This window comes from Oryzias latipes, chromosome 8, assembly GCF_053564925.1.
Source record: "Oryzias latipes strain Hd-rR chromosome 8, Olatipes_Hd-rR_3.1".
In the NCBI taxonomy this organism is placed as follows: domain Eukaryota; kingdom Metazoa; phylum Chordata; class Actinopteri; order Beloniformes; family Adrianichthyidae; genus Oryzias; species Oryzias latipes.
Window position 1 is genome coordinate 17,802,906 of NC_136244.1, and position 216,701 is coordinate 18,019,606.

The 216,701-nt window shown below is 38.8% G+C and overlaps 17 protein-coding genes, 3 long non-coding RNA genes and 1 other non-coding gene across 44 annotated transcripts; 11 read left to right on the top strand and 10 right to left on the bottom strand.

Moving 5' to 3' along the window:
- Positions 1-999: 999 nt before the first annotated feature.
- ush1ga (Usher syndrome 1Ga (autosomal recessive)) lies at positions 1,000-7,462 on the bottom strand. Of its 2 annotated transcripts, XM_011478142.4 has the most exons (4): positions 7,105-7,462; positions 4,435-4,888; positions 3,510-4,306; positions 1,000-2,230 (listed from the first exon to the last, which is right to left on the bottom strand). In XM_011478142.4, the coding sequence occupies exons 1-4, from the start codon at positions 7,266-7,268 to the stop codon at positions 2,227-2,229; spliced, it is 1,419 nt and encodes a 472-aa protein (XP_011476444.1). In that variant the 5' UTR covers positions 7,269-7,462; the 3' UTR covers positions 1,000-2,226. The 2 variants fall into 2 exon arrangements, with proteins under 2 accessions (XP_011476444.1, XP_004071452.1); XM_004071404.5 differs by lacking the exon at positions 1,000-2,230 and having other exon boundaries at positions 3,240-4,306.
- Positions 7,463-9,453: 1,991 nt separating this feature from the next.
- On the top strand, positions 9,454-12,408 carry otop2 (otopetrin 2). Of its 2 annotated transcripts, XM_023957527.2 has the most exons (6): positions 9,454-10,015; positions 10,103-10,239; positions 10,359-10,417; positions 10,731-10,873; positions 10,957-11,882; positions 11,965-12,408. In XM_023957527.2, exons 1-6 carry the CDS (start codon positions 9,589-9,591, stop codon positions 12,133-12,135), a joined length of 1,863 nt encoding a protein of 620 aa, XP_023813295.1. In that variant the 5' UTR covers positions 9,454-9,588; the 3' UTR covers positions 12,136-12,408. The 2 variants fall into 2 exon arrangements, with proteins under 2 accessions (XP_023813295.1, XP_078807040.1); XM_078950914.1 differs by having other exon boundaries at positions 9,454-10,239.
- A 542-nt stretch (positions 12,409-12,950) lies between these two features.
- LOC101169291 (Golgi apparatus membrane protein TVP23 homolog B) lies at positions 12,951-15,491 on the top strand. Its single transcript, XM_004071403.5, has 7 exons — positions 12,951-13,056; positions 13,236-13,303; positions 13,387-13,531; positions 14,060-14,149; positions 14,550-14,675; positions 14,776-14,904; positions 14,982-15,491. Exons 1-7 carry the CDS (start codon positions 13,045-13,047, stop codon positions 15,006-15,008), a joined length of 597 nt encoding a protein of 198 aa, XP_004071451.1. The 5' UTR covers positions 12,951-13,044; the 3' UTR covers positions 15,009-15,491.
- A 707-nt stretch (positions 15,492-16,198) lies between these two features.
- LOC101171581 (ligand-gated cation channel ZACN-like) lies at positions 16,199-19,923 on the bottom strand. The gene is made up of 9 exons (XM_078950915.1): positions 19,792-19,923; positions 19,562-19,713; positions 19,227-19,271; positions 19,030-19,136; positions 18,780-18,949; positions 18,331-18,446; positions 17,804-18,014; positions 17,568-17,726; positions 16,199-17,485 (listed from the first exon to the last, which is right to left on the bottom strand). Exons 1-9 carry the CDS (start codon positions 19,829-19,831, stop codon positions 17,232-17,234), a joined length of 1,254 nt encoding a protein of 417 aa, XP_078807041.1. The 5' UTR covers positions 19,832-19,923; the 3' UTR covers positions 16,199-17,231.
- Positions 19,924-23,251: 3,328 nt separating this feature from the next.
- On the top strand, positions 23,252-27,374 carry LOC101171333 (inward rectifier potassium channel 16). The gene is made up of 2 exons (XM_004071647.5): positions 23,252-23,384; positions 25,733-27,374. Exon 2 carries the CDS (start codon positions 25,759-25,761, stop codon positions 26,890-26,892), a length of 1,134 nt encoding a protein of 377 aa, XP_004071695.1. The 5' UTR covers positions 23,252-23,384; positions 25,733-25,758; the 3' UTR covers positions 26,893-27,374.
- A 408-nt stretch (positions 27,375-27,782) lies between these two features.
- LOC101171082 (inward rectifier potassium channel 2) lies at positions 27,783-32,834 on the top strand. The gene is made up of 2 exons (XM_004071646.5): positions 27,783-28,014; positions 29,563-32,834. The coding sequence occupies exon 2, from the start codon at positions 29,805-29,807 to the stop codon at positions 31,119-31,121; it is 1,317 nt and encodes a 438-aa protein (XP_004071694.1). The 5' UTR covers positions 27,783-28,014; positions 29,563-29,804; the 3' UTR covers positions 31,122-32,834.
- Positions 32,835-48,665: 15,831 nt separating this feature from the next.
- On the bottom strand, positions 48,666-61,463 carry LOC101170843 (dual specificity mitogen-activated protein kinase kinase 6). Its single transcript, XM_023957526.2, has 12 exons — positions 61,097-61,463; positions 54,980-55,049; positions 53,981-54,029; positions 53,785-53,898; positions 53,548-53,667; positions 53,347-53,463; positions 52,918-52,969; positions 52,702-52,829; positions 52,384-52,461; positions 50,732-50,871; positions 50,488-50,533; positions 48,666-50,417 (listed from the first exon to the last, which is right to left on the bottom strand). Exons 1-12 carry the CDS (start codon positions 61,113-61,115, stop codon positions 50,340-50,342), a joined length of 1,011 nt encoding a protein of 336 aa, XP_023813294.1. The 5' UTR covers positions 61,116-61,463; the 3' UTR covers positions 48,666-50,339.
- Positions 61,464-61,764: 301 nt separating this feature from the next.
- Positions 61,765-65,615, bottom strand: btbd17b (BTB (POZ) domain containing 17b). Its single transcript, XM_004071644.5, has 3 exons — positions 65,293-65,615; positions 63,855-64,137; positions 61,765-63,603 (listed from the first exon to the last, which is right to left on the bottom strand). The coding sequence occupies exons 1-3, from the start codon at positions 65,384-65,386 to the stop codon at positions 62,529-62,531; spliced, it is 1,452 nt and encodes a 483-aa protein (XP_004071692.1). The 5' UTR covers positions 65,387-65,615; the 3' UTR covers positions 61,765-62,528.
- A 2,019-nt stretch (positions 65,616-67,634) lies between these two features.
- Positions 67,635-70,630, top strand: LOC101170345 (G-protein coupled receptor family C group 5 member C). 4 transcript variants are annotated; one of them, XM_004071643.5, is made up of 5 exons: positions 67,635-67,775; positions 67,871-67,942; positions 68,826-69,833; positions 69,978-70,081; positions 70,166-70,630. In XM_004071643.5, exons 3-5 carry the CDS (start codon positions 68,855-68,857, stop codon positions 70,277-70,279), a joined length of 1,197 nt encoding a protein of 398 aa, XP_004071691.1. In that variant the 5' UTR covers positions 67,635-67,775; positions 67,871-67,942; positions 68,826-68,854; the 3' UTR covers positions 70,280-70,630. The 4 variants fall into 4 exon arrangements, with proteins under 4 accessions (XP_004071691.1, XP_078807055.1, XP_011476441.1 ...); XM_078950929.1 differs by lacking the exon at positions 67,635-67,775 and having other exon boundaries at positions 67,815-67,942; XM_011478139.3 differs by lacking the exons at positions 67,635-67,775; positions 67,871-67,942 and adding an exon at positions 67,945-68,296.
- A 1,013-nt stretch (positions 70,631-71,643) lies between these two features.
- ccdc137 (coiled-coil domain containing 137) lies at positions 71,644-74,387 on the bottom strand. The gene is made up of 6 exons (XM_004071402.5): positions 74,211-74,387; positions 73,893-74,038; positions 73,201-73,426; positions 72,634-72,716; positions 72,378-72,457; positions 71,644-72,297 (listed from the first exon to the last, which is right to left on the bottom strand). Exons 1-6 carry the CDS (start codon positions 74,279-74,281, stop codon positions 72,106-72,108), a joined length of 798 nt encoding a protein of 265 aa, XP_004071450.1. The 5' UTR covers positions 74,282-74,387; the 3' UTR covers positions 71,644-72,105.
- Positions 74,388-75,655: 1,268 nt separating this feature from the next.
- Positions 75,656-77,445, top strand: pde6ga (phosphodiesterase 6G, cGMP-specific, rod, gamma, paralog a). Of its 2 annotated transcripts, none has more exons than XM_004071401.5 (4): positions 75,656-75,744; positions 76,687-76,854; positions 76,971-77,011; positions 77,103-77,445. In XM_004071401.5, exons 2-4 carry the CDS (start codon positions 76,700-76,702, stop codon positions 77,177-77,179), a joined length of 273 nt encoding a protein of 90 aa, XP_004071449.1. In that variant the 5' UTR covers positions 75,656-75,744; positions 76,687-76,699; the 3' UTR covers positions 77,180-77,445. The 2 variants fall into 2 exon arrangements, with proteins under 2 accessions (XP_004071449.1, XP_020560940.1); XM_020705281.3 differs by having other exon boundaries at positions 75,658-75,744; positions 76,695-76,854.
- A 414-nt stretch (positions 77,446-77,859) lies between these two features.
- On the bottom strand, positions 77,860-99,389 carry tspan10 (tetraspanin 10). The gene is made up of 5 exons (XM_023957524.2): positions 99,249-99,389; positions 96,077-96,182; positions 78,937-79,065; positions 78,279-78,865; positions 77,860-78,205 (listed from the first exon to the last, which is right to left on the bottom strand). Exons 3-5 carry the CDS (start codon positions 79,018-79,020, stop codon positions 77,899-77,901), a joined length of 978 nt encoding a protein of 325 aa, XP_023813292.1. The 5' UTR covers positions 79,021-79,065; positions 96,077-96,182; positions 99,249-99,389; the 3' UTR covers positions 77,860-77,898.
- Positions 83,285-85,167, top strand: LOC144994155 (uncharacterized). Its single transcript, XM_078950931.1, has 4 exons — positions 83,285-83,416; positions 83,684-83,780; positions 83,866-83,992; positions 84,519-85,167. The coding sequence occupies exons 2-4, from the start codon at positions 83,687-83,689 to the stop codon at positions 84,745-84,747; spliced, it is 450 nt and encodes a 149-aa protein (XP_078807057.1). The 5' UTR covers positions 83,285-83,416; positions 83,684-83,686; the 3' UTR covers positions 84,748-85,167.
- On the top strand, positions 90,304-115,185 carry LOC101169857 (serine/threonine-protein kinase LMTK1). Of its 9 annotated transcripts, none has more exons than XM_020705271.3 (15): positions 90,304-90,853; positions 99,304-99,437; positions 104,306-104,447; positions 107,142-107,221; positions 107,606-107,724; positions 107,832-107,919; positions 108,044-108,177; positions 108,934-109,018; positions 109,099-109,220; positions 109,298-109,447; positions 109,774-111,982; positions 112,340-113,074; positions 113,149-113,296; positions 113,383-113,586; positions 113,736-115,185. In XM_020705271.3, exons 1-15 carry the CDS (start codon positions 90,772-90,774, stop codon positions 113,762-113,764), a joined length of 4,461 nt encoding a protein of 1,486 aa, XP_020560930.1. In that variant the 5' UTR covers positions 90,304-90,771; the 3' UTR covers positions 113,765-115,185. The 9 variants fall into 9 exon arrangements, with proteins under 9 accessions (XP_020560930.1, XP_004071689.1, XP_078807045.1 ...); XM_078950919.1 differs by having other exon boundaries at positions 90,318-90,853; positions 108,913-109,018; XM_004071641.5 differs by having other exon boundaries at positions 109,774-113,074.
- On the top strand, positions 108,262-108,353 carry mir338-1 (microRNA mir-338-1). The gene has a single exon (NR_107123.1). It is a non-coding gene; the product is annotated as a microRNA mir-338-1 (primary transcript).
- A 99-nt stretch (positions 115,186-115,284) lies between the features above and the next one.
- Positions 115,285-163,556, bottom strand: baiap2a (BAR/IMD domain containing adaptor protein 2a). 9 transcript variants are annotated; one of them, XM_023957523.2, is made up of 15 exons: positions 163,285-163,556; positions 150,742-150,817; positions 147,615-147,701; positions 135,720-135,781; positions 134,389-134,460; positions 131,856-131,993; positions 123,795-123,947; positions 121,704-121,946; positions 121,395-121,626; positions 121,116-121,317; positions 120,940-121,008; positions 120,699-120,852; positions 120,430-120,467; positions 116,947-116,989; positions 115,285-116,579 (listed from the first exon to the last, which is right to left on the bottom strand). In XM_023957523.2, exons 1-14 carry the CDS (start codon positions 163,354-163,356, stop codon positions 116,962-116,964), a joined length of 1,626 nt encoding a protein of 541 aa, XP_023813291.1. In that variant the 5' UTR covers positions 163,357-163,556; the 3' UTR covers positions 115,285-116,579; positions 116,947-116,961. The 9 variants fall into 9 exon arrangements, with proteins under 9 accessions (XP_023813291.1, XP_023813289.1, XP_078807051.1 ...); XM_023957521.2 differs by lacking the exon at positions 116,947-116,989; XM_078950925.1 differs by lacking the exons at positions 116,947-116,989; positions 163,285-163,556 and adding an exon at positions 162,838-163,206.
- Positions 139,964-160,572, top strand: LOC144994158 (uncharacterized). The gene is made up of 3 exons (XR_013657584.1): positions 139,964-140,101; positions 145,263-145,344; positions 160,473-160,572. It is a non-coding gene; the product is annotated as an uncharacterized LOC144994158 (long non-coding RNA).
- A 920-nt stretch (positions 163,557-164,476) lies between the features above and the next one.
- On the bottom strand, positions 164,477-167,180 carry LOC101168369 (charged multivesicular body protein 6). Of its 2 annotated transcripts, none has more exons than XM_004071400.5 (8): positions 166,852-167,180; positions 166,436-166,545; positions 166,131-166,218; positions 165,778-165,864; positions 165,233-165,298; positions 165,046-165,126; positions 164,891-164,969; positions 164,477-164,790 (listed from the first exon to the last, which is right to left on the bottom strand). In XM_004071400.5, exons 1-8 carry the CDS (start codon positions 166,915-166,917, stop codon positions 164,741-164,743), a joined length of 627 nt encoding a protein of 208 aa, XP_004071448.1. In that variant the 5' UTR covers positions 166,918-167,180; the 3' UTR covers positions 164,477-164,740. The 2 variants fall into 2 exon arrangements, with proteins under 2 accessions (XP_004071448.1, XP_020560939.1); XM_020705280.2 differs by lacking the exon at positions 166,852-167,180 and adding an exon at positions 166,726-166,848.
- Positions 167,181-168,980: 1,800 nt separating this feature from the next.
- LOC101168119 (protein tweety homolog 2-like) lies at positions 168,981-198,704 on the bottom strand. The gene is made up of 14 exons (XM_004071399.5): positions 198,214-198,704; positions 195,570-195,742; positions 189,054-189,165; positions 182,772-182,992; positions 180,937-181,032; positions 179,730-179,802; positions 175,363-175,432; positions 175,213-175,268; positions 173,633-173,725; positions 173,456-173,548; positions 171,869-172,011; positions 171,562-171,750; positions 171,402-171,480; positions 168,981-170,268 (listed from the first exon to the last, which is right to left on the bottom strand). The coding sequence occupies exons 1-14, from the start codon at positions 198,340-198,342 to the stop codon at positions 170,188-170,190; spliced, it is 1,608 nt and encodes a 535-aa protein (XP_004071447.1). The 5' UTR covers positions 198,343-198,704; the 3' UTR covers positions 168,981-170,187.
- Positions 198,705-200,656: 1,952 nt separating this feature from the next.
- On the top strand, positions 200,657-201,849 carry LOC144994157 (uncharacterized). The gene is made up of 2 exons (XR_013657583.1): positions 200,657-200,849; positions 201,479-201,849. It is a non-coding gene; the product is annotated as an uncharacterized LOC144994157 (long non-coding RNA).
- LOC144994156 (uncharacterized) lies at positions 201,839-202,982 on the bottom strand. The gene is made up of 3 exons (XR_013657582.1): positions 202,850-202,982; positions 202,310-202,424; positions 201,839-202,228 (listed from the first exon to the last, which is right to left on the bottom strand). It is a non-coding gene; the product is annotated as an uncharacterized LOC144994156 (long non-coding RNA).
- Positions 202,983-216,701: the final 13,719 nt, after the last annotated feature.

The following is a 216,701-nucleotide window of genomic DNA, read 5'->3' on the forward strand; positions in this document are numbered from 1 at the left end:
TATGTTGGGGTAAAATGACACGATAACTGTGATGCCATTATGTTTTCTCTGTATATAAAACCTTAGGACTGATCTCTGGTTCATCTGCAGCTCATCCTGCAAATCATTATGATGACACATTCTGAAAGAGTTCATCAAAAATATATGCAGTGACAATTTAGAAAGACATTTACGAACCAACTGTTGTGCAATTTAGATTTAATGGAGTTAAAGTTTAAACTAAATAGGTTAGTACAGAATGAATTGTCCCAAATAAGTCAAAGGTGTCATATATTTGATAAATAGTAACAATATTTATTCCCATGTAAAAGATTAAAAAAAACTTTTTTTGCCCCCTAACAATAAAAGCTGAGGAAAACATTTGGTATTGTGTTTCACTCTCTCCAAAAAGGTTTTTTTTGAGTCCTTTGTGAGTTTAGGTACACACAGCAGCGAAAGCCAGTAGTCTTTTAGAGGACACTGATGAATTTTACAGCTTTAGCATTCAACATCATGCATGGATCCACCATGCGATGACTCTGGAATTCAGCTTTTGAGAATCTGATGTGGCATTTATGACGCCTGACAGGTCAGGAAGATTTCAGTGCTTTGCTGCTGCTCCATGCAAAACATGATGCTTCATGATCCCCCAGCTCTGTGGCTGTATTGTCAGACTGTTGTGTTTAAATTCTGCTCATTTAACTTACCTCCTACACCCTAATTCATCTAAAAGGATAAATAACTATCACAATAAGGATTCTTCTACATTTTTCCTTTTTTAAAGCCACAATGACCCAAAAAACAAACACATGTTTGACCCTCTATGGTTGCTCTACACCATCCATCCACCCTCACTGACTTTAGAACAGCAGGCAAAACTATGCAGTGAGAAATTGAACAGAAAGGAAACTGTATTTTATCAGTTTAGCTCAATTAACATCTGGTAACATCTGTTGCCACATGCTAACATGTCTGCAGGCTATGCATGTAGGAAATTATTGAAAAACACATGGGTAGGTATTTTCATTTGCAGTTCCATGTCTTTTATTAGAGGTCTGGACATTCAAACAAGACTCTAAACAGCAAATTAGATTTCAGCTCAATCAGCACACTGGCAACCATCTTAATTTTGTCACTGTGTATATAAATCATAAAATCATCTATTTAAGACAGACTGTGCAAAAAAAGTTGAATCTCGGGGTTTCTCCAATAGTACATTTGACTGAAAAAAAGAAAGAAACTTACTGAAAACAAGAAGAATGTAGCCTATATAAATAAAGAAAATCATAAATATTGAAATATCCGTTTGTGTGGGGAGACCCTTTAGCTGTAACTGCTGTTGTGTTAAAACATTACAACACAAGCAATAAACACCTTTGGATCCATTTGTTGTTTATTTACAGAAAACAAAATATACTGGGAACTGTAGGAAAACTTTAGAAAAAGAAAAGTTGTGAAAACAAATAATAATAATGGTTAACAAGAAGTTGTACGTCATAAAAAGACCACTTTAGGTAAATATTGTTGGTTATTGTGCTAATAGGAGGCCTAAACTAACATTCGTGCAACCTTGATGCTATAGAAAGTGGCTTAAATATATTTTACACATCATAAATTTTCAAGATATTATTGGCCTTTTAAGATTAGTGAGCCATATTAACACAGCCCCCTAAATGTAAACATACTTTAAAGATTAATCATTCATTTTAATAAAAGACATTAAAACTAGTTTTAAAAGTTATATTTAAGTTTTATTCTTTTTGAGTTTAATACGTTTTTAATAGTGTTGTTTTAAGCAATGCACAGGCGATGCAGGCACGTGAAAGTTCTAGATTTACCCCTTAGGGGAAAACATATTCCAGGAGACGAAGCCCACAATAAGCTCTCTGTTGGTTACACTGTGAGGCATTCAAGAACACAGCACAGCGCTGCCATCCGATAATTATCTTTCAGTTTGTGAAATTGCTCAATGCAGCGGATCCAACCGTTCAACCAGTTGGGAGAGTTAATTTCCGGTGAGTTTCCTGAACCAAAAAAGCACTGAAAAAGAATCATGTTAACCATTTATGCCACCATTATTTTTTTCTTATTTGACATATTGGTTGTGACAGGGGCTTTTTAGTTGTTCTTTTTTTTTTGTCATAGAAGTACAAAATGTAAAAGTCCTTCCTGCTTGCATGTCCAAACGCTCCACTGACCATTGAGATGTGGATGAGATCGCAGCAGGCTACCCAACTGCAACTTTTGTCATCTGCAGAGCAAACACAAAAACATGCACGCTTGTCATCCAGCCTGTCGTGTCACAAACAAAATGTGTAGACCAGTACGAACATGTTTAACACATGCATTTGGGAAAACCTACAAAAATCGCTTTTATAGATGTGAAAGGAATTCACATTTTAAGAGGAAAATTAAAGGCTAAAACGGATCTTTTAAAATCACTTAAGGACAAGACAAACATTTTTCCAATTTTGGCTAGTATTGATCATAGATGGTACTTTAGTTAGCACCTAAAAACATATTTACTAAAAAACCAAAACACCCTGTAAATAAATACATTATATTTTAATTAAGAAGCATCTGAATCAATGCAGTGAGTTTGCAGTTAAATGATAAAGTCAGCTTTAAGATTTAGGCTATGTCCAAATTTCCTCCCTACTCCCCAAATATTAAGTGTAAACAGTACGGGACTATCTGGGAGCCGGTTTAGCTCGTGCTGGTTTGCGGCGCCTTCCGTCCGTGTAACCAGAGTTCGACTCCGGGCTGCTCCCTGTTCCCTTCTCTACCTCTGTGCCAGTCCCAAGCCCGGTTTGAGAAGGTTGCATCAGGAAGGGCATCCGGCGTAAAACATTGCCAAGTTTACCATGCGACTTGTTCGCTGTGGCAACCCCTGATGGGAGAAGCTGAAAGAGGAAGGAAGGAGTACAGGACTATCTAGTGCCCTAGATTTTAAAAGCTATTCGGACGCTCACTACTTTTTTTTTAACGCCAAATATGATGTCACTGATTTTAAGAAGTAAAAAAACCTAATAAATACGAACATTTTACGAAGACAACTTCTGAACCCACTGTGTTCTGCAATGCATTGTGGTCTACAGTCGCAAAGCACACTGATGAGTTGCAGAGACTTCAGGGAAATTTCTTGATTTATTTGGACAGCACTACAAAATGGCGAATGTGCTATATAGTGCACTATGTAGTGAGTAGTGAAGGGATTTGGACACAAGACCATGTTTAAGTCATTGTTGATGGAATATAAATGAAATGAAATAACAGTTTAATTTATCTTATTATATTCTGACCATAACAGCAATTCCACTTTTTTTTTAAATTTGAGACATCTAACTATTTCAAAATCACAAAGAAAGCCTTGCCAACAAATAGTTCTTGCTAAAGTATTGTAAATCAAGGTTCCTATTTATTAGCACTTTCTTCTTTATAACATTGTTAAAATCCTGGTATAACCGGAACATACACACGTTTATTTCACAATCCACTTTGAAGAATTCCTACAAATCCCCATCACTTACAATTCTGTATCCTCAATGCAGTCAGGGTCTTCTATGGTCTCCATTCGTATTCTACAGGCATCTAGGATCTTTTTCCTTGGTCCTAAAGGTATATGGATACTCTTGAGGTCATGGTCAGAGCACAGCAGCAGAGCTGGTAGGTCAATCTTTTCCCTCTTGAATATGGAATAAAACTCGCTCATGCTTTGTGTGGCAAGAAAAACCTCCAAAGGATTTGTCTTGAGTTCATCATCATCATCCAGTCCTAAATCGACATCCTCCCAGGGTAGTTCCTCCATGTTCCTCTCCTGCAGGCTGTGCGCGCTGCCAATGCTGTCTTCATCCAAACTAGGGTATGGCTGCAGTCGACTGCGTAAACGAACATTATTGCCTGTCCGGGCCACACTGGCTCCATCTCCACCACCGAGGTCAAACATTCCCCCGCTCACATAGTTCCTCCTGAAAACCATAGTGCCCAGACCAGGTCTGTTGAAGAGGGAATCATGTCCAGAGTCAGTGCTGATCTCGGAATAGTCCACATCTGGCCCGTGGAGATCCGGCTCACTAATGGCACGAGAAATGGCATCATCGTTGTCTCTTGGGAACATGTCGAAAACATTGCGACGACCACGATCCTTTGGGTTGACATAAGTCCCTTGTTTGACAAACATGACATCGTTACCCAGCTGAAGTCCTGAAAGGGAGCGCACACTCTTTCTCCCATCTTCGTAGATTTTGAAAGTGCTGTCGCCCTGTTTCCTCCTCTCTAGCTTCTTCTGGATCTTTGTTTTCCCTCGGTTTGTGGCATGAAGAGTCGCCTAAGATGACAAAAAGAAAGACTTGCATTGGTGAAGTGCTCTCTAACATAGGTTTATCTATGACACAATCTGACTAACCAATAATTATTTCAACATTTAGCTTGTTAGTCAAACCATAAAGTCCTAACCTGAGAATATGGCACACTGACAGTGGTTGTGTGGAAGTTGCGTAGCTTCTGGCTAAAAGTGCTGCTAGTGTAACTGGAGAAACTCATGGCGTCTGATGCAGAGGCTTCAGACGACTCTTTTTGGAACTTCCTTTCCATGTGCTTTCGGTGCTTCTTTTGCATCTTCACGCACTCTTTGATTCGCCTTTCAGCTTCACGGAAAGCGCGGTCCTTAAGCTTGCCAACCAATTTGGGATTAAGACCTGTCTGCTTAGCAGCAATGGAATCCAGGTAGCGTACGCAATCCATGTGATTCTTCATGGCTGCCATGTCCAGAGGTGTGTGATAGTCATTGTCCAGGCACCATATGTTGGCCCCAAAAGACACCAGGAAGAAAAGGCAGTTGAGGTGACCATTGGCTGCAGCGAGGTGAAGTGGTGTGTTGCCCCATATGTCACACTTGTCTGGGTTTCCTCTGTAAGAATAAAATGTATTAGAAAAGATTTCAGCGCAGAAATATTTGCATCTTTAACCTCTCCAAAGAGATGAGTCACTCATGACTAAGCATATACAAGGTAATATTTAGATATTATGTAATAGTTCAAAGTCTATATCTATATCAGAGACTTTGGACAATAACATTTTGGACATTTTGACAATAGGGTTAAACAGACACCTAGCTCAAAATCATGCGTTGCCATTATTAGTGTTACACCAAACACTCTCCCCTACAGACCAGCCTACGACCTGTGGGTTACCCCTATGAGTGTCGCACTGTTTCGGGTCTGTAATATGACCACAGGATTGGCTGCACCAGTGCTTTGCTGCATGTATCCTGTTTCAAGGGAGGCCACGAACGACATGGCTGGCTCAGAAAGCACAATTGTTACACAGAATTCCTCGAGTCAGAACAAAGAGTTGCACACCTTGTTGAAAGATGTGTCAGTGAAATCCTTTTTGGGGTTCTATCTATTTCCTTTTTCCAAAATAATTATAAAATTAAAATTAATTGACATGTTTTTTTTTATTAATAAAATACAAACATTTTTATATTTAAAAAATATATTTTTTTAAAATGATTTACTTATGAACTGCACTTTACTTTGTGGCAACCAAACTAAACTTTAGTGACATAAATTTAATAAGAAGTTTCAAAAATCAATTTGCTTTTTTTTCCAATTTAAAGTTTTTTATTGGAATTTATTATTTGTCTCAAAAGCTGACCAAAAGCTCCCATCCTCCCTTGCAGCCACATCTAGGCCTAAAATATTTAGAGCAAAGGACGCGAAACTATGTCCACGCAGCCACATGTATTATTGATGGCGGCACAACAAGGTTTTCTTAAGGAACATGCGCTAGATCCGCGATTACCTAAGCTCCACTCTGATTTCAGCAAAGTGAATTTAGAGACCAAACAGCAACAGTACAACAAAAATCAAACGAGAAAATTCCATCATAAGCACAGAGCAGACATGTGAAGGAGCAGAGGACAGAGTTTTGAAGATTTAAAGAGTCACATTTACTACCCTCTGAGCTAAGATTACACAGGGTGGTAAAAGGTCATCGTATGTTGATGGCATTGTCTGTCATTGTTCATTTATATTTATGTCTGCAATAAAAAGCTGAGCGCAGCAATTCCCTATTACTTCTCTGCTCGTTTTCACATTATGAGCTCGTTATTTTCCCATCCCCTTGACAGTTTTAGGTTACTGTAGGTAGCCTGATGGGATTAACATGCCAAATATAGAAAAGCAAGGTAACTTTCCCATGAACTTGTAATGCTAAGTCTTTATCATATCAAATCTCATGACATGTTAGCTCTTCATGTTTAATTTTAGGAGTACATGCAATCTTTGTGTCTGATGATACAGGAATACTATGGCTCCTTTATGACACTGCAGCTGTGTGTACCTTAATTTCCTGGGAAACATCTTCATTTTTTGAGATCCAGCTTTTTAGAAAGCTATTTTTATTTTTCCGAACTGAGCCAAACGGATATGAGAATGTCTCCACATAACTGTCTAATATCTTTGGTTAATATTTCATTTACAAAGATAATAAATTAGTGCCCAAAACTGATTAACTGAGCTGACAAAAGCCCTCTGATCGCTCATGTTTGACGTGTGAGAGACGCCTGTCTGTGGAGTCTCTTTTCTGAGAAGGGAGACACATGTGCTTTTCATGCCAGACAAAACGTGACATTTGACCTTCAACAGTGCCGTTGTGCTCAATGGTGCAGCAGGGGGAAAGAAAAAAAATTCCGTTTCAGCAATCAAAGCATGCACGCTCCAAATTGTGATAGGGTTAGGGTTAGGGTTACTCGGACTGTCTTTTAAAAAAGTTGTTTTTTATGAGTTGGGTTTAGAATCAGAGCTCCTCCTTCAAGTGCTTTGGAAAATAAAAGCTGCAACTTTAAAAGTCTCTCCGGCTAAAAAGGGCCTTTGGGTGGATTAAGCAATTCAAATTTGATCTATTGTTGGATCCATTATAATGCATATCACTAAAATTGGAGTAAAGAACACATTTATATTGAGGCATTTGAGATTTTATAATTGCAACTTGGCTGCCAAAGATATATTTAAAAAATGCAACTTCATAAAAATTAACCCTTTGTAGTTTGTGAAGAACAAAATCGTGGGAGTATTTTGGAGGAATCTCTGACTCTGCGTCTTCTTCTCCATCCATACCCACCCCCTGGCCACAATGAGCCGCAAAGCCTCCAGATTGCCGTGGTAAGCGGCCCATAACGTCGGCGTCATTCCATCCTCGTCCGGTGCGTTGAGATCCTTCCTGGTCGCCTCCTTCAACAGGTCCAGGTAGCCATCCCGGGCCGCCCTGTGGTATTTGTCATTCATGGTGCAGAATCAATCCCCTCTGCGCGACTCCATGTCGTCTCCTCAGCACCACCACCATGGTAGCCGTCATACAGGCATGACAGCACGCCGGCAGCTGAGGATTCGTCCCCGCTGCTTCACAAAGAGGGAGCCATGTCTGCCTGGTGGAGCTCCGCCAAGTGGAGCGCGTCGGTGGTTTCCAGGGACGCAGCGGCGCCCCAAGGCGCAGGGAAAACAGTGCTCCCCATGGCCGAGGCAGGGTATACGCAGTAGAGAGGCCACAACAATCCAGAAAAAAAAAACATTACAGAAGGTCATGGAGGACCTCCATAAACTGAGTTATGGCTTTCATTCACTCAAAGCTTTGTTGTCTGATTCCATGCATGAATGAATGCACTAACACTGCAATAAGAGGAAGCCTGAATGTAAGAAAAAAGAATTTTAAGAAAAGAAAATCACTAGTAAGTAGTAAAATTATCTGTCCATGCAGCAAAGAAAAGTTACTTAACAAGATTTTATACTGTAGAAACAAGGAGTTTCACAAAAGCACTCAAAAAGTAAAAAAAATGAGCTCAGAAAGCTAATTGTCAGATAGAATTACCTAAAATTAAATGTTACAGCGCAAGAATAAGTAATTTTTTGCTAGTTCTAAGCAAATGGTTTATATCGTTTGAGTTTTTATTAACTTAATTGTAGTTTATTTTGATTAAAGTCACAAAAAACGAGTGTAATAAGTAGAAATGACTCATTTTAGATCAAAATGCGAACAAAGTTAAAATATGACTTTAGTACAAGTTGGGCTATTAAAATAAATCCTCATAAAATCTAAAACTAGCACTTATTCCTGGAACACAAATCTAAATTTTTTGTTTCCAAAATATTGTTAACGAATACCAGTTTAACTTTATTGAAGTTAGAACCTCCCTAAAACTTCAACAAACACTACAGTGAAATTTTAGTTTTTTTGAGTTTTAAATCAAGTTTTTCTGTTGTCGAGAGTTTGGAGCAAAAGGATAATTCCTTATTTCTAGATCCTAACTCCTAATGAGGAAAAATCTTCTACACTGTGATGATTTTGAGAAAAGCTTGGAAAGGTGTTTAGTGCAAAGAAAGTCAAAACAGCTTCAAAACTATAAAATCTTGAACATCTAAAAAAAAGAAGGTTTGAAATCTCTTTGAGTATCCAATTGTTTGCAGTGAAGTCTCCATATGTAAGATTATCTACACTTAAATGCTGTTAATATAACTTTATTGAGAATTATATTGTTTATAAGACTGACAGATCAGATCTAACATTTCAGTCTATAAAATTCACATAATTTAGATACATCTGCTGTTGTGGAATTAAAAAAAACTCACAGTAAAGTAAAATATACATTCAAGACGAGTCATCATTATTACAAAAGCACAATACTGAATCATGACTTGCATAACATTTGCCCTACCTATGGGGCATAGCATTAAATCTAGTTCTTAGAAAACGTGCCAAAGACAAACCTTTATGACAATAGGTACAGGGAATAATCAGGTTTTTCATGCACCAATCCTCAAATTGATTTAAAAGATGGAGTTTCAGGTGGATTACATTAACATGGAGGATTTAGATCACACATTGTTTAGGACAAGGGCGGCGATTTAAAAAAAAGTGGTTATAGGGTTGTTAAGTAAAGAAAATCCATCATTGTGTGTTTTTTTTTGAAGTAGGCAGCCACAATTAAAATGTACTATATAGTAAAAAAAATAGTTTTTGAACAAAAGAAAAAAGTCTTGTTTTTTTGGGGAACTCATGACCAAAATATTCCTGAAACTGCATTTTGAATTTTACGCAATATTATGAGTTCAACACTGTGTTTGGTGATAATATGTTGTTTTGCAAAACAGATGGACATTTATGACTCTTTGCACGTAAACACTTGTGTTTTGGGAGTATATAAAAGCCTTGGCAGCTTCCTCTGCTGTCAGGATCTCTCTACATCAGGTAGGCTTACAGAAGTCCCAAAACTTTTGGTTCATTTTCATTTAAAAAAAAGGGTTGCTTCTCTAATTTTCACTTAGCAAGCTTTTTGGATTTTTTATTGAAAAGCGTTTCTGTTTTGAATGCTTTACACATCTTTATGTCACTAATTGTTTTTGTGAGAGAGGGAGGAGATTTGTGATGCAAAAAAATCACTCAAGTCTTGTGGAATTCTTTTTTTTTTTTTTTTTTTTGGTGATGAAGCAGAGGGATTTGCCTTTACAAGGACCCAGTGAGCGGGTGTAGCTGATAAACCTGAAATATCTCATATCTGGTTCCAGGTGCAGGGCACTGACTCATTTGTGAAGGATCCCAGAGAGAGGAGGCATGTGTTTCAACCCCGGATACGCATGTGAATGTTTGGCTAGCGGCAATCTGTGCGAGCCCTGCAAGATGACAGCCAAAGACAGAGATATGGAGGAGGCGCACCTCTCCAACAACATAAATGCTGCAGGTCGAGCTGCGAGCGAACCCGAGCTGAACGTCTCCTCTGAAGTTGGTCGGGACCGGGGTCGGAGCTGGGGATGGATGCTGTCTGCATTCATCTGTCTGAACATTCTCATTCTGGGATGTGCTTTAGTCAGTGGCAGTGCTTCCAATAATGTTAAAATCAGCACCTCAGATCTGCAAGTTTTTCTCATCATCCTCCTCCTCCTCACCTCCATCTGGATGATCTACTACACCATCTACATGCGCAGGACAGAAAATGCTGTCATCTACAAGGATGAGCACGCTGGACCCATATGGCTCAGAGGTAAACAAATTTTTAATCTAAAAAAAAAAAAAAAAAATTATAGTTTCATTTTTTTTCCTATCAAAATTAAACTTTTTTTTTTTTTAGGAGGACTTGTGCTGTTTGGGATCCTCAGTATCATCATGGACATTTTCAAGATTGCTAGTTATGTGGGATACCTTCACTGTGATTCAGCTGTTAAAGTAGCCTTCCCGGTGGTACAACTTGTCTTTGTTATCGTGCAGGTAATAATGAGACCCCCCTAAGAAAGAAAAAAAAAAAAAAAAAGAAAAAAAAGAAATTCCAGAGTGATTCATTTAATCCGGCTGCAGAACAATAACATCATTGTCGATTCAACTTGCAGACATACTTCTTGTGGATCCACTCGAAAGACTGCGTTCAGCTCCAAAAGAACATTTCATGGTAGGTGTTCCTCCTTTTTTTTTCATTTATCTCTTGAGTAATTGAGCGCTACCCAGATAATTGATGGTAAACTTATAATGGTGCAGCAACATCCTTCCGCCAATCGAGCCACTGCTGATTAGAATTAACATTTTCTTAGAATCCACATGCAATTTACAAGAAGAAAAAAAAAAACAAATGGCTTTTTGCATATGCCACTTGAATGACAGGCAATTTCCAAGCATTGGGAAAAAATGGCTTGAAGATGCTTTTAAATGTCGTTTTTCAAAACAGAGAAGTTTTAACATGATTATTTTTTCTTTTTGGTATTTAGCTGTGGGCTGATGCTCACCCTTTCCACAAATTTAGCTTTATGGATGGCTGCAGTGACAGAGGAGTCCCTTCACCAAACAGTTCTTCCTGACTATGAGGTCAATGTCACAAAATTATCCGCCAGAAGCTTGTACATCAGCAAAGGTGATTGAAGCAGAAGAAGCCCCTAACGTTGCAGTCTGTGAGGAATCAACAACTGACAAAGCTGTTTTCTTGTCATCCTGCAGCTGGTTATGGAGACGACTCCTGTAAATGCAGCCACACCTCATGTGGAGTCTTCAAGGAGGCCTATTACTATCTCTACCCCTTCAATATCGAGTATAGCCTCTTTGCCTCTGCCATGTCCTTCGTCATGTGGAAGAACGTGGGGCGGGTAGCGTCTGAACACAGCAAGCACAACTTCAAATTCACCCTTAAAGACATCGTCATCGGCCCTGTCGTGGGGATCCTTCTAGTGATAGCAGGCTTGGCCACATTCATTGTGTATGAGATTGAAATGAAAACGTACAGGTCTGATGATGATGATATTAATGACCACGCTGTGATGATGCACTTCATCATGAATATCGTCATCGTGACCATGATGTCTGTTTCCACTGTGATCGGCTGTGCCATCTTTAAGGTGGATCACAGGGAGCACGTGTCAGAGAAAAACCCCACCCGCAGCCTGGATGTGGGACTGCTAGTGGGGGCCTCCATGGGGCAGTTCATCATCAGCTACTTCTCCATCATTGCGACGATTGCCACCGGAGCCAAAGGACACCTGAACAGGCTCAACCTGGCCTGGGGTGTACTGATGGTGTTCCAGCTGGGCTTGCAAAACTTCTTTATCATTGAAGGTCTGCATCGAGAGCCCTTCCATGAAGTGGAGGAGCCTATCACTGTAGTTGAGAATCCATATGTACTGGAACTGCGAAAAGAGGACAATAACAGTAATGAAAAATCGGAGGAGAGTTGCTTTGAAGGAGCAGAAGATAGCAGGTTGGAAAAAACAAATGCGAGCACCTTTGAAAGGGGGGAAGGCGCTGCAAAACCAAATCTTGTCCCAGCAACTCTAAACTACAGCAGTGCAACTGAGCACAAACACAAACTACTCTGGAAACGGCGAGTGTTGAGAGAGGTCTGCGTGTTTTTGCTGCTGGGAAACATCATTGTGAGTCAAATTTCTCCTGCTGTGACCAACTTAGTTTTAAAACAAACAGAAATACTAACATTTTTTTTACTGTCTTTCCCAGCTGTGGATCATGCCTGCTTTTGGTGCTCGCCCTCAGTTCGATCATGACACAGAAGTGGAATTCTACAAATTTAACATGTGGGCTGCTATTGTGAACGTGGGACTTCCTTTTGGGATATTTTACAGAATGCACTCAGTTGCCAGTCTATTTGAAGTGTTTCTGAATTCATAAAACAGTAGCTTTGAATGTGTTCAGGGCAGCTATTAGGGACATTCAATTGTTTTGTATAAAGTGATTTATAAGCATATCTTTTATGTGAAATAGCCGGTAATGTTACTATGTTTTTGATAGTCTTGTTATTTTTTTAGTGTGAGTATGTTATTGCATGAAAGCATTCAAAATTTTATTTTTTAGAATTAATCACAATAACTCTGTATAACCTATAGCTCATATTGTGCAATTTAATTATGTCTATTCAAAATAAAATGCAAATAAAAGTTTGAATTATTTTCTTGCAATATCTATGATTTAGAAAGCGTATGTTCTATATTATTGTTTGTAAATCCAATGGTTCCACACATACTGATTCAAACTCAACTTTAACTTACTAACTGGTAAAAATAAATAAGTGTGGTAAGTAGTGCCACCTTGTGGTAACTTTGTAGAATGGCAGACAAAGGACGCAAACGGTATCGTGAAAGAATGCTTTCGAAAGAGAACCACGGATACATTGTAATAACAAAAATTATGTTTACAGAACGAATTGTAGAATATCAAATATATAAACGGACATATTAATCATTTGATCAAACTCGAATTACAAATTTATTAAACCATATACGCATATAAATTTGGGGTTCATTATTTACTGCGTCTGCGTCGGGCATGTCGACAAACGTCAAACATTTGCAAGATAAAGGTACTTTTGCAAATCAACTATATAAAAAATAAGAAAATACATGTTTACAATTTGAATTTTCAAAAGCATATTTTTAAAATAATTTTGAAATCAGTATTTAAATTGTAAATGGTAAACTTGTTTTTAGTACAGGCATGTTTAAGAACAGACCAGTGATGGGTCCTTAGCACATTCTTTTGTTTACAACCACGTCACCAGGAAACGCATCCGTCCTCATCAAAATGCAGAAACAGGTGAACAACCATTTATTGCGTTTTTGTAAAAATGAAGAGGTTATTACTTGATTGAATTTAAGTCAGCAAGTCCTAATTTGAATTTATATCTCGTAGAATTCCAATACATGACTGAATTTACGAGATTAGTCGGTTGTTTTTGGTCATTGTTGTGACTTTTTTTCTGCTTCTGGTTTCAGGACTCGCAGTACTCTCCTCTTTTCGGGGAAGAGGAGGACAATTTTAAACAGAGTCAGCCTACTGTTAGGTAACGGCTGCCTGATTTATGTACAGCCCTAACTACTGTCATTCTAAATGTAATTATTAATGAGCCACTTAATTGTATTTCAGGCGTCCTGTAGCGTCGTTCTTTCACCTTTTCTTCCGAACGAGTGCCATAGTGGCGTATCTACTGTGCGACATCTTCAGCGGCCGTTTCATTGCCTGTATGGTCACCATCATCCTTCTGCTGTCATGTGACTTCTGGACTGTCAAGGTTTACTGATCAAATCATAATGTTTGAATCAAAATTGCATGTAGAACATTTACAAATTTTATTCACATGTTGCTTAGATATATAGCTGACAAATTTGTATATGCATCCTAAGTAAAAAGTAGTCTATTGAAGTGTACTACATGTTTATTAGGCCCATTAAAAGGGAGGCAGTATACTTGGAAGTACTTTTTATATACTATTTTTGTAAACTTAAAATGTAATGCAAGAAGTATTCAGTTGGTATACCTCCTACACTACTAGTACATGATCTATAACAGACTTGCTGTACTTATAATTAATTATACTTAACAAAATAAACTTCAAAAGTAGCAGACTTGATGGAATATATAACCTTGACATAAAATACACAAAGAAGTAATAGTGGGAAATTCAATGAAAATCTTTTACCTGCATGTGTATTTGTCAGCTAAAGGTTTACAACAATTGCAACAATAAAGCATAACAAAGCAACAAAATTACTTTTCTGTAATGCATAGTATACAAACTGCTGTTCTTTTTGGATTTTAGAATGTCTCTGGCAGATTGCTTGTGGGCCTTCGATGGTGGAATCAAGTGGATGAAGATGGAAAGAGCCGCTGGATGTTTGAGTCACGCAAGGTGAGCCTCAGTTCTTGGGCATCAAAAGTTATGAATTGTGAAAGAACTGGAGAAATTATATTTGAATAGCTTATTTATAGATGAAAAAAAATCCTCAAATGTTCTCCACTTGTGGAAAAACAGGATCTTCAGATTTCCTTCTAACAATCCAACGTGTCTTTGGCAGGAAATAGCTTCAGCTCTTTGTAAAATGATATGCACCCCAGAAAGTATCTGAATAGTGAATGCAGCTTTATCCTGGTGGGTAGATTCAGGAAAATGAAACACCTGCAACCATAGCTGCAGAGTCCCTTCTGGCCAGCTGACAGCAATGTAACAGAAAACTGTGGCTTTGACATCCCTGTCATAGAATGTGACACATGAATACATGAAAGGTTTTCTTGTGTACTTCTCTGAACAGGCAGATGGTGGGAACAGTGGGTTTGGTGCTGAATCGCAGCTCTTCTGGCTGGGACTCATTGTGTGTCCCCTTTTCTGGGTCGTTTTTCTCTTCAGCACCCTCTTTTCCCTGAACCTCAAGTGGCTGGTCAGTTCTGAGCTTTTGCACACAAGTATCAGCTAGAAGGAACTTATTCTGAATTACAACAAGCTAGTGATTGACATTTGAACTTCTTCTCGCACTCTAGGCCGTGGTGATCATGGGTTTAGTTTTACAATGGGCCAACCTGTACGGTTATGTCAAATGCAAACTCGGTGGAAAGTCTAATCTAAGAAGCATTGCAACAAGCTACATCGGCACCCAAATCTTTAATCGGGTATGTCAAATTTCAGTCTAACATTTGTGAAAAATGTAGAGAAATGTTTTGTTTAATTCATGTTTGTTCAATTCAAGGCTATGAAAGAAAGCAGCGGGTCCTGAAAGCTAAACAAGTGTGGGGACACCAAATGAAAGTGAGGAGCTCGTCGCTGGATGTGCCAAATATATTGACTTCATTAATATCCAGAGGGTGTCGGTTCATTTCCAGAGAATTCTAGGGGATTTTATAATATGTAATAAAAAAGCTTTACCTTCTTCACAGGTGGACTTTTGTGTCAGTGGGGATTTATTTATCTGTTTATGGCTAAGTCTTAAAAGGCTTTTGGGTAGAAAAGTTTAGTATTTTTTTGTGAATTATGGAGAAAAACACTGTTTTCTTTAAGTGTATGGATGCCATTACTGAATATTTTGTTTTTTTAACTAAAAAAAATGGGTCACTTGGGTGCATTAATCAGATCAACAGACTATTTCTTGATTTGACACGATTTTACAAAAGAAGAGATAAAAGAACTGTATTTACGATTCTTCTCTGAAGTTACCTTGTTGCTAAAGAAAAAATGAATTAATAAAAGTTGTAAATAAGCAGATGTTTCAACATTATTTCCCCTTCTCTCTCTGTGGCTACACTCACTGGACTCTTAAAAAATGCATTAAGTTTGCTAATAATTTCAATGAATACTGAGGTGCTTTGCTGTTTTTTCTGCACACGTTAATTGTCACACTACTATAACAGTCAAATCAGTTCTGATCAATACTCCAAGCAAAGATATGATATAATTCCTAAAAACCTGCCTGAGAGTCCTGTTTGCTTGTCTATTTTCAGTTTTTATGTGTAGTGAAACACAGTATCTTAATTAAAAATGAATAGAAATATCAATTCAGAAAGCTAAATGACGGTTATAATAATTCCAAGCCAAGTGTAGAACTTAATTTGTTATATTGACAGGAAAAGAAATCTGTGATTGGCCGAAAATTCTTCTATCAATCAGCTGTTACATCCAAACAATTGAAAAACTAGCCAACTTTATTCACAGAGCTGACACAAATGAACTAATAATGTTGAGCAGATATTTACTTATCAGCTGTGTTCACCTCTGTGTTCTTGTCTTTGTGCACGGAGAGATTTAGCCACTAGATGGCATCAAGCAAACATCAAGGTTTGGGGTCCTTCCTTCTCTCACACAGATCACTGAAGGCGCCTATATTTTATTCATAAGTAAATAAAGAATCTATAAGTTCTTTGTTTTCAGTCATTACTCTTCTCATATTGCTGTGGCAACAAAACAGGATCATTAATTTATTTTTGTTTTTTTTATTTTTTGCCTATGCTACTTTGGAATAAAAAAAAACTAATTTAAAAAACAGATCGGTGACCTGCACCCTTCCCAAGTTGCAGGTGCATGACATTACAATAAGTACGATGAGTCAGCAAACAAAAGATCAAGACCATAAAACCATAATGCATAAAATCAATGAGAATTTTAAAAATCTCACACACGTGCAATTAAATATCACATTGAAATTAATAGAATACGAAAGAAACACGACAGCTCTTTACACATCCATGCACAAACACCTGTAAAGTCATTGTGGCAAAACAAAAAAAAGGATTAAAGCCAAATTGTAAGAGAACGACAAAAAAATGTCACAACTGTTGTTTTTGTCAGTGGTTTTTAAGTTTCAAAGTATATAAAATATGTTATAATAAAACAGATGCATGATAAAACAAAAGGGTTTTAATAAGTGTAAATGCTGTATAAAGTAATAAATGTCAATGTTTAAAAATATGCATTGACATAATTAACAAAGAAATGTGTTTATCTCTTATTCTGGCCTTTGGGTATTCTATATTTTATAACATTTCAGGTTGAAACAAAAAGGGTTTAATTTATTGTGTCGCTTAAATGGGATCTAACTGTACATAAAACCTCAAGTACAAATTTGATTTTTACATTTTTCCTTTTTATAAGCTGATATACCATGCATCTGCTATTTTGCTATTAATTAACGAGATTGAAAACTCCTGGTGCAAAATTAGGCTCTGGCAGCAAATGGAACCATATAAAAGGATGCAACTACATCAAAAGGACACATAAAATATTGTGTGTGTTAAAGAGAAAGATTGACTTAGTGATTTCATTAATATGAACTGCTTCTAGCCGAAAATCCCATCTTTATTTTCTATTTTTCTTTTTTAATGACAACGAAAATGTAACTAGTGAAATTCTAGAGGTACAATCTTTGAGTCTAAGTTTCTTATCTGTTCCATCTTCTTTGTCAGCGTCAGTGTATACTAAATTAGAGGTTAGCAAGAACTTGGCTGTATCAGTACCAGAAATTAAAATGATCAATCTCGCATTTATAAGCTACCATTATACCAAGCATAACACACATATAGATTAGCCCCAAAATGACATAAAACAAAAAGAAGATTTTGTCCAGTTTGTCAGCAAATGCGTGTTTACGTTCATTCTGGTTCTTCTGGTCATCAAGACGTTGAAGGAACGTCACCACTTTTCTGAGCATCTGAACGTCTTCTGGGCCATCGGGCAGAACGACATGGATGTCTGCTTTCAGCTCTGCAGAGAACGAAGCGACAGAGAGCTCAGAACTCCCAAGATTATCTTCTCATTACATTTTAGACTCTTTTGGTGCGCTCACCTTCCTCATCCTTCTTCTCATTGTCTTTTGTGTTTTGTGGTGCCTGGCGTTTTGACGGGGAGAAGAACGCGAGGCTCCCATCATGGGCCAAACGAGTCAGCACCATGGACACCAGCATGCTCAGCACCAACAAGACCAAGCAAATGCAAAAGTGGATTCCTGTGGCACGCACAAGGATGATTGGATGGGGAGGGATGAGGAAAAGAAAAGGGTCTGATTCTTCACAGGGGACTCACGTATTATGGGGCTACAGTCCCCATTTCCAGGGAGCTGACTGTTGAGCAGGTTGAGGAACATGACGAAGCTGAGCACCAGAGTGACCTTAAACCCGTTGCGTCCACCTCCATGCAGCGGCAGGGCAAAGCTGACAAAATCAGCCAGGACGATGAGAACAGTGGGCAACAATAATGTCATTAATGGGCTTGAATAGTTGATTTTCAAACCCACCTGGTGAAGAAAAGACAAAGATAGTGGAAAGACATTGATCATTCTTCTACTTTCCATTCAGTTTATGGCTTTCTTTTAAGGTGAGCTACAACCTCATTCATACATTTTTATGTCCACTTTTGATTAAACTTTCAAGATATTCAGCAAATGTGATTATAAATAGAAAATTACAAAGTCAACATGAAAATAAAGTAGTTATTCGTAAACTCTACATCTATTTGCACTGTAAGTTGTTGGAGCTGGATGAAATGTTTTTTTATTTCATTTTATTTTTAGCAAACAAACATGTGGCTTTCATGCATGTTGATAAACTTACAGCAATAAAATTGCGGTCTTCACGTTGTTTCTTCAGACGTGCATAAGTTGTCTGCCAGTCTCCTGTTGATCCATCAAGTGATCTGACTTGATCCAGAATCAAGGTTGTGACACACTCTGAATAAAATAAAATTTTCATGAAAACAAAAAGTTTTTGCTGTATACATTAATGAGTACATTATACATTTAAAAAGTTAGGATTGGCTCTTAATGCTAAATTTGAAGACATTTTTGTAGAAACGCTGGGTGGTGAGGTAATAAAATTAAGATAACAAAATAGTTTTTAGGATCAAATAAAACAAACACAAAAACAGCTAAACCATCAAATTCAAATGTATGATTATCTGAATCAGTGATATATTTTGCAAATAATCCAATATGGCAGATTTTTTAGATTAGGCTATTTTTTTTAAATGTGGTTTATTTGTATCAACCAAGACCAAAGATTACCTCCACTTGAAAATGTTTCAATCGCAACAGGACATTCATCACCAGCAAAGGGGTAGTTGAACAGATTGACTTCACAGTTGATCTCTGCATTAATTTGCACTTCATGATTCACTGTGCCATTGCTGTACACCAGCAGATCATTGGCGTCGTGCTTCATGTTGGTCGATATTCTACATATTAAGAAATAGCATAAATTCAAGAGGTCCACAAAATGTAAAAATACCACTAAGAGTACATGCTGGTAACTCACCCGTTCTTGACTTGAAGCACTGGTGTCCAGATTTTATCAACTGGCAGCATCACTGCATCATACGGGTAAACAGAAGTGTCCCACGCCAGCTGAGGATCAGTCCATTTCTATGAGACAAAAAGTGAAAATGTGTGTCAGTCACTAAAATGGGTTTTTAGCTTCTTTCAGGTTTGTTTTTAGTTCTTTTTCCGACTTACAACTATGGCTCTCAGACGGCTGTTTAGGCGCAGACTCTTTGTGTTCTGCAAACATGGAACCAGATTAGAACCAGATTCACAAAAAAGAGCAAATGAAAGAAAGTAATGAGCCAGTTAGGTTCTAAATGTGGAACTATACAATAGTCTGTGTGGTTCCAAAGTCCAAAAAATGCTTTACTTTATACAAATCAGATGCATTTCTTCTTAAAAATAAAATTTTGTGTATTTTACCACAAACCAAGAGGACCACAGAACCTATTTCTGATATTTTTCTGTTACACTGATGTCATCATGGGTTCTTAGAGTTCAAACAAAAAAGACACCAAGGTACTTACAACAGACAGAGTTTGGTACTCGATAAATGGTACGTAGATCGGTAGGGTACAGTTTTCATCCTGAGGCATGGATAGCATCTCCATGTCGATCAGCATTTGTGCCAAACATCTGCGAGTTGTGCACGTCGAATCAACGGTCCCGCTTCCTAAAACTGAGGATAAGTATTCTTACCAAGACAGAGATTGTAGTTTTAAGACTTATATATTTTTAACAAAACGTGCGTACTCACCTAGGATCAGAAAAGCCACTAACAAGGGTGTCCTCTTCATTTTATTTTTGCAGCTTTTTATTTTTCAATTTCTCTCTGCTATTACTAACTGTGGGACTTCAAATGCAAATGACGGAAGATTTAAGAGGCAGTCATGAACCATCTGACATGACTCTTAAATAGGCTTGTAATGTTTGTCTACACATTACAGGCCCCCCTCATAATTAAATAATGACTTACAATAGCTTTGGAGTTCCTTTTCAAAATTAATTACAGCAGACTCTGAAGCCTTTTCCTCATTAAGTCTCCATAAACAAGCAAACCTTGTGTAATTATGCCTATTGCATGCAGACACAGGTTGTTCCATCTGTCATTTGTTATCATAGCAGGCTTTCCCATTATACTACTGTTCTCATTAGTACAATGGAGACTGAGCTGTCATATGTGAAAGTAAGCTGTACCTGGTGGTTATTAAGGCAGGAAGAACTGCTGCTTTACACGTCACATCAGAACAAAGGCTTGACAAAGCCACACATTTCCTGCAACTAAGAGCTGTTTTGACAGCTGGATGATAAAGCTAGTTTTTGTATGCATGTGTGTGTCTGCCTTTGCATAATGGCTGAGTCTAATATACATATAAAACACAAAAATATTGCTCGTATTAGATCATCCAAACTGCTTCACAACCAATAAGAATGTATCTGACCGCCATTGTTCCATTTTGTCCTTGTAAAAGTGCAACATTGTCACTGAGTAGAAAATTTTTTACCTCCATCTACGTTACCTCAGGACCCGGCAGCAGAAACCACAAAGGATCCAAGTAAAACGTTCAAAATTGTATTAATATTGGCAACTATACTGTAGTGCTGCTGGAGATAAAACTGGTAAGGCAGTTCAGCAGAATATTATTCTGTGGTCTGTTGAAATAATAACTCTGATGCAGAAATGATCAAACAAGACACCATGGGGACTCCTATAAATATATCAACTGCCTCAAAGGAAAATGTGGTGATTTACCACCTTTTCATTCATTCATTCATTCATCTTCTTGACCGTTTTTCCCTTTCGGGGTCATGGGGTTGCCGGAGCCTATCCCGGCCACTTGGGCGTAGGCAAGGGATACCCTGGACTGGTCGCCAGTCTGTCGCAGGGTAGAATATCCTCAATCACATGGCCATTCACTCTCACACTCACGGACAATTTAGAGTTGCCAATGAAGCATGTTTTTGGACGGTGGGAGGAAGCCGGAGATCCTGGAGAAAACCCACGCATGCACGGGGAGAACATGCAAACTCCACACAGAAAGGTCCCCCATTGATGTTGTTTTTTTTCATGTCCCCTAGCCGGGACTTGAACCAGGGGCCTTCTTGCTGTGAGGCAAGAGCGCTAACCACTGCACCACCGTGCAGCCCTTGATTTACCACCTTTGTTTACGAAATGAATGAAGTACTGGGCAGAATACTCTGACAGCCTTCTTAACCTGACACTATGACTTGGATGGACCTTTATGATCCCGATGATCAGAGGGCAGGGTAGATCATCTTTGTTCATCACTTCTTGGGATAAATGTTCTTGAATGTTTTAGAGCAGGGGTGTCAAACTCCAGGCCTGGAGGGCGGACCTCCTGCTAGTTTTTCAGAAATCCTGCCTCATCTGCTGCTGATCACCTGGATCAGGTGTGTTTAGCCAATAAAGAGCTTTAATGGCAGGTTGGTCAGAAAATATGTAGGAGACCGGCCCTTGAGGCCTGGAGCTGGACACCTGTGTTTAAGAGGGATCAGGATAACATTTCATTTTTATTTTTTTGGTTGCAGATTAATGTTCAATTATGTTTTTTAGGGAATACAAGTAGGCCAGAATTCACTGGATTTATTTCAGTTTTTCCGGCCACAGAATAAAGAATTGAGGCTGCTGGAGTCATCCTTAACAAGAAGGATGGAATGAGGAAGAAATTTACAGTGGATCTTGTGCTTTGTTCCTCCTATTAAGTGTCTGCTTAGATCACATATTTAAGACTCACTCCGATCATCTCTTGATCTATTGTAAAAGCTTTCTCAATGATCTTTTCATTATTAGATTAGATTAGATTAGATAAACTTTATTCATCCCACAATGGGGAAATTCTCTTATCTTCAGCAGCAAAAAAAGACATTCAGAAATACAAACAGCAAAAGAAGTGGCATACACAGAGGATAAAGTGACCTTCAGAACAACATTATAGATAAATTACATTATAAAAAAACATTATAGATACTCTATGACAAAAGTAAATGTAATTTTAACAAAAATAAATAAGTGAAAATACACAGCAAAAGCAACCGTTAAAGACTAAAAAACAACTGAAAAAACGACTACAACAGTTTGTAAAAATAAATAAATGAGTGACTGAAAAACACCCGTGGGTCCGTGGAGTGTCACTGTAACACGGTGTTGTACAGTCTGATGGCTGTGGGGAGGAATGACCTGCGGTAGCTCCTTCTTGCACTGATTTGTGGTTTTCTGTAGCAGCTTCTACTTCATACCTACAAGCTTTTTTCAACAGTATTGCTTCTGATTCTCTATTAATTTGAATAAAGATCTACTCGGAAAGGCAACGTTAAGCTTAATTTTCTTTATATATGTCCTCCATCATGACAAAAAAGCCACAAGAACATGTTAAAAATACCAAAAACAGTTTCTGAAGAGTGGGTCTTTGGACTTTTGTTTGTAAAAATCTGGGATTTTTTTAAATAACGTTGGTTTACTGTTTTGTACCACTTACTAACTTACTTTATTGCAATTCAGTTATGATACCTTGAAATAACTATTTATCTAAATCTGTTTTGTTTTCACCTTAGCATTCGGATCATTTGGAAGTTCAGAAAGTGTCCCTTTAGGAATTTTGGACTGTGGGTGACACTCTCCTCAGAAGGAATTTCTCTTATCTGTGTCTTCACATGTTATCTGACACAAACGACAGTAAACTTGGCGACTTCCACAGTGCGGAAAACCTTACATGTGCTATATTTAAACTCCAACAGGGTTGTTTAGTGTTGGTAAACTTTATAGCCACACTAAATGTGGTTTAAAAAATTTAGTTTGTGTTACCATGTTGAACAGCAATCTTGCCTTATCAGAATTAAATTGTGGACAATTAAGAAACCCTTTCAATTGAAAATCCTCCACGGATCAAAGTTTAACTTCATGTCTAATAAATAATGGAGGTTAGAAGAGACTTGATCAAATGAAAATACCCCCCCCCCCCCCCTCCCCTCCATAACCTTGAATCATAAATGCTTCTCAGCCTTTGTTATCATTTGCAAAGAGTTTTGATTTCATAACTTCTGTTCCATCATTGTGGGACAAACTGTTAGAGGACGTCTGCTTGTTTGTTTCCTGAAGAAGTTCTAAAATATTCCATTAGTTGTAAATCCTTTTGGACTCTCCAATGAGGGGAGGTGAGCGCTGCCATATCAGAACTGAACGGGATTTGCCTCAGGACCAGGCCAGCCCCCAACAACGTCGTGGTCTTCAACCAACCTAAGGTCACTCCAGCTTGTTCAGCACATTGTCTGATGCTCGCCAAAGTGGAGGAACATTTGAGACACCTGAGCCAGTGTGATTTCCATTCAAAGGTAACTGGTTTTTCCACATAATTTTTTTGTTTAAGGGCTTTCAATATTCCTTAATTGAGAATATTTATGACGATTTAGCTTAAACTTTTAGGATTAAGAAAATAAAACCCCTTGTGCCTTTTTGAAAAAGGCTTTTATTTCATCTTATGTTGTTCAATGCATGGTAAATAAATTGAAGAATAAGACTAATTGTTACATCAAATTAAAACGGACAGCATACGAAGTTGAACATGTTTGCATAATGACCTTTTTAAGTACAATCTCGTTCGTTTAGATATTAATTATAGTGGATGGTTGAAATTGTATGGGGATCCATGGAAGATTTAGCAAAAAACCAGATCAAAGCTTCAAAGTAAAACAAGCTAAATAATAAAAAATTAACAAGAAAGTGCAGTGTGTCATCTTAAAAGATCAAAGTCATGATCGGTATTTGTCTTGAATTGATTCACACTTTTATCGCTCATGAGGTGTTTGTAGTTTATGTCTGTTTCCCGCCTGGATGTACCTGTTTACTGAGTCACAGATAACATGTTATTGCAGCAGCCCTTTAACATATGTGAACAGCACATTTTGCACCTTCCCTGTCATTTTATTGCAAAGTTCACCTGACACAGGTGGAAACAAACAGGTAAAGCATGAAGACAATATAACAAAAGCTTAGAATCTCTGTGAGAAATATTAAAATCGAAATCTTGACATTGTAATTTTCCTTTAAGTTCCAGTGACAATAGTTGTTAAACTTTAACGGTGCACTAAATACAAAATTTGAATGCATTAGTGCTGCACAGCCGTGTTCATAAAGTTTTTGATGTGGGTTAAAATGATGTCCAATTTTGTTATTTGTGGTACAAATCTTTATACCATCTCTTTTTAATCAATGTGCTTGATCAGTGTGTTGTGAAAAGCTGTAAGTTGCAAATGACACATTTACTTTATCAACAACTCTACAGTAAATAGCTATTTAAAAAATTACAGATATATTAAGTACTTAAAACATGGCATGCAGGATGGTGCACTTTTTCCACATTTCTTGTATTTTTGTAAAATTTAACTCTTGGAGGGGGTCTAACTCAGTGACCAACTCAGAGATTTTTTTTTTATAAAGTACGGCTGACAGGAAATCTGCTGTAAAGTTGCACTTGGCACATGCTGTTGTAAGACAAAAGAAGAAGCTGGTCATATAATTAAACCACAGAAGCTATAAAATTAACTCTCTGGATAAGATAAACATTTTACATGTTCTCATTTGTCTCAATTAAGCAGTAAAACAGTTTGTGGCTGACAGGAAAGACATGTCTTGTTATTGAATAGTGAAAGAAAGAAAAATTGACCCCCGACTCAATGAAGTAAGGCAGAGGAAAGTGCTTTAAATGTTCTTAATCCAGTGGTATGTGTTCAGAAAAGAGAAAGGTGTGGTTAAAGTTTAACATGTGTGCTGACATTTGAGGTGAATGCTTTCAGAGGTGATTGATGGATAATAATTTACTCTCATGAGGGCAGAAAAGATAAAAAAAAACACAACCTGCTTAATAATTAATATTAAGGTCAAGACGTGGCTTAATGAACCCTTTTGTAATTTTCACAGTTTCTCTGAACAATTCAATTTAATGACAAAAAAAGATTAAAATTGTTGTCTGATCTGTTTTTTGGTTACGAGATTCCGATGGATGGAAATTTAATCTAAAAACTAAAGATTTAAGCCAAAATGATTTAAAAAGAGATTTTCCATTATGGAGTTTTTTAAACAACGAATAAAGTCAAATTTAATCTTGTCAGGAGGTCAGAGTAAAATCTCTGATATTTGATAGATTTATAATGGATGCCTTTTCAAAAAACTAGATTTAAAAAAACAAAACAAAGAAAAGGACATGATATTATTAAATCAGACAAAAGCAATTTGATATTTAGCTTCCAACAAATAATATTTAACATAAAAAATCAGATGCAGGATGTGCAAACAGTTTTTCTTAAGTGAAAAAAAAAATTAAATGTATTAAAAATTGTTTATTTGAATGATTATTTTTGTCTTGCATTAAGATCTAGCTTTTGTGTAAACTGTGTGGCACTTAGATGGTGAATAGATTTCTAGTAAATAATCATTCATGTTATTTTAACACCTAGAGGTGGCTGATACTTGAGATATTTTCCACCCAGAGCCAGAGGCTTACTGTGACCTTGGCTGTCTGCTCAAACATGAAGGCTCCTGTTGAGCAAACAGGTCCAAGAGACTCACGGATTGATGTCACATGCTATTCTACTTCATTTGCATGGTCACAAAAAAATAATACTATGATAACAGAGAAATTCTTCATATGCGCTGTTTTTCTATCTTTTTTGTCTCTTCACAGCAGTGAGAAAGGCCCCCTCCATCAAAATGAGCACTGAAAGGGAGGAACAGGTCATCAACACCTGCTACACCACCATCCACACGTTAGACAACCAAAAGGACAAAAAGCAAAAGAGGGTCCAGTACATGAAGAAGGATGGCAAGTTCCCTGTGATGTTCCTGAAGGCTCCGGGAGACTGGAGCACATACTTTGTGGATATCTTCACCACTCTTATAGAAATCCGCTGGAGGGTCATGTTCCTCATCTTTTTCCTGTCCAACATTATCTCTTGGCTCCTCTTTGGCCTTGGTTACTGGCTCATTGCATATGTCAATGGAGACACGGAAAGTCTGGAGAACAAACCCTGTGTGGAAAACGTCAGAGGATTTACCGGGGCTTTTCTGTTCTCAGTGGAAACCCAAGCAACCATAGGTTATGGCTTCAGGTATATGAACGAGTACTGTATTGTTGCCATTGTAGTTGTGACAGTTCAAGATTTATTCAGTTGCTTCCTTGATACCATAATTATCGGCATCGTTCTGGCCAAGATGGCCTCCGCTCGAAAAAGGGCTCAATCGGTGGGTTTCAGCAAGTTTGCCGTGGTCAATCTTCGAGATGGAGTTCTTTGTCTGTCATGGCGCCTCGGGGACTTCCGAGGCAATCACATTCTGGAGGGGGTCGTCACAGCTCAGCTAGTCCGATGCATGAAGCGGCCGCAGGGTTTCATCGCGTGGTCATACCAAGATCTCCAGATTGAGGAGCCAGAAATCGCCCTCACGACCCCGGTTACTATCATCCACAAGCTGGAACCAGGAAGTCCGCTTTACAGCCTGGATCCAGACGAGCTGCTGGAGGAGAACTTTGACCTGGTCGTCTCTTTCACTTATACAGGAGACTCTACTGGAATGCTGCACCAGACACGCACAACCTACACACCAGCAGACATCCGCTGGGGTCAGCGCTTCAAGGACATTTTAAAGGTGGGCAAAAAGCACTACAAGGTAGACTACGCCTTCTTCAACAAAACCACATGGGTGCCAGTGCCCATGCTGAGCGCAGAGGCACTTAACAGGAAGAGACATCCTGACGATGGGCATTTGCCATCAGTCAAAAGAAAAGGCGGCACTGGGCATGTGACTCTAGAAATCAATGAAGAACCAGTGCTGCAGACTTTTTTGTAACCCACAAGGTGCACAACACGTTGAAATGACCTAAAACAGCATTTTAAATAAGTTTAAGAAGTCCTGTTTTTGTATATATTGCCCGATGGAAGGAGCACCTATTTTCCCATAACTTTCACTTTGCAAGTCAATATTATTTTCATAAGATTTCACATCAAGGTGTCGTTGCTTAGATGCAGCTCGCACGAAAATGAAATCCTGTGTGAACTAGCAGGTGGTGAGAATAGATGAAAAGACTGACTTCATTCGCCAAAACTTGTATCTCCTGAAAAAGATAAAAACTGAACAAAAAAAGTGGCTTTTATATGAAATGTGTGTTCTCTGTGACCATCAAACTTTTTATTAAAGCAGAAATAAATCAGCCCAGTGATGTTAAAGAGTTGTAAATATTTGTATTTGTGAAAGCTTATCTATATTTAATGTTTGCACAATGTATTCTGTGTTGTCTGTGTGACAAAAGTTCAATAAATCAGTTTCAATAAGTCAGTTTTCTTTTTTTTCTTCTTCGTCACAGTGATGGAACTATCAGGTAAACTAGATCAGATTGAAAGTATTTGACACAAACAGCTTGGAATTGAACTCTTTGTAGGTAATAGCGCCACCTGGTGTTTGCTTAGGGCAATACCAGTGATTATAGCTTTCATTTGGAGAAAGTCTCCACCTGATTATGAAAATCTACCACAAAAATGCTCAGAATTACTTGTAATGTATAAGTTTCGTAATTTTATATTGTTATTCTCGCAGTTTCACAGTTTTCATGTCAATATCATCACATTCCAAACGAGAAAAAAAACATTTGAAATGTATTTAAAGTTTGTAGAAAAAGGGTCCAAAATGAAATCATCAATGACAGAAGCTCAAACAGCAGCAGTTTCCTATTGGCTATCCGCCCGTGAGGGGCGGGGCCGGGCCCACGTGTTTTTTAAAGTCTGTCTCTTCAACCACAACTATCTTCTTTAGTGCGGACGGAGAGGGTTATGGCACAATCTACTGCTCCAGAGCTGACAGCAGGAAAAGCCAACAAGAGGAGCAAAAGAGTGAAGAGAAGGAGCTGCAGATTTGGCGCAAACTGGATTTATCATAACAAGGGAAAAGCAGATTTTGCGCAGTAAGCGCCAACAGGTAGGTGTGACGTTGTCTCTTTTTGAAGCTTTATCAAGGCTGTAACATTGCATCTTAAAAAAGAAAAAAAAAAAAGAAATCTGTTTAAGTAAATTGAGTTTGCTTTTACAACGTACAATTTTATAAATTCAAGTCTCTCTAAATATTAAACATTTTTCAGTTTTTTTGTGGATTTAGCAGTATTAATTATTTTTTTTGTAATTTAAGCATGAGTTTGTTAATAATGGTGAAAAATGGAACAAAAACAAACACAGACATAAGTTATAATTAAAAATATCTATTATAATGGTGATTGAGTCGGACTGAAAATGTATATTACATCATATAAAATGTTTTTCACAATTAGATATTTTTTTAAATTTCATTTTCACAAGCTTATAATCAAAGATGCAGCTGAATGATTGTTCATAGTTATTGATTTGGGAAATAAAAAACAGAGCAGCTTTATGTAACCACTTTCCATCTGCCACAGCTGTTCGCTCTAACTGAGAACAAAACAAACATGTGCAGAGATTGCAATGCTTCATGTGCCCTGATATAACAACCTGACAGTCAAAGATCTGTCATGCTGCTGTAAAGTAGCAAACAGTGAGGCCAGAAACCGTGGATACAGGAGATGTTGCAAGTTGGAGATGTGATTTTTAAAGAAACTTGGCCCCATTGAACTTGTTTTGTTTTGAGTAGCCGCAACCTGTTCAAAGGGATCCGGCTATTTGGATTTTTCCATAATCGCCAACATGGAGGAGTTTGCATCTGATCCATCATTTATTGAGAAATCCAAATTTGATAAAGGGAAATCCCTGCATCCCACTTAAATCTCTAAATTTAAGGAAAGCATTAATACAAATCAGAAAATTACAAAAACAAAAGTTAAATGAAAAACTTAAAAATTTCCTTTTTTATCAGTTTTTTATCAACATGCTAGAATTGATATTTATCCTAATCCTCAGTAATAGAGTTTTAAAATGTATTATACAAATGTTTCCACTTGGGAGAATTACCTTAACTCAGACGAAGCGAGGTTAAAAGTGAAAGTGGGGTCATTTTGGGATGAACAGAGAAAACCCGTCTATAACCTCTTTTAGCCTGTGGTGTTGAATTTTAATGGACCTTTTGCTACGAACACCCAGTCAATACATTTTCTAACTCAGCCATCCTTGTTGTTCTGTAACCTATGATGCAAGGATACTGAATGACTTATTCTGCTGAACGTGAATTGCAAAAAGAATAACAAAAAGCATAGAACTGAGTAAATACTATTACGGTAAATGTGTTGTTAGATATTAGAAGAAGTGCAGGATTTAGAGGCAAAGCTGCTGCTTGATGTAGAGAAAGTTTGCTGAATTTAATGAAAGTTGTTGTTGGATTCATAAATACATTTATACACTAATAAAAAAAATACCTAAAACTTGTGTTTTTTGCACTCACTAAAAAAGCAAAAATGTCAACTTGTGTACAAATCATACAAAATCCACAAGTGCACACATGCAGCAACTCTTTTTCAGAAGAAATGTTTTAATTTCTTCTTTCCTGCTTGTATCCCGGCAGTTTTTGTCACGGATGAGGTCCAAATCGAACATCGACGAGGCCTGAGCTGCCCTCACCAACGCAGCACACCCAGAGAAGCACAGGCCCCGCGTCCCTGTTCCCAGCAGGACCGAGTCCTGTTCGCCACATTTTCTGCTTCAGCTTGTCCCCAGTAGCATTCAAAACTGTTTCTCCAACGCTTCTATCAAAAACTTAGACTGTTTTCCAAAGCAGAAGCGGCCCAGCCCTCCCCGCTGGAAGTGATGGGGAGTGTGCGAAGCCACCGATACAGCATTGTGTCCTCTGAGGAAGACGGCATGAAGCTGGCGGCCATTGCTGTTCCAAATGGCTACGGCAATGGCGACGTCAACAAAGGGCACACAGGGCACCAACAGCAAAGCCGCTTTGTCAGTAAGGATGGCCACTGCAACGTGCAGTTTATCAATATGAGTGAGAAGAGCCAGCGTTACCTGGCAGATATCTTCACCACCTGCGTGGACATCCGCTGGCGCTGGATGGTGCTCGTATTCTGCCTGTCCTTCCTGCTGTCCTGGTTGTTTTTTGGATTAGTCTTCTGGCTGGTGGCGCTTTTTTATGGGGACTTAGAGAATGAAACCCAAATGTGCGTTTCCAATGTGGACAGTTTCACCGCTGCATTCCTGTTTTCGGTTGAGACCCAAACCACGATCGGTTACGGCTATCGCTACGTGACGGAAAAATGCCCCATCGCTGTTTTCATGGTGGTATTCCAAAGCATCGTTGGCTGCATCATTGATGCTTTTATCATTGGTGCTGTTATGGCCAAGATGGCAAAGCCCAAAAAGAGGAACGAGACGCTGGTGTTTAGCCACTTTGCCACAGTGGCCATGAGAGATGGGAAACTTTGCCTGATGTGGCGAGTTGGGAACCTGAGGAAGAGTCACCTGGTGGAAGCCCATGTTAGGGCGCAGCTCCTTAAATCCCGCACAACGGCAGAGGGAGAGTTCATCCCTTTGGATCAGATGGACATTGATGTAGGCTTTGACAGTGGCATCGACAGAATCTTCCTGGTGTCTCCAATTACCATCGTGCACGAAATAGATGAGGACAGCCCTTTCTACGAGATGAACAAACAGGATTTGGAAACATCAGACTTTGAGATTGTGGTGATTCTTGAGGGAATGGTGGAGGCCACCGCGATGACAACTCAGTGCCGGAGTTCCTATGTGGCCGGGGAGATTCTCTGGGGCCACCGCTTTGAGCCAGTGCTTTTTGAAGAAAAGAACTACTACAAAGTGGACTACTCTCGCTTTGACAACACCTACGAGGTGCCCAGCACACCCAGCTGCAGCGCCAGGGAGCTGGCAGAGAAGAAGTCTGCTGCTTCGAGCATGAGGAACTCCTTTTGTTACGAGAACGAGGTGGCTCTGGAAAAAGTTGAAATGGAGGAGGAGTTTGAGGAAGAGGAGAACAGATTGATGAGGGACACTGAGGGTTGTGCACTTGGGGACACAGGCACAGATCTGGCATCAGATGCTGAGTGCAACCTGGATTCTTTGCCTTTAGAATCAAGGCCTTTGACAGCAGAATCACAAATATAATTTCAGGTGTGAAGGTTACAATGAAGTTTGCTTTAACTTTGGTCCTGCTTAATGTTTCTAAATCATGCATGACAATCTGTAGACTGTGATTTGAGTGTGAAATTCAGCTTAACGAAGCTCACAAGACACCAGTGAAATATAAACTTTAGTCTTTTTAAGGGGAAGTTTAACCAAAAACCTGTCTTGAGCCTGATGGGTTGAATAAATTACATGTCATCATGCACATAAAGCTCAGTCTGATCCTGAGAATATGGCCTAAAAGGATTATATTTTAATATTTAAGTCTGTTGGATTCAGGATTGAAAAAAGAAGTTATGTGTTTTAAGCTCCTTGTTTGCACTTAATGGATTATGCATCCTAGATTTTTTTAAGATGAATAAATGTCACATGAAGTTGTGATAGCTAAAAGAACGAAAGTCGTTGTAAATGGCAATCTAAATTCATGACTTTTTAATCATATTTTGCATGAAATGATTTTAAGTCAGATCACAGGCACAAAAACAAGGTATCATTTGTTAACGAGCTGGCCTCTTAGCAAAGTCTCTTCAGTCTTTTTACCTGTGTTGGCGTGACAAAGAACAATTTTGAGTTGCACAAATACACTAAGCTCCTCAACCTATCATCCATGTGTGCAGAATCTTTTGCAATGTGTGCCTTTATCAAAAGTCTCAGCTCCTGTGCTGGCGCTCTGGTGGTCGGGCTTTTGAGCACACCCTGCACTAGATCTCACAGAAAGCAGAAGCAATACGTTGTGACTCACTGTGCAGGTTGCTGCCGCCTCTTGCGGGTTTTTGTGTTTTTATGTGCAATACTGTTCGGCGGAGAAAGGACAGAGAAGGCTCAACTGTGAGCTATGGCTATGAATGTTGATGAAAAGTGCTGCTAAGTTACATATTGTGCGGTTAGACCGAGCCAAAATGTATTATTTGTCTCTTCTTTTCCTCATTTTTGAGAGTGCACATGCATTCTGTAGTATTATTTCTAGCTATGTAGGAGCATGATTCTGTAAAGTGTGTTTTCCGACGCTTCAGAGCACTTTCTTCCTTCTCCACATGATGACCAGAAGCTGTTTCATTAATCAAGCCAGATATATAAGTCTATATTATTATAATCTTTTAGCTTAAAGAAAACCTGATTTTGTTTTTCCTAAACTAACACAGGTTGGATGTTGAAACAGAATTATCTAAACTGAGTTTATGGGCAATTTGCCCTATTTGCAGATAAAACCAGGTACAATAAATCACACAACTCTTTGCAAATTCATAGTCAGACTCAGTGCAGGTAAGGGGAGCCGACTGGCCTATTATTAGGCAGATTTCAAATGGCTTTTTCTGTAGGTATCAGTGTTCCTAGAGTGCAAATGGATGCATTTTAGTAAACTAACTCATCTCACTAATCCTCATCTGGAGGGATTATTACAGAACAGCTTTCTAAATAAAAAGATCATAAATGCTCTTTACCATTTCATCTACAATCTGAGTCCACAAAAGGATGGAACACACTTCGCTTCAGTCTTATTCAGCTTTACCTTAAAGCAGTGGATACCAGATCTCTGTTCTGTTGTAGGTTTTCATTTTTCTACTGCTGTCCTCCCAACCTCCTGAACAGACCCGGAGTGTACAGATGTTTTTTTTATTTTGCAAGAACTGTATAGAAATGCTGCAGTTATTGAAAACTGTTTGTCCTCTTTTTAATAAAACACAGACAAAATCATTAGGATATTGATGCATTATTGACTGTGTGTTCTTCGTTATGGAAATAAATCATTTTACCTGGTAAGAAACAGATCATTTGGAAGCAAAACATTCATTCCTCAGCATGAAGCCTCTACTATAACTCACTGGATTGAACTGGTCAATGAAAGAAAGAAATTAAGAAAAAGAAAAGACTTTTATAGCATTTAAAAAAGGTTTCTCATTTCTACAAATAAAAGGATTTATATTTTTGAAACAAAGTTTAGTGGAAGCTAAACAAGATCATTTTAAATCCTCATCAGCTAAAGGTTTTTCTTTAAAAAAATTAAGCGGTTCTGCTAAATGCTAAATGAAAGTGAGTCTGCACGATGCATTGCATAACAAATCAACTTTCCAGTTAGGACAAGTTGCCAGATTTGTGCACGCATCTGCCCCTCTCCTGTAATTTAGCATTACTATGCATAAAATGCTTTTAGTAAATGCATTGGATCAATAAAGTTGTATCACAGACTAGTTTATGTTGGAAGTGTGACACATCTGTCTCCAAATTTAGCTACTTTCCATCCCGCTGTCTGCATTGTGCCTACACAGACCTCATGTCAGAATGCAAGGGATTGATCAGACACATTGGCAGTGAGGCAGATTTGATTTGTTTCTACATAGGAAGTGGTTGCTGCCTCTGGGCATTTTCCACATTAGCCAATACATTTTTTGGGGAAAAATATGAATTGAGGTTGTCTTTTTTTTCTCATTTCACCAAAAAAAATGTTCAGTTGCTTTTGAGTAAGCATCGCTTTTCTTTTTAGGAGAAAGAAAATCTAAATAAAATTGGGGTTTAAATTTACCGGCCGTTACATTAAAGGTGTTTTTTTTCCAGCCTCTTTTAGGATACATTTTTATTTTATGAAGGATTTGTCAAAAATTCTGCCAAATTTTTAAAGAAATGCAGCCAAACAACACAGTGGCTGCTCGGTCTGAGATTGGTGCTCTGTCTGAAAATCATTGACTGCCAGCGCTGGCCAGCAAGCTCCTGTCGATGGTGCTGATGACGTCTTTCCAGCTCATTCCTCTGAACTGGCTTATTAACTGCAGGCTCATCAGCTTGACCTTCACATTAATTAGGTGAACATAAACACGAGCAGCTCATCAGCACAGTCTGACACCTCTCTGCTGATTTTTTTTTTTCTTGTGTCAGCAAACCACACTGAAAAGAAAAAAGTAAAATAAACCGCAGACACATTCCATCTCTCATTCTTCAACATAAACCTATAAAACATGAACACACGCCAAGTGGAAGTGTATAATTTCCCCTCCTGCCTGACAAAGCTTTTAGAAGAAGAAACCACACTGTTTAATCTCAGTGACTGTCATTCAGAGATCGTTTATACGCATAATTTTCAGACTGTGTTAAAATCACAGGCATATTTATCACCGTGGAGGAAGCAAAAGTCATCTGGATAAAGTCGATCCTGGGTTTATTTACAGAGATTTTTGTTTGAGAATAGCCCTTTTTAAGGTGTTCTTCAGGCTTGTTGCATAATAAACTGGGAATTGCTCATTTTATTGTTGAGTTTGTTTGTCCTGCAGATAATTTCTCAGACAAATTTTGAGAACAAATACAGAAAAAGTGAGGGATAATAAAGCTCAAATATGGACATCTGAGGAAAAGGAAAATAGAGACAGTCTTGGAAAGTCTAATCTGTTAATTATCTCAGCAAATATTAGGAAAAAAGGAGACTCAGAAAATAGGACTGGTGACAGAGGATTCTAGCTCAAATCTCTTGATAGTGTTCTTGCATAGCAGAGCTGAATGTTGAGTAACTGGTGAAATTAATGAGTATCACAAATTCATAGTAAATGGTATGTGCTTATTTAGCGCTTTCTTACTTTCTAAGAAGGCCCAGTGCCCTTTACAGTCACAGTCCCATTCACCCATGCACACACACACTGCTGCCCAACACTGGTGCCAACCTAAAACCACCAGGAGCAACGGGTGGTTCCGTGTTTTGATCAGATACACACCAACACATAGGCAGGGAGGGCAGGAATCGAACCTGTAATCTTCTTATCAGAGGCCGACCACCTCTGTACCACTGCTGCTCATAGTGAATTGCTAACTCGTCACGGATGTGCTCTCCAGGAATAACCAGGATGAATAAATCCAGTCTCCTCTGGATCTCAGCAGTGATGGCAAACAGATCAATGTTTTCAAAAAGTGTTCCCAACTCTGTGAGAAATGTTACAGCAACTTCACTACGCAGTGAAGACTAACATGAACTTTTCCAACAATGGTCAGAGGTGCGTGTTTCAAATGTGTAAAAACTAAAAGTCGTAACTGGGACTTTGTCTGAGTCTATTTTAGTGGACTCAGAATCATAGAAGTCATGCAAATTCGTCTGTGACATGAAAATGTTTAAGCAAATAAAAAAAGAAAAATTCCTATATTTTTTCATTCCATTTTTTTGTCTAAGGAAAACCAACTGAAGTATGTTCCCATAATTAGTAAAAGAAAAAAAAGTAACTTCAAAGAAATCCTATTCTACATGAGACTGAGTTATAAACTTATATAATTCTAATGGCAGGCCTATTGCATAAGTCCTTTGTATGGAGTGCAGACATGCTGTCCCACAAGTTGACTAATGGTGGCAGTGGGATAAGGACTGGAGTCACTACGCCATCCTTCTTAATTCATGCCAAACACCACAAATATCGCTGTTATTTCAGGATTTTTTTCAACTTACTTCAGCTTCCCCAATGCTTTTTGCAAATTTGATCTACCTTGCACAATTAATGATAGATATATTTTATTGTTGTAAGGTCAAATAAAAGTTACATATATTCTTAGTTTTGCCTTATTATCAAAAGCATCCCTTAGGTTTCTTCTTTTTTTTCCCGGAATCCTTTTTTTTAAGGAGTTTTCCTTTCAGTGAAAGAAGGTCTGACGGCAGCGATGCCCAGTTTAGCCTAGTCTTCTTTAGTTTAGTTAGCAATCACCCATTCTGTTTCAGGTTGCCTGTATGAAGCCCGTTGAGACAACTAAGCTGTAATATTTGGCTATATAAACAAAATTGAATTGAAAAGAAAACAAGAGATAATAACTATTATTTTACTTTATTAAATAGAAGGAAAAGATCAGCATTATTTTCTTTGATTTGCTTCTGTTCGAGTTGTATTTAGGGAATAAAGGAACCTAAAGCCACACAAAGCCAGGTTTTTATGCAAATTGAAATCAGATATTTATTTACGCATGACCGATTGTGCCCAGCTTCACACTGAATTCTAATTTGGTTTACGTGTGTATGCATTTAAAACATGTAGGATTATCTATTTTATCTTATTTTTTTAATGCACAGAATCTTAAAAATACATATTTTAAAATTATGTATTTTTTGAAGAATAAAAAATGGTAAAAATCTGAAAATGTATATGTGCAATACATTTTTGCTCGTAAATTACTCAATAAACAGTTTATTTTTACAAAGATCAAGGAAACCAATGCAACTGTTTCATGAAAATGCCAGATGAGGAAACTCCAACTGCCTCACCATCGCCGATAGCAGTTTATTGCAGGTCATCACGTTTGGGGGGCGGCAGACTTCTAAAGATATGAAGAAAAAAAATCTAAACATGAAAAGGCACTTTGTTATCTAAACATAAAAAAACTCAACTTCCACATTATTTAATGGTTTTTCCATCTTGCGTTTCAACTACTGTTTTTGAGTTTTTGATCCGTGATAACCCCAAACGCACAAAACAAACACACTAACTGACTTGTTTTGAGAACATCTTTAACAGCTGAGACACGTACAATATGTTGGACGGCATTCAGGCTTTTTCCGTTCCCCTCTCTGCCACTCCAGCGCTGTATGAATATTCATCCACACTTTGGGTGTGTGGCCACCCAACAGAAAAGGGTCAACACAGCGGCACACATGCAGTCATGCGTGTCCATCCAAGGCACTTTATTGTTTTTGCTTTATTGTTCACATTTTGTTCACCCTTTTTCGTCCAGATACATCTCCATTAGCCTGGGACTGTTTGCACACAAAGTCATTTGAGCAAAGTACACTAACAGACCTGCAATCATGATGCTATTTCTATGTCAGTGACTGCCCATCTATTCATGCCACTGACCTTTATGCTATTGGCTCTGTTTCCTCTGATGTGGACAAATACACCCTGAGCCAGAAAGTGATACCTACTTATGCTCATTGTTGGCCCTTTACCACCTTGTACTCGAAGGACGTGACTCTCTGTGATGTTGGATTTTGTTGACAATAATGGACACGGAGCCTCTCTGACCTCCATTTGTTCAGCCTGTTTTATTTCAAAGATGCTCTAGCAGACAAGTTGCTAAGGCTGAAGGGGAATATGATCATTTCTTGACCATAATCATGAAAGCAAACAGGAAACACTGAGAGCATCCAAAGGTTGAGGAATATGAAGGATGTGGGGCTTGTTCACAGAAAAAGCTGGGGAGAGGTGGATGCCTCTGAACATTGTCTGGCCCCGAAAGGTTTCAACTGAATTTCTGCAGCAAGGCCAGATATTACTTAGCTTTTTTAAAGTTCTACTCTAATAATGTTTTGATCTGTTTTAAAAGCGTTCCCAGTAGACTTTTATATATGATTATGCCATTTTTAGCCCAAATCAAAAAACCTGTATCGTTTTCTAGGACATGGTTTCTGCAGAGCGTTTAAAAAAAATTTGCCTCTGAGTTGTGGGTGTAGAGTAAGCCTACCCCTACTTCCCGATATCCATCTGTTGACATGGTCTCTCCTCACACCCCTAACCTAACATTACAACTGCTTTAAAAAATGTGAGCAATTTTGGAGCTACCCAGCCTTACAGTTTTGAGCCAGATGCCAGCTCGGACGAGGAAAACAAAGACGTACATGAAACTATTTGTCTACAAGTAAATGCATCAGAATGGAGTGGAGAAGGGAGCGTGTGGCTTGCCGTAGTAGATTTTACGTCACTGTCAATTTTAAGATTCATTTTCTTCATTTACGCCATAAGAACATATTTAAAACACAATTTTCATTGGAGAGGGTTTTTAAGGCTGTCAGTGTCAGAGAAATATTACTATATTATTATAAAAGCAACAGATGAAGTCATATTATCATCAGCAGCAAGCTTTTTCCTGTTAGCCACAGCATATTCAGTTTACCTCCAAAGGAATTTCTCTCTGCACGCAATAAAGCGCTTGTCTCTTTCTAGTTGGGTGCCAAGTGACGACCTATAGTTTTATTTTTCTGACATTATCAGTCAACACCATCCAAGGATCCCTCAAATAATATATCTATTAGGCTATCGTGTTGCAAGGAAAAATAATAACTGGGGTTTAGGGTAAGCCTGCTAAATTTTTCTGAGAAAAATTTGATTTGTTTGAAAATGAATGCTAATATTTAGCACTCAAGAACCACTTGAATCAGTTAAATTCTTTAACTGCATATTGTTACTGGCTGATTTTCATCTAAACATACACTGTGTGCTCATAATAGAAAGAATTGTATATATATATATTACAATCCTTCCTGTGATTAATGTTACTGCACACTGAAAAGGTTGAATTAATCAACTCACTTGAATGGAGATGACCAAAAAAATGACGACCTTTTGCTGACTCAGATCTTGAAAAAAAAAAATTCCTTGCATGAGTGCAGAGAAACGGGGCACGAGGCAAACTGAACGCAATCCTACTCCTCCTCCTCCTCCTCCTCCTCCTCCTCCTCACTTTGGATTTAATTCACGCAGAACAAGATTACAGGATCCAATCAGTGGTGACATTGAGCCTGGCACCCCGTGGAATGGGACACCGGGAAGGCCTAATCATCCCCATGGCTCCGCTCTGCTGCTGTGAGCCAATCAAATCCTCTCTAGACGAAGCAGATGGTCGATATCATCTTCTTTCTTTTCCAGGTGAGATTATCTCCTTATCTTCAGACCTCGGGAGTCAATATCCACTGGGGTGGAGGGGGCCTTTACCGCCATCCGGGTGTAGATTCCAGAGTTTTTCACGGGCTCAACTTGAAACCCAAAATTTGGGGAGGTCACACCTTTTTTTTTTTTTTTTTGGAAAAGCTCAAACTCTGGAAGATGATGTCATCATGGGTGATTTTAATGTTAAATTTAGAAATAAAAACTTTTAGCTGCTAATGAGCAAACAGCCTCTGACTTGTGTAAATAACAAAGATTTCTTTATTCTCCTCTAGACACAATTTCACCCGACAAGAAGATTAGTCCTTACGTCACAACACAATTTTCTCTCTAGTTCTGCCCGTCCTGAGATTACAGAGGTGGTTTATGATAGGTTTAACCAAGTCTGCCATAAGAAAACCCAATAAGACACAAGCTTCGTCAGGGAGAACGTTACTTCTGAAGAGCAAATTACATGGCTGGGGTAGAGGTGATGAGACATTTTCCAGCTCATAGATTTCTTGTTGTCAAAGCTTTTGATTCCTCTTAAATACAACAACGTGAAAAATTGAAACCTTTGTGCACTCAATGTGGCATCCTGAAAGTGTAACAAAAGCCATCTCTGCTCTAGTGGGGCATTGAAAATAGGGCAGGTGTTCTGTGTCAACAGGTAACAGGAGAGAGGAGCATCACACCACTTAAGGACATCCTTATGCTAAACAGAGGTTCACTGTTACACCTGAGGGCTCAGGTAATTAGTGTTGTTCTGCGATCTCTTAACTTTTCTTGTCAGCTGCAACACGTTTGAGTAGCACGATCTTCCTGTTGTAAACAAATGAATAGAAAAAATATATATAAAAAAATGGCTAAAATAAAATGTTCTGGTCATGCTGTGGAGCAGCATTGCACTGTTTCGCCAGCTTGAGAGATTACTTTAAAAAGGAGACACATCGTCCTTTTTTCCCGGAAACCCGGATTATTTGTGTCATTTAAAGATTGGCAGACTTAGAAATAATCTGGACAAAAGTCAGCTGCAATGCCAGGCCTATTTCAGACACAATGCATGATCCCATTCAAGGGATGATTGCTTTCCATCGCTAATTTAAGTAGGAAAAAGAATGTATGCATGTCATGTGAAAGAACAGGCCTTTATGGAGCAGGAAATGCAGGGTGGCTTTGCTCCAGCAAGAGAATCAAATGACTGCATATATTTTCTGTGATTTTTCCTACTTTTAAAACTTGTGATTCCCCCATTACATTTCATTTCATCCTAGCATGACCTGACAGCAGGACCTTTCTACAGTAGCTCAAAGCTCCTGTAACCGAGGCATAAGGACAAAGTCCTCAGAGGAGCACGTCATCATGATCATGATGCTCTGGATTACACTTGGCCTCATTATTTTCAAAGGATGTGGACTGCTTTAAATATAAAGAGATGTCTGGGCAATGCACTTCTCTCATCATGAGTGCTTCACATTAACAGATGCAACGAGGCCCCCCCTGATGAGCAGCATCTCTCTGCACCTACCCTCACAAGGGACGTGCATGTTTCCACTGGGCCAGCTGGGCTTCTCTTTAAGGAAAACACCCTGGGCTGAGATGACAAAGCTCTTTTACTGCACGCCTCTGATGCCTGCTTTGCATCCTAACATAAGAAACATCACATGGTGGCAACAAGGAAAACAAGTATGGGATTTTGATTTATGGTCTATTTCAACTTGCATCCAGGAGATGCAATCCCATGTGGATATGGACTCATAAAAATACACAGGGAAGGACACACCCCTGAGACTCATTTTGAGCAGCAGAAAGTCAGACACATACAATGTGGCCAAACACTTTGTAACATCCTTTTTTTTTTGTTGTTGGTAGGAAACAGTGCAGCACATTCACAACACCCAGAGTTTTATCAGTAAAGAGCAACACATACTGGCAGATGACACAGTTTGGTTTCCTTTCAACTGCATTCTCACCATGGAAACTACACAAATGATGAGGACTAAACAGGAACTAGATCCAATCCTGTCTGAAAAAACCAAGCTGACACCAGAACACATTTGTGAGCTGTTAGGGTAGACACCATTTATTACCAGTTTCATGCTACATTCTAGAATCTACAGGCTGGGCCATGGGATCACCTGTGTCTCCTGGTCAGTCTAGATATGGACATTGAATCTATGTGAGATCTGGACTGAGTGACTCTTCCCCCTTCGTATTTTAAACAGGAAGTACCTTCTAGTTTCAAAAAGCCAAAATCCCATAGACTTATGTTGGGAAATGAAAAGCTACTACTCAGTCATTCTATTTGTTTGAAGAACCATTCTTGCGCTGCTACCTGTTTTTTTCATGTTCTTGGTTCATTTTTTTTTTAGTGCAAGTTATTTAAGTTATAAACTGACCAACCAGATGCTTCAATAAAAATATGTGGGGCTTGCTGGCACCCACATCCAAAATTTGATTGACAGATTCTCCCAAGCCCACTTTCAAGTGGTAGGGGTTCAAGTGGTAAGCTCACTCCTGATTGGCGGGAAGTGGTAGCCATATAAATAATGACTCAGACCAATTCAGACTAATCGCTGCTAATTGACGTCGTCTAGCTCCATCATGGAGACGTCCATATTGCAAAAACAAAAAGGCAACTGAACTGATTTCATATTGTTGGAGCCATAAGTGAGCCATTTTCTGTTGGTGACGTAAATGTAAAAATGCAGTTTTATTTCAGCATTCATAAATACATTTGTAATAAATACATTTTAGTCTTTGTTGTTCAGGTATTGCTACGCCTCAAATGCTAAACCTCAACTGCATCCACATGAGAAAGCTTTAACTGAATTGGGACTTTTCAGAAGACAACAATAACAAAAACAAAATGAAGAAACCTCTGGTAAACAAGGAACCGTCTGTCAACTTAACTGGCATGTCCTGCCGTTAGTGGTTCATTCGTCAAAACATTCTTGGATTGGCTCCAAGCCTAAAAACATTCATGCATCCGTGTTGCTGGAGAATATTCCAGCAGTTTGAGCAGTTCAGGGGTGTGTGAGCAGCCTCCCAGCGGCCTGCATCACATTTGTTGGATCAATAGCTGCTTGGCATGATGGAGGTCATCAATTGAAACATGGAAACACATTTATGTAATCAGGCAAACGGGAAATGAGAGGTCAGAAGCGAAAGCCAAGTCCTGCTCTGAGGGCCTGGTTGTGATATTTGGCGTGCGATATTTAGCTCAAACTAACGGCATCGGGAGAAATGTGAATGGCCAGAGGTCGGCCTTGGTGTGGCTCATGTCACTGCAGCTGTTCTACTTGTTGACACTAAAGCAGCTCCCATGTCTGATTGTGAATGTGAGGATATTAACTTTCACCTTCTTGGGCTGTCCCAGGTTTTAAAATAGTCCAAATGATTTGAATCATGCAGTAAACAACACACGTCCTACTTGTTTGATTGGCAGTTCAATCCTTCATAGTAGTAAGTTTAATGACAGCCAAATGTTTGTGGGACAAAATGACCTTGAATATGATTCAAATTTGACCCTTTTATTATGTGTCGTGTCTCCCCCTGGTCCTTCCAAGCAGAAAAAGACCTCAGGATACATTTAATATTAAAAATGTTGCAGTTGTCAACTACATCTGTGGCGGTAATAGAAAAATTGGAATGTTCTCTTAATAAAAAGAAAACTTTTTCCAAACCTTCGAGTGAGGTCAGATTGATTTGTTGGCTTTATTGCATTTTTCTTGTTTTTACTCTGAGTGTTGCAGCAACCACAACACCTACATTGAGGTCAATTGAAAAAACTAAATAAAAATAAAGATCTCAGGAATTATCATATACAGTCAGGACCATAAATATTTGGACAGAGACACATTTTTTCTAATTTAGTTTCTGTACATTACCACAGTGGATTTTGAATAAAACAACTCAGATGCCATTGAAGTGCAGACTTTCAGCTTTTATTCCATGGCTTGAATATTGTATAAAAATGTGAAAAACTAGAACATTTTTTTTAAACACAATCCCTTCATGTCATGGGCTCGTAAGTAAATGGACAAATGTAATAACTGAAAACAAAATGGTCAGTACTATTATTTGGTTGAAAACTCTTTGTTGTCAATGACAGCCTGAAGTCTTGAACTCATGGACATCACCAGATGCTGGGTTTTCTCCTTCTGAATGCTCTGCCAGGCCTTTACCGCAGCGGATTTCAGTTGCTGTTTGTTTGTGGGCCTTTCTGTCTGAAGTTTAGTCTTCAACAAGTGAAATGCATGCTCAATTGGGTTAAGATCAGGTGACTGATTATGCCATTCAAGAATATTCCACTTCTTTGCTTTCATAAACTCCTGAGTTGCTTTGGCTGTATGTTTTGGGTCGTTGTCCATCTGTATTATGAAACACCGCCCAATCAGTTTGGCTGCATTCACCTGGATCAGCGCAGACAGTATGTCTCTGAACACCTCAGAATTCATTGGGCTGCTTCTGTCCTGTGTCACGTCATCAATAAACACTAGTGTCCCAGTGCCACTAGCAGCCATGCATGCCCAGGCCATCACACTGCCTCCACAGTGTTTTACTGATGATGTAGTGTGCTTTGGATCATGAGTTTCTCCACGTCTTCTCCATACTTTTCGCTTGCCATCATTCGAGTAGAGGTTGAATTTTGTTTCATCTGTCCAAAGAATGTTTTTCCAGAACTGTGCTGGCTTTTTAGATGTTTTTTAGCAAAGTCCAATCTAGCCTTGCTATTCTTGTGGCTTATGAGTGGATTGCATCTTGCAGTGTACCATCTGTATATACTTTCATGCAGTCTTCTTTTTATGGTAGACTTGGATATTGACAACCTCCTGGAGAGTGTTGTTCACTTGGTTGGCTGTTGTGAACGGGTTCCTCTTCACCATGGAAATGATTCTGCGATCATCCACCACTTTTGTCTTCCGTCCAGGTCTTTTTGCGTTTCTGAGTTCACCAGTGCTTTCTTTCTCTCAGGATGTACCACACTGTTGATTTTGCCACTCCTAATACTGTAGCAATTTTTCACATGGTTTTTGCTGTTTTCTCATCTTAATGATGGCTACTTTCACCTGCATGGAGAGCTCCTTTGACCACATGTTGACTGGTCACAGCAAAGTCTTCAAAATGCAAGCACGAGTCCTCAAATGAACTCCAGGCCTGTTATCTGCTTCACTCATAATGACATAACAAGGGAATTGCCCACACCTGCCCATGCAATAGCATGGAAGTCAATTGTCCAATTACTTCAGAGTCCATGAAATGAAGGGATTGTGTTTAAAAAATGCTTTAGTTTTTCATATTTTTATGCAATGTTTTTGTTCAACCCATGGAATAAAAGCTGAAAGTCTGCACTTCAATGGCATCTGAGTTGTTTTATATATAGTTCACTGTGGTAATGTACAGAAAAATAAAATTAGAAAGAATGTGCCTCTGTCCAAATATTAATGGTCCTGACTGGATTTGGGGTATAAAAAAAAGGAATATGATTAAAAGCATAACCCACCAAAACCCCAGAATCTCAGCAACATCGGTGAAATCTATTTCCTAGCTTTTGGTAGCTGAGCATTTCAACACTTTCTGGAACAGGTAAAAGTCGTATTTTCAGCTAGCTTTTCCCCTTGAGGATCCTTATATGGTGTTTTACAGATCCTGAACAAAAATCTGCAGGTTGGGAAGGTTCTTTTCCAGCCTGCACGGAAGCTCACCAATCTCTTTATTGGCTTTGATTTGACGTGCAATTTGTAATGGATACCTTCCTGGGGTTTCATTTGAACACTACTTTATCCAGACTCCACTAGCAAATAACAATGTGTCACCTTCAAAATAAGACAAAAGGAACAAGGCGCACAAAAGGAGTTGTTTCTGTGCATCTAGCAAAAGTGTGTGTCATTTGAGTTGATTTTAATTTTATGCAAAAATTTCTCCAACTTTAAAAAATCTATCAACATCACCTCTTTTTCTCTTTATTTTGCCTTTCTGTAATCGTTTTGCTTGAAATAAAGGTGCAATATTAAAAGTAAATGGATACCTCTAAAGTTAAAGTCAGAAATGAATGTTTTTTTCTGCTTCTGTTTCAATAGTTTTTTTTTTCTTCTTTTTTTCAAAAAAGTAATTATGTAAGTCTGATGTTGTGGTCCTTTTTTGGCCGTTTCCTTTCTTGTAAGAGACATATTCACAAATGGCTTTGTCACCCAAACCTTTGAATTCTCTACAGAGAAGGACTCCCTGAGGCTTTACATCACGCATTATATAAGGTAAAAAAAAAAAGAAAAGAAAAGAAAACGTGTTTCAGACATGCTCATTACATGGAAACCAGGTAATCGAGTAGGCAAATCAGCTGTGGTGACCGCACCACTTGTATATATGTAACAAATTTTAGCTTTGACCTACATTTCACATTGTTGCTACAACATTTAGTTTCTTTTTTTATCAGTTACATTCCTTTAAATGAGTCCAGTGATAAAAATATATTTAAAAAATGTCTTCATATTAGCATTTTATTCCATCTTTGTGAATTCTGACTAGGTGTATAATGATGTAATTTCCCAGCTCTTAAAACTGCCTCACATCTTGAGTTTATTCTAACAGATGTACATTGGGAGGGTTTTCACTGGAATTGTACCGAACTTTCTTTGAGTTTGACTAAAACACTGAATCATTGCTTGTTAATCGCTTTTTAACTGTTTTTTTTTTACTAAATCTGTTTCTTTCTTGATCATGAAACTCAAACAGGAGACATCAAGACAGTCAACCTGCAAACACCGTTCCTGAGACGTTTGGTCACCAGCCGACTCTCCATGTACAGAGTGTTGCATAACAGTGCGTTGTGTCAGCCCAGAGCAAAGACATATTTTATCCATAAAACTTCTTCTACTCCCTTCTCAGAATAATGAGCTCTTTATAACTTTCCACCACAGGCGGGCCCCGTGTCATGTATGTGAAAGGCAGCACTGAACAATGTCCTCTCCCACTTTCACGTCCACCACCTGAGGGGCCAGAAATGCACATACTTCCTCAAAGGAGAACGCAGACGGGCTCATATGCATTTAGACGGGCGGATGGTGGCCTGAATTGGCCCATAACTCAAATTCTATAAACTTTTGGTTCTAGGATGAAAAACAAACTTTGTTTTTATATAAGAAAGCAGAGAGATCTAGTAGAAGAGCAAGAAAATATTGTAAAAAAAAACAAATCAATTCTAAAATATTGACGCTTGCAAGTACTTTTAAATGAAAAGTAATAGAAAACAACAGAATATTCCATGTTTTGTGGATTTTGCAACTCTCACACACACAAAAAATGAGTTACAAGTGTTGGTTTATAATTAATATTAGGTTGAGGATTGAACCTAGCATTACAAAAACAGATTGTCTAATTCTCTGCTTGCTATAAATGCATCATTTAAACTTGAAATGAAAGACAAAAAAGGGGACTCAAACAAACAAAAAAGGATGGATCTATTTCGATTCGATTTTTAGAAAATGTGGTGCCATTTATCTATTTATTTTATAGATTTATTGAATGAGTGTGTTGAAAATACGTCGGTGTAACTATTAAAAAAAAACTCAAATCATAATCAGAGGTGGAAATTTTTGTTTGTAATCACAAAAATAGGTCATATCTAAAAATGCCCACTTATGGCTGTTGAACAAATGTGACTCAATAAAGCATCACAGGGAACACTCAGCTGGTACAGCAGCACATCTGTATGCTGACTCACCCTTCACATGGCGCTCTTTTAAAGCATTATATAAGCCAACGCCAATCAAAGGCCTTACTTCCAAGAAAAAAAAGCCCTTTGGTGTAGCAGAGTCTCCTGCCATTCAGTTTTCTCATTCTGGCATGCTCTCATTGCTCTTTTGACTAACAGACACCCAGGAGCGGCAGGGCAGGGTGCTCAAAGTGGGTTTTTGTTAACTTTTCATGTCAACATTCACAGACAAAACCAGAATGATTCCACCAGAGTGAGACCCTTTTTTTCTCTGCAGCCCTCCGCCATTCTTACCTATTTTTTGGGTGTGTGTGTGTGTTCTTGCATAAGCTGTTTACAGGAAGAAACTGCAATAATAGCCATGAGCATCAAATGATCAGAGTCCAGGCAGATTGTGAGCATCTCTAGACGAACAGCCATTGACCTCAATGAGTTCTTAAAACAGCACAGGGATGGGTGAGAACAGCTCAAGCAGTGCGGGATGTGAAACCCAAGAGAGGACGACGTGTTAAGTGCACCACTGGGGAAAACGTGCTTTTCCACATCTCCTCCAACATGCTGCGTCAGTGAGGTTGCAGGTGCAAAACTGAAGTCTGTTTAAGTCCAAGATCTTCATTTCATTCGTAGTTTGGTTTGTTAAAAGATTTGTATTCAGTTCTAATCGTATAAAAATCTTGAATTCTATCATCATTTGACGTGTTTTCAAATGACATGGAATAAATATGCTGCACATTAATTTTATTTATTGCAGATCAATTCAAACAAAATTGATTCCACACACTTTATTATCTCTTAATGACCCACACTGATGAAAATTGTGTTTTGGATGTTTTGAACACATTTTTCTGATGATGGATGGATGACACATTAACAAAAACAAGCTCAAAGTAGCTTTTCTGAGTATTTCTTCATTTAAATTATTGTGAACCAGGAGGAGATGAAAAAATGTTATTTAAAAATGAGCATATTTGTGATGTAGCAAAGAAGCTTTTGCGACCCACAAGCTTCCTGCTTCGCTCCGTTCTCATGCATCCACTTATAGGCAACTAGATGTGTTAATGTTTTCATTTTTGTCATCTGAGCTGGAATCTGGCTCAAGACTGTCTTAATAGCTGCACTGTTGCTCATTATTTTGGTTGCACCGCTAATGTTAGTTTGGGGCTGATCAGGGCTGTAAGCTAGCGGGAGAACACGTAAGCAGAGAGCTCTCAAGTACGAAGAGGGGAAGGGGCAAGAGGCAAATTTCTTATGAACTACTGCCGCTCTGCAGAAACTATGTCAGAGAAAACCACATTTTGTTTTGGCTAAAAGTGGCATAATTCATAATTAAATCATAATTAAAACTAGGAGTGCTTTAAAAAAAAATTGGAGTGTGTATTTAAAAGAAAAAAAGAGTTTCACTTGTTTAGAGTGCCAGCTTTTAACTGATAGAACATATAATTAAGACATTATATAAGCTAAGAAAACTCTTATCTGAGCAGGAATTATACATCTTTTTTGATGGGTTTGTATTAAGAAATTGGAAAAATCTAATTTGACGTGAAAAAATATAGTCACTTTCAAATGTCGTGTCAAGCTTGCACATATACAATCATATTTTTTTTTAAATTAGGACAAACGCGCATTTTTACATATCTTTTAGTCAGCTGATTTTTATACATTCAAGAATAATATACTATTGTAAATTTTCAGGCTAACAAAATAAAGTATAAGTTTCTGGAGTATTTAAAATTTGGCTTTAAATCTTGACAAAAAAAATAATAAAAATTCAAAGAAATGTTAAAAGAAAATTCTCGTCATAGCCCACAAATAAAATTCAACAAACTGTAGTGTCTTGCAACTTGATGGGCTGCAAAAGGTCAGGTCTAAAAAGGCACTTCGAGGCTTTCAGTTACAGCGGAAAAGCACATGTATGTGGAGTGGTGTCCAGTTTCCCGTCTTCACATCAATCAGACTTTCATTACATTGCACCTTCTTTACAGTATCACTTTTAAGAGGATGGAAAACAAACCCTTGGCAACCAGTTCGAGACACAGAGCTGGAACCTGTGCTGGGATGGCATCTGGACCAGTCTGATTCAATATCTCCTCTAAATTCCAGTGCTACAGATAAAAAAAAAAAAGGAAAAAAAGTATGGCCAGAAAGAAACCAGCTATGGATTTTTCTAATAAACGTTAAACTCCATAATCCCCCAACATGAAGTCTATAATAGACACATTTTAAATATACTGAATAAAGCTTTTATTTTTTGTCTTTTATGTAGTTCAAGTTTGTCAGTTCCACCCAGTGAGGAGGTGGTGCACAGAGTGAAGGATGAAGAGGTAGAGCAAGTGTTCCATTCTTATTGGTGTTTCAAACACATTTACATCAAAAGATGGCCAACAGAAAGAAGAAGAAATAACAGCAGCTTCCTTGTGGTGGCACTAAGTTTCCCTTATTATTCACAATCATAAATACTCCCGACTCACTGAAAATGCTGAGAAAACCAGTGGGAACCCGAGGACCCACCGGTGCCATCTTTATCCTTAGTCTCCAAGCACAACAGCCGAGGGCTTTTGCCGTGTCCATGTTGGGTATTTCTGCATAGTACGGTCTGACCAAACAGAGAACTGTTGCCCTGCACGGGCTAAAATGAGGATCTTGGTCCAGTGCTGGAGGTGTGCACAACCTGCGGTGGTGGGGGGGCGATAAACAAGGAACTGGGCCGCCTCCGCAAACTACTGGAAACCTGAGAGGTGGAGCCTGACAGCACATCGATCCGAAACAGGTGCAGGTGAATGCCTGCAAGTCACACGATCTTAAAAACTAACACCAACCATTCAGATCATCTGGGACAGTGCCATTTTCCATAAAAAGACAATATTTACATCTTTAACTCATAAATTATTTCCCTAACATGTTGTCTTTGTAAGCCATGAGAAACGCAGGAACAAACACACAAAGAAGTGCCTCGTTAAAAAAAAAAAAAAGGTTACACCGACACCAGAACTGAGGCATTGGGGTAAAGATTGAAGAGTTTAAATTCTTCTGTACTCAAAAAAAAAACAGGATAAGCCCAAAAGAGAACAAAATAAACAATTAATGCATCAATTAATGTTTACATTTGCAAAATAAATGGCACATAGGAACAGATAAAGCTGAAAGCTTGACTGGGCAACCCCTGAATACTTCCAGGTAGTTCCAATCACAACACTGGAGCTCGCGCTGATGAAAGAAGAATACAAAATAAGTCGATGCGACGTCAATGCCTCGGCTTGCTGATGTTATAGCAGGCTTTGCATTCCCGCCTTGCCACCGGCACGCTGCCCAGAAAGTGACCTTTGACATTTCTAACGTGTTTGTTTCCGATCCCTTCAAAGGCAGCCCCCAAGGCTCTGACCCATCCCATCTGGGGCGCTCCAACAAGGCCACAGTTTGGTAAAATTCACACTTGACAAAATACAGTATCAAACCTTTGAGTAATGAGGAAAAACAGATTGGCATATATAGCTTTCAGTACACAAAATGTATGGTTTGTGTCGGAAGGTAAAACTCAAAAGTATGCAAACATTTTACGCTGCAAACAAATGGCTGTTGGCTCTGTCCACCTTCAAAAGACGCATGAAGGGGTCGAAGTCAAAAGTAAAAATGTTCGACGTATGGGGGCGGGGGGAGGGTTACACCTGTTTGCACAGAGAGCCTAGAGGAGTGACAGAAATCTCCATCGTATCAGTTTGTTTGCAACGCTCTCCCACTCCAGATACTGCTGGCAGTCTTTGTGTCCTCCCCCTGCCGTAAAAGTCTGTCATTCCAGTGAGTTTAAAAAAACAAAAACAAAGAAGCAGGGCCATTGGTTCGTGTGCTAAATGGTCCCGCCCACACTAGCGTAAGGTGGAGCCTGGAGGGAGCCCATCAGGCATCCAGGATGACCTTGACGAAACTGGCCACATCTGTCTCTTTGGAGTCATGAAGGGTGAAAAATGAATGATTCTGAGGGAGGAGAAGAGGGATCAGTTCAGGCCTCTTCAGAAAATACATCACAACATTTCAAAGAACTCACCATCAACTCTGTGTAAGCTGGCCTTTCCCTTGGCGCCTTTCTTAAACTGTAAAATTAATATATATATAGTAAGTCATAACAAAATCCATATCTTTATAAGCTAAAAACCACAAGACATTGATGAAACAAATGAGCCACAGTTCGACCACCTCTTTGAAGAAACAAATGCTGCCCCCCAGTGGACTTAAGCGACATGAAACGCAAGCCTCAAATGATGAGTAAGGATGAAAGGACTGCGACTCACCACTGTGAGATAAAGTCTACAAACTCTGGAGAGAAGCGGTCTGCAGGCAGCTGGGGAGATGGCTCATCCACCACCTGCTTGAGCTGCTGGAACGGGGTGCCCCATGAGTCATAGGGGAATTTTAAAATGGCCAGCTCGATCTACAAAACAGGAAGAAAGATTGATAATAGAAAAACACTCCATGTGTACAGTGGGAATAAAAATGTTGGTTATCTGGTGAGATTAAAAAAAATGTTATCAACTGTGTTTTAATGTTTTAAATATACAAAAAAAATGTTATTCCTTTTCTCAAAAATAGATGCTTTCTTGCAAAAATATTCTATAACAGAAAATAAATTAGCTTCATATCAAAGTTTAAAACTGAATTAATTTGGGTTTCATAGCGAATATCAAAGTCAGCTTTTGTGAAACAAGTGAAGAACCAAAAAAAAAAAGAAAAAAAAGGAGGAAAAAACAGAATTCCATCTGCAGGCTGGGTTAGATATTTTTATTAACTAACCGGCATTCATGGGCCGCAGCCAGGAAAACTGCGGATGGTCATCATGACTCAGCATTAGTCAGGGGCTTGTAGGACTTCATATAATCTCAGAATATTCATAACATGACTGTCAGAGTTCAAATGTTCATCTTTTTAAGTGAGATTTTAAATAAAAAAATCGAAATGTCAGATTGATAAATATTACTCATGAGCTTTTATGAAAACAAATGGGGTCAAATGATCTACAGGAGGGCTCTACAACCTTCAACATTTATGATACATATTAATAAACTATTGCTTTTTTTGTATAAACAAAACATAAAACATTCTTAAAACATGTTTGTGAACAAAAGGTTCACATGATTTCTTTTCAAAATAAAAGACACCCTTTACCACGTAGGATCATCTCAAAGCAGCAAACGTAGTGGTAGTTAGTGAGATTTCTATCGTTATCGTTGGTGCATCTCAGTCAGAAATTCAGAAAAATTAGGTGACCCTTCCCGTATATTTGGGTCATATGACGCACTTAAAATCCTCAATTGTTGTTCAATAATAGACATTCCGCCTTAAAATCCACTGCGCCTTACGTATGAATTCTCTCCACTGACCTCAAATGGATTTTTGGAGTACATGTCGCTCAAAGACCTGTCAAAATGTTTGACTTCGGTAAACTACAAAGCCACACCGTGATGTTGGAGCATTATGGGTATTGTAGTCATGTAGTCTGGTGGAGTGATGAGTACTGTTCCTTCAACTCAAAATTACACCTATCTGACTGTTAGGTTTTGCTTAATATGGCATATTGTCCAAAAATAGATATGACTTTCAAAATTATAGACAGCAAAAAAAAAACACAAACTTCAGAGTTTGTGTTTATTTGGGTTACTTCAGAGTTTGTTTGATTTTTCAGAATATTTTCTGCAACCTTCAAAAAATGTTAAAGGATTAGTTTAAGTTTGTATTTCTGCTACAACCTTTTAAAACATGTTCATTACTTTGAAATCTCCCGCGTGTTGCTAACAGTCAATCTTTAGCCTTTTTTCAAAAGTCAAAAATTGTAATATTCATATGTACTATTATTTTTTACAGAATTTAAATGAAAATTTAAAGTCGAAATAAAAAACTTATTTTGTAAGAAAATCATTTTGTACGTTTTTTGTTTTTTTAAACTCACCATAGTGATGCCCAGACTCCAAATGTCTGACTTGACACTGTAGCCTTTCTGGTTAAGATCCGGGTTGATCCGTTCAGGCTGGAAAGACATTTTTTTTTTCAAAAAGAAAATTAGATATTTTGTTTTTTAAGTGAGAAAAACAATTTGAAGCAACAACTAAATAAATAAAAGTCCTTTGGATTTGTCTGCTAAAGTATTTGTTTTCCCGCCAACATAAATTTAATTTCGTTTTGCACGTTTCCAGCAGATCAATAGTTCATCAGTGGTGCTGGCACACAACGCCTATGGGTAGTTCAAGGCCACCAAGTCTCCACTCACCGCCATGTAAGGCTTGCAGCCAGCATCCATGGTTTTGGCCACAGAGTCCACCAAGTGGCCGCTGATGCCAAAGTCGCACATTTTCACTTGGCCCAGAGTATTGATTAGAACATTGGAAGGCTTCACATCTGGAGGAGAAAGAGGGGAAGAATTGAGAAGAACAATACAGCAACAAAATGTTGCACACTGCATTTGCCTGACTGATCTTCAGAATACCTCGATGTATCACCGACAGGTTTCTGTGCAGATGCTCCAATGCTTTAACAATCTGTACAAAACAAAGAAGGAAGAAGAGGAAATGTTTCAAATCTGGAAGTAGAGTAGCCTCTGTAACAGTTTGTATTCAGTTTGGCGCAACATAAATAGAACTTTGTATTCATCAGCTGAGCCGAATCCCCTCAAATTCTAGTGCACACATTTTTTTGGTTGCACAAAGCAAACATGTGTGGGATGCAAGATTTCTCCTCTGATCCTTCACACAAGCAGCAATTTAACAATCACAGTGTCTGGCTATCTGACAGCCACTTCCCACAAGTTCAGCTGCCTTGCTTTGTCACCATGGTGGTATAAAGTAGTATTTACCAGTGAATAATTACACACCACAATAACAGAAAAGCAAAAAAAAAAAAAAAAGGCAGGACGTACTGCTACTGCAATCTTGCCCAAGATGTCCTCAGGAATGGTTTTGCCTTTTTCAATAACATTCTTATAAAATTTATCCAAGGAGGTGTCCATCAGCTCCATACAGATCCAGACATCACCCTAAAAAAACAGACACATTTAAAAATATGGGGCGGGGGGGAACCATAGCTGCAATGACATCCTGAGTATATAAAGTGGCCATGCCTCTCTAAATAGGGCGCCATAAAAGGTCACAGTGTAGTGGCAGTCCACCGTCCTCATGGAAATGTCCAGGTCCATGAGCAGCCTCTTCTGCTCCAAAGTATTCACGGTGGCACGAATCCTCTAAACACATAAACATCACTGTCATTCATCGCTTGATCGAAACGCTTCAAACTGGACAGATCTGTGGCCGAAAGGGGGAGAAATAGAGAGTTGGTAGCAACAACGTTGTAAATTGACCTTGACGGCCATGATAACGTTGGTGGGTACGTGTTTCATCTTGTCCACAACTCCGTATGCTCCTCTCCCCAGCTCTTCAATCTGCTCCAAGTCATCCGCCTTCACCACAAAGTTCTGCACAAAAGCAGAAGTAGCAATGATGGACACTTCCAGCTCAACAGAAAACAGAACAAGCGTCAGAGACATGGAAATTTACCTGATCGCCGATTGTGACACAAGCCTTTGAATCGAGGTCTCGAGGGGGCCTGCAGGTACACAACATTTAGATAGAGGGAAAAAAAGAAAAGATCTCATGATCTGCCCACACTGCTCATTTTTCCAGCCACCTCTGTCCTACTTGCAGCTGATTAGCTGGATCAGGTGATTCCAGGATTGCACTGACTGAACACACCTGATCCAGGGTAACCAACCAGCAGCGGCAAGTAGGGCAGGGCCAGCAGGATAACAAGCAAGATGGCGGCAGATCTTTTCAGGTTCTCCTTCCAACCAACCTCTTCATTTTGCTCCACTGTCATCCCATGAATATTTACTTTTTACATCTCTATTTTCCTTCCTCTTTCTAGCTCAGCTTCCTGTTGACTCTTGACTTACTCAAGGGCACATCCCTTCTAAAAGTGGAGGGGATGATGACACCACCACCTCCCACAATCATCCCACAGAGCAGATTGAGCACTACAGCTGTCCCCATGATCAGGTTTTCAAAAATGACCATTAATAATTTCATGATATAGCTGCAGCCCAGAGGGTAGATGATGGTTCAATTCCCGTCCTTTATGGCTAATTTAGTACATCCATAACCATTTTAGCTTGAAAAAGCAAATGTTTAGCAAGTTACTTCAGCTAAAAGTGGCAACTAAATAATGTTACCTTGATATCTAGATAAAAAAATGTTTACTGTATGGATAATTTTTGTTTTAGATGCAGAGCAGAACTTTAGCTCTGATTTCCCTGCATTTTTTTTTATTTGTTACTTGCCTTTGGTGAAAATGTGCAACAAACCCCTTAAAAAAAAACACCACAAAGTACATCTAATGAAACAGAATATAAAACATGTTTCTTTAAAGTGCTGCCACATATTCTGCTTTTTAGCAAAGATATAAGAGTTTAATAAAACAGAAAAACAATAATATCCAGATTTTAATCATTTTATAACCAGTCTTGATGAATTCAAGGGAATAACTAAAGGAAGACTCACGCTGCAGCTGTTGGTTGAGGAGACATGAAAACTTCTTTGGGCAGCTTCGGCCCAGGCACCTTTTTCCTGCCTTAAGAGACAAAAAAGTCCAGATAAAATTCAATTCAATTAACAAATGTAAAACCACCAATAAAGTTTTATTTGTGACTCAAATTTTAAGAGGTTTTTAAACTGTAAAGCTCCATTATTGCTCGCGGTTTCTGTTGCACTGCTAATGTTAGCTTGGGGTTGTGAGGAGCTGTAAGCTAGCGGGAGAAAGCGTAAACAAATGAAAGATGGAATAACAATGGAGGGTTACTTTTGCGTCAGCAGACCCGCCCACAACTCAGAGGCAAATTTCAAATGAACTTCTGCTGCGTTGCAAAAAAGGTTGTTTTTTTTAAAAACAGTGTTTTTTGATTTTGGCTAAAAACTACTGAGCCCGTGTCCTGACATGGATAAAATAAAAAAGATCTCGTTCCCACAAATTAATATCTTGTTCTCACAAATCAATATCGTGTTCTCCAAAAATAATATTTCGTTCCCACAAAATAATATTTTGTTCCCTCGAAATAATTAATTTGCGCGAACGGAATAATTATTCACGTGATTAGTCATTCATAAACACGGATGTCAGCGATACTTGGATTTAGAGCAGATACCTTCACATTTCTGTCTGTGTCTCATTACATTGCATGGAAGACACTGAGGACATTCATTCAGGAGGGGAAAAATAAAAACAAGAATGATCGATTTATTATTGTCTCGATGACAATAAGAAAAATATAATATTTAGGATGTCCAAGCTTGCTGCTTCCCCATACCGCAACGATTCTCCGGCAGGGCTCGACATAGCCATTTGTCCGCTGGCCCGGTCCTGTTTTTCGAGCAGTACGGACCACAAGACTTTATTTTTTACTTGTCCGCTCGGGCCACTAAAATATCTAACAATTAATACATTTTTCACCTTTTACAATAAAGTATATTTTGCGAAAACGTGTAGATTTACCTCGTCTTTATAATTCACTTTTTCTGCTAGTCCTGTGTTCAGACTTCAAGGGTTTCTATGGGAAACCTTTTATCACTCTTCTCCTCCTCTCCCGCCTGCGCGCGCGGCTGTCACTGCCGAGCACCACGCGGCACGCGCTCACTCAATTTTTTTTTTCAAACTTTATTGAATGTAACAATTCAATACTAAACAATGTTAAACAGCAACAACGAAGGAACAAGCCAGTGGGTCATTATTACATTTAAGGCAGATATATTTAAACTGACACACACATCAGCGCACGCCCTGGTGGTTTTTCACCGCGATGATCATAAATCCAACACCGTCACTGAAGAGAGACTGAAGCATGTCAGAGATGTGGAAGACGTGGCAGGAATAGATAGGAATATGTTAGATGGAGTGACGGGTGGAATTAGTGCTATGGACAGCAAGATATTTAATGAAGGCATTGAAGATGAAACTGTATGCACTAAGCTTTAAGCTGAATGTCAAAGAATCAAAGGCAACTCAAAATACCTGAATCTCAGACTCAAATGGAGTATAAGGTCAAACTACTTAATTTTGTTTTTCTTTACAACACTGTAAGCAGTAAGTATTTCTAGTTAGCTGAATGATCTCAGTAATTTAATTGTATTTAATTTTTCAATTATTTAATTTAATTAGGTAACTAAAGTAACTAAAAAGTAAATGTAACTTTGCAAAAGTAACAAAAAGCAGAACCTTAAGGCAGTCAGGGCAAAAAAGTCAATAAAACTTCTTAACTATTGATTAGGAACAAATGTGAAATAGCAGTGATTAGAAGCAGCATGAAAACTTCTTAACTAGTGTTTCCTACTACACTGCAGCGCTCTCTTCAAAACATCTGAAACAGACTAGAGCAGATTTAAGTTTGATATGCTCTATTTTCAGTCATTGAAAAGTGTATAAATTAGTGTTAGATGTCACCAGAATGCACCAAATTGCACCATATTAAAATTTTCCGGGGGGGCATGCCCCCGGACCCCCCTAAAGTTGCAAGCACTTGCGGAGCGGCGGGTCTCGCTGTGCGCGGTGTCGGGCCAGTAACTTTCAAAAACTACTGGCCCTGTGGGCCAGTGCAAATTTCTGGGCTATGTCAACCCCTGTCCGGACATAGTTCGCTTGAGCTTTGTGCTGCTACGAGACAGCCAGCCAGCGGACATTGTAGTTAAGGGTCGAATAGGAATAATAATATTCAGGACTTGTCTTTTATTAACATTCTCGTTAGCAGTCGCTTAACATCCAAAGGCTACATGCTACACAACCCATCATGCATCACACATATCCCATAATGCATCTCGACCAATCACCGTGACCCTGTAACTGTGAAGCATTCAAATACAACAGGACAAATTATAGCCTACGTAGCATGTAACCTGCTAGCCTTCAGATGTTAAGTGACTGCTAAAGATGTGTTAATAAAAGACAAGTCCTGAATATTATTATTCCTATTCATCCCTAAACTACAATATGCCATACCGCAGCTGGGTGGCCGGTAGACGGCCAGCCAGCTGCCCGAATGCCGGCGTGACAAGCAAAAGAGTTCTGTGGCAGAGCTAGGAGCTATGTCCGGAGAATCGCTGCGGTATGGCGAAGCAGCAAGCTTTAGCATCCTAAATTTTATGATATTTTTCGTATTTTCATTGAGACAATAATAAATTGATCATTCTTGTTTTTATTTTCCCTTTCTTGAACAAATCTGGGTCACAGAGAAGCGGCTTTTGCGGCAGGACGGAGAGCATATCCGTGTTTATGAATGACTTATGACATGAATAATTATTTCATTCGCACAAATTAATTATTGCGTGGGAACGAGATTTTAATTTGTGGGAACAACATATTAATTTGTGGGAACAAGTTATTTTTTATCTTATTCATGTCAGGACACGGGCTCCGTAAAAAACAGAGATAGAAATAGTTTTAAAATATATAGTTGAATCTGCTTTACCCGACAGTTGCAAACTAGTTTTGACATTTTTTAAAATAAGTCATTTAAAATTCAAAAATCATTGACAAACTTAGTGTCAAGATACTGAATTCTACATATTTGTGAATTTTGAAAACAATTTCACTTCATTTAGATTTTTCAGAAAATATGAAAAAGACATAACTTATTTTTCCATGACTGACTGTCGGACACACCTAAATATGTCATGAATGAGTGCAGCATTTTTTTTAAATAAACATACTTAAATGCAGCATCAGTGTGCGTCAGAACATGTAACTCTCATTACAAATTCTATTGTTTACCTATATATTGTTTTTACTCATGGCTTTATGAGAGAGAGACAAGACGCTTAAAAAAAACAGGGAAAATGCTGAAACAACGTGGGCAGCTTATGCATTCAGCCACCAGCTCCATGCCATCCTACACTGACGCATCACCAGCATGTTGGAATCCACCTTTTAGTGAGTCACCTGACAGTTTTCACCCGCTCAGGACTGGCCAGGTCTGAACTACTGGGGCTTCTGAGGCATTATGGCAGGAAGGGCATGAGTGAAAGAGGATAAACTGTCAATAGATGGTTTTTGGCTGACACAAAGTAGATCTGTTACCCAGGTACAGATAAAGTGTGTCTAAACCGAAAAATAAAATAAAAAAGGTGGACTAAATGACTCATTACCTTTGGCATGATGACATTAGAAGTGATGAAGGTTTTTGACCTTTTTTAAAGCAGGCTTTGTTTTAATCTTGTTTGTAATATTTTGTGGCCTTTTCTGTGCTAAATCATTGACATCAGCCCTTTTTCTAAACACTGTTTACCAACAGACTCCGGGATTTCCCAGAAGCTGCTATGAGGGCCTGTCTGCCTGATAACGCCGCAGCGCCTTTGAGCAGGAACTCCAAAAAAGCAAAAGCAAAAAAAAAAAAAAAAAAGCTCATCCTTTCCTTGACACTGGTGCTTTTGCATGTTTGTTCTTGCTGGAAGGCCAAGCGGAAAAACAGAGCACTTCACCAGAAATGTGCTGTATGTGCTTCTGCAGGGCTTCATCGTTTATGAAGAACCATGTAGGACGTTGCTGAATAAATATGTTTGAGAGCAACAAGAAGAAGGCAAGAAAAATCCCAGCACTGAAATGACTGTTTGCAAAACGGAGGTAAATATTGTGATTTTACAATCATTCTTACAGTGACACAGCATGAGTCACTTAAGTTGGTCAGGCAAGTACTCTAGTGAAGGAGGAAGACGTGGGCAAACCACTGTTCATCGATTTCAGCTGGAAAGGGAAGTAAACGTGGTCAAAGATTTCAGATATTGCATCCATCAGTGACAGAGACACGTCCGCTGTGTGCTGCAAGCCTAAAATAAGAGTCCAGACAGTGAGCTTGTTTCATGCTGCAGGGTGAGATTGAATGCGATTTACCCACACATGCCGAGTCAAAAATAGACTTAGCATTTCCTGTGCATGAGGTAAACCAAGAGCGCTTAAAGAATTTGTATCACCTGACGAAGAATTCAGGCGTTTGGTCACACGAGAAAAGAGGGTTTTACATGCAAACATGGTGGAGCTGCAGTCAAACAACCTGCTTGTCAAAGCTATTTTAAGCTGTTAGAGATAATGCTCTGCTGATCGACTCCAACAATTATGTCATGCAGGTGCAAAAACACACAAAAAAAGCAGTTTCTATGCAGTTTCACTAAGAGTGGAGTTTCTTTTTGAATAATGTGGAGTAATAATAGTCGGAAAATACTGTCTCTTCTCAGGTAACTGTCTTGGTTTATGGAAAGCTGCATGCAAGAAACCCTTGTTACAGTGATCGTGGGCTGGGAAATAACACAACCAGTCAGATTGGAAATATCCGCTTGAACTGTTAGGACCCTTGGGAAATATGTTGTCACTATATTTGGTCCAATTGCTGTCACTGTTCAGGATAGTCAGGGCCAGCCTGACGACGGCAGCCTTCTCCTGCAAGATCCTCAAACTGAGCCTACAGGACGCAATAGTTCCATGACATCAGCCACAACTGCAGTCAAAGTTCATCCAGGCAGCAGCAGCAGCAGGGAAAATAAAAATCTTCAAGAGATCAGAGCAATAAAAGGAAACAGGAAGGCAGACGGGCAGGAGTGGCTTCAATGTCATGTCATGAAAAATTTGAAAGAGGAAAAAAAAAATCTCTCAGTGGAAAATACCTAGTAGTCCAGAAAAACTAAGTAATGTGAACAAGAATTTCTGGATTGTGCATGGGATCAAGGACCATTTAGCTGCTTGGCGAGTCATCATCAGGAAGCACCAGCCCTTACTAGAAAAGATCCATCCAGAGAACGATGAGTCATGCACGGATAAACTTCCACACCACTTTTATCTGTGCTGTTCGGCAGAATCTCTGAAAGTGGATCATAGAGACAGAGGCTCTGGAGGAGCGCGGGTACCTGCTTGGTTGCGTTGCAACAAATGAACTGTCAACAATAGGGAAATTGCATATTCGGCGTAGGTGCTGCAAGTCAAAACATGTCATGTAGGCCAAAGGCTCTGATTGCCTGAGCGGCTCGCGGCTAAGTAGCGTGCACTCAGACCATGGTAACGCTAGTATGATTGTGTAACAGCGCACGCGGCTAACTCAAAATGTAAATTGACGTCATTATCGTGCTCTTCTTGTGACGCTTTTGGAAACAAAAGCATCTAGAACACACTGACAGTATTTAGGTTTGGGTGAAGCTAACACATTGTAAAGTAAAAACACCTGTGGCCCCGAAGGTTTTGGACTCAAATGAAATAAATTTAACTCGGTTTACGGACTTCCATTAGCGGAACATTAGTTAACAACAGCTCGTCAGGCTATTCTTGCTGACGTGAAAATGAGGTAAGCTAGCCACACGAGAACTGAAATAAATGAGTGCGATGGTTCGCTACTGCTAAGTTCAGTAAATATAAGGCAGTACTTTTGATGATGCGTTCTATATAAATATTTAAGTTTACAGACTTTGGGAAGTGGGACAGACATGCATGTAGCTTCGTTTTCCTCTTCTCATACAGGCAGGTTCCCACCTGACAAGGTTATGTTTTTTACACAAAGTTAGCTGAACTACTTCCGCGCTCATATCACCTCGGTAGTTTAGTTACTTTTGTAAAAGGTGCAGGAGTAAAAAGGGTGGGAAAATAAGTCTTACCTCCTTTGGAGAGAGACATTTCCCCTTTGCTTTGATGGGGGGGAAGGGAAGTACAAAAGACTTGGCTTTTTTTTTTCCTCCTTCTTCTTCCCTACTCCCTCCCTCCCTTAGATTTACCCTTACACCCGCTCAGGATCGCTGCACATCCAGCGGCAGTTAAAATGAGGCGGTTAGAGCTCCTGCAAGCTTGATGCGGAAACGAAAAGTTTCCGCGATAAAATGACGATAAGCAGATGGATGCACAACTTTTTATAAATCTCAACAGTACGCGAGAGTTTGCTAACGCAACCTGCACCGGGGTGGCCAAAGTCTGACAGCTGAAGGTTTCAACGACGAAGTGACGTATTTCCGGTTTCAAGCTAAGTGTGATGGGACGTGTAGTCAACTGGAGTATTTGACTTTGACTAAAGAGACGTGGAATTTCTGTTTTTTTTGTTTCTCATTAATTCTTGCTCTTTATTTTCTTCTTTATTATTTCTAAATGTGTTACCATAAAATAGATTTCTTGAAGTTGTAGAATTTTTGCAAGTCACAATATGGATAATTCTAGAAATACTTTTTTTAACTAACAAAAAAAAGAAAAATTCAAATTTATTTAACCCTTAGTCAATAGCGAGCAATGGCTAGTGGCAACAGAATGTTTTTTTTTGTTAAAAAAATATCACTTCTTGCAAACCAGTAATTCTTGACCTTTATTTTCTCCTTTATTATTATTTTTTTTAAATTTATTACAATGACATGGATTTTTAGAAGTCATAGAATTCTAGCTAAGTACAATACAGAGCTCCTGGGAAAATAAATAAATACATTTTCTTTTCTTTTTTTTTGGGGGGGGGGGGGGCACAGAGGGTGCAAAGGAAGCAAAGGTAAAAATAATATAAATAATATACAGCTTTTTTCCATAGCCTGACAAGACAGTTCGCCTGTAAATTAAGTGATAATGGGGTTCTTTTTTTCCATTTTTATTTTATGAGTTTCAAACTGTATACAATATTCCATTAGAGCACATAAATGATAAAAATCTATATAAGTAAAAGTAATTGTAGTTTATCTTGGGAAAAAAGCCTCTATAGAACCATGTGTAACTGGGTGAAAAATGAACATTGCTTTGAATAATAAATTTAAGGAAAATATGCAACCACATTTTGAGATACATTAAGAAATACAGTACAATGATGATTTTTCTCACATTAAAAATTAAGATCCAAAGAATGCAATTATTATAAATATGGGTTGTACAGTTTAAAATACTTGATTTTCTTTCTAAACTTGCCCAATCTGAACAGCTGGAAGACAATAAAATGCACCAAATCATTACAATAACACAGATATGAAAGACACACATCTGCTGTGATATGAGTGTACTTTGGAACATGTGCATGTGATTGTGTGGGTGGTAGAGGGATAGTGAGGTTCCTGGGAATTTGTGGTTTTACTTCCTAGCAACAAGCAGTGTATGGTAGAGAGGTTTGATCACAATGTGCAGATAAAGAGAACTGTCAATTAGATAGTCTGATGAACGGCGCTGCAAATCTGCATCCATCAAAAAATCCCCAGCCTCCTCTGTACTTTGGTGGAAGTTGTAGACGTGGCGGACCACCACTTTTCCTTGCTGCTTTGCCATAACAATGACGGTTTTCTGGAAGCTGACACCAGCAAAGTCTGGGCTGGAGGTGGCCGGAGTTACAATGATGCGAGGATGGCCTGCCTCTGTGCGGGTGGGCTGCATGGCACCAAGTTCGGAATATGACGATCTGGCGCTGAGTGGCAGCCATCGAGGAGAGAAAAGAGCATTCCATGTCACTCTCTTACTAGAATCGTGGCCACTTGGCCCAAGCTGTGTCTGAAAGCTAAAGCTGCGATCGTCACGAGTAGGACTGTTGATGACCCATGGAGAACCCCAGGAGGATGACAGGTAGTTGCGGGGGGTGAAAATACTGCAGTTGACATCAAAGTACTTTGCCAGTTGAATTGGCGAAGCCGAGTGAAATTGGAAAGCTAGATATAGGAGATCACGGATGGACTCGTAATACTTTATCAGAAGGAGGGACTGCTTCTGGAGGCGAAAAAGATGATAAGGGGGGATCATGCCATAACGAACAGCCCTTAGGGCAGTTTCCACTGTTGCACTGACAGGTTGGTTCAGATTGACCCAAACCTCCAGAGCCTCAAAGAGCTCCAGTTCACTTTGCAGAATAAGGTCAGAGCGTTGCAGCAAGGACAAGAGCAGGTCTTCACTAATGGAGCCCCATTCTTTGCTCTGCAGCACAGAAGACAGGTTCCAGGACAAGTATAGGAGACAGCTGTCCCGTAGGGTCGTGTCCCCAATTTTTAGTGCATAGTTATACCAACTAACCACGTGACCTGTTGGCGAATCACTGGAAAGATGTTGAGTCATGTAGTGGGTCAGACCTTGCTGTAAGCCCCACACGTGATATTTGGTGGCCAGCGTGTGCAGGAATATAGCTTGATCTAGCCGTACGGAAATGTCACCGCAGTACAGATACCTGCAAAAGAAAGTATTTTTAAAACAAACATTATTTCTCTGAGCCTAGCTATACAAAAATATTGCAAAAGTAGCCCACATGAGTCACTCAAAAAGCCCACACTTTTATGTTAACTGAAGCTAAAACAGTGAGTCTAGTTTTAGAATACTTAAAGGTGGAACAATCCAAATGTCCAAATGTGAAAAGAATGAAAAACATTCATATATCTGCAACCAGTTCTGCATTATTTAGTCAATAAAGTGCTTAGTCACCTGATAAACTTGTCAAAAACAGCTGCGCAGAGGGCGGTCTCTGTCAAAATCACAGCGCTGTTGTTGCGATTGACCAGCAGCTCCTCAAACACATCACTCTGCAGTGTCAGGACCAAACTGTGGGCTTGGATCACCTTCACCTCATCTGTGTCAATGGTCTGCACCCGCAGAGTGACGTCACTCCCGTTCCCCATGGCCAGTAGTGTCTCCATCCGATGCACAAGGCTCATGGAGTGATTCAGCACTGTGGCTCCATTGTCAAGAAGCTCCTGCTTCAAAGGTGCTTCAAAAAACAAGGGGGAGAAAAACACAGAGGACGCCTTTACGTTTGCACAAAAGCTAATTGATTTGAAATAGCACTCATTTAATTTCAATTATCTGTCACAAATGTTAGGGCACAATCTGCCTGCATTATCTGTTTATCTAAAATGATGTCTAGCACAAAGTAACTCAAGATCAGTCAAAGCACAACTGATGAAACTGCAACTTAGGAGAAACTTGCAAAAATCACTTTTCCTTTCTGCTTTCAATTAGAGGAAACTAGTGAAAGACAGGAGCCAGGTGGCTGACTCAGGAACCTCACATTCCAGATGCACAAAGAAGATTCCTAAGTTTGCAGTCCCACTGCAGAAGGCTGCCTTAAAGTGCGGTCTCTTGAGCGCAAGCAGCAACATACTGAAGGACCCAACACGAAAGACTCAGCATGAAAAATTGCTGTTTCTATTCTGCTCTGCCACAGCCAGCAGCAGGCTTGTTGGCCTCCTGTTGGGGTTTAATGAGACACAGGGGGAAGCACACTTGTCTCCCTGGGACATCTCACAGTTGTCATTTCTTCACCACAATCTAGTGCCCCCACTTCAAAGTAATCTCTCCCCAATTAGCTGGCTAGCAACCTAAACTATTTGTGCATAGTGGAGTACAGCGGGGTGTACTTCAAAATGTTTCTAACACAATGTGCCTGATAGGAAACAATAATAAACGTATTATTAAAAAAAAGTTTTTTGTTTTTTTTGTATGGTAATTTTGGACGCTTGTTTAATTTATCTTTTTCAATTTACAACTTAATTTTTCCACAAACAATAAAGAACATTTTGTTGCTTCCTTTACTCACACAACAGACAATATGCGCATTCTCAAATTACTAGCATTGAATGAAACTGTCCCAGTCAGTCTGATTACTTAGAAAAATATAATATTATAAAAGATTTTTCCAGGACTTATTTAGTGTGGATTTTGCGTAAAGAAAAAATGCATTGAATAACCAACTAACTAATCATTTTTTGCCCTGAAGCAAAGCACACACACTCACGCGTAGCTTGCTGCCCACTTACAGTATGGGGGAAGCTGGACTAAAATAGAGTAATGCAGCTTCTCGTACAGTGCAGGATATTGAAACTAATTAAATCTTCAACAAAAATTTCAACAACCAATGTCTTACCTCCGCTGACTGTAAAAGAGTTTAAGGAGATGAAGAAGAGTAGGCTGCCCACATAGACCCAGGCAGGAATCTCCTGTCCGCATGAATGTACCATGTCTTCCTTTTTTTTTGTCCTGTGGCTTCTGTCACACTTCTCTGGTTGCAGAAAGGTGTGCTGCCCTGTGTGCTGCAAGCTTCCCTGTCCTGGACTCTTTATGTAGGACGCTGGCCTTTCCCTGGCGCATCTCACAACCCCACGGACTCCATTGATTGGTGGAACGTGGCAGGGGCGTTGCCATAGCGACGGCTTTGATTTTAAATTTCTCTTTTTTCAGATGTTACATGGCATTGATCAGTGGCACCAGGCCAGCCAAAGACTCAGCTTAATGTTTTTTGGGGGGATTTTTTTTTTTGTTTAAATGTCTGTAGGGGTTTGCTTGCTTTTAGGAATCAATAACAGCACAGTTTGCCACATTTGTACAGCAGTCAGAATGCAGCAGATCTCTGAGCTGAGGAGCGCATGATTCATACGTTAAATACAATCAGTGCCATAATTAGAGAGCTAATTGCAACTGTTGCCATTGAGACTTTCTGCCAAATGTAATTGGGGTTCTAATATGTGTGACTAACTCCAGTCAATCAAATCTTATAAACCTTTTACAGGGCAGTCTTTTAGATGGGTGCAATTTTTCCTCAGATGGCATGTTAATCCCACTAATGTGAAGATAATTTCATTGGTGCTAGCTAAGATCATCAATTTGAAACAACTTCAGACAGCCAAACTTTTTTGCCAATCAAAATTTAATGGACTGACACTAAAATGCCTTTGTTTTTATTTGAACATCCATATAAAAAGCAAGTGTTCATGAGACATCCTGTGGTGCATCTTAGTGGAAACATAAATCTATTTTTAGTGTTACCTTTTTACCTCACAAACCTTTCAGAGTTTGCAGGGACTGAATTAATGACTGTAATCCAAATTACGGGATACAGAGTTAACGGTCCACTGCTTATAGGGAACACACTACCCTCCAAGCTATGATAATCAATAAAACTCCATGATGGCTAAAAGTGAGCTCTATAACTTAACATTGCACGAGAAGCAAATATCCTAAAGCACCATGCAATAACTGGGCTACAACAGATTTCTACTTTGGTGAATCAACTTAAATGCATAATAGGTTGTACTCACATGGACAAAAAGAGTTATATGAGAGTATTTATAAACTAATACCGTCAGTCAGTAAGAATTTTGATTTTTAATAAGGAAACGTTTTTTAAAAGATCAAATTTCTTCTAGAAAAATAGAAATTCCATGCTCTATGATGAATATATTTATAACAGGTGATCATTTTAGATAGATTTGGGTTGTTGTGAGGCCCTGAGGCGTGCTGGGCTGCAGTAAAAATGCAGAAAAAATTGTCCTCCAAGTCCCAAACCTAAGCCACTGCTATGAATAACCTGACATGTTCTCAAAGGAGAGAGTGCTGCTGAAGTGCCCTAATGAATCCAGCTTCAGCAGGCTGGACTAGACAACACAGACAAGTAGCCTATATGGAAAAGTATTCTGCTTTCAGACCATGGATGCAGATGTTTATAAATAGCACTCTATGGAGATGCAAAAATGGAGGCTCACCCAAAGGCCTCTTTAGGAATCGGAACAGGACGTGTCCTCCATTAAGGTCACTTTGTGTTCTGTTTTAACTTAAATTCCAATTTTGAGTGTTAAGGGCCACAAAGGAACTGATTGACAAGTTGCGTGATTTTTGAGAGCATCCCTCAGGACGAGATCCATCGAGATATCGATTCGTCACAGGGGGCCCCCATCACACAGTATAAACAACAAGTTAAGTACAGGCTGAATGCCAGAGCTGCAGCTCTAGCAGAGGAAGAATTCAGTCCTGCCCTGAACCCCGAGGGAATGCACCCATTGACCAACCCTGCAAAAAAAAGAAAAAAAAGCCTTTTACTTAGCACTTTGACTGACTGTGAATTACTATGAGTCCCCACCTCTTTGTGTCATTTATTTGGCAAAAGTGAGATAGCATTAATCTATTTTATCACATCAAAATGATTTAAAATTGATCAAAGCATTTTCTCTATATAGGCTTTTCAAGTTTATAAAACAAATTTGAGCATATAATTTAAAAACTTTAATTAGAAAAGGCTGAGTTTTGATCAAATAAAGTCTGATTATCTTTTCCCTGCAGATATTAATTGCCATAAAAAAAGGAAAAACATCATTTCACATTGTCGTGCAAGCTGGTTTTAACAGTCGCAGGAAAAAAAAAAAAAAGATAAATCACATGCAATTCTGATCGTTTCCCCTAGGGGGCACTGCTCTAACAGCCTTCATGAATCGTTTCCACTAGTTTTGCTTTTGTTGAAAAAACATCAAATCAAATAAAAACTAGAGATTGTAATGCATAGAAAATAAAACTATTCATTAAAAATGTATTAGTGACGAGTATTTCCCCTTTTACTCAAATGTACGAAACGAAGAGGTAAAATTGAGAAACGACATTTAAAACTAATGGGGAAAGGGAGTTTCCTAATTATAACATTATTAATTATGGCTGTGTTTGCATTTATTCAAAAGTCACAGCCCAAACACGCAGGCACTGCAGGCTGCAAGCATCTACTAAAAAAACAAACCCTGACTTCAGAAGAGGTGAGTGGAGCCATTGTTTGAGTGTAAGCTGCCTCAAACAAACACGCAGGTCTGTCCCTAATCTCGTGAATATGCAAAGCTGCAAACACCAAAGCTGAGCAAAATACCCGGACTGTGAAAAGTCCACGGAGGAAGGCGCATCGCGCAGTCCTGAGTTCTTTTCAAATATGGATGGATTAGCACGGATTGGTACAGGCTAACTTGAAGACCCTTAATTAATGACAAAGACTTCCTTTGGTGTTTTTGTTAAAAGGAAAAAAAAACTTTCACTATCATTTTGCGAGAGGAAAGTTATCTTTACTAGTTTGAAAACACCGGAGTTAAGGAGAAAAAAAAAGCAACAGCTGCTCTCTGGTAAGCTTAAAGGTTTAACCCTAATTTTGGTTCTTTTTTAACTCTAAAAAGCTGTTTGGTTCTTGACATGTCTCTGCTTTTATTTTGAAAGATTATTTTAATTAATTAATCCCCTTACAGGCCTCTTGTTCGTCCATGTCAGTTTGTCCAAACGTTGCAATTTAGTGCAGCCTATAGTCGCAAATGTCTTTGTTTAAATTGCATAAGTAAATCGCATGATTAATTTACAGTTTGTCTTTTTCAAATTTTAAAAGAGGAAAAACATAATTTTGTCCGGGCCCCTCCATAAGCCAGTGATCTGTCAAGGGTTGCCCCACCTTCACCTTGTAATAGTTGGGATAGGCAGCAGCAATTCCCGTAACCCCAGTATGGATGAAATGGGTGGAGGTGATGAATGGATGAACAGATGCTTTATTTTGCTTTTTGAGATTCATGCAAAAATCAGAAATGTGTATTTGAAAGTCTAATTAACAAAATTTGCATGGAACTGAAACAAACATTTTGAAGTGACAGGAAATTTGTGTTACAGCTTTTACGACCAGAACCAGCGGCAAGGCCATGAACCCTACGGGTGTTCCGAGAGGATGCGACCCCAGCATCAGCGCCATCTTTTACCAGCTGTGCGACCTGACAGCAGTGTGGGGTATTGTGCTGGAGGCCTGTGCGGCTGCAGGCATGGTGACTTCCTTTATGCTCTTTGTGATTGTCTTGGCCTCCTTACCTTTTGTGACAGACAAGAAAAGAAAAGGTATGGTGGCTCTGCAGGCCAGTATTCTAGTCTTTACCCTGGGACTGTTTGGACTCACTTTTGCCTTCATCGTGGACCGGTACTCTACAAGCTGTGTCGCGCGGAGGTTCCTGTTCGGAGTGCTGTTTTCAGGCTGCTTGTCCTGTCTGGTGATGCATGGGTTGTGGCTTGTGCTGCTGGAGAGGAGAGGCAGTGGACCCAGGAGTTGGACCTTGTGGCTTGGAGCTCTGGCTCTCTGGCTAGTGGAGGTTATCATCAATACTGAATGGCTCATCATCACTGAAGTCAGGAATCCACTCTCAGATCCTATTGCCCTACACCACCCCTGTATCATTGCTAACCAGGACTTTGTAATGGCTCTTATTTATGTCATGTTGCTTCTCTTGGCTGTTGTTCTGATCGCTTTGCCCTCGCTGAAACATAAGCACAAGCAGTGGAGGAGGGACGGCGCCTTTATCCTTGTCACGGGGTTCTTCACCAGTGCTATCTGGGTAACTTGGATTGTGATGTACACCTACGGAAATGGAGCGGCTGGACACGCCAGCTGGGATGATCCCACCTTAGGAATAGCTGTGGTGTCAAACGCTTGGGTATTCCTGGGTTTCTATGCAATTCCGGAGATTTGTTTACTGACACAAGAGGACTCGGAGCAGGAGCAGCCCCTCGATGGGGAGCATGTCTATCCTGCACGGACTCTGGTGTATGGCCCCGACCTGAAAGAGCCAGAGCCAACTCAGCAAAATGTTTATGTGGAGAATAAGGCGTTCTCTATGGATGAGGCTGCTATAGGTAAAGCAGGCATTTACATCACAGGTTTTTTTTTAAACACAACTTGGAAATATTTAAAGCATAATTCAAATCATAGTAGCTAAAAGAAAACCGTTAAAATGTTATTTCCTATTCAATCACTTCCTCTTATCTTTGGTTTTCCAGAACCTACAACGCCGGTGTCTCCATATGCAGTCTATAACGGTCAGCGACAGAGCAGTGTGTACCAGCCCACAGAAATAGCCTTAATTGCCAAACATCTCAAAGAGGTGAGTATGTATGATGCCTCTAGCATGGCGCAAAATCTCTTTTCTCCATCTGCGGCGATCACTTCTCTGCGTCTTTTTTAACAGATGGACCAAGGTGCCAGGATCCCCCGCGCCACAGCCCCACCTTTAAACCCAGGAAGTGGGAGAAGCTCTCTGTCCCGATCTGTTGAATCTTTAGCATCTCAAGAATGGTCGTAGATTAGCAAACTCCAATTTATTTTGCATGTCTGTGATTTTTGAAGCTACTGTAATCATTTTCATCATAGATATGCATCAGAGTGCCCTTAATATGCATTAAACTTAGTTTCAATTCAAACAGTTCAGCTCTTTGTGGCATCTAGTCTTTCTATTCATCTTGAAGTTCAATCAAAAATCCAAACACTGAAGATCAATACAAAAAAATAGCTACAGCAATGGTTGCCTTTATAGTAATTTTTATTTTTCATCTGCTAGAACCTCAAATTACAAGCTGAGTGTTGAGACTGTGCGTTTTCTGTGTAAAGCAGACGTAATAAAAGAAAGCATGGCTGGATCTTTTCATGTTGTACATCTGCAATCTTGTCATTTTTTATCACATATAAAAAAAGTAAATCCTGGGTAACAGCTTTGTCAAAAGAACAAATCAGCAAGTCACGAAGCGGCTGAGGTGTGTCACCGAAAGAGGAAGAAAAGGAATTTACATGTTTCCTTGGTTAGCCTCATTTAGGCTTATCATTTAGCATGCTATGCTATGTAAATGACGGATTATTTCCTCTGTGATTGTTTTAATAGGAAAACAAATTGTCCATTGTAGCAGAGTTGAAAGGGGCATCACTGAAGGGGGTCAGTGTGTGGACATCAATAGCTTTTGAAGGAGCTGTAGCTGCTTTGTACCTATAGGTGGTTTACTGTTGGCTCCTACAAACCTATTAAACAAGGATATTTTATAATCCCAGACGAGGCGGGAGAGCAATAACCTCAAGTAGACAGTTACAGAAAGCTGTATGCGTGTTTCCTTATCGCCGTGACAACGGCCTTACTGTTATCGAAACTCATTAAGAGAAAAGCATAATGTTGTTCAATGCCACCTAGTAATAAATATTGTAGTTTGCTGCCAAAAATCCTCAAAAATACTCTGGCTAACATTCTGAATGAGTTGAATAGAAGTCAAAAAACAAAAACGCGTTTTCTACCCGGTTCCTGCTAAAACAAAGAGCCTTTGACGGCAATGAAATGGATTAAAAATATAAATAGCTCAGCAAGGCTCTTCTGAAGGGCTAAAGTGATTAATTTGAGACTTAACTTCTCAGGAAACAAAGTCTGAGCACACTGTTAAAATGAAATAAACTTGTTCACAAAGTTTCATGGATTATTGGAAATCAAGTTGGTTTCCTAAAAAATTCTTAAAGTCAAGAATTGAAATTAAGCCTTAAATGAGAAATGTTTCACAAATAAATTATCTTTAGGGACAACATTTAAAGATTTAATCCAGTGAACCAAACTGCCAAAAAGATTTGACATAATCCAGAATAACTCGTAACCTAACAGCACATTTTTATGTGGAAAAAAAAAAGAGCAAAAAGTTTACAAACAAAATTATTTATTTGAATTATTTTCTTGTTTCATGGAAAAAGCATAGGGCGGGTATCTAGTGACCATTCATTCATCAATTTAAATGAGCGGTAAATGTATTTCGTCAAGGGAAATGCCAATATGTTGGGAGAAACATGCAAATATGAATCTGCTATAAATGCAAATGATGGCTTTAGAGTAAACCTTGAAAAGGCCAAGGTGTTTCTGAAGGTCAGCATGGCTGTTTTCCAGTCGAGACTTTAGTCTAATTTAAACTCAGATCAATCTGGAATCAATCCATTGTCAATCCTAAATTTAAATATTTGGATTGCTTCATGGAACTCCTGCAGTCGACATACCGGCTCCTCAAATCCGCTTGCTGGGGAGCCGGGTTTCTGCACATCTGCCTGTTGCAGTAACGGATCCTGATTCCAGAGGAGCAAACAGATGTCCTTCTGACGTGACACGACAGATCATGACACCAGCTTTCCCGCACTGCCAGCTCTGGCCTCCAGCTGCTGCTGTTTCTGCTTCTTCAGCTGCCGGTAGGCCTCCACCGCTCGCAGCCTCTCCTCCTCCATGAGTCTCTGTCTCGCCATCGAGGGCTTTGCTGTGGAGGCGACTGTGTGGCCAAGCAAAGAGTTGAGAAGCAGCTCCTTTGGTGCCTTTCAAATGAAAAAGAAAAAAAAGTTTTAACCAACTTTTTCGAGTCAGACACAAGGATTGCTGTGTTAAAGAGGGTTACCTGAGACTTGTTCTGAGCTTTCCTGGGTTTGATGTTTAGCATCGGAGGGGCTACTGCAACTTCACCAAAAGGAACATTTTCTGCAAAACAGCAAAACATCAGCTGGTAGAGCCAAACATAGATTGAAGTTCATTATATAAATAATTGAACAATCTACATCAATGACTAGTTTATCCTTAAGTATAACAAACACATCCTACCTTCAGTTCCAAACAAGAAAAAGTAAAAAAAATAAAAATAAGCATGCACTCCTTACCTACAAACATTTCTTTTTCCACTTTGCTTTCTAGTTTTTCAAACTTTTTTTGCTGCAGTTTGTTGCGTCTCATTCTAGCATACCTGACGACAGCAAAAACAGAAAACAGGTAAAATTCATCAGCTTTCAAGATGCTACATAAAATACAATGTATATGTTTTATTTTTTAAATAACACCTACAGTAAGAACATTTATTCTCTGTTAACAGCTTGCCCTAAATTGTATAGAAACACAAATCTTAAAAATGTGAAAACAGAACTTGATGCTAAACACACATTTTGAACACATCTGGATGCTGCCACACTTATTTGACACTGAGTATATTTAAGTAGCATTCAAATTATGAAAAGAAATATCAGTTAGATTTATTTATGTCTTAACATTGCATCACCTTGAGTGAGATGATTGTACATGTGCATTTGGAATCTCCTGCAATAAATCGACTCATATCGAGTTCTTCTTTTTTTAAGTGTAAAGAGCTCATAACAATAGTAAACACCTCTGACCCCATGACAGAGTAAGGTAATAAAGGTTACTTTTTCCGTAATATGTCTATGCATACTCACTCCTTCTTTTTGTCAGACTTGCCCTTGTCTGCTGGCTTCTCTTGCTGGTCGATGTCCAGCTCAGGTCTTCTGTCCACCTGGTTATTGGTGAGGAACAGAACGTGTTTGGTCTCGTTCTCCATGCGCCCAAGATACGCCTTCACACTTTCTCGTTTTCTTCTCTTGAAATGCGGGACGGGTATATCTCCATCCTGGAATTTCTTCGGCTCACTGTTGGAGGCAGTTGCTATGGAAACAGCAACATCAAAATAGCAGAATACTACAATGGATTATCAGGGCCACCATAGAAAAAGTCCTAAAATTATGAAGAAAAAGACAAGTTCAACATTTTACGAACATAAAGTCGTTCAATTTTTAGAAAAAAAATCAATATTATTAGACTAAAATCGTTAATACAGCTTGGGCACCCTTGATAATTCTCCAGATTTTTCTTCATAAATCATTGGTTGTTTGGATCATCAATTCCAGTGAAATATATAGCAGATGAACACTGTGATATTTGAAAAGTGAAATGAAGTTTATTTGGATTTTAAGAAACTGTGCAATAATTACTTAAACAAAAATAGGCATTCATATTTGTTTATTTATTATTTGTCCCTTTAATGATGGCCCCGATTCTCCGTCATACAACAACATCTTATTTTGACGGCGAGAAAAATACATTGTGCCAAATAACACAAGTCTTTACTGACCCTTTTTTATTTTTTTAGACGTCCGACTTCCAGCTTTCATTCTCTCTTTGCTCTTCATTATCTCCCGAAGCCTGAAGGGAATGTGTTTCAGATGATCCTCTTCTCCGGGTTTCTTTATCTTATCATCTCTTTTAAGTTTCGTTTTGCTGTGACATTACAGTACAGGGGGAAGAAAAGTCAAAAAGTTAAATATCCATTTTAAGTCGTTAATCTTAAGAAGAAAAAACTGTTTTCAGTTTACTCCAGTGCTAACACAACACGACGCTGCTAGCTAGTTTAGCTAGCTAATTTGGTTCTTCATTTGAGTCTTGACGTTACCTGGCAGATTTTCTTCCTTTCTCCCCTTGTTCCTTCGACATCTGAATTTTATTATTTTTACTTTTACCCATAACAGCTTTACATTAACGCATTCCTTAAAAAAAACACAACCACACCACACGTGGGTCAGCTTGTGGCATAGAAACTACAGACGTCAACTAAAAGCTACGAAGACGTAAACGGACATCTCACTCTGTATCTTTATCTGAATCGTGGAAAAAAATCTTGCTTTCTTTTTCTTCACATGTCCATTGGGGGAAACTTGTGCATTAAATAAATACTATTTGAATTTATGTAATACTAACTGACTTCATAAACACTTGGAAGAATCATTCTTATTATTTATTTGTTTTAATAAATTGGTCTCGAAGTGGCACTTCTGAACACAAACGAGCTCTGCTGACATGGACGTCTTGATTGGGCAAAAAGGAAAACAATGCTGAGCTCACCTCCTAGCGCTAGAGGGCGACAGCAAATCAGTGGCGATCCCAGTGCTTTTCATGTTGGCAGACTGTGTGCACATTTTTATTTCTCTTAATACACGTTTCTTTATTATTGCATACGTATACATGTGAAGGTATAAATTTAAGGAGAAAAAAAATAACCCCAATAAGACGCCCTAAAAGGAAATTGTGCTTATTTTAAAAACATATTTCAACAATATTGCAATATTGATATTTATATTGAAATATTTTTTAATTATTTGACATTATTGCAGTTCACTAAAATTTACTAGTGGAACAGAGTGTTATTAATGAATTAATACTTTTTTAATCAGAAAAATTAGACGTTTAATCACAAGACTTAGTCTTTATTTTTAGAGATGTCTGAACCTCCGTGATTAAAGATTAAAAAAAAAAAATCATTGAGGAATCCTCCTTAGTTCATTGAATTTGTTTTATGACAAACTGACCAATTGGAAAAAGAGTTTTGCAAAAATATAACTTCATACAGATGTGTCAAAGAGTTCTGCATGTGTATGAACAGCACAGCAGAGACTAAAATGAGTTGCTAAAGGTGGCAGTCACATGAATGGACCAAGTGTGTGTAAACGTGAATGTGAGAGAGGATGGAATGGATTATAAGATATAAACCAACTCAAGCCGAGAGACTGCTGACCAAAGGAGAATGCCTGCAGATCACATTCACGTTTTATGCCTGAGTATTGCATGATATACGGACAACCTCGCTGTGTTTTAGTAGAAAAGAAATCATAAAATTGATGACATGAATCTAATTGACCTCTTACCTTCAAAAATGTAATTGCTCTATAAAAAGTATATATTTTTGCTGTCATGTGTTCTGCTCGAGACAGGGCTGCTGTCACTTCAGATCCATATCAGCCACTTCCATGTCCTGTTCTTGAACAGGTAATGACGTGTTTCTGCTATTGGTGACAGCAGATTATAGCGTTGTTGAGTCATAATCTTCTCAGTCTACATCGTATAAATACGCTTCACTGGACTCCATAAGTAATTACTTGATATCACTCGAGATCTCTGGAGTACAAAAGGGAATATACAAAGCTCCATAGGTAAGTTCTAACAAGAGGATTTCCTTTGTTGAGAGTTTGCTTCTGTTCTTTTTGGACATCAGTCTTAAAAGGTATATTTCCTATAAAAACATTACAACAAATATGAATTTTTTAAATGAGTGTTTTTAAATATTTAGATGTTTACTTGTATGATTTTAACATATAATTATTGTTATAACTTCATGGTAATGAAACGCACCTAGTTTTTTTCTTCCACCAATTGACTTGTTTCCCTAAAATTGCTTTTGAGGTTAACAAGAAAAAAATAGATTGTAAAAGATTTAGAATAAACTTTAAAATGTTTTCAACAATTATTTTTTAACAGCATTAAACATTCCCCCCCAAAAAGTTTTTTTTTTTGCTTTTATGATGCTCACAGGATTATTTTTTTCTTATAATAATGAGGTTTCAAAAATGTTCAACCCATCTTGGCCAAAAATGTTTGCCGAGATGAGTTTGTGGGAAAGTATATGTGAGTGACAATAGTGCTCTTACATTGCAAGTAAATAACATGGAATTAACTCATGTATTATTTAAAGAGCTCATGCAACACACATGTTCATTATTCTTGAACTGTTCATTCAAATCTGATCATTTTGTTTGAGTTTTCTTGAACTTATAACAAATGTAAGTCTTGATTGACTCTGATCAAAGTTAGATTTATAATTCAGCATGGGCTTAAATCGATCTTATTATTAGAATGTTTTGAGATTAGACTGACTGGAGTGTTGATCAGCAACGTGACTGAGAATAAAGATACATTTATAGCATTATTGCAGTGCCTTCTTGGAGTCATTGGGTCATTGTAATAGTAACTTTAAATTGCAGCTATCCAAAATTGACATGGATTTTGACAAACTCTTGCTTGGAACGATTACAGTTTTAAAAGAATATAATATACAGATATGTAACATGATCTGTTATTTTCCACAAACTTTTCAGACCAACAGACAAAATGAATCTGGAAGTGGCCAAACCTGAAGCAAAAAGTGGCAGCAAAGCTCCACTCAGAGCCACCGGTCCTGGGTCTCCTCACAAGGGCCCTCCCAAATTCAAGCAGAGGAACACCCGGACGTTTAAGAGCAAGCCTCCAAAGAGGGGGGTCATCGGGTAAGCTTCACCTGAGACACTTCACTAGAACCAGGGAGGAGTCCCACGTCTTAAGCAGGAGTGATCAAACCACACTTTTCACTCATTGAAGCTTGTCATTTTTTCTTCTTCAACAGTTTTGGAGAAGAGATCCCAGGAATGGAAGGACTCGGCACAGGTGAGCATGGTCCAAAAAAATCTCTAAAATCTGTAAAACATGCATTTGTTTCAGTTTTCATAACAACTTCTGTGTGTTTTTTCTTTTTCAGATATTACTGTGATCTGTCCATGGGAGGCATACAGCCATCTAGAGCTGCACGAACTAGCTCAGTACGGCATCATATGATAGTAATCCCTGTGAAACTGTTTTTTTGTATGTACAAAGGGAATTGGTGGGATTAGATAAATTGTTTTCTACAGTTTATTCTGTTTTCATAAGAGTGTCAAGATGCCATTTTCATGCCCAACAACACTGACGCTGCACGTGTATCTTTGCCTGAGACCAAGTGGGAGCTTGGTCTTCAAGCCTGTTAGCTGGCCTGCAGGAGATTCTGCACAACTGTCAGCGCTGTGTTTTTATATGTAGTCAATGCCAGAATAAAACTTTTTAAAGGAATTTCAAGCTATTATTTTTGTTTCATTCTTTATAAACCACTTTTATAAACTTTTTTGTCTCCAATTGATGTTTAGAACCCAAATGAAGACTTGAAAAAGCCTTATAGGAATTAATATTAATATTATTTCACTTTCCCGTATATCTCCTGTTCTTTTGGGGGAGAATTGTTCACTTCAGTTTGCTTAACCCTGGAGAACCCAGGAACAATTTATTTCTGGGCTTTCATAGTTAATTAGACCTTTTATTTATTTTTTAAATTTTGGCTAGCAGCAATTAACAACAGCAAAAAAAGGAAAATAATAATACATATATAAAAAAAAATAATTTAATTGAAACCTGTGGGTTCTCCAGGGTTAAACTGAAGGGCCTCAAAGTGAGATAATTCCAGAACTGAGAGCCAAAAGTACAAACAGTAAAGCAACCAACCCTCTTTTAATTTCACATCCACGTCATGCGTGCATTTTGTGCCAGTTGATGCTTTCCAGCAGTCGTGTGGTAATAAACACGGCCAGAATCTGGACCCCCAGCACCACAACTGCAACAGCTCCAACCAGGCCCTGGTTCAGCTCGATCCAGCGGGAGATCCCCCCGATGCAGCCTCCCAGAAAAATTGTGCTCTGAGCGGTGAACTCGTCTAACCGCTGGGCTCCAAGCCCACACTGGGAGTTCCACACGGTGCCGTTGTCCAGCGGGTCCACGCAGCAGGTTGCAGGGACGCCACACGCCAGAACTCCTGGAGATGAGCAGTTGTAATATCTGAGAAAAAATATATATCTTGAGTGATTCAGGACTCTCCTGTTTATTAAGATGACAGTGGAGAGTCACTCACATGTTGGTCTCCCAGTCACGGTAGGTATCGGCCCCACAGCACTGCAGGTTTGTTTGAATCTCATCTGTGATGAACCTCAGATCCAGATCATCTTGATACCCTGCCATAGCAGCTAACATGCCGGACCTCATGTAGACTTCAATCTGATCTTGCATACTGTAGGCCATGATGGCGATCAACACCTGAACTGTGATGAGGATCAACAAGATGCCTGAAAAGAGCCTCAGTAAGCAGGAGTTCTCTCGGATGGCGCCTACGCACCCTGTCAGGCAGAGCACAGCAAGCAGAAAGCCCAAGCTCACAAGCACCAGCATCGGGTCGGTGCCGATGCTGCCAATCCTTTCCTGAGCAAACGATTCTTTGCTGATGAGGCCCCACATTCCCAAACCAAGAACCATTAAGCCAAAAACGGTAAACGCCAGGTTGCAGAGGAAGAGAAAGTACTTAAGGAAATAATCCATCCAAGAATAACTGTAGTGGGTTTGGATCCATGTGGGGCTCTTGAGGTCCTGTCCATTATTGGTCTCAGTTTGATGCGTTCCAGTTTCAAGGTCAACCTCCTTATCGTCTCCTCCTGCAGCTCCTGACTGAACACAAATATATTCCTTTTAAAGCAAAGCTACCCTAAGTTGAACACATTTTTAAAGAAACTGCTTACCTTTGGTAGGAGTGGACTAAACTCATTCTTCGACGGGTCTCTTCTGAACCAAGGAAAACCTTTGGACCAAAAATAACGCCTCATCTTGTAAACTAGCAGGAGCTGAAACTCTTGGTGCTTTTAGCTGTTCTGGAGGACAAGAACTGATGTTAAACATGAGAGAACAATCTGCTGCAAGTCAGGCAAGTGTAGAATAACCATGCTTTGTTTTGCACCGAGTACTGTGAGGCCTGAGATTTCTTCATCATGTGAGAGTCACAGGGGGATTAAACGGTCATCACAGGCTCAGCAAGAGACTCTAGATGTGTTTTCTCACATAAAATTGGACTTTTGGGGGAAAAGGGAGGAGCAGCAAAGAGACTACAACCCTTCAACTCATAAAAGCAAAATAAAAAGAAACAAATACTGATCATGAAGAAATCTGTCTTTTCTTGAGCTCCAGCGTTCAGGTGTTTTTGTGCCATAAAAAAATACTAAAGAAGAAAAAAGGATAGTCTGTTTGTACCCAACTTTGTCTTCCTGTTTGCAGTCCAAAGGTCGATCGGCAGACCCTGTTAAAAACCCATCATGTTTACATTTTAAGTTACATGTAACCACTAAAGTACCACGACTATGTAGTTTTATTGAAAATAAAATAGCAAAACAGTCAGTATTGTTGTGAGTTCCTGTAGCCTACATGTTAGCAACAGATAAAAAGTAGTATTGTGTGCCATGTTATTCACTTATACAGCTAACACACACACACAAAAATTAAACAGTGACACATATTAAAATAGGTTAAAAAAAGAGAAAGAAAAATAATTTATTGACGATCAAATTGCTTTCACAAACACAATAACTGAAGTGAAGCATCCAGGTTTTGAGTTCATTGCTATATATGTAATTCAATATTATGAATTCTGCTGCTTCGGTTGGCTAAACCATATTTTGGGGTGCTTTATTTTAGTATTTTTTTTTGTTACATGTACTGCTGTTTTTGTCATTTTATGGTCACTGGAGGTCAGTAAAGAGTCGCGATGATCCTTAACACTCAAATCAAAATTTATGAGAATGAAATAAAACGTCCTGCAAAGGAAAAAAAATGGAAATAAAAATCTCAGTTAACCAAACAGATAGTTTACTTCTGTTTTGTATAAAAATAATTGAAAATCCACTGATGTTTTACAAAATTCTCTGAACTTATGTTTTGAAAATCATTTGAATTCGTGCTTAAATGAGAGTGTGCGCCTTAAAGAATTATTTAAATAATTGATACTAACTAAATACATTTTATTAGCCTTGTGTATTACAAAGTTTTGTTAGGCTTGATCTCAAATATGGATGTCCTGAAAGGAGGTGGTATATTCCCAAATACCTCTGGTTAATCATTTATGTTCAAAATAACCAAAAGTATTTACCCTGTCATACACATTATTTTAAGTTAAAGTTTTATGGTAGTAAATAAACTTTGTAACTTGAGAACTTTATGTGTGTCCTGATATATTCCAGTTTTATTTTAGTGATAAAGTCACCACAAAGTTATGTGCTACTGGGAGTCAGTAACAAATGGGATGTGGGAAAGCAGAGCTCCTATAAAGACAGAGAGGCCTGCGTGTCTCACTCTCTCCATGCCCACTGCAGTCATTCTTTCCTCTGCTCCATCTGGACTGAGCTTCAGGGAGCTGGAAACAGTTCTGAGAGCGATAGATGTGCATGCCACTGTCCCCCATACATTTGTTTGGAATTGTTTTCACATCATAAAGTATTTCAACAGGCTGTTCTGGATGTTTGGGAAAGACAAGGCTCTCAGAATGTTGCAGCATAAATCTGGAGAGGATGAAAAAGTCAATATGTCTTTCTTACTCTAAATAATTAATCACAGAATAAAACAGTAACAGACAGTTACAAATAAAATGAATCAAAGATGAAAGAGGAGATTCAATCTTGTTGTTGTTAAAGTATTGGAAAACAAAATGAAAAAACAAATTATTATTTTTTTAAGATTACAGAAGACTTCCTGCAATTCCCTGTTGACAGAGTTGGATGTTGGGCAAATCCTGTTTAATAAATCTTCTGGGTGGACAGGGTTTAAAAAGCATTCCTTTGGAGTAAAAACTCTTTTTTGTTGTTTTGGCTGCACAAACCGTTGAAAATGTAAGCAACGAGTGATTGAAATCTAAAATTCAGAGCAGATTTTTTTTCTTCTTTTTTTCACCATATATTCTTTTTTTTTTTTTTTTTTTTTTTTTTAACTTGTTCTGTCCAACAGCTGAGCAAACAGATTAGAGCTGAAGGCTTTTTGTGTTGGACAGGTTTTACTATCACAAAAAGAGGTTATATAGCTTCAAGAAACTAGAGTGTAGATTTGTATAAACCCCTTTTTGTCGTATTATTTTTTATTTATCTGTTACATTTAGTGTGTGTGGGGAGGGAGAGGGGAAGAATGTGAGGGGAGGGTGGAAGAGAGTAAAAGGAAGAAAGGTGAAAAGGTGGGGGATACAAGCACTGATTTGACTAAGTTATTAATTTAAGCTGTAACAATTATACCAGATCTGCTGGAAAGACGAATGTTACATCAAAGGTGAAAATCTGACACTAAGATGAGCGGAAAAAAAAACTGTCCATCAATACACTGTAGGTAAGGAGGAGGGATGAAGCAGACAGGGAGCAGTGTGGCAGTGTGCACGTGCACGTGGGGGTGGAGATACATGCATGCTGCCGACGTGAACCGTGTGTTCATAAAGGGAGCCAGATCCTACCCAGGAGGAGGGGACCGCCCACCCCACCAGCCAGGCACAGAGAGGGCCCCCCTACAGGGGCCCCCCCAATGCCCAGAGGCACAAGCGAACCCAGTGTCCGGCCCCTAGGCCACAAGACAGGAGCGCTTAGCCGTACCAGGCGGCAGCCATGGGGGCCACCGGGCGCCGGACACCGAGACAAAGGCCAGGGACGAAGCCAGGGCCCCCGGAACCCATGAGACGGCCACCACCCGACCGGCGCCCCGTCCCCGCAAGCCAGCCCAGGCACGCGACCCTAGCAACCCAGGGATCGCCACGCACCCACAGCCACAGCCACCCCCCTAAAACCCTACGCACTACAACCCCCCCCCGCCATAATATCTGACCCCCCCTCCCCAATTCACCATATATTCTTTAACAGATTAGTCACACAGAAAAGGAAGCACTTCCTGGTAGAGATCACACCTAATGAAATCCAAGAGTTGACATCCAGATGTTCTGGCTTTTCAATTCAGGGTCAACGAAGACGCTAATATTTTCTTTTCTCCTGGGGAATCCGATCACAGAAATGGTTCAATAAATCGCTTCACGCCTGGGATCAAACTTTAAACCCACATGTTGCATGCTTAAAAATGAATTGTGAGCATTAACAAACAGACAGGTATCTTGGTTAGCACTATTTTTTTTGCAACAACGTGTGGTGCAGATGGTAGAAAGTGCTGCCCAGTTGGTCTTTTTTAATCTGGAGATTGTTTTACCTTTAGTCAATAAATCCCCTCAGCTGTCTGCTTGGATCAGCAGATAGCTGCACAGTGTCGGATGAAATGAAAAAGATAGATTTCATTTTCTAGCATTTCATGTCAGCGACGGTAGAAAATCGAATTTTTTGTCTGCAAATGAAAGATTGCGATACAAATTTTCCTGCTTCTTCATTCATATGTTTCAGAATTACTCAGTAAAGGAAATCTGTCTTGGTAAGGGGAACACACACAGAGTTTCTTCAGCTTTCACCAATGCTAAAATAATATCCTCACTGCTAAAATATATGCATTTCTGAGGATTGTGAACGGAATGGAATAAATTACAGGCAGCTTGTTTGAATTAGAACTGGAGTTGGATTTGGAGAGGGAATCTCCCAGGGGTGGTACATTTTCCGCTTTATTGGCTGATGAAGAGATAAATACAATTTCAGATTGCTTTGTTTACTAAAAGGTAACAGTACTTGTAGGTGCCCATTACTTTCCAATTTGCCTCTTTTAGTGTCTTCCAGTATGCTTCTCTCATATGGATTATTCACAAGAGCCAGAGAGACTGGTGCATCTGCAAAGCCCAGATGTTTTGCAGATTGTATTACAGTAAGCAGTAAGAATGCTATTCTGGATCCACGCCACTGTATCAAACACCTCCTTTGAATTGGAGCCCTGGTGGCCCAGACTTAAAACCCACATGGATGAGAAAGAGTGTGAGCTTTGGGAACACTGATCTCTGCAGCAGACACATGAGGTGTGAAGCACAGCCGCTAAAACTTGATAGAAGCTTTTTTTTCGTTTAGTTATGTGCATTCTAACGCTAAAGCATGCACAAAATGTCAGACTGTGTCAACGCCCTGCATCACTGACGTGAATGGAAGCAGGTGGGGGAATGGCTCTTGTAGATATAAGGGTGCTGCCCCTTCCACGATTTCTCATTGTGTCACTTTTGAAGGATTGCACTGTACGTTCTGGAGAAACGACCAGAAGGAGGTCCATTGCTGCAGCCCAAAGGTAAAATCTAAAGATTTTTCAGGTTAAGATGTCTTAAGATGTAGCTACAATGAGAAAAATGTAACTTAGAACACATGAAATATGCATATTTTGGGCACAACATTTTGTAAGCCTGACAAATTTTGATGAAAAATATTGATTTAATGATTTTCTAACAGCTAAAACAAGCAGTTAGCTATTTTTATTTTTCCTTTTTATTTCATTTATCTTTGTTTTTTCTTCAGAAATACTTTGTATGTTGCTTTTTTTGTTGTGTTTGTACATTAGAAAATGAAAATGATGGAGCTTCTGGCGCTTCTCTGCATGATCTCAGTCTGTGGAACTCAGAAATGGAAACTTGAAACATCCCCCTGGGGTCCAAAAGGTCTGGAATGATGCATTTGCAGTCAAACATAAATAAAAAAAACACATTTTGGTACGCTCAATTCTGCTGTTACTGTGCCCAGCAGAGCCCGCCAGCGGTAAAAGTTGCTCCAACCTGACTCAGGTTCTGGATAACTGGAAATTTGCCATCCTAACTCAGGTGAAAGATATGCTGATCAATGACCACGCCTCCGTTCTACCTGAGTATACCAGGTGAGTCACGCTGGCTTCTGGGTGGACTGTATTCAGCAGGGATTTTAGGTGGAGGAATAAACTTGCAAGAAAACCAGTAATCAGTGATGTCAGTGAATCTATTTCTGAGCCCTTATGAAATCCAGTATTATGTAAAATTCTTTTGTTTTGCAAATGAGCTCACTGTTCAGACTAAGCCAACGGAAAATGAGAACCGTTTCAGCCCCTTGCTCTGTCCAAAACTTTGTTTTTCTGCTCGCAATACTGAAAGTTAGTTAACTTTTTTGTGGATCAGTACTGTAGGATAAGTCTTTATCTGAAAATACAAAATTTTATAAACAAATTAAGATTTTGACAATAATAAACATAAAAACCTGCTTCTTTTGGTGTTCAGAATTGGATTAAGTGTGTCGCAACCTTCATGTTTTCCAATGTTTCTTCCTTCCTGTCGTTTTGGGAACACAGCACAAAGCTCCTTGAATATTTATCCTTAAACTGAAATCCTTCACTCAGTTCCACTTTTCCACATGTTTCTGCTGGCGTCCAGGATCCAGCCTCTGTCAGACGCTCTGGGGGACCTCTACCGGCAGTTTAACTCTCTGAAAGATGAACTGGGGAGGCTCACCACCAAGTTTGACAAGGTGGAGGCTTTTGTGGACGATTTTAAAGAAGGAAGACTCACCACTCCAGTTCAACCTCAGAGGATTCCTCACAGCTTCGGTCAGAGGCCTCCAGTGAGACCTCCCCTAAAGAGTCCAAACAGGAGGATCAGCTAGCAGCCAGTCCTGGCACGGGCCAAGAGGAAGGGGATACCGAAACCCTAGACCTGTTGGTCATTCACTTTGTGCATGTATTAAACAAGCTGTCATAAAATTATATTTTCAGAAGATGACAATTATTTGATATTTTTCTCTCTTAACATACATGATGCAAAAAAGATAGCAAAGCTTTGTTCTTTTTGACTTTTTTTGCTTTCACCAGACGGCAGCATTACCCACAATATAAAAAAGTGAACATTTAAAAAGAAAAAGAAAAAAATCGGTAATAAAAAAATGTAAAATGTGAAAATAATGTGAAAGTTGATGTGTTTGAAAGGAAATAAGCTGCAAAAACGTCATTTTTTTCAGCCTAAGATGAAGTTGATATCAAAGTGTCATGACATATTTCATAAATAAATGTTTTTTATTATCATCTTATTCAGTACAAATAATTTTTCTTAAATAGCCTGAAATGGAGGAATTCCTGCATAAAGAGTCACAGCATGAAAAATATTTATCTCAAATTTGACTTGTGAGGTAACAAGAACTGTACAACACTGGGATGTTGGTGCACTTAAATTATATACCATAATCTGTGTATTTCAATTTTCAATATATGTTTTCCTTTTTTTTTTGCAGAAAAAACTACGTGATCCTCTGCAAATAATAGAGTTGAAAATTTACATTCCTAAAGATTTTCTTTGTTTTAGTTTAATGATGATGATGATCAAAGAGTAAAAAAAAAAAGAAAACAATTCCCCTCCTGTCTTTCCTTTATAAGTACAGTACAGACCAAAGGTTTGGACACACCTTCCCATTCATTTGAATGAGAAGGTCAGCCTCTCATTCAAATGAAAAGGTGTGTCCAAATTTTTGGACACACCAAACATAAAAAATAAAACTGCTGAGAAAAAAATGAAATTCCTGAAGAAAAGGGTAAAAAATTAAATGTTTTAATGCAGAAAAGGTGTAAAGAAAAAAATATTTTAAAGACATATTTGATTAATTAAAGGTAAACAAAAGATTGGCTCTTTTTAGTTGTTGTGATGACATTGTTCACAATGATTGAGACACAAAAGAGCAAACACTGCAAGAGTAAAGTCTGCAGTCCTACCTGAATACGAATATTTTGGCGATTCAGATAAAAAAAACCTTCTTCTTTTGATCAACTTTGGTGCTGAAAAATCAATATTTGTACTCCAGTACTTCCGCTTCTCATTCTCTAAATTCTAAAATCTTAAATCTGTCAGCAGAAAGGTCGCTTTCCAATATTCAGGATTATACTGACAAGATTCTGGGGAGCCTGGTCACCACTGCTCTAACCTGCAAAGAGGCTGATTTACAGCACATTTGAGCTCACGAACGTGATCCTTGAGGACCTCGTTCATGTAGACGTTTTACCACTGCAATACTTCCCCGACATATGGCTCTGGGTTCTCCTCCTCAAAGCTCACATCAGTTCATCAGTCAGCCCCAAATCAGCCTCCTCAACTGGACGAACGTACCACTTGAGAGGCCAAGTACTACTTTGAACCATTAAAAAACACGAAGTTGTGAACGGATGTGCAGACAGGCGTACATGTTTAACTGACAGGAGTTAACTCTTCAATAAAACCTTCAAGTGATTTTATGCTGTTCCATAGTATTTATAGTTTGTAGTGCACACTAGTAAAAAAGCGCTTCAGGCCTCCTGATTGAGTCACAATACCCTTCATGAAATCCCACTTTTTGCCTGGGCAATTTTTTTTTTACATAATACAATAGAAGAAAAGCAGAAATTATCAGCTTATCCTTCATGCTATTAAATTAGATGTCAATATTTCATTAAAGTAGTGACTAACTTGCATGCGTTTTCAAAGTAACAGCAGGCTGTGGTTTAATGTGAACCACAAATATAAAGCCAGCTTTGGCATGTGTCCAGACTCAGGCCTTCAAAGCAATATAACCCAGGGGATATTTGTTGAGAAAATATTTGAGCTACTAAACATTTATTTTTTATTATCTTAACCTTCATTTTAACTGATTACTTAATAATGTGACATGTTGTCATTTTTAAATTCATGCTTTAAAAAGTGGTATTTAATATTTTAAATATAAATTGATAGAACAAGTGAAAGAAAATCTGTAAGTGTAATATGAGGCCCTTAACTAGAGTGCTCACAGGCCCCTGGGGAGTCTTAATCTTGTCTTCTTATTAATGGAGCCTCAGACTAACACTCCACCACATCATGCATTTTATAGAGATAACCCAGCAAAAGAGGCATGGGGATGCAGAAATCAGGGTTAAAATCTGAAACCGACTTGATCTTGTCCTGTTTAACTTGCACATTAATGCGTGTCAGGTTTCTACTTCAACTCCCCTAGAGTGATCCAGTGCTGCCCTCTAGTGGACTTTGAAGAGAAAAACAAAATTCTACCTTTGCATATATTTGCTGTATAATTTTTACCAAAACAATAAACTTCTTTTTTTTAAGAGTCAAATTCTATTAATCTAATATGAACACTGAATAAATTCCAGTGGAGTAATAAACATTTCTAATCATAAGCATTGCAGCTATTCCATGCATCTAGTCATGCTTAGTAAATTAAAAATTCAAATCAAGCATCAAAATAAAGCACAACATTTGATGGTATTTGTTTACATATACAGTGATTTTCTATTTTTGCATTGAAATCGTAGACTAAACGTGTTTTATTTATAGAGCAAAATCATTTTCAGTCTCTAAACCAGTGTTTTTCAACCAGTGTGCCGCGGCACACTAGTGTGCCGTGGGAGGTGGTCAAGTGTGCCGTGGGAAATTGCCCTCATTACCTGATTTAACAACATTTTCCATCTCCAGGATTTCAGCTCTTTGTTCATCCAAACAGGCCCTGATAAAACACTTAGAAATTAGCTATATGAAAGATCATAAAATAATTTTTTTTTATTTGTGTTTATTTGATTCTATTAAAAACATTTTGATAAGAATGACTGGTACCGCGATTTGGCTGCAGCTAAAGCCGTTTGCGGCAAAGTCCCGCCCCTTTAACTGTCTCCGCCAATCATTCTTGGATTCTTAATCACATGTCATCAGTCTGACCAATCAGAAGTGGTTAACGTCTTCACTTCCTTGCTCTGAATTCTGCTGATAAAGTCGCTCAGTTCTAACAAAAATACCAGCTAAAGCTCGTATTTAGCGGTGTAACTTTCCACAGAATCCGGTGTCAGACCGTGGAACAAGTGAACAAAACCATGAAGCTCGGAGACGCTGGTCTTTCTGCGTTCGGCGGATAATTAACTACATCTCCCATGATGCATTGGGTTAAAAATGACAGCGTGAGCGTCTTGGCGCACAACGAGTCTCTCTTCTTAACGTCTTGAAACAGCGAACACAAATCAAAAAGTTTTTAAATCTTCTAACTTAGCTTTTATTACATTTATTAGAAAAAACAGCTGCAACTTACAGCTTTTAGTGCCACAATTATCACAAAAATGCATGTGAGATCATGGAGGGACTGTGGATCAATACAGACTGTTTTTATCCTTTTTTTTCCTCTTTTTTTTTGAATACTGGTGTGCCGCGGGATTTTTGTCAAGGTTAAAGTGTGCCGTGGCTCAAAAAAGGTTGAAAAACATTGCTCTAAACCACTAGGTTACCAGTCAAATCAACAATGAAAATTTAAGACATCCAAGGGTTAATCGAATCAAATTAAAACTTTATAGCACTCAACTAACTCCTGCTACTTAAAGTGCTAAAAATTTAAATTATTCATTAAAATGATGCAATGTAGAAATTTGGCTTTGCACTAAAGTAGTGAAAGAATGTTTGGGAACATGTGTACATCAGTGACCCCCCACTCAAGTTCACAGAATACGCTACCAAAGGACACCCCTCAGACCTGGTCATGTGAACAAAGCCAACATTTTGTATAAAATCCAGTTTAATCTTGCAGCAAATGCTATTTTTCTTGCTTTTTCTTTTTGCATTCGTGAATATATTTTTTTTTATCATTGTGAGTCTAATCTGTAGACTTTTACTTTCAGCAATCTGTGAATTTTGATGCACAACAGAACAGGACAGACAATGAGAGACAGCATCATTTATGCAATATGAACTGTAAGATGAACTTGTAATTATTTTTATGAGGTGTCTGATTGTGTAATAAATCTGGATATGATTCCTCCAAACCTCTTCCTCTTTGACTTTTTCCAGCTGCTCCCTTTAGGCCACAGTGAAAGATCTGCCTCTATCTCGTCACGTCCTCTGCATCCTTCTCACTCACATCAATCAACTTTTCTCATGTCCTCCTTCACTACATCCAACAGCAATGTGATTACTCCAAAAACACCAATAAATCCATTATAGTGGCAGTGGCTTCAGACCCACAGTATTGGTGTGCTGAGACAGTTTATTCCTGGGATGTCTAAAGTCCGGCCCGTGGGCCAAATGCGAGCCGCGTTAAATTTCCACCAGCCCGCAAGCTCCTGTCATGCAATCAATAATATGGAGCCCCAAGCAATTTCTAAAAATTGTTACTTCTTGATTTCAATTGGTAAATTACCGTATAAGCCATCTTAAATCTTTGGCAATGTTACCCACAGCCCTTTCAAGTTCATCTCTTAAATACCAACTGTAAATAAAGGAGGAGGAGAAGGCTGCTGCTTTCAGGACAAGTGGAAATTTTCCAGTGAAGGACCAAACATCTGTGTCTGCATAACAGGCAAAGGGACTGGCTGTTTTCAAGAGGCACTACAAGATGAGACATGCTAAATGCGACAAGCTAACTGGGAAAGAATGGTGCATGGTTTTTAAATATGAAATTCACTGTAATTTTGGTGAAAAAAATTAGCTTAAAAAAATTAAACTCATGCCATTACAATAAAATTTCCATTAAATAGTTATTTTTATTTAATAATTTTATAAAAACAAAAACAATGCAGGCTGATTGATTTGACCCTTACACATTTTCACCCCACCAAATCTGGCCACCTTAGAGTTTGGACAACCCTGATTTAACCCTTCAATGCTCCAGTGTTGATGTTCTCTATGCCGCTTTTCTCCATTTCAGAATCTACTGGAATGACGCTGACCGTTGAAAATGTTTGGTATGTCAAAGAGTGTGTGTTATGTAGGTGTCGCCGTGACATCTCTGGTGTTAAAAGGTTGGAGACAAAAGGCATCCGCCAGGGATCTTCTAATGTGGGCTGAGGGGAGGAATCCAGACCATCCCAATTTGTGCACATCCGCCAGTGCATGCAGAGCATCTGGTGGATGACAGTGCTGGAAAAATATACCATCAGGTCCCACCTTCCATTACATTGCCAAGGGAAGTAAAAGGAATGCACCACTTAAGGCCTGCAGCCTCTGAAAAATCTGGGGTCACCAGAGTCCCTCAACATCTGATGCACTGATGTTCTGGCAGGATCAAAACACTTCACCAATAACGTTTAAGTTATGTCTGACCATGTCAAGTGACACAAACATAACAAAAGCAACGGAATAGGATTTGATTGAGCTTGGAATAAAACATAAACTACACCATGGTGTTTTATTTTGAAAGAGGCACGCGGAAGTCCCTGCGCGCAGTGGAAATGTCGCTCAGGCTCCGTACTGAGGAGGTAACCCGAATACGCAGCGTCTGCTTCAATCCAGCAGCTGATCTGCTGATGCTTCACATGTGAGATGTGGATCAGGGCGGAGAGGAAAAGAAAGAAGGCGTGTTCGGATAACGTTTGGAGCAGATTAATGACATCCAAATTACGCACAAAATAAATTACAGACAGCTCGACCGTGCGCTGAATCAGCGGGGAGGATTCAGTAAAAATTCGGGATTCCAAACTCAGATGAGTTTAAATGGCAGCGGCCGTCCCCGTCTTCATTCAAATCTGAGGGCGAAGGTGAAGGTGAAGAAGGAGGGGATTTTTGATGGCGATATGAAAATGCTGCGCACCAACGCTTCCATCTGAACAGCGAGCGCACCTGAGTCAGGAATCCATTCTTGACCCTGTCGTCCACCCTTTTCCCGCTTGGAGTTGACACCTTCTGCAGCGCAACGAGGAGGATGGTCTTTGCCCTTCATGTGGCTGTCATGTCTTCAGCGTTTTTCAATCCCAGCTTTGCCTTCAGTTCCCACTTTGACACAGGTAAGAGCTTTAGGGACCTCGAAATAGCTGTAAACATGTGTTTTCTGTCAATAACCCTAATATTAACACAGCAGTGTTTCTCTGTAATCCAGAGGGCATGATGTCAGATGGTTTTGGTCATCAGGGGTTGGGGACAGGATGGTTGAAGTCGTATCTGCACCACATCTGCATGCAGCTGTAGATACATGCATGCATGTGGGATCAGTGCACTGCTCTGCTGTTGGAGGCTGCAGATCTGTTGGTTGCAGCATTCAGTTAACCCCATGGGTGTCAGTCAGGGTGATTGACTTCATGGTAAAGGCCAGCCCAGGTGTTGCTGCAGTGCTTCAGGAACATAGAACCACAAACACACACACATTATTGGGTAAAAACTGGAGCAAAAGAAGTATCTGCATGCAAAAGGTGAGAGTTTGAGCACTGAGTGCAACGTGCTGAGCATACAGATGACAGTGAGCTCAGTGCCTCTCAAGTTTCAGGCTCTGACCGTCCTTCCCATGCACTCAGTTTGATCTCTAGTCCCTTATTGTGCAGCTTTTCCCTTCCCTCGTCCCTATTGACATTTGCTGCATTCCATTCATCCCTGTGTGTGATCTGAAAATATGAAATTTTGTAAAGCAACAAAACAAATCAACACATACTGTTCAATTCTCAAGAAAAGTTAAAAACATGATAGATATGCAGGGGACATATAAGCTGTAAAATATTTTCTGTACTCATTGAACCATTAAAATAATCCTAAATCTGATCTTATTTGCCAAATGGCAACATATTCTCATATGAAACCAATTTTCTGTGAATCAATCTAAAAAAAATCTATTTTCTGACATTTTTTATGCAGCAAAACATGGTCTGTGCCTCGCTGACAGACCAGGATTAGTTGAAGTGGGTGCTGCAAGCAGGACTGTGCTTGTTTAAGTAAATGATGGGATCTGGCTCATCACTCCTGTCATAATGATCTATATTTCTAATAAGAGCATCACCTCAATAGATCCTATTGCTTCCATGTAATTGGACTGAGAATCAGTGTTGCCAAGGCGATGGAGGGGGGTGTGTGAGAGGGAGCCAATCATTCTAGTGGCCAGCAGAGGACAGAGAAATGCCGAAACCCGAAAACGGATAGGATACTTCCAGGCTATTCAGTTGTTATATCTTCTATATAAAAAAATGCTCACATAATCCTTGACAACAGGGGAAAGTGAATAGAAAAAATAATAAAAGCCACTCAATTGCAACACATCTTTACATTTTCCCAACTGTTTCGCCATCTTCACAGAGCTTTCCAGTTGAGTTTATTGTGCACACAAATATCAAACATCAAAGCTCATAGTCAGGCTGTTTTTAAACCTCTGCATCCCTCAAGCTGCTCTCCCTCCTCATGCCTCGGGCTATGTGAGAACACAATGTGCTCTGAGTCTACACACAATCATGCAAACAGTCACACATATGCACTCAAAGCCGGAGGAGAATGGTCATCCTGTTATGTTTGATGTTTTTATGTTTTGTTAAATAATCTGCGGATGAACATAAATTCAGATCATCATCAGTGTGGTTCCTCCGACTCCTTCACCTGCTTCAGCACCGCGGAGAGCTCTTCCATCAATACCAGAACATGAGTGCGAAGGGTTCATGAAAATCTAGAATGTGGTGCCTTACTGTCAGGATGAACAGATGAGAGGCTGAAGTGTGAGGAAGCGGCACTACAAGATTGCAGTGGAAATGAAGAATGCAAGTTCTGCACGGCGTCTTGACGCTTACATGAGACGACATGATTTTTTTTTTTTTGGACTCATGCATAACATGTAACATGTCCATTTAGCACGCAGCAGAACAAACGTACACGTGTTCATGTACACAGGGACACACCCCTACAGGCTGTGACCAAGGTGATGGAGAGGCAGGGAGGAGATGATATTAAAAATGGGATCTTGACATGCGGTCAGAGCTCCTCCCACTGACTCAGTCAGAATAAGCCAGTCACCACAGACTGTTTGATTATTAATCTCTCCACGCGTAACTGTGAGCACTTTAGTTGCAGAAATGTGTCTCGGGGGAGAAACTAGAATACGTCGGAAGTGGATTTAGGCAGCGAAGAAGAACAGTTTACGTCTCAGTGAAATTGTTGGCTGTGGAGTTGTTTTTATTTCGTGTTACACTTCCCTTTTACAGGGTTTTGCTTGTGCTGTTTAGGGTGGGAAACATGGAGTACTTCATTTTTATTTAAATTTATTTTAAAAGATCCAACCCCTGGAAAGATTTTCTGCCGCATCCAACAAGCAGGAAGAGTTTAATTTCTAAAGAAGGGATGCTTTGTGATGAAGATATGTTTATGTCTGTAAATAAAGTTTTTTTTAATTTTAGTTTCTTTCCAAACAAACATACAAACAATATCTGAGCATTAAATTTCGCTTCAAGCGCATAATCTTAAATCTTAGGCCTTGACAGAAGCTTTCCTGCACTTCGTCTGCAACCAACTGCACTTGCAGCTTCTGATGGACTGGACACACCTGATCCAGGTAATGAGCAAAGAAGGATATGTAGAATAAATAAAAAGAGGCCCCCGAGGGCCTGGAGTGGTCAAATCCTGGCTTTGACATGCATTTCAAAATGATGTGCAGCTGGCAGAAAACTTGGAACTTCCGAGCTTTACTATGTCACTTCTGCAAGGACAAAACCATTTAGCACTTGGCACAATTTCATTGTTTTCCCAAAGTTGTAATAATCAAAGATCAATAAAAGAAAAATATGAATTACTTCACATCCTGGTGAACTTAAAAAAAAGGTACCCTCTATTGATAATTCTGGTGATATACAAGTTTAGGTTCATTCTGATGCCTTCATACCTGTGACACACAACTGAGTGTTGATTACCGTTGAGTTATTATTAACAGTCAGGGCTGTTAAGGTTGATCAAACTGCTTCAAAATTAGAAGATTTTAATGAGTTAATTGTGAATTGGGGTTACTACTTAAACACATTTTATTGTTGCTTGTGTGGAAATGATAAGGTGATTTTCTAATGAGCCCTTTTGTGCAGCTAATAGATCAGACCACTTTCTAGGAACTGTAGGTCTTGGCTGGATCAATTATGTATTGAATGTTCTTCTTCTGCTCTGGACTTGTAAAGAAAGCAAAGGCAGAGGAAGATGGATGTCATAAAACCTTCATGGCTCTTGCAGGATTTCTGGCATTGATCTTTTTTTTTTATATCTTTGACCTTGACTGTAAACTGTGTTGGATTTTATTGCAAACAGAAGCCTCGAGCCGGGGACGAAGTTCCCTCGCTGAGATTAACTCTAACATTGTCTCACTTCATAAATTCGAGGACTGTTTGGCAGCTGCATGAACTGATAACAGTTTTTCTGTCATTTGAGAGATATTTATTTAATTATATTTCCTTCACGCTGCAAGTGATCTATCCACATTGCAAAATGCAAATGAATAGGACTCCATAGTTCATAAATTTCCTCTTCATTTAATTTGAATCTTTCCAGCGTGGAAAGAGTTGATGCTAAGTCTTTCACTCTGATAATGAGAATTGCTGGAGCTGTCAGAAGACACACATGACATGGAATGCAGATCCTTGGGTCTCCAGTCCCAGTTAATGACATGTTATCATTGCTCTCTGCAGACCAGCACATCTTTCTGCCATCTGCAGAGCATGACTGGAGAGCAGCCGATAGGAAGTTAGCTGGTGGAAGATACCATATCCTGCCATTAATCATGTCACACTGTTTCCCCCTGCTGTCCCGATGCTTCCTGAGTCTGACATCTGTGCATACGTCTGCTGACTCTTTCCCCTCTTTCTGTTCATCCCTCTTAGTTTTGTTCTTTTACCCATTTCACTTTACCAACTAATTTCAAACAACTTCTTAGATGGTGCTTGATTTAGTCATAGATTCACCCCTTGAATTGATCCTACGCATTTTATTCACATAGGCAGCAGAGGATCAATATACTTAGCTTGCAAGAAGGCAACTTTTTCTGCAAACGTTGCTGGTATTCTTTAGTTAATTTAATGTGTTTTTTTTTTTTAAGATTGTGGTGATTAATGTTTTTTTATGTGACTGATGGTAACATTTTAGCGGCACCCGAAGAGAGCACATTTAACCATAAGAAATGTGTGTGTGTGTGTACAGTCAGGGCAGATGGGGGAGTGTGTTTGCCCCTGCAGCTCTGTCCTAACTGTAAATGCATGCTCACAGAGATTATGAGAGCTTTCTGCTCTGCCGGACTCTTTTCTTTAGCTCTCCACATGTTCTCAGATATTTCTATGTTTTCGTGACATAAGACAAGGTGAAAGAAAAGACTCCTTCACTTCTATTTATGCTGCTATGCTGTGAATTATTATTTTTTGCTTGTTTCTGTGATGTAGCTTCATGATTTTTCATGTAGGTAACAAACACGGTACAAAATTCAAAGTTACATAATGCATAATGCATTTCTGTATTTGATGTGTTACAAATTGGCTTCAAATCTTTACATCTGCCCATTTCTTTGAACGACAGTTTGATTGCAGTGTGAGGCTTGGCAGAATGCCCACTCTGCAGGTCTTTCAGTCAAAAGCAAGAGCTGGTGTGTGTGTGTGTGTGTGTGTGTGTGCGTGTGTGTGTGTGTGTGTGTGTGTGTATGAGCATAGAAAGCTTGTCAACAAAAAGAAGAACGGTTAAGGAGTAGAGGATGGTGTACAGAAAGAATACAGAAAGGTTTTCTAAGTTTAAGTGTGCACGTTCTAATCTTTTTCGACATTTGCAGAGGTTCCATATGTATTTTTCTTGCAGCATAGCACAACTTTTATACTTTATAGGTGCAACTTTAATTTTTTTGTATGTGCATGTGCACATTCTGACCTTTTTCTTGGTTGTACATCACAAATTGTCTGACTCTGCTCCTTGTTTTCTCTTCATGCTTTTGCTCATTTGGAACAGATATGTTAAAGCTAATCGCCTGTACCAGACCGCAGAAAACATTTTAAACTTTAGCTGCCTTCAACAACACCAACCCCCACTAACAAATGCTTTATTTATAATGTTGCATAAAAAATTATGAGGGTGTGCTTAACGCAACGCTTCTCTTATGTCTCTGCCTGAATGCACTCCTATTAAGCTGAACATTCCCTTTGTTTTTGAGGCAGCAACACTACAAAAATATATCATGGCTATTTATTTTTCTAGTAGCTTTATGTGAGATGATACACTTTTGTGTCTCAATCCCAGACACAACTTACACTGAGGAAGTGCAGCAGTGGACACTTCATTTATCCTTATTTCTTCATCGTCCCTCAGAATTGTGAAAGTGGTTCGATGACTTTACCGCCATTTCTCCCTCCAGTCCTGCAGAGAACATTTTAATAAAGCTGGTATGAGCGGGGCTTAAAGTGCTTTATTTTCATTTTGCTGCACAGCTGGTGGAGTAATGTGCGCTTTTCAAATATTTATGTAGAAACTGGGGTCGTCGCTTAGTGTACGGATCCTCCCACAGTAGAGGAGGAAGAGGAGGAGGAGGAGGAGAGGGGTGGAGGTCTTCAGATATCTCACTTATGAATATAGACCCTTTGGTTATGATGTGTATGATCTTATCAGTATGTCTGATGAACAAAGAGCCAGCTGGCATTTTTTTTCATTATTAAACATTTCTTTAAATCCCAGTAGTCAAAAGAATAATGAATCAATTGTATAAATAGTTCATATATTCACATTTTATGCTGAAACAAGCCATAAAATGCTTTCAGCTTCAGATAAAACATGCTGACAAAAGGTCAATCTGCAGCTTTTCTTTGCAGACTAGGTTTGGCTTATTTTCTGATGTAACATATTTACTTTTTTCTTCTTTTAATTTTACTAAACATATTAGAAAAACAATCCTAAAGACCAGGTTTCCTGAAGCCGCTTTCACTTCTTACAGGAAATATGTCACTTCCCCCACATACTTCCCCTCTGAGTCTTCTATTTTTTAAGGTTCAGACTAGCAGCAACTCTGTTAGGAAAGGAGAAACATATCTGAATCATGTTCATTTGAAAAGAAACATGTTTGCTATAGTGTGAAATTTAGAAAGAATTTTAGAAACCTTAACATTTTCACTATAAATGTATTGTATGACTGTCAAGTGTTGCAGCTCATCTTGTTGTTCATGAGGACATTTTTTTAGATCTTTGCCTCAGCAGACTTTGTGTTAAAAGTTATAACCTTACAGAAAAAGATAAGGTTTTTCTCTATTTTTCCTAAAACATCTTTGTTTAGAAAGATTAAAATTTATTGTAATTAATGGGGCATTTCAACATTAAAAAAATTGTGCAATCAGTTTTTGTGCACAAGTTATTTTCAATTGGAATTGTACAGAAGGTTTAAATCACCATTTGAGTGTCCAATCATTTGTCTGGTTCCTTCAAAATAAAATTGCTAAACAGTTACCATACAAATATGACCTGGAGCCTAACTTTGTTTGTCCTGTCACAAATTACAATATTCAAAATAGACACATTTATTAATTTTACATATATTCAGGTCTTTTACAGTCCTTGTTTCTGTAAGTGTTTCTAGTGTTCAACACTTCTGAAGTAACTGAGAGCATATTCCAAGTACTGCAGAGATTTGACATTTTCTAATAGCATTTCCTTGTTTATTAATAGCACTGGGGAGTTTTTGTTCCTTCTTTTGCTTGCTGAAGCATTAACGTGATTGTTCCTTGAGTTAGAAAAGCTCTCAAAGTTCCTACTCGAAAAGAAAAATGCTGCAAACTTAGCCTCCTTCTCATTTGCAGCTCATTATAAACAAATAAATCACATTAAAAAAAAAAGAAATAAACCTATTTTAATTCAGTTTTTGTAAAAGAAAAAGAAGAAAATGAGATTGTCAAAAGGGGACTTTTTAAAGCCCTGTGTGTCCCTGTGCTCACACTCTGCAAAGAAGGGGGCGTCTTACTTTAGACTTTTCATTGTCTTCATTTTCCAGGTAACTTGCACACATCAAAATGTAAAAGAATATAGCTTCTGCCAGATATCTGTTACCATGGTGATGTCTTGGCGGATCACTTCCCACACATACAAACCGTAATCACAAGACAATAATCCATAACAAGGTTTCAATATGGAACCAGCTTCACTCTGTTAGCATTTCAAGGCTTGGCGGCCTCACGGCCCTGACCTTAGGGCCGAGCTTTGGTTGGAGCTGTTTTGTTTGGACCGGGAGAGCTGTCAGGTCTGGAACAGCGTGTTCTCTGCAGCTAACTGGGTCAGCACCACTGGGGTCTCAGCCACTGAGCTGGAAACAACCATCCCAGTCTATGGTAGCTTCAAACTGCACTAGACCCCTGTTTCTTTGTGTGTGAGCGCCTGCGAGTGTGAGTGTTTGCCTTGCATTGAGATGAGCTGAAGCTCTCTGTGGAGTGAAAACACACATTTTTTTCTTTATTGTGGCCTGAAGGAAGAAAAGAAACAAAGTTCAATCGGCGTTACAACCCAAAGTTGCAGCCCTGCAAAGTGTTTTTTTTTACCAAAAAGGGTTTTGTTAAGGTGGAATGTATTTGCAACAAGTAATTTGTTAAAGCTGAGTTGAATGTGCAGCATCATCCCCTTTATTTGTGTCACATTTCCATCCTCCTATGTCATTTTTTTTGTTTTAGTGTCCCAGGGCAGCCACATATATACAGATATTTAATTCTGTTTGGCAATAAGTAAAACTATGAATTATTCTGAGCTCACATTGATAAATAATACTCCTATAAAAGCCACTAACTAGGTCTATATGTTCGGTTTGGGCCTCTGAACCTTCAGCTAGCATAGAGCCTTTCTCATTGCTCTTCAAAAACTCTTGAGACAGTAGTTTGATAGAAATTAAATTATCTCTGTCAAGCTATGGATAAATAACTGAAGACTAATGCTTCATGTGTTGTAAAAGCAAAGCATAAGTGGCTTCCTGTTAGTGTGGATGTAAAGAGAGAGTAAAAGCCACACACTGAGAACAACCTATTCAGGTGTGTGCTTACGTGTTTACTCATGCATTCTCTGAGATTTTCTCTCTGAAACCCATCAGCACACTTTTCTTTGATCTTGGCAGAACGTTGGAGGCTGTAAATCCTTTGACTTCTTCATAAACAGTTTTTTGACCTTCTTAAGTAGCAGCAAACTGAATCAGTCATACTTTATACAATTTGTGAAACTTTTCTTTTTTAAAAACATTGTTTTCTTTAGTGTTTGGTCAACATAACTTTTGTGGCTTCAAATCTTTGCAGGACACTTGCTTTAGTGCTCGTTTTCCCAAGAACGCCTTAGAAATGACTGAAAATCTAGAGAAGATGCCAATGACAAGACATATTTCTTCCATCAAGCTGACAGTGAAAAAGCCAAAAAACAATCTGTGTCTGTATAAACTGTTTTTTTTGTTTCGATCTCCTGCATGACCTTGCTGTTAGCTGTCGGAGCTCATCCTCTCTGCCTTTGTCCTCCTTTGTTGCAGACGGGGCTCCCCTGAGCGAGCTGTCTTGGCCTTCCTCTATAGCAGTCGTTGCCGTCTCCTTCTCTGGCCTCTTCACCTTCGTCTTCCTCATGTTGGCTTGCCTCTGCTGTAAGAAGGGAGACATCGGCTTCAAGGTGAGCTTCATGCTGCCCCCAGCTGGAGGTGGAAGGTAGTCCTGCTTCGGTTTTCTGCCACTGTTCTCTAGTTCAAACAACTGAGCTTAATTTCAAACAGTGTTGAAAGATTTGAGACACTTAAAAAAAACAGTTCAAATGTCAAAGCGCTTTTAAAGACAAAAGCAAACTTTACATTTTGTCTGAAAATGGGAAAAATGGGAAATTTGTTTCATTTCAAAAGCCTTTAAAGCCTCGACATGGTAGAATAATTTTATATTATAAATAATATTTAGGATTTTACATCAGCTTATATTTCAAAATTCTTCAAACTTCCTTATTAACTCAAAACAGTTTAGATTGTTTCAGTTTTATCCAAGCGTTCAAACTAATCCTACCCGTCTCAGGCTGGCACAGTCTCTCTCCACGCTACCGCCGCCTGCCAGCAGGAGTCTGTCATGCAGAGTCGGACATCAGAGCTGAACTGAGAAGCTGCTGGGGGTGACAGCGACTGACACGGGGGGCGAGTGTGAGGAGGGGGAGGCATAGCAGAAACCCTGCAGCCACGGCATGCCTGCTGCAGGTCATTTTGAGGACTTACACCAAAACGCTGCCAGTTTGACAGAATAAACTTCAGATGTTTGATCAAAAAGGGAACAAGCAAAAGCTGAGCTTATTTCTTGTGTGAGTTAATGCAGGAGCAGAATGACAGAAACTAGGTGTCACCAGCTTTCTGCCACTCAGCCTACATGATCTGCTCTGTAGTAGCTTTCTACAGGCTCGTCTGAAGCTGTATAATGAGTCATGAAACATGGAAGTATGCATCAAAACACAACCCACCTCGTTTAGTCTCATTTAACTACCCACATAGATCCCTACACAGAACTTGTCCTCCAAAATCGATTCATTAGTACATTTAAAGACCCACTTCAATGAAAAAGATGTTTTGTCGTTTTTGTGTGTGTTCAATTTATGATGTTGGAGGACATTTATAAAGAAAATTAAACTTAAAATGCCATTTCTGAGTATTTCACCAATCTCTCAGGAATGGGGAGGGGAAGGGGGGGTACCAGGCTTGCTCTGTGCAAACAGTCCCACCCACAATTTAGAGGAAAATTTTTGATGAACTAATGCCACTCAGCAGAAACTATGTTCTAGAAAACAGTTTATTTTTTTATTTTTATTTTTAAGTTTTCTAAAAAAACTGCATAATCATATTTAAACGACCACTGGGGGCGCTTTTACAATAGATCAAAAGTTTGCAGTGGGTCTTTCAGGTCTTAAACGTAGCAAGAAAACATCCTTCATATTTTAAACAAGGACACTAATGCAGGGTTTCAGGAGGGAGAGTGATGACTAACTTTAACAGTATCTTTGAATTTTGATACGACTGATTCGTTTTGGGTATGCTCTTGGTAAATTAGACTAAATGACTGCAGCAGAAAAGGGTAAAGTCGTTTAAAAGGGTTAAGGTTGTGTTTTCTTGTGTCTTTCTTTGCCAAAACTTCATCACTCAGCAGCACACTTGTAAGATGTGCATTCATGAGGGACCGCAAAGACGCACTGCTCTAAAAGCTTCATTATTCCTCCTCATCTCTGTTTTGGTACCGGAGCGCGTAGTGTGAGGCCGGGTATTAAGTGCTTTCTAAACTGAAGGCTCTCCTGGGAGCCATGCAGCGCTGACTCACAGCCAGGTGCTCACTTTCATACTCCTCTCAGAACGGAGTGGCAGATGGTTCCCCTGAATGAGAAACACACCTACACACATTCCTATGCGCACACACAAAATGCTTCACCACATGCGTTTACCTACACACAGTGAGGCATTCAGATGTTGGTGACGTACAGCCTACTCTTTGAACCAGATTTCTTTTGGTTTGCTTTTGCTTATAGTGGAAAGCTGCTATGTTGTGTAGCAAAGCACCACTTGGTATTGCAGATAAAAATGAAGCATTATATTAGGATTTCTGTCCTCTTTTAAATGGATTTCAAAAGTAAAACATTTTTACAACAAGAAGATGCAAAAAAAAAAGAGCAGTTTCACTGTTTCAACATGTTCTCTTTTAGCAAAACTAGTTTACTTTAACTTTAAAAAAAATGGTCAAAAAATAGAAATCATAAAATCAAAAGGTGTCGCCTGTAGTTTATTAATGAATGAATGATCAAACTGTACTGGGGAGATTAGGGTTTGTTATTTGTTCCTTTAAGCAAATATGAAGCAGTTTAAAGCGTGTACACCAACTTCCTCCTGTTAGGATTGCATGGCAAAGTTAAACTTCATAATGCACACATATAGATAGCTGGGGAGGCCTTGAATGCAGTAGGAAATTGACCGATCAATGACTGATCTCCGGCTGAGGATCCAGCGGTGAGTTCACATGCTGCACAACTTCATGCTGTGAGCTTGTAGATTGTTGTTAAAGCCTTTTAAAAGGCAGCAGCACGTTGGTTTGGGGGGTGGGGGTGGGGGGCATGGGCAGGTCTCACCAAGTCTGACTCCTGAGGTGCTCTCATTATGTGAAGGGTAAGCTTTAAAGATGTGCAGACAGCTTGATGATGAGGCCGTCAGCTGATTTGCTCGTCAGTGTGACCAAGTGATCTCTTCGCTCCTGTGAACTACAGCTGACCCCGTAGAGGACTGCCTCAAAGACAACACTAACCTCCGGCATGTTCAGATCCTCTTTTTTTATTTAATAGTCCAGTTGCTCTGCAGAGATATCACAAAACATCCTCAAAGTGGCACAAGCTGAGGAGTTGGGCTTTGTCCTTTCAGGATAAATGCAGTGATATGCCAGTGTTAGGATGCTGGTGCAGTTGCTGGGACAACGCTGCAGCTGCAGGAGGTTACAGCTGAATATCTCTGCAACCTTTAACAACAATTGGACAATTTATTCTTTTATACTAAACACTGGGTGTGGGCATTTTCCATTCCACACTCTGATGCATCTGGAAAATGGAGAATTTTTGTTTTTGGATTGCTGCAGAAAGAATCACTGTTGAATCAGAGAATTGTGATAAAGTTAGAAAAAGAAAAAAAAAACCTTGAGGGGCATAACCTGATAAGAGAATAGAAGAAAATGAAAAGCTTCAAGCTTTTGGAAGTTCAAACTTAAAGAACATTTGCAAAATTGCTTAGCATTGTATTGTACTTTACACTGAACAAAAACTCCCCTCCATATTCTAGAAAATATTTCCTCTTTGGTTTAGAAGTTGCAGAGGTGGAATCTGTGAGTTTGTAAATCGTTGTTCCAGGTTTTAATTACAAAGTGGTTCAGCTTCCTCAACAGAAGAGCCTCTTCTTAAACCATCTAACACACAGAAGTCATATTTCAAACTTTCTGAAAAAGTTTGTCAAAACAGTTTACCAGTGACACAATCCAGCTTCTGTTACTGAACACAGAATACAAATTAATGTTTTTATATATGTAGAATAACACTGATTTTCCCCCCCAATACTTTTATATAGCATTTTTCGTAGCAACAGTGTAACAAAATTGTTAATACACATACCATTTAAATAACAGTATTTAAAGCATGAATTATAGTCAATTGCAGAACTATTAAGCTTTTATTCTAATGTTTTCATGACTTAATTGAAATTTTAAACAGTTGTTCTTAAATATTTTGAGAAAGAAGCTGGAACCCGTTTTGGAGTGTCCTCCCAAGACACAGAAAACCAGAAGATCTGTGAGGACAAATACTTGCTGTGATTAGCTTAAAGGTTTGCTGTAAGGTGACAGAAGGGGACAGACTTTCTACTTTTCAAATCTTAGCATCAACTATTGAACACAATAATTTATGTGGTTTCATAAGAGTTACAGATGCTTGAACAAATTAAAAGTAATAAATCAAAAACTGTTTCACAGAAAGATGAGGGGATATGGTAAACATATTTAACACAAAATTTGGCAATAAGAAATAACACATGACCTGCTTTTGTGAAAGATCATGTAAAGAACTAATAAACCAAACAAAGTATTTTATGAAAAAAAAGAATGTTTCTTTTAAAAAAAAAAACCCTACAATGTCTGAAATGTCTGGACTGTGGAAACCACTGAGCTGTTTGAAGACAGAAGAAGCAGTTTTTCTGGTTTACTGTTCTGTGTCTTTTAGCTGTCTGTGTGGCGTCTTAGTTTTTCATCACCCTGAAGGCTAATCCATGTGCCGACAACAGTGCATAAAAACAAGCAGGCTGATAATGACAGAGGAGATTTGAATGTTTTAGCTGAAAGGGTTAAAACAAAACATCACTATAACACTTAAATTGCCTACATACCATATCCCTGTGCCTTATAGTAAGAGTTTTATTTTTAAACTGGATCAATCAGAGTTTGTGGCATATGTGGGGAAATACAGTCACACCTTTTTGTTCACAGCTGTCTTTCATTTAAAAGAAATATTGACCAGATAGCTATTGTTTTTTCATAAATGTACAGGAAATGTTGATGTTTTTTTTATTACTTTTCAATTTCAGAACAATAAATGGAAACACCATGTGTTCTACTAAAATAGGGGCATTTCAACTTCAAGTCAACTGTTACTTAAACTGCCTTTTTAAAGTTGCACATATTAAACCCCGCCCTGAATAGTGCATTGTTAACATTTATTATTCAAGACTGCTGTAAGTGCATATATTTATGAGCAGCAGAGACCAGACAGAGAAGCTTTGTGTAGACAATAGCTGTGTACATCTGCCTGCCTGCGCTTCTCACAGCATCTGCTGTTAGCCCCTCAATGCCCCCTGTAATCTATACGACTTATGTATATGGGTACGTGGGTGTCCCTCTGTGCGTCTGAATGGTCCCACAGTTGAAGACCCGTCTCCCTGCCTGTCTGTGTATAAAGAGCTGTGAGTGAGTGACTAATCACAGTGTATGTCCGTGCACTAGGAATTCGACAACACCGAGGGAGATGGGTACCATGCAGACCTGTCTGCACTGGCCTCGCCGTCCTCCCAGAATGGCCCTGAGGTTTACATCCTTCCCCTCACCGAGGTTTCTCTGCCCGTCTCCAAACAGCCTGGCAGATCCAGTAAGAACACCATCAACACAATAAAACAAATTCTTAAAAATTGTTTTTTTTTCTGTTTATCAGCTGCAAATAGTAATACATCATTTAAGCATATTTTAGGCAAAGGCCTAGTTTACACATAACCCCCATATAACTTTTTTTTATGAAAGACAGAGATACACCTTATTTTTTACCTAAAAATGTATGAAATTATGCGAGTTAAAGGTAAAAAAAAAACTAACGATGATATTTGTGTTCATGTGTAAAATCTCCCCACAACTAATTTAAACTAGTAAATAATTACTTGCTTGGATAATAAAAAATTAAAAACTTCTAGCAAAATACCATTTTAATCCCCAGTAAGCAACCTGAAATGAAATGCATTTAAAGTCCCCACTCCAATCAACTATTGATCCATTTTCAAAGCGTTCCCAGTGGTCATTTAATTATGATTATGCGGTTTTTAGCCTAAATAAAAGAACCTGTCGTACATTTCTCCACCATCTTAATCTCTTTGTAAAGAAGGGAATATCACAGGTTGCTAACAGAAGCCGATTTATTGCAGTGCTGCACAGTTTAAGTCTGTAAGCTAGTCCAACACAATCAGCCCGTAGTGACCACATTTAAACACATCCATATATAAGCATGTCAGCTGTGTAATGTACATCCGCACCATAACAATGTGCCCATACATTTATTTATGGGACATGATTATATTGTGAGCCATATCTGGGGGCTCTGTGTGCCTCACCCCTGCATGACTCATTGGCTGGCCGTGTAGTCAGGCTGCTGCTCAGCATCCCAGGATGAGGGGGCCAGCAGTGATTGGACGAGGTTGCCAAAGGCTAGGAGCCAATCACTGCCCTCCTCACCGCCCCCCACTGCTACGGAGTTGCGATTGGTCCAGGTGTTGCAGGGTGAGAAACGAACAAACAGGAAATACCGGGAGAGTGAAAGAAAAAAAAGGCTGTCTAACTGTTGTTCTTAAGTTCCTCCAAATCTTCTAGATTTGAAGCAGATATATATAAATACTATATTAACTGATTAGACATAGGTAATAGATTACTAGTTTAAGGCAACAATTCAGCAATGCCTTGTTCCACAGCTTTTCTTTAACCATATTTTATAGAAAGTCCTTCAATCATTTGAATACTGTGCACGTGCCATCAATTATCCATGTCCTCACCACCATGTTTACAGTAAACAAACAGGCCTTGGAGTTGCATCGACGTGCACACTTTAACTTAAACTAAAACACAAATTATGACAGTTTTCTCTGTGAATCAAGCATGAATTTTACATCATTGTGGACAAAGCACAGGCTGCCATTGATCTGATAGTTTTGTTTGCATGTTTTGTTAAGAGACTCATGTAAAGCGTCACTCACTACAAAGGCCTGATGCACTAGAGAAGATGGACTGTACCGTCTTCTTTGCCATTAGTAAGAATACACACATTCCACATTCAAAGAAACATCAGAATGAGTGGTTGGAGAAGTGTGGGCCATGTTATCGCCGTGACAACCTCTGCCCCATCATTCCAGGGGCCCACGTCTTTGTGCGGCTGTAGGTTTCTGTGTCTGTGCATTTGGTGAGCTGTGTACCAGGAACCACAACGTGAGCGCGCGAGTAAGTGACCCGAACAATGGCTCTGTTTTAGGCCTTCTGGCTGGTGGGGGAGCATAAGGCCAGACCGAAGCGTCCGAGGAACGCACAAGCGGAGGACTGGCATTAGGAGTGGAATACAGTGAGGGGTCTGTGACAGAATGAGAAGAGATGGGGTAAGGGTGGTGGCATGCACCCGGACCTAAATGCAGGGGGGGCAGTCAGAGATAAGGGTGGCGAGTGTGTCTGACAGAGATCTCTTTTGCATCGGACAGAGCAGCGTTTGTGTCATGTTTGGCTGAGGAATGCTGCTGTCCTGGGTGACAGGGGAGTATTATGTGGTCCTTATGTCATTACTGGATGTCTATAAGCTGCAGATAGAGCTGGTGTGTCAAACAGCATGCTTCCATCATGCTTGTTGGTCGCACCAGGCAGGATGCATGTCTAGAACGTTTTTGTTTGGCAGAATGATTCTTCAAAACTTTGATTGGAAACATTTTAAAGTTTTCTTTAGATTTAAAGCAGTGAAGATGCAGGGCAGCAACAGCTGGAAAGACTTTCAGATGGCCCATATGCATGTTTGTGTATGTTCCAACTGGAGCATGAGCTCGGTTCAGATGGAGAGAGGCAGCATGGTGAGCTTGTTCAGCTGTTCAAGGGCTTGGAGGGTTAAATCCTGTAGAGGCTCTCACATACGCTCTGTGACTGAGGATTCTTTCTCACGCCTGGGACTGGAGCGAGGGCCACGGCTTCTCCGTTCTCACACTCCGAACCAGAGCGTCACCTCTGCCGGGGTCTGGGGCCCCGTCATGGTGCTGAGAGTGGCCGGGTGCTCCCCTGGGCCATCATCACCCGCTCTCCGCTCACCATCAAAACCCCGATTTTTGAACTATGAGGATCTGTGGAGGTATTTCATTTAGTGTGCAGCTTGATTTCATCTAACAAGAAGGAAAAATCGTGTGGCTTCTCTTCAGTTAAAGCTAATTTATTCGAAGATGATGTAGGGTTATTTAGGTTGGAGTTTTGCTTCCTCTTTAATCTCAATTTTTTTCTTCAGTTAGACCTCGTCTATTTTGATCTATCATTATGTCTTTTTCTTGCTTCCTTTCAGTCCAGCTGCTGAAATCATCAGACCTCAGTCGTCACAGTCTGCTGTATCTAAAGGAGATTGGACATGGGTGGTTCGGAAGGGTAAAAAGTCAATTTATTTTTGTTGCTTTTCTAGAAAAAAAATCTAACTTTTCTTTAGTGCAAATATTTTTAATGTAAAACGACATTCAGTTATTTTTAAAAACAGAGTTGAATGCATTTCCTGTTGTCAGATGTTTCCCACTCTTGGTGGAATGTGGGGTTAAACAGCCTCTCTTTGCCTCTGCTGTCCATTCTGCCAGAGGGGGATAACAAGTTACAGTAGACTCCTTTACATGTGTCCTAAACACTGTCCTCTCTAGCATTCTAACTTTTTTTGGGTCCATGTTTGATATTTTATGTTGGTTTTACGTTTGCCCATATGCCGTTTGTGATTAATTCTAACCTAATTGGAGGAAAGCTTATCTCTACTGTGCAATCCTGCAGGTTCTGCTGGGTGAAGTCAGTGCGGGCCTTAACTCCGTCCAGGTAGTGGTGAAAGAGCTGAAGGCCAGCTCCAGTGTCCAGGACCAAATGCAATTTCTTGAGGAGAACCAGCCATACCAGTGAGTCTGCTGAAACGTCAATAATAGATAGATCAAAAGATAGAACTTGAATTCATCCAATGATATGGAAATTGCCTAAATGATTAAAAAAATGACTGCTCTTCCAGAACTCTCCAGCATCCTGCCCTCCTCCAATGCCTTTCCCAGTGTTTAGAAGTCACTCCTTATCTGCTGGTCATGGAGTTTTGCCCTCTGGTGGGAAACAATCCTCAGTATTCTCCTCCTCATATCAGATTTACTTCTGCTGTGTGTGTGTGTGTGTGTGTTTGTGTGTGTGTGTGTAGATCACAGCGACTCACACATCATTTCTTCCTGTCAGGGTGATCTGAAAACATACCTCCGCAGCTGCCAGGCTGCCGATTCTGAAACTCCCGACACTTTGATCCTTCAGAAGATGGCGTGTGACATTGCTTCAGGGCTTCTGCATCTCCACAAGTACAACTTTATCCACAGGTAAATTGCATCAGCCTGCTCAGCTCACTTTCATGGTTAATGTGGTTAATAGGAGCATCTGCTCAAATGTTCTCTGCGCCCCCTACTGGCTGGTCCCAGAAACAACATCCTGGTGCTGCCTGAGTGTGTAATGCAAACTCCAGCATCAGTGATTTTGTTGCTGGGGGCGTGCCCCTTTCACTCAATCATACACTGACGTCAGGCCCAGCAATCAGAAAATGACAACTTTTACATGTAAATTTTCATATTTTTTTAATTTATTTTGGACATTTTTATTATTGTGGTAAAAAAAACTGCTTAATTGCATTTGCTGTGATCAGTTTCTTGACTTTTTGTGTAATTGCTGACTTTAAAAAATAAGCATCATCTGTCGTTAAACAGTATTTATTGCAAGATATGGTATAAAAAAAGTATTATGGTCTCAAATCTTTACGTTACAGAAGAAGTTTTTCAGATAAAACTTTGATTTCGGTTTAAACATGAGCATTAGATTAAGAGATATTTAAAAACAGTATTTCTAACAATATTAATTATCTTAAATTTGTTCAAAGTATTGTGAGAAATCCTTCTCATTTCTGAAGGCCAAAAAGACGGGTCAATGGGGTGTAACTCGTGAATTACACCCAATTGACAATACGTTTCTTTATAAAAAATAGAATGTGGCAATTTCCATAAATTCTGTTAAAATATTTGACATGCCTTTTCCAACAGTTTTCAAATTCCTTTTAATCTCAGATTTTTTTCTCATTACCAAAGTGACCTGGCCCTGCGAAACTGCCTGCTCACCTCAGAAATGTCAGTGAAGATTGGAGACTACGGGCTTTCTCACAGCCAATTCAAGGTCTGCCTTTGAGAAATATTGGATCACTTTCTATGATTCCCTCAAGCAGTAACATAAAGTTATATGATGGCTTCTAATAGGATGACTATTATATAACACAAGACCAGATATGGGTGCCACTGCGCTGGATCGCACCAGAGCTCATAGATGAGGTTCATGGAAACCTGCTGGTTGTGGATCAAACCAAAAGTAGTAATATATGGTAAAATGTCTTTTTTTAAATTATTTTTTTGACCCTATTTGGTTTAGGAGCATACCGACAGTTTTTTCTTGTTGCAGGTCATTAGGGGTGACTTTGTGGGAGCTGTTTGAGCTTGGAAGCCAGCCGTACAGACAGTATTCTGACAGACAGGTGTTGACTTACGCCGTGAAGGAGCAGCAGCTTAAACTACCTAAACCTCAGCTTGAGCTCCCGCTATCTGACCGCTGGTGAGGCGTGCTTTTTCACTCATCCTCTTCAAAAAAAAATGATGACCCTTTAGCTTGTCTGGTTTATAAAATCAGCTTATGGTGTATTTTTCTTTCAAAGTGTAAAATAATTTTGTCCCTGTCGTTTATGAGGCCATGGAATCGATCAGAGTTGAATCAGCTCATCCACCTTTTATTTTAAAGGCTAAAATTAGTGTTTCATTCTTTACCTGAAGTCAATATTTAACCTATTTATGTCATCTATTGAGTGGTGAAACATGCTGACCAGCTTTTTTGTGACAAAAAGCCTGCTATGGGAGTCATTAATTTTTTTTCTTTTTTTTTAGGTATGAGGTTATGCAGTTCTGCTGGCTGCAGCCAGAGCTCAGACCCAGCAGCAAAGAGGTGCATCTTCTGGTGACGTACTTGTGCGCCAAAGGCTCCAGCGAAGCCGAGGAAGACTTTGAGCTACGCTGGAACGCTTTGAAACCCAACTTGCTGTGCAGCCCCGCCCACACAGCTGCATCCACAACTCCAGTCCTCACCCCCAAACCTGCATCTGCTGGGGTTTCCATTGCAGAGCAAACTCAAGCAGTGGAGCTGGCCTCCTCTGCCTCGTCGTCCTTTCCCCTCCTGGAGGGCTTCTCCGACAGCTTTCCGTCCGACACAGGTGATGATCTGCTGACTGTCACAGAAACAAGCCATGGTCTAAACTTTGAGTACAAGTGGGAGCAGGCCCACAGCGAACAGCCTTACTGCTCCTCATACACCAGTGGACCACTGGGCCAGGGGAACCCACACTACCAGGACATTTACTACTCAAGCAGGAGGCACCCCTTAGAAGGCTGCGGGACTGAAACCCTGACCTCAAGCATTTCCCCTTCATATTATAAACCGGAGCACATGGCTGTTGTTCCAGTGTTGAGTGCTCATAGCCCCTCAGTAAGCAGCGAGTACTACATTCGCATAGAGGAGCCTGTGCAGTGCAATATAAAACTAGATGACAGTAAAGCAGAAAATAGCCCCGGACCCAAAGCCATCAACTGCAGGTTATCGTCCGAGAATCCATCAATGCCAAAATCTTACTGGTCCACTGCTGAAAACAGAGAATCCAATGCTTATGATTTGGATCTAAGCCCCACTATGCAGCCAACTCTGCAGCCACAGCTTAAACACCCATCTAGCACCAGTCCTATAAGCTTAAGCCTGTCTGATACTTGTCTCTCACCCAGATGCAGTGAAACCACCTACTCTGGGTATACAGTGAACAAAACACACTGCCAGTCCTCTCTTGAAGTACTGCACGACTCACGTTCAAACTTCGACCAATCAGAAGGTCGATTGGAAAACCCTCGAAGTCTATCTCAAGCGGTTAGCAGCCCCAGCTTAGGCTTCTGCGATCCGTACCTTGAAAGGAGCTCAGTTTTTGGCTCAGCTAATGAAACAAGTGTTGATATGACTCTCAGAAAGACCCTGCCTGTTGTTCCCCACCTTGACGTAGATGTAGAAATGGGCGACGGGCTGCTGTTGGGTCGTCGGCGAAGTGGAGAGACAGAGGATGACTTATACTCCGAAGCGGAGGCCACTAACTGGATCTCAAACCACTCCGCAAACAATAACAGCCTGAGCTTTGACAGCCAGCAGGCCGGCAGTGGGTATGACAGCTACTTGAACTTTCAACCAAACTCAACAGAACTATGGTCTCTGACCAAGGCCACCACAAAAACCTTCCACAGCTCTAAGCCCCTTTCTCCAATGGAGAACACAGGAGGAGAGTCTTGTAAACCAGCTGGAATAGGCCCATATATTCACTTATGTCACAAAGAGGAGGAAGGAACTCAATTGGAAAGGTGTTTAAATGTAGATCGCTTGCAAAGTGATAATTCTCTCAGCAGCTCCAGCATAAATTCCAGGGCTGCAGAGCAACTGGAGGGGGAATATAAAAAGCAATCACTGCTTGATAAAGACATGATGTATCGTGAGATGAGACCTGCGGAAACCTTTCTAAAGACTCCGTGCTCGATGATGGAACATCCCAGCGGTAAAGCAGAGGTCTTGTCAAACAGGAGGGGTTACTTTTGGAAGGGGGTTCCAGCAAGGCTGTCTGTGGATCTGGATGACATGAGACTCGATTATCCGGAATTATCAGACGGCAGCAGAGTTTTAGGGGTCAGAAACTCCAGCAGTTGCATGGTTGAGCTTGGGGATTGCAGTGGAGATGAGAACGACCTCGCTGACATTACATCAGGGATCTTTGCAGACTTTAACCTCGACTATGCCGAAATAGAAGAGGAGGAGGAGCTGACCCCAAAGAAGAATCCAGAGAGAAGTCCTGATTCAATGGACACCATTAATCCTCTGTCATCCATGGGAAGCTCTTACGACCAGACGTTCAGCCCTGATCCGTTTGGTAACCCCATCTTTCCCAAATCTCTGGACAGCGGCTATGACACAGAAAACAACGAGTCGCCAGAGTTTTTCTTTAAAGAGCTCGGGGACCCCATAGGAGGTGAGATGAGCCCCATTCTGGGCGGAGATCCTGCAGTCATGCAGCAGGTGGGTTTAGGACAATTTGTCTGCACATCTATAAATTTCTCACAGATGCATGTGAAAGGCATGGCTGGCAAAAACCCATGCAGGGACTCAGCTTATTTTTCTGATTATGATACGGAGTGTGAGAAGAGTCCTCACGAGGAAGGCAGCAAGCCGTTTGCAGGCTCAAGAAAGCACTCCTGCCCTGCTGAAAGCTTTTCAGGAGACCATTCTGCTGAAAAGCATGTCAGTGAGAAAAATGTAATAAATCTGAGGGCCATCAAAAGTTGTGTTATAGTGAATCTCTCAGAGACTGACTGTCCTTCACCCCACTCTTTTCCCGACCCTGGGTTGTCCATGCTGTCACCATTTCCTCCACAGATGGGTGGGTGTCTGACCAAAGAGTCTGCACCTGCAGATGATGATCTTGGCTTGGAGACCGAGCATTCAGGGGACGAGCCAGCCTCAGAGCTCAGTTCCTGCGTTGGCTCAGAAAATTCTTCAACTGTCCAGAACTCCTCAGCAAACCACGATGATTGGAGCAGGAGAGGAGAGAACTGCTCAGCTGTGCAGTCATCTGGATGCACGATAAATGATTGCAGAAAGGAGCCCCATGAAGATGGTAAAACTGGTGACAGATCCACAGAGGAGGAGGAGTTGTCTGATTACAATCATGCCAGTGAAGAGGCTGAGGACACAAGGGAGTGTGTGAGAATAAACGAGGAAGACTTTGAGGACATAGATGCAGAGGAATGTGACAGCCTGTATGAAGAAAACAACAGTCCCCATGACCTCTCCACTTCTTCGTCCCTGTTGGAGCTCTGCGGAGAAGATGTAAGAGCTCCTCTGGAAGTGGGGGAAGACGAAGAAGACAGTGATGACAGCGAGTCTGATGAAGAGCTGAGGACATACAATATCCAAAATGAAGACAGCGAGGAGAGTGAAGAGGATATTAGCACAGTACCAGTGGTGGTAAGTGACTGCAGCCGGGCGAGACACCTGCGCAGCCTCCTGAAGATGCCCACTCTACTCACACAGTCCTTCTGTGATGAGTTGGAGAGGAAGAAGAAAGCCGTGTCCTTTTTTGATGATGTGACCGTATACCTTTTTGACCAGGTAGGATATATTTTGCTTGAAAAAGTTGTACCCCTTAACGACGTGATGGTTTGACCATTCTCCATGACTTCCAGGAGAGTCCCACTGGAGAGCTGGCTGACTTTCCCCTTTCCTCAGACGCAGAGGAAGGTCAACAGGAATCTTCAGAGTCTGAGCTTGATACACAACTCTGCGATTCTTTCTGTGCTTATAAAGAAATAAGTTTAAAAATCTCAGATGAAGGTGAGAAAACTGAAAACCAGTTACTGTAATCCGGGTTCTGTTAATCCCACACTTATGACGGTGTGTTTTAACATTTGCACACACAGGTGGGAGCTGCAAATGGGAAAATGAGGAGTTCTTTGGGAGCAGTCCATCTTCACCCCATAGTGACCCTGAACCCGCCCCTCCAGCCTCATCGATCACCAGCAGCCCAGAGGCTCCTAAACCTGCTGCTGCGACACTTAACCGCTTCATGGTGTCTCGATTCTCCATCACTCACGTGTTCGACCAGCACACGGGCTCAGCAGCAGGTCTGTGAAAATAACTGTGACACTCCGGCACCTCAGATTAAGGATAATCCAATTGATAATGCAGATTTAAAAAAGTGTTACTTGTGCTAAGCGTTTAGAATTTGACATTATTTTGGAGTATTAATTTTTCAATCCTTTTTGTCCAACAGGAAACAGTCGAGATGAGAAGAAAAACTAAGTGTCCTGTAATGCTGGTCAGATGCCTGGTCTGCTTCACCTGACAAAAGCAGCGTTAATACCTTTAGATGTTTTCCACATATTTTGTACAGGGTCATGTGCACGGAACAAACCCCACCATCAATGGTTAAAATGAGCCAGAAAACCACAGGACAAGTCAACCACGTAAATCTACTCTTACTTTAGAACTACTGACACATTACAGTGTTTGAGCTTTGCTGGAATGATCAGAGGACTCTCCAGCCGAGTTTGGAAGTATCACACCACTGTGGAACCCCGGGTAGATGTTTTATTTTTCTGTAATATTTAGAGCATCTATTTCAGAGTCCTTTTTTTATGAGACAGTGCCTCATATTGTAGTGAAATAATTTGCACACACTTGTTTTTGTTTTACAAAGGCAAGCATTAGCTGCTGGTAACCCAGAAATAAAAACCCCATTAAGTCGAATCGTAAACATCCGTGATGATGTATGCATACTGTAAGACATTATTTGCTCAGTACAATATATTTCTTTGGGCGGCCTTATTTTTCTTTTCTAATATGCAATCTCTATATAAAAAAATCTAACATGAAAAGTTGAAGAATGTGAAACGACAGGCTTCGTTTTCTTGCTTTTTCTGACTTGCCAGAAGAAGAAAGCAGTGGTTGATAATTACCGGTAGTAAGGTAAGAGGTTGTGGCTGATGCCGACACAAAAAAGGGACCACCCGGCAGTCTGGGCTGATGCTGGTCACAGCTGGAACTCATAATCCAAGTCATTTACAGTACAGGTTTTTGTTGGGGGACTCAATGTGCCATATATGGGGAAAATCCAAAAGTTGCCACCACTCAAAGACTTCCCCCCCTAAAGCCCTTTTTCCAGCCTCATCTTTATCTTTATAAAGTGGCTATGTAAGTTTGCCCACATTTGTCCCGTTAAGTAAATATTACTTTTGTTCAGACATATTTGCTGAAGAAATAACTTTTGTCAATCGACAGATGTTGGAAGATGTCTTTCTACAAAATATTATACTTCACCACAGTTTTGAACACATAGATCCGACATATACAGAACAAAAACATCACTGCTGTGAAGCTTGATTTTCATCACTAGTGCAATGGCTACACCCCCACTCCCCCTTTTATCCCCTGTATTGCTAAGTGCCAACGCCTTTCCCATTCACCTTTGCCTCTTAAGTTGTGCAAGCTGAGGAAACACAGTCAGTATTTTTGTATGCATGTCAAAATGATATGGCCAACTCTCATATGAGCCATTGGATTAAAAAAGTTCGAGTTCAAGACGCTTTTGGACAGATCAGGTGGGCGGATCTTTGCACAAGATGCATAGTTGCTGTTTTTATTTGTGTCACTCATGGCTCCTGTTGCATCAATCTCCTAAAATAAAAATAAATGATATACATAAATGCATCTTTATATATAAATGTCAATTTTGGTCTTTTTTTCCATCCTTTTTTGTGTCCATATGTGATTCAATAACATAAACACCTGCAATTATTGTCTGACAAAGTAAAAGCTGAACATTGTGACATTTGTGAATTTTTTTTATTTTTTATTCTGAACAAGATAATTTATATATAATTTCTGTACAGTACAGATATTATACAAACAGGGAAAAAGGCAAGGAGAATATGAGAGCTATATAAAAGTAAAAAAAAAATATTGCCATGATGCAACTCTAAAACAACAAAAATAACTTTTTGTGATGCCACTTTTCCTAGTCACTAACATTTGGCCTTTCCATGAGATTATTCTCACATATCACACCAAACAGAAGTGAGTCTCATCCCAGCTTGTGTTCCAGATGAATGTGCTGCATAATACTGAGAATAAATTATACAAAGCTGCAGTAACACTGAACCTTATTTGATACACTACCATGCCCTGATAGCTAATTATTAAACAAAAATGGAAAAGCCCGCAGTTTTAGCCTTTCAATTGACCTGCGGCACTTCTTGCAGCTTCAATTATTGCAGAAATTCAAATCTAAGAGACTCAAAATGCAAAATCATTCCGCTCCATCTCCTGTAGGTGGCGCTGTACTGAAGCTCACTCAAGCTAAAGCAAATAATTGAATATTCAGTGAAATAATCCCATAATTCTATTACAAAAACACAAGAATATCTAAGTGGCATTATCCCATAAACTAAAGAATAGAGAAATATTAAAAATAGAAAGAAAAGAAAGTAGAAGGCACAGTTCCCACATTTCAAATTTGGGTTTACTGTATCACAACTAGTAAATATAAAACAACACTCTAAAGAAATATTATTTAAATTGCCCTTTTGGAGCCCCGTTCACTTCCTTTGCCATCACAGTGTTGCACTTACAGCTGATACCAATGTCTTGCCTCTGATCCTAACCCAGGAAAATATAGAAGAATGTGCCTTTGCACTTCTTTATAAATAATCATATAGTGTAAAACAAGTGGAAAAACAGGAATTTAAAAAACCTAATCCTAAAAACGGAAAACAGAAACTATGTGACGGCATCAGTGTATAAACTTCCAAGCCATTACTTATCCCTAGGTGGTCTGTTCCACTAAAATCTACAGTCGTGCTTGTGCTTAAATGAGTCCGCTGAAACATTTAAAGGTTGTGAAACGCAGCTGCATTATAGTGATTTTTGGATACTTTCTGGAGCAATGAAACCTAATCCTTTCACACCTCTGGATTCTTATGCGATTGATCAAAACCGGTTGCCTTGATCTTATAAGCATGAGGAGAAAAAAGGGGGACAAGCAGGCTGCTAGTAGTAGAATGGCGCAGATCCGCCGTCAGAAAAGGTTGGCCGGAGGAAGATCTCCAGGGAGCGGTCACTGCGGGGAGAGGAGGGGTGAGACGGGGAACACTTATAATTAGAGAGAACATGGTACGAGACGGACACACACAACCACACCCAATTCATGTGCCCTCTTAGGTCTTCACAGTGAGTCGAGCTGCGAGTTGGAAGTTTGTGCAACTTAGCAAGCAAAAATGCTAGCAAATTTGGAATCTGCATGCGGCGTTAGACTACTCTGCTTAATTTGGTTGCAAAAAGGGGGAACAAAACAAAGCTTTAAGGCCTGCAGGATTGGCAAGGAAAGGCCAGTGAATTCCAGCAGCCAAACAGCCAGTGAGAAGAAATCGAAGAAGCAGAGAGGAAGCAAGTGATTGACTGACAGGCAATGGAAACGGGTGACTTACGGAGGTCCTGTTCTCTCAGAACCTGGACAACTCTGGACCCAAACTGGAAGGTAAAGAGAACCTCTGGGTTTCAATGGCTCATTCCTCAAATCATGCACGCAGTCACAGTTTTTGTGACATTTGTTAGTCTAAAGCGACTGAATGCACTTTCTGTTAAATGAATGATGCAAAAAATGGAGTGCACACTTCATGCTCATCATGCCACATTAAATGACAAACCATAATGTTAATTCGCCTCATTTAATGAAACGGTTTCAAAAGAGACACAGTTTTTGTAAACGTTCTGAAATGCACCAAAATGTGTGATTCATCCCTTCAAAAATAAAAGTTGGGGTAAAAAAAGTATGCAAAAACATAGGGAGCAGGCAGAATAAAATACATACATACAACATCATCACACACTTGTCTCAAGAGCAGCACACACACACACACACCACGAGCAGAGATGGCATGCATCACAGTGGCTTGAAATGATTCACGTAAGGTGGCGACATCTGATGACGACAGCATAAAAAAAATTAGAAAAACTTAAGATGCCACTTAACTGGCAGAACAGATTTCTCGTCAGACCAGACTGTTTATTAATATATAGATATAAGTTTTATTTAGAGTACCTTTGTAAAAATTCACCATACATTCAAAGTCATTATTTAGCATCACATTTTCTGGTTTTCCTCCACGGCATGCATAAGATAAACATTTCAACTACTCAGCAGGTTTTCATCATTTCTGGAAATATTTTACAAAGACAGTGTTTTATATTATTATTTTATTTTCCTTTTTTACTGAGGAAAAAAGACCCCAAAAAGAATAAATAAATTAAAAACTACAGAATCACTCAGGGAATACAATTATAAATAACACAGTTAGCTGCAAAAGCTGAGGTTAAAATTTCAACTAATTCACAGCTGAACAGACGGTTTTCCAGGTAAAGCATCAGGGGAAAAAAAAAAACAAAAAAAACCTAAAAGAACGAAAATGCAGAATATTTAAACAAGGCTTTGTAATTAGAAAAAAACTAAAATCCAGCAGCAAGTTCAGCCAGAAATGGCAAAAAAAACATATGGACAGATTAACTGAGGATTCTTTAAGGAATGAGCAAATTTGTGGACTAACTGAAGAAATTTATTTTGATATTCATAATTAAATATTGTATAATTCAAAAGCTTTTAAAGTCTGCTTCATTGCACATCATTTGAGTTGAATAGGAACAATAAATAAAATAAATTAAAGTAAGGCAAATACTGCATGACACCCTCTCTGGACAGAAGTGTAGCACTGACACGAGGAAGCACAGTAGGACTTTATGGGATCCGTCGGAACAAAAACATAAGCTGCAGCTCAGCTCAAGCTGGAACAAAGCTTTTTTGAACAGGTCTGGTTGGTGTGACCTCAATAGCATTGGGCCCCCGTGTGCTTAAGAAAGGCCATTCAGTCAGTGGATCAATTACAATGACACTGAAGTCTTTTGGCACTTGTACAGTACATGAACATGTCTTTTTAGTTTGGACAAAATGACACAACCATGTACATGCATGAAAGACGAGCAGTAGCAAAGGCAGTCTCTTCATTGATCAGTCCGTGATGGTGGACTATGATCAGAAAGAGTATTCAAAGTCCATATCGGTGCATGCTGAGCAGGTAGGCCCCGCTCTGGCTCTCCCGCTCAATGCAATCCTCCAACCACCAACCGCTACTGTCCACACCGACGCCACCAGCAGCAGCCCCCAGGAAGGAGAAGAGGAGAAAGTAGGGACCCGGGGAGGAAGAGAGGACAGAAAGGAGGGATGAAACTGGCCTCTTCCATTCGGAGAAGGGGTTTGTGTGGAGGCACAAGGAGAAGAGTTGGGACAGAGGGGGAGGCTAAGGAAAGACGGGTGGGTGGGGAGAGGCCCCTGTGCTATCCGGAGCTGTCTGACTGTCTGTAAGTCTGTTCTCACACAGTCGAAATCAATTTGCCATCAGGACTGTCACTGTGGAACAAAGAGAGAAGGAAGCTTGCCAGGTCGGACACACTCAGAGAGAAATGAAGGAAGACAAGACAGGCACAGGGAGGCAGAGGGAAGTTTAGGAGAACTGCAGGCGGGGTCAGGAAATCTACTTTGCCCCGCCTACAGACTCCAAACGCACCCGCCAAAAATCAGAAAGGTAGGATTTTACTTTTCCTTCATCAACACATCTATTTAGATACAAACTGGTTGGAAATAAGTGCATGGACCTTTAGGTTTTATTTAAGTTTCCCAAAAGGCACTGCAAGGCGGACAAACACCAAGGAGCTGCAGTTGATGAGGAATTCATTTAGTCATCTCAAAAGCCATTAGGGGTGAATACACCCTGCAGAACAGTGTTGCTTTAAAATGCTTGTACAAATAAAACAAAAAAAACCACACATTTAGAGCAGACAAGAGCATATGCAACAGCTTCTCAGTGTTGGCCCAAGCCCCAGACTGACAGTGATGACTAGGACGACGTCACCATGATGTCTACCGTCACAACACGCCAAACGACAACACAAAAACACACACACACACTCCAGTATTCCATCTCTCACACAAATATATGTATGTGTAATTGAACAGCATCAGCGCTAACCTGAGCCTCAAACACACCTGAGTCAGCGAGAAAATGTTATTAATTTATCATGACGTACTGACCCTGCTAAACTGCAAAAAGAAAAGTAATTTTTGAGAAGTGACAGAGGGAAGAGCAAAGGAAAAAGAAAAAAAAAATTCAAAGCAAGCGCTGCGTAATGCAAATGATGATATTCTAGTACTATGGCAGTGATGATATATTGTGACGATACAAGGCACCAAAAATTAATCAGTTAACAAAAGGTTAAAAACAAAAAGCATAAACAGAATATACTTAATTTGTATAAATAAATGTATAATTATTTTTTTTTATTATGTTAAATAAACTAAAAAGCTAAGAATTATGGTTTTGAGAAACAATCATGAAAACAAAAACAATTATTTCTTAATAAATGAGTTACAGGCCAAACATCTGCTATATATTGATTGTTTTGCTTTAGTAATAATATCAGTCTGTAGACATAAATACTGCATCATCTTACATGCAGCCAAAAATTAATAAAAACAAAAGAAAAATAATAAATATTCACTCTTTCTTGTTTTGTTCCTGTTTTATTAGGTTGAAAATAATCCTAAATTATGCCAAATGAATGTATTCCTGCAGCTGCAGTGCTGGAACATTATTACACTGCAATTTAAGGCAATTAGGTTTTCAAAAGCAGGCTGAAAAGATGAAGTAATTTGTAAGATCCACTCTAAATTTTGGAATATGCAAATTAGATCGAATTAAAAGTAATTGAAATAGCATTAAACTTGCCAAAGTAGTCTCCCACTAAGCAATTTTCTTGCTTTAGATGTTTCATCGCCGTTAGTTATTAGACAGTTTTAGGTTTTTCATTCTTTTTGACATAATTCATCAATAGTTTTTAGAAAGGTAAGAGAAGTCATATACCTTGTGGCAAAGCGGCTGTCGTAATCCTCCACAGCAGGCTAAAAAAAAATGAAAAAATGAAAACATTAAAAAGTAGTCAGTTTATTATTGCCTGCTTATGCAGAACACTAGGTGGCAGCAAAAATTGACTAAAAACTCAGAGTTCCTGCCTGATTACTCATATGCAATTATGCAACACAGTACTAAATCAAATGGGGGCTGCAAATTAACTTAACAAGAGTTACAAGTGCAGAGCAAGAACAGTTTGTGAATGTTACACAGAGTACTACCTGAGGGGCAAAGCCTGCCATGCTGTATGGGCGTGGGCGGGTCTGTGCGAGGCTCTGGGCCAGCAGTCGGGCAGTCAGGCCATAGTCAGGTGTGGGCACTGATGGATCGCTCTCTAACAGGTTCCCCGTGCTGCTGCTTTTCCCATGGTGTAGGCTGGAAATGGAACAAGGAATCACAGTTGCAGACTAGCACCCGTTTTGGGTCGTTTATTGATTGGCCAGCTGCTAAAGCGCCACATACTTCACTCTGAGCTTGTCGCCGTCACTTTCAGGCAGCACACGCGTGTAGGAGAATGGGAACCATCCGCGCCTGGGAAAAGAGCAGACCTTCCTGAGGGTTTGCAGCACTGAAACTTGCAACTGTTGTTGCAACTGTGCAGGGCAAAAAACGCAAAAACCTAATGAATATGAACATACATCTTGTTTTTCTCATTCTCTCCATAGTGCCAGCCATCGCGGGCCTCAGGCACTAGCAGGGTGATGACATCTCCCTCTGAGAAACTGAGCAGGGTGCTGTTATCTCCTGCAGCATGGGAGAAGATGGCCTGAACACGGGAGCGGCCGTTTTTCTCCAGTCCCGCTGCCATGGAACTGGACCTTGGCAGGGTCCTTGTCTCGCCTGTGGGAATTAAATGCTTAACTCCAGGAATTTTTAATGCAGTAACAACTATAAACCAATTCATGAGATGTCCTTACCCACTGGGTTTTTATTCTTGGCAGGGGCGGGCCTGCGGACAGGCAGAGTGTTGGAGTAGACGTCGCTGACCTGTCTCTGAGGCTGAGCCTGGGACTGGCCCGGTGGTTGGGTTTGAGGGGATGAAGGCCTAACAGCAGACACCGACATCGTCCCCCCATCTGTCCAGTACTCCTCCCCGTGGACTCCTGTTGTCCCATTCACCATGGACATCCCATCTGGACCCATCAGCCTCTGGAGGAAACAAGCCAACCCGCATTTATGATGTCAACATTTTGAGTCAGTTTTATCAATCTGGGTCAATTCTTTACCCCTGCATGTCCTAGGCCACCACCCATGAAGACAGCCAGTTCTGGTGGAACAGGAAGAGGCTGGGCCCCAGGGATGGGGTCTGAGATGACCAGGTTAGATTTGGAAGAGTGGAGGGGACTTGTGCCTGCAAGCGCGGCAGAACCCATCTGCTGGGCCAACAGAACGGCCCTGTCTGGCAGCTTGTTGGGGTCTGAGCAGGCCTGTTGCCACACTGGAATCTTCTGGGTTAAAAGATCCTTACCCTGAAAACAGGAGAAGAGGGGAAAGAAAATGCATTACAATTGGAATAAAGTTTGTTTTTTTAATTATTATTTAGTTTAAAAAAAGGTATGTTTTTGCCCGATTCCTGTCATTTGTGTGTTTCTGATTATGTGCTCAAAGCTAAAAGCAGATAATTAGACAATCAAGGTGCTCATTAAAGCATGTAGCAGTATAGCATTATGTTTTCATGTTTACTAGACTTTATTTATTTTACAGAAGCAAACAGTTCCTTCAGTTAGCTTTAAGCTCTCCTTTCTTTCTATAATTCTCATGCACACAGGCAAACACTCACTCTGAACCCTCTGGGAGAGGGTTCTTCAGTTTGCTGAAGATGAAAACTTCCCACACACACCCCCAGCCTGATTAATGACCAGACTTCTATGTTTGAAGATGGAAAAAAAAAATAAAAAAATAACACAGCGACAGCACAGTCGATACAAACGCACAGCACTCTCCTCCTGCAACATCTTCAGGCTGGCAGTTCTCACCCACCAGTAATCCCAGGTGACTGATGTCCTCCATTAAGCATAAATGTTAGATTCTTGAGAAGTAGATGGCCATATATTTGGAGCATCCACACCCACATACATAACCAACACCAGCACTGTCAATACTCTGAATTCTGCTTTATTGAAGCCGCCTTCGCTTTGATCATTTGGTACGAGGATAAATTTGTTTGAACTCAGACTTTATCTCCTCAAATGTCATCAGCAACCGGAAAATGTGACCTTTTTTTTGTCCTGGATATTGGAAAGTATTTAATTTCACTGTGTTGTTTTGTGGTTTTCTTGACAAAAATGTCAGATTGATTCTTACACCCAGGGGCTCACTGGTTGACAGCTGGAAAACATCTGCTACGTTGGTTATGAGTGGTTGGTAAATGACAAAAGTGAATATTATATGATGAGACTGACTGCAGAAGGAAAGTTTGATATGTCTGACATATTTTTATTTTTTTTACAAGAGTTTGTTTTGTTATGAGCAGAACACTACAGTCATATGGTTCCTTACAAGAAAATGTGGGCTAATTTAATGTACAACAGAGTATTAGGGCCACCGTAAAAATAATAAAAACTGAATAAATATATGAGAAAAAAGTTTAAAAAAATCATCAGAATAAACTTTATATTTTTCATAGAAATTTAAAAACAAAATTTAAATATATCACGAAAATAAAGTTGCAATTTCATATGCTATAAATTAGGAATTTATTTGATTGAAGTTATAAATTTAAGGGGCAAAAGGCTGTTGACTATGAAAAACAGCAACATCAAAACAGAACCAATATTGAGTATTAATGGTTTCTCAATAAAGAAAATACTAAATATTTTAGCAGGTCAACATTGTGTTATTGCAATTATGAGGGCATGAAAAAGATTTTTCTCATAATTTTACAACTTTATTCCTAATAATTTTGTACATTTCCTTCAGACTTTAATAACTTTATTCTCATATTTTAATTGTTTTCCTTTTATGGTGGGACTAATACTCCGTCATTTTAACCTCTTAATACTTGGGTTATTATTTGAGCAAACGCTCTACAAACAGTCACAGGGTCACAGTTAAGCAGAGAAAACGGACATCCTAATATAACCCAAAAATCCATGCATGTGGACGCCAGGTCCTAAGAGGTTCAAGTGCTGTTGATTACAAACCAAACAAATTGTGATATTGTTGAGTTTTTACATTTTAATTTGTAAGAAAATATTAATAAAATAGGAATGTATGGCGCTTTGGAAATGCTTTTGGGATCAGTGAAGTTTAACAAAATGAAAGATTCTAACTGAAGTGATTGGAACGGTGTTGGTTTTTTGTTTTGTTTTACTTGCCTTGCCGTGGTAGGCACTGCTGTTCTTGGCCACAGCACACTGTCGGTCAACAAGGAAGCAGTATCGGCGACGCTCCTCTGACAAGGCTGTCTTGTAGCCCTCGGCGATGAAGGTGTCCAGCTCCGTCTGCTTACTGCTGATGGTCTCCACAAACTGAGAGAACACACAGACACACAAACTGGGATGTCAAATCAAATCACATCACTGAAATCAAGTATTTTTTTAAAAACATGTATTTTTTAAATTTTACCATGTGACATTATAGTTGTTGATTACAGGATTCAAGAGTACGTCTGTCAAAACAATAACTTGGCACACCAGGTTTTACAAATGCAGATCATCTTGGCATCAAGTTACAATATTTCTCGTTTTTTTTTTTTTTACTTGTGAAGACAAGTTTATCAAAAAGTGAAAGAAGACTTTATATTAACCTCATTTAATAGTGATTACTTTGATGTTATTGACATTTGATTTCACAATAATGAAGACTTATAAAAATAAATTATTACACAGCCAAACAACTGTACAGAAAATAATCTAATGTATCAATTTCATTAACATTTAATTTAAAAAAGCTTTTATACATAATAAGAAAACCTTTTTCAACTTTAAACTAAAAGACTGTGAAGTCCTTGGATGACCACAAAGAACTTTAATAGAGGACTGACTATAACTGGAAGTGTGCCCATGAACTTCAAAAGTAAAAGACACAGAAGGAAAATTCTACCAAGACAAATGGACAAAATGCACATATCTTAGGCAATTTCAGCTGTTTCAGAGTGAGCTTTGACCACAGGTATCTACTAAAGGTTATGCAGCAGCAGTATTTTTCAGAACTAGAACTCACAACAATTTTGTATTTGTTTGATTTGTTTTTAAATGAGCAGTCAAATCTTCAGCAAACGTTTGAATATTTCTCATGAAGGATGAAAAAGAGCAAAAGAAAAAGACGGAACATTTATCCATGCCTGTGTTGCTGTTTACCAGCTTCACTTACTAATTAGGCGTCAAGAGCGAGAACAGAACACGACAACACTACTGAACAGACTAAATCAACGTAAGTGGAGAGAAGGGAGAAGTGGAGCGCTCACTGCTTTGACATGACCATCTGAATACATCTGTGAGGGGACGTGTGGAAGGTTTTGGAAAAAGTAGGAGCTTTAAATTTTGTGACAGTAGTAGGGGGATCGATTCTGGTCCTGTGGTTTTCCTGCTCTCCGCTAACTAATGCCGACCTCAAAGAAAATCTTCTGTTTCCTTGATTTGATCCAATCAATGAACTGTTCTGTGGAGAAACTGGACGGTTTGAAGTTATAATTTCGAATAATGTCTCAATCGTTTCATAATTCACTCCAGCTTTATGTCAATATAAAAGGACGGGAGCTATTGCGCTCCTCTTAAATGGACCAGACTTGGGAACAAAACCCAGTAAAAACTGTGAGATCGTTTCCTGTAGTGTCTGCTGCTGGTTCAGGGTGAAGATGAACATCATATTTTTTTTATATCTGACACATTAAGGGGTTGATGGAACGGAAAACGACAACTCCATTTATGATGGTCCCATGCTGAGATCAGCAACTTCTGGGTTCTCTAAGCATTAAGGTTTTCCCGGTTTTATGTCAAAGTGAATTCCATTAAAATCTAATCAACTGCAAAAACCTATGGTCTTCACTGAAAACAAAACAAAAAATTCAGATCCATTAAAGATTAGACAATTCAGCTTATTATTTCCACATAAGTCCAACTCACTGGCTGTTCTTCATCCCTTACCAAATTAAAGTTTGGACATTGTTTGTGGTGTCCCTCAGGGGTCGGTTCTGGGACAAATATTATTTATTTTATATATAAATTATTTATTTAAGGTTTCTAACAAATTACGCCTAGTTTTATTTGCTGACGATACAAATGTTTTTGTGATGGGGATGATCTGCAGCAAGTCATAGAAATTGTCAAGAAGGAGATGGAAAAACTGAAGCTGTGGTTTGATGTAAATAAACTTTAACTAAATTTAAGTAAAACAAAAATGATGTTATTTGGTCACCATAATGGTAAAAATATTAACATTGACATGCACATAAATGGGGTGAAAGTTGAAAGAATTTATGAAAATAAATTTCTTGGGGTCATAATTGATGACAAACTAACCTGGAAAGCATATATTGGGTACTTACAAACTAAACTATCCAGAAGTATCTCTGTTTTGAATAAAGCTAAACTGGTTCTGGACCACAAATCACTCCACGTTATACTGTACATTGGTCTTACCATATTTTTCTTATTGTTTAGAGGTTTGGGGGAACAACTATAAAACAACGTTACATTCACTTTCAATACTTCAGAAGAGAGCAATACGAATCATACACAAAGTCAATTACCTTGAGCACACAAATAAATTCTTCATACAATCAAAATTACTCAAATTTTATGATCTAGTAGAGTATTGTACCGCTCAAATAATATTCAAGGCCGAAAAAAATTTATTACCGAAGAACATCCAAAGGTTATTTATTAAAAGAGACGAAAAATACAATTTTAGGGGGAAATAAAATTCTCATACATAAAGCACGTACAAATAATAAGAGATTTTGTGTTTCAATTTGTGGAGTGAAGTTGTGGAACAGAACCAGTAAATTCTTGAAACAATGTCCAAACATAAAAGAATTTAAGTATAAATACGGAAATATGATCATTGATAAATATGTACAAATACAAAATAATACAGAACATCAGCATTTGTAAATCTGCATACTTTAAGAATACGTTTTGTTATTTATTTGCATGTTCTTTTGGAAATGAGAATTACATGTGCAGCTGTAACCAAATATACACTTGGGTAAGGCACTGGACTTTGCTGGTGGGAGTACTGGGTTTAGTTGGGAAAGTAAGGACTTAAGGTAAAGGGGGTGAGAGTTTATAAGATTTTTCTTCTTCTCACTCCCTTTTTGGACTTGTGTTTATATAATTTTGTCTTGTTTTTGTCTTATTTTGTTATTCCACACTTGTTTTCACTTGTCCAAAATAAAAAGGTTACTACTACTAAAGTTGGGCCAAAAAGATACTTATTCATTTTTAAATGAATCGTGTAATATACAGCAGAGATAACAAAAGAATGGAGAAAAGAGGACAAGAGCATGCAGTGCTGATTCAATATCAAGCCAAACCACAGCTGGACAAGACACCTGCTGAAATTTGTGGTCCTTGGCCACATCTCTGAATTTGCGACAGCGTAATGGTCCGTTAAAAAGACCATAACCAATGTGGCTGCTGCCCCCCTTTCCTCTAGAGTGGAATGAGACACTTGGTTTTTTGCCGTCTGACTCACAGTCTGCAAGCCTCTGCAACACCTCTACCCAGAGCTAATGGGAGCAGTTCAACCAGTGTGCACTCGCCTTTTGTCAGATCAACACGGCCCCATTCTCTGACTGCTCCAAAGGTCACCAAAGTAACCCAAGACAATGACTGCAGTGCGAAAGTCTCCTCTCAAACACAACCTGCTTTCGTCCCCAAGTGACCTCAGGTTACATTATCACCGGAAGGCCTTTTTTTGTTGCAAAGCTCAGCAAAAATTAACCTTGCGGTACATTAACTGAGCAACCTTTAAAGACCATTTTAATATCAGTTAACACACCAGCCGGCTCGTTTCCTGAGATGAAAGACAAATGTAAAATGAGCCGTAATCAAAATATAACATCCTTTTCTTGTTCTGCACCTTTTTCTTGTTTAACACCGGGGGGACATCACTCCACCCTTCTCTTCTGTAGGGTTATGATGTCTTTTATGGAGCATTACGTTTCCAAACTCTTATGGACAACAAATGCAGCAAACCTTGGGGGTTTTAAAAAAAAAAAAAGGGGAAAATATTATGATGCATTACCACAGAGATGACAGATTCTCCCTGCAGTTTCAAGCAGCTTAAATCTACCAGTTCATTTCCTGTTAGTTCATTTAGAGCCCTTTGAACTCAAACGCGTAGTAATGTGTCGCTCCAAGAAATGACAAAAACACCCACAATGCCTCTTATTTTACTTTTTTTTTTTTTGTATTGTACCTACATAACTAAACGCCTTGCTCTGCATGGTTGAATGAATACAACTCTGATAAAAAACTTTTCAATTTTATGACGAGGAGCTAAAAAAAAGTCCGGAGCTAATAAAGGACCTTGTGACATGAATTCTCAGAACAGAGCTCCGTCTCTCTTTGTCTAAACTTTCATTACCAGCATATGCAGTAGATAATAGTTTTTCTAGATAAATCCTTTTTCAATAGTGCTTTTGTGCCCTGCGAGTGATTAGCATTTGAGCAGACCCTTCCAATAATTGAGTTAGCTTTGTGGAAGTACGTCGGGCAGGAAGAAAGAAAAAATGGAAAGAGGAACATAGGCAGCTCACAATGAAATGTCCTATATATCCCACATTTAAAGGAATGTTTCTAGCTTGTAGATTGCATTGCTCAGCACTGGGCTTTGACGATTGCACTTGGTGCATTTTTATCCCTGCAGGGCTCCGACATAAACCATCAGAGAAAGCAAACAGTCTGAAATCGGAAAGAGGAGAACAGTAACAATAACAGAGTACATTATGAGCCTACAGCCTGATGAGCTCCTCCCTCTGCACAGATGGGTCCAAATGATCAGTGCTACAGACCCAAAGTGTGAGGAAATGCTGCAACTCCAATGTAAGCTGTGTGCATGCACTTATGATGCACCAAGAAAGAAAAAGATGCATCTGTGCCACGTTAACGCTTCGACGAAAGCACAGTTTGATGGTGATCTCATGTTGGTCTGAATGTGCCAGGCCAGAGAACTTGAAATGTTAGAATTCCTTAAGGGTTATAAAACTTTGTTTGGGTGCAGATCAAGCAAGCAAACACTAGTCCACATGTAAACTTAAATTTGATTCATGGGAAGAAAGTCTTACAGACTTGGTTTGCTTTAACACAGAATACTTAAAAGCAAAACAAGCACCTTCACCTCCTCAATACGTGATGTTTATTCAAGAAATATTCTGGTTTTCATTTATTTTGAGAGCTTATTTTTGATTGTTAGATTGTACACAGTTCTCATTTTAACACTGTTTTAACACTGTTCCCAAATAAATCAAGTTTGCTTCTGGGTTTATATCCAAAAAGTCACTTAAGATCTTGTCCCAATTAATCAACATGTTCCTTTAAGGCCACCGTGTGGATTGTGTATATCTATTTTCATTAAAAAAGCCAAAGAACAGGGATCTTTTTGATCAATTTTAAGTATTGGAAATGAGATACTTGATCATATTTTCTCTGATTATTTTGTTTTTTCCTTTTTAACAGTTCTTTATTTATCCTCCGTCTTCTTTAGAATCTGAATTCCAAAAACAGAAATAGTGTCCAATCTCATCAAACTCAAGTGTAGTCTTGACCCGACAACATAGCTTTGGATCCTTGTATAAAAACTTGGAACATGCAGTTGGTTTGAATGTTTGGTTATTGAGATGAAGTACTTTCTGGGGTTTAAAGTGTTATAGGTCAGAAGAGATTAGAAAACGTGTAGATCTTGTGGCCACAACATTATTTATTCTATGTTGTAGATGGTATGGATTTTTGTACTTTTTAGCTGGATGGAAAATCTTTACAATATGAAATTGTTGACACCACTTTCTTATTACAATCATACACAATTCAGTTTTTACCACAGAATATGCCTTTGTGTCAGAGTATTTCTCATATGGACTACATATTTGTGTTAGATGCTGACTTTCTTTTTGTTTTTATACGATTTTAATCGTTTCTTTTACAAAAAACATTGGGAATACATTTAAAAAAAAATTCCCAGTTAACAAAAAAAAAATACAAGAAAAATTAAAAACTTAGACGGATCTGCAGTAACTTGTCACTTTTGTTAGATTTACTGCCAAGAAGTTTTGCATTCTCTCACTGACTTTAAACTGTAATTCAAGTTAAGCTGAACTTTTCAAACTTGATGATACAGCATCTCTTCAAGCCATTTCTGATACAACGGAACAGACCTGATGTGACAAAGTAGTCAGATCAATCCAGCGGTGCTATGTCACCCTTTGTCAGGGCGTGCTTTTGCTTACATGTCCATGTTAAACTGAGCTGACAGAGGAAGCATTCTTTTTTTTCAAAAGTCGAGAAGTAAAAACAGCCATTTCTTACTTTGTGATCTCCAAAGTTTCTTTCCTGAGATTGTTGGTGGTGAACACACTTTACAGCGTTTCGGTAATAGCCCTGCAAGCCCCGACCTGCTAGTTTGACATTTTTTGCCTCCGTCTTTCCTGGCAGTCTAAATTCCAGCTCCTAGAAAAGCCTTAGTGGTCAGACTTTTGACATTTTCAGCCATGTCATTATTTTCAGTTTGACAGAAACACTGGCAAGCAGGCTAAACGAGTACACAGCTTCGCTTTAAAAATCCAATGCTGTGTGATGGAAATGTTTAAGTTTCTCCCTCGTGCTGTATACCCTTCATAAAAATGCCAAGGTGAAAAGTTTCTATTCTTGTTTGAGTAAAAGCTAGTGATCTGTTAGAAATTCAAAGCCACTGGTGCATGTAGCGAAAAAAAAAAGATCTAAAACTGTGTGCAACAAGCTCAGAAAAGAATCACAAAGACTTCTCAGAATTCTCAGTTTCTCACAGTAGAGACTCAAGCTTTCCTTATTTGATATACTGCTGCTGTATTTTCGTTCATTTTCCCAGGAATAAAAGAAATTCAGAGGCCTTAAGAGTCAGAGCCTCCTTTAATGTTCGTATATCCTTGTACGAACAGTTTTTAGTTCAAAGATAACTGTTTTTATTCATCTCACCCAAAGAGATACAGAATCATTTGCTTCTTTTCTTGTTAGCGGCCAAACACTGAAAACTAAATGTGACAGAAGTAATCAAAATATGTCTTACAGTGAAATCTCATTATGGATCCTCACTATGTATTTCACTTAAAGACCTGTAAGAGATTCTGCTGTTCACACAAATCAAAATACGGCACGAAAATCACAATATTTACTAAAAGACCCACTCAGATGAAAATCCTGTTATGGTGTTTTTAACATGTTCTTGGGGCATTTTTCCAATGATAAAGGACACAAAGAAAATTAAGCTTAAAATTGCATTTCTGAGTATTTCTTTCTTCAAATAGCTGTGAATCAAGGGCTGACGAAGCTATTGTGATTAATCCACTTGTAGACGACTAGATCCGTGTACGTCTTTGTTTTCCTCGTCTTAGCCGGCATCAGGACATAACTGTACGGCTGAATAGCTCCAATATTGTTATTGTTGCACCAGTAATGTTAGGTTGGGGTTATTGGGGTGTTAGCTAGAGGGAGAGCGTGTAAACAGATGGGTGACGGGAAGTGGGGGCGGGTTTACTCCGCGCCAACAGTCGTGCTTACAACTCAGAGCTGAATTTCTAATGCAGAAACTATTTACTAGAAAATGACAGTTTTTATTTTAACTTTTGCATAATCATAATTAAAAGGCCATTGGGAACACTTTAAAAATAGATCAAAAGATGATTGGAGAAGATCTTTAAATTAAGCGTTTCAGTAATTTCCAGAGACTTTGAAAAATAATTGCTATTTTATCCTTTGAAATGTTACAATACTTTCCGAACACGAAAATAATGAAGAAGTCATTTACTAATTAAACCATTTGTCAGCGACAAATGTTCCCAAAATTCCACAATGAAGTAACCATTGTGACACATCAGTGTATGAGGCTCATTTGTGTCCTCTCTGGGTAACAATTATTTTCTTTGTCAAGCATGTGTGCTTTTATGTACTTGTTGAATGTGTGTAAATGCTTAAAAAAAAAAAAAAACTGCAGAGAGCACGCAATTCATAATGCAACCTTCACTGTTTGCCTTCCCACTCAGGACACTTCTTTGCCTCTGCCTCCACCCCCATCTCTGCTGTGCTCTCTTCACTTCATAAGGAACAAAGAAAGTCCTTATTTTTTCCAAGACTCAACCACTATTGCATTTAATTTAGGATTTTGACAAACACGCATAGCGGTTAAATTACAGATTTTCAGAGTACCACTAATGGGATTTTATATTCCAAGAAGCAGCTCACCTGCATCTCTTTCTCGCCGTACTTCGAGGGGTTCTTGCTGGCTTGGCTCTTCCTGCGCAGCTTCTTCAGTTCGCCCTGGCACTTCTCCAGACTCTCTCCTTTGCTCTTATGTTCCATCTGGTATTTCTTCAAGGCGGCCTACATCAGGCAACAACAAGTGCACAAACACAGAATTAGACCTCTAGAATCTAGATGAAAGAACTGAAAAAATTAAAGAGGCTAAGAGATGAAAGATAACTTTTTTCTCTCTGAAATAGGAAACTTTATTCTTTTGGTGTTGAGATTTGATTAGATGGTAGAAATAACTTTGACAAATACCTTCACAGTTATGGTGCAATACTGCAGTCCCCCCTTTCTCCATCCAAATTCAGCGAGGCCAAACAATTTGTTTGCATCCTAGCAGCTATGTCACAGAAACACCCACAGGAGTCTGAGTGTATGGTGCTGTAATGCTGATTTGTGTGAGCGGGGTTTGTTTTGACTTTTTCAAAAACTCTAAAATCTCCCTCCTAATTGAACAAGCACTTCCTATTGTCTTATAAAAGCCTCATATGTGTCCTCAAGCTGTCTTCTAGGATTGAAATGACATCAACAGTCTGTGATGAACAAGCACTCGTTCATCACATTCAAACATGGGGGGGGGGATAAATAAAAAAATTGATTGCACAAAATTTAAAGTAATTAGTCCAACTATTAAATGCATTTAGTTAACATTTGCTGTTTTTTTTAAATTTTTTGACAAGGACTTCTTTATTTTCGGGCTTCATCAGCTCTGTTGCCATAGTAACTGTATGTGAGAGAAAGCTCATGTTGTCTCTGTGAAGCAAAATTGGAAGAGGACAGCTCATAAAAGGAGTTCAAAACCAATATTGGCATTATACTAGACGACGAGAGTATAGGCCAGTGTTCTCACAGTACTCGGAGAAGGATCATAAAGGACGCCATTTACTTCACTGCGAGATCATGACCCTTAAAGCATTTGGACTTATAAAGAAATGTCAAGATGGAATTACTGTAGTGCACTGGTTTGGGGCTGGACTATATTAAACAATTTTTTTAAAGACTGAACACTTTTGGGAATAAGAAACAAAAAAAAAGACTAAATCCTGTGATAAATGGCAGTTTTGTCTGTAAATCCCTTCAAGATCTCCACAACAGTGATCTTGCATTGAAACCACAAAAAAAAAAACCCTATTATTGTCCATCTGTTTTAATTATTATGGCCTCTTGTGGTGATTGACATGCTCTGAAGCACTGGGCTTCAGTTACCAGGTTTGCACGCCTTTGTGGCCCAAAAACAAAGGCGTTTGCACAAAAAAGTGAAGATCTGAATTGGTTAAAAACTTAGAGTAGGCCGATTATAAATTGGATTTCACTGTAATTAAGTGATTGCTAACAGTGGGGAACTATATTTTGAAAATGAACAAAAAAAAAAAAAAAAAAGAAAAGTTCAAGCTAACCCCAGCTGAACAATGCTGCACATGGAGAAGATGAATTCTCAAAACATCAATGGCTAGCTTTCAAGTCAGCTGAAGCTGCTACTTACAGGAAATTAATGAGCTGCTTGCTGAAGATGCAACTGTAGAGGTGGCATCTTTCTGCAAAATCTTTAGTAAAACCACTAAACTTGTGGAAACAGCCTGAACTTTACAGACATAATTTCAATACATTAGAAAAACATAAAGACTGTTTTGCCCTTTGAGAGATGTAACCTTGAATCGTTCATTGCGAAGCGCTGAAATATCGAATAAAGTAGGAATAATAGGTGAAAACAAAACTGCAAAGATCTGAACTAGACATTGGTTTTTAAATGTACATAGACATTTTAGTACAAATCCAATGTCACAATATTCAAAGTATATTTTTTAGAAACGTTTAAACCAGTATTTTATATTTTAAAAAAGCTGCTTTAACCTCTGTAATCATCAAACAAAGTTGTCACAAATTAATGCAAGATATCACATTAAATCAGCTTTTACTTGTATAAAACCAAAGCTGCTGACTTATTGTCATAAATGTCATGTTTACCTGCTCTCCTGCATGTTTTACATTCCTTTATGCCTTTTCTATTTCTCAAGAAGGTCTAGATGCGCAACAGGGTTGCTGAGAAATGTTGTGCCTTTTTGTAAAGGACAAAATTCACACAACAGAGCAACAAGAGGGCTACATCCATGCAAACCAAAAGGGCTGGGAGCACGGCGCAGCTCATAAATATCACGGCTGCTTCAACAATGTAATAAAGGCCACGTTACCCCATCCCCCAAAAACAACGCACAACACAACTGCTCTACACTCAGGCTGCAACCCACTCATTCTAAAGATATCCCATTAAGACCCACACTGCAGCACTTACTCCTATACCAACACTCCACGAGGGGCTTATTATAATCAGTCTAACCCTGACAGATGAGCATACACCAAATGCTGCAGAGACAGAGATTCCCTTAATCTCCTGTTATCACTTGATTCAAAATAAACTGGAAAGAAGCGTTGGTTTGTGTTGCTCTTTGTGTTTGCAGATCCAGATACTTACAGTTAGATATCGGGCATCCAGCTCAACTTTCCTCTCCAGCTCGGACAGCAACTCATTGTGGAAGGATTTCAACTGGGGGGAAAAATTATAATTAGGAAAATTTTATTTGTGGATTCTCGAAATAAACACTATTTCCAATTCTTTTACATTAATCATTGTCAATACAAAGCAGTTTTCTGACATCTACAGCAAAGTGAATCTATGAGTATAAAATAGACTATCAAAATATCAGACAGTTGCTCTCAGTTCACGTCAGGTCTGTAACACTACAATGTTTAAATTATGAAACTATTTTTGAGCCGAATCTTTAAAAAACATTTTTTTTTTTCAAAGAAAGGAAAATCATTTGACTGAAATTATAAAGGAAGTAAGGGTGATCAAGGGTAATCAATGAATCAATTTACACCATCAAACCAGATGGAGGCAGGTTGTTAATCAAATTGACCTATATTGAAAAATTGTTACAAAATGAGATAAATCGGTATTGGAAAATATCATTTGGATTGAGATAGAGTACGATTATTTTACTATAACGTAAAAATGACAGTGTGTCATCACAGCGAACAACTCGCGTGATGGCAGTAAAAAAATGATCAAGCCATCCAATGTGTGGAAAAACTTAGCAAAGACTTTGTATTATTTTGATGTGGAAAAACAAGAGGGGGCTGAACTTTAGGAAACTAAAAAGTGAATGGATTTGCCATTAATTCTTGTTTACTTGTTTGTTTGGACACATATTTATTTTACACTTAATTATCTTGTAAGAATCACAAGGAATCTGGAAAATTTCCCCTGCAATGTTCAATACCTAGGTATTCATCTCTGAGTCACACTGGTTGAATTTTTGGCTAAAGATGTACTGGATTGATTTTAGGTCAGAGAATCGGATCGAATCGAATCGTTCAAAGTGAACCAACATCAACTATGAATCGGATCAGCAACAAAAAATTATGATGCGAATCGAATCTTTTAGACAACATCTACCTGTTTTTAATAAATAGAAAATGCCAATATTATGAAAAGAAAATCCAGAATAATCTTATCTTTCTTGTTTACATGATGACACTTTTCATCTGTGTTTGATCAATTTGAGGTTAGAAACATTCAATTCATTAATTTGAGTGATGAGGAATCAAGGACGTGTAAGAAAATAGTAAAATACTGAGAAAATTGATCTTCGAACATCATGTACTAAAATCTCACAATTAAACTAAAACAAGCTGTTGTCATAATACTCTGTTGTTCCATCTAAGTCTATTGTTAAACCATTTCAATAGATGACAAAGATGAATAGAGAAAAGGCGAGGCATATTTGGGATCAGAATACCAACCATCTCCTCTAGCTGCACTTGGATCTGTCTGTGGACTTCAGCCATCTGGAACAGCACATCCCCTACATACAGAGAGAAAACACATGAATACTCCACCACACCAGCAGATAAAGCAGAGAGGAGCGGGGGACTGATGGAGTTAAGAGAGTGTAGGAGAAAGCTTGAGGGGATAAAAACAACTTAACGTGCAGAGCCCATGCAACAAGCACATGATGAGAACTTGAAAAAAAAGAATAATTATCACACGGAAAACAAAAATACATTGAATAAAGGAACAAGAGAAAATGACGGGTTTGGTGACACTGATGTCTTTTAAAAATGCTGCAAATTGCCTTTTAGAATTAAAACTTCAATGAAGACGTTAATAAAAAAAAAAAAAAAAAAAAAAAAAAAAGAGTAGAACAAATATTTTCTATGTCTGAGATGTGTTAAAATAATACTACAAAAAAATCCAATATAGTACAAGCTCTAATTTAAGAAGGTTTATGTTTTTATTTTTATAGTGGAAAAAATATTTGATTTGAAGAAATGGTGGTTTTTCATTAAATAACTTTTTATTTTAAAATGACTGCAGAGCGCAGACATAAACCTAGAGCCTAATCATTGGCTGTACATAAGTGTGACATCACCAAAAGATAATAGCTTACTTCCAGCTACAACAAAACGTCAACTCAGTCGCCATTTTTCTGCAATGTTGGAGTAAGTTAGCAGTGATTGGTCCGAGTTGGTCTGAGTCAATGTTTCTATGGCAACCACTCTCGCCAATCAGGAGTGAGCTTGTTTGAAGTCCACACCTTTAACACTTGAAAGCGGGCTTGAGACAATCTGTTAATCAAACGTTCGAGGTGGCGGTCAGCAAGCATCATATATTTATTATAATGTATGACAGTAGTAATGGCTGCCTCTGCACTCTTGTTTGAGTGTGGAAAAACCTAATTATATGCTAAATTAAGGGATTAATAAATACCACGAAAGCAGGAAACTTTTTTGCTGAATCTTATTAAATGCACTGACATCTGCTATCATTTTATTTTTTTTTAGTAACTATCTATTAACATTTTCAAGTTTTGGTCCTTCAGAAGAAATTAACAGTCTGCTGCTGAACTGTGGATGAGACTTTAGTGTTTGCCTCAATACTCCAGTTACTCTTATTTTAGTTTAGTTTGGCCTTGTGTGCAGGTCTCAAAAAAGGCACTGTATGCTCTCAAATCTGTCCCGTAAAAAAGTTCAAAGATAGATTTTCATTTAAACAAAGCTAACGATGGAAGAAAAAAAGGCTTATTTTGCAAAGGTGTAAAGGAACGGCTAAAGGATCTGTTTTGTGGCAATTTGACTAAAGCATGTCAGAAATGTTACTAAGACATCATAAAATTAGATTAACTCATGGAGGAAGTTTTTAATTTATTCCCAATTTAAAAAGGTCATCAAAAGAAATGTTTAAAAAGAAGGCTCATGCAGGGAGTGAACTTTATTTTGTCTTATACCTACAAGCTGCTTCTTCTGAATATGCAGTGCATGGTCAAAGAGGAACACAAAGAGCCACACTGAGCAAACAACACAAACACATAGAGACCTGGTGGAAAGACATTGTGAGAAAAAACATGGACAGAAAAATGAAAGACTTTTTTTTTTTCCAGTACAGAACAAAGCCCTTCAGCTCAAACATATTGCATTTTGTATTACTTGGCTTAAGGGAGTAGGGAATGAAGAGTTCAGAAAGAAGCTGCATTGCAAAACTAAAATTAAGATGACACATCACAATTTCACAGAATCTAAAAAGATGGAGCAAAGCTGCAACACATATGACACTGATATCTAAAAAGATGCGGGCAAAGAAGGTTAAAGGTTATGTTTTTTAGGCACTTTTTTCCTCCTGGGTTATTTCAAACTACCCTCTTGTGTTCTCTTTTGAATGCTGATCTTGCCTTAAGAAGCTCCGTAAGTGAAATCGGAGCTTTAACTAAAGGAGTGCGCACTATTTTTCCCTCGCCAAAGGGTTTTGGAGGGGTCCTCCTCTGAGCTGACAAACTCAGTATAAACACTGAAGTGATTGTGACAGAGCTGTCCTTAAGTGCATGTGGGGGACAAAGGTTGGAAGCAGATGGCTGTAACTCCTGACCATTTAGGGAAGTGAAAAATGCAAGACAGAATGAACATCCTCTCTAAGAAAACTTCTTAGTTTCTTAAAGCAAATAAACTCACATAAAGAGCCACTCTGATGAAAACTGTGTTTTTAACATAATCTTGTGGCATTTTTCTGATGATCGAGGGCATATGTTAAGAAAATGAAGCTCAAAATTGCATTGTAGAGTATTTCTTTTTTCAAGTTGTTGTGAAGCAGGAGCAGACACTTGAAAAAGAGCTTGTTTGTGACGTAGAAAATTCAATAAGCGGGTTGCAAGCTCCCTGCTCCGATCCATGTACGCCTTTTTTTTTTCCTCGTCTGAGGTGGCATCTGGCTCAAAACAATACGGCTGGATAGCTCCAGTATCCTTCGTCATTTCTGTTTCACCAGTAAAGTTAGGTTAGGAGTGTGAGGGGCTGTAAACTAGCAGGAGAGTGGGTAAACGGAGAGCTCTCAGCACCCAAGAGGGGAAAGAAGGGGAGGGGTTGAACCGTGCCAATGTCCTGCCTACAACTCAGAGGCGATGAATTACTGATGCTCTAAAGAAAACTGTCCTAGGAAACGACATGTTTTTTGATTTTGGCTAAAAATTGTATAATCGTAATTAAAGGACCCCTGGGAACGCTTTGAAAATAGATAATAGGACTATCTTGGTGAGTCTATAAACTACTAAACCAGAAATGACGGTAAGTAACACATGCAAACAAAGTCTAAAAGGACCTTACCTCACCAAAAAAGAAAAAACACATTTGAGATGCAAAAGCAAAAACTTTAAGGCAGGATTGTTGGCCCTATTTGCCATATCTCACCCTAGATACCCTCATCTATACCCAAGATGTCAGACCTTGTACCCATGTGGCAACTAGTGCACTGACATTATGCCACACGGGAGGAGAAAAGCAGGACAAAGCATGCTGTCTGCTCCCTACAGAGTTGCTAAGCAGCTTACACATCGCTGATCACATCCCTTTGAGCTTAAAAAACCTCGTCACTGTGTTGGCTATTTCAGCTAGCATGATCTATTAACTAATAACTGTCCATACTGGGCAGCAGACGTCACAAACGTCAGAAAAAGAATGGAATTTTTTTTTGGAGAAGCAATAAGGGGAAAAAAGCCATTCACTTCGCAGGTTCACAATGCCAAAGCTCATCAACAATGGGGGGGGGGGGGGGGGGGGTGTACGGACAAAGAAAAGAAAAGATTTCACACCTAAGAGATGCAAATGGTTACCATGGCAATTCATATCCAATAGCTCAAAATCATGGAAAATATCACACGCAACCTTTTAAGCAATTTTAGGCGTCACACAAGAGAATCTGATAAGAATGGGAGAAAACTTGAATATGTTTGAAGACGCAACCTGTGAGACTTCATAAAAAACCTGTCAAAGGAGGGACGTGACAGATATTTGAGCACATTTTGATGCAAGTACCCATCAAAACAATCAAAACATGTTCACAAAAAGGGGCACAGACACAAAGAAAACAACATTACTATCAATATTCCCCAGCTCACTTGAACCTCGCCTGTTTTTTCAAGGTTGAGAGAAAACAATAGCTCTTTTGTTGAAAGGTGAGCTCAGGCTGATCTGCACCTGCAGCTCTGCAGCAAGCAGCTACAGGCCTGCCAGCTTCCAGAGTCAAACGAGGAAGCATGCTCTCTGGAACTTGAGTGCACACGAACAGACTGTCCCTTGAAGTATGACATCGGGTAGTGTAGAGGCATCGAGTGCTTGTGTAACAGCAGCAAAGCAACACCCACACAGGTGGAGAGAAGGAGAGAGAGAAACAAAATAACAAAATGTGGGCTATCGAGTAAAAATAAATAAAAATAAAAAGTGGAAGTATGCAAAGCTGAGAGAATAAGAGTTGTTGCTGTAGTGAAAGAATGGAGGTGGATGGAGAGACACTGAATCACTGCGATGAAGGTCAAAACCAGATTCACTAAGGGGTTGTTATGGAAGCAGGATTGTAGTAGGGTCGTTGCCATGGGAGAAACTGAGAGATGAGGAGCGGTTGTTGTAAAATGCTTTCCAACGCTCTCCTCACTTACTATCAGCTATCATTGCATCAGCGTGCACACTTCCCTGAGGAGAAGACTGGTCCACCTGGGGATTTTGATGCTCAGTGGTGTGCACGAGCTCAGCCTCAACAGGATGTTAATGCCTCCCTGCCTCCCTGCCTCACTGCCAAGTCACAGGAGAAACAAACAAGTGGGCTAGCATAATGGAGCAGCGGGATAATATGCAAGACACAGGTAACAGCTGTGACTCAGCCCCAAGTCTGTTTAGATACTGTGTGGAACATAATAATCTTCATTTTTTATTATTTAATCCAACCTAAAGTTGACGATTCCTGCTCAAATTCCCTCACACACCATTTTACAAGTTTAGCAAACTATCAAATTCTGTTTAAACTCTTTCCTCCATCATCACAGAAGAAATCTACTATTTATGAAACGCTGCTAAAATTGGAAGCTCGGGCCATCGCATCTTTTCGCACAAGTTTTTCCAGCAATGGTGCCATACATGTAGGCCATCATGAAAGGTTTAAAAGGAGAACTGTGCAGTTGCCACACAGAAGTAGGTCAGAATGCAGTTTACCAGTAATCTTGACATTAATTCTAAGGCAGCAGAAGAAAATATCCAGCGTGTTCTAACCAAATTGGAGCAAAGCAAATTAAATCCTAAGTAATTTGTTTTAAGCAAAATAAAATATATAGTGTGAGTTTCAATTTTAGACTGAACAACATAAAAGAACGACCAAACAGCAAATATGATATGCAAAGAAATTATGTGAACGGTAATGAAAAGATGCAATACCTGTTCTGAATACACAGTACTTTGCATTGGAAAAATTATTGTAATATTAGAAAACTGGACACAAAGACCTATCAGTAAATAAAAACTTGGAGATTTAAGCACAGACATAAATGTTGTAAACTGACGCAGGTGTGGTTCAAATTTGGTTTTTGATGCCAATTATTAACCCCAGTCGTCTGGTGGATACCTTTTTTGTTTAAACTTTTACATTTTACTCTGCACACACAGGTAAAACTCCATATAAAGCAACTCTCACACAGCCCTCGGCCGTGCGTGTTCAAGCGACTACTATTAATGAAAACCATGTATATGCGCGTTTCGGGCTTCTGCGTTCAAAACCGACCGTTGTCGGGTTCTACGTAAAAACTCACGGCCATTGAACGTGTATTGAAAGTTAAACCAGGTCAAACTTTGACCAGTCAGGGACTGGGATTTGTTAGAAACAATGGTTGATGTCTCTTTAAATTAGTGCAAAGTGCAAATAGTTTAAAGGTTGATCATTGAGGAGAAATGAATAATTGCAGTTTGCGCCATGCTGAAATTTTATGACACCAAATCTTTCATATATCGGAACAGAGTTATAAAGGGAAAACATCTGGAGCAAGATTCACGAGATTTGCCCCACTTTGACATTTTATGGCAAGCCTCTTAACTGTGGGTGGCAAACATGCGCTAATAAAGAAAAAAAAGAAGATGTCCCTGCATGCCTGCTTGTCCAGTGTGAACACTACAAGGCTAAACATACCTTTAAGAAGGCGCTTCACACCCCAACTGTAAACACTGCTTAAGAAGTTACCAACCAGAAAAGAGTAAAACGGATAAATTCATTGAAAAAAAAATACGAAAAAAGGTTTCATCAAATAAATGAAGGGTGTTGAAGCCTAGAGCCAAACATGGTCGTCAGTAAGTGATAGATTTGCTGCCTAGCAACAGCATTACAGCACATTGTTGTGGTCTATGGGCTAAGGCATCTCATGTTTATTCACCTCTGTAATTCCCTGATATTCTATCACTTTGAATTCACCTCATTTTATTTCTCATGTCAAACTTGTGCTACACCCCATCCCCAACATACGTGGAACGTTTTGTGTAGTTGACGTAAAATAGAAATTTTATATTTCTTTTCTTTGCAAATTAATTAAATGAAGGGCATTGGCTTCCCATCATGCCTTGCATGTTTCAGAAATAGAGCAGTAGAAGGCAGGGACCCCAGGGATGGTGGCACCGAGCTAAGAAAAGAGTTCCTCTGCTCTCATTTAAACAGGGACAGGTGCTGGAGGAGAAGGGAGGTGGGCCACATTGGAGAAAGACTGACAGAGACGAAAAACTGAACTCCTGCCCGAGTGTGTGTGCGTGTCTGTGCTCATTCAAACACATCATTCCAGGGTTAACACCATCTGCAGGTGCCAACCTTTTGCTACAAACAGATGACTTGTCATTTAACATTATAAGCAGCATCCATTTTTGACAGGAAGTGTAAAGCTCAGGGCCAAAATCCATTAAGCCCCAAAAGAATGGAAATAATGCAACACAAGTTCTGGAGGCGATTCTTGCCTCACTGTGTTTTAATATTGCTAATGCATTTTATTTCCCAAAAGGCGTGTTTTTTTGCTGAATCAAACATGTGTTATTAAAACATGTTGATTAGCAAAGTTCCACCAGTTGTTAAAAAAGAGGAAGGAAAATTTGATTTCCTCTGGCGGAGAAGACAAAACTGCAAGCACATCTTGTCCAACATGCTCAGAGCAGACTAATTGGCCAAGTGGTCCAGGAGGAGCCAATGTTATTGCTTAGAAGGGAGGGAATACTGCCAATATAAGATAAAATACAAATGGACCATTCAAATAGATTAACATTTGATTGAGTGATGAAGCATCCAAAAGTGAAAAATGTCTTAAAGGAAGCAACTTTACTAGATCTTAGAGCAGTGGTGGGCTGTCTAATAATCAACTACTGCTAAAGCCAGACAGAATTTTAAATATTTTCTATAAAAAGCATCCCTATATTCTTTTTGAAATGAACAAAACTTTCCATACAGTTGATTGTTTGGCTTTGCTATGTGCAGAAGTTGACCTGACTCAGCTTTAATTTGCATTCCAGCAGGCATTTCAGAAGCTGTTTGACTCCAATTAGCGCTCTGCATAGGAAAGGTCTGGAGTACCATGACCCCTGGGAGACTTTGTTTAGATTCTACCTGTCGATGACTGAGCCGCAAGCAGGAAAGCTTACAGAGTTCTAAAGAAACTCCTAATTACTTTGATAAGGCAGTGGAGAATCAGTGCTACTGTTCACTATGACCAGGTGGATTTAAGCCAAGACAAAAAAAGATATAGGCCAAACATTTCTAATCTTTTTTTTTTATTTTATTACATGAAACAGACCTTACAATTGCTTTCACTTTAGCTGGCAGAATTTTAGAGAGTGTGGGGCATTATATATAAATGTATCAATCATTTTTTGACAATTTAAAGGTTACAACAGAGTGTGTACCTGAGTTTGATTTATTAGTATGAGCTACACTGTGCACATTGTACCAACTACAAAAGCTAAACAACAATAACAGCTAAAGCCATTGCAAATGTATTCATAAATCCACTTAATGTTAAAAAAAATTGCATTTATGAAAAAAAGAATTTCCCAACTGTTACCCTTTTTAACTGTTTAAACCAGGGGTCTGCAACCTGCAACATTTACAGAGCCATTTGGATTGATGTCCAACTGACCACAACCCAGTAGGAGCCACAAGCGTTACATCACCCTTTCGAAAAACAAAACACTGCTTTGCGCTACAATTATTAAATTAAACAAGTTTTTTTGGCATACATTAAAACATACATAGAAAATAGCCTTCATTATAAAAGTTCATAACTTTTGTGCTTTTGTACGAAGCCCATTGAGACGACTGTTGTGAATTTGGGCTATACGAATAACATTGAATTAAATAGAATTTTGACAGAGGTTTAGATGATTTCTTTTCAAAATAAAAAAATGTCGGAAGTTGTTTAAAAACAAAAACTACAGTTTATTATACCATTGTTGGTGTAAGTCGCAAATTTGTAAATCTAAAATGAAATCAAAGCTACTTAAGTGACCCTTACCATATTTTTCAGATCATAGAGCACACTAAAAATCCTTGATCTTTTTTTTTTTTCAAAACTAGAAAATCTGCTTTATAAACTAGCGTGAATTATGGTCATCTTTATTGACCTTAAATGGTTTTATATGGTATATACCACTCAAATATCTGTCAAAGTGTTTTAGTATGACTTTGATAAATTACAGTCGCACCTCTAGATGGGTTGTTGGAGCATCATGGCATAGTCAGGTGCCTCAGGAGTGATGTGCTTCAACTGTTTGTGAATGAGGTAAATAAAGTTTGACCTATCTGACTGTTGTGTTTGGCTTGATTTGTCTTGTAGTCTTTTCCTTTTCTTTAACCAGAGATCCAAAATGGAGAGGTAAAATAGCCACATATAGCTCTGGAACCTCAGGTTGAAGACCCCTGATTTCTATAGTTTAGCATTTAAACCAGCTTTGCCGCTGCTGGGGTTGTTAATTGTTTGAATCTACCCTTTGAATCAGAATAGATGGTAGCTGGTTAGGATGAGAATTCCAATTTCTCTTAGGAAAGCTTGGAAAGACACAACTGTCACCAAAGGAGTAAGTGCTGACTCCTTCTACATGAAGGAGATGAAAAAAAAAAGGAGGTTGGCAGATTCAGTAAAAGGGAAGGCAAAGAGTGAAAAACCAGGGAGAGAGCAGGTGTGTATAAGCGTTAGCATCTATGTGCATTTATGTGTGTGGGTGGCAAAGTGACAAGCGATGATTAGCCCAACCAGAGGAGGATACGTGGGAGGAAGTGTGTGGGAGTAGCGGGGCTGGCGGGAGAAAGACTGTCTCCATCTCTTAAGGCAAAGATACACATACAAGTGGATTAAAAGAAGACTCAAACACAGAGATGCCACAAGGCTAAAGCACAGTCCATGCATGCAACCATCTAAAATGCATCCAGTGCATGCATGGTTACAACATAAAATAAGGGAGCACAGTTTGTTGCGAAAGAATGAGTTAGGATGCAAGATTTGGCATGATGCAAGTTGATGTGTGACAGAAACACTTTATTACAAGGCCCTTTCAGCCATTGCTTTAACCAATGTGTGTCAAAGACTAGTAAAAAGAAAAATAAATAAATAAAGGGAAATCGAGAGGGGGGGGGGGAATGAGATGGAGAGCAGCTGGAGACTCAGATGTGTAGGCGGGGCCGTTTGCAACCCATCTCTTTCAGAGCCTCTGAAGAATTAACAGGCTTTAAAGAAGTGCAACAACAACTCCAACTACTACATGCACCTTTAAGTGAAACTGTGAACAATTACTGAGAGGCTGAGTCTCAGTATCTGACAGGGAATTAATGATCGAACCTCTTAAAAGGGGATTTCTTCATTTGCTCACACATTTAGAGCTTATTTGATCTTTTTCCTTGTTAAACTGAATAAATAAAGCAGCGTTGTCGACATTTATTTTGAAAAAGTCATTATTCTTTTATTTCCTGTTGTTCCTTAGTCATGTTTGCTCTGTGCTTTGTTGTCACCCAAACAGGAAATTCTGGGCAGTGATTTGACTGGAGGCCAGGATATTCCAACTGACCTCTGGGTGAGAACTTAAAAAAACATGCAAACAGGTGAGTGGAATTTTTTTTAAACTAATGCTCCTCTTGGGAAAAGCACTGAAACGCTGGCCATACAGGCTGAAACGAAACATTCGGACTGAAACTGCAGTTCCAAAGCTGGTAATATTTAGGTTCATGTTTTTATCCTTCTCACCTGTTGACACATTCACTAAACACAATTGAATATTCCTTGAAGAGAAGTAAAATTTCTGTTTGGAGCACAAAACACAATAAATAGAAGTACCTAAACAGCTATATTTGACTAGTATTCCTTTTTTGTGAATAAGAGAATTAAAAAAAAATATTTTGTTCAAAATAATACATTGCACGAGCAAAACATTTGCTTTTGAGCAGCAATGCATGTAAAATCCATTCAAGAAAAAAAAACGTCTTTGTTGAAAGAAGCTGATAAGGATTTTTTTGGGGGGGAAAAATAGTTGATGAACCCAAAGAGTGGGTCATTGAAATGTCTACTCCATTCATCTTCCTTCAGGCAAAGTAGGACTGTTTTAGCCTTGTGGCCTCTCTGTGTTTGAGTCTTCTTTTAATCCACTTGTATGTTTATCTTTTTTTTTTTTTGAAATCATGGGAAAGAAAAACTTTCCACACTGATATAAACCATCATCAACTGAGATATGAGCACATTTTTTAGCCTGTTTACTAAACCCTAGGCACTTATGTTCCATAATATCTGCAACTAAGGTTCAATAATACAATAGTACAACAGCAAATGTTGAAATCAATGAAGATTCTCACAGATAAAAGAACAATGAATAAAGCATCCAGCACATGTCAGCCCTATTTTCTGGGCTACAGAAAATTAATAGCAGGTCTTATTTCCTCTAAATCCACACAGGACCTTTCAAATCAACAGCTATTTATATGGAGATTGTGTTGTTAAAAGAGATACTGGTGCAAGGGGAAATTTTTTACGACAGCTCCTAAATAATTCACTTTTTAAAACGGGGTTGTAGCAAACAAACGGAGACACCATGACTCTAGTTACCAAACCACTCAATCATCGCATCTTCAGATGCAGTGTTTGTGATTAGACGTCTAAATTCACCTAATTGACATGACTGTCACATGAGCAAGAAAGGATACAACTGTGATAAGGTAGATTTTTTTTAGCTTCCGATCCTCAGCACATTTGCATGTAAAATGCTTTAACAAACTGAAAAACTGCTATCCACAACTCTTTCCTCATCTCGGTTACCTTAAAAGCCTCTTCAGGCCTACACAATCACAATTTCAGCTTTTTTTTCCAACTCTGTTTCAGTCCCAGAATAAGAATGCATGGACATTTATTGTTTCATCAAAATAAAAGCCATTTGTTCTCACTCATTAGTTTTTTCCAAAGCATTTTACAATGAACCAGTTTATTACTATTGCTATGGCTTTAAAGTTCTCTAACACTACTATAAAAAAAAAGAGGCAAAAAAAGTTTGGTTTATTTTTTAAGAATTTATGAGAGATGGCTCTTTTTTAACCCAAAGAAGAAAAGGAGGCCAGAGGGAGGTTCACAAAGCAACACCAGAAGAAAGTATTTCAGAAAAGCCTCCTATGTCTACATCTCAATCGGTGGAAACAGGGGGACTGTTTTGCAATATGGACCCGAAGACATCGTCAGCAAGCAGTGACTGGTCCGAATCGGTTAGAGTTTCTATGGCAACCACTCTCTCCAATCACTAGTGCGCTTATAGGAATTCTACATCCCTACAACTAGAAGCAGGCTAGAGAGATTCTGTCAATCAAACGTTTTGACTGCTGGATGTGGGGGCTAGCAGGCACCAAACACTTTTATTGAGTCAGTTTATAACTTGAGTAACTTGCACTACAAAAAAAGAGAAAAAAAAACTGGATTAGCAAGAAAATGTTTAAGGAAAAAAAAAAAGAGCGGGGGGCTGAGCAAAAAATGATTATTCTGATGAACATAATGACTGAGTAATAGCTCTTTATTTCTCAAAGTCTTTGGGATTTTAGCTTCTTGGAGCCAGCGGTAATTCCTGTTTGGAGGGTGGAGGGGGTCACTCAGTCCAGTTTCTTCTACGGTCAATGTTTCAAACTTGTTTTTTTCTACAAAAAGACATTTCACAAAGAAAAACGTGATGCTGTCGATTTAAGAAAACTATACCACTGCATTATTATGTATTTTTCTCCAAGTATAAGAATATCTTATACATACATGTCTTGCAAAATGATGATGCAAACAAGACTACCGGTAATCCAGAGAGAGAAAAATAGATTAGATACCAAGAAAAATATTTTTGTCAATTACTTACCCAAATCTTTGGCTCCTTGGCTCTCGCTGGCCAGTTCTCCCATCCTAACCAGTGCATCAAAGTAGCCTTTTGCAGCAAATGTCACATCTGAAACCAAACACAAGCAAAGGGACTTTGTTAAGATTGCCATACAAATCTGGGAAACAGTTTTTGATTAAGTTTTCCAGCAAGTAGAAGATTTCCATCCTCTAATCTTTTACTACAGCGTATCTGAAGTAGTCAATCAATGCTCCTCATCATCAGAAAATGAGGCAGCGCTGATGCATAAATTATCTTGATGGCATCCTGGATGCTTGATTGCACATCAGAAATTTGACAGATGATTTGTGCTCGACAAAGAGTGAAAAAGTTCTGTCTTAAAAATTACAGAGTTCATTATGTCATTTTAAAAGTTTGATTTTTAACAACGAATTAGACATACAACTCTGTAGACATCCTTCATGCTTGTGATGAACATATAGCTACTAAAAATTTAAACCTTACAGGGAAAAAAAAGCACATGTGGGTTTTTCTTTGTAGAGAAAGAGTAATATGATAGATGAAACATTATGGGTTATCTGATCCAACTGTTTATATCAAAAAGAGAATTATCTTTTGTAACCACACACTTGCATAAACCCAATTGAAATACATTTTTTATTGAACATTTTAATTAAGTTAGCTCCATATAAGCAGAACAATCTTATGAGGGAGATAAAGGAGCACTTTTTTAGGCTTTTAAATGGCTGTTATCCTTTCTTCCTTTTAATTTATTCTTCTTCTAAAATATTCCAAAATCCCAGCTGAAAAACATAGTAAATTATATAATGATTAAGAGGTTATTACTAGTTAATAAGTCATTAAACTTTTTTAAACCTAAGGGGTGCTCAGCAAGATGGAAACGGTTTTATTTCAAAGGAAGATTTGTTCTTTATGCTGAAGATGAGAGAAATTCGTCATAGCACTATTTTTGAAAATCATGGAGTGGAACTCCAACTGCTAAAGCAGGAAGTCAAAGGTCACAAGTGGTGTATGTTCGTGCATGTCTGTGTGCAGGCATGCATCTACACGCAATTGCAGAAAGCGCGAGCAAGATTTTTCTCTAACGGTCATTTCTCTGATCAAGATCCAGCTGTAATTTTTTAATTAAAATTGCTGGCATGTCGACTTAAACCAGTTTTTCATCATGACTGTCAAACAGTCCTCTATCCATCAGGTCATCTCTGTCGATTCCTGGCTGCTGCTTTTGGAGGTGAATTCAGCAGCAGTCCAGGTGACAGACGGGATTCTGTGTCTGCAGACAGCTGCCAAGTGTGAGACACATTTACAAGAATATCCTGGCTCGGGCAGGCAAATTCAAACAGACACATGAAGCCATTGTTCGATGGAAAGTCTTCCAGGCAGGGGGGGAAATAGGCTAATGTTAGCCACAATTATAGCAGAATCAGCTGCAGTGGACAGCATGTTTCCCTTTTCCTCCTGATAGGGAAACACCCAAAAAGTTGGAAGCAAACAGCAGGTGGCAAGCATGGTCAGTGTCCATTTTTGTGATGAGTCTGTTTGGATTTTAAAAACCAATTTTATATAGATTCACGTTTCGTCTCCAAGGATTTCCTTTTAATCAGATTACATACAGTGAACTAGACATCAAGGCAAAAAGCAGCAACATTTTATTTTGAAAATTACACTTGAAAATAAGGTTCATTTATTATTTGGAGATTTTTCAGATAAATTGAAATAAGTCTTTAAAAAAAACATAATATTGCAGAATGTCCACAATTTGCTATTGTTTAAGGAGTCTTTATCTATAAACATTACATAGCAACTGTCAGAGCCAGAAGTTGAACCTCTTAGAAATGAACCAAGGTGCTGCCCCTAACTGTTCAACCCACTGAGCCAAAGCCCCCCCTCACTGACATTAATGTTGCTTTGACCAGGCTAGATTTTCTACCATCTCTTCACAACAGATCTTGTGCCTTTCTTGATATGAAAAAGCATGCACAAGAGCGTGTCAGTTCATGCGTGTTTGCACATGCGTGGCAGAGAGCCGTGTGAAGAGAATGGTGGGAGCCAAGGCGGGTCTCCAAGCAACAGACACTGTGTTCTTGCTGATGCAGCTGCCATAGCATCTGAGACAGTAAGTGTGCGCTTGAAAAATGGCTGACTGGATAAGTTGCATCTATGGGGATGTTTCTGCTTAATGACTTGTGGTTAAAGGGGTTCACAGAGACAGACGGAGGGGATTACCAGATCCCAGATTAAACAGTCAAGAGGTAGGGGTGTGCAGCTTTTCTAAAAGCTTTTCTAAAAGCTGCACACTCCGTAATCAAGACATTACAAAAAAAAAAAGTCAAGCTGATGACTAAAAAGTTGACAGCTGTACTTGCTACTCCACAAGGTTAAACTCGTGTGCACCTTTAAACTATAAATCAGTGTCGGAATCAGTGACTGAATGTTTGAATGGAAGGATGCAACTAATTCCGATCTAGGATGACTACAAATGCAGCCCTTTTGGCTCTGCTGGTGATGAGCACTTTTAATGATTGCACCATATGGATGAAAGTGGGTCCTCCTATCCACATGCTAGTGTAGCTAAATCGGTTTGGTTGAGCCAATCCTGCAGAGTGGGTCTTTAATGGCTCAGTGAACCAGTCTATCCCAGCACCGAGGGCAGGACTTGCTGCTGTGCATCTCAGGAAAAACTAAAGGCATCTTTGGGGAAGTGTGTGTAACTGTTGGGGAGGTTTTGAGGGAATGTTTCTTTGACAGCATAGTAAAGATTTTTTTTATCTTTATTGTGAAAATGTCAAATGTGTTGCTGCACATTTTGGGACACAGGAAAATCTATGGTTTGAACTTCCTTTTCCTTGTTGATTTCACTGCTGGGAGGGAAGTATCCCTAATGCGGCTGTGCAGCCAATTTCCTTTCTACCTCTTTGAGCACATCTATTACAGCACACCTCTGGCAGAGATGGCAAACAAGCCGATAACCACTTTTTACTAAGATAAATCAGGTCCTTCCTGAGCCAGACAAAAATAAAGATGTATGTGAAGAAGATGAGAGTGCTTGTGTGAGAGTCTGCTGTAAACCAGAGACAGAAAAGAAGAATAAAATGAAAAAAAAAAGAATAATGACAAAAGGGCTTACTAGCAAGGGCCTTCTCATAGCTTTTCCCCATTGCGACGAAGTTCCGTAAGCAAGGGTTAAACTGCTCCATAATAGTCTGAAAGAAAAAACAAGACAGTGTCTTTATGGAGATTTTTCAGATCTATATTTCTTCATTTTTTTTTTTTTTTTCACAGACACGTCATCTGCTGACTGCAAGCTGGAAACAACAACATGTGGGATGCTTTCAAAAATGTGTGACATGTTAAAAAAAAATCTACTTCACATGCATTATGAGCTTCAATTTGCTTAAAACAAATACAGTCTGGAGTGATTTCAACAGTTATCCCGTTTGTTTTTTTTACAATGACGTCTTTGCGAATTTAGGGTAAATGGTAATAAAGCCAAAAACCAGAACTTATAAAGAAACACAGTGTACAAGTTACTGCAGGTGAACAAAAAACTACCGTAGTAAGCCAAGTCAGTCTCACAGCAAAGACTGCATAATGTCACAAAAGTTTCCGCTGCTTCTCTCCTTCCTTCTCCAGTCCTCCTCCAGGGCTTCTTCCAATTAGCTGGTCCCCAGTCAGATAGCCAGGAATAACCCAGGGACAGAAAAGCCACCACAACACTGCTGCAGCAGCAGTCGCAGCAGCAGTCCCAACACAAAGACCATCAATGCTGCAGAGCATATAACAATCTCCTACTCAACTGAATTTACACTGCAACAACCTGAAACAAGCCCACCAGCACATCCTTATGCCTCAGTCAGACTTCAGTACCTTGGAATTCTCCCCTACTATGGCTCTTCTGGTCTTCTTTTTAATGAGAGCCAAGAGTTCGATGGGAGGTGTGTGCTTGCTGCACTCCTAGAGGTCACGCAGCTTGAGTACATCATAACCCACCAACGGAACAGCAATGAGTCAGATTGACACAAAGTCACACGGCAAAACTTCCCAACAGAAATCCTGCTTCCTCATGTATTGGAGTGATCAATCCAATTACCAATGATGATTAACATGACAGAACAGGAATAATGCAATTATGAGAATATTGACAGACAATCTTTTTTTGGCATAAAAACATTCACAGAGCACCTGTTTTTACTGATGAATATTTAAGTGACAGCATACTAATACTCATTTTCTGTGTGGAGTCTGAATGTTATTCATTGAACGCTTCACCCAACCTTCCTCTAACATTCTCATTAGACACATCACATCATTCACCACATCTTTCACAGCAAAAGTCAGGATAGGCTCCACCCCTTTGTGATCAATAATGCTAAAATGATAAATGCACATTTTTAGAGGGTCTGTCACAATGGCTGTACATTTTCGTCATCGTCGCAAACGTTGGACAAATAAACAGTTTAATTGTCGTTCACAGTGATTTGGATGTTCTTTAATTATCAACACAAATATAAAAAGGTCAAAAAAATGCTGCAAATTGTTCCCTTAATTAAAAATAAATCACTGGAAAAAAACTCAAGGTCTCAGTGTAGCAAAAATACAAAAATGTATTAAGTTTGTCTGGAGCTGGGAATTTTCTTCTTTCCTAGTTTGCAAATTAATTTTAATGAGTCCCGTTTTAATGTGGCTGCAACGTTTTTGATGCAAAAATGTGTTTATTGGTTCATTAAAACTTTTGCACTTTTGTAGTTTGGCATTTGCCTCACCTGGCTAAAGTCTTAAGTTGCTTGCTGGGTTTTCCCCTCACTATGCTAACTGGGTCAAGATGCCATGTAAGAAGGACTCGCAGCAAGTCCACACTGCAGTGGCTCAGCATTACTCAGAAGCTAAAAGCTTATAAAGTAGAGTAACAAACTTTCAAGAAAGAATATATACTCCTATACAGACACATAAAACAGCACAATAATTCATCGTCTTAAATGAACTTTTTCACTTCAACTTCTTTGAGCCAGAAGCCAGCTCCGACGAGGAAAACGAAGACGTACGTGGATCTAGTCATCTACAAGTGGAGGCATCGGAATGGAGCAGAGCAGGGACCCCAGCATATTTTTTACAACACAAATACGTTCTTTTTCAAACTGCATTTTTTGTCTGCTCCTGATTCACAATGATTTGAATAGAGAAATACTCAGAAATGCAATTTTAAGCTGAATTTTCTTTATACACGCTGTCCATCATGAGAAAAAAAGATGCCACAAGAACATGTTCAAAACATCAAAAATACAATTTTCATAGGAGCGGGTCTTTAAAGAGCTTCGGTTGTTCAACACACAGCTGTCTGAATGTCTTGTGCTAAAAGGAGAGAGTTAAGGAAAAAGCAACAGAATTATTCAAAGCGTTTGTGTGAAAGCTTTCCCGAGAGCTGAGACACGGGGGGGATGTTCATTAATGGTCTATCTCTGTCCAAAAAAGTGTCTCATTATTTGGTAAAAGTCCACCTAAGTGCATGGATCACAAGCTGATGCGAATTCATGCAAATTTGTGCACTCGTACACTAACTTTGATAATAGAAGAGTTCATGTTAAAAAGAGGCGGCATCATTAGAGCACACATTCTCACCAAAGAGGCCAAAGGTTGCTGGCCAGCCGCACAACAAACACAAACTCTGACCCCCTGCTGAGTAAATACACTGATGAAAGGCGACCATCAGGCAAATGTTAAAACACATAGATGCATATGGCGGAATTTTTACAGTGCATCCAACACTGTGCAGCAGAGCATCCAGCCTCTGTCTTCATCCCTTGTCATTGTTGCTAAAAATGTCATCCCATTTCTCTTGTACTACATTTTCACTCTAATTCTGGAAGCTAATTGGGAAAAGGGGCCAGGAGAATCTTAGGTTGTTCGACATGGCGAGGAGAGAGAAATGGAAGTTATGAAATAATCTGCAGTTCGTCCACTCTACTTTAATCCACTTATTTCAGTATTTTTCAGTTTAAGAATTCTGCAAAGAAAAAATGAGAGTTAAAGCTGAAAAGTAATCACTTGTGAAAATGAAAAGTTGAAACTCAAGGACTGACTCAATTCATTGTGAAGCCTAAAATGGAGACTGTTAATTAAAGGGTGCATGTCAAACCACAAACTCTAGATCATGCCGGAAATTTTAGCTTAGGTGAAATATGCATAAACCAAACATCTACACTAAAAAGAAAAAATGCCATCAAAGGGAGCAACATATTATTACGCTCAACTTCAATTCCCCTCGTTGTGGAAGTTGCAGACAAAATCTTTTTTGTGCACCCCAGATAGATTAGACCAAAGCCTTCAAACTGTGGGACATCCACCCATCTGAACTCCCCTGCTACCCTCATTTCCACCTCTGCTCACCGACATAATGATGATCTGCAAAGAGGGCAATTTCAAAGTAACGCCAGATGATTAGAAACCAGAAGAATCGCATGCAGTTTCTCATCCACTTTATTCTTCTGTTCCCCCTCATCCCCTCTTCTACACAACACCACAGACCTGAAAACACAAGATCAGATCCACAAGACGCTCCCAATAACCGTATTAGTGAGGACAGATCGTGTGGAGCAAACCAAAGTAAATGATTTAATCAGAAAGGAATGTGGTCGGTTTTTGTTGTGCATTTGTAAAGCAAGTTTTGAGTGTCTCAATCCGCCAGAGGATCACTGAAACCTAAACCGTCTTTTTGCTGTAAAGGGAAAAGAATTAAGCTAATGCCTTACCCTTCCAGATGACCCCATTCTATGGATCTGGATCAAGACCAGACATGTCAGGATGTTGGCATTTCACCGACATTTTCTAGAATGTAATGTTGCGTCTCCTTAGTGACTGAGCTCACAGCAATAAACAAAGCCCTGCCTGTGCCAGAAGTTAAAAACCAAGTATGTAATCTAAGAACAAAGACGCAAAAGGAAGTACCAGTACAAGCAAACATGCTTCTTTTTTGTCTTGTAACAACTGAAATATTAGTAAAGATGTCAAAAAATTCACTGAAATCAATGCAACTGAAGGGCAGCTTTATGAAACGCATGTAATAATAGAGTTTTAAATTCTCTGCTTGACTGGTTTGCATGAAACTCTGCAAACCTGCCTGGATTGCACCTGATCTCTGCAGGGACAGCTATAAACTGGCGAGGAGAGAAGAGAAAAGGCATTCCACTCAACAATGCCTTATCATGACGCAAGCATTTTAACCAGATTGCTGTTGGGCAGTCAAAAATCTCAAGAATGAAAGGAATTTATTTCTCAAATATAAACACAGAGCTGCATGACATATGATACTACTGATATTTGGAGCTGTGCTGCATTGAAGCACACTGAATACCTACACAAATCGGAGTGTGTGGTAAAGGTAAAAAGTCATGGTCACATGTTTGAACTTGCAGCACCTAAATTCAACATATAAAAAGTACGGAAAAAAACAGACCCTAAAAAAAAAAACTGTTCTTTTTTTTTTCTATCAGTCATGTTTAAACTTTAACAAACTAGATAAACCAAAGGGAGCCAAACATTTGCAGTCAAAGAAGTCAAGCCCACACTGTTAACTGACCTAAAACCCACACAGAGACGACTGTGGGACGCTTTGTTTCAAAGTAGTGTTTCAGCCACATCTAGTTTAACGCCTGCTTGTTATAATGATCAGTAAATTAAAAAATGTCTACTCTGCATCTGTGTTGCAATGCTTTTATATGGAGCATCACTCCAGCAGGAAGCATGTTAGCAACTGCCTTCTTGTAATAAATCACAGAGTTGAGCTTCTGTTTTTAGGAAATATAGTACAATGGAAAAGATCCACATCAGATGGGAAGTTTTAGGACTATCATTCTAAAAACAAAACATGATTGATCTATGTAGAATATAGCAAGGAACTTCCTCCTCTTAGGTTCGTTGGAATAAAAGCTTGTTTCACCTGATTACAAATAGTTTCCTCTTGCAGACAGAAAATGACAGACACTGGTTGCTATATTAAAAAAGAAAAAAAGAAAAAAAACAGCAGCATCATCCAAAAAGGTTTACTTCCAAAACACATCAGGTTTTGCCAAAATGCAATTTTTTTCACTATCACATTCAAATATAGGCAGTTTTTTTTAGTTTACACATCAACCAAACAGATGGTCATAAATTTGTTATTTAGGTAGTCTATTTTAAGGTTCTCGATTTTATTTCTTGTGTGCTAACACGCTTCACTTACATGTGGAGACCATTTTTTTCCATTCTCACTGCAACAACTGACAGACCAGTTGAGCAAACTTAGAGTGCTCCCGACCACATCGATAGGCAAACAAGCACATTCTTCTTTCACTGATGTGCTGGTCCACCCTGAGAGGCAGTTCAGAAACTGTTTGCACTTTTGCATACCTGAAGGCTTACTAATGCTCAAGCAAAAACACAATCAGGTTTTCTGAGAATTCTACAGAGCTCGTGTCCTGACATGGAAAAAATAAAATCTCGTTTATACCTTTATATACCTTTATACCTTTATATTCCCACAAATTAATATCTCGTTCCCACAAATCAATATCTTGTTCCCAAGAAATACTATTTCGTTCCCTTGAAAAAATTAATTTGTGCGACCGAAATAATTATTCACTTCATAAGTCATTCATAAACATGGATATGTTCTCCGCCCCTGCCGCAAAAGCCGATTTCTGCCGCTACTTCCGTGTCTCTGTGACACACATTCGTTCAAGAGGGGAAAAATAAAATAAAAATAATATTCAGGACTTTTCTTTTATTAACATACTCGTTAGCAGTCCCTTAACATCCGAAGGCTAAATGTCACGTATCCCATCATGCATCACACATATCCCATAATGCATCTCGACCAATCACTGTGGCCCTGTAACTGTGATGTTCTCAGAGACAATAGGACATGCTACGTGCTAAGATGCTATGATATGCTACGTAGCATGTAGCCGACTAGCCTTCGGATGTAAAGTGACTGCTAAAGAGTATGTTAAGAAAAGAATAGTTCTGAATATTATTATTATTCCTATTCGACCCTAAACTACAATATCCCATACCGCAGCTGGGTGGCCGGTATACGGCCAGTCAGGTGCCCGAATGCCGGCATAACAAGCAAGCGGTCCGCGGCGGAGCTATGTCCGGGAATCACTATGGTATGGCAAAGCAGCAAGCTTGGGCATCCTAAATTTTATGATATTTTTTCTTATTTTCATTGAGACAATAATAAATTGATCATTCATGTTTTTATTTTCACTTTCTTGATCGAATGTGCGTCATGGAGACACGGAAGTTTCGCTGAAAGTGGCTTTTGCGGCAGGACGGAGAGCATACCTGTGTTTATGAATGACTTTTGATGTGAATAATTTTTTTCCCAGGCCAGCCGAGAGACGTAGTCTCTCCAGCGTGTCCTGGGTCTTCCCCGGGGCCTCCGCCCAGTGGGACATTCCCGGAACACCTCCCCAGGGAGGCGTCCAGGAGGCATCCGGACTAGATGCCCGAGCCACCTCAACTGGCTCCTTTCGATGTGGAGGAGAAGCGGTTCTACTCGGAGCTCTCCGCGGGTGACCGAGCTTCTCACCCTATCTCTAAGGGAGCTCATTTCAGCCACTTGTATTCGGGATCTCGTTCTTTCGGTCATGACCCATAGCTCATGACCATAAGTGAGTATTGGAACAAAGATCGACTGGTAAATTGAGAGCTTTGCTTTTCGGCTCAGCTCTCCCTTCACCACAACGGACCGATACAGCGACCGCATAACTACGGACGCCGCTCCGATCTGCTTGTCAATCTTACGCTCCGGTCTTCCCTCACTCGTGAACAAGAACCCCAGATATTTAAACTCCTCCACCTGGGGCAGGGACACTCCACCCACCGAGAGATGGCAAACTACCTTTCTTCAGTCAAGAACCATGGCCTTAGATTTAGCTGTGCTGACCCTCATCCCAGCCGCTTCACACTCTGCCGCAAACCGCCCCAATGCACGCTGGAGGTCCTGGCTTGATGAAGCCAACAGGACAACATCATCTGCAAAAAGCATAGAGGAAATCCTGTGGTCCCCAAACCAGATCCCCTCCGGCCCCTGGCTGCGCCTAGAAATTCTGTCCATAAAAACTATGAACAGAACCGGTAGAATTCCTATATCTACAAAAAAAAAAACATTTCTTTTCATCAACTTTCTGAATGAGCAGAGAGAAAAAAACACCTTCCTGAAGCCCCGTCACATTTCTTTCTTTAGTTGCCAAGTTAAAACTGTCCAGTTAGCAATAATGCACATCGTTCTTGCTTTAGACAGGAGAGCAAGTGCACCACTTATTTCCACAGTATGTTTTTTTTTTCTTTAAGTAGCCAGCAGTTTTTTACTTGTTTTTGCAATGTCATGCAAGCCCCTTCTGTTTTTTAAAGTGATGGAATGCATTTAAAACCCCTTGACTGAACTCTGGCATCAAATTTCTGTGTAATAAGAAAAACCTGACAGCTTCTTCTAATAGCAGACTGATTCAAATTAGAGTAACTGCTTGAAACAAGAAGATGCACACTGACAGAGAAAGCTTCAAATCGTTGTTTGACCTCATTATTGCCTCAAAGGGTTCTGAAGCTGCAGCACTAATTCCTCATTTCCTCTGAAGCAGCCATCTCTCGGGCCACCTCTTCCACCTGCTGTTGCCTCTGGACAACAAATTATTTGCCCCCAAGAGAGCCACAACTTATAGTACAATTGCTCTGCTGTCATCAGTGGGCATGCAGCATACAGCATCGCCCGAGCTCCTAAACCTAATACCGGTACACACTCGTAACCATAGCAACCAGGACACAGACGTCTTTGGTGGCTTTAGTTTAGTTTCTTTCCATGCAAGTTTCAGCAACTTAAAGCACATTTTTACATTTTAGTTTTGAGGATTGCAGTAATGCTCATGTGAGGTTCCATGCTTTTGTTTTGTTTCTTTAAACTGGGGAAGATTTTTGTTCCCAATGCCTAACCAACATAAACTCAAAGAGGATTTGGATCTGCTGATTAGGCATTCAAGGGCCAATCTTTCCAGCTAAGTCCTTCTTAGTGAAATCACAGCGCCTCTGTTCCCTTGTCTGTTCTTTCATCAGCGTACCAGCAAGCGTCTGCAACACAGCAGATGCAAATAAATTAGGCTTTGGCAAAAATTGGATTGGAATGCATTGGAGTTTCGAGTAGAAGTGGGTCTTTTTCTTTTTTTTTGAAAAATAGCCTGGCTGCTCTACAGTTGCTTGCTTAGCTGGCTCGGTGGGTGGAGTGTGGCCGATGGCACTCAAAAGTATCTGCATCCGTGTCAGACCGATACAGCAAGAGAAGCCTCAGGCGTGCTCAATGTTGTCCATGACCCTCAAATGTAAGGCCATTGTCCGCTGCCACAGCACTTACGACAATTTACAGTCTCAGTGTCTTTCCCAGGCGGGGTATAATTACAGTGTCACCCTCCACAGTAATTAGGCACTTGAACAAGGACATGGATTGTCTATGCGTATGAAACCCCCCCCCCCCCCCCATACACACTAACAGACACACACACACAAACACACTTTCTTCTCTCTTCCACCCTGATAAAAAGGGGTTAAAAGTTCATTTTTGATGAAAAAAAGGCTCACGCTTGTTTTTGAGTCATTTCACACCGAAGCAGCTTTAAAAATGACACTTCATTGCAGTCAGCACACAGTTCCCTTGAATTTAGCACTCAGCATTGCCAGTCTATGCCCTTGGAAAAAAGGAAAATAAAAAATAAAAAGCGATGCCGAATGAAAGGAAAGAGAGAATGTCTCTAAACCATCCGCCCCCAGACGTTCAGAGAAGGTGGGTGTGTGGAGCAATAGTCCTCCTCTCTGCATCACACAGAACAAATCCGTTCTTCCACAAGCAATGAATATTACGATATCTCCTGCAAAGCATAATGCGATCATTTCAAGGCCCCAGGTGCCAGCAGGCACAAACTTGTTGAAACGTTATTTTCTGGAGGCAGATGTTCAGCAGCTCAAGTCACTTAACACTCCTTCAAATTGCCTATTGACAGACAAGTGACGTCTGATGTGATACTCCAAGAACAAAAGAAAGTTAATAAAGCTTCTACAAACAAGTTCGTGCAAGGAGACAGCAGGATCAACGGTAAATATCCCACAAACAAAGACTGTTTACTCTGAAATAAAAACATGCATATTTGCAAACGATCACATGATTGCTCCTTGCCATCGTTTTTCCTCCCTTTAGCTTTTCTGAACCCATCACCATCTGCAAGTCTTTTAGCACAGTAATATGACAGAAACACATATGAATAATGTCACGTTGTTGCTAAGAGACCACCTGTTCAGATCTTCTATATAAGATTGTGGCACAACCGAGGGTTCCAAATCATCAAAGTATCACTCCTGTGTGTGTAGTGAATGCCACAATAGTATATCAATTCAGAGAAAAGCCATTATATAATAGGATTCCTATAAAGCAGACTGCATTTCAGAGGGAGTTTCTCCTGGTGCCGTATCAGTGATAAATGGTCTGATAACAGCAGAAAAATCACACTTGATTTAGCCGTTTAAAAAAAGTCAGGGAGTGGAGTTTCAGTGAAAAACAAGCGCTCTCCCAGGGGCAAGTAGCGGCGAACCACACCCATCTTCTCCTTTACCTGTTGAGGTGAGCCGAAAGCTTGCACCGTGTGCACCAGAAAACACAACATTTCCCGTGACAAAGACTGAGTACACACCAGTGGGTTTCACAATCCTGCAGGGTGTGTTCAAACACTTGGTTTCTGCCTTTCTAACTTGATTTACTTTACAGGATAAAAGTGTTGGAGTGCACACAACCTCATTCTTCTTTATCTTCAACCCCTATTAATCTGTTTGTTCACTTAGGGCCAGCCAGGTCAGACCTCATCCGTCCACATGCTAAGAGGCTTGACCCACAGCACCCCACCCCACCCCTTCTCAGACACGGCCAGCTGGTGAAGATGACAGCGTGATGCAGACACACACCGTCACTGAGCGGCCGCCTTAAGCACCCGTCTCTCCCCAGTCATAAATGGAAATAACTAGACGTCTGAGGGTTGAACGCGATAGGAGACAATTGAGGTGAGTCACGCAGGATCATGTAAGGATCGCTGGGTTTACAGGCTGACTCCCCTGTTGATTAAGATTAAGACGCTTGCAACAAGAACCAGAATCCCCAGGCTCGCCCACAAAACCAGTCCTGTTAAACACACACTCAACTGGGCTAACATGAGTCACAGCACCACCCTTACCCCCCTCACCTCCCTGGCCTGTGCCCAGCTGCTGGCTGCACTGACTTAACACTTCCCTTCCTCTGGAAGAGGCTTGCTTGCATGGAAAACAGAGAAAATTATACAGAGACATTCAAATGCATGTGGGGTAGAGAAATGGTTCCAGCACTCTGGGAGGGTTGCAGATGTATAAAGGTATTATTTTCCTCTCAAAAGTAAGCTGCTGGAGTGTTTTCAGCTGCTGGGGCTGCATACAAATAAGGATTGGGAGAGCCAATATTGAGTGGAATAAAATAAAGTAAACTAAAAACATCAGAACTTCTAAGACTCAAATAAACAACCTGTTATCTCTGTCACCAAACATGGCCAAATATCAGATATTTGTTTTGTTTTTAGGCTAAAACTACCTCCAAATGTCTTATCCAAGAGAATTGAAAACTTCCAATTCAAGCTTCACGTTACAATATAAAAATATTAGATATTTACTTCATTTTTGGTCAAATAAATCCTTTCAGATTTTGTTTTATGGCCGTTTTGTTTAAATCATCTTTCTAAAAATATCTTGCCACCAAAAACATTTGACTGTTTGAGGGTGAAGATGTTCCCACCATGCATCGTACACCAATAATGAATGATTTTTCACAGCTAAAATACACATTGAAGGATCAACACCTTTGGTAACATTTCACACAGCAAAAAATAAATCTTAAGAAAGTAAAAATACACTTTTTTTAAGAAAAATAATCTCTTTAGAAAAGTTTTTGAATTGAATAAATATTTTTTATACTTTTCTTACCTCGTTGGCATTTTTTTTTTTTTTTTTGCCTATTTACTTTTGAAGAAGTTTTAACTTATTTTTATAATGGAGCCAGTTTTGCAGTGTACCAACCAGGCAGAGAGGAACCTACTGGAAAAGTGCTGCAGAGATATTGAGAGTTTGTAACAAAAGAAAGAACCGACTGATGATTGAGCTCTGAAGGTCATCTGAGGGTGATGAACAAATTCCAAAATAAAAATGTCATGATTTGTTAGACTTGAGCTGTAAAATTGTGTTTAAGACCAGAAGATATCGCTTTCGGAGACTCTGAATGACAATATCTGCTGTCTTGTCCAAGTCATACCATGACAAATGCTACTAACAAAAACTTGATCTTATTTTGAAGTGTTCAAGGGTACCTTGTATCCTTAAAAAGTGCTTCAACCAGCAATTTCTGACCTCTGACTTTTGCACTGGGTCACATCCCATGAGGAAGGGGAGACTCTGTTTCCCCACTCCACTACCCATCACTGTTTCTGGCTGTCAGGTCTGTGACAGGAAGGAGACATCTCCCTCCAGACAAGAAGCTCAAAGCGCCTTTGCACTTGCATATAAAGAACCCACCCATGAAAGAACTTATAGGATTTTTGTTGTTCAACTCTGAGAAAATAGCTGTAAACATGGCGTCCAATTTACAGGGAGACCCTTGAAAAGAAGAAAGTACCTGGAATTCCTCCTGGAAAGCCACAAACTAACCGTTTGTTCGGAAATTATTTGCATGTTCAAGTCATGGAGCAGGAATTGCCCCAGATGTCATATTACTCTCACAAACGATCAAAAATAAACTTAGTAAGACCACCTGCACGAATAGAAAAATTTAAACTGACTCAAACAAACCCTCACAATAAAGTTTAGCTCTGATTTCATTCTGGCCTGAAACTTTGCAAATCCAACAAGGAACATGTTCTTTTTCATTGAATTGTGCAACAATTACTGCTAAAAGGAGTGGATGATTAATGGGCGAGATATTCAAGTACAGCCATTCATCAGACCCTGCCACAATGTAGAGAACACAATTGTATCTTTTTCTTCTCCCCCCCCACAGCTCCAATAGCCACCACTTTAACACAAAAGTGGTGGTCAACATTTCTTTCGTTTTCCTTTCTTTTTAATTGATGCGTAACAGGTTTTGATGAAGAACAGGTTTGGGGATACATGTTTACTTGTTGCAACAGAGACTCACCCTGTGTGCCAAACACAGTCTTTTGGAATGCATGGTGTGTTTTTGCTTCATTAAAGTAGGCTTTATAGATCCACTGGTTTCCTGGGAACAGGCTAAACTACAATGAGAGGTGGAGGCAGACCCACTTCAGCAGGCCTGCACGACAGAACTAGACTGATTGGCTCAGAATCCGCTGGCACTGGAGCAAAAGGGGTTTTTTGTAAGTATGTCGCCCCAATTCACCTGTAAAACAACGCTTTGAGGAATGGTGCGTTCAAGTGAAGAAGTCTGAACGCGTAGAAATGGATTCTTCTTTTAATGTGTGAGATTAAAAGTACCTTTCCTCCATCAAAAAAAGGGTTAATTACGTCGGACGTTTTCAGCGGCTCTCTGTCAATGAACGAAAAATCTCTAAACGTTGTGTCTAACATTTGAAATCACGTCAAAACTTTATCAATTAAACTTTACCTTATAGACATTTTCCGTCATGCGGTGAACCTCGTCGGTGCGAGACATGGTGAAATCTTCAGCCAGGACCATAAACGTTAGATTTCGCTGAAGCGTTTATCCTTAGAAAAAGAAAAGATTTAATTTAAAAAAAAATGAAGAAAAAAAATCAAAGTGGATCTAAGAATGAGCGAACCGCGAGAAAACGCGTCCGCAGGAGTGGCGTTGCGCTCCCGAAACCTACTAACTAAACGCACCTTCCCTTCCTCCAGCTGACAGCCTGTGTGACATTCAGGGACCAAAGAAAATCTGGTATTTTAAATTTTCTCAAGCGGACAAGGTAAAATGTTGGAGGAAACTTCGATGATAAGCGCCTCGTTTTAAAAAAGCTATTTAAATATTTATCGGTTTTGAATATTTCGTAAAGTTTCAAACAAAAAAATTAATTGAACGCTTTTAAAATCTTCTAGACGTGTCCACTCGTGTGCAGGTGAAGTCACTATTTGTGCGCTCAGTATTCCATTTCCTACAGCACCCAAATGCATCGTTTTTCGCTAAAGTAAAAATGTGATGCCCGCCCCCAACATCTCTATACCGATGGACTATCACGACCAGAACCTAAAAAAGGCGAGTGTTGGTCTACATTGGGAGGACACAAACTTAAACACCTCATTTGAAAAGGAAGAAAACAAACTTTAGTCATACTGTTGAGTCACAAGGGCTAATCAGCAGTTTTGGTCCACAGAATGAATAAATAAGCTGATGACTTCATGCGTTGTCCTCGGTGATTCTGCACAGATCAGGTGCGTTTTATCTATATTAACCTGTTTCTTTACCGTGCATAATTTGGCTGTTATGAGGAAAATTCTGAAATAAACTTTACGTAACTTTGTATTTCTTTATTAAAAAACGATTTAATCATATCAACCAAATAACTGGGGTTGCTTTAAGAAATTTCAAATGACTTTAGAATTATTTAAAGTAATATAGCTAAACCTCAATGTTTGTTTTTTTCCTAAATATTCTGCATACTTTAGTGATGCGACGTATTTTTAAAAGTAAATAAAAATAGTAACTACCCATGGGATCGATTTGAAATTGACTGAAGGTATGGGCTGTACACTGACCACCACAACATTTAGTAAATAGTGCCATCTTGTGGACAAAACCTGCAGCACACCTTGTCTGACAAAACATTTGACACAAAAACAGATCATTTTTGACAGCGTCATTTATTACAATTAATGTAATATGTACAATAAATTAAATATTAGAAACATCTAAAAGTCAGCTTCTTGTCCTGCTTAATACTGTCTTGTAATCAGAGAAAACAAACACTTTTGGAAATGACTTGAAGAACTGTAAAACTGACGAAAATCCTCCAACGTCTGTCGATTTTGTATATCAAAATTAGGAAACAAAGTTGTACTGCTCCATTTCACATTAGGTGAAAAATGTTTAGCAAACAAAGAAGCTGTCAGGCGGCCAGCATCTCTCTGTTGGGCTTACTCTTTGCTTCTTTTTTCTCTGTAAAAAGCACAAACAAAAAGACACAAAAACAACAAAATAGACATACAATAGTCTTAAAAATATTTTATGTTATAGCTGAGGTAAAGGAAAAAGTAACCTGTGCCTGGTTCCAGCTCAGCAGATTTAGAAACATGTGGGATTGGTTCATTGGGGATGTCTGGAAGTGCAACATCTTCCTGTTGGTGGCACAAATCAACTCCATATGAGCAACATGTTGGTAAAGAAAGGCTTATCATGCAATTTAAAACTCACGTGAGTGATAGCTTCCAACTCTGCTAAAACCGCATCTTCATCCTCCTGAGTCAATGAACCCGCCAACAGTTCATCTATTTGCTGCAGGGAAAGACTTAGGGGTTATTTTAGCAGTCAGATTTATATTATTCGGTCAAAAATATTTAAATTTTTTTAATTTAAAAGTGTCAAAAATGAAGGCATTTACCCTCTGATATTCAATTGATTCTTGAGTCTCATCCAGGATTCTTTCCACTTCTTCAATTGACATCATCTGCCACAAGGTTAAAAGACAAGAAAAATATATTTTGTTGTGGCCTTTTTTTTTGATCACACACACACAAATATGCTAGTAGTATTTCAGTGCAAGATGCCCCCTTTGTGTTTAAAAAAATCCCACTCTGACCCTCTTTTGATTGATTTTCAAAGCGGTCCCAGGCAAAATCAACGAGACTGTTCGCATGGAGTAGGCCCTTTCCCCATTTCCCAACATCCGTCTGTTTAGGCGCTCTTCTGCTAGCTTACAGCCCCTCACAACCACAATCTAACAATACCGGTGCAACAAAAATGGCTTTAAGTGTGTTCAGCGGACAAACAAGTTGTCAATTTTAATCCTTTTATCTTTAAACAAAGTGTACACATAAATAAACAAAAACGCACTACCATGCTGGCATTTTAAGAAAAATCCTGTTTATGGAAACTTTGACATATTAATCCATGCATGCTTTTGAGGGAAGAGGGGGAACGTCATACCTGCTGCATGCTCTTTAGGCAGTCATTTCCAACCTTCAGCCCCTCAATGACTTTCATCTCAATTTGCATGAACTCAATATCTTGAACCTGCAGAAAAATCTTTGCTTTAAAAAAGTTTTAAAAGTGAAAAGGTGTGACATTAATGACAAATAGACTAGAAAAACAAATTTTGTGTGTGAATATTTTAGGACAACAAAAAAAGCTTTTTTCCACCATTATAAATCACAAACTTATAGTAACATTAGCTCTCAACTCTTTAGATTGTTTTCAATTTACTTAGACTGTGGTTATTATTACAGGTTTACTATGAATGTGTTATTTTTTCCTCTCTTTTAGACATTTGCATCTTTTACCATGTGTTCCAGGTTGGAAATCTGGCTTTCAGCCTTATTTAATAACTGATCCTGGTAGCGTGTTTTCTTAAGAAGCACCAGTGCTTTCCTGCAAAAACAAATGAAAGACACAGAACGTCAATCAAATCATCATCATGCATCATTATCTTGACAGGGTGCATCCAGAACAAAAAGAAAGAAGGATATGGATTGAGCCTCTTGCAATCACCTGAGCATGAAAGGAATTATTTCAATTACTGCCTACTTTTGCAACCACTACATCATGGGGTGCAGATTTATTTTAATAACTAGAAAAGCCAGCTTACTCTTTCTTGCCATCGTTCAGTAACTGCTTGGCCAAGAGTCGCTCTTTATCCATATGGAAGGCGATTTTCTTCTGATACTGCTTCAGTTTGTCTCTTTGTTGCTTTAATTGCTGGACGAGGTAAAGCAAATGACAGTCAATTAGACATGAAAGAAGCTAGGTTGTTTAGAACAGATTCGTAGATTAACATAGAGTTTCAAAGCAAAACAAAACACGAGTGCTCAAATTTGCAGTTTATGTTTTGTATTATATTCAACCACCAAAAGAAATGTAAATGATCCGCCTTCAAACCTCTGTTCAATCGGTGCTTCTAATTAATATAATTAAAATCCCAGTGGTGAGATAAAACCTAGTTAATCCACGCTTCTACAGTTAGTAGTAGGCTGTTATTAACAGTTGTAATACGGAGCAGCTCACCAGTATAGCTTTGTCTCGTTCCGTTACACGAGAAGGTTGAGTCTTTCTCCCAAAAACGTTTCCCATTATTTAGTTACATCTCCACAATACGCCCCCTAACCCTCACACGGAATATTATTTTTCAAAAAGCATTTTATTACGATTCCGCTAAGTAATCTCGGCGGCTAGCAGGCTAACTGCCAACAATCTCGACTGTTTTTCCGTGTTGACTACGGCAAGCGAAGAAAGACTAAAAGACTTCCTTCGCCTTAATCAACACTTCTTTCTTGGCAATCAGTAACAAACGGCAACTCAAACTTTGGTTGACAATCGTGCTATTTCACATTAGTGGCGGTTATTCTGGCTGTTTATTACAATTACACCAGTCAAGTTTGTGCAATATTCATGTGCAGCTGATGAACCACCATAAACTTTTTAATACTTACCATTGAATAGTTAAAAAATGAAAATAAAAAAACAACAAAAACAAAAAAGACAATATATACTAAAATTACAGGGAGAATTAAACAAAAAAAAACTTATAATAACAAAGACCTTAAAAGACTCATACAAGCAAATCAACTAAACAAACATCAACTTTTTTTTGGAGATCTTTATTTGAACAGTATGAGATATGTCATCTTCAACCACCTAAATCTCCTACACCCAGTTTTAATATTTGAGGCATGCAACAGCAGGACAGAAATACTTTAAATCTTTCATATTTTAACTTCTTTTTATGTTTTTTTTCTGTAATGGATTTAGGCTAGATCACCGAAAGCAATAAATATAAACATGTATAGATGTCTGTATACCATTTATTATATCAAAGTTGAAATTTCTACAAAGTATACAAATTTTCAAGGTGCAGTCTGTTATGCACCAAGAAAAACAGCTTCCATGAACTTTACAACCTTTCTGAAATGCTGCTTTTTCGCATCTTTAAAGGAAAATATGCTTCAAGGATCCTCAGTGCTGGAGCCTAAAAAATGTTTTGTTTTTTTTTAAATCATGTTATTTTATAGCTTAAATTCTTTTCATCTATTTACATTTAAAAGGACAACCAGGCATTAAGCAATTCATGCTATGATGCATCTTTAGTGTTTCATGGTCACATTCTTCCCGCTAAGCAAATCTTATGAGAAACACTCAATTGTGGCTATTTAAATTTTTACTTAATTTTCACTCTTCTACCATCTAGTAAAATTTTATCAGGATAAAACACAATATCATTACGGAGTTGTAAAGATGTGCTGCTGATCTTTGTGAACATTTACAATGTATCCATTTATTCATTCATTCATTCATTCATTTTCTGTACCGCTTTGTCCCTTTCGGGGTCACGGGGCTGCCGGAGCCTATCCCGGCTACTTGGGCGTAGGCAGGGGATGCCCTGGACAGGTCGCCAGTCTGTCGCAGGGTAGAACATCCACAATCACACACCCATGCACTCTCACACTCACACCTATGGACAATTTAGAGTTGCCAATTAACCTATGAAGCATGTCTTTGGACAGTGGGAGGAAGCCGGAGATCCCGGAGAAAACCCACGCATACACGGGGAGAACATGCAAACTCCACACAGAAAGGTCCCCCATTGATGTACTTTTCATGTCCCCCAGCCGGGACGTGAACCAGGGGCCTTCTTGCTGTGAGGCAAGAGCGCTAACCACTGCGCCACCGTGCAGCCTTTGGAGTATCCATTTATTAACTCCAAAATAATGTTTCATGTTGATTTACTATAATACATATATGATCATCTATCTTAAACGCCATTGACTGCAAAAAAACCCCCAAAAAGAAACAGTCCACTGTCTCTTTGGAAAAGGTGAATGTAAAGCTTCTTAGGGTCCCCATGAAAAATTCAGTGGGCTGTCTTAATGTTATACTGTTTGGAAAAAGTTCTCCATGTAAACCACTTACCGCTCATTTCCATTCCAATGATGGATGATGATTTTATGACACTGGTGAGAGATCGGAAATGGTGTGTCTCCAGTTTAATGTTAGCCTTGGGTGCATCTCAGGACATTGACCAACGGCCTTGTTGGATAATTGACAGCCATAAAACTATGTAACAAGTAAATAACGTTAGGAGGCTTTGAGTCAAATGTTCTTAAGGTTTTTAAAAATAAATCAGAAATAGATGCAAGTTCTGTAAGGTTTTGGAGGTTAAAGAAGCATATATTGTAGTCAAAAGTGAAAGAAGTCTGTGTCTTTCACATTCAAAGGACACTGCTTCTCTGACCATTTATGCAGTATTCAATATTGAGCTATTCAGGACACAGAACAGTCTGCTTTTAAAAGCTAATCTAATCTTCTTGCATGTCACTAAGAACGTCTTTTTACATTCTTAACATGAGGAAGATGATTTATGCGGAAGTAACGCAATTTCTGCCTGCATACTTTTAGATGTGGCACAGACAGAGGACACATTTCCCTGTGACATCTTGAGGTCACTTCAAATCCCTGTTAGCTTAATAGCATTACTGTAGGTCATTCTAATTGTATAAAGGAGTTCACATTGAATCAAAAGTACATTTACATCATTTTATGTTAAACTTCCTGTGAGGTTATAATGTTTTACACCAGAAGAAGAGGTGGATTTCTTGCAGATTTCAAATGATCAAAGGTCAACAGTTTGGGGAAAACAAACAGATTATAAATAAATTGACAAAATTAAATTAATGTATCAGTTAATTGTCATTCCACATGGAAATATAATGACAAAATTTGCAAACCTGACTGTCCTTACCTATATTTGTAACTTTTTTGTTGTGATAAACCCACTTTACACAAAAAAATAAAATAAATAAAATTGATGATCTTTTGCACCTGCATTCCCAAATATATGATTTACCCTTAAAGGCATCTTTGGCTCTTTGGTATAAATTTACAACATTTAGTACAAGATGGATTTTATATTGCACCATTTCATGAAGGCCAACAATATCTCATTATCTATTGAACTGCTGGTTAACACAACATGTAGGACAGAACTGCTGTGATTTGAGATCCATATATGGTAACGCTGCCAAACTCTTTCACTTCAATAGCTTTGAACTTGGATCATGTAAAAACATACATTAGAAAAGCACTATTTTCACAAAGAATGATGAAAATAGCAGTCATGAGATTAATCGGCACAGACACCCTTTGTTTGAAACTACATTCAGGGCTTTCCAAGCACTGCACGGATGTGTCACAAAAGTGATTGCCTCTTATGGCCTGCTTTTATGTCTCAAATTGGACGACAAGCTGTCTCTCCAGTAAACAGGATTACGCCATGAAGACAGCCTTCTTTGTAGGGGCTCAGAGTCTTAGACTGAAGCACTGACAGGGGAGCTGGTGGGGAGCAGGCTACACCTGGAAGTCGGTGCCAAAATGTCTGATCTGGGCGTCAGTCATGGACAGATAGGTGGTCCTCATACTGGGAGAATACTGCAAGAGAAAGACAGAAAGAAAATCAGACTGTTTCCATTGGTACAAATTCAGCCAACAAAACAAATGAATGACGTATGGATGCAAATCAATTTAAAATGCTCTTTAAGTATGAAAATGGAGAATCACTGATGATGTGGGAAGTATAAAGAGGATAAAGGATTAAAAAAAATAATTTACACTCAGTAGTCTGTGGGTAAAACAGTGTAGGAGGTCTGTTTGAGGTGACTGGCTAGAAGAAATGTCTTTACAAAATTTAATTGCATTAAGAACAGAAGGAAATGGAGTGAAAGAAATCAAGATAAAGAAAAAACTTACAGTGTAAAAGCCTGAGTCAGAAAACCAAAACAAAGGAGTATTGAGAAAAAGAAGGACACGTTATGAAAAGAAACCTGCTGACATTGACGAACTGAACACATGCATGTCTTTTTGTAGCTGCTAAAACGGCAGTATTTATTTAGAAGGCATACTTGAAAAATTTATGCATCGCTTTGACAGAAAGATTTGAGAACAAATACCAGCGCCTGTTAAAAAATGCGTCTTATAGAAGCAAAACAACAACTGAAATAATGATCTACATTCTCTTTTTGTCTATTCCCCCCCCCCCCTTGACAATCTTTAAAGTCTTCAGTATGCAGTGAGTGCAGTTCGGGCCACAAAGGCGAAAACTTAACATCACACAAGAAAACTCTTGACTGTGGATTTATCCGAATTTTATTATCTATTATTTAGTCCCAGCTTTGGAGCTTCACTGTACCACATAAGTTAAAATGAATATCCAGCATAAGGGGGAGTGAGTAGGCGGCCACATTTTATCTGCCATGAATCACAGTTATGTTGCCACAGCAGCTGATGTCTCATCTTTTAATGTGGAATAAAGTTGAAAAAAGGGATGTTGGGTTTTGCACAGAAAAAGGCAGGAAGATGAGCTTCATGTCAGTGCGCTTCTGTACATGACCAGCAGAGATCAGTCTTTTGCTGCACGCAGAACGGCACAGCTCCACTAACCACACATGGACAGAATGAGGTGTCTGCTGTGTTCATTGTGCATGATAATGCTGGCGGACTCAGTGTCGAGGTCAGAGGAGATGTTATCATACAAGGGACACTAGAGCCTCGTAGGGCCAACGCACCGACGGAGGCGGGGAGCCTCCCCTTATCAGTGGCACATTCTCATATCGAGGGGTGGATCCGAACAGCATGGACTGATTCCTATGGCACAAAGAAAGGAAGTGTGTTAACAGGAAAATGCATAAAAAAATAAAGAAAACTAAAATCCGCTGCTGATCTTACATGTATTCAGGAGGTGGTACGGTGGAACTAGAGGAAGACTGAGGAGGAGGGTGAAGGCTAGCCTGACTGCCAAAGCTGCTGATGTAGCTGCAGAAGCTGTGAGTGTTGGACCTTCTGGGGTTATATGAAAAGCGGCGGGGTTCTGGGTTGAATGGATCCTCCTCGTCGATGTCGTCATACTCCTTTTCCCTGGATGAAAGTTTTCATGCAGACGAAGAAAGGCAAAGACAAAGTGCACCCGTGAACCGTCTGCAGAAGTAGACCAGGAGCAGAACACAACGGGGCGACGGGGTCGCTCTGCACCGACCTGCTGCCCATTAATGTCCACAGTCGGAAAATTACACACAGCATGGCAGAGAGTGCGCATGCAGCCAGAAGAGAAAACAACGAGAGGTAGAGGAGCCCTTCTACCCCATCATAGCACACTCCAATTAGGGCATCTAGGTAGTCCTAAAGGAGCCAACAGGAAAAAAATAGGTTTTAAAAAAATAACATTTGATATTGCACAGAAAGTTGTAAAGAGGTTCAGGAGTAAAAACTCTAATGTTATGAAACCTGATGATTTATTAAAAATACTTGGTGGTACAGGTACATTCTTTTTAGCAGTTAGCATTGGCTGTTTGTTTTTTTAAAATCACATGAGTAGGGGTCAAATCCCAGAAACTAGTTCTGATCATGTCGACATTTTTAAGTGTATTTTTAATATAATTTTTTTAGCTGCTTTTTTAATAGAGCTATGGAAACTAATTTATGTCCCTGCTGTGGAATCACTAACATTTTTATTCTATTCTATTCTAGAAGCTACTATCTATGTTTTGCATTAACAAAAATGCTTATTATACTTATAATATAATTTCCAATACAGTATTTAAGTCACTTTAAATTCATACTGATGTATACTATTCAATTACTTATACACAAACATAAATAAAGTCATCTTTCTATCTTCTAATGAGATCCGATCAGATGTGTGTCTGTTTGTGTTTCTGAAGCCATTACTTTGAAATTCATGCTAGCAGCAAGAGACTGGCAAGGTCAAAGTTGATGGCTGTCGCATTTGGGATTCTGCCTCCAACTACAAATATACAGCCTGCAGACTTTTTTACTGTTGCCTCAATTATAAGAAAACGACTCTACTGCCCTTTTTGATGTTGTCCTTTTCATATTTTCACCACACATTCTTTCAGTTATGTGTATGTGTGTGTGTGTGTGTGGGGGGGGGGGGGGGGGGGGGGGATTTGTGTATTTGTGTTGCGTTTTATGTGTTAATACATTTGAACCCTGGATCCTCTGTGAATTTCTTTTATGTATTTTTTTTTAAAGAACTGAATCTAAAACCTATGGTGTGTGATCCTGTTGGGGCCTATAAGCTAATGGAGTCTTTTACCTCAGAGACAGTAACTGAAAAGCAAAGCTATAACTAATGCATATGGCTCTGATCACATGCATGTTAGAGATGCATTCTTAGCTTTCTGTGCTTGTTATATCTGACTAACAAGCTCTGGGAAACACAGCTGACATTTGTCTGATTCAAGTGCTGTTGCTGCTCTTGAGCTGCTGACACGCCCAAAGAGTATTCCAGCAACTCTGACTGCATCAGGGTTGTTTCTGGTATGCATAGCAACATCATCTATTGGTTTATAATGTAAGTGGTATTTTTTAATCCAGTTCTCATCCAAGGCCAATGTTGCACTCCCAACAGCAGGAGTTATTTGACTGCAGACACACTACCTTTTAAGCGATACAATTTTGACACATTTTAATTGGAAACTAGAGGTCTGCGCTCATGATACAAGGAGTAGTAACATTGATGAATATGAATGTGCCACCGCCTGACAAACCTGTAAAGATGGAGTCAAAACTAGTCAAAGTTTGTCCTCCAACCAACATTCACCTTATGCAGCCCACGGCAGTCCAGCAGGGCTGTTAGCTGGTGAACACTGAACTCTGTGGAGTTTAACAGTCTCTGGATGCCTGTAAGGTCTCTCTGTATAACAAGGAGTAAAACGATGATGATTCACAACATTGTCCAGGTTGGTGTTGCAGTCTGTCAACTGAAGGCTTTCAGTACCTGAGCAGAAGGAAAAACAGGCACAGAAAACTGCAGCAAGCCCTGGATCTGGATCTGCATGGTGGTCAGGGAGCGCTGACAGATTGTCAGTGACTGTAAAACACACAAGTGGCAAAAAACATTCACAAAAAAAACGATAAGGGATTTTATTTAGGGGGATGATGCATTTCTATAAAAACAACAAAGTAATAATTTGGTGTTAAGTATGGTTTTCTAATCAGCTTAACATGAGACACATTTCTTTGTAGACAGATAGGCTCAGATTATCCTTTATCAGCTGTCTCGCCCACTATGATCCCCCTTTCCATTTTCACAACAATCTCAAGCAGAGACAAAAGAGCAATATTTATATCAACTAGGGTATCAGTACAAGGATTATCCCTCCCTGACTGAACAAACAGCAGTTTAATCCATAAAAGGGTGCTATGACGGCAGCAAGCCATGTGGGTCAGAGTGATTACAGGTCATTGAATTATCCTTCAAAAAGTCACATAACATACGGGGAGCAGACGCGAAATGGTCAATTGATGGTTGATAAGAAGCTTCCCCAGATAAAAGTGCAAAAATAAAATGAAAGGAAACTATTTGTGTCTACATCTGTCTGTCTGTAAATCTTTGTTTCCAGCAGTTAACTCTAAAGTAAAACAGACAGAGCTCAAATTTAGGTAAAACAGAGAAAGTTTTGCCTTATAGAATACAATTCCTCTTTAAAGTCCCACAAATCATTTAGTGTTCTCAGTGGTCTTTTGGTTATGGTATGGTTGTGATTTTTTTAGCCAAAATAAAAAAAAAAACTGTGTCGTTTTCTAGGACTTCACTAGAAATTCGCCTCTGAGTTGTGGGTAAGTAAGCCTGCCCCTATTTCCAGTCATCCATCTGTTTACATTATCTCCTGCTAGCTTACAGCCCCTCACACCCCTACATAACATTATCTATGCAACAAAAATGGCGATCAATAGAGCTATTCAAGTCAAGATTCAACATGTTTGAGCCAGATGCCAGATTGGACGAGAAAAACAAAGACGTACCTGGATATAGTCTTCTACAAGTGGATACATCAGAATGGAGCAGAGCAGGCAGCCTGTTGCCTTCTACGTCACTGCTACAAGCTTTTTTAAATTGTGGGCCTTTTTGTTTGTTTGTTTGCTTCTAATTCAAAACAGTTTGATAAAGAACCACACAGAAATGCAATTTGAGCCAAATTTTCTTTATATATGTCATCTATAATGAGAAAAATGTCATGAAAAACACTGGTAATTTAATCAGTGAGTCTTTAAACATTAAGGGCATCTATTAAATCACATTAAAACGCTAACAGACTGAAACTAATCAGAAAAAGGAAAGTTTGCATGAAAAATAGAAAATGTGAGTTTTAGAATATTAGGTAAAAGTTGTGTTTCGAGGTAAGGACAGCCCTCAAAAAAAATGTATGTGATTCATTAGTTGATGGGGACTTATTTTGGCACTAGCAAGGCTCTGTTATGAAACTAATTTAATTTTAAAAAGGATTAAAATTTCAGTGTATGAATCGTCTACGTAATGAAATGAGAAAGAAGGCAGTTACAACATTTAGTCAATACCTGTTGGAAAGGGTTTGGCAGGTTTGTACTGCAGAACAAATAGTAGTGCGCGACATCTGTAAGGAGGGACAAACAGAACGGTTAGCATTGATTCTTCCCATTCAATGAAAAGACCTGGTGTGTGCAGTTCTGTCTGAAAAGATAGATTACCTGCACTGAGGAAATCCTTCGTTTGGTTAACAATGAACTTGTCTGGAGACACACAGAAGTCGCTAACACCCTGCAGATGAACAACAATGGCACAGTTCAATCTAACATATTCATTATATGAATTAGGGCATTTTATTGATTTTTAAAAAAAATGCATAGTAAATGACATAAAATGTAATCTTATAGATACAAATCTTTCGTGAAATCTATTAAAAAATGTTCATATGTGAAATTGCTACATAAAGTGTGGTTAACATGCACACAGCTACTTGAGGTCAAGTTCAACTCATCTCTGCAAATTGCATTTGCTATATCTCAACAATTTATGGCAAATTCAAAGTTAGGAAAAATCCCTAGCTTCCAGATCACCGTGATAAAGTTGAAAGGGAAACAAGAGAACCTGTTATCATTTCAGGATCAAACATTTGTGTTATCTACCACCATTATGTCCACTGCTTTATATGTCAGTTGGAATTAGGGAGCGTCTTTCTGCTGCTTATCAGTGTGGAGCACAGCTCGAGTGACATGACAGTGAGCAGACCTGCTTTGATTTCCCAAAGCAGTCGTGCAACACACACGCGCACACACACACACACCTACACACACACACACACACAACAATAAGTAAATAATATGGGATTATCATAGCAAATTTCCAGATGCCAAAAACACAGGCGATTTAGTGTTTTACTGCGCATTTGCTGTTCTAATACTTTAAGTGAGTATTGCTTTAGTTATTTACATAAGGTTTTATGTAATGTTGGAGTATCAAGGATTATGACTTGCTTTGCCTTTCTTTAATATGCACACATCCTAAAATTAACAGAATAGAAATGTTTGGATTAACCAAAAAAATGCAAAAATATAACTGATTGTCATGAGTTTGCAAAAACCAAAGATAAAAAATTATTAGACTATCATTAGATTTTGCTACTGTATCAAAAGGGTTAAGGTTGCGGTGCTCTGGGAGTATAGCCCACACGAGAACAAATGGGAACCAATCTATCACTACACAATCAGAGGAGTCTGGTTTAATTTCCGGAGAGAGGTGGGCCCTGCCAGGGCCTGCCCTTTGTCAGAGACTCTGTTCAGAACCATTGTGGGCATCACTCCTTGGAACAGCCAAATGATAAAAGGGTTTGGCTTTGGGAGCTTTATAGGAACGGCATGGTTCCTCTGGCTTCTTTTAGTGATGATTTCTAGCTGCCAGGATGAGAATCAGCTCCTCCAAGTCTGAGGCTATGTTTTCCCAACAGGAAATAGATGGTATACTCATCTCAAGAAGAAATAAGTCACTTTCCCAAGAAGTATCTAGAGTTTCAGATGTTGGGATCTCTCTTAGAGAAAATGTCCAAAGTTTAGTCATGTGGGAGGAAATCAGGGTAGAGACATTATTCCCCAACAGGTTAGCTATTCTGGGGACACTGATATCGAGCCAGGGACAGGGCATTAACCCAAAAACATAAAAACTGCTGACAACTAGATAAAAGTTTTTTTTAATAATTAAAACTAAAATCAAAACTTGTGTACGTGCCATTTAATAAGATTAAGTATAAATCTCTCCGTTTTTATTTAACTACAGGGCTTTATGAACCAAGATTGCTCCCCATCAACACTGCTACAGGAGGACACTTTCCAAGTTGGCTAAGCAGATGATTTCTGTTTTCAAGCCAAAACTTTCTTGAGAACAAACAGAACCCAAGTTTAATCTAGTTAAAATAGAGCATGGTTTATAGTGACATAAACAGATGTTGCTGTAAATCTATCTTGAACTTTCATCAATTACATGTGACTGTCCTGTCTTGCTCTTGTGTTAAGAGCATCCATCATATTAAAAATAAACAAAAAAACAGACAAACCAGGATCTGTTAGGATGTTAAGCATTCATCTCCATCTCATTAAACAGGCAGGGACATTTTGTTTATGCCCTGTCTCATCAAATATGCATAAATTCTCAGAGTATTTTCTAGGACACCCCTGTCATCACTATTCCTCTCAGAATTCCCCACATTTTTGCTCACCTTCTTCTTATAATGATGCACAATCGCAACAAGTGAACTTTCTCGTTCTGTTCCACATTCTGCACCCGGTCTTTGATATAGGACATCATGTGGAGCACCAGCAAACTTATTAACTGATTGAGTCCTCATGTAATGAATCAGACCATCTTAGTTAAGAGAGTGCAGATGATCTGAGGGATAATTACTGCACAGATTTGCATCAGCTCACCTGGAATGCAACAGAAAAACTTTTGATAATCAATTCTATCACCAGTAATGTCTTAGGGTTGCAGTGGCAGTAATGTTGGCCTGCAATATGCCAAATAAGCCAAAGGCTATAGAAACATTGACTGTGAGCCTGTGCATTTCACCATCATTGTATCAAATCCAATAAAATAATCCATAGATGTGAGGTTTCCCAACAGGGAGAGGGGAGATAAGAGAGGCCGCAGCGGACATGAGATATGGAGGAAAGGGCTATTTTCTGGACCCCCGACAGCGTCTCCAATCTCGACACTGTTCAACACATTAAGCCCAGATGAGTATGTGGTCATAAGGATGGAACAATCTTTCAGAGAAACAATGCATGCCTGAAAGGACAGATACTCCACAAAAAATACAGAGTATAAAAGAATACAGTGTATTCGTCCAACTCAAACCATCATTGATCTCGTTTCAAAGTGTTCCCAGTGGTCTTTTAGAAATGATCATATTGTTTTTAGCCAAAAACCTGTGTCATTGTCTTCCCCAGAGTGGCAGAAGTTCATTAGAAATTCGCCTTTGAGTTGTTGGCGGAACTGTTGACAAAGTGAGCCCGCTTCCATTTCCCGTCATCCATCTGTTTACATTATGTCTCGCTAGCCTACAGCCCCTCACACCCCCTACCTAGCATTACCGGGGCAACAAAATTATCTAGCAATATTGGAGCTATCCAGTTGTACGGTTTTGAGCCAAATTCCAGCTGTTTGATTTATTGATTTGATTTATTGATTTATTTCAAGCATTGTAGTCAAAGCAATAAAGAATTTACACATATTTATCAAACTCATTACAGAAATGATGAAATGCATAGATTAAAAAGACAGAAAACCCAAAAAAAATTTGTCACTGAAATCACATTTGCTTAATTAAACACAGTGATCATTAACTAAAGTATAAGTAGAGTTTGATTTATTGCTTGAAAAGGAGTGGGAAGAAGCAAGCTTATATAATCCCACCCCTACTGAGTTCATTCATCTAATAGTTTTACAGTATTTTAAATCCAGTTCTGATCAGATAGATTCTCTTGAAGTAACAAAATCCAGTGCCTAGTAATGATTGATGATCTTCGGAAACATTCCATCATGATTTCAGTAAACAGTAACGGTACAGATATGTAATACTAATAGATTATCATTAGAACACATGATAACATTAAACCAGAAATTATTGCTACACATTGCAGATCAAGTAAACAAAATCAATAGCTTATTGGTTGTAATTCAAACCTTTCAGTATTCATTATTGCACATTACAATGTAACACTCAGTAGTTGTGATTAAAAGATCTTTGATTATTTCACCACAATCAAGTTCACACATGTATTTGGAATTATTCAAACACCTGTTGATCCTTAAATCCTCTTATCTTCATATCCTGAAATAAGAATTTCTTTATACATTTTCTTGAATATTTAAAGATTTTTTGAGCTCGTTACTTAAACCAAAAATGTCTACAAGTGGACGCACCAGAATGAAGCAGAGCAGGAAGTTGTGGCCCACCCAGTGTATTTTCCACATGACAAGTAAGCTCTTTTTAAAACTGCATTTTTTTTTACTGCTCTTGATTCCCAATGATTTAAATAAAGAAATACTCAGAAATGCGTTTTTAAACTTAACTTTTATATGTCCTTTATCATGGGAAAAATGCCACAAGAACATGTCAAAAACACAGTTTTCATCGGAGTGTGTCTTTAAGGTTTTCTGAGCCTAAAATACTGGAACTGTGTGATCAGCTTTACTGCATGAATGTTCTTTGAAAAGAGCTTACTGCAAACTATACACATGCAAGCATCACTAAAACCTTAAAAAAAATGCTCAATGCTCAATGCTCATGCTCAATAACCCCTCTTGTTAGAATAAAATATGTCCAACACAAGAGGCCCTCAGCTCTCATCTGTTTGCCTAGCTGTTGGACAGGACAAGTTAAAAAAAAAAAAAAAAAAAAAAAAAAAAAAAAAAATGCTCATCCACGAGCTCACAATAGAGGAGACCAGAAGAATGGCAGAAGACACACAAATAGAATACTAAGTAACTGCTATATATAAGTGGGTGTGCACAATGACTTTTTTGCACAAATAAATAATAACACCAGATATTGTTTACTCACCACAGCTGTAGCGGTGCCAGTCCCCAGGGAGGCCCAGCTTAGCACCAAAGACAGTAAAACAAAGCCCATGATCCTGGAGGGAATAGAAGCAAGGAGTGGTGGAGAGGGGGTTAGGTGGCAATGGGGGCAAAAAAACTGACTAGTCAGCACTTCTTTGGATTGAATCTTTTTTTTTTTCATTGCAGTTTGTTTATTTATCAAAGCTTTTGTTTGGAATTTGTGTCTCTTGCTCAAATGGCATACATAAATAGGAGGGAATTGCATGTTATAAGAACAGGGATTGGGGCAAATTAACAGAGGATTTTGCTTAGTACTAGTAGTCTCTGTCAAAGCTGTGCCTGAGAAGAGAATGAACAATGACTTTCCTAAGTTCAAAGCTAAGGTTTGGAGGGTTTCCATATATTTTGCTTGTAACAGTCTTCCACTTGGTGGATTCCAGATGTCTAATTTAATTTATCAATCTCAGCAAACCGTTGGCACAAAAAAAACCACAGGCATACGCAAGAACTCCTATAACTGAGCTTTTTTTCAAAGGGGGACAAACCCACCAAGGCTTTGACATTGTAGGGGTTGCACAAAAAAATAATTCTTTAAAAAATGACCATCATCCAAGGGAATTTTAAACATTCCTTATTGTGCCCTTCATTTTGTTTTATGACTTGGAGGCAGATAAATCATCTGAAAAGAGGAAGAAAAAGGACTCCATGATGGATGTTAAAAGGCCGAAGAGGGCTTTGCTCCTCAACTTGCTCCTCGGACCTTCTTGAAAGCACCAATAAAGCCGTCTGAGAGCACTTAATAATTAGCTAAGGGAGCAGACTTATCCTACTTAAGGGATCAATAGGCATTAGTGAGGCCCATTAGAGAGGGATGTGAGGAGCAATCCAGAGCATCATCTGCTAACACTGACACATCACTTGCACTGGACTGGGCAAATGGGATGGAGAGTCTGATTGTGAGCTTGTTTGGTGCAAGTCTGAGATGGTGCTTAGAATGTCTTGAACCAACTGTTCTTCCACATTCTTTCTCTGCTTTCAGATTTTCAGAATCCAAAGTTATTTTCCAACCAAATGGTGCTATTTGCAAATTTAATGCATAGCCTCAGAGTGTATAGTGTCAGAGAAGCTGACCAAAGATCCGCCAGTCTCCAACACTATTTTAGTTTTAAAATAGTGCGTGCCTCTGTACACACACTCAGGTAACTCACGTGATCAGCAGATACTGGGAGTGCTTAGCCATCCCTAAGCACATGGCCAAGCAAATGATCAGATCCAGAATCAGCAGCAGAAGATAAATCAGCCATCTATAAAAAAGGACAGAGGAGTAACAATTTAATGACTTTGACTTACTGATAACAGTCCTGCACACGCACAGAACTGTTGGATCGTATTTTGTCATTCGTGTCTCCTTCTTAGAGTTTGGCAAATTCAGGTAATGTCCTCCTTGTTGGACTTAATAATTCAACATTACCAATCCATTCACATTCATTTTTAATGTCCTTCTGAAAGTGTCCTTCACAGAGATTGCTTTTGTCCATTCAGGACTTGTGCGTTTCGATGAACCCAATCATTTTAATCTCACCATAAACCAACAGCATGGTGTCAAATCAGAAAAAAAAAGTACAAAAACATGCAAAGACATAGTTTAAGTAAACTTGCAGCATAGTGTTAAATCTTCTCTGTGGTCAGTGGAAAATACCATTTACCTCCGATCATGAAAAGCTATTTTTATAGACTTATAAACAGTGGTCTATCCTCTCACAAAAGACAAATCTACCTCATCTACCTCATCAAAAGAAATACAGAAGCACAAAAGCAGAAAACACAGAAAAACATAAAAGTAAAAGAAGAAAAAAGATGTAGCTGTGATCAAATGACTCAGGATTGGATGTAACATTTTCAGTTTATCAATAAAGCCTTGCTGCAGGCTGTTCAATAGTTACATAAAACCAAGCAAGTACCCAGGGGATCAGTACAGGACAACTGTATTCCAAGAGAAGATCTGGTGTCAGAATGGAAGGAACACTGCGTCCCATGTGGAGCCATGGATGTGATTACACTGCAAGTGGTGTAATAGGGCCTATATGTACTTTGACATCCCAGGAGATTCAGATATTAGTGAGTTCTGTAGAGAAAATTGTGTAAATATGCAAATGTAGACAGCTTACACAAAGAACAAAAGTCTATTATTTCCTATGATCTTTGAAGGTATTTTTAAAAGATCCCTATAATGAGGCGTAATAACTAAGTAAATTTGATTTTTTTCTTATACAAAAAAAAACTACAGACATTAAAGTTCAGAATCTGAATTTCTACAATTCTGTGAGGATAACTGTTGAGGTATGAAAATCACGGGATGACATTTACTCACACGAGCATCCAGATAAGCCTCTGCTTCCTGATTAACACTGTTTTTCTGCCACACAAACCCAGAGGGTACACACAAGCCAAATCTTGCATGTGCACAGCAAGTCAGTGAAAATGATTCCAAGACTGCACCAACTAACAGGTTGCAAACCTTAGGAGAGAACGGATGATAAGGGTTGCAGTGCGGAAAGCAACATTTAATTGCATTTCACAGGCACTGTAAGTTATAATTTAATGCAGCACCTTTTTGAACCTCTGAGACTGCCATTTTTTTCCCTCTTGGAAGAAAGACTTTTTATTTAATAATTTGTTTTTTCTCCCTATCCATATCAGATTCTGAAACGTTTTCTTTGCAAACTGTCACTTTATCTGAAATCGTGGAGTGCAAGACAGCTAGGCTCTTTATGGTCAAAGAACACTTTGCTATGCATAATGGTCTGTGAGGGCAAATTTGTTAGAAGTGCACAGTGGAAAATGAGCTCAGTCTCAGCTTTCATTTTATTTAGCAATCAGAAGAAAACCGCTTTTTCCGGTCTTTCATCCAGAGAGGGGATCAATAAAGTCCCATCTGCTCTGTGCCTGATCTGGATCAGCTGTCGCCCTTGTCTGAGCAGCATGTTTACGCTCACAAATGGAAGAAAGATCAGTTCAGGGGGATGGTGGAGGCTCCACCTACCTATAATATTCAGCAAAAGTCGTTTGATCTGCAACAGCCGCCAAGTCAACCTTAGTTTTGTTGATGTCTGGCAGAGCAGCCAGTTCACGGATGATGTTTCCCATCATCAGCTGCATGAAGCGCAGAGCTTGAAGGTACTCCGGCTTGGTAGCGAAGATCTCATCCAGGCGTTCCAGGTGCTGTTTGACTCCTGTTTCCACATTCCCCCGAGATGTCGCAACCTAAAAAAAAAAAAAAAAGAAAGAGAAAACACTTTTAATATTAAATAGTTTATATATATTTAAAAAAAAAAAAAGACCCAAATAAATACCAAGAAAGATTTCCAAAGTTCCAAGGAGGTGAAAAATTGGGTTTGGTTGAACAGCAAAGGAGATCAGTGAAACAACAATAAATCTTTTAAAAAGCCAAATAAATAAAAAATGTTATCCTGTAGAATCAAAGTTAGAAAGGAAGTAAAGGAGTTCTCTTGAGGAGACAATAACTTGTTCACTTGAAGTAGCTACTTCTTCCATCCAAAGATAGTGAGGAATAGCAACACCCAGGAGACCTGTTATCACTCTGACAGTGGGAACACAGCCAGAGAAAAGAAGTTAGAAAAAAGTAAACATTTAACTTTTCTGTTAGATATAAAACATTTAATACCAGCAACATAAGTGGATCAACAGAATCTACTACATCTAGAAAATACACTACAGTCGTGTCCATCTAAACATCAGAGAATGAACACCAGAAGCTGATAAGAATTTTCTAAAAGTGACACTGACGGGACACTTATGCTCTACAAATGTCAACATAGAGGCTACCCTGTCACCAAATCTGTTACTCAAAAAAAAAGCAATAATTTTTTTCAACATGGTTCATGCTCTCTGAAGGCCAGCGACACCAGGATGTCAGTATTTGCTGCTCAAATAAAAGGCAGCGGCAATCAAACCGTTTTTGTCAGTGATGCTTTCACAACTGCTGGGAAAAAGTCTGACATCTCTTTTTAAATGTACACTTGCTTCATTTTTAAAATAAGTTTTATATAATTCAGTAAACATTTATAAAGTTGCAACATGCGCATAAAAAAGGAAGCTGAAAAAAATTCAATTCAGCTTGATGTTTCTCTATGCTGTTGAGTTGGATATTGAATGTTGCTTTTTAAAGACTTTTTTATTTGACTAAGGAGATTTCTATATAATATACAACTTGCACATATAGGTTCAAACATTAAAGACACTAATTCAGCTTTAAATCATTTACTTTGAACCAAAACAGTTTCAGTCAATCCATGTCAGATCTCCTGTCTTTTCACTTTTATGTTCTTCACGTTTCAGATTCAACTTTCGGGTTTTTATGTTTAGAAGGAGTTCTTTGGTTCTAGGTATATTTTAGATTATGCTATGTTTGTTTAAAGTTTCAAGTTTAAGTTGAGATTAGTGTCACAAAATGTTTTCTTTTCAAAATTAAAGAACCATGACTGTTATGGTGAGTGGTAGGACCCCACAGCAGAATCTGACTCCGAGGGCGGTTTAACAGTTTATTCCTCACAGGAAAAGGAACAGAATTAGACAGGCAGCTGAAACAGGGAGCTAGACTAGAAAACCACAGATACTTGGAGCAATGGAAAAGTGATAATCCGGCAGGGAGAAGCAACAGGCTCAGGCATTTAAAGACATTGATGAGATGACGATCAGGTGTGCCATGTAGGGAGGCACCAGGGAAAAAGTCAGCCACGCCCCCCCCTGCTCACACTGATCATAACAATGACTTTATTATGCATTATTTACCAATTAGTTTAAAAATGGTCCAAAGCAAATGGATGTGGGTAGATCCAATTATTTAGATATTGATTTATGACTGCAAACAAGAATTCAGTTTAAAAGATACTTTTACCCAAATGTTTCTTACATTTTTATTCAATAGATTTAAGGGCCCTGCCCAAGGACACTGATTGTGGAGCACAGGATTTGAACTCCCTACCAACCAACTAGCAAAGGGTCACTTTGGTCACATCACTCCACCTTCGAGAGTTTAATTTCCTTCCAATTCTTTTACAAAACTGTGGCAAAAAATTAAACTGAAAGTCTTTTTCCATCTCTAAATTATTACAAAGACAAAGCGCTTTACATTCACAGACCCATTCACCCAGTCAAACACACATTCACACACTGGTGTGAAACACACTGGTGGCTGCCAAACACAGGCGCCCGCCTCCCACCAGAGGCAAGGTGGGGTTCAGTGTCTTGCCCAAGGACACTTCGACTCATGGGCGTGCAAGCGGGGAATCGAACCTGCAATCATGCGATCATCGCCCTACCGCTGCACCACGGCCGCCCGACCAAAGACCACTGAGGGCAGGTTGCAGATAAACCGCGACCTCTGACTCCCAAAAAAAAGGCAAAAATGGCTTTGGAGCAGAAAGGCATGAAAGCTCAGAATGGTTTCAAGAGAACTTTCAAGAAACTCAAGGTGGCGTCAATAAGAAAATAAGTAATAATATTTGTTTCATTAGAGATCCAATTTGCAAAGATTTATGATCGGCAGGTAGCTTATTTAATGAACTTTGTCCCACTGACTACTGTCTTGTTATAGTAAATACAATAATATATAGTTAAAAAATATGGTAATCTTTTTCTGCTTTTCTTTTTTTTCTTTTCTTTTAATTTTTTTCTTTTAATCTCATATTCACTATCAAACACATCTAAACAGACAGACAGAGAACAATGATGAGTTACTAGCATTAACACAGGGTGGGAAACAGAAGTACTTCTCCAAAAATGTTTTCATTTCTATATCATTTTAAAAACGTCCTCTAATTCTCAACCTTAATCATTTAAAGTACTTAAACGACTGTAAAACATGTTTTTAAGTGTTCCGTGCTTCACTATAAAATTACCCACAAAATGAAAGTCTGTCTTTTTGACACGGCATCTGACGCCTCAAAAACGTCATGCTCTTGATTAAATTTTAGCGGGTGGTGCCATAGATGTTCCCTAAGTGAGGCCAGAGAATAAGTATGCATGCAAAGATGCAGCCCTGATACGGGCTCTTCCTCTACTCGAGCAATTCCATAGGGTCGAGTGATTGCCAGTAAACTCTTCTCACTTCCCGCCCCTACGTTCATCATCCATCACAGTTTGTGCCACAACTCCCCGAATCTTATCTGCACGCCAGTCTGCCTGGCTTTGAGAAACAGAATCCATCAGCTCGGGGCAACGGGTGATCCACGGTTCTCTAATCTCCACTGTTCCGACTTCCTTTACAATGGATTAAAGTTCTATTTTACAGAAAACCAGGTCATGAAGCGGATTCTCTCCTTGCAAAGTGGGACTCACAGGGGTTCTCTTCAAAACACCATTTGACATGCAGCTGAACTGCTCTGCATAGATTTTCCCCTTCAACAGTAAGAGTAAAACAATATAGAAATGATCACAGCACTTGAAAATTAATAGAGACCACAAAAAAATGTGAGAAATGATATCCTTGAAGAGAACTGATACATGATCCAGAAAATAGCAATCATTTTGTTCAAAGAATCACCGAGCAGCTTTCAATTTGGAGGAGGAGGCTCTGTATGAAAGAGAAATAGGAAGCGCACACTTTGATATGGTGTGATTTCAGCATTCTCTCACCCATTATTTTCTGGCAACAGCAAAGGGCTTTTAATACTAGTACCTGAACACTGAAAACAATGTTGAAAAAAATGTATATCACAAGCTCTCTTTGACAGCAAAGCGAGCACAGCCCTCTTCATCCAATATTTCCCTCCGTGACACCTGATCATCTGCTGTGGGCATATTTTTCCGATGAGAGGACACTTTAAAAAAATATATATATTTACAGTCAAATGGTGTGACAGAACCACTCACTTAACCAGAGTCCATACCAAAGAGAGTGGTTGATTTATCTGGCTACAAGTTAGTATTTTTTTGTACCTTTGAATACGTACATTTAGGAGAACTACCACTGATTACTTAAAAACAAAGTTAACAAGCACAGGGCAGAAAAAGGGATGAGAGCATTTACAAGATAAAGAGACAAAAGGAGCTTCAGCTTCACAGGATTGTCTGCCTGCCAAGTCATCAGCTCTGTGAGTGGAATACGTTACATCAAGCCATGATTTTGCACATGATAAAGCCTTTGGATCTCAGGGGAGAAAGTACTCTACTGATGCATCCATGGTATCCATCAAGCCCAAGGATCAAATTAAAACTCTTCACAGAAAGGCGGTGGAATCACGGCAAAGTCCAATTGACTCTAAAACTTGGCCTGCACAATACATTGTAAATTTATCGTTATCACAATATCAGCCTGTGTAATAGACTTATGGCAAAAAACTGCAATAAAGGGTACCTTTAATGTGTATACAAATGCTACTACTATCTCATGGCAGCTTGAAGTATTCAAAAAATCAAAATGAACATTTTACAGATTTGAACAATCAGATGGACCCCTTCATGTCGTTGACCAATCGGATGGAGCCCTTTTATGATGGACGCCATACTCCTATGTAGACGTGGGTCCTTCCGAGAATATTTTAATTTATGTTGACTTTTATTTAAATAAAACTGTTGCAATGAAATTGAAATGACGCTTTCAGTTTTGCTACCTATTCATGTATCGCAAGTCATATCGTCATCACAATACTGATCAGCAATTTCGCATATTGCAAGTTTTCCTCAAATCGTGCTTTCCCATCCACAACCCAAAGTTGGCACACTCTATGTGTTGTATTTTGTTGTTGTTTTTTCCCCTATAAATACCAGCTATCTGGGATTTGAAAGTGACCATTAGTGTTAATCATAAACATAGTGATTATCTGCAGGAGTCTGTAAGTATGGATTTCTGTCCCAGTCAATCCAAAACAGGGTATCAAATAAATCTAAATCTCCTCGTTGAGACAGCACTTCATGGGGGGAAATAGCTCCATACATTATTACAGCCGGTGCGCATGTCAGCGTTTTAAGTGGCTGTGGGATCCTGCGATGCACACAAACACACACATGTGCAGCCAAGATAGGATGACTTCACGAAATGGGAAGAGGAGAGGCTTAACATCCATTAATGCACAGCAGATGGGGGTTAATCCTCTTCTTGCTCATTGTGATTATTGCTTCTTCCAAGGCTGTGTTCTTACTCTCCTTCCTCTTTCCCATCCCTCCTGCCCCTAAGCCTCCCGAAATAACTTCTCTGAATGCAGGTCAGGAGTTCCACAGAAATAATCCCTATTTACAAATCCTCAGACAGCAGTCACCTAAATACCCTCACTGTGACAAAAAGTGGAGACAGATTCCCCCCACCACCCCTCCTGCAGTGAGGTGCTGCTTTGAGACAGATGAACACCCCACGAACAGAGGAGGAGGCCTGTCGTCTGCTAGCTGTAAATCATAGCTTTTGAAAGGAGAGAGTCAGCAGCCATGTGAGGATCATGCTTCTGCTATTACCAAGACTTTAGGACAATTAGAAACAGATAAATAACTGCGTTCATATTTGATCCAACCTTAGGGCTCAGTTTTCCACGGATTTGCTCACAATGAGTTCAGGTAAAAGTGTTTGATAAGCACATGCGGAGAAACGTGTTTTTAAAACCTCAGAACTGTAAATTGAAAAAAAAGGCAGAATTGAACAATTCATGTTGTGTTTTTTTATTTTTGTAAAATACTTGGCAGCACATCTCAGGTACACTCTGTAACAGAACAGCAACAATTAACTGAGAAACACTCAAATAGTGTCAGCTCAAATGCCAGAGCTCGTTTTATCCAACTATGTTGATAATGTAATTTATTGTATTCCTGTACACTTGATTGAATTACACGACAGGATGGCAGGATAACAGATGGTGTCATAATCCGTCATTATGACTTCTACACAGACAAAGAGAAGCAAAAAATATTCTTCTTTGCATTTAATATAGCTCATTATAAAATGCTTTGTATAGAGTTCACTAATCTAAATGTTCAAATATGTCATGTGACAAAATTTGAAAAAAAAAAAAAATTTAGTGGCATGTTTGCGCCATCCTGTATGTGTGGGTTAAATTAGCAACCTACAAACGTGAGTGTGTAATTAACATTAAAAGTGAAATAAAAGGTGTTGGTTGCAAAGAATAGTAAAAAAGAAAAAAATCACAGTGGATGGATTTGCATCAACTCTGTGAACTTCAGTTCACATGAAACATAAAGAAAACTAGAATTCAACACAATCTAAGTCAGCTGTTCACTATGCAATGCTGGTTTAGACACCAAACATGATTTTAAAAAACAATCCTGAATTTTGATCATGTCGGTCTGCAGGTCTCACCATATTGTCGATGCTTTCCAGTGTGTGATTGGCATTGTAGAGTGAGTAGGTCAGCTGGTACACCCCATCATTGGTCTCACTGTTCCCATAGAAACCCACTCCCACAGCGGAACTGTGAAAAGGAGAGTTTCAACGCAAACAAATCAATAAACTATCACGTTTTTGGTTTCTTTGTGTCATTTTGAATATGCTTATTTGCAACTACAAAGAGTGAGAGGCAAAAAAAAAAAACATGGGTCATTCTAGTTTTTGAAAAACCTGGCACTCATATTTCCCCTGAAGAGTTCGAGATCTTTCAATCTATTGATCAATGCCTCAGCACATTTTGTGTATTACAAAAAAAAAGTTAACAATATGCAGTGCCAAGATGAAGTTTTAACTTTTGATCTAATTCAAGGTCAAGCAACCCCACAGACTGCCAGAAAGCACCTCTCACCCCACTGAGCTCCTGCGGGAGTGTTTTTGAGTCTCACTGAAATGGAAGATTAGTCCCCTGACCCTGGAAGTCACTGCTCTTCTACATCAAGCAGTGCACAATTTAGAAGCTTCATTATTTGGTTGCAAATGTTTATTTAACAAGGTTCCTTCAAAAAAAAAAAAAAAAGCTCACTCAAAAGAAATGAGTAAATTCAATTGAAATACCTCATGCAATTCCCAATCTTATTTTGTTGTTTCGTTTTTTTTTTTTTTGCAAAAATAAAGGAGGCTAGCAGTCGTGTGTGTGCACACCAGCAGGGAAAAATAATAACTGAGTGGCAGTCTATCAGTGGGCTGGCTGGCATGTTTTTTATCCTACATCAAAAAAGTCTAACTGCAGTTGAAATGAGACATGTTTTTGGTTGGGGCTGGAATTGGGAATTCCTTTGTGCGTCTTTTTTTTTTTATATCTTGGAACGCTAAAAAGTACTTTCTGTTCCCTCTGTATCAACTGCCTTCACTGTAACAATAGCAAAGCTACTAGAAACATATTATATACTATCAAGTTGAAGCAAAACTAAAATTGCATCAGTGATTCTTAAATAAAATTGGGTTATTACATCAAAAAATTGCAAGTTTTAAATGAAGTTTAAGGATATCTGAGCTCAAACAGATCTGTGCCAGCCTTTCCTTCATTAAACCGAGGCCAAATCTTCCTCAGCAGTGAATGTAATTGATGTTAAAGTGCCATCAGCAATAATAAAGAGCAGCTAATGAAACAGAAATGAGACAGAACATCACAGGTCACTCACGCCATTAAGTGCTTTTTTTTGTAGCTGTGCAAAAAGCTATTTGCAGCTGTGAAAGAAACAAACAGAATAAAGGAAGGAATGAGAGATCACACAGTGGAAAGCTCTGTAAATACGGACTACAAAGTTTTCCACTGTTTTGAAAAAGAAAACGAAAAAAACGATAGATGCTCCAGCCTGAGTAAAACAGGATTGCTGCACTCTTTTCTCCCTACTTTCAAGCTGCAAATATAATTGATTTAAAGAAAAAACTACTCAAAGCGTTCCATAAACCACTTTTTTTGGAGATTGTATCAAAGTACAAAAACACATCTTTGTTGTTAAAATTTGGCGACAAACCAGAATTTGGCTTTTTATTCTTGATGCGTTTCAGTTGAACCATATCATCTCGAGGTTCTCCTTGGATGTGAGCACAGGGATATGGATTTGTCACATCAGAGTGCGACAGCTTTAACTGAGAAAGATAACAGGGTCACTTTCAGCAAAATTGGTACAGCTGGTATAGCTGTACACATCCATTACTAACTTCAAGAACAAGCAGTAAAAAAGTAAACAAATAAACAGGAGTATTGGGGTAAATTACCAATCTTAAGCCAGAGAGAAGACAAAAGCCAGTACAAGTTTATGCAGTGACAATAGGAATGATTTTCTTCTAAAACTAATTTAATTGATGATCTAAAATCCTAAAGATAAAATGCGATTAAAATAGAGAAATCCAAACTTTGGTGTACAGTCTATGTTTTATGTGTGAAAGGCTTATTTTTTCCCCATTTCCTTTATATTTAAGTTTCAACATCTTAACCCAGTAACCGTAGTTACTGGATTCTCTTCTGATGGACTGTGGGAGTGTAAAATTACAAATACAAAGCATACAAATGTGCATTGAATTTCTTAACAATTAAGGACCCTCACTTACATTCAGTCTACCTGGACTCTACTGCATTGACTGGTGGGAAAAAGTCTTGTAGGATTTTATTGAGCATTAACAGAACAAGCTTCCAGCCCACCAGGGTCAAATTCACCAGAAGTCCAAAACTATGGCAGAGATTTTTGAAGCTTTATCCTCAGCTCTAAAGTTTGTGTTTTCAAAATTAAAGTGGGCGCCATTTTCATTGGCTTTGGGAAAGAACCAAGACTGTTTATCAGGAAGCAGAAGAATCCTACAAGAGCTGTTTTATTCCTCATTGCAGGGCAGTTTCAACTTCTATGCGGTAATGTGCTGCAGGATACAGACGTTAACAAGCTCATCAAGGACAAAGGTTCTTTTCTGGGAGTCAAACTTAGTATTCTGTGAAAAACCCCTCAAAGAAAAAAATGTTAAAGAAACTTTTCTGTGTTCTAAACAGTTCCGTGTATTTGTTGCATGCCATACCGATGCTCTTTTGTTCCACAAAGAAGCTCCAGATCGCAATTCTTCTGACCAACGGATTCTTATTTTGCGTGACAAAAGGCTGTTAGATGTTCCAAGCTTTCTGTAGCATCAACTTAAGGTGGATCATCTTTAAAATTGCATTAATTTTCCATGTAGAATTCTCTGCTCTGTAATCATCTGCTTATGACTACATAAAAGGAAATATGTTCTGCTGGTTAACAGTAACCCCTCCTCTCATTCCTGCCACTGCTTGAGCTTGGACTTCATTCCAGTCTTTGCAAGTATTTTTGCTCAGTTAATGCAGTACATTGCTGCCAAAAAGCCTGTTTAACTTTCAGAAGATTACTTGTATTCCCCTTTTCCTTGAAGTCCTTCATGTTTCGTCTCCTGCTTATATTGGTGCCAACAGCTCTGGCAGAGGAGTAACAGGGAACTTTTGTGTGGCTGGAAGCCTGCAGGTACAGCATCTTTTGTTGGGCTTTTACCGTCAAATTCTTTATAAAAAAAAACTGTGATTCCCACTTCTGCTTTTTGGGATTTCACTTTTCTTGTACACAGGTCTGTACTTGGTAATTTTGATTTACTGGAATTCTGTTTAATGATTATTTTTAATAGAATTTCTATCCAAAAGTGTGAAATAAACTCCAGATCAAACCAAAATGTTTCAGTAATGAGAACAGTGTTAACAAATTAGTTATTTCTCTGAAAATATTCTTTCTTAGTCCACTGAGTGATGAGATCTATAGGTAAAAAGCATTTTCAGCTATTTATAAGCACTTTTTTTTCTTTTTGCATAGAGGCAAAAGTTAAGGTAAATCATCACAAGCACTTTACATATTAAGGTCAAGACTTTAATATGTTACACCGTCATGCCCAGTCACTTAACATTACACCAAGCCTCTTGTGCTGCAGCTGTGGTTTGGATGGATAAAGGGAGCTAACAAAGTTAAAGAGCAACACTGGCACAAGTTAAGTGGATCAGCGCATAAATTCAATCAAGGCTTTTTAGGGATTAATTTGTTCTATTACATTTCAGGACAATTTTTTGTATTAAATCATAAACAAAAGTACAGTCATATTTTACTAAGTTTCTCTGGGAGCCTTCAGAATGCCTCTCACAAGTTTTTACGCTCGGTTCATAAACAGGCCGTAAATAAAAAATGAAATTAGAGGATTTGGAAGACGGGAACATTCTGGTTAAGAAGGATATTTAAATTAACTAAGCAGAGCAAATGTTCGGGGAATGGCACACTAAAATCCTCTGGAGATCACTTGGTTTAATAATTTTGTGTACTATTACAAACATGACAGCTCCACTTGAGACACTTTTATTATTAAAAAAGGGATATTTTCTTACCTTTTAACATCTAATCTAATACAGAAAATAAAACCTCTTTTATATAGTGTTTGGGACAGGATAGTTTCAGACGGCTCTGAGCTAAAATAATGATAAGGATTGAGAAAATTTAACAATTTTTGACATTTATTTTAGGTCAAAATCTTTTCAACACCGTCTGATAATAAAGTGCTCCAGAGTTTTCATTGACGCACAAGTATGTTTACACTTTCTCCTCTCAAGTCATTACCAAACTTGCTGAGATGTAGACTGGCACCATCAAATGTAATCTGAATGTGTCAGAGTAACTTCCTGAGAAACTTGCAAACACAGCACGTAAGAAATCTGACAAATGCCTTGACACGCTAACAAATGCTGTGACACATAACTGGCTGGAGCAGGTGTTGTGTGGTTTTGACACAGTGACAACACAAATATCAGTGTCAATCTGTGAGGACATGTCGAGTGCAGCGCCGTGCCATCACAGTTAGAGCAGGTTTGAGGCTTTAGTATCAAAAACTAGCACGCAAGTTGTTTTAGTATTATTAATAGGTGCAGAGAAAAATCCTAGCAGTTTTAAAAATACTTTGAAATTGTTTATTAACTGGTCTGCTTTTGCATTTCTAAACTAAGTTTCTTCCCATCCTCATTTCTTTTACATTTTTAGTGGATTCATCTTTGTCTGCCGTGTTGAACTTAAAGTACCACTGCAATCATCTTTTGATCTATTCTAAAGGTTTTCCCAGTGGTGTTTTAGTTATGAATTAAACACCACAGAGCAGCAGTTGATCACTAGAAATTTGCCCTTCCCGTCACCCGTAACTGAGGTCTCCATTAATGTGTTCACCCGATAGCTTACAGCCCCTCAAAAGGCTGACCTAACATGACAGGGGCTTCAAAAATGGCGAGCAATATTGGAGTCATCCAGTCCTACAGATTTGATTCAGATGCCAGCTCAGACAAGAAAAAAAAAAGACGTACATGGATCTCTTTGTCTGCAAGAGGATGCGTTAGAATGGAGTGGAGCCGGGAGCTTGCGACCCGCCCTTTGTAGTTTTACGTCACAAATACAATCTATTTCAATTTGAATTTTTTTCATCTGCTCCTGATTCACAAAGATTTGAAAAAAAAATACTCAGACATTTTTTTTAGCTTAATGTTAAAAACACAAAAACATGGAATTTATTAAGTCTGAAAGTCGTTCAAGTCCAGATTCAGATTATGTTCAATTGACTTGTGGACTTTTGCAACTGAGGGGGAATCCAAGTAATTTAAACGCTGATTACTTTAAAGATGTGGCAAAACATGTTAAATAGCTAGATATTATTTGAGCAAGGGCAAATGTTAGAGACCTAATATTTATTAGAATGGTTGGCTAATGTCCTGTTAAATGCTGGGGGACTTGGTGGAGGCGCTCACCAGTGGTTTATTATTGGTGTGTAGCAGGAGTGTCCAATGAAGAGAAGTTGCAGGACTGAGCCAAGAAAAATAACATTCTCCTCCCTTATGTGTCCATTTACAACAAAGAAAGTCAGAGGAATCTTCAACAAACACAACATCCCTGATCATTTGAAACCCAACAAGGTACTGAGACAAAATCTGATCCAAACCAAAGACAAAGCAAACAGGGAGAAGTGTGGTCTATGCCATCCAGAGCAGTCAGGAACATTGTATATTGGGAAAACTGAAAAACACCTCCTCTAAAAGGGTGGCACAGCACAGAAGAACCTGCATGTAAGGGGCAGAGGAAAGATGGTTAGAAGCCATCTGACTCAAATTTGAGAAACCTCTCAACAAAGCAACTGTGATGATCAGCAAAACGTCTTCTAGATTAACCTGCAAAGTCTGGTTGTCTTAAGAAATCCAAGTCCATTTTTTCTAATCTTAACATATAAAGACCCACTACAAGGAAAATGATGTTTTTGGTGTTTTTAACATGTTCCTGGGGCATTTTTCCCATGATGGAGGACATTTATAAAGAAAATTAAGCTTAGACATTTGCATTTTTGAGTATTTCTGTATTCAAATCACTGTGAATCAGGAGCGGAAACAAGAATAGTTGGAAAAAGCCTCAAGGTGTGATGTAAAAACTAATACAGCAAGCCACAAGCTCTCTGCTTCGCTCCATTCTGATGCATCCCCTTGTAGATGACCAGATCCACGTACGCCTTCGTCTTCCTTGTCCAAGCTGGCAGCTGGCTCAAAACTGTACGGCTGGATAGCTCCAATATTTGTTGCACTGCTAATGTTAGGTCGGTGGTGGGAGGGGCTGTACGCTAGCAGAAGAGATTGTAAATTAATGGATGGCGGGAAGTAGGGGCAGGCTTACACCACATCAATGGTCCCAACTCAGAGGCGGATTTCTAAGAGACTACTGCCGCTCGGCAGAAATTATGACCTAGAATATGACCGTTTTAAAAAAAAATTATTTTGGCTAAAAATGACATCATCATAATTAAAAGACGGCTGGGAACGCTTTAAAATACATCAAAAGATGATACCCTGTGTCATAGTCACTGAAAAAAACACTGTTAATTTCTGAAAACAAAATGACATCAAAATAACTTGCAGCCTTAACTTACCATGTTATGAGGCCTGTAATGATAGCAACCCATGTGATGCAGCAGGTGTTGGGCCTTTTGGCATCTTCATCCAGATTCCTGCGGCAGCAGCACAAGCACACCAGAAACCCTCCCAGAAACAGCAAACTCAAGCCAAGACCAACCGCTCCAAGGCATGCGAGAAGTACCAAAGACTGGGTAAAAAGAATGGATAGAGGAAATAAAAAGAGAAAAACATGATGACGTTCTAATCAAGATGTTTTCTTATCCTGAGAAGCAAGTTGAGGGTTTGTCAGAAAAATTTAGTGGAGAGGATGTGGGCTTCCAGGCATGCAGACATCACCATGCATCTCATTTTAAACAACACAAGCATTCAGGGATGCTTGTGTTCTATTAAACAAGTCATGTCCTAAACATCAACATCATAGCTGCTAACTGTTGCCTAGAACTGAAACAAACAGAAGGAAATCTGCTTGTTTGTGGTTTAAGGGCTACAATTTAAAAAAAAAATCTGTTAAGGCTTTAAGAGACTCATGTGACTTAGTGCCTTTTATTGAGTCTTGTAATTCTCAAGTTTGTAAAACTTCTGAAGCCAATGGGGAAAAAAGTCCAAAACAAGTTTTTGGACAATAAACACACACCAGCTCACATTTGTGACACTAAATCCATTAAACAATCAATCAGTCATCAAACCTCTGTCAAACATTGGAACTCATCTTGAAACAACATAATCTGACACTACTTATTGATATAAACTTCATTGGAGTAACACTTAAACTTTATGTGCAGATCATCTGATTTAAGACTTTTAGAGTCCATCGGCTGCATAAACTCCATATTTCTCACTGATCAGCAAAACCATTTCAAAACCTCATCTGTGATCTAATATTCTGTTTGAGCTACGTTGCTTGAGATCCTCCTTCAAAGTCACGTCCAGTTTTGAACCAAAGCCGTGAACATTAACCAAACCGAATTTTAAATACCAAACACATCCGTGACCTGTTAACACACAAACACCCTCCACCTAAAAGTACAATGATGATCAAAGTCCTAATCCCATGATTTGCTGTTTACGTGGAGTCTGAAGTTGTAGTCTGGTCCAAGGGAATCCACTGGAACAATGACCTTCAATCAATCCTTCAGCAATTAGACATCAAAAGACCTCTGGTTTTATTGACAGTACTGGCACAAGGAAAGAGATGGATGTATAGATCTTTTATAGTCCTAAAAAAACTGGCTTAGGTGTCCCTGATAAATTCCATTTGAGAGTAAAAGGCACACATTAAGGATTACATCTGCAATCATTGCTTCTCCTTAAAGGATCACCAAGTCAAATAAAGAGCGAGTTATTTTCAGGTCTGAGACGTCAGTCCTACAATCTACCGGTTTTTGTGAGTAAGCTCCTGCGCCAGTGCTGAAATTAAATGATGGACCTTGGTAAAAGAAGAAAGGACCACATTGAGGAGCTTAAAATAAAAGGATCTTAAGACTATGTATAAATTAATGAAAGAAACAGGAGTCAAAAGAGCCATGTTCCTCCATACAAAACCTCTTAAGTCTTGTTGATATGTTTTGGGGAGTTTATGTTACTGTCCTTGGTTATATGTAGGCAGTAAATATGCAAAAAGAATTTGAAGTGCATTGCGGGGTGTTGCTCATGTATGTTGAACATAAGAGACGGAATGTGAGGCTCAGTGTGACATGAACCTTCCTCACATTTGTGCAAACTGGGTGACGTCATGCACTTATAAAACAGTTTTGAGATATTATTTTGATTCATTTTTAAGTAAGTGGGAAATAAAAGACATTGAATACATATGTCAGGGCTAAGATGGCAGATGGAAAACTATAGCTACCACTATGCTTGAGCTCCCAGCCTTGACTTCCATCATCCCTCCTGTTTAACTGTTCTGTTACCTGCAGTCATCTGCCATCTCCAAATGATGACAACGACATGGCGGTGGAAATGAAGTCTGGGGAAATGATGAACTTTCTAGTTGTGTTTCTGTATTAAAAACATTGCATAAAGGGAGGCTCAGAAATGGAAAACACTACCAGAACTATTTGCAAAAAAAAAAACACTTAAGGGTTGTTTTATTTTGAAAGGGATGACCATTTAATTTTGTCTTGATGCGTAGAGGGATCTAAAAAATATTACTGGGAGGGAAATTTTAATTGAATTCTGTCAAAAAAAAAGGGGTAATGTTTTCTAAAATTGCATTTAAGATATTCAAAATATCAATCAAAAACTGCTACTGGTTTGGAGTATCTTTTAAAAATAAAAGCAAATCGATCCGACCACCAATCACTACAGTCATATCTTAAAGAGTAACTAATATTTCAAACTCAAGCACAAACGACTACGTTTTCAATTAACTGAATACTTCATGGTGGGATTACTACAAGTCACGTGTTAAATATCATGTGAGTTTTTACTTCCTGTTATTAGAACCAAATGCTTTAAAGGGTTTAAGTTTTAAAGAGAAAAGATGCATTAAAAAAGATTTCAGAAAATGATCAATTTCTTTCAAATCACTCGTCCTTTAACTTCACTAAGTGGATTGAAACGCGCTGTCTGTTCAGTGACGTTCTCTTGTGCGTCTCTGGAAAAACTAATGAAGGCACCTTTCAGCCAGGAGACCTGCTGCCTGCTGTCGTTACCAACCTGCTGGTAGCTGCCATCCTCCGGTTTGAAAGTGCTGTCGACCGACAGAAGGGAGAAGTTGAAGTGTGGGAAATTGTGCAGCCAGTAGGTCCACCACGGAGCCACATAATCAAGCCTGGCAGTGGCCATTACTGCTGTAGGAGTAAATCCAACAAAGCGTTAAAAAGAAGTTTGAGACACTCAAATATCCCCTGGTTTGAAGGGAAAAATGGCAAAAAAAAAACGGAGAAGTGACCACAAAAAACAAAATTAGAAGAGTTTTTGTTGAGTTTCTCAGAGAGTTTCAAAGCGCCTGCGCTCCGGTGTCCATGCTCTGCAGGCGCACTGGCGCAGCATGATCATCCGCAGAACCGGACGGGACGGACGCGCTCACGGCGCACTCTGGATCCGGACATCGATCTGAGGAGGCAAGAGGCGGGACAACAACTTTGCTCATGAGCAAGGCTGCAGGGCCCGTCCTCAAACCCATGGAAACGAACACGTGACAACCCCTGCGAAAGAGGAAACAAAATGTGAAAATAACAGTAAAAAATAAACCCAACAATAAACACTTTAATTAGGAAAAATATTTAAAATTTAGCTTCATTTATTTAGTTTTTACCCACAAACGTTGCAATGTAATAATAATAAAAAAACACTTAAAAATACTTATTAGTTCAGTTATCTTGATATTTTGGCTGCTGGCAAAAGGTGTGAGCTTTTACTGCACTATTTATGACTTCTGCTGTAAATGTCTGACCTCTTGTGGACAATGAGACACACTGAGGGGGGCGGTAATGAGCATGTTAATCATCCTCTGTGGCCACTGCTGGCCTCTGCTTCTAGACCTGGAAGCAACTGCACAACAATGATTGAAGATGCTTTGATGGAGCTCAACAATAATCACAAGTGGCCCCATAACTTCATTCAGCATGACTCATTCCACTGCTGATCACAGAGAAATGCTGCCTGTTCAGCTTCTGTGGGGAGGAGGTTTTGTTCTTGAAAGAAAAGGAAAAGAAGTGACAGCATGCTGGCATCAGAATGGAGTCAGCCTCCAGTGGAAACGATATTATTTCAGAAAAACAGGGATTATGATTTAAAATATGAAACAAATCACTGATATTGGACACATCTATGTGAACCATTGGAAATGATTGAAATGTGTTTTGGTGGTTGAAAAGAAAAATAATGTATAAATGTCAACTTGTTTTGACTGGTTTGATATTTCACAGCTTCTTTTTAATTGTCGGGATGCTTTAATGCAAAAATTATGCCAAGAGTACCTTGGAAAATGTTCAGAGGCTGAGTATTTTGAGTAAGCAACACTTAACATTCACCACATGAATAAGTGTGAGTTTGTTTTATTTTTTTATAAATTGAATCAGATTCTCTTAAAGTCTCCAGCTGCTTTGCCTTTTACTCCCAGATTCACTCAAAAGGGACATACAAGTAAAAAGTGGAACTATTCAAAGAAAAACTGCATTAATGAAGCAGGATTGAAGCTTCTGCATCCGTGCTTTTACTTATTGTTTTCACACGTACAGATGCCAGTCTAAAAGATATCCCAAACTTAGGTAGCACTTTCTTTAGAATGTTCTATTTAAATCCCAATCCAATTTAAATGAGCCCAAATAAAGATACTTCCTTTTTTGCTTTTGAGAAAAAAAAAGTAAAAACAGAATGACGAGATTGTGTCATGAAATGGTAATTATTTTAAAGCTAAAGTTGTTCCTGTTGCGAAGATGACAAACAATTTAAACGGTTAAGTTTAAACATTATGAGAAACAAATTGTGTTTTGCATTAAAATCTTACGGTGGCCCTGAAGTGCAAACCATTCAACAAATCACTCGATACAAAAACATTTTTAAGATCACAGCAACAATTTAAAAAGCGTATTACATTTTAGAAAACAAAACAAAATTTCAGAAACCAAAACATAAAAAAGAAAAAAGAAAAAAAAGAAAAAAAGATTTCAGAAAACAAAATTAATTTCCAGAAAAAAAAGAAATATTACAAAATGAAAACATTTCAGAAAAAAAATTAATTTCCAGAAAACAAAATGAAATAAAAAAAATGAAAACATTTCAGAAAAACAAAACGAAATATTAAAAAATGAAAAACATTTCAGAAAAAAAATGAAATATTAAAAAATGAAAAACATTTCCAAACCGGAAGAAGCAGGTACTATGGGACAACGCTGATTGGATGATGATGTTTGTCAATCATTTGAACTGAAAAGTATTTTAAATGAAGCGACGACGGATTTTATCGTCCAAACAACAATGTACCATGATAATTCCCGTATTTCCCATTTACATATTAAATCAAAAATGCAGCAAACAGATAATGAAGGTTTAAATTATTTTTTGAATATTTCGTCTGAAGCAGAACGGTCACCCGGAAGTAGTTTGTGTGGATGACGTCCGTTCTGCAGGTAAACAAAGAAAGGGACGGTAAAACGTTAACATAAACGTTAATCTTTGAATATTTAGCGGATGTGATGACAGAATGCACGCAGAAATATCAACACCAACCAGGTTTACAAATGTTTCAAAATGTCGTGAGAGGATCCTGTCTAAAGCAGCAGCTGCGAAGAAACGGGCGTTAAAGACGGCGCACATCAGGAAATGCAGTCCCGCCATCCACAGATAAGGTGTGGAGGCACATTTGTTTGATCTAATAAATGTAGCGTTAAACGTGATTTCTAGGTGGGTGTTTACAGACAGATCCAAGATCCTTCAGTCATACGTTAATGACAGGTTACCTCATCAGCTGGAGAGGGGGGTCACGTGGGCAGGATTCTCAGACAGGTGTACCAGCAGCATAAATCAGCAAAGCTGTCAGGTAAACTGCAGCAGTTTGTGTCTCAGAATAACATTTATGAATGCTTCTTATTCACACTATTAAGATCTGTGACTTTAGACTAGAGTGTGTCAGTGCACAGAAACATGACAGTAAATGACTGGATGTGCACATCATCAGACACGTCCAGGTGTGTAACTAAAGGTGGCAAAGTCTGTAGTGTAAAATAAATCTTTAAAAAAAACATTTTAGTCTTTCAGGCAGAGGAGGAATACCAAATTGTTTTAGAATGTATTTTTTATAAGACTGAAATAATGTATTTTATTCTGAGTTTGGTGTTTTGACCCCTCCCTAATGAATTTCTGGTTTAACCCATTTTCTCCTCATTTTGATGAACTCAACTTTTTCCTGAATGAAAGATGAACGGCAGCTGATGTTTTTCTGTCAGGGATTTTTAATTTATTAATTTATCTCTGTCAGGAATTTCAAGAGCTGGAGCTGGAGTCCAGTGCAGAGGAAGCTGCAAGCATGTACGAGCAGGAACTGGGGTCCCTTACCTGTGCATCTTCCTCTGGATGTGATGCTGAGCAGCAATGTGGACAAAACTTCCCTGACATGACTCTTTTTGATATAGTTGTTAAGCACAAACAGACTTTTCCCAGATGCATTTTTTCCTCTAATAAATGTGACTGACAGGTACGCTGAGTAAATGCTGAATGTAAGCGCAACATTTGATTAACTGCATGAAGAAGCCCATAAAGGAAAATCCACAACTGTTTCTTTGTTTCTGTTACTGAATAACGTATTCATGTTAAGTTTTCAATAAATATACTGCATTGCTATGAAACAAATTTGTTTATTTTCATATCCATTATTACAATCCTCACGTCAGCATTCAGTTTTTTCATTGACAAAAAAACATTTCTAAACAACAGCTTTGAAAATCAAACATCATCTTTGTTAATAAAGCTTTAAAACCTAAAATGGTAAACATGGAAAAACTCCTAAATGAAGCAAGTCTAATATGAACATTTTAAACTGGAGTTTTGCTTAAAGGAACATTAAGTTGTTTGGAGTTGTACAAATGTTTGATGCGATTCCTCAGATGTGATTTCCAGATCATCAGCCGGACACTAAAGCCAGGAATTGTGCTTCGTTTTTCACTCCCCACTGCATCATTTACAACTAATCAGGCTTATGCAGCAGGTTAAAGACGTTTGTTTAAAGGACCTGAAATTAAAAAAAAAAAATTAGATATTAAGGTTAAATAATATTTATTGATTACATTTCACATAAATCATGGTGACTTGCCTGTACACTGCACAATGATATGAATGACTTTAGTCTTCTTGTATTCCCATGTAGAGCTGCCATCTGTTCTTCTGCAGCACAAACCTTTCTGGAACTTCGCTTTGAGAAACTTCACCTGCAGAAATATCACATGTTAATTCAATTAAGTATTTTATAAACTTTAAAGTTCATTTTTAAGTTTCAGTATATGTGTATATGCATGGTTCAAAAATATACAATGCACCTAAATATTATTTCCCATAAGAACTTGTTTACTGATTTCAGTCTTAAAGTCGACTTTTAGCAACACTGATGCCATATAATTACTGTAATTACTGTATAAATCACAGAATCAGGCTGGCTCGGAGCTTTTTCTCTCATGTTGTCACCGAAAACGGGAACGGCTATCATGTGAAGACGGTTCGTCTCCATCGGGTTCTTTTTGCGCATGCGCAAGATAAAAAGAAATTATCTTTTCAAAGCAGCACTTTAACATCCTAAAATTAACATCCTTAGAGACATGTGACTGACAAAAGAAAAGATCACAGAATTGATTCTTACCTAAAGATGATTGACAGCGTGAACCTCGCAGCCGTAGACATTAGCGCACAGCGTTCAAAGTAAAAGTGCTCACAAACTACTTCCGGGTGACCGTGTGTCAGGCGAAATGTTAAAAAAATAATTTTAAAGTTCATTAACAGTTTGCTGCATTTTTTATTTGATATATAAATGGGAAATACGTGGATTATTATAGTACATTGTTGTTTGGACGATAAAATCCGTCATCGCTTCATTTAAAATACTTTTCAGTTCAAATGATTGACAAAAATCATCATCCAATCAGCGTTGTCCCATAGTACCTGCCTCTTCCGGTTTGGAAATGTTTTTCATTTTTGAAGATTTCGTTTTGTTTTCTGGAAATTCATTCTGTGTTCTGAAATGTTTTTCATTTTTGAATATTTCATTTTTTTTTCTGAAATGTTTTTCATTTTTTAATATTTCATTTTTTTCTGGAATTTTTTTTTCTGAAATGTTTTTCATTTTTTAATATTTCATTTTTTTCTGGATTTTTTTTTTCTGAAATGTTTTCATTTTTTAATATTTCTTTTTTTCCTGGAAATTAATTTTGTTTTCTGAAATGTTTTTTTTTGTCATTTTTGTTTTTCAAGTTTTGGTTTCTGAAATTTTGTTTTGTTTTCTAAAATGTAATGCTGCTTTTTAAAATTTTTTTTTTTTTTAATTGTTGTTGTGATCTTAAAAATGTTTTTGTATCGAGTGATTTGTTGAATGGTTTGCACTTCAGGGCCACCGTAAAATCTAATGTTCATTAAATGGAAATGACTGCACACAAATACAGACAAAAAAAAAAACTAAGGAAAGAAAGTATATCCTTGATTTTTCATTCATACCTCACCTGTTTAGTTGTAGAACTTTTCAAGAGTCAACAAACAGACTTTGATACCCAGCAAAAAACGACTAGCATAAATAGATTCACAATTTAAAAAGTGTAAAAAATGCATGAACAGGTTCTTACTGATTTGTGAATTTTGTAAGAAAACTTTCAAAGAACGGCAAAAAGTGCAAAAAGAAACTTCTCTCAACTCAAAATGAATTTGTATTTACGGTTGGATACAAGATTTCAACATGAACATTAGAAAGTTTTTGATTAGAAAAAATTACAATCATACAATAAAATATTTTGCTCTTCTCCTTTTGGCACACCCCATTAGGGGTTGCCACAGTGAATCCACTTTCAGAAGATGCTTTCTTCTGAAAGCGGATTCACTTTCTTACCAATTTTTACAGCAGCACATACAATCTTAATTTCAAAATAAAACACATCCTGTTTTTAAAAAGATCCTCCTTGTGCAGCAGATTTACTTTAAGGTCAGACACTCAGACACTTCAGGACTTTTCTGTCATTACTGTATGACTTTGGTTGTCCTTCATCCTTTTTCCTTTTTTTTACTATTGAATATGAACATGATAACAGTAGTGTAGAACCCAATGCGATAATAATAAACCATTCTAACAGAACCTTGTACCATCATTTTGTCAAGTTATCTGACATGTTATCTAAATACCAAAGAAAAAATCTTAACTAATTAAAGCAAATTAACCAAAACTACAAGACCATTGTTTGTTTGTATTGTTAGCATTTTTCTTTGTAGCAAAGGGGGTGGACAAAGGGGGATAAAAGAGCTGCATGAGGCTTTGGAGCCTCAGGTTGCAGACTCTTGTGCTAAACTGATGAATAGGGAATTCAGTTTTAGCAAGATCAGATGAAGCCAACAGCATTGCCACCATAAATATGAAAGTATGTTTTATGTTTTTTTAATTACTGGGTTTTGGGTTTTTGCCATTTGGACTTTATGCCTTTTTCATCCAACATCCAAATCAATACCATCGGTGACGGCTCAGCACTTTTGTATGGGGCTCAAACCCTCTTCACCCACCGTCGCCTAACTGAATATCTGAAGAAGAAAATAAACACTCAGAAAAGTCACTGGTCAGGGATCTTTCACACAACTTAGCACTAATAATAGCTTATTAAACATCTTGATTTAATGAACTGTGCTTTATAGACCAAATCAACTGCTATCTTGAGCCTTTCATCAGCCTCTCAAGGGGGCATCAATTTAGGTCATGATGTTACAGGAGATACATATCAAAGAGACCTTTGAAGTCAAGTTACTCCACTGTTTATGAAAAAAAGGAGAAATAAAGTTGTATGGTGGATGACATGTCACAAGGTCTTTCATAATGTAATGCTGCTGGATTTTAACTTGTGCACCAAACAAAGTGGTGCTTAGCTCCTGTTATATGATTTTTTTATCCTTTTAGCTCAGCTTTAAATTGATAATAAAAAAAAAAAATATATATGTACATATACTGTATATATAATTGGGTAAGGAAGAAAGATATGCCTTTTACCTGTCCTTTTATGGTTTTTCTCGTGTCTTCTTTAAGGCCAGAGTTTACTTCCTGATGGACTGTCTCCATGACAATGACAGAGATGATTGGTTCATTTAAACGTGATTTGAAGACGCTTTTCCCCAATCTTCAATTTCCTATAGGGATGGGATTTTGCCGTGCCATAACTGTTACGGCTCAGTGAAATGTGGAAATGTTTTGTATTGGACTTCACCTTCATGTGGTTATTGCTTTTTTTGGATTTGCAACTCGAACCCTCTTGCTCTATCTTCAGTGATTTATACCAAAATGAAGATTTATGCCTGTGAGCGCAATGTGCCAGCATTATCCAATCAAACTGGGCTGCTTAGTGGCTCCTGAGATTGCATTAAAGTGTAATATCAGTGCAGCAATCCTTGGGTTACTGCCACTTTCAAATAACCATAGTCCCTCTGAATCTATACATATTATGATTTTGTCTATTGAGATCATGTTTGAAAGGAGACTTCTGGAGTAAATGAATGAGTATTTCTCAGTCTTTTTTTATCAACGAGTGGACTAAAAAAAAGGGGTGGGGGGGAATGTTCCCCCACATACAGGTTATTTCAAATAATGGAAAATAGTACATCGGTGAAATAAATTAGGTGGAACTGTACTTTCTGAATTTATTTTGTAGAGTGTCCTTGTTGAAAAGAAAGAACACTTTTTCTATTACTCAGTCGCCTTTCTTTAGACTTTATAAACATGTTGTATTACCTTGTGACTTTTAAAAATGTTGCTTTTTTAGAAAGGAAAAAACAAGAAATAAGTCTTTAAAAAATGAAAAGTTGCAATCACAAACATTCTCACTTTATTTTGAAGTTCCACCCAAAGAGCTGTTAATTAAAATTTGCAAACCATATTTGTAATTTAGTTATTGATTATGATATTTTTTTCTGTTTTCAAAAGCAACCTGCACCATGTGCAACACCAGATTTTTGGTCATAATTATACAATTATTTTTATACAGCTTCCCGGTACTGTGGAGGTTATTTCATGCAGTAATGATTTTCACGAGGAGAAAAACCTGAACTGGCATGAGCACATTTTCTTTTTTTCTCCATCCCCACAGGGAAATGGCTTTCTTAGCCTGCGATTTATCCAATTACGGATTTACAGCAGTGCAAAGCCGACCATATGATACAGCCAAAGTATATCTTTCAGCCTTCGGAGCAAATCCAATCATTCCAAATGGTTGCTGATGGTAATAATTGCAACAGCATTGTATTGATCTACTAAGCCCATGGTGTGGAAATAAACAAAGCACACTAAAGGGGACTGTGCTCCTTGCATGAACACATTTTTGATTTGTTTATCAGGCTTGTGGGGAGACATATTGGCAAGACATTCAAATGTTTAGGTTTTTTTTTTTTTTTTGCTCTTTGTGAAGACTTAAAAAACGTTTTTGTAGATGTGCATAAATTAAGTCTTATTGCACTTAGAATGACGACATGCAGCTGCTGCTCACAGATCAAAGTCATTAAAATAGTAAAATTGAACATGAAATCAATTTTTTTCATAAATCCTAGGTCATTTCAAATTAAATATAATACAAAATTAAAAAAGGTGAGGACTTTCGTAAAGGATTTCATTTTATAAAGGGAAGAACAAATATTAGCAGCAAACTGTATTACAAAATACCACAATGTGATGTGACTAGAGTGGCCTGGTTTACATAGGAGGCAGATGACTGAAGTTCAGGTCCAGGTTTTTATTTGCTGATGTCACACCTTTGCTGCACAGGTCATACATCCTCTCTTCTTTTTACACTGAGCTCCTTCTCTTTTATGGGCTCCAGTTCCAGTTAATTGGCTGGCCACACCCAGGAAGGAAACAAACATTTCAAATAATTACAACAAAAGATAGACATGTTTTGTAAATCATACAGTTAAAGTCCAGCAAATAAAGACAAACATAAATAAACAAACAACTCAAATCGTTAACAACAAAAGGCATATACAAAGAAATCCAAATTCTTTCCACTTGCTGTGCCCAAATACTAAACAGGAAGTGAAGGCCTTTGGCACCATTTTGTTCCTTGCCCACCAGGAAGAGAAGGTGAGAAACATTACAAAAATCAAACCAGTCTTGAATATTTGGTGGTTGTGCATGATGTGTCTAAAAGTGATGAGCTATGACAGCTAGGTGACAAGTAGATACAACTACTTTGTCACACACTAAAATACAGTTTGACTTCTAATTATCTATTTTTTGCGGAGTTATAACTAAATAATATGCTGGTACCTGACCCTAAAAAAATATTCAAACATAAAAAAATTATCAAAAGCAAGGATTTGATTTTTTAAAGTATTTTTTATTAATTTTGTTCACCAATGTTTGTTTAGCCACATGAGCAATGCTTGTCTCTGTCAATCAAACGTCAGAGTCCTGCACTGCTGCCTTATCATTGCCTGTTTGCAGTGAACACACTGGAACTATAGCTGCTGAAAATGGAGCTTTGAATTACTGTTTCAGACTCAGCTGCCTGTGACTGTACAGAAATATGTGTGTTTGCTCTCCCCTTATGCACCAAGGTTATATAGTGAAGCAGCTGCTGTTACACTGCACCAGTCTGACCTGAGCTGGATGAGACCTGGGCATATCTGTCCATCACTGAAAATGTACCTTGTTTCAAGCCTGTGATTTGCAGATCAAATTAAGCTAAATAGTTCTTTATTAGATTTTTTGTAAAACGGATGCTCCTCCAAAGCACAGCTAATGATTGTCATTATGACACTTCATGTCAACATATACATCTTTAAAATCCACTTTACAGAGTTGACCAACACATTGCATTTTACCCACATATAGACAAACAAAAACAGCGAGTTAGATCGTTTTTTTTTTTGACGAAAACTCTGTCCTTGTAGAGATGCAGATACAACCAAACACATATGATTAAACAGTGAGCTTATCTCTCCACCACTTATATATCTTTGCCTAACATGGTTCATACGCTTCTTTTTCCCTAAGAATTAGACGATTCAATGCAACTTTTCAGTGTCCAATTCTGAATAAACAAATGTGTTTGCGCTTGAGCTTAAGTGCTAAACCAGACAAGGGTATAAATGAGATCTGAACAGAACACGGGGATGCATTCCAAACAGCTAACAACCGCTGGGAGTAATGGCCACCACTGAGGACAAGGTCTCAGACTCATCGTCAAATGAAGTGCCTTTCTCCGAATGACTGATGAGGACAAATGAAAGGAAGGTTCCTGTTATATGTGACAAACAGTAATAGCAACCCCGGTGAAGAGAATGCATGGAGGAAGCCAAAGCAGAGCAAACGAGGGGGGGGGCTCGATAAGAAATGTCTGTGCATCAAAAATTTACCAAAGTGCGCGCTCAAAAAAGCTGATAAACTTCAATTAGTTTTATCTCTCAATTTTAAGTGGTTTTCACTTTATTTAAAACACACTGTATTATATTATTGGAGCTGCATATTATTCAAATCAATGGAGTGTAACTTCATTTTGTAATTAAACAGATAGGGCTCCTGTTCATATTAATGTTCAATTGTTGTGAAAGGAATAAATGAGGCTGCAGTTAAGTGAACATATAAAAAGAAGTCCATTCTAGCTGAATGTGATAAGGAAAGTGCATTTGGTGAGAGATGAATTTTATAATCTCCCTGCATATCTTTCCTACAGAAAGTCATAAAATGCGGACAGCAGTGTCTTTGGTTGCATTTTACACTTTCTGGGGCTTTTCGGTTCTCAACAAGAGGTTGTAGCCCACTTTTTATTTGGCTGTGGAGGAGCTGGGAAGTAGAAGAGATTGATTTAGTGTGCTTCAGCTGCACAGCCTGCTTTTGTGTCTGGAGTTGCAATTTAGATTTAGAAGACAGAGAGGTGCAATCAGGAAGAGGTGGTAATCAATTTTTCGTGTTTATCTGGGCTTGTGTGTTGGTGTGCGTTTGTGCAGCTGCAGAGAGGATATCCACGGCCACTGGCAAATGAGTGGAGCACGTAATGATAACTATTCTGCTTCTCTCTCTGATCCACAGATACTAGCCTTGCTTTTAATCTTTCTCACTTTCTTTTATTACACGCCGTAGATTTTGTTTCATCTTTCTTCTTACACCTGATATCACCCTCATCATTAATTTACCACGGTTATAGGTTTCTCCCCACAGGCGAACCAATTCAAAGATGGTTCCCACTTGATAGGAGTGCAGTTTATAAGACGAGGTGTAAAATAAAAAGGAGGGGGGGAAAAGAGGCAATTTGGGGATTTTCAACAAAGGTGACCAAATGTGAACTCTTGATGATTTCTGATAGATTGCCTTTGTGGCTTTAAAAATAGAAGCTTGTGCTTTTTATTTATACAGCACAAAGGCTTTCACAGAGTCCTTTATTAGAGCTCGAGGACAGTCGAGCCTGTTGGGTCATCATTAGTTTTGAGCAACAGAACAGTGTTTTTGGCAGGTGCAGTTAGTACAGAGCATGTTTTCAGTGAATGACACAGGGGGAGATGGATGAGCATACACTAAAGAGTTAGTTTTCACCTTGAGCACAGCATCACTCTTCTTGACTAATTCAGCCTGAACAAGAGGTTAAGGCATTGGAGCCTGACAAAGAGGAACATGCACGTCTGGCATGAAGCTAAAAGATCAATCACTGAATTACCCCCACAATGTCCTGCACATAAAAACAATGTGGTATACAAAGATGTATGTCTGCACTTGGTTTGCACGTTCTTAAAAAATGTTTTTTTCCAACTAAACCTAAAAGAAAAGTCACTGAAAGAGCTCATCTTCTTTCTTGGAAACAATTAGGGAAAATGCTGGAAAGATAATCATTTGATTCTTCTTTGAGAGCTAAATAAATTGAGCTGTAATGACTTCAAACACTGGTTAAACATGTCCAGTGCAAGTTCCTCGAAAATGTCCTGTTGGGGGAGGCAGCTAAAACATGGGGTCCACAGTGGGCGAAAAGAGAGGTGGCGCTATCAGACCCCAGTCTGCAGTAAATTAATGCAGCTTCCTGGCAGATGAGCTGAGCAGTGAGCAAAAACACGCTTCTTTTTACCCCAACAGCTGTATGTAAAACGGTGGAGCGAGCACACAGCAGGAGAACGAATGATTCTCATTAAAGCTTCTACTGCAATTTGACAATAACTATAAATTTCTGTCAAATTCAACATGATTCCTGTTCCACTGCTGATGTCCAGCCTCATGTGATGAGCACAGCTTATTGCAGAAATAAACCTTCACAGGCAGTGAATAACAATCATGTGAAGTCTCTCTCATTCTGGCACTGGAGCAGTTGGTTTCTGCTCACAGAGACTGAACAGGGCGGCCGCGACTCACACAGCACATAAACTGGACAGTGGATGGAAATAGGCGGGGTGCCTGCAGATTACTGCAAGAAATGATAGAGAGAGTTTATTGCACACGGACGAGATTGGATGGACTGATTTTCATTTAATGACTAGCTGTGTGATGTGGATTCATGCAGCCCCATCTAAAAACATTGGCCTCCACACACTCCAGGAAGAAAGGGGTTAGAGGCTGGGGGACTTTAGCGTGAAGGGTCTAAGGCTAACAATGTCTCGCAGTCCAGGGGCATTACAAATGAATCGACTTAGAACTGCCTGTCCCAGCCAGTGGCCAGTTTACAGTCTGACTCCAAAGACAGGAGTCGCAGCTCTGCGATTCCTGACAAAGAGTTGGCTGGGAATTCAGTGAAACTTGTTGTTTTTTTGTGAGGAATGAACATTTAAAATACCCTAAAAGCTAAAAAAATAATTGATTTTTGATATTGGCCCTTTAACCGCAATAAATCAATTTCCTACATGATCTGCCTTACTATTGATTGGATCTGGCATTTAATGTTTTCTTTTACCTTCTGTTGAAACCAGGTTTCTTGCATGTACTGCACAATTATAGTCTTAAAGTAACACTCTCATTCCAAAAAAACATATAGAAGATATCAAATTGAGCATTCGGAGACTTTCAAACCGTGAAGAACCCACATAATTTAAACTGCTCATGTGCAAAGTGTAGTGAGCAACAAAATCAATACAGATCTGCAGTCAGTACATTACCAACCAAATAACAAGGTTGGAAACATGTCCAAAGTTGTGCCAATGAGTTTCATGCATAACAGTAAATTAGAAAGTATGACATATTGATTGCGGGGAGTGTGTCACTAGATTCTTTTCCTCAAACACAAGTAATGATAACTAAAAAAACAAATTAGAGAAAAGTAACAATTTTAATGAAAGAAAACTTGTGTAAATGATCAACATCACCCTCACATTCAAAGGCTTTCAGAAGCAATACCTCAAAGAGGGCTATTTTAAATTAATAAACTACTTTTTATGTGGAATGTTTTTTAATTAAATCATCAACCTTGAATAAATTGTTCTTATTCCAGGTAGAGAATAAAAGTCTCAGTGCCTACGTGTGGGTTTTGTTTCCCTTTATTTATGAATTGGATTTGGCCAATGCAAAACATCCTATTATCAAATACTCTGCAATTACAGAAAAAAGTACAGAAAAAAACAAAGTTACAATAGATTTTTTGTATTTAATAGAGAGCATCATAGCAATTTGCTGCAAGTCTTTTGCAAACATTAGTCAAAACCAAAATTTTGAAGGGCAAGTCTCAGATTTTGTAGTAAAAAAGAAAGTTTGTGAAATCACTTTACAAACGTAATTGTAGTTTTCAGCTGTTACCAAAGAAAGAAAATAAGAAGACTGACTGTATTAACTTTAATTAACCATGCTGATTAAATGACAAGGTTAACAAATTTGAATCGCTCCGATGCCTCAAAATCATAATTTAAGATCTCAGCTAAAGTTTGGATAACGTCATGTATTAACACTGAATAATCTTATACCATCAACATATCAATTGGCAATGAGCTGTTATGGTAAACCTTGTAGCAACATTTCAGTCAAGCAAATATTGGCATGGCAGCTAAGGCCCTGCTTAAAACATTTAATAAAATAATAGAAATGTATTTTCTCAAGTTAAAATCATGCAATACTCTTCCAGAAGATTAATTAAAAATGTGGTATTAGACTACCATTGAATTTTCATGCCAATATTATGCTAAAATCTCATTTTTATGGTAAGTTCATATATATGAAGCGATAATTAAATTGGTTTAAATTTGGACATAAATGTTTTTGTATGTTTTTTGAATCCATGTTTACTTTTCATTTTGAATTGGAAAAAAAAAGCTGAAAGAAAAGAATGTAGTAATCTAAAATGCATCAATACAATTCCCTAATCCAAAAGTTTTATACAAAAGGACATCCCATAAAAAGAAAAACTATCTCTTCTGACAGGCTGTCTTAAATTGAATAAAGTAATGTGGATTGGAATTAATAATTTACAATGACTTCACTTACAAAGATGAGAAAAAAGACAGAAATATACGCTTCACTGATGAAATACAAAGACTACAAAATCTGTTGTTTCAACTAAATCGTTTAAAAGAAATATATTACCACAACAAAATAAGTACACTAAACACCTAAGAACAATTTGATTAACGAGTGAAAACCATTAGAATATAGTAAAAACATAATTTTGAATCTAGGGGTGCTGCAGATCAAAGCAGAGATTGAGGAAATGTAGAAATAGACATCATGACTTCACTTCACATTTGCACCTTCTTGTACAAAGTGCAGCACAAAAAAACGCATGAAATTAGATTACTTTGATAACATTTCCACAAAGTGTATCTGAAGGAGCAGAATTGGCTTTCTTTGAAACTTTCCTGCCTTGGTCGAATGGATTCTTTGACGCCAGATAAAGCTGCTTTGTTTGCAAAGTTTTGAATCAAGATTGTTTGCAGGATATGGGAAAGGAAAGAAATAGAAAACGTGAATTATACATTTAATTAGATTTGGAGTTCATTCAAGTTTTTTTTTTTGCTCTATTCTGTGTAAAATCTTTAATCTGACTAGAATCAACAGAAAAATCAGTACATGAAGACCTGACCGGTAGACACTTGTAATTTCAGTTTTAAAGCAGACCGTATCAAATATTAGACAAAATGAGATCTGCCAGGCATTGTGTGTATGCCAGAATGCCTTCTGAATGTTGAATGGAAACATAACAAAGGCGAACAAACTGTACTTTTCTCTGCAGCGTGTTTTAGTCCTGACGTACTTAATTAGACAGTTACATAAAAGCTAATTGAGACACAGTTAAATATGTATTTGGTGCATAATATTTGCAACTAAATTTCTAAGTAAATGAAAGGAGTTGTCAGTGTCATCTGAATTTTCTGATGGTGGTCGGATAAAAAATAAAACATTTTGAGACTGTACACAAAACAAGAATCTCATTAAAAAATTATATTTATATATTGCAGGCTATTTTACAATTAATTACACTAAAGGGAAGCCTGCTCCTTCCCACTGGAGTAGATCTCTCCAAATATAGTTTGAAGAAGTGCTCTTGTTAGTCACCTAATGAAGCTTGTACTTCCCCCACTTCCTCCCCTGATGACTTTGATTAGAAACTTTGATCTTAGGTCATCACGCAAATGTAGAGATTGTTTTTGCAGAATGAGTCCCGACCTGCCTGATTGTTGTGTGCCTGAAGCTTCCGGGTCTTCCACGTTCTGCAATAAGTGTAAGAGTCCTGCAGTACCTCCGCTCATTTTGATTAATGGACTTCTCTCTGCCCCTGAGTGAGCAATTATCAGAGGGTAGGCAAAGTCGTTCATCACTGTAACCAAGCAGCAGGTCTCTTCTACTGTCGAAAGTTGTACCTGCAGGGCAAAGTTTCCAACACGTCCAACACCTCCTCCCGCTCTTCATCAACAATGCTTGTTTGTTTGACCAGGAGGGCCTTTTCACAGAAGGTCAGAAAGGTCGAGTTTCAAAGGGGCCATGGAGTCGAGCCTATGCTGCTTACATGGGGATCAAACCTCCCTTAGGTAATTGTTGAGCTTCTGCCGTGGCTCTGTCACTTTTACAGTTTCAGGCTCAGTGCAGGAGCACATTTCTAATGACCTCTGGTGGAGCAAAACAAGTTTTAAACATGGCCGAAGTACTGAAGTACGTTGTTGAGTGGATGTGCTCCACACACAGATGGAGTTAGACGGCAGGCAAGTAACTGTGCAACCATGTCAAGTCATAATAATACAAAAAAGAACATTCACAGACAGTCCTAGAGCTTTTGATAAGACCTTTTGATACCTAACCAAACAAAATCCAATACAAAAACAAGTTTCTGACATTCAAACCAAAACTTTAAGGGATCAAAACTGAGTTTTTGGTTGTAAAAATACCAATTTTACATCAGTTTAGATACATTTGTAGTGTTGGTCTGACTCTAACGACTCGCCATTAACACCTTTCTGTTAAAAACATTTATTTAAAAAGACAGCGTAACTGCAACAAAACATGTTTTTTTCTGTGTCCTTTTAAAGTAAATGTACAAATGGTAGTTCCGTGTTTTTTTCAGTTAACAAACCGGCCTCCGTGGTTAAAAGCAACTGCTTTGAAAGCAGCAATAACAAATCTCACAAGTTACACCAATCAAGGACCTGCTTTCAGGGTAAAAAGATAAAATCTGAAGTCTAATATTGATCTGTTTGTCGCAGTAAAAATAACATTCTGCCATTCATCTCTGAATTCAGAATCCTCTCTTCTGGAAAAAGAAAAACAACAACTTGTACGTGATATATTCAGAATATCTGAAATTAAACATCTGAAATTCATTGATTTTTCTAATTCCAGTAATCATTTTAGGAAACACAATTATATCAGAAATGATGTCAAACAGGTTTTCTTTTTTTGCTGTTGACTCTAATCATTGAAAACTGAATTCATAAATAATCAATAGAAGTTTGGCCACAGTATACAGTGATCCCTTGCTATATCACGGTTTACTTTTCACGGTTTCGCTACTTCACGGATTTGGATTGTGCATTGTGTTCTGCATTCTGATTGGCTAAAAAGTCACTCAGCGAGTAGCTCAAGAATGGGACCCTTTGATGAGCCGTTCATTACAGTTCTCCAACATAATCGATGGTGGCATGTCGGTGTATAAGGATCTTTAGCAAAGAAAAAAAAAGAGCGACAACACCTGCCTATCACTATGTTCCTCTCCCGAACAAACACACCTGCAGCTGCACCGCGGGCTTCAGAAGGAAAAAACGCTGCAGAGGATGCAGCGGCTCAGTATGAAGAGCAGTGAAAAAGTAGACCGGTGTCACTATCTGTCCCACTGTACTTTTTTATTTTTTTCATAATCATTTTAAATTTTCCTCCGTTTAATCCACTTGGGTCGCGGTGGGCAGGGCTAATCTCCGCAATTTAAAGCCTTCTGTTCTTATCGATGATTGAAATTATTATTTGACAGCACACTACAGAAGTTATTTGTTGAAAAACGTTTCTAAAGTACTTTTATTTTTTAAAAAAACAATTGATTTAGCCTGTTAAATGGTTTGTTCTTTCTTTTCAATGTATAATAGTGAATTTCATTGTATAATAATTGTAAAAAAATAAAGGTTTCTACTTCACGGGTTTTGCTTATCACGGGTTCTATTTGGAACGTAACCCCCGCGATAATCAAGGGATCACTGTAGTCAGAACTCTTCATTGTTCCACCTCAAAGGGCTCATTCCAGAAACATTTTCTGAAGTGGTTTTGTCAGACAGAGAACAACTTTCAGCTCCAAGAGTCAAACAGAAAGACCATCACGTCTGAAGTCAACCCAGATTTTCCCAGTTAGAGTCCATTATTTTGACTGGCAGACAGTCACAGAGGCTTACATAGCATTCAGAAAGCTGAGTTTATGATTGACAGAAAAACCTGGACCCCAATTCCTAAAGAACACATAATCCTCTTTTCTCTGGCAACAAAGTAGCACACCGAACACATTTTGAATTGTGTTTTTTTAAGCTCTTCACCGTAATATCTCAAAATCGGCCATTACTCTCATGTCATATTAGAGGTAAGAGGTCTTTTTTGCAGGTACGACTGTAATAGGACTGGGTAACTGCAATTTCAGCTCTGTAATTTCTGCTATACACCTTTAATGCCCCCATTCACTGTTAAAAAATGCAATTAACAAAAATGTTTCTCTCAGGAAAGCACAATTTTCTTGAGTCAATCGGTCAATTAATGGATTAGTCCTCAGGTCTTGAGGTTGAGGCCCCACCAGCTAACAAATCGCCTTGGAGGACGGCCAGAACCTGAGTTTGCATAAACCGTGTCTCAAGATATAGATGAACTCAGACTATTTAAATAAAAACTGTTTTACCTAGAAAAACTATTGAATCTGGATTAAATGCAGATAATTTAAGCAAGTTTTCAGACAAAAAACCAACAAAAGTTGGAAATTCACTTGCAATATGTGCTCTAAGTGCAGAGCCCAGTCAACTGTCGTCGTGTCAATGGGCAAGACACTTCACCCTCCCTGCCTCCAGTGTGGCTCCACTGGTGTGTGAATGTGCATGAATGTCCTGATGGTCAGAGGAGCCGT

What these genes read in the sequence shown, in the direction of transcription:
- LOC144994155 (XM_078950931.1), top strand. Translation starts at nt 83,687, where the DNA reads ATGAAAATGATGGAGCTTCTGGCGCTTCTCTGCATGATCTCAGTCTGT. An exon ending in ATCCCCCTGGGGTCCAAAAG is followed by an intron (nt 83,781 to 83,865) that starts GTCTGGAATGAT and finishes TGTGCCCAGCAG; the next exon opens with AGCCCGCCAGCGGTAAAAGT. An exon ending in GTTCTACCTGAGTATACCAG is followed by an intron (nt 83,993 to 84,518) that starts GTGAGTCACGCT and finishes GCTGGCGTCCAG; the next exon opens with GATCCAGCCTCTGTCAGACG.
- LOC101168119 (XM_004071399.5), bottom strand. Translation starts at nt 198,342, where the DNA reads ATGGCCACTGCCAGGCTTGATTATGTGGCTCCGTGGTGGACCTACTGG. An exon ending in CTGGCACCGCTACAGCTGTG is followed by an intron (nt 175,433 to 179,729) that starts GTGAGTAAACAA and finishes GTTCATCTGCAG; the next exon opens with GGTGTTAGCGACTTCTGTGT. An exon ending in GAAGGATTTCCTCAGTGCAG is followed by an intron (nt 175,269 to 175,362) that starts GTAATCTATCTT and finishes CCCTCCTTACAG; the next exon opens with ATGTCGCGCACTACTATTTG.
- LOC101171082 (XM_004071646.5), top strand. Translation starts at nt 29,805, where the DNA reads ATGGGGAGTGTGCGAAGCCACCGATACAGCATTGTGTCCTCTGAGGAA.
- LOC101169857 (XM_078950917.1), top strand. Translation starts at nt 90,772, where the DNA reads ATGGTCTTTGCCCTTCATGTGGCTGTCATGTCTTCAGCGTTTTTCAAT. An exon ending in ACCAAAAGTAGTAATATATG is followed by an intron (nt 109,221 to 109,297) that starts GTAAAATGTCTT and finishes TTCTTGTTGCAG; the next exon opens with GTCATTAGGGGTGACTTTGT. An exon ending in CCGTATACCTTTTTGACCAG is followed by an intron (nt 113,075 to 113,148) that starts GTAGGATATATT and finishes CATGACTTCCAG; the next exon opens with GAGAGTCCCACTGGAGAGCT.
- tspan10 (XM_023957524.2), bottom strand. Translation starts at nt 79,020, where the DNA reads ATGAGGCGTTATTTTTGGTCCAAAGGTTTTCCTTGGTTCAGAAGAGAC. An exon ending in TTAGTCCACTCCTACCAAAG is followed by an intron (nt 78,866 to 78,936) that starts GTAAGCAGTTTC and finishes ATTTGTGTTCAG; the next exon opens with TCAGGAGCTGCAGGAGGAGA. An exon ending in CGTGACTGGGAGACCAACAT is followed by an intron (nt 78,206 to 78,278) that starts GTGAGTGACTCT and finishes ATTTTTTCTCAG; the next exon opens with ATATTACAACTGCTCATCTC.
- pde6ga (XM_004071401.5), top strand. Translation starts at nt 76,700, where the DNA reads ATGAATCTGGAAGTGGCCAAACCTGAAGCAAAAAGTGGCAGCAAAGCT. An exon ending in CCAAAGAGGGGGGTCATCGG is followed by an intron (nt 76,855 to 76,970) that starts GTAAGCTTCACC and finishes CTTCTTCAACAG; the next exon opens with TTTTGGAGAAGAGATCCCAG. An exon ending in AATGGAAGGACTCGGCACAG is followed by an intron (nt 77,012 to 77,102) that starts GTGAGCATGGTC and finishes TTTCTTTTTCAG; the next exon opens with ATATTACTGTGATCTGTCCA.
- otop2 (XM_078950914.1), top strand. Translation starts at nt 9,589, where the DNA reads ATGTGTTTCAACCCCGGATACGCATGTGAATGTTTGGCTAGCGGCAAT. An exon ending in TTGTCTTTGTTATCGTGCAG is followed by an intron (nt 10,240 to 10,358) that starts GTAATAATGAGA and finishes TTCAACTTGCAG; the next exon opens with ACATACTTCTTGTGGATCCA. An exon ending in CTCCAAAAGAACATTTCATG is followed by an intron (nt 10,418 to 10,730) that starts GTAGGTGTTCCT and finishes TTTGGTATTTAG; the next exon opens with CTGTGGGCTGATGCTCACCC.
- LOC101171333 (XM_004071647.5), top strand. Translation starts at nt 25,759, where the DNA reads ATGAGCACTGAAAGGGAGGAACAGGTCATCAACACCTGCTACACCACC.
- LOC101170345 (XM_011478139.3), top strand. Translation starts at nt 68,161, where the DNA reads ATGACAAAGACTTCCTTTGGTGTTTTTGTTAAAAGGAAAAAAAAACTT. An exon ending in AAAGCAACAGCTGCTCTCTG is followed by an intron (nt 68,297 to 68,825) that starts GTAAGCTTAAAG and finishes TTTGTGTTACAG; the next exon opens with CTTTTACGACCAGAACCAGC. An exon ending in TATGGATGAGGCTGCTATAG is followed by an intron (nt 69,834 to 69,977) that starts GTAAAGCAGGCA and finishes TTGGTTTTCCAG; the next exon opens with AACCTACAACGCCGGTGTCT.
- LOC101171581 (XM_078950915.1), bottom strand. Translation starts at nt 19,831, where the DNA reads ATGAAGAGGACACCCTTGTTAGTGGCTTTTCTGATCCTAG. An exon ending in AGTGGCTTTTCTGATCCTAG is followed by an intron (nt 19,714 to 19,791) that starts GTGAGTACGCAC and finishes ACTTATCCTCAG; the next exon opens with TTTTAGGAAGCGGGACCGTT. An exon ending in GGACTGTAGCCCCATAATAC is followed by an intron (nt 17,727 to 17,803) that starts GTGAGTCCCCTG and finishes TGCGTGCCACAG; the next exon opens with GAATCCACTTTTGCATTTGC.
- LOC101169291 (XM_004071403.5), top strand. An exon ending in GTGACTTCTGGACTGTCAAG is followed by an intron (nt 13,532 to 14,059) that starts GTTTACTGATCA and finishes TTTGGATTTTAG; the next exon opens with AATGTCTCTGGCAGATTGCT. An exon ending in GCACCCAAATCTTTAATCGG is followed by an intron (nt 14,905 to 14,981) that starts GTATGTCAAATT and finishes GTTCAATTCAAG; the next exon opens with GCTATGAAAGAAAGCAGCGG.
- ccdc137 (XM_004071402.5), bottom strand. Translation starts at nt 74,281, where the DNA reads ATGGGTAAAAGTAAAAATAATAAAATTCAGATGTCGAAGGAACAAGGG. An exon ending in GTCTAAAAAAATAAAAAAGG is followed by an intron (nt 73,427 to 73,892) that starts GTCAGTAAAGAC and finishes CTGTTTCCATAG; the next exon opens with CAACTGCCTCCAACAGTGAG. An exon ending in GGAAAAAGAAATGTTTGTAG is followed by an intron (nt 72,458 to 72,633) that starts GTAAGGAGTGCA and finishes GCTGTTTTGCAG; the next exon opens with AAAATGTTCCTTTTGGTGAA.
- btbd17b (XM_004071644.5), bottom strand. Translation starts at nt 65,386, where the DNA reads ATGGTACATTCATGCGGACAGGAGATTCCTGCCTGGGTCTATGTGGGC. An exon ending in CTCTTTTACAGTCAGCGGAG is followed by an intron (nt 64,138 to 65,292) that starts GTAAGACATTGG and finishes TGTTTTTTGAAG; the next exon opens with CACCTTTGAAGCAGGAGCTT. An exon ending in GTTTTTGACAAGTTTATCAG is followed by an intron (nt 63,604 to 63,854) that starts GTGACTAAGCAC and finishes TTTCTTTTGCAG; the next exon opens with GTATCTGTACTGCGGTGACA.
- LOC101170843 (XM_023957526.2), bottom strand. An exon ending in CCTCAACCAACAGCTGCAGC is followed by an intron (nt 54,030 to 54,979) that starts GTGAGTCTTCCT and finishes GTGTACCTGCAG; the next exon opens with GCCCCCTCGAGACCTCGATT. An exon ending in ACGTTATCATGGCCGTCAAG is followed by an intron (nt 53,668 to 53,784) that starts GTCAATTTACAA and finishes TTATGTGTTTAG; the next exon opens with AGGATTCGTGCCACCGTGAA.
- LOC101168369 (XM_004071400.5), bottom strand. Translation starts at nt 166,917, where the DNA reads ATGGGAAACGTTTTTGGGAGAAAGACTCAACCTTCTCGTGTAACGGAA. An exon ending in AGTTGGAAGCTATCACTCAC is followed by an intron (nt 164,970 to 165,045) that starts GTGAGTTTTAAA and finishes TGCCACCAACAG; the next exon opens with GAAGATGTTGCACTTCCAGA. An exon ending in TGAGCTGGAACCAGGCACAG is followed by an intron (nt 164,791 to 164,890) that starts GTTACTTTTTCC and finishes TGCTTTTTACAG; the next exon opens with AGAAAAAAGAAGCAAAGAGT.
- ush1ga (XM_011478142.4), bottom strand. Translation starts at nt 7,268, where the DNA reads ATGAATGACAAATACCACAGGGCGGCCCGGGATGGCTACCTGGACCTG. An exon ending in CGGCTCATTGTGGCCAGGGG is followed by an intron (nt 4,889 to 7,104) that starts GTGGGTATGGAT and finishes TTATTCTTACAG; the next exon opens with AGGAAACCCAGACAAGTGTG. An exon ending in TCAGTGTGCCATATTCTCAG is followed by an intron (nt 4,307 to 4,434) that starts GTTAGGACTTTA and finishes TTGTCATCTTAG; the next exon opens with GCGACTCTTCATGCCACAAA.
- baiap2a (XM_023957519.2), bottom strand. Translation starts at nt 163,356, where the DNA reads ATGGTCCTGGCTGAAGATTTCACCATGTCTCGCACCGACGAGGTTCAC. An exon ending in AAGTGCAGCTAGAGGAGATG is followed by an intron (nt 134,461 to 135,719) that starts GTTGGTATTCTG and finishes TTTTCCCCCCAG; the next exon opens with TTGAAATCCTTCCACAATGA. An exon ending in GGCGACAAGCTCAGAGTGAA is followed by an intron (nt 120,853 to 120,939) that starts GTATGTGGCGCT and finishes TTCCATTTCCAG; the next exon opens with CCTACACCATGGGAAAAGCA.